Source organism: Zonotrichia leucophrys, chromosome 2 (genome assembly GCF_028769735.1).
Source record: "Zonotrichia leucophrys gambelii isolate GWCS_2022_RI chromosome 2, RI_Zleu_2.0, whole genome shotgun sequence".
NCBI classification, from domain to species: domain Eukaryota; kingdom Metazoa; phylum Chordata; class Aves; order Passeriformes; family Passerellidae; genus Zonotrichia; species Zonotrichia leucophrys.
The window spans coordinates 87,803,709-88,037,440 of NC_088171.1; the positions used below are offsets into that span (position 1 = coordinate 87,803,709).

The 233,732-nt window shown below is 39.1% G+C and overlaps 1 protein-coding gene across 5 annotated transcripts; it reads right to left on the reverse strand.

The window, feature by feature from the left end:
• Window positions 1-52,864: 52,864 nt before the first annotated feature.
• PTPN3 (protein tyrosine phosphatase non-receptor type 3) lies at window positions 52,865-176,972 on the reverse strand. 5 transcript variants are annotated; one of them, XM_064705609.1, is made up of 27 exons: window positions 176,825-176,972; window positions 147,268-147,422; window positions 136,676-136,783; window positions 136,479-136,521; window positions 135,333-135,411; window positions 133,923-133,967; window positions 132,948-133,000; window positions 124,072-124,192; window positions 120,234-120,321; window positions 115,468-115,556; window positions 110,178-110,241; window positions 104,935-105,107; window positions 100,044-100,178; window positions 98,369-98,545; window positions 89,013-89,036; window positions 87,000-87,198; window positions 85,909-85,986; window positions 84,876-84,932; window positions 78,747-78,903; window positions 76,894-77,060; window positions 74,200-74,290; window positions 73,892-73,953; window positions 72,892-73,038; window positions 70,631-70,759; window positions 64,505-64,650; window positions 63,750-63,885; window positions 52,865-59,855 (listed from the first exon to the last, which is right to left on the reverse strand). In XM_064705609.1, the coding sequence occupies exons 2-27, from the start codon at window positions 147,403-147,405 to the stop codon at window positions 59,778-59,780; spliced, it is 2,784 nt and encodes a 927-aa protein (XP_064561679.1). In that variant the 5' UTR covers window positions 147,406-147,422; window positions 176,825-176,972; the 3' UTR covers window positions 52,865-59,777. The 5 variants fall into 5 exon arrangements, with proteins under 5 accessions (XP_064561679.1, XP_064561678.1, XP_064561677.1 ...); XM_064705608.1 differs by having other exon boundaries at window positions 76,894-77,057; window positions 136,479-136,536; XM_064705607.1 differs by having other exon boundaries at window positions 136,479-136,536.
• Window positions 176,973-233,732: the final 56,760 nt, after the last annotated feature.

The window sequence follows — 233,732 nt, forward strand, 5'->3', positions numbered from 1 at the left end:
AATGCTTGCATTTGCAGTAGACAGTAGGAGGAAAGACAGCATGTGTAACAAAGAGGCATTCACCTGTCTGTGAAAATCACCTGTACAAAAAGCAGCACATAACTTATGCTACACTTCTCTAAACTCCAGCTCCATAGCAGAAACCCTTAGATATGGACAGGGAGACCTTATGTTAAACAGAGTAATCCCACAAAGAGTGGGAAAGACTCTGTGGTGGATGAAACACCATTCACTCAGATGTAGGCAGAGAAGTAAACCTGCACAACTCAGTCAGAGGCAGAAACACTCCACAATGCCAGATTATTTGTAAGAGAGGATATTTTTATAGCACCTATCAAGTGAATTTGGCAGGATACAACACTGAACATGGTTCAATCACTTAGTTACCTGCCTAGTCTAACCATCTGGTCAGCTTTGTAATTTGTATGCCACTGACTTAATATCATGCAACATCTATGCTAGGATGCAAAGGAAGGGAAGAAAATACCTTGGTGCCTGCATACTAATAGATGTGCCTCACCCATTTTTGGATTTAGTTTGGATAGAAACTCAATATGCTAACTCTTCTCTAACCCCTCTCACTAATAATAAAAGTAATCATTTCTTGGGGTAAATATTTACCCAAGCTTTGGCCTATTCCTCTTCAATTCCTAGATGAGAACATCCTAATATAGAATGTACTATAATACAGCCCTTATGGTGTCATAGATTTACCCTATGCAGTCATTTATTTCTGAGGTAAGTCTTCTTAAAAACACACCATACTTAAGTGCTGATGGTCAGGAGCTGATCCTGGCAAGCAATTAGCACTCAAAGAGTGACTATCTTACACAACTACAAACTTTCACAATATATTACCTGGACATAGAATCTGTTCTCAGTTTTCTCTGCAGCAGGAATTCTAGGATGTATGTCAAATGGGAGGAGATGCAAAGCAGCTAACAGCTTACACATTAAAACCTTTTTCTAAATTTCCAGCAATAATCTCTTTCCAAAAAGGTTCTCTCAGGGAAATGGGTCTGCCATTTACTTAATATAATTATCCCAGAGTACACCTTGATTTGCTATCTTGATGGGCAAAGGCACTCAAAGAACTAGCACACAGAAACATGATGCCTTGCAGGAAGCTATTGCTAATAATGGAGACCCTTCGCGGAAAAAAAAGAATTGGTGTACCATATGTAAATGCATTGTGATGTGGAATCAGTGGAATAAATATAGCCAGGAATATCAAACATAAAAACTGGATAAGTGTGTATGAAAGTAATGTGTTTTGTGTGATTTCTAAAAATAATTTTTGGTGATACAAATTATATTTGATGGCAATACTAAGCAGATAAGCAGGTGTGTCAAAATTATTCTCCTTTCCATGCATTTTTTAAACACATAGAGTCTTCCCTCCTATAGTAAATATTTACACACATGATATGGCACTGTCCCAATAAGACTTGACTGTACATCAACTATGCTCCCAAGCAAACAGGGCTGTGGAACTGAAGCCACCTGATAACCTGACCTAAGCACTTTGTGCCAGACACATAGAAAACATCTCCCCTAGCTGATGTGGATACTGTATAATTTTCTCTCCACCCCATTATGTTTCATATGTCAGCTTTCGGCAGGTCCTTCCCAAATCCCACTCTTGCCACAGGCACACCAGGTTATTCCACCCCCCCATGCAGTTCTGATAAATCAGATTCCTCCTAGCTCAGAGGCAGCAGTGCTGAAAAGCTGGCAGTGAGACAAGAGTAGAACATGAAGTATGGGCTAGGGAGGCAAACAGTGTCAGGTGTAAGACTGGAATGAGAAGAGACCCAGTAAATAAACCGCTTGGATATTCACTTACATTAACCTTGGCCAGCAGCCAGGCATCCAGCCAGCCACTCTCTCATTCCTCCTTCTCAACAGGGTCAGGGGAAAAAAGTTATGAAAATGCTGGGAGGCTGAGGTAAAGACAAGGAGATTGCTTGCCGGCTGCCATCTCAGGCAATGAAACCTGGGGATAATAAAGCTAATTTATTGCCAATTAAAATAGATTTGGGTAATGAGAAACAAAGGAAAAAATAAAAGAAAACAAGACTTTCTCTCTACCCACACCCTGCTTTTTTCCTAGACTAAGTTTCACTCCTTCATACCTAGTTCCTCATCGCCCCACCCCAAGCAGTGCAAAGAGTTTGAGCTGTCCATGGTGTGCCCATCACCAGCTGATGGGCTCAGCTCTGAGTGTGGGCCCAATGCAGACATGACTGTGTTTGGCACAGGGTAGTCACTGGCTGCTTCTTACTGTGTTTCCAAGAAGGTTTCCATCAGCTAATAGATCTATCTGACCTGGTAACATCTTGCCATCTACACCCAATACACACTGCCATTGGTTTTACCTACTGTTGAACAACAGCTGAAATCCAGGTTAACAAAGTGGTAGGTGGAAAGAGAAAGGGCATTGTATTGCATGACTCTAACACAGTATTCTCTCTCTATGGAGAATATCAGCTAACTCTCCCTTGCTGACCTTCATTGTCATTAACAGCCATAATGCAAAACAGCCACTCAGTGGCCTCATACACACAATTCAGCTTAAAAAGAGTTTAGGAACCCATCATCTGCGTTTTTATTAACCTTACTGTGCCTCTGCAGTGAGACCTGTCATTACCATTACTGCTCCGTGGCACAGAACCCAAAGTGCCATTTGCAAAGATAGCTGTGTCTCAGTCAATGCAGGGTGAAGCCAGAAAACAACACAAAACAACAATTACAAAGTGCTGAATTTGAGTTTATTATGTGCAACATATGCAGAATCCCCCTGAGTCCTGGAAGATGGAGTCCTCCTAAATCCCCTCTGATTTGGTGCCTCTGCCTCCAAGAGCAAATACAAACAACTATTACTTCTTAAATGAAGCAGATGAGAATTTCTTGGCTTTAGGGATCTTGAGAAACATACCCTAGCTTTCCCAGAGGAATATCTGCACTGGTTTCTTTTTTATTAGATGAGTACTAAACTAGTGATTTATATTTACAGCATCTGACTATGTAAATTTTTAAAATAAACACATATGGAGTAGGAAAGCGACACCTATCATTATGAATAGGTTTGCATTGCTGCAAAGCTTTCCCTCTAAGGATTTCAAGCCTGTTTCATTTGCAGTCCCTATAGTTTATCCCTGGGGATCTTTCCCCTGTGTAAACCTGAAGGAGATTGGAGGCTTGGCTGCATTACCATTGAGACACATGGGCAAATGTATCTAGGACTATGCCTGGATGATTTTGATTTACAAAACTAGGTTGGAAATATTCATCTGTCTCTGGAGGAGTGAACAGCAGCTTGTCACTGCTTTTAACATCCCCCTTTCTGCGTAGGGGGTAAATACATTACATTGGATGTTGCAAGGTGAGCATTTAGAGTGGGGAAATATATTTTGCTTCTTTATAACATGTACATATCCTTGCTCTTGGGTGAGCTTCTGGGACAATGTTAATTCTAGTGAAATATGTTTTCAGGTTTTTTCCCTTTCAGGTGCATCCTTCTCCACAGCTCGTGTTCACAACTTCTGGTTTGTAGACTTTGGAAGTCTGTGCACCCTATACATTGTGAGTTTCTTCTGTCCTTCTGGTGCTATGGCTCTGAGTTGTAATCAAACACTGCAACATGGAGGATCTCACTTCCAGAGACGATGACTCCTGATTCAGGCTAAATCCATCCTGCGAAGGCAATGCAGAGAAAGCGTCACCTCCAGGCCTGACTGCAGATACCCTCTAGCTCTCAGGCAATGGTCCTTGCAGAAAGGAAGACCATCTCCTGCCTTCAGAAAGGTACACTTTCTACAATTCACACTGTGCTACCTCTCCTCTTCTTGCAATTCTCTCCAATGAAGATGCTTGTTATAAAACCCCACAGCTGCCCTTCTACTGAAACTTTACTAATTTGATGTCCTTCCTTGCTTTATTGATGGTAGTTATAAAGACTCATTTGCCATAGCACTGATATTAGAGATATCTTTTCCTGAAGAGAAGGAACTGTTTATTTGAGTATTTTTTAATTTTTCTGGCTTGCCTAAACCACCAAACTTATTATAAAGCTTTTATGTAGATTATTACCAACAACATTAGCATATTAATTATTCCTCTGTGAATTCCTAAAATGTTAATTCACCACATACTGCTAATTAAAGAGGGCACAGCTATGAAACTAGGCAGAGACTACAGTTCAGTATCCAACAGAGTTTTCTGTTACCTGACAAATAAATCAGCTTTCACTACTTTTTTTGATACTGAACTGAAAGGACTGCCTGCTTTGACTCACCAACACAAATAGCTTGGAATCCTCAGGCTTGTTCCTTGTTTTGTCCAATAAATATGGACTCCTGGATATCACTATATGCTCTTTTCACTATTTCCAATACTTGCTTGGTTTGGAATCAGGGAAGCAGGGATTATCATCCAGTTATACTATTGGGGTTCTGGATTGGACCATTGGCAATCAGGGACAAGCAACTTGACTTGGATTTAACGTGTGTGTCATGTTACATCAGGTGCACAGGTCTCCAACTCAAAAGCCAGCTTCAGTTTGAGGTATGTTTGCGCTCAAGACTGCAGTTTCATTTACAAATGCTTTACCAGTGAACCTGGGAGAAGACCCCTACTGCCATGCTGCCTTGAGCTGGCATCACCAAACCTCCCTTTTCCCTTCCTGTTGAGGATGTGTCTCAACATCGAGCAGAACCAAGAATAATTGCTGGTGGCCTACAGAGCTTCATACTTAAGAAAAGGGAAATTTCCACAGCCTGTAACTTGCATGTCCCTAAGTAATGTTTCAAGATCTGTTCTGGTCAGAAGGATAAAAATTACATTTGAAGAAAGGCCCAGGCTCAGTCTGAGATTCAGAGGTGCACATATAGCACAGGGTTCAGAGATTTTTGGTTCATGAGTTTTTAACTAATAGGTGCAGAAAATCCACACCTGCTTCTCATCTGATTTAGCCTTTTTGGCTAATTATTATGATAGATTCATATGAATACATCTCCTTGAGATTTTCTGGTTTACCACCTTATGCAGGCAGCTAATTTACCAAAGTAGCAAATTTTGTGAAGAAAACCCCAAACTGCTGTGAGTCTTTTCTGCAAGAGATTGCAGGAGATGGGAAATTTGGTTACCAGCTGCATGTAGCAGAAGCTTGCGCTGCATAACTTCTCACTCAAAATCTCAAAGCCTGTTTAATCAGACTGCAGAGGCAGGTGCATGTTAGAAGCTCTCCAAAGCCTGCTTTATCTCAAAAGATGGACTGACTACGTTGAAAAATACCATTAATGGAAGCAAAGAAATAAGATAACATACTCACTGGAAGAGAACATCCCTTTGTAGACTTGAGTGGCCGAAGTCTGCAGAACAGAACTGAGCAAGCCCCTTGGCTTCCTGATCTGGGACAGATACAATTTTTCATAGAATCATATGATCACTTAGATGAGAAACAACATTTAAAATTAGTGAGTTCAACCACAAATCAAGCACATGACTCTAAACCATGTCTCTCAGTGCCATATCTACATGTCTTTTACGTACCTCCAGAGACGTAGACTCAATCTCTTCCCTGGGCAGCCTGTGCCAAAGCCTGAAAACACCCTTTCAGTGCAGAAATTTTTCCCTAATATCCAATTTAAACTTCCCTGGTACAATATGAGGCCATTTTCTCTCCTCCTATCACTTGGTACCTGGGAGAAGAGCCAAAACCCCGTCTCCCTACAACCTCCTTTCAATCTCCAACTACAACCTAGTTGTATAGACTCCCTCCAGAGCTCTCTTTTCTCCAGATTAAACAATCCCAGCTCCCTCAGATACTCCTCATTGGATTTATGCTCCAGACCCCTCTCCAGCTTCATTGCCCTTCTCTGGACACACTAACCCAAAACTGAACACAGGATTCCAAATGCAAAGGAGATCTGGTTGGTCAAGCAGGACCAGCCTTTCATAAATCCTTGTGGGCTGGACCTCATCCCCTGACTGTCCTGCATGTGTCATGTGATGGCACCCAGGAATATCTGTTCCATGACCTTCCCCAGCTGATAGGCCTGGAGTTCCCTGAATTCTGCTTTGAACCTTCTTGTGGAAGGCTGTCACATTTTCTCACATCCTGTCAACTGGGGTCTCACCGATTTTCCAGGACTGCTGGTAAATGACGGAAAGTGACCCAGTGAGCACATCTGCCAGCTCCCCCCATACCATCAGGGGGTTCCCATCTGGCCCCATAGACTTGTGTGTGTCTAAGTCTCATGACAGGTAACTGATCATTTCTCCTTGCATTACGCTCCATCCTGCTCTCCATTCATGTCCCAGCCCAAGGGGTTGCATATCCAGAGAACAATGGCCTTACTATTGAAGATGGAGGCAAAAAAGGCATAATGTACCTCAGCTTTTTCCTCAGCTATTGTCACTTGTTTCCTCCCACATGCAATTTTTTCTTACTTTCCCTTTTTTTGCTCAAGGTAATGTAATGTAAAGTTGTATTTAGACTTGCTGCTAAAGAACTCTGGGATCCTCCAATGAGGAGTGCTGTAAAAAGTTCAAGGCACTGTCAGACTGGGAATTATCTAAATCACAGGGAATTAACTAAAGAAGATAAAGCTATTAAACATTCCATAACCCAGTTGTTTCAGAGGAAATGCGAAGAGATAAGTATTAATGGGGTTTCTTAGAAGATAGAAGAGTGAAGAAATGAAATACTGATGATATGTCTTTTGTCCCTTAAATAAGAAATATAGTGTGTCTACAAAAAGCAGAATCCCTTTTTCTTAGAAATGAAATTACAACAATTACAGAAAAAAATCCTATGTGCAAGTTGTTCTCTCATAATTCCTATTAGGACTTGAAGGCATGGATTGAAATTCTATATTTTTGGTAAAGATGCAATAATCTTTGCAAATTCATGGCAATACTACATATTTGATGGAAGGATCCCCCAGACTCAATATCATGAGTATGTTTCTTTGGCATATAGCTTTGCTTTGCATGAAGAATATTGCTTCCACTGGTCAAACACAGATGGTTTGATGAGAGCAATGGCAAAAACAAGACATGCACACATAGCTCACATGAAATTTCAGTTGGTTGGCACACACAGCTCTACCAAAAGAACAGAGGACTCAGTGAAAAGAATGATACCTGAGCTAATCTGTCAAATAACAATAAATCACCACAACAATACTGCAGGCCCCAACTCCTTTACAAATACCTTCCCAGCAGAAAAACCATGTAGAACAAATCAAGCAAAGCTGAACTCTCATGGCTCCATTACTGCTGCACCTGCTAAAGTAAATGCAGTCCTATTTTAAAAAGAGTACTGGCTCACTTTGAATCACTGCTCGTATCCAGGTCTTCTTTTGGCTGCAGTCAGTATTTTAGTGGCACCATAGAGATATTCCTTTCCTACATAACCCTTACAGTTTGAAATGATGTAGGGAATCCTTATTAACACCTTACAGGCAAGATAATGGCAGTTCTTTGTTTAAGCTATTTATCTGAGTGCCACTTCTTATGAGGAGATTTAGCCCCAAAGCTGCCTGAGTGCCTCTGTTTATCAATTTCAGTGTGTTAAAAAGAAAAAAAAAAAAAAGGACAAAGAAAAAGTAGTGTATACAACTGGTTTTAAGAGCATAGCCAAAGGATATATTTTGAGTCAAGGCTGTGTGTGATCCTGCTGAAAGTCATAAACCTCCCTGGCTTTAATGGTTCTGCCAGAGTACCCTTATTTAGCAGCTAGGAAAGCATAAGGCAAAGGCACTTATTGTGAAGCAAAGTTTGTGTCCAGCTCTGTTCAGCCAGAGTGAGCCCTTGGCTCAGCATGGCTAAATTGGTCTCTCTGCACGTCAGCCGCTCTCTGCCTGCTGGCACTGGCATTGCTGTGCTCCTTAGTGCCGCTGCAGCTTCTCTGCTCATCCTTCCCCTCCTCCTCCTCCTCTCCTTGCAGCGCATGGAAGGCAGGCACTTAGAGACTGTAACAGAGGGGTGTACAACTGCACATGCCTCTAACCCAGGTTGTAAAAGGCACAGAGCAACCAAAATCCAACTGAAGCATGACACAGAATACAGGTCCTGCAGCATTTTGGAGTTTGTTTCCTTCTCTCCATATGAAGACTCAACAGACAACCAATTCACAGTGGCATCAGGTGCAGCTTAGCTGGTAAAGTGCCTGCTCAAGACAAAGGAGCAGCTGAATGAATTGTAGTCACATAGTTAGCACTCTAAAAACCAGGGTTTGTAATAGCCTGACAGTACATTTAGGGCCCCAGATTACCCTCCAGAGGTGCCATACAAGGCTGCCAACACCAAACTTGGTGCCAACACCTTGGCTTGGCCATAACCCCTGAGCAAGAAGACTGTGTATAAGGAACTGACTAAACCTCTGGGATGGATGGTGTGGTCCTGATCCTTGTTTGTTCATATGTGGTGTAATCTGCTTTTTGGCCCTGTTCTTTGTGCTCCAGCTTGGGGGAAAAGCTGAAGAGTTTTTCTCTCATGAGCTAGAAGAGTTTTTCTTCTTGCCTTCTGATGTCTGAATGCAAGGTGTAAAGGCAAGCCATTCCCATGAGGCAGGTTGGAGTGCCTCTTCCTGCAACCCTCTCTCCCAGAATGGGGACGCATTGCTATGAAAACCCTGCCCTTGGAGCACATCTTTTCTGGAACTACAGATGGAGGTAGAATACACTCAGCACTTGCAGAGGGTAAGAGGGTGAGATTTTTTTTTAATAATATGTGAGAGTATTCTAGAATGGATTTGGGGAATCTGATGATGAAGAGACAAAACTGACACAGAGGGAGAAGCTACAGCTAATGTATTCATAATGCAAGACTTAGCTGTCTCTCCTGGGACAAAATGAACATGAAACTACCCAAAGCAAAAGAAAGAAGCCAATTTGCATAGTAAGAAGGGGAAGAGCTAAGTGTACAGTAGTGTGTCATACACTTTCAGGGCTCTGGTTGAAGAGAGGCATGCTGTTTCCATTGGAAGTTGCCAAGTTCTTTATGAAAGGAAAGAGAAAAAGAGGTGGCAAAAAAGAGAGATACATTCAGGGGCAATTTTTTTTTTATTTTCTCATCTACAATCCTCAGCTTGCAGATGAACTTCCTTCAGTGACATGTGCCCATTCCAGGCCTCACTTTTGCTCCAGGCTGGGAGCAACTTGGCTGCAGATCAAGCAATCAAGCGCACTTTCATTAATTCAGGGCTGAGCTGCCTTGCCATCATTCTAACCTTGTCCTCTGACACAGAAAAATTTCCCCCTTCCCACATGCCCTGGGTAACTCAAAGACCTGCTGCTTGGCACCAGGGAGGATTCATAAAATAAGTGTCTATGTTCAATAAGCACAATGGAGTGGAAATGGCCCAGGTATATTAGTAACACTGCCAATATAGAATTGCAGCTTTGACAACTTTGAAGCAAACAGAAAAAGCTGTCTTTAGTGGAAAGGTCATCATGCTGTCTGCAGAGTGAGCAATGTGACAAGTCAAACAGTTTAGCATTTTGAGAGTGGTGCCCAGGAGAAGATGGTGTGTCTGGTCTCCAACAGTGTCGTTGTCACTGCCTGTGGGCTTCCCACTGTGGCGCTCTGTCCTGGTTTAGGGCAAATTTGTTAAAGAATCTGCAAAGGAGGGCCCCTCCAGAAAGCAAAACCCACACAGCCCCTCCCCCCAACCGGTTCGGGAAAAAATTCCTTGGAGAGAGGTGGAAAGAACCTGTTTATTTGACTGGCCCAGCACCCCCCAGCACACAAAATGAACAATACCCGATGACACTGCTCTGAGAAAGATGGCAAAATCAGAAAGTCTCTTTCGGGGGTGGTTGCTCTGTTCTCAGTCCCTCCGGCGCTGGGGCAACTGCTGCAGCCGAACCTTCGGTGTTCCCGGGTCCCAGCCCGGAGCAGGTTTGAGATGGTCACAGGAACAGGAGAGGAGAAACAGTCCAGGAAGTAATGTGGACTGTTTAGCTAGAACTAGCTAATAAGCAGAGGCCAAAGCAGAGCAGAAGCAAGAGCGGAAAAGGGAGCAAGCAAAGCAGCAAGCTGAAAGCCAGAAGTAAAAAACCAGCCCTATGTACCGTTCGTCTCTGTGTCTCTGATAAGAGAAACCCAAACAAAACTTCCACTCTTCAGAGCTGGTCTTAAAGGCACAGAACAGATGAATGGGGATACAAACATCATAACATCACCCCAGGACACGCTGGCATCGCTGCTCCCCATTCTCCCAAGATGACACCACAAGAGAGGCTTGGGGAAGATGGTTGGTGACCAGGATAACACACCTGGGTGAGACACCTCCAAGAGGAGCTTGATGGCCAAGAACAGTACCTTGCACAGCTAAGATGTGGTGCTCTGAAAGGACATCAGCAAGAGCTCACCTCAGTGCAGTGCCTTTGTATGTGGTAATGGGCCCTTATGCCCACAAGATACTGCTTAGACCTACTTTAGATCAGTTCATTGCAAATTTCAGCTCCAGCTGGGGCTGCAAACATGTAAAGTGCTGCAAATGGATAATGCAGAGAGATTCTCCATAGGTCCATCTACAGAATGTGTTGATGGCAAGCTGAGAATGAGTCAGCAGTGCCCAGGCAGCCAGGAGGGCCAAGCATGTCCTGACATCAGGCACAGCATCCCTGGCTGGGCAAGGACAGAGATTGTCCCGCTCTGCTCTGCATGGGGGTGGCCTTGCCTTGAGTGCTGGGGGCAGTTTTGGGCACCACAATATGAAAAAGATTGAAAAGTTGTTGGGGAGCTTCCAAGGAGTGCTACAAAGGTGGTGAAGAGTCTTGAGGGCAAGTTGAATGAGAAGCAGCTGAGGTCACTTGGTCTGTTCAGCCTGGAGAAGAGCAGAATGAGGGGAAATCTCACCACAGTTACATCTTCCTTGTGAGGCGAAAAGAAAGGGCAAACACTGATCTCTCCTCTGTGGTGACCAGTGACAGGACCTGAGGGAATGGCCTGAAGTTGTGTCAGGGGAGGTTTAGGCTGGATATGAGGGACAGGTTCTTCACTGAGAGGGTGTTTGGGCACTGGAACAGGCTCCCCAGGGGAATGGTCATGGCACCTACCTGACAGAGTTCAGAAGGTGTTGGACAATGCTCTTAGGCACATGGTGTCACTCTTGGAGGGGTCCCTTGCAAGGCCAGGAACTGGACTCAATGATTCTAATGAGTCCCTTCCAACTAAGTATATTCTATGATGCCATAATCTTTTCCATGGGTATAAAATCGACCCTTTGTGATCTGGTAGCATTTTACATACTTGTGTGAAGGACTATAGCAGAGATCAGAAGTCAAAGAAGAACCACTTTCTCCTATGTGATGCAGTTTTCCTCAGGTCGTTCTCATTCTCATAAAATAGTCTTTAGAATTCTAATTTCTATTCCATTTTAAGGAATCAAATAAAATACTTCATGGCTCATGGTACTCTGTGGCTTGTTTTCTAACCACTTGCTGTAACGAAAATAGGGATTTGTTTTGAGTGGATTTTTTTTTTGTAATTGTTGAAACTGACACTTTTAAATAGTGGGTACATCAAATCATAAGTCCTAAAGTAACTGTTGTGATAATATCATCTGCAGTGTGTGGCAAGTATGTCCCAACTCTACTCCATCTCTCCTGCTTGTCTGTGTGATTACACTCAGCACTGCCAGGATCACCTTTTTTCAGCACAGAGGGCACCAAAACACCCTGCTTCGTCACCACTTCGGTTTATTGATGAATTAGAAAATTGCAAAATATGTTATGGGGATCAATAAATGAATCTATCTCACATAGCCCATTTCTTCTCTCCTAGGCAGTCCCACATAGACTGTTCTCTCTGGAAATTATACTGCCAGCGAGGGCCACTATGCAATGCATCTGACATCCTGATAGCACACACTCTCATTAGGCAAATCCCAAGGATAACTCAGAAGCTAATGAGAATGGTTACAGATGCATTAACAAGGTCACTGATAAGAATATAGTCACAAATCACCTAATTAGGAGGGGGGAAAATCCAGGCAAGCTCTTTTATATTTCAGCTTTACGAGTGCCTCTCTGCAGCCAGCTGCTAGCTATTGCCTCTCTTCTACCTGCACAGATGGCTGCCAAAATGCCTCTCCCAAGCCCTGAGGCCTGAGAAAAGAGGAAGGAGCAAAAACTCCTGAACTGTGGCATTTTGATCCATTATGGAAAAACTAATTTGTGATTGTGAGAGTATCTCCTCAGGCCTGCTTCTTTTGTACCCTGAAGTGTTGCTCACATCCCCCTGCTGCCCTGCTGAGCCAGTCTCATTCTGCACTCATTTTCTGTCAAAGGAGATTGATGGGGGTGTGGCACTCACTACACTGAATGCAAACCCCACAGAAATTGAGATTTATTAATCAATTTTTCATAAAATCTAACCTCAATTTAAGAGAATTAAGGTCAGTGAAAATCAATTCTGGCACCATTGGGAAATTTTGATTTCTCCGGGTTCTGTTTGCTTGGCTAGAACCAGGACAGAAAACCAGACACACTGGGTTATGACAGAATAAAGTCACATTTAAATCTGATAAAATGAATAGGATGGAACCTAACACTGACATAATACTGTCATTATACAGGAAATATAACGTTGACATAATCCATTCCAATTTAATGAAATGCTGTATATTTCTATGAGGTCAAAATAAAACCCACATCAACTGCATGAAAACAAAATGTTTCAATTTAACCAAGGGGTTTTAATTTAGCTGAATTAACACCTTTTCAAATAAAACAAAAAGTGCTTTTATAAAAGTTTTGATGCTACAAGGAAATGCAAAATAACAAAATGTCCTGCATCTGCAGCTGTGCTCTAACTACTGCCTTACTGTTAATGGGCAAGAGATTTATTCTACTCCTAATAATGAGAATTTACCTGTTAAAATATCAACTACTACAGCCTGATTCTATTATGAGTTTATTACACAAATAATTTGTAAAATTTTAATAATGTATTCCATATATAGTTCCAGTAATATGTATGTACAAATATAGAATACTATAAATACTGAACACAAATACTTACAATAGTTGTATAAATCTTAGACCAAAATTCTTACATAAGTTTTCCTGACTGTATTTATATAAAAGCAGAATATATATGCTGACTCTAGGAGAGGACAAGGCCTTGAAAGCAGAGATATTATACAACCACAATATGCCCTTAAGACAGAAATTTATTCCTCTCTCTATTAATTCACTAAATCCTGCTCACTCTTGCTCAATACAGCAGACTTCCCTACTATTCCCCATCAAGAGAGGCAACTTCATTCTCTGCTGGCCTTTTCAAGGTTACTCTCTGCCTGAACAAATGATACCCACGCTGTCTTTCCCTCACTTCAACAGAAATCATCTTGTCCTTCATGATTGGTGTGCAAATGTGTGAGCACTAATAAATAACAGCACTGCTCATTCAGACAGCGTCCTTCACAGGAGCGCTTTCCAATCCAGCAAAATTAACAACAACATCAAACAAAACCCTTGCCAACTGGGATATAAAAGCTAAACCACACACTGACTGTCTGAGTAAGAAGAGAAATCAAGGTAAGGAATAAATACGGGAAATTTATTCATATATTTCTGGAAAAAATTAAGTGGAGACCTTTTGTAGCCTGGTAGCAAACTGCATAGGGAGCCATGCTGGAATATAATCTTTTTTTGGGTGCTTTGGGTCAGGTCCCCCTACCCACATAGGTACTGGGCACACATGCAGCAGACATGTTGGTGGCAGGGAGTTTCCCATAGGGAACAGAGGTTATTTCATCCTCTGGGTAGTGAGGGAAGCACAGATGCTGTCCTGAAATATTGAGGTGAGTCTTGCTCTCAGGCAGCTTTTAAGCCTAGAAGGCAGGGACAAGGAGTAGGAACAATGCCCAGAGCAGATGCATGAGGAGCCAGTTGCTGAGTCTGCTCAGGTCCTCAGGAGTGGGCTGGCAGGACCTTCAGCTCCTGCTGTGAAGTGTCCACCTTGGTATTGGTACCCCAGAGGTTTAGGCAGACAAGAGCCTGAGGATCTGGGAATGCACTCAGCAGCTCCCTCTTATTTTAGGTCTGACCCTGCTGCTGGCTGCAGCAGAGCTTCAAAACAGCTGGGAAAGGAAGTTAAAAGCTAGCAAAAAATTACCAGTTCAATGTTAGCACCATCTCAGAACCGAAGTTCCAATTGAAATCTAAATCAGTAGTCTAAGAAGAAATCTGGGTATTTTCCATTTTCAAAGATCTCTATGCCTCTAGGAGGAGCAGTACATTTAAATTACCAAGTATGCTAGTTAGCTGGAATAACTGTAGAATCAAAGATTGCCTTTAGAAAAATGCTAATGGGCACAGGTAGTGCTGCTCAGAGCTGCAGTGGGTCAGTGAGTCTCAGCACCCAGAAGTCTCCACTGCAGCAAACATTTTGGTGATAAATGAATAAACAAGGCAGCCAGCACAAGACCCTGAGTGAAGCCCATCAAAAGGCAGCACTCAAAGGGAAACAAAAATGACCAGCAGCTTGAGAAAGCACAAAACATAAAATAACAAACCACAGACAATCCTGAGTGTATTTTGGTGGTAGTCATGGATGTCCCTCTCTCCACTCCCACTGACATAAAAAAATGATACAAGATTGAAAAGCTACAAAAACCAAATTCCAAACCTGTGGCCCAGATTTTCCAGCCACTGTCCCAGCCTCAGCAGCAGCTGCTGGCCAAGGGCCTGCACCCTCAGGGGCAGGGAGGGGAGGACAGGGGGATGGAGCAGGCAGCTAGAGGGGCCCTGCCATTTTCAGGGAATTTATCAGCAGCAGCTTGCTTGGCAGACTCTGACACCAGGCACATGCACACATAGTTCTGCATATGATTATTTCTAGTTCAAATTAAAAGATGAGATAAAGTAGGAAGTTCATGGGTGCAGAATAAGACAAAGAGTGAGCAATCATGCCTGACAGCCAGAGGTTTGTGGAAACTTCATGAACTGTTGCTCTGAGCTGCTTGCAGAGGTTTGCACCCACGTCCCTTCACTGCTACCATGCAGCTCCCATCTGAATTCATTGTTGGATGCCCCATTTATGCTCTGTGGTTTAAAGAAAATTGAAACATATTTAGAGGGTGAGGTTCCTACTGTTTTTGTTAAAAAGCCAAACACTATCTTTTGGGGTTTGGAAAAAGCACCTTTGTATGTTGGAAAACTCAGACTCTGATCTCCTTTCTTTCTTCTCATTATGAAAGTCAGTGTATGTGTCTCAGTGCTTTCTATTAGGGCTGCATAATCAGAGCATTTTGCCTGGTTTCTAGAACACAGATGTCTAAGCCAAACAAAAAGACTTCATGGTTCTTTTTTGTTGGTTTTGGGTTTTTTTTTTCCTTTTCTAACATAGATGTTTTAAACAGTTCTACCTGTAAGACTGAGATAAGTAAGACCTCTCTCTTGCAGCTGGCATGCAATGGAAATTATAGGTTCTGATTTAATCTGTTTGTCCAACTTGCATGATTCTAGCTAATCAACTAGAAAACCCCCAATAATAATAAAAAAGTTGCAGTGAGAGCATCAGTCCTTCCATCTTACTATTTTCTCTCTTCCTAAAACAGTCACTTATTTATGCCAAAATATACCTTAGAGTTTGAAGGAGAATATATTAATTTCTCCTGGACCAGAAGGAAAATATATTGTACATTGACAAACCCTTTGCCAGCAGGGACAAATTCAGACTGCACATTAACCCCAGGCCTGCAAAACACAGTTTAAAAAAGGGGATGTAATGTTCTTCATGTGTGAAAAACACCCTATTCTTCAAACTGAATCACATTTCTTTTCACAGACAGGTCAATATTTTATCTTGATTTGCCATATTTAGTGTTCCCAGAATGAAAGTGGGTAAAATAGAAAATCTCCTAATTGTCACAGATTCTGTGAGAAGCCACAATGGCTGTATGTCACCTTGAAAAGCAGCTTATCCAGTACAAGAGACCTGCGTTCACAAATTAATGTAAATTATGTGAAAGCACCAAGGAGTGGAACACAGGGCTATTATTCCCTGAAATGAGTGACTCACAGTATTGCTGCTGGAGTAGAGCTCAGAAAAAAATCTCTACTCTTCAAAATCCCAGCTTTGGATTCATTTTAGAAAATACTGTAATTCCATTTTCTAATGAAAGTAGATTTGGCCTTCAATTCATTGGTCTCACCATATTAAAAATTGATCAAATACAATTGAAATTAATATTTTATTCCCTTTTTTTTTCCCTGTGGCCTTTCCTTTCTGAAGGTAGCTGCACTGGGGTGTTGCTTGCAGCAGCAGAGTCCCGCAGGCACTGACCCACGCAGGCTGCAGGAGCGCTGTGATGTGCTGCTGGCAGAGCTCCTGCTGGCTGTGAGGGCTGTGGGAAGGACCTCTCACCCATTTTGTAAATCTGTGGCAGAACATGTGTGGGTTTGTCCAGATGACATCTTGCCTACTGGGTACAGTTTGCTGTGGGCTCCCTGCCCTGAGGAATGCACACTTTCCAGCCCACGAGGAACCTTACACGTTTTTGGGCTGGCCTCCTTCAGTCCAGTGCATGGCAAAATGAGTGTCCAGATGAGCTCAGCCTGGAGCTTCCCAGCCTTGCACAGGACTTTGTCCACTGAGCTCAAAGTTTGTCCAGCACAAGCTGCATATTGGAAAAGCTTTTCCCAGCCCCAAGCCTCCAGCCAGTCAGGTGTGTCATCCAGAGAGCTACATGAACCAAGGCTTCTTGTGTTGTCTAACCCTATTCTAATTCCACATGGTACATATTTTTTCCCCCACCAGATAAATTTTCCCCTGAATTATAAACAGTGGGATAATGCTGTGGTCACAGTAGAGTTATGCTTTGCAAATGTTCTGTTATTCATGTTCCATGTCACTTATTAAAAACAAAATGTCTCGGAGCTTCACAAATGCACACAGCACTCAGAAGCTGCAGGCAGTTTTCTTCCCTCTTCTGTTCAGAAATTCACTGTCAGCTGGCGAAGTCCCACCTTGGGTACTGTGTTCTTTGGGCGCCTCACTGCAAAAAGGACATTGATGTGCTGGCCTGTGTGCAGAGAAGGACAAGGAAGCTGTTGAAGGGTCTGGAGCACAAGTCCTGTGAGGAGAAGCTGAGGGGGCTGGGGTTGTTTATCCTGGAGCAAAGGAGGCTCAGGGGAAGCTGCATTGTCCCCTGTAATTACCTGTAAGGAGGCTGTAGTGAGGTGGGGCTCAGGCTCTTCTGTCATGTCTCAAGTGGAAGGATGAGGGGAATTGGCCTTCAGTTGTGTCAGGGAAGGTTTAGATTAGATATTAAGGAAAAAAATATTCACTGAAAGAGCAGTCAGGCACTGGAATAACTTGCCTGGGGAGATGGTGGAGTCACTGCCTCTGGAGCAGAGGAGGCGGATGTGGCACTTGGTGACACAGTTTAGATGTGATTGTGGTGGTGTTGGGTTGACAGCTGGACAAGATGATCTTGAAGGTTTCTTCCACCCTTGATGATTCTGTGAAAGACACACTATTTTCTTTAAAGTTGGAGACAGAATTTAACTGCAAATGAGACAGAGCTTATTAAGCATGATTTGTCATGCTCTTGTAAAAAACACAAGTTTTATATCAGCAAAAATTTTAAGTCTATCCATACTTGTAGTTTCTGTCCTCAACAAGAAACATTTCCATATTGCTCTCAGTCTTAAATGCTTCTACACTTATTTTAGGATTTATATCCTAAGGTAATCCACAGCCTCTTCATGGAGTAGCTATAGAGCAGACTGACTTTACCTCCTTTTTTTTCCCTCCAGAGCAGGCCTTGCCTCTCCTCTTGCACTTGGACATGTCAATTCTGGGTCAACAGGCTTTTTTTAGTTAACTCTTACCAACTGCACAGTGTTTTTGTGCCTCCCCAGATCTTCCATCTGGCCCCCCTTTTTCATTTCTGTGTTATCATATTTAATTTTAACTTTATATAATTCAGCCATGAAAAAGGATTTTACATTATAATCTATAAGATAGATATTTTACAGAATAAAAAGCTGAAATGCATTTCTCAGGAAACAAGAAAAATATTCAAAGATGGTATGGTCTCTATTTAAGTTATTTGCCATTTTTAAAATGCTTTTTCCTCTGCTGCAAAAACTTCACCCACTCTTGTATTCCAGCCCACGGCCACTGTGAATAGTTTGGAGCACCCACACACATGTTCAACTTCCACAGGTCTAATCACTGAGTCCTTTTCACAGTGATTTTCAGAACAACATAGATGGAAAAAAATAACAAAAATTTAAAAATCAAGGTCGATTCAAAGTCCTGAAAATTTCCAGGTGGTTCTGCAGAAGTTGAGTCAGACTTGACCATGGCATAAGCACGGTCACAGGGATGTCATGCTGTACCTGCCTCCCTGCCAACAGCTGATGGGACTTTCCAGTCGTTGATCTTTGTGCACAAATCCCTGTGATATTGCTGCAAACAGCTGACATGGCTTGTTATTCCTTTTTTATACCCTAAACAGTCTTATCTTTTTTACCAGTGAATGTAAATTCAGACAAATCAGCTTAAAAAGTAATGGCAGTCACTCTCTTGCATAGTGGGAGGAGAAATGAAAGATAAGATCATTTTTCTCCTATCTGTCTTTATAATGACCATGAAAAAAAAGCCTCTGAAATTAGTTGAATGAATCTTGGCACTTCTTTTTTGGCTGAGATCATAATTTCATGCTTAATTATTCTGTATCTAAATTCTCTCTGGTTGCAGCTTCCATGAACTTTTATTACTTTAGCAAGATTCCTGGTTATCAAAATCTCAGTTTCTGTTTATCAAGGCAGCAATACCCACACTCAGGACAATGTCTTGGCTTGACTTTGGACTGTCTGAGTTCAGGGTTTCTTTTAAGAATACAAGACAGCAAGTGGGGTTACATATCTTTTCTAGTCACATTGTAGCTACTGAGCAGCATTAGTGCAGGAAACAAGGAATTTTTGTTTCTCTTAAGGGTACAGTAACTTAAAATCTGAGGAACAAGTTTGGGAAGAGTCTGTCTCTTCTCTTTGTCCATCACACTGCCAGCTGGGCTGTGGCATTCCTAAAACACCTTTTTCTCCTCTATTGACAGGAGATGCAGATTCAAAATTTAATGCAAAACAGAATTAAATCCTCATTCTGGGAAAGCGAAAACATAGGCTTTTCCTTTTAATGTATTTCAGATATATACTATTTGCAGTAATATTTTTTTAAATGAAAAGTGCCAAGTATACCTGTGATTTTAAGCCATGTGTCTCTAAAACATTGCAAGGAGAAACTTATATTTTCATGTGAGTGCTAATGAATAGATGTCAAAACTCACTTTACATAACAGCTAAAAATACAAACGCTCCCCAGATTGATTTTGCTTTTGAACTCCAGTTTAATGGACAAGAAATGAAATTTTAAAGTCCAGTCATTTTACCCTTGCCTCATTCAGAAGAGCGTTTTCTCCTTGGCATTTCTATTGACTGTGTAGTTTCAATGGGGAAAAAGCAGTTGTCAGTGCGGAGACAATAATACTGAGTAGCTGGGACAGGATCTTGCTCTTGAGCATTGCTAGAAACTATAGGAGCTAGAAAGGGCTAGAAGGGCTCCTATAGTTTCAGGTGGATTCGGCTCATGGCTGAATGTGGATCTGTGGCCGCAGGCACTCCTTGACCTTCAGGAGGCTTTCCCACCACTGCCGTCCTACAGATTTTTTGCATTTATAAGGAGCACAGATAAGTAGTCACAGACTGATGTCCCCTCAGTGGAGGCAGCTCCCATTCATCCTTGCCTTTGGAGGAAGCTGAGGGTGCTCCATGCCCTGCAGGATCAGAGAGTCTACCAGCTTTCTGCGTGGTTTCCAGGAGAATATGTTTATCAGCACTCGGCGCTGTCCCACCGCGCACGCTCCTGCAAGCGTTTGCGCGAGAGCTCCTTGGTCGCTCGTCAGGCGCCAGCAGAGGTTGTTTTGACAACACAGCTATTCATGATGATTCCCCCAAATGGAAACATTTCACAGCAAAGTTACTCACGCTCTGGGTGAGATTTCTGAGCACTACCAGCGTGCCCAGTGGCTGCTACTTGGACCACTAAGAAGCTGCTCAGGGACTGACAACAAATGAGTAACTTGGGTCTAAGTGTGGCACTGCAGCAGGGCAGAGTAGAATATTGAAGCTGGGCATTTCCCTCTTAGATGAGTTTTCTAACCATTGGGGAGCTGGCTAAGAAATCTTTTCACTTTTTGGAGCTAAATTTGCAACTTTCTCAACAGGTAGAACAGGAAATATCTTGAAACTGATGTAACTTTTTGTCATGGGATGAGGTAGCCTTGTTTTGTCCAGTCTCTACATCAGCAAACTGCTTTTCAGGTGATAAGGAAACATACTGCAATGCTAATATGGCTGTGACCAACACAGCCCACATCTGATGTACTAGCCTAAGAGCACAAATATTAGAGTGTCCAGTAGAGCAAACAAACTCATGCTGGGATCTGCAGATGTGCTGCCTGAGGATGCATCTCCTTACCAATCTCTGAACAAGCTTCTTCTTTTTTCTCTCTGTATGAAAATTTTAGATTTTTTTAAGGTAATATGATAGAAAATATGGCACTTTATAATAATATGCATCTTCAGAGGACAAACAGACATCAACAGCTCTGCGCTCCAGACCAAAAAGTAAACAGACTCCAAGAGGAGAGAGCCAGTTAAAAATAGTTATAATAACAGTAAAGTAGCCATAAATGAACGTTATGGAAACTAAAGGTTTCCAACTATTAAAATGGGAAAATTCTGGAGCAGCTCTGCAGACCTACTCAGACAAGAGAAAAAGTAAGTAAATGAACAAAAAAAAAAATCCCAGCCAAACAAAAACTTAATAAAGTAATAAAACCATAGCCTTGAGTACCAGAGAATCATCCTTTTGTTGTGCATATTGACCTGTTTTGACCAACCTGCTTTAGTGCCCTTGGAAACAAGCAAAATCCTAGTTATTTCTCAATATGATTTGTTTTTCACTCATTTTCTTCTTTTTACTATAGGCAATAAAAATGGATAAATAAGTATTGCCGTCATCACGTACAGGGATGGTGTTAAAAGTCAAGGTAACACACAGCAGGAAAAATTTAAAAGAGCTTTCAAGAAAAATCATTCTTAGGAAAGGGAAGATGAGTATTCAAAAATAAAACTCAAACTTTTCTTTTTGACAAAGTTATATTGAAAACTGCTTTTTTGTTTTTTCTTACTTTCTTCTCCTCGAAAATCTGTATGTTGGAGGTTCTACTGAAAATTAACCACTGGAGAAGACTCATCTAGGCTGTTTTGATATGGAGTGAAATGTTCCCAGTGTGGGAAGGCACTTCCCCAAGGAATGGCCATGCAGGAGACCTTGCCAAGGCAGATGCAAGTGAGCAGTTTAGGGGTTTGCAATGTTTCCCTAACCAGAGAGTAACTTGAGGAATACCCACAGAGCAAGGCAGACAGATGCAAAAAGTGCCTTGCTACTGGTACCATTCATGACACTTGGGAGACAGAAAATATTATGTAGCAGGGAATGGTGTGCAATCCATAAATTTTCTGGAGTATAGGGTTCCTGTGTGCAGTGTTTAAGCAGCACTAAGCTGGAGGGTGGGAACAGAGCTGGAGAAGAGGTTGTTTACAGTGCTGCAGAGTATCTGAGAGAGTGCTGCCTTGTTGAATTGCTCAGCTAGTTCTTACAAGCAGGAATTTTTTTCCCATGTGTGCAGATTTCAGGCTCTTCTTTCCTCATGAACACACAGATGTACATATCACCATTGAAAGGCAACCAAGGAACGTGAGGTGAGAAAAATACAGCTGATAACTTTTGGGTCTCTTCCCTTATTCTGTCAAAGGAAAAACTCACTCAGCCAAGAAAGGGAACTGATAAACCTTTGAGACAGCCTAATTCATTCAGCTCATCAAAAAGCGAAGAGATACACACACAGCCCCATTCATCCTGGTGCCCTTGCTGTACATTAATAGGAGATGCATTCACCCTTTCAGGGGCTCTCAGTACATCCTTTCATTGTGGACAGTGCCTCATTCACCTTCTCCTGAAGTGCTTCTTTCCAGTAGCATCAATCTAGGAGGCGATCAGCCCTGCATGCTTGATAATTTTCAATTAAAACAGTAACATCTGCATTGTATAGGAGGAAAAAATGCTGGGAGACTAAGGAGGACAATTTCTAAGTTTAGCCATCAGAGGTGAATGTAACCTAATTTAAATGTGATGAAATTAGACCATTTGCCCTAATTTTCATGCATTTAGCTTTATCTCAAGAATACTGATGAGGATAGAATGAACACCTGAGAGCAGCTGGCAGGCAGCATGGTCACTGTGCTGCATCCCATTCAAGGTTTGATTTCAGATGGAAAGATAGAGTTCTAAAAGTGAAGGATAGAGGCAGGCTATCTGACTCTCCAGCTTGTTTGCCAGCATCCTCCCTTCAAAATCACACTGATTTCTTCTTTTATTTCTGCTAGTCTGCTCTGCCTGTGTATTGAAATAAACTCAATTCTGCTGTTTTAGGGGAGAGGGCTGCTCTTTGAGAGGTGTTGGTGGGCTTTGGGAGATTGTTTGCTTGCATTTTACTTTCTACCTAAATGGAGGTAGGAAGAGGGAAGCATTGCTCCTTGAGTCAGTCCATAAGTAGCAAAGACACTACTACTTCCATCTATTGGTAGAAAAGTAAAAATTATTTTACTTACTTTCCAAAGACAGGAATTACAAGAATTTCTAGTGCCATCTATGAGTGAACACAGAGAATTGCCAGTATTCCTATATTCCTATGCCTTATTTTACACACACACACACACACACACACACACACTCTCACACACACAGATATAAAATACAGAAATGCACATCGCTCATTTTGCTGTCTCTAAGTCCACACAAGATCACTGTGAATAAAATCCTTTTGCAGCTATTTAATATACACACTTGAAGAAATCCTGTTGGAGTTAGAAAAACTTTAAAACTCATCCCCACAGTCTAAGGTACCATGCAAACCAGCTGACTTTCAATGTACCATCACAATGCAAAGTTCTTAAAGGAAAGTCTAAAAGAGATACCTGAGCTCAAGTCTCTAAACTTCCTAAATGGCAACAATCCAGGGTCAAAATCTGTATTTGACCCATACCACATTGAAGAGAAGCATCTTCCCACCACCACTGCTGTAGTTCCATTTTTTTAAATACATCCTAATTCAAAACCAGCTGGAAACAGCAAGATTCAAAACCCAGTTGTTGTCCTCCACTCACCCCTGAAAAGACAAGAGCAATCCACCTGGAATTCCCCCCTGGATCTTACTGGCAAGCAATTTAAAACCTCAGAATGATAATTATCTTTTTCTGATACTCTATAAGTTGAATTTAAAATGCTTCTGAATACTCATCATCAGAGACTGTCAGGAGCAGGGATGTGGGAAATCACATACTGTAATATTTCCTTTTTGGATGTTCCCAGATGTATCAATTTCAAAAAGTGCAACTTATGCCTGGGAGAGACTTTCTATTTTATTTCTCCTCACACATATCTCAGTCTATTTCCTGAGTTTTTTCTCTCCAAAGAGGACAGTAGCAAAGAGAATTGGCAATCCAGAAAATAAAGGATGGTTATATTGGATTCCATGAGAGAAAAACATGGAGAAAAGGACTACAGCATATCTTAAAAACCACATTACTGTCCCCTGGGGAAAAATTTAGGAGTTCACATTAAGGCAATACTCATTTACAGAACCTTCTTAACACAAATTTGCAACATAAAGTATTATAAAGGCTGTCATAAAAAGTGAAACACGAAGCAAATATTTCCTGGTATTTTTCCTATTACTGTTATAAGAACCAGAGCAGAGCCCCTCACCAAGCAGGGTGTTTGAGGTTAGCTCAGCACCAGCTCTCTGCAGGGACGTTCCTTGTGCAGCAGCACAGGCAGGGGGGACATTCCCATTGCAAGTTCTCACACTCACACTGCCCTAGGTCCCGTGAGTGCAGCACCTGGCGCAAGTGATGCCCTGGGTTTTCAAATGGAAATAGACAGTGTCTCATTAGGCTGTGGAGAGATGCACACAGAAGTAAAAAAGCGATGTCCGCTCTGGTTACAAAGTTATTTTTAGTTTTAAGGGAATGTTCAAAGAAAAAAACCTGTGGAGTGTGACACAATTTCTACATTAAACAGTAAAGAAAGTGTATTATTTGTTTTGTGCTTCCTTCAGCTTCTCCCAAAAGCAGGAGTCAAAGGACGCTTTCATTAGCTGGGGACTTGCATTTTCTTGATATCAGGTTCATGGTAAAAATACAGCTAAATATGGATTACCAAAGAAGCACTTAAACCAAAAAATGTCCCCCAGAAACAGAATCCCAGCAAGAAATATTCATAATAGCGCATTTCTCATCACTGGGGTGCATCAATGGAAAATGTGAGAGGAATAGAGGGGGGTGCTGCATCCATTGTATCTTCATCTCAGTATTTTCCTCTGAAAAAGAACATTTTATGTTAGTTTAAACATTTCATCTGATTTATAGCTGACCTGGCTAAACTAGTCATTCATTTTCCAGAATCAAGCTCAAAGGCGTGATAAAAATCAAACTCCAGAATTTTTAAGTTAATACGTTTTAGTCCAGAGAATGTGAATATACAAACACATAAAAAAGGTACACATTTGGTTTTCAGTCAGCAAATTACTAAGAAGGGCATGGTACAGCAGAGTCCTTGGCTGACACCCTTGTTTTAAAGCAGGTGTAATTTAGTGAGTAAGTTTGTAAGGGTTCTGCATGGGATTCTGACATGACACTGTGAAACACACTCTGTCCTGCTCTGATCTTTCCCTTCTCCTTATACTCCTTCAAATTCTGTGATGCCTATATGTTTCCAGAGTGTATCTACCTAGAGTTTGCCTTTTTCTATCACATGGAAGATCAGTTGGGAAAGTATGCAAGTACTGCTGTCCTTGGACTTTCCATCCACACCCTAAGGCATAAAGTTCTTCTAGCAAATCCATGTGTGTCAGTAATTAAAATATAACTACAGACAGGTATTTCCCCTACACAGAGACACTATTGCTTGGCCTCATCTTTCTCTAAGCCATTTATTACAAGACAGCAAAAAATTTGACTTCTTTACCCAGGGTTTATCTATTTTCACACTCAGGAGTCTGTGTAGATGGATACACAGTGAGAAGCAATGGCACAACTGCTTGTAAATTTATCATGGGATAAATGCATTACTGAGGTTTCAGCACATTTCCAAGCAATAATGATAAGTAGGTTTTTAACAAAGGTCCTTTATCTGATCTGGTTGCCTGAGGAATTACCTTCTTTCTGTAAGGTACCACCAAGAAAAAGACAAGGTCTGGTTCCTCAAGCGGAAGAGAACAAAAAAACTTCAATTTTCTAATGTGCATTATGACGCTTTTATTTTTCTAAATGTTGACAAGGCTTTGTTAGGCTTTGGCTTTTTGTTTGTTTGTTTGGTTGGTTGGGTTTTTTGTGGGGTTTGGTTTGGATTTTTGTTTTATTTTCCCTTAGAGTTGGGATTTTTGGAGGGAGTGATTTAGTAATCTATATTTAGCTGTATTTTTACCATGAACCTGATATCAAGAAAATGCTGCTCCCCAGCTAATGAAAGTCTCTTTTGACCTCTGCTTTTGGGAGAAACTGGAGGAAGCACAAAACAAATAATACTTTTTACTCTTTAATAATGCTCTTTACTGTTTAATGTAGAAATCGTGTCATACTCCACACTGTTTTAGGAGAAGAAGAAAGGATACACTTACTTTGGTATATTTACAGTAATTTGGCTGTGTGGTAATTTCACGATATAGTTTACACACAGCTCTTTGTGTGCCTGTTAAATGGCATAAGTAAAACTATTGAGAAAACAGTTGATTAAAAAAACCAAAAAACCAAATATGTTTGAAAAAAACCACAAGAGACTTTCAGAAAATACATTTTCAGGCAGTGGGCAGTGACTACTATGCATAATTCTTCACAGGAACTGAGCTCAGAAGATGCCCTTTGGTTTTGCCCTTGAAAGTAATGCATCAAGGGAAGAAAATTTCAATTAACTAGAAAGCAGAAAGACAAGTTTTTAGAAAATTCTTCTGAGAGTTATGAAAATAGGTCTTTATTTTTCTCTTCTTTATTACTACACACTGCCTGCATTGATGTAGACTCATAACAAAGTTGACCAGAAACACAAATCTCTATTAAAAGAAATAAGAAATACAGAGGAAATCAAATTAACACCTTTTGCCAAAAACAAAGACATTAGGGGGCCAGTTTGTCTTGGCTTTCTCAATAAAAATATAATAGTCCTTTTATGTTATCACCTGGGCATAAAATTTTTAAACATAAATTATTAAAATGCAATTAAATAACCCCCAAATTTCACAGACCAGATTTAATACAAAAGACCTTCTTTGGAATCAGACTGGTGAGATTTTTTCCCTCCTTCATTTTAAAGTAAAAAGCCCCAACCAGAGAAAAAGAAGATGCAAGAGAATTATTCCTCCCTCCAAATTTTCAGTTTAGATATCAATTTCACCCCCCTTTGCACTCAAATTCCTTGCTCAGCTCTACTTTTGACCTTTTATTTTTAGAACAAAGGGGAAAATAAGAAGAGAACTTGAAAATTCATGCAAAATAAGTCTACCTAATTTACTAATGCAAACATCCATATTTAGAATCCTGGGACTGACCAGCATATCAATTTGTTCCTGACATTGAAGCTGGAATGCGAAAGAAGGGTACGTCTGCCACATGCTTGAGATTCAAATGTGTCATACCTCTGCACATGTCCTTCCCTGCTCTGGCTGAAAAGGATGAGCAAGAGTAGCCCTATGAGTCAGTGTCTTCCCTGGAGAGCCTTCAGCCACGGCATTATAAAGGCAGTAGCTTTGTTAATTCAATCACATGAGTGATGGAGCTGCAGCCACCAATGAGGGCAGAACGAGTCCTTCCTTCCGTATTTTAGGAAATCCACCTTTCACATCCTCAGTGGAGTCAGGTTTGGGGGAAAAGTTTGACCAATCTGTACCAATTTCCCCGCAGTTCCAGATCCTTAACTGTGCAGCGGGTTTGGCTTGGTTTCTTCCCACAGCAGAGAGCACTTCAGCTGGCTGCTGTTCCTGGCATGGATTGATAACCTGGTGCATCTCTGGAGTTCTTGGCATGGGATAATAACCTGGTGCATCTCTGGAGCTCTTGGCATGGGATGATAACCTGGTGCATCTCTGGAGTTCTTGGCATGGGATGATAACCTGGTACGTCTCTGGTGCTTGGGCAAAGGCTGGCTCTGCCTTGGCATTTCCATGGCCCAAAGCAGTTTGTGTGGCAAGGGCTGGAATACAGCACTGGGGTGCCCACGAGAGTACGGCTCGCTGCTGTGCTTGTGCCATGATCATCCGTAAAAGTTAAGGTCACTACACTATCCATTAATGAACTCATGGCAGAAATGGACAAAATAAAAGCCTGCTGGTATAAATCAGGGTGATATTGTTATTTTCACCAATATAGGGTTAACAATCATTTGCAATAGCTGCAAAACTGGCCTCTCATGTGTGATGGATGACACAACACAGATGCTGGGGAGGAAGAATAGATATGTCCTCCCACTTCTTTATGAAGAAGCTCCATTCTTTAAAATGCTCAACAGATAGAGGTGACTCCTAAGAAATCTACAGGCATCATGAAAGATCTCAGATATTCTGCTGGTAGGTGATAATTTTATTTTATCTTCAGCTGTCAGTGCCAGTCAATTGTAATGCTAAGTAAGGTTGCATCACTTGCTTTCCTCGGGTGCAAGGAATGGGATGTTTTGCACAGGTCTGCACAAATTTTTGCTACAAGCTCTCCAGTAATTCTCAAGGTACACTTTGAATTTAAAAAGCTTTTCTACATCTAAGGAGTGCATTCCTCTTTGAAACAGGTTTGATTTATTCCCATGGCTGGTGCAGCTGAAAGAACAGAACCAGCAGCAAATAGCTACATCCAGCTCAATTTGTTGTATATTAAATGTTTGCTAGTTGTTTTCTCCCTGCAAACATATTCCAAACAGACAAAACTTTTCAGGAAATAAGTCTCTTTACTGCTAGTGATGCACATAGAAATTGGAGTTAGATCTGTCTGCCATGTCCAAGGGCTATGAGAGCTGATTTTAAGACGTCTGGCACTCCTTCAACAGAAACTAATGCTGGGATGACTTCTTGGAGTCACCATCCTCAAATGTTTCCTCTCCACAACCCTTTACTGTGACAAAACAGACAGCAAAATCTTTCATTTCAGCAACTTCTGGCTTCAGCACTGCTATCTCAGCAGGATGTGAAGACAAGATAAAAAAGCCAGCAGTGACTTTGCCTGTAGATGGGTCAGAGAAAATTCTCATGAAAACAACTTTAATTTCATCATAAGATGAAGTTCAATGACTGCAGCACAGTCAGGTCCCAAGCTATTACATATGTAAGTAACAGCTCAGATATTAATATACAGCAGAAATAATCTGTGGAGGTTTTTCCCCCTTTTGTGTTTTTTTGTTTGTTTCTTTGTGTTTTTGTTTTTTTTTTTGTTGTTGTTTTTTTTTTGTTTTTTGGGTTTTTTTGTAGATGTTTTTGTTTTGGCTTTTTGTTTGTTTTTGTTTTGTTGGTTTTGTAGGTTTGGGGTTTTTGTTTGGTTTTGCTTTTTTGTGCTGTTGTTGTTTGGTTTTTTTCTGTAACTTACTTTATACTTGGGATTTAGCTGAAAAAGGATTTGTGAATGTGTCTTTGCAGACACATGACACTGGTCAGGCTCCTGCTCCAAGTACAGTACCGTTTTCCTGTGATTTCATCCTCATGAGAGGCAGCAAAATATTATTTAATATTTAGACTTTATAAGACCTGCCACCACCTTCTCCTGGCCCAACTAGAAAAATCAGAGTACAGCAACCAGCACTGAACTGAAGTAACACAGAGAAACAAAGGACTGGCCCAGCCTTTCCCAAAGCAGCACAATGTAGATCAAAGGGCTTAACAGAAAAGCCATGTTTCAACAGAGGTAAGTTTCATAAACCAGGCCTCAGATTAGGGAAGCAAACACCCAGCTCCTGATAGCCGAAGGTGAAAAAATCAGAGACTCAGGGGCTGAAACCATGGTGCAGCTGTGCCCACAGCATGATGGAAACCAGCCGAGGAGAGAGCCAGCACTGGTGGGTGTCAGAGCTGCCGCTGAGCTGCCCTGTGGAACAACCCCTGGACAGAAGGGATTTTTATGTATGGAATGATGGTGGTGCAGAGGGGTGAGCAATATCTGCCTCCTGCCAGCCTCTGGCAGGCAGCTTGCAGTGATCCCCTGAACCCCAGGGCAGCTGCAACATCCAGAGGGCACTTGCAGTGCAAGTGCCCTGGGCCCAGGACCTCATCCTCAAGGCATAGAAAGGGCACACTGCACACTGTTTCTGCCTGTCTTGAGGATCAGAAGGGGACACAGATCATGACCAACAGGCCAACTGTGAGCAGCTACGTGTATTTGAAAAGGGATTTCACATACGATGCTGCAGCAAGGATGACCTTGCCTGCTGTGCTGTCCAACATGTGGGAGCGATCTCTGAAGAGCCATCTGTAAAAGTGGCAGCCTGTGTCAGCCCCCTCACTCCCCTCCATGAATGTCCCTCCATGCTGTCCCTTCTGCTACAGCAGAGCCATGGTAAGGATGGCCATTAGTTCAGGACATCAGGCATTCATTGAGCACGTACATTTGACTTCAGTCAGGGAGGGTATTTGCTTCATACCAAACAGATTTGTAACAATTATTTGTACAGGACCAAGCTACCTGCAGTGAAAGGGATCTAGGAACGTGCAGATAAAGCTGAAAGGTCTCTTCTCAAAGACACAATAGCTGAAGAATAACAGAAGCATATTTCTGGATCAGTGGAGTGGAGGTCATAGACTGGAGTTTTTTCCATCTGCAAAGACTTCTTAGCCCACCAAAGAGGAGCCTTTTTGTACCTGTATCCAAACACAAACAACAGAGTTGGGGAATTTTGAGCATAGACATGTTGCCAGTATCTTCTCTACATTATTAAGAATAGCCAAGAAAATTGCTCCTTATCCATTTCTAGGTGTAGATAGAAAGCATGGTTCTGTCAGTGAACTCATTACCAGAAAAATTATTCCTTGTATTACATGACTATCTTGTAGATATCTCTGCTGCACTCCTTTGCCATGTTTGATTAAGCATTCACAGCTAGTTCAAAAACTGTAGTAAGCTGCACAGTTACTAATTAATCAATATAAACAAACTGCTGTGTCTTGAGACCCTTAAGAGGAATGGAGGAAAAGAGAGAGTAGCTATTTTTGCATCACAGTGACTCAGGGGTACTGCTCTACGTGCTGAGCAGTTTGTATTTTCCAGAGAACATTCACACCTTTTCATTTCAACAGTAAACTCCAGAGAAGTGCTCCTTCAGCTGAGCACACACTCCACAAATTTCTCACATAAACCTGAGAGAGGATATTTAAGAGTCATACACCTAAAATGTGCCTTGAATACTTGAAAAGGAGAGGTTTTAATGTGTGTCAAAATAAGAACTATTCAGCCAGGAATTGTCAAAGTGGGAGCTTTAATCTTACACATTTAGCATTTCCACCTGGAAAAAGAAACATTAAAAGAAACTTAAAGACCACCAGTAATGTGGGAAAAAACCCTCTGAGCCAGCGTGGAGAAACTGCAGTGGCTCAAGGAAAAGAAACATAATGTTATTTGAAGAAAAGGCTTCATGTGTCAGGAAGAGAATAAATTTGGACAGCAGAGGGACAACAACACTCTACTGCTGTGACTTCCAAAATTTGGGGAAATGGCACAGGGGAGGCAGGCAGCAGGGGGCAGGGCTGGAGACACACCTGTGTGGTGGATCCCTTTGTTGAGGAGGATCCTGGAGGGACTGCAGCCCGTGAAGGACCCACAACAGGGTGAGGAGCAGTGGGTGGCATGGATCAGCAGGGAAAAACCTGCTGTGCACCAGCCCAACCTCATGGATCACCTGTCACCTCACTCTAAGGGGCAGGGAGGGATTGAGAGTAACGTGCAGGGAAGTGGGGACCAGGAAAGGTGGTAGAGAACTCTTGGGCTGCAGATCAGTATGGGGAAAGGGGATGAAAAACATTTCCCTCAGGGTTTGTTTTATTGATCAACCCCTTATTTTTCCCCTCAATAGCCAAAGAAGATATTAAAAGTGTCCATTAATTGGAAATTAATTGAATTAAATAAAATTAAAATCCCTGGGTTGAGACTGCTTTGCTTGTGATGAGAGGTCTTACTTTACTTAGCATTTTCACACAGGTCTGGGCTGTTGGTTTTTTTGTGTTTTTTTTTTTTTTTTTTTTTGCAATCACCAAGATGTGTTGATAGGGGGATATTTCTTTAGGATAAGGATGCTCAACACACAACATGTGATGCCTGTGGAAGGGGACTGCAAGGCAATGAAAATGTTGTGATACGCTTCCTGGCTATCACTTCTGAGCACAGGCTGCTCTTCCCCTGACACAGTCCAGACCGACCTGGGAACAAGTGGCAAAAGCTGCTGTGCTCCAGCCTGTTCCTGAAACAGAGTTTGAAAGGAGCCTACCATCCTTGTTGCTTCGTACAGTCTTGCACCTGGCTGGGAACAAACAGGGACTTACCTGTGCATAAACACCAGCTTCTCTGGCTGCACCATCCACACCCAGGGCATGTGTATTTGGGAAATCCAGCCCCCTAAGAGGCAGTGAGGACCTGGCAATCACAGCAGGAGGCTGGATGCATGGACAGCAGAGAGACCCTGCAGCCCATGAGGAGCAGCACTGCTGTGACAAACCCAGCCATCGTCCATGTGATAAGGCCCAAAGAAACTTCTGCCTCCTGAGAGAAACTGCAGCTTTTCACACACAAACCATCCTCTCCTGTCCATAAATCAGCATAGCTCAGGAGAAACTAATGCCTGCATAACAAAAGGATTACAGATCTTTCCTTATGAGGTCAGGCAAGCCCAGAGCGTTTCAATCAGCTCTTTGATATTTGCAATCTAGGCACAGCCCCAGGATGCTGGTTTAAGGATTAGAAAAAATAATAGAAATGTTTCTTAAACTGGTTTTGAAATCTGCAAATGTTTTATGCAACAGGAAGACCAGGCTTCAGGAACAAGGCAGGGCCAGCAGCCTGTTCAGCAGCACAGGAGATGGTGTCCACTCAAGAAATATTTGAGTCTTTTGGGTGGAACCAGGGTTCATGGATACAGAAGACAACAGACCTGTGTGAGGCCTTCATGGTTTGGCTTAGAAATGAAGCTGTATTGGTCTCAATTAAACATTACATGAGTGCTTAAAATAAAAACAGACAGGAACGCACCAAGGTCCATCAACAGTTCTCCACTGTTTGAAATTGAAATTTCCAAGATTTGCTGATGACACTGAGCTATTTGGGATGCATTCCAGAGGAAAGTGGAGAAAGGTGGAAAACTAGACAAAATGTTGCCACATTAAAGGCATGCAGTTTGAGCTGTTTCCAAATTATCCTAGGTACTGAATTGAGCACATCGATTCAGAAGAGCTAACACTTTATTTTAATAAAGAATTCAGTACCAATCTCTAGACAATCTGCCAGTGGCAAAAAACCCCCCAAAACCCAAAACAAAACCAAAACCACAACAAAAACAAAACAACAAAAATATCTAAAAGGAAACAAAATGTTACAGAAGAAAGAAAGGCTTTCAACTAGCTCATCAGACAAGTGAGCTGGAATCTGGCTAATCATTCAAATTCTCTTTATCTTCTTTTGAGCAATATAGCTATAGCAGAATTTGAAGATATCACAGGATGAGTGTGTGAATTCCACAAGAAGTTGGGCTAATATAAACCACTTTTTTTTAAACAGGCTACTCCTGGCCATGTGGCTTTAAGTGCTGACCATATAAAAGAATAGGTTTGCTTCAGTGTGGTAGTTGTCAGCACACAACATAAGATTTTTAAAGAAATCAAATTGTATGAGTAGTTGCAGCAAAATTTACACCTCCACCCAGCAAAGCACTGAAATGCACTCTGCTCTCTCCTCAGAGAAATGTAAAGCATCAATGCTGCCTCTAAAGTTTCTAATGCTGAGCTCTGTGAGACTCAGGAAGGTTCAGAGGGCGCAGGATGCTGAGGGAAGAGATGTGGGAAAGGTCCTTTTAGAGAGAGATTTACTTTGTCACCCACGAAGGTGATGGCCAGAGGGAAGGTTCAGCCCTCTGCCTCTAAAGAGCAAGCCCTCAGGTCAGCAGGGACAAGGCAAAGGCTTTCAGGGAGGAGCCCTCCTCAGGATGGCTTCCATTTAACATCTGCAGGGGCGACTGAAATAGATGAATAACATGTTCATGACGTTTGCAGATGCTGATTAATTAGAAAATGAAGCAAAGAGCTAATGTGCAGCTGAAAGGCAGTAATAAAATCAAGCACTGGTGTATGAGGCATACACATAGAGTCAACACACACACATTAATATGAGTGTGCACATCAGCTTCCAAACATAGTGAGGGAAATTATTTTCTGAATTACTGTTTTTATTGACATTGGACTCACTCTGTTGAATGGCTGAATGAAATCACTTTTCCATCAAATGCAACCATCTAATATATTTTACTGCTGTGTGCAATACTGTTGATCTAGATCTTTGCTTCCACAAAGGTGATTTTGACCAGATTCCTGATAATGTTTTTCTTCCTATCCTGTTTGATCTTTTGTATATCTCTGTTGCAAAAGCAACCTGTGAAAGTATTTCAGGCAAAGTCCAAAAGGGAAAGGGTAAAAGTACAAATTAAAACCTGTTAATTTTTACCTGAGAAATCAAAACTTGGGTTATGTCCTGGACATGACCTTGTAGTGAGAGGAGGAAGCAAAAGAGGTGTGATTCCTGCAGGTGAACAGCTCTTGCAGTGACTGCTGGAGCTGGGTCTCTTTGCCAAACAAACACATTTTCCAGCCCTTTCCCTCTGACTGGATTCCAGATGGAGCTGCCCACTGGATGTGGTAGCAGGGGGTGGCAGCCAAAGCCTGAACATCTTCCCACCTGCTTAAGGCTGGCAGGATCTTTCTTTTCTTTGCAATTACTCTGTGACCTGTGAAAAAAAAGTTTTTCATGTTTCATTTCTGAACACTGGGAGTCAGGGCCACTCTCAGTCAGTGCAAGGTCAAACCACTGAATTATTGCTCATTTTCCATTGTTTCCTTCCACTGGAAAAACAGCTCTGCCTCTGTTCGCAAACTGCTTGGAAATCCTGGGTTTGAGTAGCACTGCCAGGTTCATCTGCACAGGCACAAGGATGAAGATGTGAGGCAACACCTGCAAGCAGCAGGGAGAAGTATGAGGAACACTGATATGTGCTGGGCACTCCCACTGGCCACACATTTTACACTCTGGTTCACTGGGCCAGGGAGGCCTCAGTAAGCTGAGAGCATCTCACAGGTTTGAGTGGGGGCAGATTTTTAGCTCTTGAATATTAAGGCTAACTGTGTTAAGGGTTGGAGGGTTTTTTCCATTTTCACACACACCAATCTGAAGAGAAGAAAAAGGAAAAGCCAGAAACGCTCACATACACACATGCATTCAGAATGGGCTGGACAAGTTGCTTCAAAGAGTTTATTTCCTTTGATTCTCTCTGCTTACAAACCCAGCCATGTATTCTGGGTTAGAGCTGCCCTGTGAAAAGTCATGTCCCAATTTACTTGGGGCAATCTGGTCACTCAGCCCTGCTAGGGCTGGGGCAGAGGCTCCTGTAGCAGTGAGTGATGCTGACCTCCTGCTTCTCCCCTGTTCCTCATCTGTGGCTGCTCCCCCAAGTGACCTCTGTGTTACACAACTCTGCTGTGTCACAGCAAAAGTGGGAAAAGAAGATGCAATTCTGCAATATCTGGGTGACAAAGCCAGCTGATGCTGTACCCAGGGCAGCAGGTCAGATGGACTGTCAATAAAATGGTACTGGTTTTGCTGGTGTGGCCTGCAGGGAGTCATTTAGCATACTGGATGACCTATAGCACATCCTTTCCTACGCACAACTCTACTGTGCCATACATGCAAAGAAGAGCCTGCAATTTCCCTGGCATAATTGCCACAGAAAAACCCCTCAGCCTAATGGAGTCATTCAGCGTTTATAAAATGGCATGTACAGCTTTACAGGAAAGCCTGACAATTTGACTGTAAGAGGCAAAATTAGTGTGACTTTGTTGGCCTATTTTCAAGGTGTCACAGCAACAGAAAGACATCAGCATGACACTCTTGGAACTCCTTGGGTGTCAAATCAAGACTCTTTCAGAAGGCAACATAGGAGCACAAACCACCCTCCGTTAGCAAAGGGAGCTTTGATAGCATCTGTGTCTCTCAAATATCTTCAGACTGTGGCAGGCAAAATCCCCAATCTTTACTGCGACAAGAGGGGTAGGTGCAGGAAAGCCTTGGTGGGTATCCATGCTCAAGGCTTGACCTCTCTGGCTGATGGTGAAAGAGCAGACACAGGTGAGTGAATGGGCAGGAGCTCTGGGGAAACTCTGCCTCAGCCAAGAGGAGCCACAGCTCTCCATTGCTGCCCACCTGCCTTCCCCTCACACCCAGCCCTGCTGGCACTCTGTCCAGGTTCCAGGCATTGCTGGCTGCTGACTCTGCTGCGTTTTTAGGGTTAGCAAGCACGCCTGCAGCAGAGCAGGACATGTCCATCAGCCCTTCCATCAGCAACCACAGCACGGCATCTTACTGCAAGGCTGGTGTGCTGCTGGGGCAGACCTTGAACTGCTGCCTGCTCCAAGAGAAAGGAAGTTGTGCTTGAGTGAATGAGTTTAAATCCAAGTGTTCAAGTCCAGTAGCTCATTTATGATACAATGCCAAGGTGTCTCACAGGAATCCATGCTCCACTCTCCTCTGCACAGCCCACCATGCAGTGCAGTCTCTCCTGCTGCCGACAGTTTCCCTGTGGCAGCTGCAGCACTGCAGAACTTCCCTCTGCACAAATGGCTTGGTTTTGTCTTGCCACATAAACAGCAGCAGTCCAGGAGCAATATCTCCTATTGACACTGAGAAAACAGCTGGCATGTTTGTGAGCAAAACCACTGAAAGAGAGGCATTTCATGGCTAATTTGCAACACACTGAAAGTCCTTGTCTGCTTTGGAATTTATCTTAACCACTGCTTGAGCTCTTTATGGACCTGGGAGAGGCACAGGACCCCAGCAATGTGGTGATTCCTCACCTCTCATAATTGTGACATGCCACATTGCCATCTTTCATTCTGCAGGGATGATTACAATCCATGCACCTCATTTGCATTAGCCTCATCAGGCTTTGTGGAACTTAGTCAGCTAAATATCAAATCCAGCTCTTGCAATTCTGCTTACCTAGAAGAAATAAAGCTGGATGAATTGAGGAAAAAGAAATCAGCTTATGTTGCTCTGATACAAAATATTTGAAGCTGATCTGGGATCAAGTATCTGGGTTACTACCTTGGCATTTAGAATATTGTGAATGTTGGGTATTGGGTGCCCCAGTAAAACCCTTAAGAGGAGAAGTTGTGACTGCTGCTTGTTTTCAGCTGTGTGGCACCTGAGGATTGCAGCACACCCTGGACATGCTCAGGTAACTCTGAGATCCCAGAGTTCAGATGCAGAAGTTCCTATATGCAAGAGACAGAAAAGAGAAGCATGCTGGGCTACAGCTGGCCAGGTGCATGATTTTCCAGAAATCATGGAAAATGTTATGCTTTAGGAGGACTTGATGGGACCCATACAACCCAGAGTCTTGCTCCAGCTCCTAGAGCAGGTCACAGAGTCAGGGTCCTGGACATTTGCCTGCCACTGCTGCTGAACCAGTCCTGGGTGAATCAGTCAGCATCATCTATGCTGCTCCACTGTCCTACAAAGCACATGGTGACTGTGCATTTTCCAAGGCATTGGGAAACAGAAGGGATATTATCATGTCTTTCTAGGACCAAAACTCAGGTTAAAAAAAAAAAATTAAAAATTCTCTTTAAATATTTACTGGTGGAGATTTTGTTCTAAGTAATGAAAAATGTCTGAACAAACATAATACTCCTCTGCAAATATTAGGGTAAAGCAGCAAAGAGAGCACGGAGTGAAACTGCTCATTTTTTGAGGTTCTGCCTTCTTGTGGAGCAAGAAACTCTGAGAACTGTTTAATTTCAATTTCCCCATAAGTAAAAGCATGTTCAAATAAAGCCCAGGGCACATAAATCTTTGCACTTACAAATCTGTACAAGTTTTGTGCAAATGTGACACACACAGACCTGTGCTATTATTTGAACTGTGAGTCATAGAAAAAGGAATGCAACAGCCAGCACAAGGACAGCTGAATGAATTTTCATCAACCTCTTTGATAATGATGTGATAAACTGTCACCAGGGCTTCCTCCTGTTGTCAAAGAAAGCCCCACTACCTGTCAGAGCAGCAGGAACCCCTGGCAGAGCCCCTGCCAGCCCTCAGTATAGGCACTGCAAGTCCTTGGTGGTGCTTCATGAAGGCAGCTTGCACATGAAGCGTGGGCTTCATCAGATGATCACTGAAACCAAATTTGCTCCTTGGAAAACATGCACACATTCCCACAGTCCCAGGAAACAGTGGGCTGCCAAAAGAAGATTGCCTCAGCTGACCTGGCCTAGGTTTTTCCTAGCACAAAATACATATTGAGGATCCCTTAGGCCAATTTGCCAACTTCTGCAAAGACCTCATGGTCTGTCCTCAGCTAAGTCATTGAATGGGCTCACAACTGCCCTTCCAAAAATGCTGAGGGGGGGCAGCCAGGATGATTTTACCCACCTGTATTCCCACAAAACTGACCACAGTGTTGAGCCAAACAGCCCATGTGGGTGTTCCATGAGAAACCAGTGAATGTGCTCAGTGTTTTCACTCTGTTGTCTCAAGGCTTCTTCCTTGGGCATCAATCCTGTCACACTTACAGTTTTATGAGCCAGCAGGTGAAGTGCATCTGGCTGCTGGGGAATTGATAGGAGAAATAAAGGGCTTTCCTTGAAGCATAGCTAAGTGCCAAGCTTTTCATGCAAAGCTGCAGCCTGCAGTGTGCTGACCACGCTGCCCTTACAGGCACAGAGAAATCAGGAGCAAAAAGCAATAAAGTGGTTATATGGGTTGCCAGAAAATTTAAAAAGGGAAGAAATAATAAAAGCACCTGGATTTAGTCACAGTTTTGCCTTGGAACAATCTGGTAACCTTCCTTTCCAGAGAAGGTATTATCTTGAGCTTTGGGAGGTGGGTTCTGATAACAGGGAGGCAGCTTCTTTCATAACATCCATGATTCCTCTCCCTAGAAACAGCATTAGCCCATCCAGACCAGGTGCTCTGTTTGAGCCAAGACATTGTAAAGAGATCTCTGAGGCCAGTTTCTGATTGGGACCCCAGAGTGCCTGGGAGCACAGGCACCTGCTTGTCCTTCTTGGCTCCTCCTCATCTGTAGGGAGAAGGTTGGAGATCAGGCTGGGATCTGCCAGGGTCCTTGCTGTGCCTTGTCTGTAGGGATATCACTAGGTGGCCCTGTTAGATTGCCTGTTTCTAATGAGCAAGTTTTTAATCTTCAACAAAATATTGTAGTTAGTGATTGTAGCTTTTTAATATTTTTTCTTTCTTTTTGGATTCTCATTTTGAAAGAAATAATTTCCTGATTGTGGGAGCTTGCTGGGACATTTATTACCTTTATTTTGACAGGAACCCTTCAAAACCACAACTCTGGGCTCAAAGAAATGAAATTTCTTTCAAAAGAGGATTCTTTGTACATGGTTTGAGATGACCTTGGCTCTAAAGTTAGTAAATGTATATAAATAAAAGAAGATGGGCTTTGAGTAGTTGATAATCTGGTCTGCTTCAGTAGAAAGGTAAAGCAAAGGTTTGGTACAGGTTGGCTCAGTGCCAGGTGGAAAAGGACAAGGTTTTTTTTTCAAGTGGAAAAGCTGACACATTTGCTAGGACTCCTTACATTTACCTGAGATTGCACAAGGACAAAGCATCAGCTTTTCAATCCTGCCATGTGTTACTTGTCCTCTAAAAGGTTATTTGTGCTTCTGTGAGAGGCCATTGCAACATTCAGCTCTTCATCACAATCCTTTCCAGTTAGAAAAACCAAGAGTGTTTATACAGTGAAGCTTGAAACCACTTGTACAGCTGCAGCACGGGGGCAGCTTGGGAGGGAAAGAGTTTGTAACTACAAAATGTCCCACGATCACATTTCCCAGCACTGAGGATCAGTGTTTCATTCCTTGTACAGCTGCTTGGCTAATAAACATTGTGAATTTTAGGGAGAGCACAGAGCATCAGCACATTGTGTTGAATTTCTTTTGAGTCTGCTGGGAGAAGGGAGTTTTAAAGGTCAGAAAAGAAGAAATTATTCTAATTATTCTCCTAGTGCCTGGGAGAAATAATGGGAGTAGAGGATGTGCTGTGTGGAAAAGAGTGATGCAAGCTCTCAAAAGTTATTTTTAAGTTATTGGTGAGTTACTTCCTGCAAGCAACCACCTCTGCTACAAAAGAGAGGTTGACACTCCACCAGTTAAGGAAAACCCAAAGACCAGTTTGGCTCTTCAGCAGTGAGCTGACCTTGCAGTCTGAACACCTGATCACTGCTGTAATTCAAAATTGTGCATGCTCCAAAAGACCAGCTGCCACTACAAAAGTCATGGAGATGAGAAAAACCAGTGAATAAAGGAGCCCACACTTCTTCAATATGTTCACCAAACCAAACAGAGCAAATCTTCATCCCCAGCAAGGTGTCAGTGGAGAGGGGAGGGCACAGAATATTTGTCCAGCTGGCACATTATAGCAGAAAAACTGCATTTTAAAATGCTCACTGTCTTTACATAGGATGAAAAAGCAAATGGGTGGGTTTTCTCCACTAGCATCAAGTCAGCAAACCCACAGTGACATCTGCCAATGCCAATGGAAGAAAATCTGTCCTGGATACTGCAGGAATGATGGTGATTGCTCTTTGTATACCAAAACAGCATCAGCCCGAGTAAGAGAACAAAGTCCAGGTTCTCAAAGCAGAATATTTCTGTTCTGAACACCCTGACTAACAAAAACATGAAAGGTCTGGCTTAGGATTTAAAAAGACCTCTCCTCTTTTTTGAAGCCATTTGACTTCCACAGTGCTGGGATTTCTCTGGGAATTTGCTGGGAGGCTGTTAGGAAGACTCATGCAACATGTAAGATTAGGCATCCTCTGGGACCCCTTCCTTTCCAAAGGACACAGCTTCCAGCTGAGGAGCTTTGAGATGAACCCATGACCGCCTTGCTGATTAGAGCTGGCCACTTGCAGGGCTTTCCAGGCCTTATTTGCTTGTTCTAGCCCTGCACTTGAATAAACTAAGCATCGCATTAAGTGGCAGAGGCTACACAACATCTGTAAAACCTGCAGACTGAGCTGCCTGAGTACCCCCTTTGCTTACCCATGGATGCAGGGAAGGTTTTGCAATGAGAAATGGCAAGGCAATTTGGCACAACAAGAGGCATTTCCCACTTAGAAATCCTCATGATTACACAGGATCAAGTGGTGTGTACAGCCACACATGGGATGGTGACAGAGTTCTCTCTCAAGCACTGCAGAAGCCAGCAGGTTTATAGCTGTAGCTCTAGAGAGACCTGTCACCTTTCAGCCACTGTTCTTAAACTTGAGCACGTGTCCCCTGTTAGGTGCCAAAATGTTACATGGAGCAGAAATAGAAATTAAAGGATACTTAATGCAGGAATACCTCCCAAAGAAGAGGTTTCTGCTGCCTGCATCCCTTTCTTCAACAGTGGCACCTCTTATCCCAAGAATAAATTATCCACATATTTCTAAGCACCAATGCAAGAAACAAGGGCTTTTTACATCTCTCCCAGCCTTGCCATCTCCACACAACAGTTATTTTCAATTACAGCCAGCTTCCATCAGCATATCTCACTCTCCTTGCTTGCAGGAGACAAGTTAGATATGACTTTGTATTTTCACCTAAGTTGTTCTCTGGGCTGTGGAGGAGGAAAGGGAAAGAAAGAGAAAGTGAGTGTAAGTGAATATCAAGAACCTGCCTTAGATAAAATATTCAAATTTTAAAGTGAATAATACATGGGAATGGAAAACATTTTTCCAGCTATGTGCAAACCCAGTGCACTGTAGCAGAGACTGTAGCAACTTGGCTACCAGCGCCTTTCAGAGGACCAAAGGAGGCAAAAATTCTGCACAGCTTCTGTTATTAACTAAATTCCCCTTCAACACTGCAGCAGCAGATGCAGACACAGAGCATGCATGTGCTCACACACACACACACACACACACACACACACACACATGTACACACACTTCTGCTCCAGCAGCAGGGGTGCTGGGCTCACATGCAGCAAAGCAACAGCAGAACTTTGTCAGAGGTTTCAGCTGGAGGCTGGGCTGCTCCGTGCTGCTGATCAGCAGGGACTATTCCCGAGATGATTAATAGAGGTTTGCTTTGCAGCTGCCTTGTCACCAGCACTCTGCACTCCTGCTGCCCCCCCTCTCCATTCCCTGGTGGCCATAGCAACATCCCCAGCACTGCCTGCAGCGCCAGCGCTTCCCTCCTTCCAGGCAGCCTCCGCTCCAGGAAACCATCCTCGTGAGCAGCAAACCTGTGCTCTCCACACGCACAGGCTTTGAAATGTGGGACCATTTCCCAGCAGGATTCTGACATGCACCAGGTGCCAGTGGCCCTGCTCATGCCCTGCCCATCCCACTCATGACTGCTGCTGAGGAGCTTCCCAGGGGTGAAACACTGCAGACACCAGGCTCAAAGCCCGGCTGGCTTTACCTGCTGGCAGCATTTCATGGGCCCCTTTGGAGGCACTCCTGCCCTTCACAGAGGGGATGAGCCTGGTTTTGCTGCAGCTCTGCTCGGTGCACTGGCCCAGAGTGCCTTGCCTCTCCTTTTTGTTCCTCTCTAACCAGAGGGTTGGCTGAGTTAAATCCTGGCAAGTCCCTTTGTAAGAGCTGCTGAATCCCAGCTGTAGCTGGGAAAATGTCATCCCACTCCACTGGATGGGAAAATGCTCATCTAAGGACATGCTGTAGCCTGGGCTGCCTGAGCATCCATTTAATGGGTGCCACACTGCTGTGGGAGCTGCTCATCTCCCTGCTCTGACAAGCTGCAGATGTTTTCTTCAGTGTTATTTTGGTTTCAGGCACAAAGTGCACAGAGGCTGGGAAATAAGTAGCCCTAAGGGATTTTGTGAACCCCCCTTTTGCTGCCTCAGGATACTCATGTACCCTTGCTGTCTCGAGGCACTGTGCACATCTAGAAATGAGGAAAAGGAAGGTGGGAAGGAGAGGGAACACAGAGGCTCTCAATTCCCACTCACAGGCTCTGGGGAGCAACCCAGCACTTGTATAAATGCAGGGACAAGGGCCTGTACTGCTCAGCAGCCAATTCAGGTAATGGCCATGCCAGACTGAAACTGCTGCTCTGGATCAGCTCTATTCACAGCATTCCTCTTTCCAATTTTTCCTGGCACAAGTGTTCCAGTAGGCTTAGCTTTCAAAGCACTTATTGCTGTTTAAAAAAAAACCAAAAAAACCACAGACTGTCTCTAAGGCTTCCACAAGCATACATACAGCAAGAAGGAAAGATTTTGTTTACTTTTTAAGCCCTTCCTCGCTTTAAGACATAATTCATTTATGCAAGCAGATAAAAATGTTTTTTATTGCAGGCCAGCATATTTCCAGACAGAAGTAATCATCATTAGCCTATTTGATTTCTAAGTAAACAACCTGATTAAGTATTGATCATTAATCTATGATATCGCTTGGATTCATTTTAACTTTGCACATTAATGTCAGCTGCTGTGAGATACAAATACAATAGATTAACTTTCCAATTTCTTGTCAGAATATTGTACATGTGCTACTGCAGTATCCCAGGCTCAGATATTGCATTTCTCCCCTGAGGTCCAACAAACAAGAATTTCAAGAGGGCAGCAAATGAATTTTTAGCCTGAGGGAAAATGTTTGATGAAAAAAGTCACATTGTTAATAGTTTTCATGGAAAATGAGATGAAAGTGGGGTTGAAAAAAAAATACTGGCATGGTTTTAGCTGTTAGTGCCACTGAGGGCCTGATAAAAGCTGTACCTTGTCATTTTTTAGACTAGTCTCTCTTGCACACCAGGGCTCCCACTCAGGCTCACACAAAGTATTCCTCACTGGGTATAAGGTAGGAGGCAGACTGCTGCTCCCCGTGGGCAATGTCAGGAAAGAGAGCCTGCCTGGTAAAAGCTAAAATATAATTCAGGAAGCATTATGATATCTGGATTGACTAAAAGTCTTTATTTTTATTGGAAGTATTCCTTCTCATGGTGAGAAGTTCTTTACTCCTGTGAATAGCTAGCACGTTCCACAATAACTGAAAGCCCAATTTATCCAACAGAAATGTCGATGGAAATCATTTGGGTCAGCTTTCAGACTACCACCTTGCACTTTGAAAACAGCAAGCAAAGTAGTCTTCCTGTCCTATCCATCAGGAATTGATGGCAGACAGGCCAGGTGGATTGGACAGCATGAGGGTTTTAGTGCACAGAGCTGCTGCTCAGCTCATGGCTTCATCACCTGTTGAAGGAAAAGATGTATGGGGACATTAAACAAACACTGCATGCATCACCACATTATTCCCTTGAAAGTGAGGCATGGGGACTACAGAAATCCATCTGTATTGTTCTTGGATTCACTATGAGTAGTAAACTGATGTGCAAAAAAACCCCAATTACAAACCACATATAAAATCCAAACAGTCCTGAAGTGCCAAGAGATTTCATAGGAGCCCCTGGTGAGGCAAGATGCAGCTGGGGTAACCTGCTTCTTCAGCCTCCTAATTGCCTTGATCCATTTTCAAGGAAGAGGATAAAATGTCACAATGACATATTTTGCTTGAGCTAATCAATGCTGTGGGCTGCAAAGCAAAAGAAAACAGCCCCATTAATTCACAATAACCTTCTTCTGAAACCTTGTGGGATTTTATGCTTAGCTGCTGTTAAACAGAGGAGGTTAAATAACAAAAATGCAGAATCACTTGCTTTGCTTCTGAGCTCTGATGGGCAGCCTGATAAGATGGATGCTGTGGTAGGATCCAGACCAGACACAGCAGCTCCCTCAGGCTCCTGTGCCAGCTGCATTGCCTGTGCTCACATCCATCACTGCTGGGCTTCCTCCTCTGTCCTCAGCAAGCAGCAGCAGACATGGTCTGAGGAGCAGGGGAGCCCCTAAGGAGCCTGCCCTGAGCTCAAGCTGGAGCAGCCTCAGGGCCCAGGAGAGCTGCAAGGCTCAGGTGGGCAGCAGGACATGCCGAGCCTTTCCTGTGTGCTCCTTCAAAGCCCTGCGTGAGTGAACCTCAGCAGAGCTCCTGGTGTGGGCTGGTTTGGTTAGTTAGTTTGTTTGCAGGTTTGCACTTCTTTTGTTAAATATGAACAGAAGTTAGGGTTAGTCAGGGAGGAGGTCCTGAACCTTCTTTCCCAAAACTGTCCTCCTGCCCTGACACAAGAATGCTTTCCCTGCCTCACTGCCACACCCAGGGGCTTCTTCCATTTCTTTGTATCTGTGCTCCATAGCCCATGTGCTCTGAGAGGGCACACAAAGCCAACAGCTTTCCTAGGATTACTTTTCAACAAAAATTACTCCTTTTTTAGCAAAACTTATTAACTTACTACTACTATTTACTAGTTAAAATTATTTAAAAAATAAAACACTCCAAGGAAAGCGTCCCTTTGAAAAGCAAACAGAGCAGTAGCAAAGGAGTTAAAACCATTGATTTCAAAGCAATTGGAATGCCAAAAGCTTGATAGGTGACACCTGTGGATGGACTATTATGGAATAAGTTTATAGCTGTCTAGAAAGGGCAAGCAAGAGTAAAATAATTAGTCTAGTATGTAAATGAATAATTTTTTAAAAAATATATATTGTTTTTAGTCTGACAGGACAGAGGATAAACCTAGGAGTCCCTACTTAGTAAGAAAAATGAAAGATGCAGCCTGGGACATACAAGAGGGCTGCCATAGGTCATCTAACAAGCAGCAATAGGTATAGAGTTTTAATTTATTTTCTTAAAAAAAATATGAAGTCATTAGCTGAAGACTTTGGTAGCCTTCTCCCTTCCCAACACAAAGCAATGAAACAAGCAAGAGATTCAAGAGCTTCTTGGGATACGATGGGAATGATTTTCTGCAAAGTTAAAGGGAAGAGAGAGGTTTGGAGGATAGGTAGCTCTCTGAAGAAACAGTATTCAAAGCACACACACACACACAGAGGCTCTGCCAGTGCGGAGGAAGCATCGCAGGAGAGCAGCTTGGCTCTGCTGGGAGCTATGAAACAGCCTGAGACTTGGGAAGAATAGAAAAATAGGACAGAGGGGAAGCTATTCAGGAGAAGCATGAGAGAAGAGCATGGATTTATAAGGGTAAAATCAAAGGCCAAAGACAAGAAACAGACACAAAGAACAGCAATATCACCAGGAAAGTATGCAAATTAATACATTAGCAAGAAAATAGAGATAGATCACTACTCAGTGGGAAGGGAGCCCTGAGGAATGGAACATTCTGCTTTGACACAGCTAGGAGTGGATGGGCAGAAGAATAACATCCAGAGAAAGGGTAAAAGAGCCAATATGATACCAGAAGAGGAGCCATAGAGTACTCCGGTAAGGTAGAAAATGCCTGAAAGCTTCTTTAACTGATTAAACCTGAGGAAATGTACCCAGATTGCTCATCAGCCTATGGGAGAACATGTCAGAATGACCAGAGATTTTTGTTGAGCACTTGGAGAAAAAAATGGCACTTGGTAATGGGAAACACAAGAGCAAAATGGTCCTTTAAAAATTACTTCAATGTCCAGTGATAACAGAGCAAGTGGTTTCAATTGCAGCTCCTAGAAAGGCACTGGAACAAATGATCTAATTATATGTCAACCTGCAGTAAGCAAACATGTTACAAGCAACCAACATCTCCAACTCATAATAAAACCCACATCAAATCAATCTAGTTTTTAACACATTGCCATACCAGAATATAAAATCTGAGAGGTTTGTGGGGATTTTTTGTGATCCCCTCTCCATCGTTTCGGGTTTGAGCTGGGTTTTTTTTCCCACATCCAGCTAGGTTTGGAAAGGAGAAATAATTGGTCACTGAGTGAAACAGAGGAACCTCGGGGGACTTTGGTAATACAGAAGCTTAATAATGTGCCATGAAATTAGATCTCTTTAAATGTTTCTCTTTATTTGTATATATTACAGTCACTGCTTTGTATCTCTGGCTATCCAGATCACTCACACAGGCTCCCCACCATGACACAGGTGCTGCAATGTATTTCTTTAAGCAGCACAGTAGGAATAAGGTTTACAAGGAAATCTGGGGTTCACAAACACCAGATGAATGTAAATACACATTTCTGTGTGCACATGAAAGCGTACTGCAGTGGCATCCAGAGCTGTTTCAAAAATAATTATGTGCATTAGTCATGGGGTTGAGCAAGGAAAGGTTTCATAAAGGCAGAGTTGTCAGCCTCCATCCACACACAGCCGAGTGTGGGGAGGTGCAGGCAGAGATCTAAGACGTGAAACTGGCTGATAATTACCTTACACCACCCAGCAAGAAAAACTAAGCTGTGAAAGCCATACAACACATGTGAATTATCACCCCACATAGAGGGGTGGGTCTCTGAGGGCAGGGGCACAAGCTGCCAGCCCTGGGGGCAGAGGGTGGTGAAGATTCTCAGTGCTGCAGCTGCCTGAGGATGGACACGTAGGCCTGGGGAAGTTCTGGTGAGAGACATGAGACTGAGAGATTTCAGGGACCCACAGGGGAAACCTAGTGGGTGGCTGCAGGCTTTTCCTTGTGAGGGAATGTGGGCAGCTTCCAGGACATGGTACCAGGCTGGGAAGGCATGGTAAGAGGGGCAGCTGACCTGAGTAGGGGTCATGCTTTCAATAAGTGATGGGGACATAACAGAAGATGATGGGAACACCTGGAAGTTGTGGACTGTGGTTCAAAAATTCTACCTATCAAGACATAAAAAATCATTGGTTAGATTCCTCTCCTCCCTGGGTTTCCTTGGCTCAATACACATCATCTAAATAAATCAAACCACTGGCCACTGAAAAAACCCAACAAACTAACCTCAACTTTCCAATTGTTTCAATCCAAATAATTAGGAGAAAAGTAACAAACCTTTTCAACAAAACCCCTAAATTTTCCCCTTTTCCTTTAGCAACCTCCTACAACACATGAACATAACTAGTGGCTGCATTGCAGACACCATCTGTTCCAGCACAACAGCAACTCACCCACTTCTACCCACTCAGCATGACCAGAATTTAGCAATGCATGCTGCATGTGCAGGGGAGGCACATGTGTTGTGAGTGGTGGGGGAGAGCAAACTAGGATAAGGAAGGGACAATCACTGCTAGAGGGGGAGCAGAGTGCAGGTCTGCAATGATTCCTTCTTTTTGAGAGCATAACGAGTTGACCGCACTTGAGTAGGGCGAGAAAAATTCATCCTGGGATAACCAAATGTTTCACCATCTTGCAAACTGCCTAGTACTGATGCAGGCATCCAAACCTATTGCTTCCTTGCCACCAGCCACTGCCAGCAATCCAATCATTTTTTAGTGTGAAAATCTTCTAGTACTGTGCTCCACGGAGTATTTTCCACGGGTAGGGCATCTCATGGAATATGAGTAAATCATTCTGGTAGTCAGCCTGGGAATTCTGGCATCAGCCCCGGCACGGGCAGAGGAATACACCTTGGCCCTCAAATTCTCTTCCCTCGTCCAATAGTTTTGCTTTGCGGCCTTGAGATTCTGCACCTAACCTTAGGGGAAATACAAATTACTGCCTCTCACAGGACTGTAAAACAAACTTTGCTTGGCAACAAGACACAGTACCTCATCTGTGGGAAGCTATACAAAAATGCATTCTCCTGCTGAACTTCAGCTCTAGCTACATCCTCTCACTGTCCCCAACAGGGAATGCATGAAATCTACCAAGACCTTTTTCTGTAAGCATTTTAAACAATTAGCACAATTCCATGAAGGCGCAATTTCTGTGAAGCAACAGGAACACAGTGAGAACAAGATTGTGCCCAGGGTTTCAATTACCTTTGCAGAAAGGGCTCTGTGCAGAAAGCACTGAGGGCTTCCTCTCAAGGCATGCTGCCAGTGCTGTACTTCCAGTTTCTATGACTTTATGATCTCTTGCTTGCTATACTTGGACAATCCAGGTTCCATGCAGCATCATTCCCTTTGAACTTGGATGCTTTGGTAATTCCATCAGCTCACACAGCTAAACTTCTGCTCTTCAAATACCTGCTGAAGTTATATCTGCCTCATTTCTGTAATTGAGCAGTTATTGAAGAAGTTATTTTCTCCTATATTTAACCTTTGTGTCACACCTCTGTTTCCTTTTATACCACGGCTTGGTTGACTGTGCATGAATAAACTGTTCTGTCCCTCCTCTGCATTAACCCAAAAGCTCATTGGAAGTGGGATTGCATTTGATAGTTATGTGCTCAGCATCAAGAACCTTAACTGCATCAGATTACAAACTTGGATAATAATTGGCTTGATTAGGGCAAAAGGCATGATATGTAACCAGTGCTTGAATACACACTGAATGTAATCATTGCTAGATAAAATATTTTATTTTCCCTGTTCTCTGTCATCTAAACTCCCTGAAATCCCAGGAAATCATTTTCCTAAGTCATTACCCTTAAAATAATCCTCAATCTACATAACCTTGTTATGACAGAAGAGCAAACAGTTTATGCAGATGGCAATAAAGCAAGCAAGATTCAGTGTCACTTTAAGTAGTAAATTATGCATGTATTACAGGAATCTACAAAAGCAAAATCCTATGCATATAAATAATAAAACCAGCTTATATACAGATTTTATTTTCAATAGTTTGAATCAAGTTTTTACTTCAAAACAAAAACTACTGTAGCACGCTAGAAAAAAACCACTCCTTATTTATACATATTATTGATATTACCTGTATGGCCAGCTTCATTTTAGACTGAACCTTTTTAGTACTGTTTATGGTTGAGATGTCAAACTGAACATATGTGTTCTCTACCCATTTTTGGAGCTACTTTTGTTATTCACTTAAATGTTCTGTTGTCTCTTTCTATGCATGTGCTCACATACACATCTATCTCTCTCTCTCTATACACCCCCTTCCTATCCTGTCTTGATAGAGAGATAATATTTGAAAGTAATGCCATTTAAACAAATCTTTAGGACTCCTGCAAGAGCACTTGCCAAGATGGAGCTTTTCAGTTACGCAGCTGAGGAGTTGTAAGCCAGGCCAGTTCTGAGCAGTTGCTGCCATAGAGGGTGAAGTTGAGTAACAGAGGCCAATGAGGAAAAAAACAGCATCAGGACATGAGGGAACAGATGACTTTGAAAGGGAGCTCAGACTGGCTGTGCCACTCCCTGCCACACGGACTGAAGATGGACAGCTTGTTTCCCTTAGCAAAAATCCAAGGGAAATGGGGAGAAGCAAGAAGCATAGCAAGCTCCTTGTAAATGGTTATCCTCCAGTCTTCAGCAGGTCTAATAACTCTTGGGTTCTGTAGGTTTCCTGCATCCTGAATAGCATCTAAGCTATATTCAGTCCTAACTTTCCTTCAGCTGGAAGTTCTACTTCTCCTCAGTTCCTGCTTTTCTTACCCAAGTAGGCGGAATATCCACTGTATAAGAAAGAGTTCCTACAGAGGTGGCAGTTTCCCAGCTGGGTGCCTGACACAGCTTGAGACATTTGCTCATGCACTGACATCTCATTTGATAGAACAGGCAGAGTTACTGAGTTAGCAGAGATGGAATATCACAGTACTGAGAGCTGTTCTTATGGAGAAAACAACATTTTCTCTTCAAAATGCAAGCGTCCTCAGCAGTACAATGTGGGGGGATTTTCTTGTAATAGTGTTTCTAAAACTGAAATAAAAGCCCAAAACCAAAACAAAGCAAAAACCCAAAACAAAGCACAAAAAACATCACAAAACAAACGAAAAATCAACCCAGCAGGACAGATGAAAATAATTAAGCCCTGACTCTTCTTAAAAAAAAAAAAAAAAAAAACCACAAAAAAAAAAAAATCCACTCACAACCAGTCAGGAGGCAGCAACAAGTAACTTTGTAGGCAAATTGTAATTCAGTTTTTGGCACGGTTACCTGAATGCTGGAGTCACTGCATCCTTTTAAGCTAAGTGTTATACATAAGCAAATTGGCCCCATTTGAAAGCAGCAACCTTATGCTAACTTGGAATCTGTATAATTGAATGCAAAGAGCTACACTACATTTCCATGACATTTGTATGAGCAGAGTTACCCAGATCAGAGCTGAGGACTCTCATGCTCAAAAAGGACAAATCACTTAGCAAGGAGTAACATCCAGTATTTAAATGAGAATTTATCAGGTCCAAAAGAACAGGGCATTTGTACTGACACAGAAAGCTCTGAAGGCCAAATTTACACTTCAGCAGGAACAAACCCATTAGCAATCAGCATTCCTATTCCCACAGCACTCTGGGCTACATCAAAATACACAGTGAGGGTTTTCACACAACTTCCCATCCTGTTATTACCATCTGACACCCCAGCTCACACCATCATTTGTGCCAGTGCAACCTGACTGTCCTTAAGCAATTAACCCTTGGGACTGAGAGACAGCTAGTGCTGAGGAAACCTTTTTCTATCAGTGCCAATTAACTAATTTTATAAACTGTAGCTGATGCACAGATGAACTAAAAGGCTCCTGTTATAAATGATGCTGCATCTTTTGTGGGTGGGTGCTAAATGCAATGAAATAGAAGTAAATCAGAACACCTTTGCTTAAAAATAGAGTGTTGCAGTTCTTTGAGCTCCCCAGTAGCAGTGCCAGGCCACACAAAGGTACAGAAGTGTACAGAAGACTCCAGCCTGTTATCATGCTCCAGTAGAATATCGGTGCCCCTTATTACTGAAGATGGACCTAGGAATCTGAACTGGCTCTGAACCCAGATATCAGCAGCAATGACCCCAGTCTCCCCAAATGACTCTCCCCAATGAGTTAATCTCATAGGGTTCATTTTAACAAACTGTGAACTCTTAATTTTGCCACTCAAAATGAAGAAACAAGTTTTCTTAGCAGATTGGCTTTTGCACAGGCCACCTTTGCATATTTATTTTTTAGTTTATGAAACCCAGTTTTATTGCATTGTACTAGGACTGACCAAAAAAAGAAACTGAATCCCAAATGGACATGAAAACAGATATTAATAATTTTTATTACATTAGTTAAAATATTTTATTTTGAGTACTAAAAGGAAGATAAGCTAAATTGATTCACTGCCTGAAAATGCTTATATCACTGAACTAAGGCATGAAAAAGCTAGACATGAAAATAACATATATACTGGGGAATGCCATTTGACATTTATCTTCCAAATTGTTACAAATTCAAACAAGACTGTTTAAAGGGACTTTCTCTTGCCTATGACTGCTCATTAGGACCCTTTTGAGTTACATAAAGGAACTCCTTCCACACTCCTGGCTCCCTGGTGGAGCACCTCACTCCTCCGGTAGCCAGTACCATAAGAGGTAGCCAGTACCATAAGGATTTTAAAGGATTACCGTGTATGGAGGAATGGAACACCTTCATGTCCAAAAATCACGTGTAACACTCAGCAAGTTAAAGCAAATTAACACTCAGCCCTCTTCTCCCCTCTAGCAATCAGCCATGGTACAGCTACAAGCCTGGAGTTTACTTCTGCCATATCTCCTCCAAAAGGCCCTTCTTGCACCTATCAAGCTGTGAAGATAGCAGTACATCTTTCCATAAATGGCTTCATTTGGATTTCCAGCAAAACCTTCATCTTGAATAGCTGTGTACCTGTAAGAGACTCCAACGTGCACACATATCCCGTGTCTGAGCTGTCCAGACAGGTGGTTTTGGCCTTGTGCTCCTTTTCACTGAGATTTTATTGAATTCATAACTTCATCGTGAAGGGTTATTGGCCTCAAGCTTGAAAAGACTAATCAGCAGGCAGAGCCACGCCTTGTAAACAGCAAAACGTGCTGGCTGACAACCATCCCCGTTCTTAACAAAATCCCAAACATATTTTCAGGTCAATGCTCTATCCATCTGTTAGTGTTTCATTCAATGTGTTCTCTATTTTGAAACTTATGAACTTGCATTTCAATATGCATGTAAACAGAAATAATTCAAGAACAGCATCACTGGGCTCTGATTTGTTGTGAAAACGTGATCACCACCATGGGGCAACAGACGGTGTAGAAGATTACTCAGGCATGCTGGTGAGTCCCCTGAGAACACGTGAAATCCCAAAAGGAAGGACAGGCTGCAGATTTCACATGTAGGAGCAAAAAAGAAAATCTGCACTCGAGCAAAAAAGAAAATCTGCACTCAAATGGTTATGTGGCCTTGCATGACAAGACTGCAAAGGTTTATTCACCTAATTAATCAAGAAAATTCTCTTTCATAGAACTTGTTGCAAGTGAAATATTCCTAAAAGTTTGTGACTTGCTTGTTTTCATTTTTTACTGTGGTATATAGACCAGACACTTCCCATTCAAGCTTGATTGCTTAGATAAAATTCAAGCTGGATCCACGTGTGATTTCTTAGATGATTCCTATCAAAAAGGCCAATAACTTTTAAATTTAATTCTTATTTGCTTTTTGAATAAGCCACAGTAAAACCATATAGCCAAAAATGCTTTATTTGACCATTAGCCATATAACCAATATGCATAAAATGGTGACTATATTTTTTTTAAAACAGTTCCAAATCCCAAGAAAGCTCTACTGAAAACATTAAACAATCCTTTATTCCTATAAAAATAAAAAAGAAAAATTATACATTCAAGAGGTGTCTACACTTTTAAACAATAAATTAAACTTTGTAATATCAACATCAATTTACATTTCAAATTATTTAAAAGAAAAGTACAGCGTAGAGTACAAAATAATCTCTTTCCTTACCTTCCAAATGCATCAAATACATTCTTTTATTCCTTTAATGCACTGGCACCTAAGATGCTAGAAGAAACTACAGAGTGCTTCAGGGAAAAGAAAAAAAAATTTAAAAACTTTCAGCTAGAGTCCCTAGATGGATATTCTCTTCCAAGATTTTGCTGACAAAAATGCTAACTGAACTTTTATGAAAATACAAGCTTAGTGACTAGAATAGTGAAATTTTCTTCAAAACTTGCAAAAAACCCCGAACAACTTCAGCTTTCCCAACTGTTATGCAATTTATCCCAGTACTATAAACACATTTCCATATCAGTTGTAATCAGTTTTAACCATTACATTATTCGTGAGAATGAATGGCAGGCAGATTTTTAAAGCTTTTATAGGACTGTCCTCATTATATACCTTGTATTTCTCTATCAAGGTTACACAGTGAAGTGTGAAAATCTAAATAAATTACGCGTAGTGCTCACTGCACAGGTTACTGGAACGTAAGCACTGATACTCATCATTTATTTTGCAAAACTAGGATTAGAAATAGATTTACATTTGAGTGCATACACTAATTCACCACGCAATTTCTACAGACAGTAATTCAGTTCCTGCTAAGCCCCAAGTTTTCAATCATGTATGCAAAGCTCTGAATTAGAAGGGCCCTGATCAGGACTAACCCAAGAGCTGCCACACTCACCTGTTGCTTATCTGAAGCAAATGAAGCCCACTGCAATTAACACTGCTGGGCTGAGCTTTTTGGTTTTTTGGAATGAAGTGCTATGATATCCTTGCAAACCCATACAGGTACATAATCTCACTTTGAACTAGACTGCTGAGGCTAGATAATACAAATACAACCCCAATAAGATCAATCCAGGTTGTGGATTTACTGTCATTTACTATTTCTCTTTCCCAGAGGAAGGCAGCCCTTTTTCCTTACTTCCTTGCAATCAGGATTGCAACCAACCATGTACAAGAAAGCTGACAAATAATGAGGCATTTGGGCTGATGGTGCACTTTCTGTGCTTTAATGGCCATACTGCACACTAGCTGAGAGCCAATTTGCTTTATGACTAGGTCAGCTGTCCCCACAGCTAGGAAGGTTCTTCGAGCAGCTAACCTTTGCATCTTGTAAGAAAAACTATTTTTTTTTTCCTTTTAAAAGGTATATTTTGTACAGAATTTGGTAAATAGTCATTCCTTACTTGAAGATTTAGATGTTAACTTTTTTCTTTTTTATTTTAAAGCCTAAATTCTAGCTCGGTGCATGACCACTTCCTGATGCTTGGGAGAGAAGCTCCAAGGACTACTTACAAAATGTTTATACTGCAAAAGCCTGATACAAATATGATGCCACTCTGGCTTAAGTTGGTAACTGATGTTAGGTGAGGGGTTTAATAGCCCTAACAAAGCATCATCTTCCTCTTATGCATGCAGGGCCACCTCAACAGGATTGCAGGCAACCTCAACAGCAGGGCAACCCAGCCAAATGCAGGTTTCATTTATGTCTCAGGAAAAGATATCAAATGAAAACAGACAATATAGTTTCTAAGGGGAAAAAATTTAAGAGGTTTTTTTAATGTTACTTAAGAGCACAAACAAAGTAGATGAGGAAAATGTTCCACTTAAAATTATTTTCTATGTGGATTTGACAAAAATTAAATCTCACGGTCAACAGTATGGCGCTCTCTATCACTCACAAAAGTATTTTAAAGGAAAAAGAGTAAAAAAATAATATCTTTTCCACCTTACTTTATCTGTTAAAAACATTTTCATGTTCACAATGTTTGATTATTTTTCTTTTTATATTTAAGTTAAATCCAGGTCTTATCTGCCCCAAGGAAAACATTTCTTACATGCTTTTCCATATATCTTTATGATTTCTACCACTGCTAACAGCACTGTTTAGAAAAGAGATCAGTCTGAGACTGGTCTGAACACCACTCTGCCCCTTCAGCAGGTGAAAGAAAAACATCCTTTCTTAAGCAACAGTAACATCACTTTGCCTGCCTGAGACAAAGCCAGTTTCACACTTGTAGGAAACCTCAAAGTAATTTTATAAGGCAAAACAACGACATTTCAAGAAACAAAATCATGTAAGTCAAGTAAACACAAGTTAAACAGTTAACAGTAAACTGAAGTGTTTCACTAATGTCTATTAAAATAAACACTTTAATATTTTAAATACAGCTTTAATTAAAGATTAGCCTGCATCTAAACCCAAAACAAAGCACAAACTAAGACAACTCTTAGTCAAGTAGTCTGCAAGCAAATGTCCCTACTTGAGATGAATTTGTCTTTAAAAAAAAAGAAAAAAGAAAAAAAAAAGGACAACAACATTTCCTGGTCTCTTACAGTCTATACAATTTGTTTTTTCCCATATTACTAATCCTCAACATTTGCTCTTTATATGAGTGGTAAGAATGCTACTGTCACAGTAGCATTGAGTAGCAATGAAGCACAGTAGTCTGAGCTGAAAAATGGTCAAATCCATTGATATTATGTGGTACTTCTTTTAATTCAGAGAAACTTCCTTTTTCTTTAGAATGACAGGCTTCAGTGATTGCAGATGCTACTGTTTGAAGCTTATACAGTGCTAAGTACTCTAAAAATCATATTGCATTAGACTGGTATATTTGAACTGTTAATGTAAACTAGTTAAAACAGACAGCCATTTGAGATGGCTGAGCACTATCAGTGTCAGAACTTAAATGCAAGAAACCCATATAATCAAAACATTGTTTTATATAATGAATTAATCATCCACATGGCCTTTGAACAAAATATTTAATGAAAACTTTACCTTCTGTATAGCTTCAATTAATAAATGCTTTTAACCAAGTAGACTGGTTGCAGGTTACTAATCAAAATATAAACATTTCCCAGCACATGTTTTCTGGAAAGGGTGAAAGAATCAAATAAACTTGCACTTAAATGCTGCATTCCAGGATAGAAAAATAAAGCCATTATCAGTGAAATAACTATGTTTAAAACATAATTGGCTGAATATGAACCACATGCATCTATTTTGAACATTTATGCATTTAGTCTGACATAAGAATACTGTCTATAGGGAAGAGCTTTTTTGTAAAAAAGTATCATACTATAAAGCCAATGCAAAGTTCATTTATATAGTTCAGAACTAGAGTTCTTCTAAAATAGATCTATATTTAACCAAGTATTGCAGAGTAGGAAATATGAGGCACCAGAAAAGGAAAACCAACAGTTAAAAAACTGAGTGCATATGAAGACTTATTGCTGAATTTGTGGGTACATTTTGACTGCACACAATTTAGTATCAACACCTAAAAGACAGGGTAACTAAAAGCAAACCCCTAGATTACAATTTTTTTTTTTGTAAAACACCATCACTATTCAAGGTTTGGTTGTATTTTAGTGACTTGTATTTCATACATCTGGTTACACAAAAGGCATTCATGGTTTAGGGCACTGTTTTTCTTATTTTTAACAAATAGCAAGACCTGTCCCTTTCACCTTTATCTCAGAAGTGTTCCTCTGTGAGATTTCTGAAGACATGCTGAATAGGCAGTTTAGTTACTTCCACAACAAATATAAAGCCACTAAGTTAAAATTTGTTTAATTCTGTAGAAATAAATGTTAGTGTATTTCACAGTGATGAAAACGTCAAGGGTTTATTGCTCCCTCTTCATCCACCACCACCACACCAGACATTTTGAATACTTATTTTCATGACCATGCCATCACAGGGAAAATCAAGGATAAAATGTTTATGAAGGTTATACAGAATCTTTTCTTCACATCATCTTCTACCACTTGCCAACTGCTTGACAATTAAAAACTTTGTGCTCACAAGTTTTAACTCCCACCAAAATCCCCCCAAAACTGACCATTTAAATCTATATCTTCATGATTTCCTAATTTTTGTGAAAACAAAAGTCAGCAGTAAGATGTTTTCATAATTATGCTTTCATTGCAAGATCAGATCTAAGGCATACTTCATTCAGTGCAAAGTCATCACACACTACAGAGAGAAGACAAAACCCCTTCAATTCTCCCATATGGATCCTACAGGTACATGTGCAAAACCCAGCAAGACTGAAATAAAGATGGACACAATATACAAGACACTTGTGTAGTTACTATTTCCTCCTAGGTATTTAAAAAAAAAAACAAACAAAAAACTTACAGAGATTACTATTTATATAGCTTTGAGCATTCTCTCTGTGGCCAGCAATTTCAAACAAGTTATTAAAATCCAAGAGCTCCCCAATGATATTACCAAACCCATCCAAGTTTACCAAAACAAGAGCAGCATTTGTTGTCATAACATGACAGTCATCCTTTAAATGCACACATACTAATCCAAGTCAAGCCTATACCATGTATCTTGAGACTGGAATTATACAAGAAATACATTTACAGTGCTTTGGTAAGTACATATTAAACATGAAGAAACATAAATAGCAATTGGAATATAGGGATAACCTTGAACACAAAGAAACCATGAGTACTTCCATGAAAGACACGGATGTCACAAAGATGCTCTAAATATTTTCTTACAATTTATTTTCTTGCCTTTTTTCACTTCTTGACAAACTATTAAATGCAAGTCATGCCAACTGCAAGGGATGACTCTGAGACCTGGGCAGAGGAAAACTTAAAAAAACAAAAAAAGAGATGTTTTAACAGACAGGCACACACGTAACAAAGCTTCCCAAGCAATATGTGCATGTCCACTACCATTTTACATTTGGAGCTACAGACTGATTGAGCTACTTGATGCAATTTAGCAAGATAAGAGTGAACCAGTCTTGGTTTTTAATCTATGCCCAATCAAGCAAGATGACAATGATACAAAATATTACAGAAAACTCCAGTCGAAGTGAAATTTGGAATGCACTATGTAAAGATGAGCACAAACCTATTCACCATTCAAGCTAACAAAACCAAGAATGTTTCCATGTTGCCAACTACTCTGCACATCTCAATAAAAACTCTTTTGATCAATAAACAGTAACCAGACATCCTCTTCAGCTATAGTTAAAATTGTAATCTTGGAGAAAGCATCAAGCCTACAAAAGACAAGTCAGGAATTTAGCTCATCCTACATGCACTTTCTAGTTACCTCCTGAGGGAAAAAAACATAGTCTTCCAGTAACATGAGAGATCCATATTGTACAGCTGTGACAGTTTCTATAATGAAACTCCAGCTATAAATGATAATATCCATAATACAAACCATAATTCTAAAATACATCTGAATATGTGTGTGCATATATATCTCTCTGAAAAAAAAATTATCTAATTTTCTCTTTTATACATATAAACATCTGGCTAATATGCCCCATAAAAATTTTACCCTATTTAGGACTAATTTTTTAAATAACAGAGTTTTAAACAGTCCCTTAGAATATTTTTTAAACACTATTAAAAAATTAATATCTATCTCAGGTTAATCAAAAAGCACACACAAAATAATTTAACATTATACAAATGTGGTTATACTGTTTAGAAAGTCCAATTCTCCCATCTGAAATGAAATAGAGACCAGTGTACCTTAGGGTGAATTATTCATCAATGTACAAATTCATTCTTTTTTTCCATGTAAATCTTCAGGTGAATTTAACTGCATTTCTGTATAAGCAAGAAACACAGTAAATCTGGAGAACTCTTGTAAAAGGGAGTCGTGTTTCCCGTGGATAAGAGCGCTTTGCTGGAGGGCAGCAAGTCAATATTTTATCGCCATCTGAACACTAGCAACACCTGTGCCCTTGTAAGCTTCACACCTTGAAATAGCAGCAACGTATTTGATGGGTTCAGTAGTAATTTTTCTTCCAGTATTGGATTAGACTACTTTGCATATACAGTAAGTCAAAAGTCTAGTACTTGTGTGCAACATTAATCCACATTTACATCTGAGAACTCATAAATACACATGGAAACAAACATGACAGAGAATTAAACCTCATTTTAAGTTAAAATGTTTTCAGTACACATATAGAAACAGCAGTGAAAACTATAAAGGAGATGGACAGCAGAAACAGAAGAAAAGGGGTGGAATAACTAAAACTGTATGAAGTAGGTCACTGTCAAAAGGGCAAGTTGCAACTAAAATTGATCAACAGAAGATGTAGACTGTACCACCTGCATAAATGCCTAACTGCAGCATTATTTTCACATCACATACAGCAGATGTGATTTCTAAGCAGCATATTATAACAGCTGGCATACTCACTAATAGATTTACGGTAACTGAATACTAAATTTCTCCAGCTCAGTGTACAGTAGTTATGCATTAACCTTTAAAGCTCTTTGTCAGGCTTTTAGTCAAGGTTACAGTTCCATGGATATTTATAAGAAAGTTACAAATATTCACCTTCATGAGCTTTCATATGATACAAATATATTAAATACCTTCTTAAGATGAACCATTTCAATAATAGGAGTTTTCCTTTTGCTATTTCAAAGGAAACACAAGGAACTTTGTAACTTCCAAAGTAAAGGGTGTTTAAGGCAGTAAAAGATATGTGTTAAGGTTTCCATGATTGTTTATGGTTGTCTATGTGAATAAAGCATATTACACACAATTGCTGTCATATATTTATCTATGTGACTTTGTTATACTGTACATGATTTAGCAATCTTCTTGAGAAATTTAAAGTGCCACAGTTCATATGTGCTCATCTGTCTTTTCATGGGCTTCTAGTCCATTCTAGCTGCTTTCAGAAACAAGCCCTTGCTTTACTTAAAGAGCGGGTTTTTTAGGCAAAAAAAAAAAAAGTCATCCTTCACTGCTGTGCTAACTGGAATCCAGTGGTCGAACCAATCCTTCTTTGTAAACACGAAGAATAGCTTCACAAACAAATTTGTATTGACTCTGTGGAGGAAAGAAAACACAAAACCATTATGGATGTTCAGTTAAACTGCTGATTAGACAGTATTATTGAATAGGACTAACAGATCCACAGCTTCCTTTTTTCCTGAGCAATGACAGGAGAGGAGCTACAAGGATGGGTGGAGAAAATCCTACTCCTCTGTCTGTGCTCACAGTAAACAAAGCTGACATTTACTCTTCCTTGAAGGACAAGCATTAAAAAATCACACACCAAGGAAAATATAGTTCCCCAAACTAAAATAATACGTGCTTAATTTTAAGGGAAAAGGAATTATTTGTAAAAACTATGCATGACTTTTGACTAAATTTAACTTGATATTTACCTTCTTTATATATCCCATCTATTTTGGGAGGGGTTTGGTAGTTATCTGATTATTATGAGTATTCTGAGCTTGCCAATCTGCAGTTACACATTACTGGGCACATTTAAAGTTGACATACAGTATCTATATGTGTGACTACCTAACTGAAACCCTTATTTTTTTCCCCCAAACAACCTACAGTACTGCAGAAGGAGTCACTTTATTTTCAGTTTTTGATCAGACCACATATCTCCTTTTGTAACAGAAGGGGATCAAAACCTTTCAAATTAATATTTTTGAAGATGCGTAGCCAAATTAATTCTTCTCTCACTCAACATTTTTATCTCAATTAGATCTCAAAGTCTTCACAAATTAGAGTTTCTTTCCTGCATTATACTATTACAAAGACTAGTTCTTCCACGACCTTGTAACGTAACTATTTGTTAAAAACAATTAGCCTGTAAGCTTCTTCCTAAAAAGTGATACAAGGAGACATTATCAATAGGACTAGCACAGAACTAAAAATCCAGGCAGCCTGAATAAACTTTTTTGACTAACACAATCCTAAGAACACGAGATGATTGAAATTTAAAAGAACTTGCAAAGATCAAAGCATCCACACTTCTGTGAAACTACTATTGTCAAAACCCCCAAATGAACCCTTTTCTCCAAAGTTTCATGACATATATTCAGAGAAGTAAAGCTTTCTATTTTTCATATCCCTTTTTTCCATCTTTGAAATCTTCTCCCAGCTGCTCTTGTATTGTCAGCTCCCATCAACTCTTCTGAAGCATCTGGAAACATTCTCCCACCATCTCCCAAAGGGCAGGGCTAAAAGATGACATTTGGACTGTGAAGGACCTTAGGACTGTGAAGGTTGCCTCTATATACCAACAGTTAGGAATGTTATTCTTGTCCATAACAGAACACAACACATTTTCTTTTAAGTACAGAAAAACTGAAAGGAAAACAGGAAGGTGGAAATGAGTTTTCTGCATCTTGATTTTCCTGCCTTTTCTTCAACCTTTCAGTCAATTACTCCCACCTTCAATAACACTTTGTTCTTATTTCCTAATTACCTTGTCTCTTCACTGTTATTGTCATTTCCATATTTCTACTGCCTGAACAAGCCAGGTGTGGTATTTAGCTCTCTGTTCAATACTTCTGTTAACTTGGGTGATCAAGTTACTGAACAAATAAAAGAATGAGCACTTCACCATTGATTCCTGTGACTCAATCTCTGACTACTTGTTTTCCTTGCTCTTACCTGTTGCATGTATTCTTACTGCTCACTCAGTTGGTAGCTACTTCTATTATGTACATCCTAATGTATTCTGCATTGCTTACATACCTAACTTCTCTTTATTGGTTCATCTTTCTTTTTTTTTAATGAAAGGCCATAGAGTTACACCAACTTTGTTATAGATTCATCATTTTGGTTGAATTATGGATTTGCTTTTTTTGCTGCTCACAGTAACAAAGTTACTTGGGTCTTTGAGAAGCTACAGCTTCCACAAGATTAACAACAGACACTAAACTGACCAGGTAATAGCTCTGATCAGTTCATTCTTTTTGAGTATGCCCTGTCACAATATGTATCTGGCAAATCATATCACCTTAGAATTGGAGCACACACAGAGTCACCACAGGGCAGCTGAACATGCTCTAGGCAAGGCTATTAAAACTGAACGATCCCTTTATTACAACTGAAGAATCTCTAACAACGTCTCCCAGACACCCTAAGCGGGATCTCAAATATGAGCAGTGAGGCTGGCTGGAACACAGGCATGGGAATGGGATAGAGCACCCAGGACAGATCAAAATATTAGCATGCAGCTCTCTAGTATTCTGTTTTCTCACAGTTGAGGGCTTGCTTCTGTGTCTCATTTACAGCACAGAATGCCAATTTTGCTCACTGGCTTTTCACAACAGTATCTGCCTTCTTCAGAAATAACAAGCAAATTTAGTTTCACAGTATTGCTGCTACAGATCATCCCTCTCCTGATTGTGCTGACAGCAAACTGTGTAACCCAGCAAGCAAGGTAAAGAATCCTATTTTAGGTATTCGTTTTCCACACCAGGAGCCTGACTGTAGCTCTATTTTTTACTATTTCCTGTATTCTTCAGTTATGTCAAAGTGTGGAGTGAAAGGACAATGCTGGATGATTTCTGTTGTAACAAAAGGAATTCAGTCCTTTGGCAAGCTGAAGTTTACTTCAGGTTTTTACATCTGATTCTCAAGAAGGGGACCACTTATAGAATGTTGAAGCTTGAACTTGTTTAGGCAATTTTAGAACCTGAGGGGTATAGACAGGTGCAACTCCAGAAGTTAGCACTCAGCTTCCTTAAACTTGAAGTTAGTATTCTTCATCTCGTGACCATCTTTATCACCAGCTCAGCTTTCACTTCAGCAAGGAACAGGCAGGGCAGCCTTCAAACAACTCCCTTCCAACCACACAGTCCCAACCCTCTTCCAGAGGGTCCTTTCCTGCTGCAATGAACATGAGTCCCAGCAGCATGCATGGACAAGCTCTGCTCACTGAGCACTCTAATGCTACACAGGCAGCTGCAGATCCTGACACTTTTATGCCCTTTGATGATCCAAGATTTCCCTCACATCTAATCATAATGCTAATTCTGCAGTCATTAACTTGTTAATGAATAGAATATGTCTTTTTAAGTTAACTATTTTTGTGATCAAATGGATTTGATTTCAATGCATTTCAGCCATTTTATTTATGAGACAGAAATGCCCAATTTAATTGTTGGCTCTCCATGTCTAAACGCCCTTACGTTCATTTCTCATAGGGCATTTAGCTCTCCAAGATAACCCACACTCAGAATTCTTGTCATCCAGCCTCTCCTAAAGAAAGAACAATCTCTCATCCTTCATCTGTCTCTAATGTCAATATGTTCATTTCGAAAGCTGACAAAAAAATGGCTCTCACAAACTCAAGTTGTCTCACTTTCATCTTAAAATTGCTATCTACATTCATGTTTCTGTTACTAGTGCTACACAACTTGCCTTTAGTTTTTTTCCAACTGGGTAATGGTAAAATTTAAACAAAGGAAGTCTGTATGTTCTTACAGAATTTCTACTCTAAAGTGGCCTTTTGAAAAGCTACTTCCTACTTTTCAAACCAGGCCAGAAACACTTTGATTTTACCTTCAACTTAATAACTTCCATTGGTGTTCTATACTATAATAAAAAGCAAAAATTTACTCTATCTTCTTGCGGAGAATTTAGACAAAGGACCTGGAACAGATGATCAGTACAAGTCTGACTTTGGGCATTCTAACTACTTAAAATGTATCAAAATCAATTATCTTTTCATGGCAAGATAAGAAATATTTTAAAAATACAAAAATACATGCCTCATTACAAAAGCAGCCTTTGCCGCTATGCTAAATTATGCTAAATTTATTTGATATATAATGTTTGATATAAAGTTTGATATATAATGGCAACTGAAGATTCATACTACTAGATCCTTTATAAAAATTTTGGACCTGTTTTATAACTTGACAAGTGCAGTATATACACAGAAAATGATGCTTCCTCTCCATCACTTACTGATGTTTGCACCATCATAGCTCTCTGGTCCCGCATTTTCCGTACAATATCCAGTGGATAAACAGGCTGGTTCCTTTCAATTAAGCACATGGCTGTTTCCATAGTGACCAACACACCAGTGCGACCAATTCCTGCACTGTGAAATACAACAGGAGAACAGTCTATAAAATTAGGTTTTTGCAAAACACCAAATTCATATCACAGTCTTAATAGTAGGACAGCCTTGGAAATTACAGGAAGACCCTAGTAAAATCCAGAGAGAGGGCAAAGTTTATTTTTATAGCAACTTCAGTAATATTTTCTGGTAATTACTAAAAAGAAAATATTTTTAAATATCAATAAAACTAAAACTTCACCTAAAGTAGATATATTTTTAAACAACTAAACTGCTCAAACTGTACAGGTTTGATATTTTTGTCTTTAAAAAGGTAAGATCTAATTGACTGCTTTTATGACACACACACACACTTGAACAGCAGGAAAAGAATTTTAGCAGTACCATTCAAAATGAGATTACAACATTGTAGAGGATAAAAATCAGAAAACAAACTAAATTGCAGATTATCAGATCTGTGATAATTATGTGACTAAGTCATTTCACCAAAAGGTTGCAGGAGAAAGGAAAGAAAAAGTAAACTCATCCTTTCGATATAGCATCAGTGTTTCCATCATCAGCAGTAAATGCTTGTATTGCACAGTTTAATATTTTCATCTCATTCAAGGATCTATAAATGAGAGTTTTAAAACACAAATACCTGCAGTGAACAAGAACTGGCTCATTCTTTGCTCTCTTTGGCCTCATACAGTTCACAAACTCCAAGAAGTCCATGGAGTCATCAGGAACACCATGATCAGGCCAAGCTACGTACTGGAGATGGGTGACAGTGTGCTGTTGTTCTGTCTAAAATACAAAAAAGTTTTTTAAAAATGGCCACTGTTATGACTCCTGTATTAATGTTTACTAGATACAAGTCATATTTTTCACAGCAATTTTTTCCTGCTGATGCAATAAGAGGTAGATAGTGTAGAAAACATTTGTGATTTTAAAATTCAGTGTGAAGTATGGACATGTAATTCTCTGAAAGAATTCATAAGGCACAACATTTTCTAAATAAATGAGGTATGAAGTTTAACTTTTGTGATCTGAAAATTTTAATTTTTTTGATTTATTGACTGTTGACCTATTATATTTTGACATCATTGATTCACCTGAGGTAAAATTCTACAAGATATAAGCATAACAGTACTGCACAATAGTTTAGAACTGGCTGGAAGAAACTGAGAACAGCAGAGCTACTGAGAACAATACCAATATAACAGAGATTTAGGGCTATACAATATATTGTAAGTATGTCTGTGCACTCTTACAGATTCAGGTATAATAAAGTTGCCTGCAAAACCTGCTAAATCTGGTTTTCGTTAGAAAACAGTATATGTACATATAGATCATTCACATACACATGCTCATTGTACATATATCAATGACATCTGTATGATCCACAGGAGAATACTTTTCTGTATGGAAGCAATATAATTAGTTAAAAGATTCTGTTGTACAGAGAGTTCTTTTTTTGAATTTTTGAATTATATTTAAAAACCCTGAAGTTTTACAGAAGTTCTTTCAGCTCAGCTTTTTGCCAATTTTGATTATGAAATCACTCAATCATCTATGCATTCAGATTGAGCTGAACTGATATGTTACAGATGTAACTAATGGTTAGGATGGGAAGAAAAAGACCTAAGATGCTCGTGAGCTCTGAAACATCATGCAGTGAGGATGTCAATCTTAACAAACCGAGACAAGTCTTCATGCTCCTTTATTCCTGCCACACATTTTGCAATAGTTAAGCTGTTACCTGCTTTTATTTTATGTCCATTATCGGACTTAACATTTGGCACCCCTCTGAAATAAAACTCTCCTTTATGACAGGATTAGTCTATAAAAGCTGGCCTTTCCCTAGTGGTCCACACAGGAAGGTTTCTGTGATGCTGGTGACTTTAAAAGGTTTTCCCCCTTTTCTCTTGGGCTCACAACTGCTGAAATATAGGACCTGTTTTAAATGTCTTCGACTGCTTGTTTTCCTCTCCCACTTGAGGATGTTCCACTGTTGGGGAACAGGCGAGTAGGACACAAAAGATGGAAAAAGTACTCCCTATGTACTAAGTAGAGTCTTAGGGAATACATTTATTCCAGTCAAAGCAATTGCAGAAATTTACAATTGCCCACAGGGACAAGAAGAAAAATTACACAGCTCATACTTTGCTTCTTAAAAGCAAAGCCTGAGCAATCAACAATTAAAAGGTACAGCATAAGGCCCACACGGACAACACAATCTAACATTAATGACCAAGCTCACTGTAATACAAATTACATCAGGATCTACCATCCAGGTCATCAAAAGATGCACAATGACCAGGATCTCTGCATGAAAAAGCATGCATGGCCTTTTGCTATCCAGCTCTACTGAGTAGGAAAAGTTGACCTTGATCAAATAATTGCCAGTCACATTTTTCTGAAATGCTACAGATTAAAAAAAATACAAAAATATGTCTAGAAAATGTCATTAAAAAGTTCTCCCTGGAAAATCTGTACTTGCTTAATCAGAACCTCTTCCAAAGGGAAATGAGATAAAGCAGCAATTACATGTAAGAGTTTGAGCTGATTCTTTTAAATCAGAGATGTTAGAATTACAGCATCCTGGTGAAACAAAGACTTGATTAATTTGAAAATTATCCAAGACTAAATATCCAGTTGCTTTCCATGTGCTTCAAGAACATAAAGCTACACAACATGGATAAGTGCCAGTGGCACACCTGAGAAACACTTACAGTGATCAGTAGAAAAAAAGTCATTTTACAAGCTTAGAACAAAGGAAGGAGCTGACTGAATTTTGGCTTATCAGTACTTCAGGCTCAAACAGAGTGAGCTGCATTTAGTCAAATAGTTTACAGGCATTAGGTACAAAAAGTTCATTACATAAGACTTACTCAGACTAAGAATACACCTAGAACAGGCACTTAGTCCTCACAGCTGTTGCTTTTGGTGTAAGCATCTTCAATTTTGGTTATGTACCCTAATCATCCTTAGAGACCAATACAGGTGGTTTTTAATTATTCCAGGTATGCCTCAAGCTTCGGTGCAGCCTTCCAACTATTTGTGCTTTAACATGATCAGTTTTGATTCTTCTGTTGATCTCTTCTGAGATGATTCAAAATGCTGAAACTTGACTATTCTGCTTTCCATTTGCTTTCCAAAATGCACAAGTATTTTAAAACACTTTATGTTTTATTAGCAATGTAAACAGTAAATATATTTGTGTATGTTAGAATTAGTTTTTCTATGCATGAGTTTTTATCTCTCTCGCAGAAAATGTCAAAGCAGTACTCTGCTGAAGTCCAGATTTTTAAAGTTATTTTTAGCAGGGTTTTGGGCTTTTTTTAAAACATATTATTTTCAAGTCTAGTGAAAGTCAGTTTTTAAATACAGAAAATGTCAGCCAATCAACACCCCACATGGAAATAACTTACATTAAAAGACCATCACAACTACTCAAATCTAGCATTTCTGCATGAAAAAAAAATGCTAGAATTGTAGTTTCTGGTTCCAAAGCTAGGCCTACAGTACATGTTCTGGTAGCAATATTTATTTTTAAACACTATTCCTCTCAAATCTTGCTCCTTTGTACAACCTGATAATGGAAAATAGGAGGAAACTTCTCATATTCAAGTTATTAATCAGACCAGTATTCTCTACAACTCAGTTTAAATCTTTTCCACAATACTTTCTGTTAGCACTGAGGTTTTCAATGACAATCATCCTAATGACTGATAAATGTATAATTTTTCTTCATAAAAATCTGGCTTTATTAGTCCTGTTTTATGAGTCTTAGAGAAAGTGAGACAGCAACAGCTGCTTATGGCTTGGTTGCTATTTTTGCTTAACTAGACCTTGTACACCTTGCTATTCCAAAATTATTTAAATTTTTTTTGCATTCATGTGGACTAATTTCAATGGAATTAATGTATTTGGTATTTCTCCAAATCAGTTTAAAAATTACGGATTAAAAAAAAATTAGCCCAAACAACAGACTCCAGTGACACTTCAGTAATTTGCCCAGTTTACTGTCAGCCCTTTGGCCAACATTTAGCTTCTTCATGGCATTGATCCACATTTACTTAGTAAGGAGCTACAGAGGTGTAAGACATCACCAGCTCTTTGTTATTGTGCTTCTTGGCTGTCACTACAGTGAAGCTGTTCAGCAAAATAACTCCAACAAAATTATGTACTTGTGCCTCCTGGGCATATTCAAGATACCTAACTGCAGAAGCAGCTTCATTGTGGTTAAGCTAACATCCTAGATTTTGCTCAGAAGCACATGGTCTTTTCCAGTGAGCCTGTCATTGGGGCTGAAATTCCTGACAAAGAATACATCTGTCACAGGTAGTGCTTCAAATGCACTTGCAATACAGCTGTACTGTCAAGACCTTCAGCCACAAAAATATCCAATCTTCATCCTTCTGCAGTTTGCAGCCTTGCTTATTATAATTACATCAGAAGGCAAACTTCCTTGTTTCATTCTCCTTAAATGATAGACTCTCCCTGATTAATAAAAGATTTGTGTGCTCTTCAGAAAATCAACACAGAGAACTTAGAATTAGAGTAATCATATAGAAAGTAGGAAATTTAAACTTGAAATGTCAACCTTAGTTCTTACTTATGTTAGAAACAAGCAATTGATTTTGCATTTCAGTGTTTCAGTTAATGTCCTTTTTCACAGAAGTTATAACATAATCTTCAATAATGAGACAAAAAAAAAATCACAATATAAAATTACCTTAACCCTGAAATGGTCTAAGCAGGAAAAGGTGAGCTCTTTGCCACTGAGCTTCACAAACACACCTTGAAAGATGAGTCTGAATGACAAGGGTTAAAGCTGAGTTTCTAAAGAGTAGATACTCTGGCAAATGGCATTTGTCATTTCTTGGACAACTGTTCATACATTATTGTGCTGCTGTATACACTTGCCACCACATTTCTCAGTTACTTTTGTTATTTGGTTCTTTATGTTTCAAAACCAGCGAGATTTAATGGCCAACCATACATTGCAAGGCATTTATCTCAAAGGAAACAATGAAAATTTGTTTCAGGCCTCTTATGCTGTTTTGTCAAAGATCATGAAGAAATACATATCTCAATTTACAAAATAGTGCACTGTGTGATGAACTCTGCACTCTCACTACATGATTTCTTTCCTTTGGTCTGCTTATTCTGGTCCCCAAAGTGCTCTGAAGCTGTTTTTAAAAAATAAAAAGTTTCAACCAACCCCCAAAAACCCCCAAACTTAGTGTTACAGTATAGCTTTCAATTTTGATCTTGAAAAGAAAAGGCTGGAAATTAAACCTTTCTTCACTTAATGAGATTTAGAAATATTATAAATAAATAATTTGAGTGAAAAGGACTAAAATTTTGCGTACATATAGTTGCATATGACTTTTATGAGGTTAATTTCTTCTGTGCTGACATTCAGGTTTATCGCTTACAGAGTAATTGGCCAAAATACAGAAACAAATATCATGCTGCTCCCATACTGGGAGGTTTCTCATATCTAGAAATGGAAGTAAAGTAAACTGTCTTAACTGAAAAACCTTTAAGGACTGACATCTGACATCTCACATGTTCATGACTGCAAAGGAAAATTTAATCACATTGAAACAAATTTGGATGCACTGTCAAGTGAGAGAATATCAAGTTATAAATGTATGAGACTAAAGGATTGGTCATCTTGCTGTAAGAACATGGATTAAATATTATATTTTAAAACAGATATTGTCTTTTCCTTGCTTACTACTTACTGCTACTACTAGCAATTCTGCTAACAGTAAAAGCTACTTAACTATACAGAAGTTTAAAAGACTGACTGCAAATTTGCCTTTGGTGAGTATGCAGCAATTTCTTACACACCTTAGGATGGCATAAACCATTCATCTTTTTAGAAAATACCTGTGGCCATAGAATTTTGCAAAAGAGATGAAGAAGGAAAACGTATAGAAATAAAGGTCAACTTAGAAACAAAAACCAAACTTCAACACGTACAATTCAGGTTGTGGGAAGTCTAGATGTGACCTGAACACGGATTTCACAACACAAGACAATATACTGTGTTTTGCCTTCTCTTTGCTTTCTAAATTTCTAGACATTAGCATGAAAGTATTAGGAGTTATGAAATATAAGTATTTTTCATAAATTGAACACATTTCAATTGAGATACATATGGAATTTTTTCTTTTTTAAAATCTGACTAAAGATAATGAAAAGGAACTGGCGAGATTCTGCATCTTCTCTCAAAACAACTTTATTATGCTTCACTTCTTGATTAGCTGTTCTAGCTGCATGTGCTATTAACCAAGTGATCCATACTTCATCCTTGAAAGGGCAGTTACTTAGGAAAAAACCTCTCTTTATAAATCAAAGTACTTAAGAAGAGTCAGTGATTGCAAAACTGTTGAAAGAAAAGCACTAAACTTCCTTTCGATGCTTATTGCAGTACCTGTATTATAATAGCAAAATGCATTACAGCACAATGTATTATAGAACTTCAAAAAGTATGTTTTTGAAGAAGCTCTAAAGAAATAATCATACCATCATACCATGTTGATCTATGTAATGTATACATATTCTATTTTTAAAAATGTACGTGTCTGTGTGTGTTTATAGACACACATCATATCCACACACAGAGATATAGACATATACATTGCCAAATAGTCTTCATCTTAGCGTATGGGTATTCTTAGCATTTAGGATTCTAACATTTATCTACCTATCTATAAATTTATTCATTCAGCTTGTTGGGGAATGATTAAAGGCAAGGAGCATTTACCTCAATGTTTGTAATGACCATTTCTCTGACAACATAAGCAATCGTGCAGTCCTCAGAGTGGCACCTGACACGGAAGCAGCCGTATTCCATTACATCTGGTGGATCAGGCCAATACTGATGACATTTGGTCTGTAAAGGAAATCAGGCACACATCAAGACTGTTGTATATAAGCCCTTCCATTTCCAGCCTTCTTTATTGTGTTGTGCTTCAGGGAATTCAAGGAGTGGTACTAAATCTGTTTTAGTTTGCTGCTTAGATTTTTTTCCATCCAAATTGAAAAATAACAAAATAGGCTAAGTTCTCCATAAACTTCTGTTTTAGTGATTTATAATAAATATTCAGGTAAATTGGATGCATGATGCTTCATCTGCTGCTTATCTGTAATTGCAAGAATGACTTCTCAAGGCATAATGTGGGAAAATAAAGATAGATTTACTAGATTTACTATGTCTTAAGAAAAGAAGTGCAGGGATTAAATGTCAACCTAAATTTAGCCATCTAATACCAGGTTACAGGACAGGCATAGCCACACTTTTCTTGAAAGTGAACAACAAAAGGAGAAGAGGCAACTGTAAAGAAGCTATAAGGGAAATTCTGACTAGATGTTGGCAAAAAAATTCCACAAACAAGGACAAGCACAGAAACAAGAAGCCCTATGAGAATGTGGAATCTCCACCTGTGGAAATTATTAAAACTTTGATGTGACACTGCAACTTGCACAAAGTTCAAAGTTGTTTTTGTCTGTAACTTTTAAATTGATAGAGTAGCACGAGCTGGAATTTTTGGAAAGCTAAAATTTCTTAATTTTACCTTTAATAGAGCTCAATTTTCAGAGGCTTGAAATTCAAATTATAACCATTATGCCTGAAAGTTTCACTGTAGTAATTTATCTTAACTACTTTCCTCTTCAAATTTACGCCAAAATAATGTATTCATTTTGGAAAAAAAAAAAAAAAAGAGCATTACTGCGAAGAAAAAAAAAATCCTATCATACAAATCTTAACACCATTGGAAAGAGACAGTCTGGAATGTAAAACCTCCAGGGACTAGGAAAATGTTTGGCATTTGCCAATGGGGATATTCTTGACAAGAATATGCATCTTTTTCTGTGCCTGAAAGTTCTCCCACAAACTAAGCAAATCCTAATTATTTCTGAAAGCAAACAAAACTCATAAATGTGTCTGGTGTGCAAAGGCACCAGCAGGATGATTAGAAGCTATCAGCAATTGAACTGAAGTTTCCAACTAACAGTATTAACTCCAGACTATTAATAATCTGTGTTCCCCCTCAATACAAAGAAATTAATATACCAATACAATCAAAAGATGCAGGGAGCATTTCTATGTCAGGTGATGTTCAATAATGTCTGCTTCCATGAGCAGCTACATAATATGACTGAGGTTAAAACCTGATTGCTGCTTAACTCTATTTCCTTACATCTCAATCTTTATGCTGTTTAAGACCTAAAATACTCACTCCCTTGCTTCCTAAGAACACTGAGTTTTGACTGGGATGCCAGATAAACTTGATAATGTAGGACAGATCACACACAAAATACAGCTAAAGGCTACAGTGAAGGCATATGAGAGTCACCACCTTCTCTACCTCTTGAAAAATCCAGCTGTTGAGATTTCAGCTTCTAAAACTTTAAAACCATTACCTTCCCATTTAATCTAAAAACTTAATCTTTAAAACTGCAAAGGACAAATTAAATCAAAACACACCAGAATTTCACTGTGCTATTCCAAAATTCAAGGAGAGACAGAATTAATCTAAACATAATTTAAATAATTATCAGAGCAATTCTAGGAAGGATCCTGAGATGTAAAAAAAAATAAGCAAGCTAAATTCTAACCACTAGTAAATACCACAATGGCAGACTCCTTTTTACAGCTAGACTAGAAGATTTGCTAACCCACTCAATCCTTCCAGACATTCTCTGAATCTTTTGAAGAGAAACTGCCACATGGAGGCCAATGCTCAGGGAGAAAAATAACAGCATGTAGTACCAGTCTGATCAGCACAACTGAGTAAATGCAGTGATTCCTGTATATCAGACATCTGGTTTGTTTGCAAAGCAGCATAACAAAAACCAAAATGAGGACTATCTGCCCTAAGTAACTCAGAAAGCCTGACCCTCAGAAGAATAATTCAACTGAATAAGTTGGCCTCTTTTAGGGTTATTTAAAAAACCATAACAAATGAAAAAGGTTCTAAGTTACAGTACATTTTTCAGCATACAGAGGAGCTGGGCACTTACCCGCCCTCGTTCAGTGAGTGTTGTTAGCATGATGATCAGTGATAATTTGTGATCCCAGACGACTTGCCAGAAGTGTGCACATGTGTGTGGAAGAGGCCCCTGAGTAGCAATGTACCGGTTCACAATGCCAGCAGAAGGAATTTCCATCTACAAAGAGAAAAAAGAAACCTCTATGTAAAGTTCACTCTCACTACTCAGGTACATTTTAACTTTTGCATTTCATTCAAGAAAGTTTTGAGGGAAGAAGGCAAAAAAGCTAAGTAATAAGACAATCAAGATTACAATTTGATATGTAAAAAACTTTTAAATCAATAATTTACAACAGATGTAAAGCATAGATTCTGTAGTCCTTCATGCTGAACTATGAGCAGAAGATTAATAGTGAAAAGGTACTTGAAAACTTGAAACTGCAAAGCTTTCTAAATTTTCTTTAACATATAGTAAGGAATGATGTTGGGGTATATTCACCAAAGGTACAGCAAAAGCTGATTACTGCCTGATACTAAACACAGGATGTTAATAATTGACTCTGTGATTTAGGTGCTTAGCTTATGTATCTGACAGAAATATATACACATTTTCCTCCTTTTTTTCCCTGACTCCCAGCCTACACTTGACTGATTAGGAAAATCAAGGCTCTAGTTTATCTTCTGGATCATTTGTAGTTAGCTATGGTCATAAGCAGATTTAGAGGGAAAAAAAGGCTTAGTTTTATGGAGACAATCCCAGCATTTGAAGTATATGGAAAAATAAAAGAATTTTTACTGGTTAAAAACTCTGCACATATCACAGTGTATCACTACATGGCAGCACTCACTGTGTATTAGGATGGTCACCTGTTTCACAACAGACACTAGTTTTTAGGTTATGAAATTTTACATCTTTCACATTTACAAATCCCCCAAATTAAAATAAAATATCCTTATTCCTAAAAAAACCTTTTTTTTTTTCTGCTTAGTAATACAGAAAGTGAGTAAATGCAGGTCTCTGTATGACTTACATTCACATAATTTGCATTAATGTAATCTTCATCTCCTTGCAATATTATCCTTGTGGCATCATCTGCACACACACAAGAAAGAGGGAATAAAATTAGCAATTAAGAGACATACTTCCCCTCTATTAAGTTTAAAAAAACCTGAGGACTTGCAGAAACACAAACAGCAGAATACAAACAGAGTAAATTACCTTTTAGAAAATAAAATGACCAATTACATGACTTCAATTATATAATTAAATCTTTAATCAGCAAGTTCAATACAGCAGTTTTAAAAAGCAAAATAGGCAGAAACTGTACTTTAGACTCACAAGGTAGAACATCTTTGTATCTATTCTTGTCCATATTCTGAGGTACCTTTGCACATGTAACAGCCAATCCTGGTTTCTTTCTGTAAAGTTGCTGCAAAGTAGAATGAAAAATTACAAGATTTTGGGAGATGTGATTATGCTATACACACACTAATTACATTCACACAAAAATACATAGACTGAAAAAACTACATATTTTCTTTAATGTTTTTCCTATCCTTCTGCAAAATTCACTTGGGAGGTTTTTGTATTTAACATGACAAGAATTTCTGTTGTTGCTAGCCCATCAAGATAGCTAGAAAAATTTCTAGGAAAAAAGCAAAACCAGCATGTGAGCATCATTGATATAAACCATTGCTCTGCAAGTTTGCCTTTTGCTTTTAAAACTGCAGGCCAGAAGGACAACAGTGATTGAGGGTGCAACAAGGGAGCAGTGAATGGCATCAGAACAAAAAAATAGCCACAGACTTACTCTCTGGAATCAACTATAATACAAAAATTTCAGAAAAGTTTTGTTCTGTGGAATAAACCTATCCATTTCAATCCTGCAAGTAACTAAAAAACTACAACTTTAATGTATCAATCTCTTAACATGTGACTTCTTTGCTTTTGGGCCAAGGCCTATGTTGCAGACTTGATCTGGGGTAAATGGACACAGTAATGGGGTACATATAATGTCTGTATAACCAAAATTTTGAAGTTGGTGTGCGGTTAATGGTTGGATTCTATGATCTTGGAGATCTTTTCAAACCCTAATGATATTTGCTTCTATGTACATCAAACAAGACAAAAAAAGGTACAGAGGGAAAACAACAACAACAAAACCAAACAAACCCACAAGAACTGTATATATAACAACTATAGCTTTTGTGTATTAAATATACATGAAAGCACCTTACGACTGAGTTATTAAATCTGGATGTGCCACTGAACACTTACCACAGAGTTCATTATATATGAACTCATATGTTTAATGAAGATTTTGAATGTTGTTCCATATATAAATGGAATGAAACAAATAGGAGGCTAAAATCCCCTACTTCTGATTGAGAGAAAAAGAGCAATACACAAAAATATTTATTCTACTGAGATTTGCTGGACCTTAAAATTCTGTATTCACAGATCACTGAACTTTTCAACTTATACAACATAAACAAGCCATGTGAGGAGAGAACTTGATAATATATTAAATAGAAAAGCTTCTATCTGTTGTAAGCCAAGTTCCACTTTACTAGAGCCTGGACGCAATTTCTGCCTTTTTTAGGAAGACAGAGAAGAATAATTTAAAGTCAAGTAACCATTCTTGAGCTTCACTGTTGCCTGGCAAACAGTCACTTGCTATTGACAGACTTCTTAAATTCTGACTAAATGGAGGAAGATATTCTGGAAAAACTTGATTATTCACAGTCTACTGGCTAATTATTTACTATTTTACTGAAGTGAAAAAAGAGTTTGAGTCACCAAAGCTGATGAGTGGACACTGCCATTGCCTCTGCTTCTGAAGATCACTAAACAATGAAGTCAAAGCAAGAAGACCACTAAGCCGTACCCTAGTCTATTAGATTTCAAAAAGCTTTCGTATTTTTTCTGTAAAATCCTTTTATAATTTTGTCATAAAAAAGATAAAATATAGGCTCAAATATCCTATGAATATCATAATATCATTTATCAGAGTATCATAAAGGATCAAATATCCTATGAAGTTCACTACAGGAAATTTGTGTACAAATTTAGTCAAGAAATTTGACAATTAAGAAGATATTGAAAGTCAGTTCCTATTTTTGAGCTACAGCTTCAATAGCAGTAGCAGCAGATTCATTGTAATTGCTGCATTGCATCCAGTACTGTGGATTTTGGAAAGCAGTTATGAACCATTGTCTATAATTCCTTAAAACCAGGGGAATTTTAGTTCTCAGAAATCAGAAAGAAAGGAAACCTCATAAAAAGAGTGGTTATACAATAAACAATACCACAACTCTTCAGCTCTACCATTAAATTTTCCAGCTTTAAAAAAAAAAAAAGTAAAGGATAAAAATATCAAAAGGGGAAGAAATTTTATTGCTGTTCTACAAGTTTTCAGTGACAGAAGGAGTTACTCCAGAACCCAATGCCAATTTTATAAACCATAATAAACTAAGGTTTATTCAGAGCTACTACAAATGCTTGAATCTACAACAGTAAAGCAACCACAAACATACATACTGCACTCCACTGCCATTAGAGAAGCAGAGGAATTATCCTTTGGAATTTCTTATACTAACACTGAGGGAATTAATTTAATAAAATATGAAAATTTTATTAGCTAGTTTTCTAAGCTAACACATTGAAGAACATAGAAAAGGAAACAAAGTGCAAGAATGACCTCTGTCAAAATCCCACTACTCTACTCAATTAAACAACTACAAAAAAAAAAAAAAAACACGTGATTTAGTGAACTTTGGTTACTTAAGCCAAAAATATCTTAATTTAAATACATTTTTCTCAGCAGATGGTATTTTGTCTAAGACTTAAAACTCATTCTTCCCTATTCTAAGTAGTGAAGTGTGAAACTGATGGGCAAGTCAAATTGTTGCTCTCTTGAGATAAGATTGAAGAGGAACAATGAGATTTGCAACTAATTACAGCCCCTCCATTACTCACTGGTTACAGCTATTGTTCTATACTCACAGCATTACAGAGTTGAGTATTACCCACCTCAAACTGAATAAGGACAGTCCCACTTTCTAGCCCTCTTCTTAGCTGCTCCATAGACTCCTCCAGTGTATCACCACCGTATTCAGAACAGACAGGAAGAATAGATTCTGGCAGGGTGTGGGAATCAGCTTCATCTTCTGATATGGGATCCACAAACTGTTTAACTACTGAAAGATGTGTATGAAGTTATAATCCATTACATAGAGCATTAATGTGTTTTTAACAGATATTAAAATTTACTAGCTTGAAATAACAACAGAGTTTGCAAAAGCAAATAATAAAGAGCAACAATTTAATCACGCTTCTTTTTGTACTATATTACTGTAGAAACTATAAAGAGTATAATGTCCCTATGATCTTTCTGAAAGAAAAACTCCAAATGGCTGTTTATGAAGGCAAAGAACTTGAATTCCTAGCACAAGGAGGTTTTTGCAACTTTGTCTTGCCTGATGAACTGCTAAATAGGCTAATGAAACACAACATCCACCATGGTAAAAAACAAGGGAGTTTTACCTAAAGAAGTGTAGATCATAATTAGTGGAATATCTCTACAAGAAACTTCTATCAGTTTGGACCTCCAACAGCAAAACAAAGGCAAAACTCCCTTCATCACACTCCTTTGCCATTAGAGAAGACACAATTATCTTTTACAATTTCTTATGCAAACACTGAAGGAACTAACTAAAGTTAAAAAGAATTATTAGTCAATTTTCTTCAACATTCCTTGCTATTGAAGAACATGACAAACATTAATGAAGCAATCTGCAGAACAGTTCTGTCCCTATGAAATATATTGTATCACCAGACATGTCCAGCTGTGGTTATCCTGCAGTGATGGGAAGAGTTCACACCTGCCAAACTTCAGAGAATGGGGAGCTGCTTATGCTCATGCCTATAAAAAATTACTGGTATGGGGCCATGGGTCATCTTTAAGATTTCTCTTATCTGCAAGTTGGAAGGGGACTAGAAAATTAAGTGAAAGCTAAATGATGCATAAAGCCAGTGGAAAACAAAGGAAAGAGCCCCTCTATCTTCTTAGAAACACAAGAAGTTATAAATAATGCCAGTGTTACAGAAGTACCTATCACTTAGGCTGTTTCATTCCCTCCTATTTCCTAGTAATGCCTAATCCCTTCAGATTTTTATGTCTTCATGCAATCAGGAACTTTGTGTAATTGTGTGTGCTAACGTCTTACCATACCTTTTAAGGAAAGCAAATAACAAAATTAAGAGTTTGACATCATCTGAAAGCTCTTGGGATCTACAGGTGTTTAAATATGGAACATGCAATGCCAAGCTGGATGAGTTTTCCATTTTTAAACATAGAGTTTAAGACCCTGCATATTTCAAAGATTGTTTCCTCTTTGCAGGCAGCAGCTCTGCAAGGAACCAGCACAAGTTTATCTCAGTATTGTCACAAAATGTCTAATCTAAGAATGAGGTGAGGAGCAGCTTATTTGATTTGTTTCATCACATAATTGTGCACATTAACAGCCCATGAGTTTTTGTGAATCTGCACTTGCAGGTTTTTAAAATTATGCTTTATTTACAAAAAAAACCAGCACCCCACGTCACCAAAAATTTTTTTTTCAAGGGACTATTTATTCTCATAGATTTTTAGAACAAAAAATAAGAAGGAATTCTAACTTGCATGACTCTTTGTGGCAGTGGTAAGAACCTATACAGTTTAAACTACTTGTACTACTAATTCAAATTTAGTGAGACCTACTCTTTGCACAGACCTATTCCAAATGCTCTGAGAACATGCTTATGCAAACAGAAGACAGTACACCACCAAGCATAAGAGCAACAGTCTCAAAAACATTAGAAGTGAATAAAATTAGCCCAGTTACCTTTCCTCCTGACCAAAAGTGCAAGCTCTCTTGTGTGGGATTCTCTGCTGGCTTTTATGAACATGACCACCTGGTCATGCGTGTGCTCTGAGATATCTCGGCCATTAATTAATACTATCTGATCACCTTCATTCAGCTTTGGAATGCATTTATCAGCCTGTTTCAAGACCAAAGAAACACATTAATGTCATCACCAGTTGTGCAAGCAGGAGCATATCAGGATATTAAGTACATTGTGTAAGCAAAGTCTTCACCATTCTCCCGGCCAAGTTTCATATTCTGTATCAGAGGTTCTATCAAAGGTTTCAGCTCTAAAGCTCTCGAGCTTCAAAGCCTCTCCACGATAATAAGGAACAGTTCAAACAACATATTGATAGCTTTAAAAGGAATTCACATTAATCAAACAAATTGCTCTCAAAGATCTGTACTTCAGACTCCAAGCCTCAACAACCTCTGAATTTTTTGATGAAGTGTTTTGGGCACATGAGATAATCCAGTTCACTTTTTATGCAGTGACTATTAAGAAGTTCAAACATGTTTCTCATGAACATGATTAAAGTAACATGACATTCCCCAGGCACGCACTTTTTAAATTTCAAAGAAATCCACACACATTTCATATATTTTTTAATTTGTAGAGTCTTCTTTAGATTTAGATTAACTGCTGGTCTCCCAAGGTTTGTTTTGCTTTGTTTCTGCCACAGTTCTCTGTATGCTTAGCTCTATGTCAAGCACAAAGCAATTAAAGCTATGGCCAGAAGATGATGATGATGATGCTACAAAGATGTCTAAGGGACTAGAGCAGCCCTTGCACGAAGGAAGACTCAGAGAGCTGGGAGTATTTAGCCTAGAGAAGAAGAGGCTCAAGGGGATCTTGCAATGTACATAAATACTTTAAGGGAAGACACAGAGAGGATGAAGCCAAACTCTCAGAAGTGCTTAGTGACAGGATCAGAGGCAAAGAGCTCAAACTGAAACACAGGAGGCTCCATTCAAGCATCAGGAAACAGTTCTACTGCTGTGGTGACTGAGCACTCCAGCAGGTTGCCGAGATACTGTGCAGTCTCTCACCTCAGAGCCCTCAACAGCCACCTGGATATGGTCCTGGACAACTGTCTCTTGGTGACTCTTGAGCAGAGGGGATTGGACAAGAGGACCTCCAGGTCCCTTCCAACTTTCTGTGCTTCTCTAATATGAATATGCAGGATTCTACAATCTTTGAGTGTCAAGTAATGTAACAATTTTTTCATCATTACTATCCTAATCTTTATTTTGTCTAGGAAGTCTCCAGCTACACAAGTGATATATAAACACTTCATTTCATTTATTGTATGAATGAGACATAGACCTTTACTGCTTCTATTTTTTCCTAGGTGTTCCCTGTATTTCCTTCATAGCCAGCACAGGTTCCTTGAGCTTTATTCATCCAATATCATCAGCCCTACCAAACAACCATTACCAATTTCCTGTGAACAAGAAATGAAACTAGATTCAATCCTGATTATGCCATGCACCAATGGCTCCTAATATATTACCAACTAGTAAATAGGAGATGGAAAGAAGAAATTGTATCACAAAAAATATCACAAAGATGAAAAATGCAGAATAAAAAAAATAGTGGCATGAATATGAAGAAAGTAAATTGGGAGTCATTTGTACCAGCAAACAAAGTTAAAGAAAACTTAAGACCTGTCTTAGTGCCAAAAAACAGATAAAGAAGAAGAGAAAGAAGCAAGAGAGAAGAAAGATGCATGCAAGAGGAAAAAAATCCCATGCAGAAAGGCTGATTAAAAATTTAAAGAGGGAATAGTTGCCCCCAACTTTTTTTCATAGAAATAAGAAAACAAAATAAGTATAGGAAAGATTGACAATAATTTGTAAAAAATGTAAACAGAAAAAGAATGGGAATTAGAAGCAGCCATGATGTTCTTCAATACTGATTTAACTAGGTATTCTCAGGTCCCCTTGCCATATTTTTTACAATTTACAAAGGCAAGACTAAAGAATGTAACTATGAATCACTAATTTAATCACTCTTAAATATTGTTAAGTTTTTCTCTTTGAAATATAAATATTTGGAAAGATAGGTGATATAAAGACCACATCAGGTCAGTCTAGGAGAGTCAAGACATCAACAAAAACTTGAAAGAAATGGTTTCTGAGTTCCTACATCTGCCTATAATTTAGATTTCTTGGCTGGCTTCTATTAGTCTTTATTACAGATGGACTAATATCTTTGCTCAAACAAACTTTGTTAATCATGTGATATGTTAATGCATCAGCCCTCTTATTTGAATCATCTGACTATATAAAATATATCTCAAAGGAGAATTAATTCCTCCTATGCAAGCATAATTTACAGATTTTTCAGAGTCTGAGCTCTTCCAGGCAATTTATTATGTCAAAGGCTGTCTGTCCTATTGATACACCCGATGTGTCATTTCTATGCTCATGACCTGCTATTGCTCCAAGGAGCATGCATGGGTTTTTTTCCTTTAAAAGCTCTATTACATAAAACCATAATGACTTCTTTAGCACCTGAGAGCATTAATACTGTTTGTGAAAAAAATCTGTAGAGAACTTTAATTAAAAAAAAACCCCAAGCCAAACAGATGCAATATATGGTTGTTCCTTCACTAAAATGCGCTTTCATAAAAATTTTGGGTACTCTGTCCTTCAGTTTCCCCAGCATACTACGTTGCTGCTTTATTAAAAGGTTTTTTTAAAAGAACTTTAGGAGGTGTAAAGAAAAATGCTTCCTTATTTTTGCTTTCCCCTCCTCTAAAAAGATACACATTTTTTTGTAGGAAAGTGAGGAAAAGGCAATCTACAGACCTGAGAAATAATCTTAGCAAATAATATTACCAAATAGCATCCCTGAAGACATTTTACAGGGTAATGAGTGAATCTAGAGGAAGTTAAAATAGCAGTCATGAAGGTAAGGAATAACTGAGCTAAAATAATATCAAAATGCATTCAACAGACTTAAATTTGAACTATCAGCTTCATTTCATTAAACAGTAAAGAACAGGTAAAGTTTTGTTTATGGAAAACAATATAATCAATGTTAATACTGCTATTCTCTAAAAATAAATGTATTATTTTCCTCTTGCTAACACATGACATGATTTCCATAACACTGCTGCTGAGTATTATATATTGGATAGCCATTTCCAATTTTTTTCTGCGATCCTGGTTACTTTGACAGAGTAACCACCACTTGCTCATGTGGTGGTTTACTAGGCTAGAGGGATAATTAGTCACTCTTGTCCATGCCTATGACACCAAAGGGAGACACTTCAATGAAGTGATCAAAGTTGGAACACCTGCCCTTTTTCAATCCAAGAGGAAAAAATACAGATCAATACTTTCCAGAAGATCAGCCAAATCTGCCAAAGGAAACTACTGTCTCAGGAGAAACATCTTTCATTCTCTGATTGCAGAATGAGCTTGTTTGCCCTATGTAATTTCAGAATCTCAAATCACCCTTAGAATATTTGCTAGGTTGACCATGAAATGTCTTAGGAACTGTTTTATTTTCAATTCCTAGATGAAAGTTATAATTATAACTTCCTACCAAACACTTTTTCAAATAATTATTATGGTTCATAAAGAAGTGCCATGAACTGTGTAAATCACGCCAAAAATCATAAATGTGACAAAAAAATAACTTCTCAAGCAATCTGTTTCAGCTGGATTAGCATCATGACATTTAGACATCAGTCCTGTGACTGCTTATCAAATTTCAGAAGAGTCAGAGGATTCAGAGTGCATTGTATTTTCAGGATTAAGTCAGTAATATTTCCTAAGAAGTCTGCACTGAAATTATTTTATGAGAGTTAGGAAATATAGTTTGGAAAAAGGCAAGTGAAAAAATTTGATATAACATTTGTCCTCACAATGATGTGATAATTATTTAGAAAAAAAGTTTTAAAAGATTTTTTGTTCCTATTATTATTTCAAAATTCAACAGAAGAACTCAATGGCTCTGCTGATTCTTATATATTTCACCTAGTCTATAAATATTTCCATAAGGAAAATTCTAGGGCAAAATAGGAACAGAGCAAACATATGCTCCCTTTTTATGCTCCCTCTCTCCTGCCAAGTACTCTCCCATCCTATAAGAAATTTCAGCCCTAAGGATTTCCTCAGCCTATTGTGGCTAGCTTAGTCAGTAACAATAGCTTTTCTCCCCAAGTATTTGTCCTGTTGTGGTGGTTTGACCAGGAAGAAGTGGGAATTCTGGGATGCTGTGGTCAAACCAATGGATGTTCGGAGTTTGATACTGGCACCTGGTGTAGCCAGTGGGGTTTGGACACACCTCCGAGAATACACAGGGGTTAAAAAGCAGGGCTCTGGCCCTGGGAGGCCTCTTGGGACGTCGAGGAGAAGAGGTCGGATCTCCCTCCCCTGTCCAGCCGCTGCTGCTGGGCGGGGAAGGGGCAGCCATGCGGTAGGCCCGGGGCCTGGACAGAGATGGGGGTGAGAAGGCCCTCAAGGATGGAAGGGTGGAGGAGCCCCAAGAGACATCGGGCAGCCATTCCCCCCCCCCAGGAGGGAGAGAGAGGGAGAGGCGGCGAGACGGAATGTGATAGCAGCCGGCCCAGGAGGAGAAAGGGGGGAGAAGGGTGCAGCCCGGCCGGCCGCAGCAGCAGCGCGTGTGGGAGTATCGTCGTTCTGAGACAGGCAGAGACTGAGATTTTTAACCCCCTTTCTTTCATGATTGGGGCCTTGCAAGAATGCTGATCCTCCTCGGAGCTGACTAAGAAGGGAGATAAGAGATAAGATGAAACAAGGACCTGGCCCAAAGGACGTAGAGAAGACTGGCTGAGTGAAGAGAGAGATGCTTGGAGTGGCCTTTTGGCTGGACTTTTCTTGTGGCCATGGACTCAGTTTGTTCCTGTGACACAGAGACTGCACTTAGGGGGAGGCAGTGCCTCAGAACCAGGAGGGTTCATCGTGGGGACCCCTCGGCCCCAGGGGGTTGGAAAAATATGGGGGGGACAGATGTCCCAAAGCAGAGACTGTGCCTTTTTGGAGTGAGACAAGGCATCCTTAAAAGACAACCCTAAAAGCAGCTCTGGTCCATGCACGGTGGTGAGAGCACTGGGCATGGAAGGAAGATGTCACAAGCGGCAAAAGGACTTTCCGGGCGGTGCCGAAGTGACATGGAAGCACACGAGGTTTCAGCGTGTTTCCAGGGGAAGCCTATGGAACAAGAAGGACTCCTCTCCTCTTCATGAACTGAAGTTTGAGTATACTAAAGTGTGGTGCCAGGCTGGGCAGTTGGTGATTTGGGAGAATGTATTGGATTGGGAAATTCAGGTAGTGGGGAGGAGGAAAGTGGTTTTTTTGTAAGGTTTTCAATTTTTTTTTCCTTTTCCTTATAGCTTTTCCCTATTTTCCTGTAGTTTAGGTAATAAAGTGTTCTTTATGTTTAAGCTGGAGCCTGTTTTGCTTATTCCTGGTCACATCTCACAGCAGACACCAGGGTGAGGGCATTTTCATGGGGGCACTGGCTCTGTGTCAGGCTCAAACCATGACACCTGTCCTGATCACACACAAAATTATTTTAACCACACATCCTTTGTCAAGGAGTTTCACAGGTCTACTATCTTCTGTACAAAGAACTACTTCACCAAACATGAAGAACCTGACCTTCACAAACTTAATTTAGTAGTCCTATTTCTGCAGTCCTAATTTTAGTAGTCCATATTTCTGCTGGAATTCCTTTTTCACAGTGCTTCTAATATTGCAGATCCCTACTACATCTCCCTCAAACCAGCTATTTCTTTTAGGGTGCAGGGGCCCAAACTATTTACTTCTTCAGTAAATGATATTCCTTTTCCCCAGTTCTTGCCCCTCATCAAGCATTTTCCAGTTCAGGATGCACTTTTTGAGATGACAGGAGAACACAAATATACTTTCTACTAATATCTGGTTTGACAAACTCTTCCAGATCTTTTAATCCGTGGTTTAAGACATCACTGGTTAAACCAATTCCTAATGAGAACAGTTCTGCTACTATCTCATACTGGTTACAGGTGTCCAAATTTTTATGTGTACAGACCTTTGAGAGGTGGAAGGAGTAGCAATGGAAGGGATTAAAAGCCTCAGGCATTTACTTACAGGTGATCCTGGAGTTATTCTTGACACTAGCAGTGGCATTTTCTGATCTACTCCACCCTAGAGGAATGAGAGGAATATCAAGTTAAATAGCACCCATAAATCTATCATTAAGCATAAGCAGCATTTAAAAGAAGCAATTGCTTATTTTCTTTATATATATATATTTTTATGCTGTTGGTAGGGTTGGTAGGACTGAATTTTCGTCAGTAAATGGGGCATTATGGGGTGAGTTGAGGTGTCTTTAAATGTACCAATTTCCAGTAAACTAAACTGGGTGCCTGCTTCAGGCCATACATTCTAATAAGCATAAACAGATAAAATGGAACATTTTTTGTAACCCTGTGCTTGAAGCAAGCCAAATTTAACACTTGAACTTTCAAGGCAGACAGTTTGCTTAGATTTTGTGGCACATGTGCAAGGAATCTGGTAGGATCAAAGTCCCAGACAATTGTACTCCTTTATTCTCTTTACATTACCAATAAAAAACCAAGGTGAAATGACTAAACTCTAATTTTGATATTATGGCAAATTTATCATACTCAGCTTAAATGGAATTTCAGTAAGGGAATTTAAAACATTTACAATAGTCAATTACCAACAATAATTTAAATTTTCTTCCCAAATTAATTTTCAAATTTTTAATATGATTTCTAATGGATATGATTAAATGGAACAGCACAAACTATTTAAATTGTTTTAAAATACAGAGGTCCAATTTTCCAAAAGGTGATGCCTTAAATTAGGCCTTCAAGTTCATGTTTCAGCAGCCAAATAGGTAGTGTGCCTTGGATATGGGCCATGCCATAATATATGCAACTGAAAACCAGAGAACTATTAGATGCTTATTTCTGTAAGTGTTGCTTTAGTACTTAAGGATTAGGCTGCCACTTCTAAAAACTCTCAGTCCACAGGACAGTCCTGTAAAATAGATTGCTTTCTCCAAATCATTATACTAAAAAAATACTAAAAATCATGAAGTAAAAACATCTTATCCATAAAGCATTTAAAGATAATTAAAAGACAGCTGGTTTACCTTCAGATTAAATCCAAACTTCCCTTCTTCATCTGGTATGATACGCACCAATAGTAAATCTCCCTCAATTAGGTCATTCTGCGATATATAGAAAAAGAAAGAAAATGTTCTGATTTTTAGAAGAAAATATCAGCAAATTAGAAAACAGTGCAACCAAATTTAGAAGTGCTGAACAAACATACTCTACATAAATACACCTTTGAAATAGGAATTGTAGAATGCACCTATGGTAGTAACCTTTTAAATAGTAAAAATAACAATTCACATCTCAGCAAATATTTTCTGGTTGCTCTGTCTTAACATCGTTACTCTCATCTTAGCTTTCCTTCCCAGTTGATAAATCCTATATAAGTTCCAATCTGTTGTCATTAAAAGTTTAGGTGCAACATATGAATAGAAATGACTCTATTCCAAGATCAATGAAGTGACCATCTTTAGAGCTTTTCTCCTTTAAATGGGTTTATTTTTACGCAACAGATCCACAAGGCAGAAGAACTAAAAAGTGTCAGCAGCTAACAGACATGTTGGAAATGACAGAACTATTCTAACTAATTTTAGTTAGTTGTTTTAATTAAATGCAAGTGTCCACTTTTAGCCAGAACCCCTCTGGAACAGGCTGGGCAAGAATGATCCACGACCATAATGTTAGCAGGGAGCAGCTGCTCTCCAGCCAGGTCAGAACTCATAAGGATGATGTTCAGCCATCCTTAAGAGATGCCTGGGATAACACAGAGCTGTGTCTGCTTTTCAGAGATGCCTGGGATAAAGCAGAGCTGTGCCTGCTTTTCAGACAGATAGCAACTTGATTTAGCTGATCTCTTTTTTTCCCTTGGAGGAAACAAGATTCAATCACGTCAGGATTTCTATTCCACTAGGAACTTTCCCTGAAGATTCTAGAATGCTGGACACTTTGGAAACCAATGCACTTGGTAAGCTTGGATAAATGTGAGTGGCAACACAAGATCTACTCTCATTACTACATAAAATATGCCCATCCTGAAACACAGCCACCACTTTGCCCATTCTCAAACCACAGCTCAGAGTCACACTCACTACTAGCCCTGACTTCCAAAGCACACAAGTGCCCGTACCTTATCACAGTAGTACTGACTGGAGTCTTCTGTCAAGCTGCTTTTTGTAGTGTTGTCATATGTTTCTAGGAACTGCTTATCCACCCCTTCCAGTGGGTAAGAGCCAGACATGTTGTCAACTCCATTGGGAGAGCGAGCCAAAGCTTTAGGTGACAGACGGGTCAGAGAGCTCCGCGTCGGACTGTTTCCCAATATGTTCCTTTATTTTGAAAGGATAAATATTATAAAGGTACTGTTAATCCAGATTTTTAAATTAAAAGATTTTAAAAGAGCAAGTTCTAAGGGTTAAAAGATTTAATACCACTTCTTAGTGGAAGTGCAGGGAAACAGGACTGTGGATTGTGATCTAAGCCTATCATTAATCAGTGGACATCCAAAAAAATATTCAAAAATTCTGGAATAGCAAAACCATTTAATGCAAAATATTTGGATGTTAGCAGTGAAAGGCACTGTTGTAGTTGTACAGGAATTCACAGTAACACATGGAGAGGGCTGAACCACAAGGGAAGGGCACTTCAGTTGCCAATTCTATCCATGAAAAAATCCTTTGCTGTGATTCCACTGTCATTCCTGCAAAGTACTTTTTTTTAAAGATTTCTCCCTCTTATGAGTCCCATCTCAACCTTGTCCCTGTGGGTGAAGGCAGTTTGCAGAAAAGCCAGGGTAAATTGTCAGAGAAACAGTAAATGAAGTGAAAATTAAAAGTTTAATTGCAATTAAAATATTGTGTTATTGAGGTAGTTATAGCCATACTAAAGGACCCAGAACTAACTTAGGGTACAGATCTGGCATTCAAGAACTTTAGCATTCAATGACAACAAAAGTCAGTACCCAAACCCCCCCGAAATCTGGCAGTTGGCCAAGTTGCCTGATGGTGCTCCAACACTTCCCAAACATTCATTTAGCTACATTCTCTCTCAAGAAAAGGATGACATACAGACCTCTCATACAACCCACCCACTTTAAATGAATCAAACTCATGGATGCCATACAGACTAACTGCTCCATCCTTATAAATACTACCTCACGTGAAAATATCTGTCTTGAGGAAAGCACCTTGGCATTAAAATTTGTGAATTCAAACATTTATTTCTGCTTTGGTATTTGTAGATATATGTGAGCTTTTCTGAACTATTACCAGCAGATATTTAGAGCTATCAATGAAGAAGTAATTCTACTCCAAGGAGTGTAGCTTTTAGCATACAGGACTTGTATTGCAGCACACTTTGATACTGCAGCCACTTGTTTTTTGGCCTGTGAAAGTCTGATCACAGCAAATACAAATGTCCTGAGAGCTGCCATCAAGGAAATGTATTCTTGCCATAATACCTCTGACTTTCAGTTCGACTATGTGTGCTTGGCAATGGCAATGAGGTATTTCATGCAACACTTGCAGTACTTTCAGTTACTACAGAAAGTGGCACTTTTTGAATGCATTCAGAGTTTCAGAATGCTTTGAAGTAGTGAACTATAATTACACTGTCAAAATTCTGGTTTTATCTGATAGCTTCCAAGACTTTTCATGATTCTGATGAAGTCAATGTTAAGCAAGGAGGAACACTGTGTATGTAAATACATCTTAATAAGTTTTTCAGAACACAGTTCAAAAAAAGCATTTCACTTACAAGTTGAAATTACAGACCGTGTAATGATTTTTTAATGTAGAAAAGAAATCTAACAATTCCAGAAAAATATTATTTCAGTCAGTGTCATCTGGCACTATTTAAATAGTCACCATATAAAATTGCCAGTGGATTTTTGCATCATTGAACTTTTGTAACAGTTTCTAACCAATTTTTTTTGTTAATAGCGACAAGAGATCTGTTACAACTTAAGACTTTCCAAATCCTGACCCTAAAACTTACTTTTTTCACAAATCTTTACAATCTTCATTGACTTATACATTTATTTGTGTCTTTTAATCATACAAAACCACTACTTTGAAAAATCAGTTGAAGTTATATATTTCCTTATTTATCTTAAAAGGTAGGAAAAAGTATAAAGAAAACTCACTTTGGAGATTCTTGTTCAGATGACCTAGTAAAAAAATCACAAACACAAAAACAACATTAAATGAACATAAGTTAAATCTTAAAAAAACAAGAACTAAACTCAAACTTAAAAAAAAAAAAAAACCCCAAACCAGAAAAAAGCCTGCATAGAAGCCAAAAGTTGTGCTCATAATGAATTAAAGAATAATTAACCCTATGGTGAAAGTCTGAATCAGATAACTAGGGTGTTTATGAGACACTCAGCAAAAATCCCAGGGCAGCTCTGATCACTCACTTCCACTTCTGATACAAGCCCAATACAGGCAGCACAAATTTGCTACTGCAACTCAAACTCTGCAAGAGTTTACACAGGCAATTATTTAGCCAGACACACCACATCATTTTAGAAAGTTTTAGGTGTGGATTACAATGACTACAGATGTCATTTTATAAAAGTCAAAATGTGGCAAGATCTTTATGTTTAGGTAGCCAGAAATGAGCACAGGTGCCTTCAGAAGCTTGACATTTCCAATGCTTATTCTCATGAAGCGAGAGCAGAGAAGGTCTTTGAGACAAAGTATAATGAAAGTAGAAGTGGTTATAGCAATGAGGACAATCTAGAATGGAAAATAAATCAAAATTTGCACTACAGAGCATTTTCCAATGAGTTAAATTAACTTCATCAAAAATCCCCTGAAACAGCAATCTAAATGATATGGCATAAATTAAAACAGGAGTAGTGCTACTAAGACAAAATTTAAAGTAAAAGTTACCAAAAAAGGTTCCTACAAAGCAAAGTTTAAGGCAGACTGGATAATTTTACAAATTCATTTAAGGAGTGACCAAAAATCCTGGAGTGGTATATGTCCATGCTGGAAAAAATATGTGAAGTAGTTCAGTTTGAAAGTAGACTTGCTAAATTGCCAAGTTATAGGAGGCCATCCACAGTATGCTGTTAAAATTTCAACTCATGCTCTCTAAATCATCGTTAATACTAAGAGTTACCTACTACATTTCACTAAAATTACAGTACAAATAGCACCAGTATCAGTCTAGCTAAGATTCCTTGTATGTAATTTGACAATATGACGAAATTCTTCCTTGAGAGGCAGAGATGGTAAAGCTTGATGCCTGGGGAATTTTTGGAGGTTTGAGTTCTGTGTACTTTAAATACTTTTAAAACATTAAGCTTTTTCCCCTTTTATTACAGTCATATCTAACTTCTGACCCCACTGACATCCACCTCCATTCACCCACTAATATCTCTTGTTCTGTTTGTCCAAAATCCCCAGAGAATTTTTGCCCTCCAAGTGTAAGCAGATCCTGTGGGAATGCAAATTCACCTGCTGCCTGACCAACCCACATCTAAGTAGGACAAATACTGAACTTGTACTTTAACTCCCCAGTGAGAGGACAATGTCATCTTAAAGTTTTGGAATTTTTCCTGCCTAGTCATTGGTTTTCACTAATCTTGAGAAAATTTGCATGTTCAAAAACTCATCTCCTACTTTACATTTGATTGCATTGTCCAAATATTCTCAAGTGGAAACAGAGGCAGAGGGGCTGTACAATGACATAAGCCTTATTTCCTTAGGAAGCCACACTAAAAATAAAAAAACATTGAATTTATTTCATTAAGCTAAAGGATTTCCTTGTTAGGCAAAGAACAATGAAACCTGCTATTTCCAATGCTTATTCTCATGAAGCAACATCTTTTTTACATTTTGCCACAGGAGACCTATTACCAAATCCTGTGCAGAATCAAAATTGCCCTGAGTAAACCCTTTCAAGAGTCTTCATCAAAAACTTACAGACACAGAATTGTGATGACAATCAACAGAATGCCCTGGTTTTAATATATTATCTCCACTCTATCTTCCCAAGAGAAAGAGGTAAAGAGAAAGAAAAAAAACCTACTTGGGGTTTCATTCATAGACCTTCTATAAACTTACAGTAAATTTTTCATTATCTCTACCTTTGGAGACTTGAAAATGGGATATAAATTCTTAGTACTATTTGATGAAGATTTATTTGTTAAATTATTGCACTTTAATTCAAACACATCAGCTCTAAATGATTGACTGAAAATTCTGTGACCTTTTAAATTGGGAAGAAAGGTGACCAAATATTTGACCGAGAAAAGCGACCAAATTCATAGTCTAAAAGAATTCATCAGACACAGCACAGCTGCACCTTCCCTAAGTCCTCAGTAGGTCAGCATGCTAGAGCTGCAGAATTTTGCACCCAACACAGTTAAATAGTATTTATATCATTTAATTACTTAGCAATATGATGAAATACCTTAAACGTGAATACCTAGGTGATTTTTTTTTTGGCTACACAGTGTTACACTTAAGCTATCATCCCCATTTCACAACATATAAGGACTGTATTTTAAGTCAATTAAAGACAACACTCACCAGACCAGCCATTCAACTTTTTCATCAAGGAAGAGAGCCCTTCCTTGCAAGGAGATTAAGCTTTCCATTGGTGCAGCAAACAAGCAATCACTTCAAAACTGCAGGTAATTTCTCTTCCTCACTTCGCAATATAACTAATATTATGCCATTTCAATCTTGCATTCAGTATGGATTGATCTATTGACAATTACCTTTAAATATAGGTCTTTTCCCTGAAAAGTCTAACTCTCCTCTTCTGGCAAAAGGACAGAATGGAAAGGTTTTAAGGAAAGACCCCTCCTCCTCATTTTGGTGTGACCTACCAGGGAATTCTGCTATTCTGAGAACTGAGGATGATTAACTACAGCAGAATAAAATACCGAGAGAAAAAGGTCAACTGAAACAATAGCAGTGTAGCAAAACTCCCCCTTTACAAACAACTGAAGGAAACATCTGTAGGTTTTGCCCTTGGGCTGTTCTTGACGTTCTTAAAGCTTCTTTCATTGTAACACCTGCAGGGCTGGGGAAAGTGAGTACGCCAGCATTTCCATTATCAAGTCTTCTCTGAGGACTCACTATTACAACTGGGGTTTTTTATTCATAAGCAAAATAAGTGGAAAGTACTTGCAGCAATGCCTTTCTGCTGCCTTTTAGAGGAATTTATACTCAGAATATTCAGCATTTCTGTGAAGAGAATAACTGTGTAAAGTGTCATAAGTTTTTTGTACTGCATAATTAAGAGAATCAGTACAGAAACCTTGACGACTTCATGGCATACACAAGCTTTTCAGTGATTTCCTAGAAATTTCAGTCATTTGTTAACTGCTACCACCACCTTCAAAGGAATACTTTGTTACTCTGCATTGCCCCTATTGACCAGATTACTGGCTTGCCAAGAAAGTTTCATGTGTTTTGATGCACAGCAACTGCTTGGGCTGCTGCAAGGTTTGCCTTATCACAGATTTGCAATTCAACTTTGATATTTTCCATTTAGATGCAAAGTTATTGCAGTTTGAACTGGCAAGGAAAGTGTAGTACATTTGAATAAGGATATATATTTAAAAAGCAAAGTTTACATCTAAGCAAAATATATACATGCACTATTTTCATGTATATTTGTGTGGAAAAGCACATAAAACTTAAAGTCTATTAGTAGTAGCATTATAATTCTAACTTGAAACTAATTGAAACATTCCCAGCTCCACTGTCTAGTATTAGGATATCTTCCTTGAGATAGGCTGAAGTACACAAACAAGGGCAATAGAATTTTGTGAAATACAACAGATTTTGTAGAAACAAAGAAATTATCATATCTGTGCATGATTAGTACTAAGGATAAATAACAGTTTAAAACAAGGGGAGGGTTCTCTCATTTACAATTTTCTACCCAAAAAGCAGCTACAGGGACTCGGCTGGATAAATCTGAAGAGTACTTTTATCGACAGTAAAGCTTTAAAAATTTTCCTCTCATGAAAAATCATATTTTAGTTAAATTAATGATGTGTTCCCATAGTACATTCACCAAAGCTCACTATGCAGCTACAGTTATTGTCTATCAAATGCTAAGCTAAAAGAATCGAACAAATGCAGCATCCGTTCAGGAAATCTATTTTCAGTGCAATACCTTCACCAGATGATGCATCACACTCACACTAGGAACGTATGTGCACTTCCAGAAATTCATAGCACAGTGCAAGTGAATTTCCGTTCTGTATATTAGTTCATCATTTCATTTCCTTCCCCTCCAACTCTGGGGCTGCACACATTACTCCATCTGTATCACTAGCAAAAGATAGTTTTACAATGCAAATTGAAAGATGCTTATAGCTTTGCAAGCATTTCAGACAAACGTTTATGAAAATATATATTGCATTTATAACAAGAAGAATTATAGACTCAAAATAATTTATGTTGGAAGGGAACATGAGAGGTCACATAAACTCTTATTCAAAGAACAGACATCAGAGCTAGGTGAGGGTATTTAGGTTGGCAAGCCATGTTGTGTTCTGAGGTTCTCCAAAGATGGAAATAACTCTACCTTTTTGCTGATGTATAAAAAGGCTAAAATAATAAAAATGATTATTTTAGCCTTTTTATACATGATTCCCCCACCCAAATATCTTTTGAGCATTTCTCTAGCTGTAACTTGTGTCCAATACCTCACGTTTTTGCTCTGCATCTCCAAGAAGTATTGGCTCTATATTCTTGATAATTCTCTTTTGGCAGAGCAAGGCAACAATGTGACCAACCCCTCCTCGACTCCCCCAGCCTTCTGGTTCTCATGCATCATATGCCTGCACCTGTGAATATCTTGCCAGATTTATCTCATCAATCAATATATGACTCTTAATATATGATCTATAGCATCTCACCTGTCAGGAAGCTTTTCTTGCTGACTGTTACTATGCCTTATCACTTCGAAATATGTTTTACAATAATCTTCTTTCTGGTTAGACAGAAAATTTCACTAATCTTTTCTGTTAGGCCAGCAAATCTACTCTAAAAAAGTACCAAAACACTTGCTCCTACACAATCTGCTGTTCCAAACCAAATAGACTGTTCAGTTTATTTAATTACAAGGTGAACAGGAGAAACTGAATACAAATCAGATAACAAGACCCTCCTCCACACAGCTTATCAGGTTACTTTTACAAGCCAATAAGCCAGTTATTTGTTCTCTTTAGCACCTTGTATATTGTGATGGTTTTGACTGAGGTTATTTTCTTCACAATGTCCAGTATAGGGCTCTGCTTTGGATTTCTGTTGAATTGTGTTTTGGATTTGTGCAGGGCTGATCATACAGAGATATTTTTGTTATTGCTGAGTGGGGTTTACACAGAGCAAAGGCCTTTGCTGCTTTTTATACTGCCACGCTGATGAGGAAGTTTTGGGTACTTGGGAGGTTGGGAGGAGACACAGCCAGGACCAGTGACCCCAATTGACCAAAGGGATATTCCAGACCATATGCCATCATGCTCAGTGGGGAAAAGAAGTAGGAAGGAGGAGAATTCAGAGCGATGGAGTTTGTCTTCCCAAGTCACTGTTATATGTGAGGGGGCCCTGACCTCCCAGAGATGGCTGAACACCTGCCTGGGAAGCAGAGAATTAATTCCTGGTTTTGTTTGGCTTCTGTGCATGGCTTTTGTTTTCCCTCTTTAACTGTCATTATCTCAGCCTATGGCCTTTCTAGCCTTTACAATTCTGGTTCTCTCTCCCTGATTCCATTGGTGGGGGAACGGGTGAGTGGCTGCATGGCGCTTGGTTGCTGGCTAGGGTTAAACCAATGCAAATTTATATATTCTTCCTGACAAGTATCCTTCCCATTCAGAAAAGTGCATTCAAAATCAGGAAGAAAGGCATTAAGAGGGCAAACAACAGCTATATAAATACTCCAAACTATTTCATCTATGATATAAAAAAAAAACAAGTTAAAAATATTTTAAAAAGCACAAGCCATTAAACCTGAATTTACAAGGTCAAAAATAAGCTCTTCTCCTCATATAAGGGAAAGGGGAAACAACTCCTGTGCAGGTAACACAACTAAGATTATTCTGAGCAGCCAAAATAAATTACTGTTTGTTTCAGTAATCCTTTGCATGTAACATGTTCTTTTCTTAAAGAAACCTGAGCTTACTAACATTCATTTAAGGGGCAGGTGCAGGGGCTGGCCACAACATGGGTCTTCTCACAAAGCCAGATGAAAACCTTAAGTCCATGAACAGAGAAGAATGGAGTATGCTCCTTTTTTATACTGAATGGTAGAAAACCATGTGGCTTCCCACAGCTGGATTCTTGGAGGTTAAGAACATTAAACAACACTGTGGTTTTCAGTTTTCATTTCTTGTCATTAGTTTGTTTTCATTTCTCATTGCCTAATGAAGGGTGAACATATGTATCACACCTCATGTACCCAAAGATGCTTGAGAAAAAGGAAAGGAAAAATGAAAACAAGAAAAAATCAAGTCCAAAGACCCATAAATAGTATTTGGTTACATTGGATTTAAGTTTTCATGGCAGATCTTGATATTTCACGTTCACCAAGTGTTTTAAAAGTGCATTATTAAAACATTTAAAATTTAAACCAAACACCTTACCATATGGACACCAGTGAAATCATTATAGCAGTTTAAATTTTCACTTATTTACTTGAGGATAAAGGGTAGGCTAGTTTATTTTAAGGAGTTTTTCTTTTAGCTTCTTCTAAGAGTTCATGTATGAAGAATCCTACACATATTAAGTCGCCTTTTTTTTTTAAGCTACTAATGCCAAGAACCAGACCTTGCACTGGGGATGGCCAGTGCAGCCTCTCAGGAGAAAACCTAACACCTGATAAAAGATCAAGCATATCAAAGCACATGATTCCAAAACAACTAGTCTAATGCCCCAGTTAAAACCAAGTTTGATTCAAAGGTCACTGCATAAATCAAGGATGTTTTGGAATTTCCCAACCTGATACTGAAACAATATCACATACTTCAGTATGACTATTTTATTTTTCCTGTACCTTTTCCCCTTAAGTGACACAGTAGCATACAGATGAGAGTGGTGTCAGGGAAGGCAAATCAGCAAGGATGACTTGTTCCTCTACATCTGTGAGTCTCTCCTTATTCCAAATTTGGAAACTGTAGTGGTACCTTTATCAAGACAGACTGCAACAGTGGTAATCTTCAAGCACTATGCCAGGCTAGACAAAGCAAAAATTGCAGTAAAAAAGAATTCCCTGGACAAGCCCATCAGTCTGCCTTTAAAAATAACCAGCTGTGGGTTAAACCTGTTCAATGTGTGTGGGCAAAAGCCCAGGGGAAACATCCACATTTAATACTAAGGATATGCAAGGTAAACTTTTTTCTTACAAAACAGATTTAGCTGATAGGGTAGGATTCTATCCATCAATGTTCAGCATTCATGGAAAGATTTTACTACACAAACATGCTTAATTTCATTTTGCATCTTTCAACAAAGGAAGTGAAGTAAGTAATAACTACTGTAAGATTGCAAAAGGAAAAACAAATGGAATGTGGACTAAGAAACTTCAGTGTAGAGAAAAAGTGAGGTTTTTTTTATGACTACTATTTTACCTCAATTGTAAAAGGGAAATGATAAATGACTATTTTATTTCACAAAAATCTAACAGTCAATACAACACAGAATCATTTATTCCATTCTTCTTCCAAACCACACAAATTGAATTTAATGACTCAGATTTATGCAGGCATTTTTTCATTTACTTGCAGAGTATCAAATATTATAAACATACCCAAAAAACCTGATAATGCATTAGGGATAATACATCTTATCCCTAAGATGCAAGAAAAAAAGCAATGATTTATATGTGGTAGTAACAGTAAAAATCTCCACAGTGAGTGATATTACTAAGATTCAGCACAGTCACTAGGACTCAGAAAATAAATGAATGCGCTATTTTCAAATTTAGAACATCCTTTTTTTCATTGTCTGTGAAAAGGCATGAAGGCAGGAATTTCCACTCCATTCTCAATAGGTGTAAGATAACTGAAACAGGAAGGAAAGAAAAAACTACAGGGGAAGAAAAGAAAAAGCAAAATAAAAGAAGTCCTACAATGTGCTAGCTGGCAGGACACAATTTGCCAGTCACAAAACACAGCATGGGAACATAATTTTCTGTCTTCAGCTTCTACCCTCATCATCTCTTCTTATGTCAGTATTTTTACTCAGAAAATACTTCTAAAAGTGTATCATCTGCAAACTTTGAAACACAGCAAAGACATGGTTTCCTATCTATGGCTATTCACAACATCTAAAGGCCTAACTTTTATGTATTATCATGGCTACTACTGCCATTAGTAATAATAAATTGTATTAAGATTCAGATGTCTTCCAGTCAGAAATATAGAAAAATGAAGTGACAAACTCAAAACACTTAATATACTCAAAAGAGTAACAAGATCCAAATATGCATACAAGATGTCAATTTTCTCCTTTTTTAATTTGAAAACTCTCTGCTATAATGTCACAATATTATTATTATTATAGAATTTTAAGAAAATCGGAATTTAAAGCTGTATTTAGTACCTGCACAATATCACAGAGGCAGGTGAGTCCTATCAGCTTCCATTAAGACATTGCTTCTCAAAATACACCTTGCCTTAAAGTCACTAGGCATCACTAAAAACCATTTTTCTTTTGCAGTGCTACAAAGGAACATGCATTTCAATACACAGCATTCTCCGCAGCTCCAAGTTTTAAAGTAACTGTTTTCTTTTAGAGACTGAACAATTAATGACTTCATACATTTGCAATAATCTGATATTCCTTAAGAAATGAGTGTAGCCATACACATAATGTAATACATGAACAAATAATCAGAGTGCACAAAGACAGGTGCTTCAACTCCTGGCAGCAAACCTAGCAGTTGTTAAGGCACAGCAGAGGAGAACAAAGTAGGTCCTCAAGGAATACAGCCAAAAAGCAGACACTGCCTTTAGATAAGCCATCGACAGTTCCTCTGAAGAAGAAAAAGATGGATGACCACCAGCATTATGAAGTTCTTGTGTACACCCAAATGCAATACCTCTTTCAACTGACAAGGCTGAGCTGATGATGTGGAACGTGAGTGAACTCTTAAAAGAGTTCACTAAGTCTTTCTGCCCACAAAAAAGGGTTTCTGACAGGTAGAAAAGGGTTGCAAAAGCTACTAGGAAAGAGGATATTACAGATTTGAACAGACATGACTTAGTAGTTCTTCTAATTTTACTAACAGCTCAACTACTATGTATTGTTTAATGATGAAGAGTTGGTATGCTTTTGACTTGCATTTTGTGTCATGGCATTTGCAGTATAGCAATTGGTCAAAACAAAGCTTATGCAAACAAAACTGCTTGAACTCATTGTAGCATTACAACTGATTGTGACTGTTTCACACTACAGCTCTTTGGGTTTTTTGTTTGGTGCTTTTAAAAAACATCGAAATAAGCAATGGATTGGTTGCCCAAGTCCTTACCTCCTCTGCGGACTACGGTTCTGAGAGAACTCTGAATCACTGTCCTTTGATGTTGGAGAGCCCTTATATGTGTAAAAAACATCCTCTGTTTCAGTAATATAACTAATCTCATTCGTAAGGTTATCTACAGATGAGTGCCGTGGTTTGCGGATTTCATGACGTAGTCTAGGACTCCGCCTTAAAAACACAGAATACAAACACAAAGGGGAGGATTAGAATATTTCATGAAACTTTATATAAGAAAAACTTCTACCCTATTGCAGTTATGATCTGAATCTTCATACCAGGCCTATAAGTCTCACTTCAAAATAATCAATTTTTAAGCATTCTGTAAGGTGTACAAGGCAATCATACACTGCTAGGTTCAGTACACTGAACTGATTTGTGTTTCTCCCCCTGTAAAATGCAACTTATATTATCATGTTTTAATCATAGGATGATTCGGGTTGGAAAGGACTAATGGAGGTCACCTAGTCCAATCTTCTGCTCAAAGCAGGGTCACTAAGGCCAGAGTAGGCTGCTTAAGACTTTATTCACTCATATCTCAAAAAATCTGAAGGATGGAGACCACAAAGCTTCCCCAGGCAATGACTGACCATGTGGTGAAGCAGTTTTTCCATTATAACATGACAAAACCTCTTTTGTTTCTACATATACTTGTTGCCCCATCTCCCACCATCCTAGTGTGAAAAACCCAGCCTAATCCTGTAGCTGGCCTCCTCCTAAGTAAATCTGGGCTGTCATAAGGCATCTGGGCAACCCCTGCTTCTCCAGGTTGAACATGTGCCACTACATCAGACTCTTCTCACAGGGTAGATGCTCCAGCCTCCTGACTACCTTGGGGCTGGTGGTTTTTGCAGAGCTTGCTCCAGTTTGTGTCTGTTTTATATTTGCAGACAAAAAGGGCTGCAGCATTCTAATGAAATCTAGAGAATGCTGGGCCAAAAGGGCATCACTTCCACTCACCTACTACCTAGAACTCTGTCAATTCTGCCAAGTTGGAATTGTTTGCTGTCGAGGCATACCAGATGGCTCATGTACCACTTCTGCCTATAAAGATTACCAGGCTGTTTTCCAGAAAGCTGCACTATAGACAATACTGTTACACTGGGGTCTTATTTCCCAGGACACTATTTTTGTCTCTGTTGATTTTCACACATTTCCTATTGGCCCATTTCTCCAGATTATCGAGATTACTTTGAAGAGCAGCCCTGGCCCCAGGCTTATTGACTCACCTCCCAGTTTGGTGCCACCTGCAAACTTTATGATCAACCATACCATTGCCTCCTCTAGGTCATAAAGAGGTTAAGCAGGACAGGTCTCAAGAGCAACCCCTGCAGTCATCTACCTTTTTTTGTTGTCCAGGTGGAGTGTGACCCATTAACAACTCCCCTCTTAGTCCAGTCATTCAACCATTTGAACATTTTTTTTTAAACCATCTTCTTGTCCACCCATCCAGAAAAATAATGTCTTAACTTGTGTAAAAGATTTTGGCAGACAGCATGAAAGCCTTGCTAAAATTGAGGTGACACCTATGCTTCTGTTGTCACATATATTCTCAGAATAAAAATGTTTAAATATATCTGTACACACTACATAATTATTCTGCTAGAGTATATACAGTTAGAAATGGTAGGAGGCTAGAAGGTGCGGAAAAGGCTGAAAATGGATTTACCAGTTGGGGGTAACAGGAGGTGATCGAGAAGGAAGGCTTTTGGTCTCTAGGTGCTCAACTGATAAGGATCTTCTCATAGAAGGGTTCCAAACCATCCCACCTATCACTTTTCTGCAGTACTGGTTGTTTACAGACCTGAAAAGATATAAAACATCTATATGTGAGTTATTTTGCATAGAAAAATTAAATAAAATATGCTTATGAAAGTCAACCTAATAATTTAAAGCATCCCCCTGTGCTAACCCCTCCTTATTTATGCATTTACATTCTCACAGAGACATTTGCTGTCCCTCATCTGTGACAATAAAAGTGATTGTTAATCCCTGTTCCATTGCTTATCATAGGCCTGGATAAAAATAACTTTTTCTGATAATTATTTTTAACCCAATTGTGTTTAAGAAGACAGAGGGGGAAACAGGAAATTCAGTATGTCCTACTGGTACTGAACTGAGTGCCTGACAAAAGACAGTTCAAATACAGGTAATATGTTCTGAAGCTTCCCTGTTAATATTCACAAAGGGGTAACAACTCAGCAAGAGCTTCACTGAGCACAGGACAACTTTACCCATCTACCTGCTGCCTCATTAAGAGCTAAAACTGACAAGACTCTATTGTGAAAGGAAGCCACCTTGGAGTGATGTATTCTTTGTACAGATAAACCATTAAAAAAATCTGACATGAAAATAAGATCTCCAGGTCTGGACTGCTTCTTTTGACAAGAAGAAGAAAGATTTGAGAAGAAAAGGGCTGCAACAGGATAAGCACCACAGCTAGGAAAGCAGTAAAAGTATCTTAATAGTGAAAATACACAGCATAAAGAAAATCTTGAAGTAGACTGAAATTGAGATAAACTAACTCTTATGCATCATTTTATACAGCATTCCATGAGTCAAGCTGAGAGATAAGCTGCTCACCTTTAAGTTTACAGGCCTAGGATTTCTCATAGAAGAAACAATTTATTAGTTACAGAGAAAACACCTTTGGCCTATTAAGTTCTAAACTGTACATAATGGGCAGCTGGGCTAGCAGGCTATGTAAGGATCTTACTACAGAGCTGAAAAGCCCCAATTTTACATAGCATTAAAAAGGAATTAATAATAAATAAAATAAAAATGTTACCAAAGCTGTGGGTATTATGCTAAAATCAAACCTTAAGCATGCTTTGCATTGTACTACTTTTTGCTAATATAAGTCAAAGAAAAAGCAACCCATTATTATTTTTTTCATATATACTGAAGTATTTTGCATATCTTGTTCATGATTTTAAAGGAAATCAATTCCCTCATTTTCTAAATATACTTTAGAAGCTTCTCCATGTATAGAAAACAGAGGAAAAACTTGGTATGAAGCATCTACATACTACAATCAGCTACCCATGTATGTTTCCATGCTTTGTTTACTAAGCCCATCAGCTCAGGAGAAGCTTTTGGCTATACTAACTATTTTATTTTTCTAACACTTTTGAATACAATGACAAGGTACCAGCTACTCATCTTCTTCAGAAACAGATGTCTTTCAAAGAACCGTTAGATAGTTGGAGCAGAGAAAAAGACTGGAAAAAGATGATGCATTATAAAAAATGCACTGCGAAGAAATCCATATTAATAAGCTTTTCATTTTTACAGTGGCTGTTGAGGCATTTTCCAACACAGACAACTTGAAAAGCAACATAACTTGTGTTATGATGGAAGCCAGAACCCTAAGCCCTAATTCTAATATTAAACCCCTAATCCTGACCACAAAAATCACTTATAGGGTAAGTCTCTAGACATCTCAGTTAAGGCATAGAAGTTAAATAATTTCATGAATTCAAGTAGATGCCCTTCAAATGCCAAAGATCAGCATATTTCTCAGCAAACATTCTGGGAGGCTGCCAAAGCCTTTCTGGAATGGACTGTGCTATCTGTAAATGATGCTTCCTTTCTCCTATCTATTACTGAAGCTATCCTTGGTGAAAAATACAGATACATTTTTTAGCTTTTCAACAAGGAATGAGAATGCATCTACGAGAGGTTATTCAGCGTTCAGGCCAGAATTTACCTCAGAATCTGGGAGATGTGATTCAGTCTGCTCCTTGAACAAGGCTTACAAGTGATTTATACAACTCAGCAGCTTAATTTAAATGGAATGCCTCTAGTACCTTAAGCTAAGAGTATCAAGAAGGGCACAGGTACGTGCAAATAAGAATTGTACTCAAGTACTGCAACTATTTGAACTGATGCAATAAATGCCAGGCTATCTGCCTCAAATAAGTGTAGAACATAGAACAAGAAAGCCACAAATTGCATAGGAAAACCTGTGATACTTAAGATGGTAAAACCTGAAAGTGGCAGCCTTCAAAGCTGATGGAAGCTGCATGAAAAGAATTTTTGAATACAAGTCAGTCTTAAAATCTCCAGGACTGCACGCTGTGGTCAGTGGAGCTTTTGTGTGCACATTTAGTTTTGTGGTTTGGTTTGCCTGTGTTTGTTTGATTTATACAATGCAAAAATTTCTTCCCTTTCATAAGGGAGAATGCAGAGTCACTTTTTTAGTTGTGTAACTTCCACATGAGTTCAGTGCATCCTTGAAAAGGAACATGGAAAATCTTACAAAAATCTTGTTTATGATTCCACAATCATAAACAAGTCAGAAAGTAAAAATTTTCAATATGTGATATCTGACCTCAGAAGTGACTTTTTCACAATTGTTCTTAAATCTTTTGAGAAAATAATTTGCTGAGTTCATAGGAACTACTCAAAGCTTTTCAAAATTACTGTTGCTTCCTATGTAGTTTAGGAATCTTTCATAGCAATGGTTGCTGAGTTACCTCTTCCTCATGTAGATCCCAAAATTTGTGCTTACTGCTGTTATAAACAAGGCCAAAGAGATTACCCTAAGCTGATGGAAAGTATCTCCATAACTGATTCTCCTCCTGGAGATTCCTTAGAACTCTAAGTAAGCAATTCAGCAGAGACAATGTCTCAGAGCATTGAAATTACTTGAAAGGAATAAATTCTTAGTAATTCAAATCAACATTGAGAACTGTCCTGTATGCTACAGACTATCAAGATATTGTAAGAGCAGATTTGTCAAAATTAAAATGTTTGGTAAAAAAATGAAATTATACTAAACCGGTACCCTTTGGAACTCGTACTGTTTTCTTTCTTAACATTACAAAGACTGTGGAATCAATGTGTGTATATATCTGTCCTATAGGAGGATCAGGATTTTCAATCTCTTTGCAAATTTGAAAGAAATAAAGGACTCCATGCCCTGACAATCCAACAAACTTTGAGTCACCTCAACACCTCCACTACAGAGTTAATTCTAAAAATAAGGATTTTTAAAATATTAGAAAATTAGAATACTGTTTGTACAACTAGGGTTTTTTTTCCCATGTCCTAGAAACCAGATCATCTAGCTATGACCTAGTACTAGGTGAAAACATGGAATTATACTCCAGTAAAAAGCATAACATTTTATCAGAATTCCTACATTGCCCTCAGGGGTTAATTGCTTCATTCACAAGCAATAGCAGTGCACTTGGTATTAATTTCTGCAGTATCAAGAGGCATCAGTGTAAAAAGCCAGAGAGCCACCAAAGTCTGAGGAGCCATTTGAAGCATGTTGATATCATTCAGAAGTTGAAGCTTATCCAAATAGAAGACAGAAAATCTCTGACAAATTATATGTAAAGTTAAACTGTTAAGAGAACACGCTACAAAAAACTCACAAAAAGACACTACCCACAAAGTATTTTATTGTTTTCTTAGCCAAAAAACCCAATAAAATACTTCTCCAAGAATCATGAGACGAAGCAGGTTTCTAGAGAGTCTACAGATCATCAAAGGGTCAAAGAACCCCCTCAGAATCTCACATCCAGAGAGGATAATGACACAAGACTTTCTTTTTCATTCACTATTAATATGATTTTTTTTTAATATGTTTCATTACAGAATGTTTTTGGGGGGTGGGGTAGGTGGATTGGGACAGGATGGATGAGACAATAAGCCACAGGACATGACATCTTTGTAGCTGAATTATTGATAAATGTAACAACAGAACAAATCAACATAATGGAAGAAATCACTGTGACTGATACTTATCAAAAAAATGTAAAAGCCCCTAAAGTAAAAGAGCAGAGTAAAAAAAATCACACAGGATAGCCAAATAAGGGCTAACTGCAAAGAAATGGAGAGGGACATTACAATGTCATGTGACTGGACAATAAACTGGCAGCTTAATTTTAATGACAATAGGGCTCAGTAACTGCATATGGAGAGGAATAATCCCAGCTTCGTATAGGAAAATCATAGGCTCTAAAGAATTACTTCCTGTTAACTAAATCTTAACACTAGGAAACTAGTGTTTCTAGTGCTTTGTAACTAGAAGAATCCAATGAGCCAAATAAAGGATTAGAAGTGTCACAACACGGCTATCTTGAATACCTGAATGGGAAAAGTTTTTAATCTTTGTGTCAGTAATAAGTGGTTGGTGTGATGCACTCCAGAAACTGCCCTAACATATTAAACAGAATATGTGTATGACACTAATGGTTAAACATTGCCAAACAAATCTGTTCTGCAAATTCTCTTACCGGATCATTAGCTACATGACATTTTTTCCTTTCCAGTGTTTTTATACTTCAGACTGAAGCAACAAGTTGAAAAAATAGTAGTAAAACATATATCCAAACACCTTTTGAGGCAATTTTAAGAAAAGTTCTACTGTAAGGAGATCACATTGCAGAAAGTGAAACCACAACCATATAACTTGTCAAATGGTTCATATATAGACTAGAACAAAGTTATGGACAGGACTGAACTCTGACACTCCAACTTGAGCTACTACTGACACAAATCCTCCCATTCCCATCAAAGAGCAAAACATGCTTTCACACAATACTTACTTTGCTGGATTTCTAGAACCCAGAGTCCAATAATGTGATAATATCTTTTTTTCATGAGGTAGTGACTTCTTTGCCTGAAAAAATGTGTGATGCTCTACACAAGATTTCCAAAGATTTTTGCATGCTCTGTAATTTAACATGTTGAAGGCAACAATATGCTCTCTGGATTCATTCTGCAACAGTAGGGAACACCATGTTTCAACATATACAAGTAGATGAAACAGTAAACAAGATCATAAAAAACCAAGAATTATTTTAAGCTTAAACATGAAGAATACATTGTGGCAAACAAACAAACAAACAAAACCCAGTATACAGTAGATTTTGAGCTGGAGATGGCGAAAATACCTCTATGGCTATTTGAAATTACAAACTGCAAAATGCGCACTTTACAAGTTCATGAAGTGCTAATAAAATATTTAAGTCTAGAGTGGGGAAGTTTTTGCATATATGAGTATCCTGTTATACTGATAAATATATTTTCAGGTTTCCAGTGAGACTTTGACCTCTTAAGACAAACAAAATTTAAAACATTCAATTAAGGGTGCAATGTCAAAAGAAAAAAAACCCCTCATTCTTTGAATTCAAACTCTTCATGTAAGTCTTCAATTCAATAATGTTCTTTCAAGTGCCATAATATGCAAAAAGCATATTCTTGATATTCTTTCAGAAGAAACTAAAGATGTTAACAGTGATCTTTCTTTGGGGAAAGAAAATACTTCTGATGGGACTGGAGCCGCTGCTACTGCTGTTGAAATCCACTCCTGCTTGGATGATAATGTGAGGCCACAATGAGGAGGTTCAGAAGGCAGCAGAATATGAAACTTGCGTCTCGATGCAAACTCTCACAAGTAACTTCAGTGCCAAAGTGCCAGTGAAACATGAGTGCAACACAATTGTGCCATCAATGTTTATCCCAAGAGTTTTGTACAAGAGAAAGCTTTGATTAGTTAATCTACTTATTGATGCAAAGAAAGTGGAATGAGAGCAAAGCAAAGAATAGAAATAGAGGTAACGAGACCTGAGACAATTGCCAGCATAGCTCAGCACTTCAGTGAAAAAACAAGTTCTCATCACTCATCTTTTCTAGCTCCTCTAAATTATGACTAATTTTGACATCTCAACATATAATTAGACAGGCAACCTTTTGCTTGTTCACAGCAACAATCCTGTTGGGAAGTAGCTACAAACCATTTTGGCTGGTATAGTCAATCTGTTTTTCTTGTGGTTTTTTTTTTTATTCCTAAGCAGTCTATTACAATTGATACATATCTGAGACCAAGCCTGCTTTCTGCAAATCACTTCATGTCTAGTCCAGAGAATCTGTGGCTTTTGAGAAAAACAGTGAGACTCTCAAGGGAAAAAAATATTTCCTCTTGATTTTACATAAGCACTGCAAAACATTTAACTGATTACAGTCTTTAAGGAACGTTTTCCCTATATCTATTAAAGCATTTAAAACATATTTTCTTTTCAAGATGTGGGTTTGTTATTTGAGTCTCTTGCATATTGGAAACAATTTGTCAGTTACCACAATTGCTTCTAAGTAGTTACATAAAACAAAGCAGCAAAGCATAGCAAATCTTAACTCAGAATTTCTTGAAATACACCAAGCACACATCACAAAGGTTTAATGACAAATGTTGTTTCTGACATACTCCCTGTCAGTTGAATACCACTTGAAGGTTTTACTACTCCAGCAGACAAATAAGTGTATAGATATTTTTCTTGGTCTGAAGCACTGGCCTTTCAATTACCACAAAAATTATTTTATCCAAACATCTCAATTATACTGAAAGGCTATAGCATAAAGATTAGGAACTAAGTATATCTAATATTCTCTTTTTAAATTTAGGTTTGATAGCAGCAATTAATTTTGCTTTTTACAAGTGTCCTTTTCTGTTGTCACAGAACCTTCTTAGCAGCCTTTAAGTGGGCTGAAAGTTTCAACATGGATTTAAGCTAGGAAAAATATTTTGAGAAGTTTCACAAAAAATTATTTGATTTTTAGACCAACATAATCTTTTGTTAGTAACAATCTGCCTCACTAACAGGCCACCTTGCAAGTTATGCTGTTAAATCTGTGTATTTTTTTAAAGGTGAGGAGAGTTCTAGTGGGATCCCAGGATATAATGCCCATCATACTTCTCAACTCAATTTCTAAAAGAATGGCATTTCCATGATTATCAAGAAATGAGGGTTAGAGAAATTTGAGGTAATGGGAACAATACCACGTAACTAAAGTCTTTTGCTACTTTAGCATATGGAAGAATTCCTGCATCAGTTGTATGCCTACTCACTCCATTAACAGAAAATCTGAAAATATCTACAGCATTAAAAGTGAAGATATATTTTAGTATGCAACAAATGAAGTTGTTTTTAAACATTAGGGGTAAGCACATTGAAAATAAAATTTCATTTCTGAAAGGTACAAAATGTTGCCTTTAAACAGCATAGTTCCTATTCCTACCTTAAATCCTGCACCCTTCATTAAGCCTACATGTCATGAGCTTCTCTAGCATCAGACATTCACTGATTCATCAGTCTTGCTCCCCAGTCCTTATTTGGCTCTTCAGTAGAAAAAGAAATACTGCATACTCCTAATCAAGCAGCTGGTCAATAGACCGGAGCAGGGGGAGGGTAAAAGAGAAGGTGAGTAGAAGGGAAAGAGTGAGATAAGGTAAGCTGGTTTTTTTTCAGAAAAGGTGCATAAGGAAAGAAAAATGGAGTAAATGAAATAAGAAGAACAAATCAATGAAACATGGGACATCCCAGGGGACTGCAAATCCATTGCCTTTGGGAACTTCCTGTACATTTTTGAATCTAAATATGGCATATAAAATGTAAAAGAGGTTCTATGGCACTCTCATCCTCTTTAGTCAAACCTTGCCTAAGAATATACAGTATCTTCTCTGCTTTCCTCACACTCTTTCATCTCTCTTACTTTCAGATTCATTTACCTATTTGCTTCTGTTTTTCCAAGCAAAAAACTGACCATTTTGAAGACTGGCACCAATGCAGTCATCTGCCCTCACACACCCCTCAAGCATCCCGCTATTCAGGAGAAACCCTAGGACTCCACTCCCCTCTCTCCCTCTACACAGCACCAGCAAGCTTTTCCAAGCAACACCACCAGAGCACTGCACACCTGATGCCCTAAATTTCAAACAAAGGGGGCTGACAAGGATGGATGTATCCACAGATTCAGTGGCAAACCTGGTCTGCTTTTTCATATAAACTGAGAAGGAGTAAAAAGGTCATGCAGCTGGCCTTACTTTTCTTACAGTTCTGTAGCTCTTTAAGCACGACACTGCGTGCATTACTGTCATCTCTGGAGGTTATGAAACAAAGAACTATGATCACTGAAGAGAAGGTAAGCTAAAGGAATCAAGAGCCTTGAACTGTCATCATTTATCAAATGTTTAATTGAACAAATTAAGATTGCTGCTCTCTTCAAAAGTGACACAGGTCTCCAGAGACAAAAATTCTACATTTGACAGCAGTCAAGTCTTTATGTAATGAACACACATATTTTACATTAAGTCCACAGATGGTTCTATATTGACACTTTATTCTTCCATATTACAAAACCATTGTGAATACACTCATTTTCAGAGAATCATAAAATGGTTTGAGTGAAAGGGACTTAAAATCATTGAGTTCCAAGCCCTGTTGTACTAATCATTCTCAGAGAGTTCTGTTACTACATTTATTCTCACAGATCATTTGGAAGCTGCTGTCTGAAAGCCTGCACTTATCTGTATATTTGAAATATTTAGATTTTAAAATTACTATTTATCAGTGAATTTTTAATCCTCAAACCCAGGAGAGAAGTTATTACTTGCAAGTATTTACACTCAGAATTGAGTAGAATGATCTATCAACCACTCATTTTTTCGTGCAGTGTAATAAAAATGAACAGACTGCAAAACGTCTGCATATAGACAACATATTTAGAAACTTACCGCTAGTAAAAAAAATTTAAGATCCCCCTACAATGTGTAAGGACACACTCTGTGCATACTATCTGTGTGTGCAATCATTAGTGCTGTAACATTGTGTCTGGAAACTAACTCTTCTCAAACGTGAGTCCTGAAATGTAACATGTACATACTTGCACACTCCTCAAATTTCAAAAAGCCCACCAAAATGGGAAAAAAGAAGGGCACACAGAAAAGAAAAAAGAAGAAAACATTTTCCATTTGGGTAAAACTAAAAAGGCCTCCTTAGAAATCTGTGTTCAGCAAGACCTTCTAATCTATGTGGGTCAAGAGGTGGTCTTGTAACCCAGTTTCTATAAATTTAAGAGCTTGTGTACTACCAGAAAGAGCCTCCAGGAACTTTAGATACAAGTTAACATTTACTTTCATTAGCTTTGTCCTCAAGTGAATTAAAATATTTATACATCTGCTGATCACTAGTTTCTGAGAAGGTTTTTTTTTCCTGTCATATTAAATAATCTATGCTCTTTGTAAAAAATATCTTTTTTTTTTTTTCATATTGTGGCAGCACAATAATAATCAGTAATCAAGATTTCCTTCCCCATTAAATAGACTAATATTTCAATTGTTCTGCAAAGAGCACAAAGCAACTAACAGAAGCCATCTCTTAACAGTTGAAAAATTTTATGTGTGCTTTATCAACTGCCTTCATATAATTTGCCGACTCCTAAAGCCCTCCATGTTACACAGAGCAGCAGGTGGGCTATTTCCCTTTTCAACCTCATGTTTCTCATCTGCAAAGTTCTCCTTTCCTCCAGGAACCTTGCTTTCTTCCTGATCTCTGAGCCCCATAAGCTGAAGGGACCTCACAAACTCCCCCTAGCTGGGACAAGCTGTTTAGTAGATTCACTGCACCAAGGAACTCTACAGGGCAGGGAGAGCAAGGGAAAGAGCAGCAGATGCTGGTGAGAAAGGGGAAATATGCTATGTTAATAGATATTGGAGAAAGGAGAAAGGATGGAGATATGCATTTCCCCGAAGTCTCCAAGGGAGAAGAAGCCTCTATGGGAAAGATAGGGTCTAACAGACTGAAAGTGGAGAGATTCACTGTTGGAAAGGAAACAATAAAAGGGAAAAAGAAAGGGAATAGGCAGACCAGAACAGCAAGACCAAGTTAACAAAACAGAGTTTCAAAGGCACATTATCCCAACAGAGACTTTTGATCAGCAGTTTGTAGGTTACATTCAATACAAAATATTGAATATGGTCACTAGAGCAAAACAATATTAGAGGACTACTTACATGTTTTTGCCGTTGTTGTATAAAAAACTTTTTCCTTTTAAAGGAAATTTTTAAGATGTTCACCCTAAAAGACAGAAACAGACCATGAAATACGGAGCAATGTTTAGAGTGATAAAACAATGAAAAATAATATTGTGTACAGTGAGCCTGAAAGATTAGAGCTGTAAAATATTCAATGAATAATATGCAGCCATCTCTTGTGTTGAGTGGCAAATAGATGTCCTCGTTTAATCTTTAAATAGTTCACAGCAGTTCTCTCCCACCAAATCTATTCTTGCAGCAAAAAACTCGATGACATCTTCTACACTAAGCTGCACAAATGTTAAATGTGTCAACTTTTGTATAACTTTAGAGTCATATGACAACTGTGACTAAAGGAACAAAATTTAAGACCCTAATGACATGACAAGGTTGGTCTTACAACAACTGAAACTTTGCAGAGGCTTTGCAGAATTGGTTTCATAACGTGAAAGATATCATGTATTTGTCTTAATCAGTGACCAAAATCTCTAGATAAAATCATCATTTTAGAAGGATGAAAACTGTAGGAATGAGTGTTAATATATTTTTCACTTCATTAACATTGCTATGTAATTTATGTGGTAATTTTAGAACTGAACACATCTTTTTAAATATACACAGTGTGAATACATATTTTCTAAGGTAAAGATTACAACTGGAGTTGGTGCTCAAGCAATTTTCATTTTAATTATACACTTATCAGTTTTGCTAAATTAAACAAACTTCTACCCACCTGCACACCTTCCCACAGCAAAACAAGATTTGTCTAAAATACCTAAATTTTCTCTGCAATAGTTCTACTTCAGTAACTGAAAACCTGCACTTTTGGACAAAGAAATCTCTAATCTACCGTCAGCTGGAATCTTACAGAGGCCTTAAGGAAACCTATTTAAGGCCTAAACAAGTCATATTTGCCTGAAAAAAATCATGAAAGAGTTTTGTAAGTTTACTGCTAAAAGTCTCATAATAGTTTCAAGAATGGATGCTTTACAGGATGTTGGACATCAGGTATGAACTTTGTTGAAAGTCCTCTCAGTTTGGCACAGTTTCTGCATTACTCTCATCAAGTGGGATGGCATAAAAACTCATTCCCAACTGCTCATGGGAGAGGCACTTGAGTTATAGAGCAACATCTTTCATGGAGGATAAATTTATTTAACTGGCAAATTTATTCTCTCTTCACAGGAGAATAAATTTGCCAGTTACTAACAAGAATATTAATGGAATGATCTATCCCTCTTCCTGCACAAGAGGTGGAAAACAATGCCATTTTCAGAAAATGCTTTTCTCCATCAATTACAGAACCAGAAAGAAACAGGTATTTCAACACTATCCTTCAACAACACAAACTGATGTGAAAATTAATGGAAAATTGAAATCATATCCGCCTCTCCTGTTAGGTCAACTCTTAAAATACTTGTGTCATTTGACTTGCTACCTCAAACATCAGTGATCTGCATTGCTCATCTAAAAGCTCTTGATTCTGAACTACCTGACAAGTCAGAAATTTTCAGTTGTATTTACTGAGCTGCAATTCATCGTATATTAATTCTTTGTTGATTCTAGTGCTACTCTGGCTGAACTAGTACCACTCAAGTTTTGTGCTTCTGGTTCTTTCTTACCACATTTCTTGACTTAGACTAAACTTCAACAAACAAGTTTTTGGAATTATTCCATAGTTGCAATCATGGTCTCGTCTTACCCCAACATGGAGCCAGCTGAAATGCAGGAAGAAAACTAACAGAAAACTAACCTGGCAGACTAAGTGAAAAACCCTCCACCCAACAACAAAAAGGTAGCCAGCATTCTAATGTACCAAAACTCCCTCAATCACTCTCCACTACCTCCTGCTTTTTCTTGAAAAACCCTGAAGCAAGCAAACAAAAAACTACCAAAACTCCATCAAAACCAAAACAAGCCCCATGATTTAGTGCATGACCATATAATCACTTCAAGCCAAATCAGGGCATTAAGTCTCTTTATTTTGACCTTCTCCTAAATAGAATACCCTTCTCAATTCCATTCATTCTTCTTAAAGTACAACTAAATCTACTTAGTTCAGGCATGAAGAACACTTCCTACTCTGACATTTTCATTTTGCAATAACTAAAAATCATTTGCAATGTTATGCCCACAAACTGACTGAATGTACACACCTAGTAAAATCTAGAAAAAAATCTAGGAGATTAAGGTGTCAAAGCACTTAGACTTAACAAGTTCTTGAAGATGCCATACTCAAAAATTATATTAATAGAATGCATTTACTGTTATTATAACTGGTGGCTCAGCAGCCCTTCTCTCTCACCAATAATCTGTTCAGTGACTATGCAATATTCACAAATCATTAAATTTCATGGTTTACTTAAAAAGCACTCACTAGTTGTAGCATATTAAGAATTATGGATCTTTTGGGTCCCATCTTCCTATCATTCACAAGCATCAAAATAGATTTGTCACTCCGTGGGCCACAGAATTGCTAATTTTTGATTAAACTGGCAGTCCTGTCCTAGAACTTAGTACTAACAGCTGATACTTGTGACTTGAAGCAAAGAGAAAATTTCTTTACCTGTAAATCCTATACTTTGCCACTGAAAAAAGATTCTGTCCAATTTGCTATGCAAGATACTTGCTTTCCAAGTTTTAACTAGCAATGTATTATGCACTCCTCAAGCAGTTTCTCTGAAACTTTCAAAGCAGTGAAACGGCATACACAAAATAGCATTTACTACCTAACTTTAGTTGCTGCTGATATAGAGAGTATTTGTATGTTTTTGCCATAATTATTTACTTGGAAAATTTGGAAATTACCACATAACTGTTAAGCACCCTTGAGAATAACTCTGCAGAGGGAACAAAACACTGCATTAAATCCAAAGCTATTTTTTAAACCTATCTTGACTTGCATTGTCGCTGATTGATCAGTCAGCTCTTTACGTAGGTTGCTTTGATTGAAAAGCATCTTTTTGCCAAGGCAGAGCTCTCTCACTGCCTCTGTTCCTGAAAACTTTTGGTCCCCTTTGACTACTACCATATGGCATAGCTGTATTGTTGTCATCCACTGCAGAGTATTTTGCTTAAAATTTTGGAAAAAGTGCTTCGATGGTGTTTGCTGCCACCTTGAGTTCTAACTCGTTAATGGTGAAGTTTGCACAGTCCATAGGAAAAATCACTTGATACAATTGGTGTTACATAAAGAGCCTAAAAAAATGCCACTTCAGGCATTGCAGAAATATATCCTGCTTTGAGATCTAAAATGAAAGTGAGAATCTATACTACAAATACATCCCAAGCAACTCCACTCTGGTGATTTTCAGTGTTTGCTTGTTTTGGTGGGATCAGGGAATGGACACCATTCCTGCACAAAGAATTATGATTAACTCATGCAAGATGCCAGGAATAAAATATCAAAAGTTAGCCCCTGTGAAGGGAGCTTTTGCTTTCAAGATGAAATTAAATTTTTAGAGAGAGGCAGAGAGAAAGCAAGTAAGTAGGAAAGCCTGGAACAACTGCATGAGCTGGCAGATGAAAATATTACTGCCTAAACCTCATATTTTAGAGTGGGAATTATTTGAACTGAAAAATCTTTGGGTTTTACTTCCCTCATTTTTTTTCTGTAAATGAGAACAGGCTTTTGTGAAAAATGTTTTAGCATCTGTGTTTTATTCCTCTGTGCTCTCAGGAGTAAAAGTAGCACAGGAAGTTGTAGATTCCTCCTGTCCTGTGTGCTACAAACTATTTTTCTCTTCCTTGAAAAAATTCATAGTCACAGATTTTAAAATGTCATTACTCTATGATTTTCAGAAACAACTATTATCAATTCATATATTACTTAAGTCAACTAAGTTGGCAGAACAAGACTGGCAGAAGACAGAAAACGTGCCTCCAGCTGGCAGTTTTTAAAACCTGCAGCAGCTGAAAGAAGCTGAGAGGCTGATGCATGAAGGAGCAGCACTCAAGGCACAAAGATGAAAGACATGTCTTTTATGCTTCAATGTGCATTAGAAATGGGAAAATACAAGTTTTCACTATGCTGCTGCATGAGAGCATTATTATTGACATGCATTTACCCAGGATGATTGCAGTATATCCCAGGAAATTGAAATGCAACTCACAGCAAAGAAAAAAAAAATCCAGAGACCATGCAGTGTATTTTCCCCGAGAATTTAAATTGAGACTGATTTTATTGCTTTTCTATAGGAAATAGCTGTTTGGTTGGGTTCATAAATGAAATAATGGGATGACGCTAGTATTTAAAAATACAGCTAGGGAGCTTTTGTTTTTTTTTATAATTAAGGGCCAAAAAGCAAGTATAACACACTGGAATGCATTTTTCTGTCATGATTAAGAACACTGTACTATCTTACTGAAAAAGTTATCCAGGACAATTGTTACAAATTCAAAGAACTCATGTATAACATGACAAAGCTATAGTTTTATTAGGCATTAAAAAAAAAAAAAGTTCATACTTCGTTTAAAAAAGAAAGACTGGAAAAAATTTCTTTCTGATCCAATCCAAAAACCATAAGGAAATGCCTGACCTCCATATGATTTCTTATTCAGGTTATAATTTTAGTATGATATAACTAATAAAGCCCAAAAGCACTTAAAAAAAATTATAGCTTATGTAACTTCTCATGTCATTCCTATCAGAGTTCCTGTGCACATTATTTCTTTGCAGAGGTGAATTTCTACAGCACAATCATGCATTTTAATGTTTTATGTATCAGAGAATAATGTGAAAGTCTCTCACCTGCTTGTTAATGTTATACACCCATATTTGATGACATTTAAAAATGTCTAAATTATATTATTTTACTTCCTGAAAATCTGAAACTCTAAAAACCTCGTTTTACATTTCTACTCCAAGAAGTGTCTTCTTGCTGAATGCCATGTTAAAAAGTTCAGACTGAACTTAATTCAGACTGAATTAGGGGCTGAACTTTAATAGCAATACTGATTAATTTGTTTTTAAAGAGACATATTATTGGGCACAACAGCAGCAAATCTCTAAGACCTCAAGGTCCTCCTAATAATCTACTCATACCTGTACGTAAATTAACTTGATCAAGACTTCACACAGTGCAAGGACTTCAAAAGTCTTAAAAACTTGCCTAGGCAAGTTTTTGTTTTCATCTAAGCACAAGAAAATAATACAATATTCCATAAAGAACAAATATGTGTATTGTAGGCTTCTTTGGAAAAAATGAGAAAGCAAATGGACGTAAAATTGAAAAAACTGGACATATTTCTTTACAATACAGGAATTTACCAGGGATAGAAGCTTGTACAGATGAGTTTTCTATATACAGCAATTCCACTGGATGCAATCCCAATCATAAGATCTAGATTATGGAGATCCTAAAAAAGAAAAATACTGTAAGAACACAGATGCAGTTTGTGTCATTCACATTTATCTACTAATAAATATATTTTCAAGCTTTCTATACCTAAATTGCTACACTTCAGGAATAAAATCAATGACATTTTTGAGTTTTGATTTTTACACATCTCCTTCCTTTGATGTTATCTATTACACACTCTAAATATTATTCATTCATAAAAGTTGTAACGTTCATCCTACTACCCTGGATGTTCCTTAGGTCTGCATCAAGAGTAAATTTGCAAGTCTAACCTTATTATTTCAGGAAAGAAGTTGAAATACTTTCCAAGATTAGTCAGGTAAATGTCACAGAATTTTGGGACCTGAACAAAAATTGCCTGATTACATGCTGTTAAAAAAAAGAGAGGAAAAAATTCCTTACTTTTTCCTAAAAGCTCTTACCAAGAAAGACTGCACAGGAGGTGACTAAAATTTCCCACATGAGAATATGTTGGAGTAATTCACGTGTACATGAATATTTCATACAGTAAATAAAATCCATTATTAACTAAACCAAAAGCTGTGCATTAGCTTAACACATGCAACTGGGGAAAAAAACCCCAGAATTTTACAATCCTTTCTAGGTACTGAGATACTTAAGAGAAAACATATAAGCAAAGATTTGAGTTTAAAAAAACCCAAACCAAAAAGGCAGAGAGGAGGATGCTGAATGGTCATTTTGAGCCTAAACACAGACCAATGTTAAAGAAGTTATAAATCTTGGCTTCCCAGTTCTTATGATCAATACACACTAATGTGTCACTACATGGATTTCTAAACAGACCTAAATGCATACATAAATCCACATGTAAGTAGAATCCATTGTTTCAAATATCAGGTTTGACTCAAAAGCAGTTTCAGATTGTTTTTAAAGGACAGCCAATGGTAGCAGATTCTCTTAAAGCCTTCAGTAGCACAGTTGCTCCTCTAGATGGTACTCTGGGCTCAATTAATATATGGCTTTCCTCCATGTCCAACCCCAAGTTCTTTATATTAGTACGGTACGGGAAAATAGAACAGGTAGCATGTGCTCTGACAATACTGTGGAAAGTCTACAATAAATCCTTTAAAAACAGTTGAACAGAAGTGTGTTACAGGCCCATGAATGAGTGAAGGCTAACCTAATTTGCAAAGCATAATACAGGAATCCAGAAGTGACATCCCTGTATTTTAATACTTGGGAAAAACACTGAGGTATTCAGGAGATTAAGTGCCTACAGTTTAGTTGTTTCTGCCATGATACGGCCACCCTAAAGCAGGGTAGAAAATTGTATTATTAGCACTTTGAGCTCACTCTAGCTTTCTGCTTTTAAAAATCAATACTGTGAAGAAAAAACAGCTTTTAAAGTAAAACCTCAGAATCGACATGATTAAGTAGAAACAAAGGATTATCTAAAACACTTGATGGGGATTAATTAGGCTAAACTACTCTATTTTCTCCAGAAGCTTTGTCAGAACAAAGTTCATTCCTTACCCTCCTCTGCACCAGCCCAAACCACTAAGCTCCCATGTTATTTGTTATTATGAATTCTCTTGTATTAGGCCTAAGAAACACCAAAACCAGATGCTGGAATAGCAAAAAGAGAGGGTCTCTTTAACGAAAAATGATACTGATGTACAGTTATTTCACTTTCAAAACATGCTGTTAAATTTCATAAGAAAGAAATAGCATGCATATTTTTATTAAAAAACAGGTAACATTATGAAGATAATAATAAAAAGTTGTAAAAAATTGTCACGCCAGGCATCTAGGTAGTGAAGTACTGATTCATATTTGATTTAATTTACAATTACCATTTTGATTTTTGTAGATAGGGAAATAATATTGATTCAAAAAATTTCCTATCTTGAAATGAAGGATAAGTTAACAGCAGATTAATTATTGAGCAGAGGGAATAGTGGTCCAGAGTGAAAAGGAGATTAGAAATTCAAGAAATATCAATATCGTTTTAAGATATTGAATTCACTCTCTTGAGTCTCCTAATACTATCGCATATTTTAATATTTTAGCAGTTCAGATTCTTCATCAGAAAAAAAGCAGACGTGTTTGCAAATGAAAACTGAGCTCAGAATGAAGTTGCGTGTTTAATAAGTTGCTAAAAAAAAGGCTTACACTTATATTAAATATTTAGCTTTGTATCATAAAACAAAAAAAAAAAAAGGAAACTATATATCCATCTGCTTGTCAAGAAACATCATCCAAGAGTATCCCACTCTCAACCACCAGTACAGGAGCACCAACTTATTTGGGCCATTAGTATAAAAGCTAAGTGTTACCTGGTTCTTCTGCCATACACAATCTAAGAGGAACAAGATCATCAGAATCCACAGAGATAAAGCCTTTCACAGAGACACAGTTTAATTAGCCCCTGCTAAATCTGTCAAGGCACTGGGATGTGACAAAATTGGAAGGATGATTTAAAAGCAGTAGTGGGGGGGGGGGGGGGGGGGGGGGGAATATCAGGAGGCACTACACATCCCTGCCAAAGCAGGGGCAGGACATAGTAGCCTCTGAAGAAGCAGCTTATAAACCTTCACTGTAAACTTCTTACAGGGAGCAAGACCAACCTCATGTTGGTTGAGAGGTTTGCCTCATGGCATTCAATCCAAACAGGGACTTGCAACTGATGTTTTGGAAGGACAAAACTTCAGAGACAATCAACTACGCCCCGACTAATGACTTCCCTTCTCAGCTTCAGGTCATTTACAGGTAGAGGATTTCCTGGTTTAGAAGCTCCTTTTATATTTAATGGACTCCAGTGACTGCCTGACTGCTCCTGACAGCTATTTCACCTTGAGCATCCATTAAATCAGAATGAACCCTTACAGTTCAACTGCAGCATTGTGGGAAAAGTTCCTTTACTTAAACCTGTCTCTTTTTGGGTAGACTGAAGATCTTGTTGGCTATTCACTTTCTCCATGCTGTTCACCTGCTACAGAAGGCTTTTCCTTTAAACATTCATGATTGTTATCCTTCTCTGTACTTTTCTTTTTCCATTACCTACTCTGAGATAAGGAAGGGAGAGGAAAAATGAAGATCAACATTCAAATGATATTGAAACTCAATTTGAAAAGTGGCATGATATTTTATGGTTTGGGTTCTATTTCCTTCCTAGCAGCTTCTAAACATCTAGATGTCTAGTTCAATGGCTAGAAAATCCAGATCGCTTCAAATATTTCATCCTTAAAAAAAAAGAATTTTGATAAAACTATTTTTTTTTAATGGAAACAATAGCAAAATTGTCTGCAGTGAAATTTCATTTAGCTAAAAATGTCTGAATCCAGTCTATTATCACTGCTGGCACTGGTAAAACCACTACTGACACCCTGCATGCAGTTCAGTGGCCTGCAGCTCAGGAAGGATAATGGAAATTGGAAGAGCTTTCAGAAACAGCATCCTGTCAATATGAAGAGAATGGTCACAGTCTAGTGTGGAAAGTCTTAGCACTCAAGCTGACTTATCAAAATACTAGGCTATAATAGAAGTTAAAAGGAAAATATCCAATCAAGTTAAGTGCATATAGTGATCTCAAGTGTAACACTAAGAGCTTCTTCAATAAAGTAGAAAGATGACAGATGACCTAATAGACAGACTATACAAAGTCAGATTTAACAATTTCCTTTTCTTTCTACTTTTATCCATTATTATGTGTCTACCTTTTGATCACTGTATTTCATTAATATAAATGTAATTATAGTGGCTTCATAGTATTTTAGGAATTTCTAGAAATTCAATGCAACACTCACTTATTTGTGGCAGTATAAAGAAAAACAAGAAGAAAATATGCTGAAGGAAGCAAATGACTCATTCTATTCCTTCCTCATCATTAAAGAAATTTATCCATTTTTTATTCTAACTCTCAGTGTCAGGATTATTAACAAACCTCAAAAAATGTTAGGAAAACTAGAAGTCATCTTCACCTACAAAATCAATTATCTGTAGTACACTTCCTTTGGTTTTTACACTACAAGTCCTGTACAAAAACAATTTACTATTACACAGAAGCACAAAAGGTGCTTAATAGTAACTTGTACACTAGGATGCAAATAAAAAAGCATTTTGGGGATTCACTTCAGATGAATAGTGTGGTCAAAAAATGAAATTGTAGTAGACAGTGAAATACGAAGACACATTTCTTATCAATGAACACCCCATATCTGAAAGAGTTCAAATACATTTTTACTGGTCATCACTCACACTGTTAAATACTTAGATTTAGCCTGGAATACAGGAATACAGGAATTTAAACAAGAAAAACCCTCTATATTCTTAACACTTCAGAAATTAGTGCTAGAAATTCAGAGAAATTAAACTCTTAAAACACCTGCCAACTAACAGCACTAAACAGACCATTTCATTTTCTTTCATGCTAAGACACTCAGAAACCTTTGTAAAATTATTAAGCAAAATATATTGCAGTAGTCAAATAGTTTATCTTAAAAATACTTTATTACACTTTGAGAAACTCTAGCTTATTTGGCTGAAATTCTAGCAGCTATGTCACACATAAGTTATTGAAAAATTATCCACCTCTACTTAAAAATAGAGATGATAAAGTCAGCACTTAAATATTACTCTTTTTTACTACTATTAATTAATGTAAAAAAACCATATAAATTTACTTTTCAAGGGAAAAATTACAATGTAAACATACTCTACCACTGTGCAATTCCACTCCATAGAATTCAAGTGTTCTTGCTATATTTATATAGCAGGACTCTGCTTCAGATTGCTTGAGGCCACTAGAAGAAGGGAAAAAATAATAAATATGAACCACAGAAAAGTCAACAGTAAAAGATATTATATCATATTTATTCCAAATGTATAAAACCAGAAGAATGCTGAAGTCCAGTGTCTCAGAAATAACCCCACATTAAGTAGTGCCACAATTTCTTTACTGGTGAATGCCCTGCTAAAGTACTCCCAAAAAATTAGGTCAATTATATGTGATTTTATTACTCTGGACTAGCTATTTTTAGAAAAAATCTTTGTTATCTGTTATGTTCAAAGAGATAAGGAAATAATTCCCCTATAAAATGTGACATTTTAATAGGAAGCTGTATCTGTAAATATTGTGCATTTCATAGTCTCTCAGAAAGTAGTCATGTAGAAGAAAGGTAAGAAGTACAAATGCACTAATAAAATAAAGGGGAGAGAACAGACTAAAAGTTAAAGTTATGAAACTCACAAGGAAAAGCCATCTGAGTTAACCTAAAATCTGTAAGTCCTAAAATATTTTTTTCTCCTGCAGCTAAGACATTAAAATCATAAAAGCATTTGACCTTCTCATCTTCAAGAAAGCTTCTATAAATACAGGTAAGAACAACTCTTTGCTAGGTAAGCTTCCAAAACAACATGCATAAAATCACATAATCAAATGCAATTTAGGTACAACCTGCACAAAGTTGACATAATATTGAGTTACGTTAAGTACTCCAGCCTCTATTACTTCCAATTAATATCCCTCTTTTTAAATGCAAAGCCATCCAAGTACAATGCCCTGAAACTGCCACTCTAGGAAATCTTACATCATGCTGCAGAAAACTCAAAGCTACCTTGAACTGGAAAGCCATGGTCAGCATGGCTTGAGGATGGCGCAATATCAAGAAAAAAGAGCGAAAATGAAGAAAACTGCTCAGCTTATCACAATACTGAGCTAAACTGGTTTCTCGGATCTACATGTACTATTGTCTACTATTGTCAGCTTGATTCTGAAAAACACTAGTAGACCCTCTATCTTTCACTGTGTCAGAAAATTATAGAAGCAAACCAATGTGAAATGACCATTTTGTTTTATAAAAGGATGTTGAATATGTTTGCAAGGGTACATTGCTGTAATTTTAAATATTTTGATCAAGTACTTTGTTCAGAACATCTGCTGCACACTAACAAGATATGCCTGCAAATTTTAATTCTCAATTTGTATACTCCATCTACACTAGACCAGTCATGCCTTGAGTCTTGAAGGGCCAACAAGTATCTCAGACCTGACTTAGGTTTTTTACTCATTGTTGTTACACTCTCCTACTCAATTAAAGGTGAAATGAAACCTTCCGGTCCCTAAGCAGATGGTAATTATTCAGTGAGATAAACAGGCAAGAGGAAACTGGTCTTGATGTTCCAATTTTTGTAGTTGTTGATACCCAAGGACTAGTGAACCTCATGTGGAATACAAGAATCCTATTTAGTTTCAAATGCATCCTTCTCTCCAAACTGATGGCTGGATCTAGCAAGCACTATGAAAACCTTACCAATTTGGACAATATCTCCATCCTAAGATCTCAGGCTGCTTATGTTACTATGCAAAACACAGCAGGAAAACCACATTAGAAGCAACTATATACAGAAAAATCCCCCTATGGATTTAGGGATGAACATAAAAGGAAAATTTCTGAAGCTATAAAAATTCAACATGACAATAGCTGCTTTCTTAACAGCTACATACTGTCCACTGAACAGTGTGACATGGATTTGTTCAGGGAGTACTTCCTCAGATTTTGAAAAGCAACATAAGATCTAGGTAACAAAAACTTTGCACTGAGTTACAGCACATAACAAGACATAACATAACTTCTCATGTCTGTATTTCAGCAATTCAGGCCTTTTTATTTTCCTTTGTGAAAGTTTCCCAAAGCATAGACACTAAAGAATGAAAAAAGGATAGATGTTTATAGGGTTGGCTTTGAAACCCTGTAATATAAGAATACCAATTTCAAAGCTATAATAACTTACAGATAACCTATACGGTTTACAGCAATATTTTTTAATCCAGATTAGCAGAAATTTCATTCCAAAGGAACAACGTTCTCTCAAAGGTAAAAAAATGAATTCTTCCTTTCCATCTTTTCTTCCTAGCAGATCTGGTGAACACCAGAACCATTCTTGCCAAGTATGCTCTTGGCACTGACCTAGTCAAATTCATGTCTGAGACACAGGAATGCCAAAGGAGTATGTAAGAAATACTGCCAGGGTATACAACAATTTGTCTGCCTCTCCTTGCACTCTGAAGTAAATTGGCCTTAATAGCTAAGTTTCTAGAGATGTGTTAAAACAATAAAAAAAAAAAAATGTTCAAGTTCAATTTACTCAGTATTTTTATTCAGACCTTCAATTACCAACACCTCTGTTAATTCCAATACAGATGTTAAACTTCTCAACCATCAAGGCTTCTTCACCCCAAAGACACGGAAAGCACTGATATCACTGAAAGCACTGATATCACTGAAAGGACACAGAGAAGAAAGGAGTCTTTCCAACAGACCCCACCACACCTTAGTCTGGACCAATGCTTACTTCTGATCTTTCCTCTGCAGTTTTATATCTCTTGCTACCACAGCACTAAATACCTGAGCTCAACCCAGCCAATCCAAAACTCTTCAGAAACTTCCCTCACTGGTCTCTAAGGTGACTGCTTCCAAAAGACAAGCAGGTTTATTCATTCCTGTCTAAAAACTTCCCTTCAAAAAACTACTGAGCCTACTGGAAACTGCAAATTAATGTGGAAGGAGTAGAAAGAAGCATCAGCTATTGTGTGCTTGAACATGAACTGTTTGGAAAGCAGCCCAGATTAGTATCTCCAACAGAAAGGACAGCTGGAGTTTAGAGTTCAGTGGTTATCTTCTTTTGCCCTATAAATGACAAGGACTGCTCTGGATGCCTAGGGACCACACGTGAAGTTCAGAACTACTCACTACACCCACTGGCAGTAAAGAAACCAGAGGAAAAAAAAGAGTATTGAAAGATGAGAAAAAGGCAGCTGAGGGACACTAGGAAGACATGAAAATGGAAACATTTCAGGGTATAAATCAAAGAAACTAAGAGAGCAGGGAATTAGCTCTGCTGCAGTTAAGATACAGACAAGAAAACAAGTCTACAGAGATTTGGATTTCATTTGCTCACAGACAATTTCTTAGATTGGTATATTTGCATTCCGCTTGCAAGTATCTGATCAACACCACTAATTCCAAAGCTGCAGTCTTACAAGAGACAAATCAGGAGGGTCAGAAAAAATAATTAGCAGCGCACTGACTGGAATAATCTGTTGAAGCCTTTGTATTACACTCAGGAGAGGAGAACGAAAGCACAAAGTTAATTGAAGTGGTTTATGGCTATGGTATTTCTTGGAGTTTTTCCTACATATATAGAAAAAAAAATCTGTAGAATTTGAAAAATGATCAAATGTTCTTCATGCAGCAAACTCCTCAAACATCTAGTATAGTGTTCTAGATTGTTGACTTCAATAATATTTAAGGCTAACTAATCTCCTGGAGGTTATAACTAGAAATTTATTTAAATGTTTCAATACATTAGCATCATACTCTGAATATAATTAAACTAGCATCTCTATGATAAACCCAAGTGTTTTATTTAACAGCTACATAAAATACAACTGGCTGTTGAAATGAAACTACTAAGAAATCGAGTCTTCCTTTTGACATCTTTTTTTTCTTTAAAAGCTCAAGAGATGAGAGAGAACTAAAAGTTCACATTACCTGTGTTGCTCATGTAGCGTTTCTACTTTGGTAAGAAAATCTTTGTTCTGCTCTGGTATGAAGTTGTAATTTGAAAGATATCCTGAGCAATGCACTGAAGCATTATAGTCTCCAAGTTGTGCTGTTAAGAAACAAGAAACACATATACAAAGTTTTCATAGTTAATTGGATTTTTGTTTAGAAGAAATTCCTTCTCATTAAAACCACACACATATGGGAAAATGCAGAAATTACCAATTATTTCCCAACAGACAAGAAGTGTTGAACATTGAGAACTGACCTCAGCGAGGTACGATTTTTTTCAAAATACACTTACCATAACTATAATCTCAGGCACTGAATGACTCAGTACTTTATTTAGTTACTTATGTAGCCTCACTTTTGCATCACAACCAGTAACAGCACCAGACAGATGTCATGTGCTGTGCTGACACACACGTGCTGCACTGTAACATCAGAGAACACCAAATTGCTAAGAGATGGCAAATGAAATCAGTTTGACACTTTTACTTGACTAGAACATATCAGAAGTTTTCAACAAGACCTGTCACTTAAAAAGCAACCACTCTTCCCAAATTCAGGTGGAAATTGCCCTACTACCAACTACGACACTGTCCTAGGAATTCAGCTGTGAATTACTTAACAGAAAGTGTGAAATAACTGCTAATTGACACATAACATTGCCAAGCTGCTACAAAAAGTAAATAACTACAACCTGTACTAACACTCTTTTTCATAAGGAGTATGGAATAGTGATTACAAAGCCCTAAAGTTTCTCAGAAGTTATTGGTATGATTTGCAAATTAACACAAACGAAAGTAACTGATAGACTGCAAACAATTCAGCATCAAAAGCTCCTCAACTAAATCAAAGTTCAAGAGCACACTTTTAGGATATACTATCAATAATATTAACACTATTTTCCAGACAATTTTAAAAAAAGTACAACAGAGATATTAAAGAGATTCAAGTTGAGGGGCATGAGAGGCACATCAGAAATAACTTACACCTAGTAATTATGTAGGATCTGTAATTCAGGGGATAACTAATATTTCCCACATACATATATTCCAATTGCATGATTTATATGTTCAAGAAAATGGAACTGCAATGATACAATACAATTCCCAGGGAAATGCAGTCAAAAGCTAATATAGTTGCACACCTAATTGCCTGCATCAAGAGAAATATTTAAATAAAAAAGGGAATGATAAAGAGAAACTAATTTACTTTAAATGCAGAAAGCCTTGCCTACTTAGTTCTTTCTTTTAAAAGGTAGTTTAAACTTTAAATTAATGAGGAAATGGCAGGCAAAAGACTAAATATTTTCCATGCGAGCCAAAACACGTATTTGAACATTACTGTAAAACTTATCTGAAGAAATACAAAAAAACAAGAACAAATAAAAACAAACCAAAACAAAAAATCACCAAATTAACCAAGACAGACAATGCAGAAGTATCATAAGAAACTTAAATGATCTTCAGAAATATCCCTATATTGACAAAAGTCCAAGCCTGACAATGCTAAGTCTAAGGCAACAACAATAAAAGTGAAAATCTGCAACTTTCAGAAATACATACTATGCTAATAACAGTGTAAAATAAAACCCACAATTTCGCAATTACAGTAGTTGATTGAGGATCCCTTCCTTTGGTAGTCATTACCACACCATCTTTTCTATGAAACAATCTACATCTTTAAGGTCTGCTGCAGCCAGTTTGAAGTTCAATCTTGCCAATGGGAAAAGACCAGATTGCCAGAAATAAAACGTCATTTTCTACTTTAATTTTCTTTGCAATAAGAAAAGACATTGTTGTTGTAATTTTACCTTCTCTAAAAGGGGCAACTGTTATTCCTCCATATATTATGAAGTAGTCTTCTTTCTGATCTTCTAAATAGGCCACTGGATTTTTTTCCTCTTGCTACTAGCTACCTGAGGCCATGCCAACATGGGGAGCAATTTAGCTTCTCCAACTCCCTAGCCAGCTGTTACAGTAGAAGAGAAACATCTTGCAAGACTAATGATCTTGTGTAAAATTTAATTATCCAAGCAGGAAAAAAAGTTAGGACATATCGAGATGCCGGCAAGAATAATAACCCATGATGCTTCTATCTCTTTACTGGTTTTCTCCAGAAGAGAAAAGAAGGGCAGAAAACATTTAAGACCTATTTTTAATCTGAGTTTCTCCTGACATAGTTTCTGCTCTGATCATGAGACAGCAGATACTAACTCAATGAAGATAAAGTTAGAGTATAAAAATAATAATATTTTAACCTTTCTCCATTCTAGACCACTGTTGCTCTTTAATTTATTATAACAGGCAAACAATATAAAGCAAAGTGAGAGAAAGTGGAACCAAGGATGAGTCAAAAAACAAACAACCCCCTGATATTTGAATATCAGAATATTGTATTTTAGAACCATATATCTAATATGAAAAGCTTTAAATGAAGGAATGTGATGAACCATTAATTTAGAAGGACATATTCAGTAAAAACAGGATATTTATTTTTAATTTCTAGTAAAAGAAGAGTTCAATATCCAAGTAGCCATGCCAAAACACTAGTTCTACAAACTTTCAATAAAGTAAGAGCTTATAGGTGCTTGAAACACAAGTCTTGAAATCATCTATGTTTACAGAGCATAGGATCTGTAAGCCATATATCCTTCATGCTTTTTTCAAAAGCAATTTGTTCGGATATCCTTCAAGGTGCAGATTACATTGTTCTCCAATTCTACAGACTTTGCTTGTAAATAATAAGGAAAAGAATTGCATACGAAGTAACAGCAGCAGAACCTATTTCTGCACATGGGCATTTCAATTAACTTCAGATACAAGAAGGGAAATGTATGAATGGCTCATCAGCTAACCATGATGAGAAATCAGTTATAGATAATTTAGACAAATTTACCCAAAGAAATGCCTACAAAAGCTAGTCTTTAGAAAGTGGGTAATTTCAACTTTCTATAGACCTGGGAAGTGTATCAGAAAAGAATCAAGCAGGTTCATATTAAATTTGTAACTTTATCGTCATTTTAATATTTTAGATCAAATGAATAAAGCACAAAATTGAATTGAGTTGCCTGTTTTAAAAAAAGGATAACTACATATAAAGATCAGGTTCATAGGGCAAAAGAATAAACAAACCACAGGAAGAGTCTTGCATATAAGTTGTAAAACCCCTCACGTACAAAACTGCAGTCCAGGATTAAAACATAGTTAGGATCTTATGACTGGCCTCCAAATCAGGACAGTAATAATGACTCACATCCTTGAGATGAGGGTGAAAGGTGTATTAAAGGCTAATGATTAATTTATCTTCATATGAACATTAAGGTACAAAAAGAAAATATACTTAATCTATACAGTTCAATCAGTTTAGAAATTTTAAGTGATTGCTTCTTGGCACAAAAAGAGAACAGAAGAAAGATGAACTTCCTAGGATAAATTGTTTCTGAAGAGTAACTAAAAATTATTCAAGTGTTAAAATGTTTCTGGAATCAGAAAAAAATCTGATACAGCAGAATTTAGTTTCAAAGAACCAATATAAAAATGCAGATGCTTACTAAAGACAGACTAAAAAGGCACATTGGAATGAGCAAAATGACACCGTGTTGAAAATGGTTTTCAGAGAGGAATTTCTAAAAGGACTAAAACCCTCAGAAGTGTATGTTGAGAAAAGGAAATGTGTTTCAACAAGTGGAACCTGTATCCAAATGAGGATGCAAACACGAACACTAACCCACTCAGTCCTTAAGAAATTGTGATGTCCCTACAGGACAAGTAGAACTAGCTATCATGTGAGTTAAAACTAATTTGTTTTGTAAGAGGAAATAATGCTTCACACTCAAGAGCCCTTACAAAATGTTCAGCCTAGGCATGACTGTAAATAGCTGCTTATGACCACTTACAACAGCTGGCCATTTTGTGGTAAGACAGAATGAGAAATTAGGCATTAATAAAAACAAAGGAACATTTGTGGAGGAAAAATAGAGAAAACTATGCATGCACAATGGTAGTCTCCAAGTTATTTACCACTCCAGAATGAAAAATGAGCCAGTCATTGTAATGCCTTTTATTAAAAGAACTAAAAAATAAAAATCAGCAGCTCAAAACCCAGACACAGTCAAACAACAACACAAAACAATAGTCACAAGGAAAAGGAAGAAACAAATTAGAAAATATAAATTATACTGAGTTGCTGTTTCTGCATCTCAAATACAACATGTACTTCAGAAACCATACAGACACAATCAAAAAAAAACTATTGAGAAAAGCAAAGTATAACCCAAAGTACAAAGAGTATTCATTTTGAGGAAGCATTGGGATAAAAGACTTAAAGGAATAGTGACCAGTACTCCCAAAACATTGTGAGGCTTTACCAAACTAATGCATCTGACCCTCTGCCATATATGTTGTTTCTCAGCATTCATCACTACTCATTTGAGAATTACAAAGTCATTTAGGTTGGACAAGATGTCAAAGACCATTGAGTCCAACCCTTAATTCAGCACTGCCAAGCCCACCCTAAACCATATTCCTCTGTGCCACATCTATACATTTTTTAAATACCTTCTGGAATGATGTCTTCACCACTTACCTGGAAAGCCTCTTCCAAAGCCTGACAACCCTTTTGGTGAAGAAATTATTCCTAATACAAAACCTAAACCTACCCTGGTGCAACTTGAGGCTGTTTCCGCAAGTGTAATTCTGTATTACTTGGACCTTGACCTTAGGAAACTCTTCTTTCCCCCTTATATTACACAAAAACATTTAATAGGTTCATCCAACACAAAACATAGAAGAACAGTAATATCAAATCTATGAGGCACTGCAGAAAGTCTAAGGCAACAGCTACAGCACTGGCCAGTATCCCAATCTGGGGTTCTGCACTCTGGAGACTGTACCTTCTTTTAGAGTGTTACAGTTCAAAAATTATTTGTGGCTTAATGGAAGACCGTCACAAACAATACTTGAAGCAATGATCTCCTGAAGTGGCTTCTGTATTGCGTAACACAACTGTAAAATATAATTAGGGAAAACCAGACCAAAAGAGCTGGAAAGTTGCTCTATATAAACAATCAGGACACTTAGATGATCTGTTGTACAGGGATGCCAGCACGCTCAGGAGCAGCAGTCTAGAATTCAGTGAACTATATGGAAGGAAATGACAATGTTTTTCAATTAATCGCTCCAAGTTGATTCTTGCATTGGGAGCTTCATCACCATCACACAGATAACACTGGCACTGCTGATGACAGGTACTGTAAGAGAGGATAAAAGGTACCTCTGGCTGAACTGCACTGATGCAGGCTTCAGAAGATCAGATGTGACAAGCACACAATCCTCAGACTACCCAACACACCTAGTAAGTAATTGCTAATCCTGGAAATTCAGCTCAAAGTTCTCTCTGCTAATCCGATCTGATTTTAAGACACAAAGGTTAAAGATGCCCTGGAAAGAAGCAGAAACATGGATGATTTGTAAGTCTGTCTCTCAGCTTCTATGAGATGTTCTTATGAGCACTATTTCACTTGAAGAAAGCATGGGTAGGGAGCACACACAGAAAAATCCCCAAATGCTAACCATTAAAAGAGAGAGGTTTCCATAAACTAGGAAGTCTGAGGGGTCAACATAATTTTTATAAAGTGAGGTAAAATGATGGCAAGTCAGAAGAAAGAGTGAGGCCTCACTGTGCTGTTGATGTTTCTCTAAATCTTGCAGCCCACCTCTATCTCTGGGACATCAATCTTCTGGCATTCCCAAAATTCTAACACTCTTATTCCCAGTTCCTGAGAGACTTTCACACTAAGTTCAGCTTTCCTTGACTCCTCATGGTCACCAGCCTCCCTTTCCTTAGAAGAGGTCCATTGGAAGCCCCAGCAGCCAGGTAACCCCTTGCTGAACAAAGTCCCAGAGACAGACTGCATTGTGCTCGAGATGATCCCCGGGTCTCAAAGCAGGGCTGAGAGGAGCAGTACCACAGGACAGAAGAGCAACTGATGCTCAGGAAAAAACAAGCTTAGAAGCATTCATAACTTCTTGGCTGGCTTTATTGCTGTGCTTCAGATTCAAGTCCCAAGTCAGCAATGGATTGATTAACATAAGAGCATATTCTCACAAAACCCATGGGGGTTTCTTACATACCAGTAGCTGGACATTTAAACAATGGCCTGGAAATGGCAATTTGCTACATGAAGTGATAGAAAACAAGTGGTGCTAAATCACCATTTGAAATTTTAAAAAAGAATAGTCGTACTGTATTGGTTTCCTTATTTGGTTTTATAGACAGTACAACATTTCCATTTTACACTACTAAAGTCACATGACTTATCAAGTTTTTTTTCAGTATGATTGTATCCTTCCAACTTCACAATGATGAAATTATTTGAAATGCACCTTAACAAGTTCTTGTATAAAAAAATATATTTCAAAATCCACTGACTGTTTCATCACAAAGCACATTCCTGATAATACACTAACAACTTATTCTTGAAGTGCCTCAAGTATGTTCGTAATCAGGTTCAGTCACATGTTCTTCAGACACAGTATTCACACTCACTTGCATTCCCCTGTAACTCAGCCCCACCAGGCAAGGCAGGGTGTGCTGCAGCAAGGCAGAGGGACACGTCAGAGCTTTGTTTCAGAACCAAATGCCTGAGCACAGGGCACTACAGAGAAGCAGCATCTCAGCAGATATCACCAAAAACTGTCCCCTTGCAAAACTCAGACAAAGCCTCTGAAGGCCAACCATACAACCAGCACATGGAAAAACTTTAGCTAAGAAGCAAAAGCAGAAATATCAAACAGCAGACTTCATACACTGTGAAAGAGATCTGCTTCAGCCCTCTCGTCAGCAACAACTGCTACACCTTTTAAATAAACAACCCACAAGGTTATCAGACAACAAAGATTTCCCCTTCTGCATGCAAAGGAAGCTACAGAAGGAGAGAGCAGCCTGAGAGCCGCCAAGAAGTGGCAGTAAATAGCTCTGGTAGAGCTGATTCATGGCAACCTCAGACAATGGATTTCTCACAAGCAGCTACCTCATACCAAGAATTTCAGCTTTCCTCACTATGTCAGATTAGAAATTAAAATGCTAATAGAAAACTACTTAAAACAATTTCTATTGACAGGAATCACAGCTAAGATGACTCAGTAAGGAGACCGAAACCCTTGATTTCAAAAATGTCTTTCCTATGCCATGATCTTCAGATAAAAGCAAAAACCAAAAAACTTAAGGGAATATGTCTTTCTATTAAACATTTCATTCCCTACCAATGCAGAGAATAAATATCAGTATCACACAAACAGCAACAGAAAGGAAATCAGATAGCAAAAAAACAGTTACTTTTGGGTTTGGGGTTTGCTGTGAGGTGGCTTTTTAATTAAAATTAAGAAATAAAAAAAATCCCCACCACCTGGTAAAAGCAGCACTATCAGAAGTTAGAAAAAAGAGATAAATAGTTCAATGGAAAATCCAGAACACACCATGAAAGAAATTACTAAAACACACTAGCATCCTTTGACAATCTTCACCGTCATTCTATCATTCTCCTTTAGCACAGATAACTGTGTTAGTAGATATCCTACCCTAAGTACTAAAAAGGGAACAGTCGTAAAACCAAAGGGGAAGCAGGAACAACTTGGGGATTTGGGGTACACTAGATAAAGCATGATTAACTTCCCTTTCGATAAAACCTTTGCATCCTTCATTTTTGAGCTTTAGCACAATTGGATCACCAATTCATTTAGCAATCCTAATGGTGCAGAGTGTTTCAGCCTTCAAGTGCCCTTACAGGGCCTCAGAAACACCAGAGCAGGACACATTTCATTTGGCACCAAAACTGGGACTATGGGAAATTTGGAAAATTTCAGCTGTTCTTACTGAAGCTTGAATCTGATTACAGTTTCATTTTATAAAAGGGCGCAACATATGATATGCTTTAACATAAAAGCAAACGTTTCAAAGACTCTTAGGGTTTCAACAGATAAGAGTTTATCACATTCCTCTTTGAAAACCACTTTAATTATTTTAGCTTGGTTCTTATTTCAAACAAAAATTATCTCAATTGTTTCTGTGGGCCTTGTTAGCCTTTCCATAAAGAAATGAGATTCAGCCAAATAATTACACAACCATTCTCACTTATTTTCCCCTGACTATTTTAACAAATATGCAAACTCCACTAAACCCCCAACCTGTTTTTTTTTTTCTTTATTTGTTTAATGAGAAAGGCCTTCCTCCAGCTGTTTTCCACTATCTGCTTGTGAGGCCTTGTCAGACTCCAGTTTGGTTTTCCTACAGAAGATGTTTTTGTAGTATCATAATTTGAAATTTTTTTGCCAGCTGAAGGCAGATGAGAAGGATGTAAGTAAGTTCTTATATGTAAAGTCACCTTAAATGTGTTGCAAAGGGCCAGTTTTACATCACTCACAAACCAAATTCCATGAAACAAACATTGTGTAAGAACACTGTAGTTTCTTAATCATGAGTTTACCTTCCTCTTATCTGTTCTCTAGATGACCACTTATTCCCTTGGAATGCTTTCTCGTAGCTATTATAACACACAATAAGTTTCAGAGTTTTGTTTCCACTGACAATGCAAACGTGACTTTTTTGTCATCACTCAGAAGTACACATAAATAGCAACATTTTTCTTGCATCAACTTTTTTTTTTACAGGCCTAAAAAGTATTATTTTTCTATTTAGACTGCCTCTGGAGCCTGCTCTAATAACCTTCACCTGCATACTGAATACTCTGCACAAATAGATAAGGAAAGAAATCTTTCCTGACTTTTCAGTGCCAAAGAGCCAAGAAAGTAGTTAGTCAAATAAATTGATTAACAAAATAAAGGTTGATTAGTACTTACATTGTACTGCATATGATGCTAGGACAACAGCAGAATTAATGGGGCATGACAACCTGGAAAGAAGAGGAAATAATGTCTTTATTTAAACATAGGCTGTATGTATGTCATATTGAAACTGTCTCACAATTAGCTCAGTATGTGAAGACTAATTTATCTTCAAAAGAGTATCTGATTTTTTCTTACTAAGTTTGATTGTTAAAGCACAGTACAAGATATTAAACAGCCCCTTAAGTGAATGGAAGGAACTAATCAGAAAAGGAGAAGCTCAAACTCTTGCTGGATGCTTAGTCAGGAAAGAAAAAGGAGAAAATATTTTTATGGGGCTCTGGACAGTATTTTAATAGGTATATTCTGGTGTATTTAAAATGAGACACAAACATTAAAATACCCAAATGACAAGTACAAAGACAGCTCTGATCTTATGACCAAAACTGACTCTATATAAGAAAAAAAGCCAACACCGGTAGGCAACTGACATTTGGCAGCAAATACTTGGACCATGTTTTCCTTGTTACTTTTTTTAAATATACAAACACATAGAAATCACAGCCAAATAAACCATTGGGTTTATATGTCCACCATACAGGTAATATAACCCTGAAATGAGAAACAAGAGCATGAACTGCCCGTTACTATTCCTGATTACTGCACCAGGTATTGGGTCCCCAGGTTTGGAATTCCATGCCTGGCACACCAAGCCTTGCATAAATATTTCTGTGGCTGATATTGAGCCTGTTGACACACAGCATCTCCTACAGCTCATTTACAACAGACTTCTAAACCATTCTTAATAAGTGAGCTATGAGAAAATTTGTAACATTTCCTAGCAACATGATTTTCCTTTAAAACAATGTTTCACAAGACATATTTTTGGGATAACTGGGATAATTTTTCAGCAACAATACCCTCAAGTCAAAGGCTTTTTAATTTTATTTTTAAAAGAATTACAGAGAAAGTGAAGATTCTTCTTATTACCTTCCTTCTGCAATATCAATCTTCAACTGCAGAAAAAATAAATGCCTAGAAAATAGTTTTTTAGAAAAGAAACAAATATGCATTTATTTTTAAATGGTATGATTTAAATAGCAACATATATAAGTTTTAATTCATTAGATTTCCCAGCAAGCTATACAAACAGATGAAAAAATATTAGTGGCATTTACAAATATGCAATCATACACCCACTTACTCTCACAACATTTTTAAGGATCTTTGGCAGTTTCTACTGCAACTCCAAAGCCACAGTATTAATGTTGCAATTGGCTCTACAAAAACCAAATCACCACTGAACTGGGCTCTTTTTCTCCCTGGAATACTCATTTGGAATGCAAATTAAAAAAAAAAAATTAAAAAAAGGCAAAACACTCCAAATCTCAATCAAGGTTTGACTGTGAAAGCCTATCTTGGAGCTACTCAGTGGAGGATGAGACATTTCTCTAGCAGCATATGCTGACAAAAAAGCTCTTAAACAATTCCCCAAGAGCAGTTTAGTCTTCCTTTTACTAGAGAGCTTGACAATGTTAATTTATAGTGATACTGAAGAGTGGGCATGTGAAGAACTTTAAAGAGCAGATCTTAAAATAAATTCAGTTTTAAACTGCAGAACAGCTTAAAAGTGCATGATTAACAATTACCAAAACAAGTCAAAAGCTAAATTTTCTACAAGAAATATAATTTCACATGTTGTACTACTTGTATTCCCAAGTCACTGAAATTAATAAGCAATGAAAGTGCTACAGAAATGCCAGATTAATGGCCAGATTAACACATGCCTTCAAATTCTAAACTCCAAATTACAGGCACTGAACAAAACAAGTATTCAATTAAAACCTTGTGACAAATTAATTGCAAATTGCCTTCAATTCATGCACCTCACCACCCCAAAAACTCAAAGACAGGTTTAAAAATAAAACTTCAGAAGTCTATTCTAAACTGAAGCATTATACATATTTGCATGTTACAAGTAATGGGCAAACTAGAAAACAAGAACTGTTATCAGTTCTTCACCAAAAAAAATAAACCCCACCCTCCCACACCCTCAGCACTAAATCCACTACACATGTTCAAAACTGACTCAATGTTGATACAAAACTTCTAAGATAGATAGACCTAGGGCATGCAGACCCAAGAAAAAAAAAATTCAAGACACAAATAAATGTACTTTTAAACCGACATCTTTGTACCAACTTACACTCTAGCTGTACCTCAGAGTTGTAAGCTGTGTATACGAGAAACTACTCATTTGAGCATGGCATCAAGCTCTCCATTCCAAATGCATTCAATACCAAGAGTAATAGAAAGTTACCCATGTAATAAAGCATAATTTGCCAAGCTGCAGACATGGGTAAGACACATTCTCAGTCCATGAAGGCAAATAGAAGTTACCTGGTTTGTTCTTGCTGAAGTGTGTTAGGATCAGGTATAAAAAACCTTACACGAAAATGAAGCGTGCAGGGAAAACCTCCTGCAATATTTTAGAAGAGCAAATCAATATTTAGTTTAAAACAGAAAGAGTGTAATATTTTAATTTCTATATTTACAGAAAAATTACATGAAAAACCACATAGAAATCTCATGCATGAAACTCAAAGAAACTACGCAAAGTCTCTCCTGATGCCCAAACAGTAACTTTGAGAAGAAAATACTCTCAAATGCAGTAACACTTTAAATTCAAGTACTTTGCATATGCTACATAAAAGGCATTACTGAGCTTCCTTTGCCTCCTAAGTATTAGAAGAGGGAAAAGCACTAAATATATTTAAGGTATCTCAGTTGGGATAATGCTCAGTTCTATCTAACATACAAACACATTAAATTACAGCAGTCCAACATGCTACTTTTGTATATGAATTGAAATAAAAATGCATGATCTGTAGCACAAAGTAGAAATGAGAGTGCTGAGAAACATATCTCAAGTGTCACAGCCCAAACTGGGACAGTGCCACTCAGTGCCACTCCCAAGCTGCTCTCCGGCCAGGGTTATGCTGGCTGGCCTCTCCCTCTGGACAGGCATTCGGTGTTACCCAAAGCTGCATAAAACAAGACATACTAGAACAACAGATGCACCTGGAAGTGTGTGGCATTGGTTTTTTTGGTTAGTTTTTTTTTAACAAGAATGCATAAATTTGGGGTTTCCTATTGTATGTGAGATAAGCAATTCTCAGAACCTATGCACAAAACTGGCTATTCCTCCCTCAATCAAAACTCCTCTTCCTTTGTTTCCTTCTCAGAAGGAATTCACTGGCACCACAATATGACTACTGCTTTCATGGCCATCTAAGCATGTCTAACACTGCCCAGAAACCAGGTTTAGCTGCTATTATAGCACCAAAGTTAATGATCTAACAAGTCTTATTTCCTCTCAGGTAGGAGTAAGGAGAAGTAGAAGAATCTGTTGAAAAGACTGAAAGACACAAGACTTGCTCTTGAAGCAAAATCTACCATTTGGACAATATGCATTTGTTCTAGCCATAAGAATGTAGAAAAACAGACCTGCAAAGTTACAATCAAGATAGTAAAAATAAGTCTTACCTTTTAACTGTTTTCTAATAGGTTTGCTTGGTTCAAGCCATCGCTGCGAAATGAAAAACTATTAGATGGATTAAAAATAGTTACAAATAAATACTGTTTATGTGCATGTGTGTGCATGAATATGTGTGTATACATACTTGTGTATATATTTATACACACATATACATGCACACACATTTATTATTTACTATACTTACGGGTGAATCTACTGAAGTCTCGTTTTGCTGTAAACCAAAATATTCCTTCTCTGTCACACCCAGCTGGTTATAGGTCATATCCAACAAAATCTGTCCAGTGTCTTGTTTCTGAAAATAAGAAAAGTTTATAAGTGAAATCTGCAACACTTATACATTTTAAGATACAATTAATTGAAGCTCGTTTAGTTTTGGGTTTTTTCCTAATATAACTCAGGAATAAAATACCTGCTAATTCATCAATTCAAAGGTTTTCAGCAATAAGAACTTTACTCTGATAAAGGTTTGGGTTTCTTTCCAGAATACTTTAGGCACATGAAATTTCCTAATGTGAACAGATATTTATTCCAGCCCTTGATGTGAGTGCAGCAAATTAACTGCAAGCAGGTCACCCCTCCCTTGCCCACAGTGGGAGCCATGCCCTTCCTGGAGTGGCAGCCTGCAGGGATGGCTTGCAGACACACAGGGCTGCTCCAGCCCCTGCTGTCACCACAAAGCAGCACGCTGTGCTTCCACATCAGCTAATAAAAGGCAAAGTAAGTATACACCAGGATGGGGAAAAAAAAGGAGGGGGATCCTGTGATCCAGCCATGAGATCCCACAAATCAGCCTGCACTCTCACCTGGCCCTCTGCGTCCACATGCTCAGCTGCCATTGAGCCACCCCATTTTCTGCCCAGATGTCCCCTGTGACAGGAATCACAGAAGAACTGGTGCAACACAGTATCAAACAGGCAGCAGAGATCAGAAGTCTAAGGCTGGTATAATTTCCCCCAAACCAAAAAAAGAATCTCCATGCCATAGCATTGTGGAGAGCAGATTAACAAACTTCTGGCAAAGAACACTATGAGCCAATTCTATTTTAAAAAGCCATCAAACACTGAATCAAAAAAACAAACCCCCTCAACAAGACTGCAATCCTAAATATGCTAATAAGTAATAGGTTTTAAGTCAAGATTTTTCCAAATGTCTCTCTGAAAAGCAGAAATAATCATACATTAAAAACCTCAACCCAAACAAACAAAAACTCAGAGGAAAATTATTTGAAAACTGCAAAAGACAAGCAGTTTATTCTTGAACAAATTTCTTAAAAATTCAGCTCTGGTTTTATTACGCTCCAATTCCTTAAGAGAAAGTCTTGGTTTTTTGAAAATAATCTCTTGAAACAAAGGACAAAGTATAAGCCACATTACTGAGGCTGGCCCCAGTCTTGCTCAGTACGTAAGTGTTCACTTATAAGCCAATTCAATTCTTTGCTTAAACATTTTTTTTATAATAGAGCAGCCCAGTAAGGCCTGTTCAGACTACAGATTTTTATGATTTTTAATAGGGTACAACACTATTATGATTGAGTACTTTAAATCTCATAATATTTCATAGTCGTTCCTTATTTCATAGGGGCATTCTTCCTATTTAAGAAGATGGGAAAAGAAAAACAAAATTTCAAGCAATGGACACCCAGTTGGCCCATCTTATTGTGGAGGATTATCCAACATTTTCTACTGCTAGAGCAGAAGTCCTAGGAGCTCATTTGTGACTTGAATGTTCAGCTTTACCATATCAGGCTGTTGGTTTCCCATGAAAAGCTGTGCCCATTTTTCTGGAGTAATGTCACATGTGGAGAAAACAATGTAGGCAACACCTAGATGTTGAGACTACCTTTTCCTGTCCAGCACTCTCCCATCTTATCTAACTTTCAGAGAAAACAGTTGAGATCTCACAATAAATGTGAGTCCCCACAGGCCTATAAAGGCTGTGTGGCCACTGAGAGCAGCAGCTTTGCACCCTCCTTTTAACCCAGCTGCACATTCCCACTCCCACCTTTCAAACAGGCTGCTGCCATAGTCAAACCACAGCATTGATCAAATCCCACTTTTTTCTGAAACAGCACAGGCCTAACATCCAGCTTAGAAACTGAACTGCCAGTCACAGGTAAGGACCATGCAAATGTGCATTCCTATTCACACAAAGCCATGGCACCATGCACCTGTCAGGCAGCTCTGTTCATCAGCGGCATTGCTTCCACCATGCAGACAGATTTGTCCATCAGAAATTATCCATGTGTGTACACAAGAGGGCCCCATGGAAACAGCAGATTGCACCTTATGAAATAATGGGCATTTCCTGACATCTGTAAGCTCATATCTAGCACTGACCATATTCATTTCCCCACGGTTGGATTTTCAGAAGCAGAAAGTTAAAACACTTTTAAGTGTCATCATGACACCTGCACAACTTGGAAGCCTAATTTAATTGGACACCTATGGTGTGAACTTTTGACAGCATCTAAACGAGCTCCTGAAGTTATATTATGACCGAAAGCAGTAATTACAGGGGACGGGATAGATATTTTGATGAAAGAAGGTGTTCAGGAATATCAGGTTTCATTATAAATGGAGCAGGAACAAGACCACAGAGGGTGGATTCTTCTGCTAATTTTTAGTTTGAATTTCAATACTTCCTATTCCTTTTGGTCTCCTTTCTTCTCAACAGCATTATCTCCAAATTCCTTTCTCAATTTCCATGCTTCCAGTCTTTCATCTCAATTCAGATCCCTTCACCTTACCCTCCCCAGCCCCTCACAATTGCATTCCTGCCTCTCCCCCAGCATATATGAATTGCTAAGCCTTCCCATGGTTTCCCTGTAAAGACAAGCAAGCTCCCCACTATGACATCTTCCTCAGCAGAGTTCTCTCTTTGCAATGTTCCCATGGGTCTCCCAACCCTAAACCCAGCTGTTCAGCCAGCACTAGTCTCATCCACCTACACATCTATTTACTTCTCTTCTTCCTCTCCACATTTCCTAGGAAAAAAATTATTTCCAGCATTACTTTTATGTGGTTCTAGTTCTTGCCCTCTGGTACTAAATGCACAGTTTGTTTTTTTGCTTTTTTTTATTTTTCCCAGGGCCTAGACCAAGCATCCAGTCAAGAAATCTAAGCTAAATAAAAAATGTTATTTTAAATTGTTCAAGTCTTGTTAAAATTCTCAGTTACAAGGGGGTTTGTTGTTTTTCAAGGAAATGTTTATTTACTTAATTTTGGTATTACTTTAAGAAACATTTGAATTATTTTTTGGTCTATATACCTAAAAATGGCCACACAACTCATGCTGCACAATCCTCAACTTACTTTGTAAATTAGCAGATTTGAGACCTAGGTGTAAAGTGAGGCAGGTTAAGCACGTCACACCAGAGCTTCTGAATTTTGACATCCATTCCAATACAATTCATAGCCACAGCATATTCAAATATTGCAATGTGTCAAGTGCTTTACAACACATCCTATTTTCACTCCCCTGTGCCATAAGAGGGCAAAACCAACATGAACATTGCTCAGCTATACTGGGCATTAGAATCAAGTTCTCCTTAACCCTATAATCCATTAGGGCAAATAGTTAAGGCATTCCTAATTAAACTCCTGTTTTTCTATAGTGTAATTTAAAAAATTATGTGTCTTCCTCACTAGCCTGTGCTGCTGCAATGACACAAATTCTTGAGAATTTCAAAATTTTTACTGAAAAGAAACATTTTCAAGAAGTTTGTGTGTTTCCACCTGAAAAGAACTATTTATTTCACCTTTATGAAATCTACCAATCCTTATTCTGAAGTATTAAAAGCTTTGCATCAACCACCTCATAACCACAACTATTCACCTCCATTTAAATCTGTCTTCAAATCAATTACAGCTTATGTTGGATAGGCCAAAAATTAATACTTCAAGCACTCATAATTAACACCTGTTACATTCTACTCATGCCACCACAAGTTCCTACAACATTTAGGGAATTTAAGTTAGTCAAATTCAATTTCTAGTAAGTTAAACAACTGTGAAGAGAAAAATGCCCTCCATTACTTTTTAATGTCAAGTACTGCCTAGAACCCGGAGTGATCAAGACTCACTGCCCTAAGAACTGCATAAACTTAAGTGGAAATTGTTAGAACCTTGGACTAAAGAGGTAAATCTGCATGCAAAGTTCTTCAGGTTGTTAACTTTTACAAGGGAAATGGTACAAAGTGACCATTTTGGAGGACAGTGCAATGTAAAGCATATCTCCCTGTCCTCTGCAGAAGCTTTGCCCCCACTCTCTGGTAATGATAACCTCCCAGTTAAGCACCACCTAAGCTTTTACAAATTCAGTCTGACTTCAGACACAATGCCCACTGCCCACCACATGCTGTTTGAGGTCATCCTTTCCTAATTCAGCCTGTAACACTCCTTTGCAACCAGACAGCCCATGTCCTTCGGTCCTAAAAGGTGCATGAGCCTGAACACAGAGCTACCACTTTCTTTTCATTTCTGCAGTAATTTAACACACAGTTAATTTGCTCTTCTGCTATCTCTGTCCTTGTCTCTTCCTGGAATTTATTTACCAACCCGATGCTCTTATTCAACTGTGGAAGATTTTGTTCATCTAGAATAAACAGAACTGGCTTTTTTTTTCCTAAGGTACAGTTTTCTGCAGAGCAGCCTAGTTTTACTTTCTATGCCTGCCTGATAGGAACTTCCCTCTTTTGTCTGCAAGTGGCCAGGATCCACATGTGACATTCCCAGGAGGGTTGCCTCAATGCCAAGACTAACACTGCTAATACTTCCTTGACACTGGGTGAAGATTCTTGCCTGGTGCATGAAAGCACTCACCTTTTCAGAACAGTAATACATGAGCAGCTCAGTCTGCAAACTGCCACCGCTCTCTATTGTTTGCAACTGAAAATTGAGCTTAAAAAAACATTACCTCATCTCATAAAAGCTATTAGTTTACACTACTGATTCTCCTCATTGCAATTACTCCTTGTTCAAGATAACCTGCTACCTCATATTCCTGTATCTTTTTGTTGTTAATAAGGCCTCAAACTTAATATTTTTGATTTTTTGAAAAAGTTTCAAGAGCAACACATTAAGGAAATCTGACAGTCAAGAACTCCCTTTAATGCCCTTGCACTATTTAATATCTCCTTCTCACCAAGATCTACAGCCACCTCCTCAGCCAACTCCTAGCCCACCCTGTAAAGTTTCTAGATTCCATACACTTTAGTACAGTATTTTCCTACATAAAGGTCATAGAAAATATTTGTCCAAGGACAGAGCTTTAACCCACTGCATTTCCTCTGCCTTACAAAAATGATTTAAAACAAACATATATATGAGGTTAGTCATTCCATTCTAACTTTAGAAAAATTTCCCCTCCACTAATTCTTTCCTTCAGCATTTATTATGAAGTCTTGCCCCACAAAGGGCTAAGACTAACAAGCCTGCTGTAGGGCAGATCACTTTCTCACTGTCCTCAGAGGCATCATCAAATTTCATACTGTCTTACTGCTTTCCAGTCAAGTATACTGACCTAACTCAATACAAAACTAAATATTTGCTGCCAGCCTGAAACTTCATACAGCAGTTCTTTCAACCTGCAGGGACACAGAGTAGCATTAAACCATTCTGTATTATCAAACAAGTAGGAAAACTTGGTGACAGATATACAAAAATTCTGCAAGACTGCATTATTCTATGAATGGTTTAAAATTATAAAACTCACACCCACAGTCAAAAAGAACCTCTAAGACTTGTACCTCAGTTGATTATTTTAAACATACCATGAGTAATTGTGTGTGTTCATTTTAACCATCATATTCCTTCTCAAATACCAGAAGAAGAAACTTAACTGAGGTGCAAGGAAAAGAAAAACATTCCTTACAATTCAAGATTCAATTCTTACAACTTTTTGAATTATTACAGCCTCATCATTTTATTTCTAGAAGGAAACATTATTACTAAAAGACAACTAGTCTAAAAGCAAAAATCCCAGGTATTAAGACAAAAACATAGAAAATGCAATTCAGAAGTGATCTGCCACTCTCAGTTTTATACCTTCTCAAAAGTCAGTTTACTTGAGAGATGCTTCCCAAGTGGTCATTCCTGGTAAATGAGTCAAAGTAGAGCAAAACCAGAAAATACCTGCACGTTTATATCAAAAGTTACAGATAAATTTACATTATTGCACAATGTAATATACGTAATATAATAAATACCTATTAAACACACCCATACATGGTATATGAGCAAATTCTCTATACATCAGAATGACAGCTAACATTATCTCCAGGTGAAAAGCCTATGCATTATAGTCTTAGAACACGACAGAGGTAACAACAGGGACAGAGGTGAGTTAACCTTACCATAAAACTGAAACACCCAAAATTTACTAGGGGGCTTCAAGAAAGCCTGGATATAATTAAAGTCAAGTGCAACATTCAGCACTAAATGCAGTCAAGTCTTTGCCTCAAATGTGGTTTTGAAGTAACATTTCCAATTCTCAGCTTCCATGCACCTTCAGTTTTTTGCCTGGACTTTGGACATGTTCCATGTAAGTACTGGAACACATAGGAGTGGAACAAGAAAGGCCATGTCAGCCTTGCATAGTTAACATACTCTGTGGACGGCAAGCAATGCAGTGGAATGTGTCTGTCTGTTCTCCTATGCGAACTTTCTTGATAACGATGACCTACAACCAGCACATACTACAGGTTATACTGATGAAATCTTTGTAATAACATGAATCCAAATTTCAGATTCCCTGCAACTGTGGTATAACACTTTTATATAAAAACACTGAACAAAATAGCCCATCACTTCACTACTCTGGCAAAGTAACAAGTCCAGGAGAAAAGCAGTGCTGCTGTCTTGCAATTAAATCTTTGTTTACAGCTAGTCAGAGTACCAATATTCTTTGGGATAAATTATTAATAAGAACAACCTTTAAGAAAGGAAATTATGCAGCTATCTTCAGGTTTCTCAATAGATAGAAAGTTCCTCTGGTTACATCCATATGCAAAATCTACCTTCTTTTTTCCTTTGTCCAGGTTTACAGTACTTGGGTTTTATTCCCCTCCTACAGACAGAACCACTGGGAAACAAAGTAACATCTGAAATATCATTCAGCAGAATAATTAAGAAGAAAGTTACATATAGGTGGAACTACAAAAGTGCCATGCCATCTGGCAACAAAATGTGATGAAAATCAGCTCTGTAGGCTCTATAAAGATCTTGTTCCTAGAGAACGAAATGAAAGTTTTATCTCTATTCTCCCTGTTCTACTCTCTGAAAGATTCAGTATTTTGAGATACCATTAATGTTCTACCACCATTTTCAAAGATGTTAGTACTAGTTCAAAATTCCAAAACATACAAGTTTTAATCAGTGTTGTAAGTTTAGACTATTTAATCAATTGTCTTTTTATTAAATTTAAATCCACCCCATATTTTGTAGTCTTGAGCATATGTACATTGTCAACAAGATAACAGAAATGACAACATAGGAATATCCATTTGTTTAAACTTACAGTAAATTTATCTTAAGTTTCTTCTTACCCATGAGATTTGTTTTCTTTAATGTTATTTTCCTATATACTCCCCTTACGAGTTTGAAAGAAAGAAATCCTTTTGCAGTAAGAATTCTCTGTTCAGAGAGCTGCTACATGACAAGCAATGCTCAGTTGGTTCCATCCCACTGTCTTTAGAATGAGAGAACTCTCCCATTCCACTTATGCTATTATATGGACAAAGGCCAAGCTTCAAGTATTCTGCTTTTCCACTGTTACTTTCTACTATTTGTTGATGAAAATATAATTATGTCTATAAACATAAAGCATACTTATGCATATGTAAATATTAGCCTAATGTTAGTTCAAAGTGCAACATCTATCCAAATTTTGAGCCTTCACAGACCAGAACCAGGTACCACTAAAACACAAACAACCCTGAAGAATTCTCAACTTTAATTTTCCACTGATAATATTGACATTCTTTAAAGAGAAAACACTGAACTCTATGCTTTAGAAGAGGTGATCCCATTCAGGTCTAGTTCTCCAAACTCTGACAGATGAGAAAAATTCAACATATTTCAGCAATAATTGTAAAAGCAGAGAAAGTAAAAAACCTAGAAAACTTATTTAAAATATCCAAAACTCAGAGTACACATTTTTATCCATTTATCTTGTATCTATGTCTAGTCTCTTCAGAAAGCACCTTCCATTTTAATAATGTACTACTACATTATTTAATATATTTCGGCTTATTTGTCTCCTGGATAATTATGCCATGTGATATCCATATTTAATTTCTTTAAAATATGGAGCTTTCAATTAACACATCATCCAGAAATGCATTAAATGTGGAGAAAAACATTTCGATTCGAGAAACAGTTTCTCTGAAGCAGCAAAGAAAGCTTTCACTAGTGGGGAAAATCTGTTCAGAGCAAAACTTACTGTTTTTCAATAAGTACATGCCCTTCACTTCATGACCAGCTGACTCCCAGACTGACCACAGACCCAAGTTATTCTTTGGTCTCTTTGGTCACAGAGATAAAACTGAATTATGCTGGCAATTAAAATAAACACACAAACACAGAGTCAGGCTGAATTTTTCTGCTAATGTAAGCAGAAGTTGGATACAGAAATTTTCTGCAGCTGGTTTCAAATCCTTTGAGAAATGGACCTTAGGACATTACCAGTGTGGCAAAGCCTATTCTTAGGCTGATATCAAGGTTAGATAATCAAGAAGGGCCATCCTCACAGAAAAGTACAGCCTCCCTCATTACCAGCTGAGTACCCAAAGAACACAAATCTGCAAAACCCTTTTCTTAGGCCATAACACAGCAGGGTAGCTGCACTCCCTGCTTGTTTCATGTAGAGCAGTAATGAGTTCTCCATCACCCCTGTGAACAGCTCAGCATCACAGCTGCAGTAAAGGAGGCCCTTACAATTCCTGGATGGAAGAGGTAACCAGCAGTGGCACCCTAAGGATACACTGAAGTTGGGGAGAGAAATCAGTTGGGTTCAGAATTTAAAAAAAAATCATAGAATGGCTTTGGTTGGAAGGAACCTTAAATATCATCTGGTTCCAACTTCCCTACCATGGCCAGGGACACCTTCCACTACTTCAAGTTGTTCAAAGCCCCATCCAGCCTGGCCTGGGACACTTTCAAGGATGGGACAGCTGCAACTTCTCTGGGCAACCCATTCCAGTGCTTCACCACCCTCACAGCAAAGAATTTCTTCCTAATATCTCATCTGCATCTCCCCTCTCTCAGTTGGAAGCTAGTTCCCTCTTGTTGTATCACTACATGCCCTTGTACAAAGCCCCTCTCCAGCTTTCTTTAGGTACCAGGAATCTGCTTTAAGGTCTACACAGTTCCTTCTCAATGGCTCCCTTTTTGCACTCACTGACTAAAGGAGGAAATGGGGAGCAAATTTCACTTGTATAGTGCTAGGCTTCAGGCCAAGCACTACACTTAAAGCTGTGTAAACATCTGTTTACAAATTTGTTTACAAAGAAAAAATATACTACTATGCATGAATTTAATACCATTTTGAATTCCTCACTTTACACAGATCCTTGTGCAGGGCAGGTGGCAATTATGCCAGCTCACTGACAGACAAGACAATTCCTAGGGCATGGTGGAGACAAACAATGGAAACTATATACTAACATGTTGGTCCTCCTCTTACTCTCCTTCTACTCCACTTCCCAATATTACACACATATATGAACACATGGTATATAAAATACGTACTAAAATCAGACTAATTCTGGATATACTATGGTGAAAATAACTTCTTTAACCTATCAGATAACTTATATTTCAATCAATATCCAATGTCCAACAGACAAAGTTAAAAAACAAAATCAGTCTGCAGAAAACTGCAATAAGACTTGGAAAAATACAACTTTTGGGTGCACTTTTGAATGTCCTATTAGAAAGCATAGTGTAGTCTAAGATATCTAAACAATACAACTTCCTCTGCCAAATGCTTCTTCTCAAATAAGGTAAATTGGATAAAATAAGTATAATATTAAAAAATACACACAAATCTTACACACAATTCTACTTAAATGTATCCACAGTTTTTCTGCATGGTAAAATAATTCTACTGAAAGCTGATTCAGAAGTTTTGCTTGTTTCCATTTAAAAATTAACTGATATATTAAATCAATACTAAAGGTTATAAACCTTGCAGAATAAAATACATTAAAAATACAGAGTACAAGCCTCCATTAACTCCCTTTACCTCCCCACACCCAAATAAAGAGACCATACTGAAGTACAAAAGACTGAACAGAATAGTCCTACTGAGCCACAACGTCTTCACTGTTTACATCTTTGCATTTCTGAAAATATGTACTGACATCACTACAGGAATTTATAAAGCCTCCTTCTTTCAGGAGGAGTCCTTTTTACTAGTCCTTTGAAGGAGAAGCATATCCCAGTTGAGGAGTTTCCTTTAAATATTAATTACTTATTCACAGTTGATAATGATCACCAGATCTGTTTCTTTGTGGTTCCCATATCATATAGAAGACCTTTATCCAGACACAATCTGCATGCCAAGATTTTATGACACTGAAGTTGGTTGGCTTGAAAGTAAATTAAAACAGCACTTTTTAAATCCACTTCATAAGCAGTAATTCTGCAATTTGTTATGACAAAGCTACATCTTTAACATCTTTTGGAGATACCACGCCTCAGGGAGGGTCCCATATTTCATCTGCAGCTTTCAAACAAATTTCTATGTATTTAAAAAGAAAGTAGTTTTCAAACTTACGTTGACTTTGAAGCTTTGTACTGAGCCATCCAAAAAGTGGACGTTACAGATTATTTCTGATCGGGTTTTCTCTTTTGGTAGCTCTGATGCTCGTATGTTATTTATCCTCCCACCTAAGGCTCGTAAACGGGAGTTCATAACTATTGCTGAATAACCTATAAAACAAAAATTATGTTTAATGACAGTTCTTATAATTCTCTATATGTTTTTCAGAGTAACTTACAACATCATGAAGACCTCATTACACCCCAAGCTAACAAATGCCTCTTATAGAAAAGAGTAAGTTGTAAAATTAGCCTGCTGTAAACCAGAACATAAATGCATAAATATGGAGGGGTTCCCATACTGTAAATGGGAACATTATCAAGAAAATTACAGGTAATCCCTGCAATGTATACCTGGGTTAGGCATGAGTCACTGCCTTAGTTTAAATCACTAAAAAACCCCAAACACCTACTATAATGTAGGAAGACAACATCAAGACAAGTTTTTATCATCTGTAACTAGGAAACTCCTTACCCCCTTTTACATTTCCTACATATTTCTGCATTTACAATACAAGTTCCACTACAATAATTCTGTTTACTCTCAGCTGACAAAACAGTCTTGAGTTAATGCAAATCAGGTACTATCAAGTAACGCTTTGTTTCAGGAATATATACGCAAACACCATATGTAAGGCAAGCAGAACTAACTCTTAAAACATGTCAATATTTTACAGTCTAGCATACATAAATTCACGAAGCCAGAAATTAATATCAAAGAAGAACATCCCACAAGAAAACACTTCTTTTGTTCCTTAAGCTTTTTTCTTTTTTAAAAAAAAACTCTTAATGAAAACCAAAACTCTAAAAACCAGTATTTACAAATTAAAACAAACAAAAGAACAACCCATCAAACAAAAATAAGCCATTCATTGAAATAAGAAGTGAATTAAATTCAGACAAGCCTGTAAACATTTCAAGCCTCTCTTCACTGGATCAGTTTACCAATTAACATCACAGCGTTTAAAGCCAGTTGGCAAGCGAAGCAGGGGATAGTTTTCCAGGTTAATTACCATACCAATTACCAAACCATTCCTCACTTATAAGGGGACAGCTACAAAGAGACTCGCATAATGCGAGTGTTACATAGACTGCTGGCCAAGCTAGACGGGACCTATATGAGCACTATTTTGCCATCTCCCCTTTTGTCTGTATCTGCCTTAAAACACAGGCTGGCTTTTCTTTTATGCAGCTACAGAAATTGAACAATTTAGGAAAAAAAAATCACTTAAAATACCAAAGCATTGCCTCTACTACATATCTCTTTGAAAGGAAAACATGAAAAGCATGGAGAGCCATGAAATGTAAAATTGCATAAAGTGGTCTTTTTGGGGTTGCAAAGACAACAAAGCAGTGCAGTGATCCTTCTCCACTCAAGTCTGTGTAATCTATACTCAAAAGCAGCTAAAACAATTGCCTTCTCACAGACAGCTCAGAAGTCAGACACACATTGGCATTCAACACTTCCAACAACACTCTCATGGGTTTTTTTTGTCAGCCAATTGATAGTTCACCATTGTATATTTTCTAAAATCAAAACTGTAAGCTATCAAGACTCATTTTTTTAGCCAGCATGCATTTTTTTCCTCAGAAAAGGTGTGGGTTGGGGGTTTTAGATGTTTCTTTTCTCTGGTTCTTTTTTTTTCTTTCATTTTTAAATGAGGGGATAAAAAGGAAGAGGTAATCTTTAGAAGAATTATGAACAATATTTCCATATAAACCACCAAACACTCCTATTGCTTTGAAATTTTTCTTGATATACAGTCTGCATTTAATCATAGTTTTGGTTTGGGGGTTTTTATATCCAGAAAATGGGCTAATTCATGACCGGTTGCTGTTAAATAAAACATACAGTTATCCAATTATCAAGAGTATACAAAAAGTTGATGACAAACTAGGATTGTAAAGGAAGCCTCCAGTCTCACATTCTCTAATTTTCTAGCAGCTAAGTTTTAAACTATTTATTCAGCACTATGTTCACCTTTCACCAAAAAGCCAAGCGACTACATGAATTATACTACAAAGTCTTTTCTCCACTCTCCACCTCAACTGGCAAAAAAATACCTTCTCATTTGCAGAAGTAGCTCTCTAGTCCCACTAGTCCAGTGTTAAGTGGAAGGTTATCCTTCATTGTGAAGCCACTAGATGAGAGACAATGTTTTGGTAGCCAGATTCAAAGCTTCATCAGCCTGCCCTTAAGGGCTCAGTCTGCATTGCAGCACCTAACAGTCCCTAACACAGACTTCTCCATTCCTGGGAGAAAGGCTATTTGACCCCTTTTGCTTATAATGCCCGACCTGTCTTCCACCATTCCCTCTCTCTATGCCCTAATTATATTCAAACTTTGTCAGGCTTCAGCAGAGCACAACAGTCCACAGCAGTCTCCAGCACCCTGCTCCTGACCTACCCACAGAGAGGGAGCAAACAGTGCTCAGCCCCTGAAGCCCTAGTGCAGAACATGCTTCAAGTTAAGCTACACTTGGAGACCCTTCAGACATTTTGATACCTAAAGTCTAAACCCTCTCCAGCATAGCATTATTTTTTCAAGTGTTACAATATAGCCAGATCTTGCTACTCACTTGTTCAAGCTTCAAATGCAGAAGACAATAAAATAGCACCAATAACATTTATATATATGTGTGCTTGCAATCCAGAAAAAAACAACAAGAAAAAAAAACACCAGCAAAAAAGAAAACTCTTATAACTGCAAAAAAATTAACCTGAATAAACCAAACAGAAGATTTTTATTTAAGTTACTGTGCATAGTAGCACAAGTAATTACAGGTCCATTTCATACCACGGTCCCTCTATAGCAAACCCAGCCTATCTATCTCCTGGATAACCTAAGCTATCCAGGAGCTAACAGTAACACATACTTTTGTACTGCAGTTCATTATAAAATGAGAGGTGCTTAGTTTGAAATTTGTAGTCTTGTGCTAGTTTTTCAGTTACTTCTGGTTAGCACCTTCAGGTGATCTGCTGGGGGTTATATGCCCCAAGTGAAGCAGTGAGTTGGAAATTTATGATGAGAAATTCAAACCTGCTACTGTGACCAGTTTGCATTGGGTTCACAAATGAAAACCTGCAATTCTTTTATTTTTACCATTTTATGTAAAATCACACCAGGAACACAGAGTTCATAGTTTGTGCTTATGGCAAGCAAAGAGCCCCAGCTGGGGCTGTCCTCAACAAAGCCAGCTGACCACAGGAACTGTGCCAAGGCAGGGACAAATGGCTGAGTGTTTGGATGCCACGACTATCAGTCAACTGGAGCTCAAGGGGACTAATCAAGGCCTAGGGAGCTGCCACCAGCTGGAGTCCCCAGCAGAGAAAGCCACACTTTCTCCTTCCCACCTCCATGGCCTTGAGCACCACTGTGCCAAGTGAGCTCCTCAGGGAGCTGTGTTAGCAGTGTCACAGCACAGGAACCTGCCCACACCACTTTGCTTGTCCCAGCTCAGCATGCCACATGCTCAGCAAGTCTGCAAGGAAACAACTTAGAGAATCCCTAGCCTAAAGGGCAAGGGAAGGAGAACAGGAGACAGGTGAGCAGCTGAGCTGTTGGCACCTGCTCCATGACTTTTCATCCATAAGTGAGCTGTTTAAAGCGGCATTTAAAATCGGGCCAGATTACTGGAATGGCTTATGGACCCCAGCACAAAATGTAGAAGCACATGAAGGAACCTGCAATGACAACTGCTTCTGGGGAAGGGAGAGGGACCACTGAGATGCCCAGCACAACCAGAAACCTTACGCTTCTAAGACAAGGGCTCTTAAGCCCTAGTAATCACCCTGCAGCCCTGAGCAACCAGAACCAGCCATTACATGCAAATCTCAGTTCCTGTTTGTAGCCTCAGCAGGAGGCTGATTCAGAAATGAAACCAAATTTTAAAAACCTGTAAGACAATTTAATATTATCAACAAGTTCAGTACTTCAATGATTTTTTCCTTTTCCCTAAAATAAGCATGTTTTCCCTAAAAAAAACCCAGGAAGTTGGGAGGTATATTTTAATGAAACAAACAATCAAAACACATTGAAAACACAGTTATTTTCACAGTTATAAAGTATAAAACAAACATGTGGAATTCTATCCCATAATGAAATCATGCAGTAGGCTTACAGGAGAAACAAATACAAGAACAGATATGGAAAGAAGTTAATGTTTTCCAAGTACATTAAACACATTTCTGGACAAGTTTGGTTATGCATGCCTTCTCCTACAGTAATGTTGCAGTCAAGCAGAACAAAAATAACATGTTTTCCTCGTCTTTTGTATTGAAGACTGACTTTTAAAACTACTTTTTTTCCATACCAGCATTTGATTTCTTTCGAAATTGCTGGTAAAAAAGCATAAGACTCCATTATCAGTATAACTGCTATTAACTTATTTTTTACCAAGTAATTAAATCAAGGGCAGATTTGCTGAGTATACACTCAAAGACCTTCTACATATAATCATGCTGTGTATAACTGTTAATAGATTTGTTAGGTTTGTGATTGTTTGAGGCCTTTGTTGTTTTTTTGGGTTTTTTTTAATAAATTATTTATTACCTCCACTTCTTCAGGTCAGTAGGGATAATTTACTCCTGTAAATGGGTACACTCATGTTTTTTGTAAGAGGAGACTACTGCACTAAGTTTTCTCTGTTTATTACAGTCTTGACTGAAAACACTGGCCTCTCAAAAATCAGAGATATTACAGAATCAGTGGGAATGTCATATACAAAAGGATAGTGCTTCCAACTCACTTACATTGTCTGAGTGACCACCCCAACAAGGAAGGGGAAAACAGTAGTACTAAAAACAAGTCTTGCGTGTCCTTTCAATAACAGTGACATTTTATGGTTATCTGTTCCTTTACTTAAAAGGTATAAAAAAACTGACATGGGAATGGAAAGAGGTATAACAAATAAAGGTGTCTTTGTGGCAATGTATATCCCTAAGACAACTGATACAAATGCTCTTCAGCATGCATCAGCCCACGTAGTTAAGAATTACTTACACAAAGCCCTATCTATCATCAGTGCATCTTAATGACAACTAAATTATTCAGCCAGATTTTCCAAATAGAAGAATTAGGCTTAACTCACAACGAATGAAAACCAGGTTCTGCTTCCACCTTCTGCAGAGGAAATGCTTCATCTTTTCCACATTCCCAATAAGAAACTAAATGCCCCCTATTAATAAAAAATTCAGCTCTTCCATTTCTCTTGGGAAAATCCCAAGAGGTATTTACCACAATACAAATTACCAAGCATTACTAAAGCAATAACCAAAGTAAAAGATAAACGTCATTTTGAGCAGTGGGTGCAAATCACCATTTTATCCTTATTTGTAGTTATTTCTTCAACAAATTTTCCTGACATATTCATGTAAGTTATATAAAAGTAAGTGTGGAAGCCAGAAGCAACATGACGAAATTTCACAATACTTGGAAAAACAAAAGCTAAAAAAATCCAATCCAAAGCAATTAAATCATAAATATAGAACATGCATGAAAGCTTTAGATGATTAAGCCTTACAGATTATGGTATAAAAATACCTCCAAACTGAGATACAAAGAATAAAAGACTTGTTGCAGCATGGCCTTCCTTAGAACAGGAATAAAGGTTAATATCCATATTGAAAGTTGGTGCATGTGTGTAGATACAAACACAACTTCCAAAGCAGTAGCTGCAAGTTGTCAAACCACTTCTCTTTAAGAAGGGCACCAATATCATTATAATAGAGACTCTTCACAGAAAAGTTAAAATCAAAAATTAATTTTATTAAAGATTTGGCTTTCTTAGATTTGTTTCCAGTGGCTATGACACCTATGATATTTTCAAGTGCAGCAAAACTACTTATCTGCTGTGTAAGTAACCAATAGGTCTAGCTAAGTATTCTAAGAATGATATCAAAAATTGAACTACTAGTGCTTAAATCATTCTAGTTATCATCTTTGGTTTTCCAGAAAAAAAAACCCCAAACCTATAGGCAGAGATTCTTCACAGAAAATTACTCCATATAAGCAAAAAACATAGGCATTTTGAAGTTATACCTCAAACAGGCATAACACATGTTGCCAGCCCATAATGTTTACCAGAACCAGCACAGAACTGAGCAACGAGAAAACATCCTTCCACAGTAAAATATAATGATACCTCTTCTTCATTTAATAGCCCTTAATGCCAGAGTTCACCCACAAATAAGCCTTCAGGGTAGACCACATACAGTATGACACCTCTATTTGTTTATTTAGAGCGTACTTCAAAGCATTTTAGTTTCAATGAAGGAAGAAAGGCTCATTCTAAAAACAAAAACGAGACCACAACTAATTGTCAATACTCTTTCCTCTTCTACCCAGCACAGAATTGGAATCTAGCTTTTTATTTCACTTTTAAAAGGCATAAGTAAATAAACTAAATTTGTTCCTAGGAATGTCCAGGAATCGGGTACCTACCTATCTACAATAGTCATTGACTCTCAGAAGAGAATCCAATATATGCAGGTGAATAAATTTTAAAAAGTCCCTATACCACAACAAGAGGTTAGATGCTTAATTAGTGCATAAAAATAAGTAATTAAGTGATTTGCAAGCCTTCCCTGCACTTCATTTAGCTTTTCATTATAACACAACCCTGGTAAATTCATATTACAAAGAGTTTTCATGGGAAATCCAGCTATTTTAAACTCTGGATTCAGCAAGACCAGACATGAATGTCCAAAACAGACCAGTAGAGATGGATGGGAGAGGAAATATGCCTTTCATTTCTAGCATTATACTGTACCCTGACTGACATGCCACTGAGACCCCACTAAACCAATATCATACTGAAGGTAATGCCAGCAGTGTGAGCAGCTGCAGTATCTGGTGCAGAAAAGCCATGCACCACAGTAAGCTACCAATCCTCATTTCCGTTCTGCTGCCTGGGACCTACATACACTCATGCAGCTACAGTAAAAACACTGTAAAAACACAGTGGTTTTACTCTGCCACTTAGGATGGTCCCGAACAGAAATAATGTTCCAGTAAAAACACTAAGTGACCAAATTATCCTGAAAAAAAAAGGAAATAGTCACACCAAACATCTGTTCTGTATATACACATATATTCATTCCAATACAAGTTTTAGATACAAAGATTTCATTTCAGCTTTTCTAAGATCCTTCTTTCTTCCTGTCCTCCCCTTTTGAAAAAGGTGTACTTTATCTGTAAAGATTTACCAAAAAGATTTTTACCCAAGAGTTGTAAAACGTGCACAGCTTCAGCCATCCCAACAGTTCTTGCTGTTAAGACTGAAGAGGCAGAACAGGCTGCCATCAGGGTAACAGAGATTATTAGACCAAAATAACCATACTCTTTACATGGTAATAGCCTTTACATGGGGGACTGGGGGTTAGAAGGATTATCCCAGCCTTTCAGCAACATGCTCAGCAGCAAAGACTGCTTATCTGAAAACTTAATCTTGAAATCAGATAACCTAAAGGTAACTAAACTCTAGAAGAGCTTATTGGTGGAAAAACAATACTGACCATGAATTTCAGTGTTGTTCAGATCTTGTGTTTTTAACATCCCTTATTCCAACTTCTGAGGTAAATATTTTGGTCACATTTGATTCAAAAAGATTGTATGAATAACTCCTCAAACTTCCAGGGTATAAATCTGGTAATGCCAACTTCACAAATGCTCTTTTGCATACATATAATAAAACCACACAGGTAAGGCACTGTAGGATCCAATCTGTCATTTCAGAGAGAATGAAGCATTATTGCTAGACCTGAGACACAGGACTAGCACAAGTAAAGAGGTGGTATCTACTGCACACAGAATGATTGAGAGCAGAAAAACTAGTGGGAGGAAAAAGCAAGAGATGTGCTCCCTACACTGCTAAAATACTGTGAAATACAGGTGAGAACAAGACACACCTACAATGCTTTCACATTTTTTGCAGATTTTACTGTTCACGTCAGAAATCTTTATGATGTTAATTTTAAAAAACCATTTCTGAAAGAACACCTTCAGCCAGTGTGTTGAGGGAAGTAAGCAGCATGCTGCTTCACTTCCTGCACACTGCCAATCAAAGCGTTCAGGAACTCTATGGCTTCCTCTATTGCCTGCCTCAGCTTTAAGCAGACCACAGAACAAAAGAAAATCATCTCACCAAAAAATGCAAGGGCGACCATTACTTTATTTTCCAAATAATACCTTTGGGAAGTAACTAACAATGTTGCATGACTTCAAAATAAAAACTGCAGAATGAAAGCCAAAGGTCACCTTCCCCAGCTTGGTAGTGCCTTACGCTTATGACACTGAAGAGTGGAAGTGAACACTGAGTCAAAGTGAAAGCTGAGCACTGCAGTGCCCAGCTGTCAACATTTCCCATAAATATGAGAGCTTATATAGAATAAGTAATTTACACCTTCAAATTTTCAAAACCAAGTAAATAAGCATCCACCACTGAAATTTATAAAGACAAGCAACTAACACATTCAGAAATCTTAGTTACCAAATTAATCATCACACCAAAACTGAAATACAAAAAATACCTCATTCTATTGGCAATGAGCCGTGTGTCATGAAACTTTTGTATGACACATAACATGAAACAAGAACCATCATGTCAATATTCCTGCCAAGTAAAGCTGTTACATTTAAGCAGAATTATAATCATCTGCATGACAGATTCAGGATGAGATGTAGAAAAATAACCAAAGCTTTAAGGATTAAAACATATTTCTAAAACATGCTTTTAGAGGGAATTTCTACTTTTTTACTATATCCATAGTATGATTCTAATCAAACAGTCAAGAAACTTTCTGTTCTACTTCTGGTTTTAAAAACACCCTAAAGTAAAACTTGGATTATTCACACAAATATCACACTATTCACTATGCTTACAGGTTAATATAAATCTCTACCCCATATAGGGTAACATAAACAAATAAATATAATTTTCACTTTTGAGAATGTTGGTGAGAGTGTCAGAAAAGTATCAAGTACCCATATAATGTACCCTATGTAAGACATGCTCTTTTCTGATAGCAACTTTGAACTGTTGTCCTCCACTTATGAGTTAAATCACAAACAGCAGAAAATACCTCTTATGGTACAGGCATATTAAAAAAAAAACCAAAAAAAAAAAATCACCAGCTTTCTAAAACAATCCTCTCCTCATATCTCAAATACATGCCTAGAGTAATTTTTCCTGTGCATATTAACCAGACAAATAAAAGAGACCTTTTACAACTTTTGCCTCCAATTAACACAGTATGTTTGCATGTCAAAGCTACAGTTATCTAAGATTTCAGTCTTTCCAACAGGACTCATGCCATTGTAGCTCACAAAGCAAAACATATTTAAGCTGTTTTTTAAGAAGCTGGTAAACAGCAGATTGTAGGCCGAACAGAGTATAGACTCAACATAAAGGTGTGAATCTAGATGTTCACATACTATTTCTGATGCTGGCGCTATTGACATTTTGTGAACCGGTCTCTTTCCTCCACCTCAAATTGAACATGGACCGGGACAGAAATAATTGGCAAAGCATACTTTTGAAAACTTTGAAAAAGCAGAGGTATGGATAGCTGGAGTGTGGATACACTTAAAAACTTGTTCTTCCACATAAGGTCTGAATGGCCCTTAAATCTGTCAGCTCAGAAATCCTGTTGGCAGTGGTGACTGCCATTTTTTTGCCAAGGGGGAAAGAAGGAAAGAAAACACCTTAATCATGGATGTGAGAGTATTAATGAGCACTAATGTCCTGGAAAGCTAACTCAGCTTTTAAAGAAAACAGAAATTCCACACAAAATTCAGTGCTGGATTGTTAAGAAATAGCCTGAAATTGAGAAATAGCCTGAAATTACAGATGACTGAAGTTTCCTTCGTGCATGGGCACAGTTGAGTAGCGGACCAAGACGTGTCACTGTTACCCAGTGTTTTCCACTGCGGGCAATACTCAATCTACTTCTCAACACAACAGAGGACTGTGTACCATTCAAGCCTGGGAAGAAAAAGTCTTATCACTGGCAACAAAAAAACCCAGTTCATACATTTTGCAAGAAAACATTTTGGACCTCAGAAGAAAACCTATCTTGTAAATTGTGCTAATGAATAAAAAACTCCTCAGAATTACTATGAATTATCTTTCTGAACCCAGATACTTCTTTTAGAACCTAAAGCTTAAAACTTCACAGAACTGTTTTCTATACATTCCTGTTTTATATATTTTATAATTCACATTCTGCTGCAAGCTTTTGAAACACGTTCCATTAAGCATGATAGAAGACTTCTGTTATAAAACCTATGGCTTCAAAAGGTCCCCAAAGGGATTTGGAACACAGCACAGGCAATCTGCAGTTAACCACAGAATACTATTGAAAAAGATTAAATGGTAGAATGACAGCAATTCTTCCTTTAAAAGAAAAAGGAAGGACACAATAGCAATAAATTGAAACTTATGTTATGAAGGGGAACTTCAAGCTGTATGGAGAGAAAAAGGTATTTCTTTTAAAGACTATAATTGTATAATGCACTTTATACTCCAGCACTGTTCAAAATGATGAGTTCAGGAGATCCTCAAGTCTCACAAAACTAGTTGAAGGAATTACACAAAGTTCTACTTCATGATTATTGAGAAAGAATTTGAAAATGTGCTGCAGAAGTCTTGCATCTTAGAATCAAAACCTAAACAACATGATAAAATTAAAACACCTCCTGATACTTTGATCATAACGTCTTGTTTTTACATATTCAGATAAACAAAACTGAAGTTGTTCATGTAAGAAGTTTACTTGCCCTGTAAGTAGAAGAACATCTCCAGAAAATTTACAACTTTTTATATGGGCATGTAGTGATAGGAAAAGGGGTAATAACTTAGACTAAAAGAGGAGAAATCCAGTTTAGATATCAGGCAGAAAATCTTCACTATGAGGATGGTAAGGAACTAGGATGGGTTGCCCACAGAAGCTGTGGATGCCCCACCCCTGGAAGTGTTCAAGACCAGGCAGCATAGAGCTTTGAGCAACCCAGTCCAGTGAAAGGTATTCCTGCTCATGGTAGGGGTCTGGAACTCGGTGATCTTTAGGGCCTTTCCCAACCCAACCCAACCCATTATATTTGATTTGTAAGTCAAGAAGAAAAAGTAAACACACACTGTGGAAAGCCAGTCTAGGAATATCTGCATTTTGTAAGCACTCGCCAGAGATGAACAGCTTACTGCCATTCTTTCCTCTCTTCATCTCATCTTCCTCCCGCATTTATGACTAATAGAAGTATTCATATTTTAAGCTTACGAAAGTACACTCTCTCTTCCCTTTTCAGGTTGTTTCACAGACTTCAAAACATCTAGTATCTCAAGAATTTGTATCAGTAAGATCAAACTGTTCTCCAGGACCTGCAGGAGCACTGACAGCAGCTCTGCAGCTTTTGTACAAGTCCTCCTCCTCCTGCACAAAAAGAATAGGCAAACAAAAAAAAAAACAACAATGCCATCCAAACTGGATAGACATTTTTCCAATTCCTGCATGTGCTTCGACATCCTTACTTTAAAAGACGAAAGTAATTCCTCCACACAGTGAAGAAAAGATAAACATACTACAGAACACATCCTAGCTTGCAAACAATTTGTGCTTTCTGGTTTTCCGTAAGTATTTAAACAGTGTATGTTTCAAACCAGCAAAATCCAAACATTTACATCTTTACATCCCTGTTAGACAATTTTTTGACCACCCTACAAGATTAACATACACCCTGTGACCATGGTGCACCACACTAGAAGGGGACTGCTCCAAAAAGCACTCACCTAAAAGAGATACTCCTGCATCTTCCCTCCACTTCAAATCCAGTGCCAGCTATCTCTTGGTCATTTTCTTCCTTTCAACACATAACTTCAGGCCCCAAAGAGCCAAAAAGCAACTTCCCAGTCAGGATTCAACAAGGCTTTGGTGCCAAGCTCAGGCTGGACAGCCATGTCCTTGGCAGCACAGATACCGCCCTAGACCAGGGAAGTCAGAGCATTCCTCCACCATCACAGGCTGGAGGGAGTATATTGGGACAGCTTTTAGACAAATATCCCCTAAGCCTTCTGCCATGAGGCCACCAAAGCAGAGTGAGCATGAGCCATGCAATCCTGGAATTCTGGAGAGTACAATTGAACGGATTAGAGTGCGATTTTGTAAAGGAGTCTGGTAAAGAACTTCTTGCTCTTGGGTGAAGTACTGCTTTGGTTTTGTTGGGAAACAGGGAAGGGGGGTTGTTTTGGGATTTTTGGTGTTTTGTTGTTTCTTCTCCAATTACTCTACTGACATATAACACTGGCACAAGTAATTCAGCCCACTTAAGTCCTTTTTGTTCATTTTTAACATAGCTGTCCAGCAAATGGGCATTTATAAAAAAGCCTCCTGTTGCCATCTGAAGTAATGCAAGTCTCTTCAGCCTTGTTAAAACTCCCATGCAGAGCCAAGATCACATAATTTAGAGATTTAAACCATCTCATTTTTGAGAATGCATCCCTACGTATCAACTGCTGCTATTTTTCAGAATTTATAATTCAGAGCCCAGTTTGATTTTTAAGTTCCAAATCATTCAGTGCACAATACAATGCCAAGCATTTTCAAACAAACACACCAAATTTTGCCAAGTAGATCTGACATGCCCCAAGCCTTTCTATTTCAGTTTTTGTATTCCTGGCTGGCAGGTAGAATATTTATCTACTTTCCACAAAGCAATCTTAGCATGCTGTGGCAACCGATTACAGAGGAATGCAGGCACTAGGCCAGCATTGCTGGTTTATACTGAAACAGGAGCAAAAAAAGGAGAGCTCTGCTTACAGTCCTGAGATCCGGTATCTCTCCCAGTTTCCTCACTGCTCAGCACTTTTACAATGCAGAGGTAATGGGCAATGCCTCCCTACAGGCAAATTCCTCAAAACCTAATGTGGAACGGCTGGGAGAGGTAGAGGGGTTTGGCTGCAGCATCTCATCAGGTTAGAACCATGATCACAGAACAGCTGGAATGAGAAACAGGACAGAAGTCCACAACTACTAATGGTCTTTTGCCTTTGTGTTTCTTTCATGACCCAGCAATACACCAGAAGTGCTTTTTAAAGGAAAGGCATGAAAACAAGGACTACTTGAAAACACAGTACTGTATTTCTAGTTTTGCTTAAGACTAGTCAATTGACCAGAAATGAGCAGTACAGCAAATCAATGACAAACCAGCCTTTTTTCCTGGAAATAGCTGATCATCATGAAAGCTTTAAAGGAGAAATTAATTTGAAATGGGTTCTTCAATGTCATCAAGCTTATTTTACCTTAGCAACTGAATAAAGGGGATTAGCAACTTGATTTTGAAAGCTATTAGCTAAACCTTTACATAGATCTCTAATATTTAAGCTTATGCTGTAATCAGTAACAAAGGTAATGACCCCTACTCCAGATTGCCTACCCTAAATTACACCTAAATAAAAATACTCAGCTTTGTTTATTTTATCTTAATTGCTTTCCTAGTGCAAAATGTACCTTGTCATGACCAAGTAAGTGGTCTGCTTGCCCACGAGAGCTTTCTGAATGTGACATCAATATTTACTCAGGCTGAATGCTCTGAAGTGCCACATGATCTTTGGAATTAAAGTACAAATTCTGACCTACGCCACATACACTTTCCTACTATTAATAAAACCTAGTATTTCACCCAAACAAGGTGAAATACTTTGTCCCTTGCAAAAATGGGGTGGGGATTCAGCTTCAGGATGCACTGCAAAATAACTGCTAGATCAAGCCAAAACTTGCAAGGTATGTAACCTTCCACCGGGTTAAATTCATGCAGCACCACAGAGCCCCCCTCTTGAAGCAATATGACAAGAACAGAAATTCTATCAAAGTCAAGGCAATTTGCAAGACTAGAAAGAATAGCTGGACAGTTTTGCTGGGGACTGAATGCAATGACAAGCTGGCTGCCTCCCCTGAACCAGTAAACACAAAGCAGCCAAAGTGAATCACAGCCGCATGTTTGGAAGGGAGGTCTAAGAGATCTTCATAGCAGAGCTCTGGCTGGGAAGCACTTCAAAACCTTGAGGAAAAATCAAGAAGGGAATGCTTCCTGGTTTATTTCTTATCATATTCATGAAGAAAGAGCTCCCCTTTCCATAACTTTCAAAAGCATTATATCAGATGAGTTCAAACATAAAAATAAATCAGGACTGATAAGACTAATTGAATCAGGAACCAGCACAGGCTCTGAAGAATATAGGGGGTTTCAAGTAGAATAAGCAGAAGACCAGACATAAAAGCAAGTGCTGGATGAATAAAAGCATAATGGGATGGAACAAAGCAAATGGTAACACAGGTATAACAACCATGCAGAGGTTGGAAGAAGAAGAAATTAGATAAGACAGTGAAGGGGAATTACCTGGCATCATTAAAAAAATGAATGAAGTTTGCTCCTGAAGAACTAGACGAGTGCCAGGCAAAAAAAAGAAAAAAATTCTTAAGGATTTGTCCAAATTCCTACTACGACTCTTAAAAAAAAAAAAATGGGAGAGAGGTTAAACCATTGATTATTGTGAAATAAAATATGGTGTTTGGGGCATTTTTTTGGTTTGGGGTTTTTTTGGGAGGTCATGGTTGCTTGGTTTTTAAAATGTCCATTGAAGTTTCAGTATCTTTTTTGGGTTTCCATTCATAAATGCTAGATAGCATGATTTCATGCTGAGTCTGAAGTGCTTCCTTGAAAGCATGCCATTTTAGTCCCAGCCAGTCTCAAGAAATGTTATCTGCACAGTTGGGTGAGAAGTCAGATGCATCTCATTCAACTATCTGACATTCTCTTACTACTGAATTTGTCACCTTTTTCTCCATCATGACTCAAATTATTCGTGTACAGACAGCTAACAGTGACCACATACACACCTTAACTTCTGTGACAAACATGCACTACTACACTTAAACACAGGTCTTAACACCTTGTTTAACAGATAAAAGTTTGATCTGCCACAAATATTTTGCCATCATTCACGTTTAATGCTTCAAGACCAACTCCTCAGGTCCACCTTATTAATATCTCCAGAAGGAGAGGGAAATGAAAACCTCAGAAGAACAAGGATGACAACTCTTTCTGGTGGTATTACTACAACCATCATCACAGACTACACTAATTACTTTCTTCTACCTCAAACTTTCAGTATGCAACAGTTTAGCAAACTATCACCTTCTTATCTCTAAGAACCTTTTGCTCAATGGTCAATATTAAATCATGAAAGGAAAAACTGGCAACATTATCAAAGATGTACAAAATTAGACAAGCACTGTAGTGTACTAAGCTTGTAAAAAAGAAATGTACATTCTTACTCATGTAGGTGGAATTAGAGGATTTATACTGCAATTTGCTTCAGAAAAAGACCCAAAATTATTTTGATCGATTAATCAAACACTTGGAGAGCAAAAAGAGCAGAATATCAGTGTAGTTGAAGTAAAAATAAATCCTTAGGAGGCTGTAGAACTTTTCATAAATTTAGAAGTTCAGATACTACAAAGTGTTATCAAACCTACAAAATTCAGTAATACAACTGCCATTACAAATGCAGTAAAGAAAGGATTAAAAAATTCAAAAATGCAGATTTAGATGGCTACTTTCCTCTGGTTTTCAGCCTTGCAAACCTCCAAAAGAGGGTTGAAAACTGAGCTTGAAAGAGAAGCCTGGCTGTGCTGGGCCCACTGCCGCCCCCAAAAGCGTGGCTGCAGGTCCCCAGCCCAGCACACCCTGCCGCAGTGACACCATTAAGCAGCCCCACGCTGGGAACACGGAGATCCAAGCTACTCATTAACCAGGGCCGGGCAGGAGGCTCCCAAAGCCCGCCCGGAGATGGGGCTGTTCCCAGAGCCAACACAGCACCTGCTCTCGCCTGGAACAAACTGCAGGGAAAGCCCCTGCCCCAGCACAGTGGGCTCATGCTGACAGCAGGCGTTCAAAACCACCAACTCCTCTGTTCTAGGACTAATCTGTTTGAAGATCTTCTCCCCCCTTCCCTGCCCTGTCACCTAAATTATAATATTTTTAATTGTGCAAACAGTAGTTAATTATAAATCTAGCTATCCAGAGAAAGGTGACAGCACACCAGAGCCTGGAGCAGCGCTATTCGAACATGGTCTGTGATGGCTGCAATTATGCTAAGGAGTCACGAAAGAATAAAAACGTCTACATCAAACATCTCTTCTGAAAAGCAAGCACAATGCAAACACCTTTCTGTCCACTTCAAGAGCAGGTCCTAAAGTGGTTAGGTGCCAGGAAAACAAAAAAAGTAGCGCTGATCTAAATGCGAAGAAAATAAGACATCAAATAATTTAAACAAGCAACAAAGAAAAGAATAAATCATTAGCAACACCAGGTAAAAAAAATACAAAGTTTTCATCTTGAGAAATGCTGACCTTGTAACTGTTTTTCTCCCTGCTTGAAATAATTTTACTAGCTAATGAAAAGAAATAAAGTTAAAAAAGAGCCTGATGAGTCATTATAAAACAGGCTTGTTAAGTATATCCGTATATATATGTATTCCTCTTCTATTGCAAAGTTAAGCACTGGAAACAGCATTTAAAACTTGCTAAATATACTCAAGCCAAATCATAACTAAACCAAGTAGTCCCTGCACCTAATTTTACATGCAAATCAGTCACAGGTTAACATAAAAGGTTTTGAATATTTAAGTATACTTTCCCATGAAGTAGCTTACAGGATTTTGCTATCTCCAGTAAGAGATCCTTAAGTTCCACTCTGAAAGCCAGGTCTAAATTTTTAGGTCTCCTGTACAAATTTTACATAGTATATGCACAGACATCTCCACAGACCTCAGGACTATTTCCTGAACCAGCAGACAGCAGCATTACCTTTGCAAAATTTGAAAGGCTAATTTGAAATGTCATACAGGGAATGCCAATAGATTACATTGACTTTGTAACAATTTCTACAATGAATGGCTGGGACAAAACCAAAAAGACACCAAGAAGGCCAACCACTACATTTGGCCAATTTGAAAAACAGACAGACAAATTAAAAAAAGAAATCCACCAACAAAAATGCCCCGAAACCAACCACAAACAGGATATGTTTACTTCAAAGTGTTTTGAAACAAATATAGCTCCACAATTTATAAGCTTGTCTTAACATGTTCAATTTGTTCTGCAACAAACATATCAATATATACGTTATTTTCATATATATACATATACATAGACAACATGCCATCAGTCATAAAGCCTTCATTCAGACATTCATCATTTACATAAAACCAATAATCAAGGGGGGTAGAAAGTATTTGCTACTAATAGTCAAACACTTTCTGATTAGGTTTGAAACTAGGTTGTTAAACACTACTCAAGCAGCATGGTGTGTGTCAAGCAAACTCCTTACAGGATGCAACCTCTCTAAGAGCTCTTTCTGCTCTCATATAAGTAAAAATAACTGAGTATCAGCATTATACCTATTTCTCTAATATAGAACAACAATGAAAATTCTTGTAAGTAAGTTTATCATTGCATGCTGGCAACAGTATTGCATTGGCAGACTGATTTCTCACATTTTCCTTTATTTTAACAAGATCAATGTTTACAATATATATATAAAATATTAAAATTATTATATATTATTAATATTATATAATTATATATAATAGATAATATATTATAGATTATATCATTATATATATTATGTATATCACACTACATCATATCATATTATATTTAATGTAAAAATAATAATAAATATCCCTTATTTTAACAAGATTATTGTAATTTCCATTATACTACCACAAATATTTTAGAAAAATATGGCTATACATGACCTAGATCACAGAATCATAGAAAAATCTAGGTTGAAAAGGACCTCTGGAGATCATCTGATCTAACTGTTCTTGAAAGTAGGGCTTTAAAATAGATTTTCCAAGGTCCCATCAGGTCAAACCTTGAATACTTCCAGCAAGGAAGATTTCAGTACTTCTCTACATAATCTATTCCCAGAGTTATATAGTTCTCAAAGCAAATATTTTTTCCCTTATATACAGGCATCTAATTAAAAAAAAAAAAACCCACCAAAAATGAAAAAAACAGTAAACATAAGCACCCTGCAAATAAGGCAGAATAATAGAATTTATTGTCTGCAGAATATTTATTTTAAGTAACTATAGATTTATAATAGATGTCATTGGTCAAGTCCTATAATTATTACTAAATAACTTGATAATATATCAGTGATCCCTTTTGGTGAGTACCTCTGGCACCATCCACTATCCTAAGAGGGTCATATAGGCATTCCCAGATGCCTCTGAGCATGCAGCTATGAATGCTCTCATCTCTTAGGGTTGCAAGGTGCCAACTCCCCAAGCCTGAGGCCTTCCCCTCTTCTCCCAGATCCCAGGCCTTTGTGAGTCCCGCACATTGCTCCATACTGCCAGTCTTGCCCAGCCATCAGACAGAGGATGCGGAGAGCACCAGTGCAGGTAGTGAGTGAACATAAATCAAGCAGTTGCTCACTCTCTGCCCTGTGGGCAGAGCAATACAGACATCTGCAGAGCCTTTCACAGCCCTGGGGCAGGCAGTAAGCTCTTGATGTAGTTCACAGCTTGAGGTCTGTAAGACATTATACATATAAAATGTGTTGAAACCAAGAGGATCGAGCATTACAGGTGCAGGGATGGACAACCAGCACGCTTTTTAAACAGCAAAACTCAGGAGTGGGGTGTTTATTTGACCCAATCTTGCTTGAGGTAACCTGACAGCACATCAGAGTTAAGTGTATGAAGAAACACAAACCTGTTCCTCATTTACTTGTCACACACCAACTGCCAAAAGGGATCCCTATGAATGGAAAAGGACATCAGTAAAGCCAGGCTCCTCATGATGTCTAACCTTATCTGTTGGCAAGAGGCACATTTGCTGATTGCCTTGAAGTTGCCTCTAATCAATCCAGTAAAACAGGCTTTTTTATTACCCACGTTAAAAGTTCAACTTTGCCTTATAACATCCAGATGGTTGTAAAGCCAGTTTTTCTCCACGCTGCCAAAAAAGAAAAGCAAATGTGCTTCAAGGAATGCTGTGAGCAGTCTCTAAGCAAGAGAGGCCATTTCACAGCTCTCAGGGCTGGCACGTGGCAGCTGAGGACCACTGACAGACACAGGACTCCTGCAGTGCTGTGACCGTTTACACAACTGAGGTGACACCTACAGCAACACTTTCTTCAGAGCTTCCTCAACATTAGGCCTCCTGTCTACTTTTGTAAAAAAAGTTGTAAGAATAAGCATAGTACCTTGACATTAGAAATAATTTTACTTAATTAAATAAACTATGCCTTCTAGTTCCTAAAGGGGGAATTATAAAAGGAGAGGGAATCTTTTACATGAACGTAGTGGCAGGACAAGGGGGAATGCCTTCAAATTAGGAGAGAGTAGATTCAGGTTAGGTATTAGGACAAAATTCCTTCCTGTGGGGGTGATGAGGCAGTGGATGCCTCATCTATAAAAGTGTTCAAGGCCAGGTTGGATGGGGATTTGGGCAACCTGTTCCAGTGAAAGGCATCCCTGCACACAGCACTGGTTGGAACTTGATGACCTTTAAGGTCCCTTCCAACCCAAACCATCCAATGATTCTATGATGATAAGCAATGGAAGAAACAGACCATGTTTGGTGGTTACACTAATGTGTTCATAAATGTCTGAGGGACAGAAGGCAGAGGGACAAACATAGGCCAAAAAAAATCTACTTCTGCCTTTGGTAAATGAGGTGATAATAAAGATGCAGTGCTGGACACTTGGAAGACTAAGCAACATGAAGATTTATTTCCTTCATACTCAGTTAACACAGCTTGTAATTGTCTTTGGCAGATTACTTGGGCACCCAAAAGGGAAATTTTAAACCAGTTTTTTTATACTGGGAAAGATTTACTTCCTGGGTAATTGGCAAAAGAAAAGCAAAACTAAATAAGGATAACCATAGTACACAACACGACACTACTCCAAGTCAGTCAAACATAGCACACGCTGGTTAACAAGTAACAGAGGCTGTATCTGACAATAGTAACAAAATCACTTGCTCCTGAGAATGCTCACTTGGTGACAGAGCTAACTTTAGATCCCAACACAACAAATTCTACAGGCCTGCTTTTAAGACCACATTAATTAATCTCTGAAAAATTGTATTTTCAGAGCAGATTATCCTTCAAAACTTCTTTTAATAAAGGGTTAGAGTCCTCCTTTATAAGCCAAAGAAAATAGGCAACATATCACGAGAAAAGGTGGTTTCCTGTATAAAACAATCACAACTCCTCTGCAATCCTTTTGCTCAAAGAAAATGGAGGGTTGTTTTGAAGAAACATTATTTATTTTGTGTTTTCAGAATCAAGAAGTCAACACAAATAAGAAGAAATTATTTGAGTGATCCATTACCTTCACCAGAATCATACAATCATTTAGGCTGGAAAAGATCTCTAGGATCATCAAGTCCAGCCATTAGCCTAGCACTGACACCACTCATCCATTTCCCTAAGTGCCACATCTACATGCCTTTTAAATATCCCCAGGGATGGTGACTCCACCACTTCCCTGGACAGCCTGTTCCAAAGCTTGCTAATTCACTTGGTGAAGAAAATTCTGCTAATTGTGAATATGCGCAACATCTCATTCCACTGCATTTCTGTTTGATTACCACAAGACCTCTGACGGCTCACAAGTCACATAAATTAGTTAGAAATCAAGTATAGTTAGATGAATGACACACAGTAAAATCAAATGTACTGCTATCTCAGGATCTAAAGCCAATATCAGGATCTAAAGCCAATATAATACTAATATATAATAAACAGGGTTTACCAGTTTAGCACTGATTTTAAGCAATTGCATAATTTTAAACAACTGTGTAATTCTTCTGTTCACAGTGACAAGGAGAAATAACTGTGAGGCTGCAACCCCATGCAACCTGCTCCAACAAAAGTATGATGTTCCCAGTTCATTCCAGGGAGATACTACCTGATATATGCAGAATGCTGTTGGCCAGTTTAGGCTCTGTAATTGAACAGCAATAGGACATTTAACATGATACATCAGTTATTTGGTACCTCTGGTCAAAGGCACCAAGTATCACATGAATGAATTGAAAGATTAAATATTTATCTGAAAATAATAAAGCACTATCTGTTCAAAAAAGGTATAAGAAAAAAAACTCCAAAAACCACAAAACACACAACCCACAGCTTTTCCCACTATCAAACACTGAATCACTTCCTAGTTACCAAAAGCCACTGTGCTTCCCTTAATCCTGGAGCCTTATCAGCTGCCAAGTGCCAAATCACCAGCTTCCTTAAGATAGGCACCTTTTCTCCAGATGTGCATTTACAATATGAATAGGAAGCACAGTAACCAAAGCTGGAGAATAAACTTTAAAAAAATTGAACTTAATGAATAGAAAGCTACTATTAGGACAGCTGCTTTACTACAAGAGTATTTAGAACTACAAGTTCTAAAATATGTCAGAGATTTTTGGTTTCTTGATTTCTAGCGCTCCCTGAATGGTGTGGTCTCACAAAAATTTCCTTCACTTATTAAATTTTCTGGCAACTACTTCAAAGAAAAAGTGTGTTGCTAAAGTTGAAAAAATCTGAAAGCAAGAAGAAGGAAAAACTTCCATTGTGGCTCCAAATGTAAAACGCTACACCTATGTGCAGTCTTACTAAAACCTCTTAATTTTATATACACAAAGTATAGTATCACAAGCATTTTGACAAATTAGGAGTTGCCTAATATTCGTACATCTGAATTTTGTCAGTGATACCTCAAATTGCTTATACTTTTGGAGTAAACCAGAAAGCATTGACTCCACCCCAAACTGTTCTCCACAATTCTCAGTTATAAAAAGTATTGGATTTTTATCATTTGGCTTGCAACCTTCTATGAAACAGCCATCAAATGCTGCATACCTCTCCAAGCAGCATATGCTGTCTTGTTCTACTATTGCATTTTTAAAATTGTTTTACTAAATACATGGAAAACTTAAGTTTTTTAACTAAGTACTCATGCTTAGCTAAATTCTTAGCAACCTTTTCAGGCATCATACTAAATAAACTATATTTACAAAATCATGCTGTGAAGATAGAAAGGTTTATGACCATTAAAACAATAAGGTATTTCTGTAAAAATATTATCAAAAGACATGATCTCTTTTCAAATTAATTATTAATAGAATAATGCAAAAGACAATTTTTAGAGTGGTTTATGCTCTACCCAAAGTCAAGCTCACCAATGAGTTTCCACCATCAAGTGAAAATTGTGACATCTTTTTTAGGCATCTGAGAATGGAAGCGGCAATGGGCAGAACAGATACTAAAATGGCAACCAGGTTTAGTTTACACTATTATTAATAGAAGGATTGTTCTAATAAACAACTGCACTGATTCACAAATTGAGAGAATCAAGATTTAAAATTGAGTTAGGCATATGAAAGGGTGTAAACATTAACCAAATAGCAGTAGTCCAGGCAATTCTATATGAAAGAAGAAACTATCAGAGTGCAATAATTTTATCTCCTTAAAGTCTTTTGATAATCAACACAATCCACTGACACACTGAACACAAAAATAAGAAGCCAAGGACATCATAAAAGCTTGAACTATACCATAACTATGAACTTAATGCACCCAGATGGCCAGGATATTAGACAAATGTTTTTAAACATGTTTCCAAAGTGCTTTAATAAATCTTTACTGATATACAGATATATAGATATAGATTTAGATATATAGATATATAGATATGGCTAGAAGCATGTGCAAAAACTATAAATGATCTCTATAAATGATCTAATCTACAACAACCTCTGAAACCCAATAAGGACAGCTTGTGCTCACTGGGTTGTTCAAAGATGCCTTTCTTTCCTACAGTAAACATGGACTCAAATATTCTGAAAGAACAATGTAAAGATAAGGCAAGCTGTACTTTAACACGTGCTAGCTGATCTTCAACTTGACCAAAGTACAATCTGCTGTAACTACAGGCTCTTAATGTGCTAGCTAGAATATCAGCAACACAGTCAAGAAGATACCTTCTTCCAAACCACTAGCATTGAAACCATGGCAAAAAAAAAATACTTGCATGTCCTTAACTTCAGGTACACATCTGCCTCAATCAAAAGCTGTGCCTCTATCTACACCATTATAGTTCCAGAAGAACAGTTCCTCCCCATCTATGTAAGAATATGGAAAAAAAAAAAAAAACCCCAAATCACAAAAATTATGAAAAGCATTTAGACTGACACAGACGTAGAAACAGAGTACTACTGCACATACATGGAATAACCTTAAGTTTAAAAGAAAAATCACCAAAAGTGAGTGAAACTGCAGAGATCAGACCTCTGCAGACTTGGGCCAATCCCTGGGGAACAGCCCATGTTGAACAAGAGGATCCATGGTCACAGAACTGCAGGCAAACAACACAAGAACAACTCTACAGTAGGAAATCCCACATGTATTCCAGTCACAGCTCAGGCTCCCAGCTTTGATTCATAAAATGCGTCATTCCAGAGAGCGTAACTGTATCACATAACTTGCTAGGGAAATAGCCATGGTTACTCATCACAGCTTGCTGTTACGAACTGCTGGCTTTCCATAACACTGCACACACCAGATTAAAATCTCTCTGGGGGTGGAGGGAGAGGATAGCAGGAAATCAATGAACAAGATGTCAAATCATAACTACTTTCATACTTCAAAGTGCAAATAAAACAGCATTTGACTTAGTAGTGAAATACTTCACTGTTGATTTCAGCTGCTCCTTCTCTAGAACTATTTTTTTAAATCTTGCTCAGGCTAAGAGAAGAAAAAAGTCTGGATCAGAATAAATAATAAATTACTTGAAAAGAGGCTTTTTGCATCTTGCTACACAAAACCTTAAAAGGTAGCTTTACTTTGTGCACATGCACATTTAATTTGACCTTTAAACCATATTGTTGAGGCACAAGCCTTGGTTAGCACTACTGGCACCTGTCAGAATCACCAAAATTACAGCTACCTCCAAAACACTGCAACTGTATTTGCCAGCTACAAAGGCTGAAGCATTTTATGATTTCACACAAATTTTAGCATTACTTCTTCTTCAAAAAATATTGAAGTGAAGCATATTTTGTACTGTCCACCTTAACATCATAAATTAAATATTTTATCTTGTTCGAACAGTTATGTGAACTGAAAGAAAGAGTACACAATTATTTTTATAATACATTGCAATAGAAGAACAAAGAGTTGGAATCACTTTCTGTACACCCAGTTTTCTTCTCCTTGCAGAGAACTTAAAAACACACTGATTTTATTTTCACCTTGAATTATTAAAACTCTCTTGAACTCCTTGTAAAACTTTACTTCTCACTAAGATACCACACATTTGAATTGAGGGTTTGAATTGAAGACTTAATTTTGCTTCACTTTTAATGAATTTGTATGAGCACACCAATTAACATTAGTGGGAGAGTTCCAAAAACAAAACTAGTGACTGAACCTGTGGTTGTAAGTTACTACCTTAGTAACACAGTATTGATTGAGAGCAATTACCTAACCAATTTCAGAGTGCACCAGCCACCAGCTTGAATTAGTAAGATAAAAGCTGGCTGTTGACAAAGATGATAGAGTAGGTGGCTGTGATAAGGGTTACTACCTTGCCTCTTGAAACATACTCACTGAATTGGTCAATACAAACAAGCATGCAACTTATTAGCTTGGCTGTATTTCAACTTTGTGATGCACGGAATAGAACAATTTCATTTTTGGCAAAACACCTTTTAGAAAGCCTAATACTCCTCCTGCCAAAAAAGGGATTGAGATCACTTATCTTGAAGAGTTGCTCTCAGCTCCAAATTCTGAAAACCACAGTTTCTTCAGAAGTGTTTTTAGTCATAATTCAAAGCTTAGGACACTCTCTCCCCCCCTAACATATGTTGCTGTGCTTGTATCAAACCTAAACTTGCCAAGAGACAGAACTGATGAAATTACAGCCAATATGACAGATTAACATATGCTCATAGCATGCATACTGCTTGTGGGATTTCTGTTTTATTTGTAAAACTGCATTACCTGTCTAATGTTCTGTAATCTTCATATTGAAGAGACATTTGCAGAAGTTTAACAGAGGGAACTTAGTCAGAGAGATACATCAGACAAGACCACTCCTAATGATTTTCATTTCAAATAGAGGCCATTAGGATAATGTGCTGGTTCAGACTTAGGGACCCAGAGCCTGCAGAGAGCCACCACATCCCTCATGCGGTGATATGCTCTCCTGTTAAATCAGTGATGACAGTTCTTGGACAGAAGAACTGCATTTCTTAAAAGGAGAAGTATTGTTATTGGATGGAGACACATGCTAAGAAGGGATAGTAAGATAATGTGAGACAAAAAGGCTCTTGAACCACAAAAGTGTGACAGAAAGCCAGAGGAACCCCTGATGAAGAGGCAGATACAGTTCTGCTTGTATCTTCTTCAACTTTTTTCTGCAAACTGATTAAAAAATACCTCGCATCTTCCTGAGGAGTACCAGATGGATAATCTGTATTCCAAATGTATGTCTAGAGCCCATATTGTGGGACATCTCTAACTTTTAAGTCAAGAGCACGTGAGAGCAGGTGAACAACAGTACAGCAGTGCACCAAGAACCTACAAGGTTTTCAAGTCTCTCTTGATTCCTCTTGACCCAGAAAACAGGAACCCTTTGTTACCATTACTCATGTGTAATGTTTGGAAATCTAAACCAAAATCTAGCAGACAGACATGACCAGACTTCAGCATGGACCAGATCTCCGCACAACCCAAGCAATCAAATTATGTATGAAGTATCAGTGTTTTCTGCCGGGAGAAGGCTCTTCAAGATTGTGAATGCAGTAAGACAATAGGAAGAAAAATTAAGGCCAAAAAAAAGCTTTATAAAGCAAGCTATCAGACAATGTTTTCTATAGTATCTGATTTTGTAGCATTTCATGAATGCCAGGGTATGAAAAGAAGATAGAGGAGAAACCCAAAGTCCCATAGCAGGCACGTGACTGAGTTTCATATTACAATGCTAATAATAGAAATTAGAACTACTCAGTGAGGTTCAGTGCATGCTGACTGAAGGCAATGGTATCGTAGGGTATGGGGAGATTAGAATCAATTATCTCAAGGTATGTCAGGATGAAACTTGCAGCACATCTGTAACTCCACTCCAGGCTTGTGTGCCTGCTCTTTCTCCTTAGTAAACACCTTGACAGAAGAATAATTTACCTCCCATAAATTCCCACTTGTCATGAAGAAAGCCCACATACACCTTCTGACTTCTAGGCTTTGAGAAGAGGAAAATACTACAGATCATGAAAAGCATCCAACTCCAAGACAAAACTGCAGGCAGATCATTTCTAGTTAACACTGACACTTCCCTTTGCTGGATTAAGTTGCCTAAACTCTGTCTCTCTCTTCAGAGATGACCCCAGTTCAGAGTTACTTGACTGATTCAAGTGAACCATCCCATGCTCCAGTCCAAGGTATGGGATGCTTCCATCAGGGGCTAAAGTGCCAGAGCTATGGCTTCTCATCAGTGTTGTGCCAAACCTCCCTTGCTGACTAACATCATGCACTCAACACATGATGGAACAAAATGTACACTGCACTGTTACACACAGGTAGCCAGAAGAGAAACCAATGCTACAAACACCAACAAATACAAGGGGGAAGCAAAATAAATATTTTTTGCTTAATATACTTTTTTGAGAAAACAGCTGAAAAATGTTGCTCTCTGATTTTCCTGTGTGAACTTTCCAGTAGATGAGCACAGTGTTGCCTCTGACAGACATCAGTTCTCAAGTTCATAGTTTTATGAAGATTAGGGAATGTGCTTCTCAGTCAAAAAACAAACAAACAAAAGAACCCCCAACAACTAAAACCAAACCCACACCACAAGGTTTCCATAAAACTTACAATGAATATTTACCACATTTAAAACAATGAGACTGGTAACTGTGGTCCTCATCACCACTAAACTACATTTTACTTTTAACTGGTTGAGTTTTAATGAACAAATACCCCTATGTATAGATGCCAGCCATGGCAAATATATACTTGTGAATGAAGTGACACAACAGAAGAACTGCTCACTGTACTGATATTTAGTCCACTTTGGAGAATCTAACACTAATGACTTCTGTGCACAAGACTTCTGGTGTTGTACCTATGTAAGGTTACTCCTCCAGTGTCTATGTAAAGCTATCATTTACCCATCAGTGTAAAAAGTAGGTCACAGCTTAGAAAACTATGCACAACTGTCTCTGCTATAATACTGACTGCTAAAAAAACAGCCCACCCAAGATCTTTAGAAATCAGCTGATATTTTAGATTCCTGGAATGGATAAAAAGATGGTTTACCACCTGGTAAGCAATGAACATATTCAAGAAGATGATGATACTACCACTGGCTTTTTTGTTACTACTTTTTTGTTGCTTCTGTCTACTGCTTAAAGCATATTACACCAATAATACAAAATGATGAATTGAGAAGCAGCCATGGAGCTTTGCAATTTAATAGCATATCACTTAACTATAGCTTTATCGACATCTTACTTTGTACTGAAAGTATTTTGGAAGCATGAAGGTAAAGAGTTAAGTACTGTAAAGTACAACATGTCACTGTAATACTACTCAAATTTATGTCCTAAAATAATGAACTGTCCCAGTCTTAGAAGATGCAAAAAGTTGATATGGGAACATCAAAAATGCTTATTAAGTCAGAGAGAGAGATGACAAGTGTTAAGAGTTCTTCCAGGAATCCACTGCTAGCAATATTAGAGTGTTTAATGAAACAAATTTAATCTTATCATCACAAGTTGGTCCTTCAAATGAGCTATGTTAAGTGTACTTAAGAACTATGTGGAGTATTACATTTTTTTCTTACGAACTAGAAAACAAAAATGTATTAGGTATTTGTCCCCAACCTATCAAGACACTTTTGCCACCGGACAGTGCCAGAGAACTTCACCATCATAAAAATTTAGCATTTGTATTGTACTGGTGAGCAAGCCTTTCTAGAGATGGTAACTGAGGAGACTCTTCTTCCCCACAGCTCTGATTGCTGACTCTTTCCCTTATGATCAAACCCACTCGGGTAACAGGGACAACTTGCTTCTTGTACAATTAGTTTCAGAAAAATTTTCATTTAAAAAAAAGTGAAAATGCAACTGCCCTCCAAAACTAAGTAAGTATTCTACACATCTACATTCACATAAATAATCCTTCAATGCAACACTGTCCAAAATTAATACTTCAGTAATATATGCATTTCTACTATAAAGACAGTTTGTGCATAACAGAGTAGCAATACCAATATTTAATAGCATTTAAGAACTAACTTGTTCTGCTTTGTTACATAGGTATTATGGCAGTAGCAATTTGTGACAGGCTGAAGAGTGCCACAAGGGAAGCGACCATCACAGCAGAGAAGACAAAAATCCCAATTGCATCTTTGAAAGAGAGGAAAGCAAGGAGCAACAGAAGGAGAGACTGACTAATTAGTTCAGATAAATTCATTCAAGAGAGGAAACAAGAAGTGCTGCAAGATGAATGAGAATTTTATATTAAAAGAGGCATCCTATTTTACCACTGTTGCATCTGTTCCATAACACGAGCGAGGCAAATAGTTGTCACACTTGACATATATGAACATATTATATATATCTTAGATATATTTCAGATATACTGGATATTTTTGCATCTCCACAGGGCAAGTCAGCACCCAAAACGCTGAAAAGTATCCGCTGTGGAGCCCCGGCAGCCTTCGTGGCGGGGAAGCTGCTGCTGACTAGTCTGTGGTTCTGTATCTCGGGGCTTTGGGGCTCTGATGCCCCGGCAGACCCATGGGGCAGGGGTAGGGGCAGGGCCGCTTTGCGCCGGAGCGCTCCCCTGTCTTCTGAACACGCCCGAGGCACTCGGGGCTCGACGATACTCCCAAGTCCGGTGCTCTGCCAACGATTTGGGGGGAAAAAACCGGGAATAGAGAAGGAGCCAAACTCGCCCTATATTAACAGGCAGCAAAGGCGAGCTCAGGGGAGCCCGGGGACGGGACGGGACGGGACTTTCCCCGTGCTCCCCCCCGTGCCCGGCGCTAAGCACACAAGGCGCGGAGCGGAACAGAAAACGGAGGGACAGTGCGGAGCAGAGCAGTGCCGCCCCCCGAGGGCACGGCACGGCACGACTCGGCTGGGCGGGCGACGGGCTGACACCCAGCCCGGCACGGCCGCGCACCTTCCCGCTCGCTCTCCCCCGCGCCAGCCGCCGGGAGCAGCGCTCGCCCCCGCGGGGCCGGCGGACAGCCAAGGGCGGCGCGGGGCCAGCCGCCCGCCCGGGCACTCCGCCGCCCCGCCGAGGTGCGGGAGGAGGAGGAGGGAGGTGCGGGGGCGGCCCCGGCGGCACCGCCGCCCCCGCCTCCCGGAGGCGCCCCGGCGGCGCCAACTTTCCCCGCGTCCCGCGCCGCTCCCGCCGCCCTGCCCGGTACCTGCCGCGCCGCCCCGCGCCGCCGCCGCCGCCCCGCTGCCCCAGGGGCGCAGAAGGCCGTCACGGCCGTCGCGGCCGCCGCCACCGTGCGGACCGAGGAGAGCAGGTGCGGAGCGCGGCACCACGGAGCCGATCCCGATCCCGCCGCCGGCTCCGGCTCCTGCGCCTGGGCTGGGCGGGAGGGGCGCGGCCGGGCGGGGCGGGGCGCTGAGGAGCGCCCGCCGCCCGCGCCCGCCCCCTAGCGGAGGGAGCGGCCCGACGGGCCCGGCCCAGGCCCCCGCCCGTCCCGCCGCTGCTCTCCGCCTCGGCTCCGCTCGGAGCCCTTCGGGGCTTTCCGCCGTTCCCTCAGCGGGAACCGGAGCGGGGTCACCGCGGATGGCGGGGCCGGGGCTGTTCCCTCGCGTCCCTTCCCGGCCCGCAGCAGCCCTGGCGGGGACTGCCCCGCCGCCACCTGCTCCCGCACGGCCGCGGTCCCGCCCGGGTCCCGCCGTGCCCACAGCTCCTCCCGGGCTGTGCCCGCTGGCAGCGCGGCACGAGGAGCTCTGGTGGCCGGCTCCAGAGGCCGACACGAGCTTCTACCACACGGCCGGCTGGCGGAGCCTGCCAGGGGACGAGGAACCGGCTGTGCCTCGTGCCATGGCCTGGGGAACAACGGGACCGACGCAGGAGGTGCGAAGTGTCCCTAGAGTGAAGTGTCACCAGAGCCCGCAGGTGGTGGCACAGCCCTCCCCATGGCCTCCCCGCACGGGAGGAGGGCAGGTCTGGCCGCCGGCGAGGCTGGCCAAGGCTCGGGATGCGTGCGGTGCCTGCCGCTTCCCCCGCGGCCCTGCTCCCCGCCGCGCACCGCGCTCTGGAGCGCCCTGCCGAGGGATCAGCTCAGGTCCTGCGAACGGAGCAACTGGGTCAGGGCAACTCTACACCCGTGCTAATTAGCTAAGCCTTCCTGCAGCGCTAATTAACTGAAGCACAGGACCTCAATGGCCGAGCAATCCCGTGGCATGCTTTCTCCAGTTTTAAAGGAATTTCCTGGTGCTTGGTCCTTGTGCCCTTGTGCTAATGCAAATGTACATGAGATCAATGAAACAGTCTGCCTAAAGTATTCAGAAAAACCCTCCAAAACTTGTGAAAGTTGGACGGTGCTCTCCTGATCTGTTTTGGTCCCTGCCTTCAGCCATCTCTGTTAGCTCAAATGCAGGGGTGGGAGCAGGGAGAGTGAACCGATGAACCAGAAGCTCCCTGCAAGACACCCAGGTCCAGAAAAAGCCCTCGGACACAAGCCCGAGAAAAGTTTATCAGACAATTCTTTGACATGGCTGTATTGTTTCAAATTCCATATTGCGTTTCCAAGCTTATGGGACCTCTATGCTGCAGCATGCAGTATAGATATGTCTGGTGCAGAGATGGGGCATTCTGAAATGCAACTTAGCTCTTGCCATCTTCTTATCTGTACTGCCCTTCTAGTGAACCATTTCTTGGGATGCCACGTTCTTGGCTAGTTTGGGGAAAGTGACATGAAGGCAGCAGCTCTGGTGAAGGCAGAAGAACGAGAGCCAGTTTGAGCATGTCTACACAGTACTGCCTATCTGAATTTGAGTACTGGGAGGAGCATAGCTGTGCCACAGATTTTCCCGCCAGGTACAATGCTCACTGCTACTCAGCACAGCTGATTCTTAGGATTTTGCAGATTTCCTACAGCCTTCTCTGAATGATTCTGTCTTATGCTCGTGTTCACTAATATCTACCCTGAAAAGTGTTCTTTCCCAAATGTTTGAGGAAACCATCTAATAATCTAATCTCCTGTCATTTATTAAAGGTACACAAACTTAATTTTCCATGCATTTAAACCTTAATGCAATATTGAGACTTCCTTCTATTTAACTGTTTCTGAGATTCAGAATGAGAATTAGTTCACTTGTTAATTCTATAACATTACTCCAGAGTGTGAGCTTATTTAACTCTGGAACAATAAGAGTGTTAAAAAGCATTGGCATTGCCTTCCCAAATCAGCCCATTAGGTCACTGTGTTTCCACCAGAACCTCTCCTACTCAATAAGTGAGGATTAGACCCATGTAATGCTTAGTGTCCCTTGGAAGGAAGTTAAATTTTCTTTGAACTGATACTCAGCATTTTCCAAAGTACTTTGCAAGCAATAATCATCATCTTTTCTTTTAGAGAGAGTGCAGGAAAATGGTGCTACATAACAAATACACAAAGTGAACACACCACCAAGGGCCATGCTGCTGCTCCCCATATTGAAGGTTACTGCATCTTGCCCTTCACATAGTCCCATGTAGTTGTGTAGGAACATCAATCCAGAGGCATGAGAGCCTATCCATTCCAATTAATCACAGTCAGGACCTGATGACTTTAGAGATGAAATGCGAGTGCATCAGGCTTTTGATTTAGTGCTGCAGTTCCTGGACTCAGGTCCAAATCTGTGCAGCAGAAAACTCTTTCATTACAAGCATCAGAAATTCTACTGCTGAGCCTTGAAGGAAATGTGTAATCCCAGTCTTCCCCTGAGTAAAAACTACTACTTATTTCATCAGGTGCTACCAGTCATGCCAGTGAAGAAGAGTAACCCCCACTTTTGATTGGGAGTTACAGATTTAATTGGAACAGACTACAGATTCTATTGCACACAATTACTTTCAGCTCGAAAATTCTGTTCTTGGAAAGCACTTTCCCAAATTCCTTGACTTTATGGAAAGGTAGAGAATCCTATATTATTAAGACCACGGAAGAGAAAAAGTAATTTAATACCTAGGATTGCCACACACAGGATACCACCGAAGCACTGTCTCTCAATAAGAGATGATTTGTCCCTCCAAATGTGGTATCAGCTTATAGCAAACACTTCTGAATCCTCTACTCATCACCTACTTGTTAAAATTGTGCTAAATTAGATAAGTATTAATTAATTTAGTGTAATTTGTTTTCCTATCACACAATCAAAAATGTGGACAAGATACTAATTCCATGAGAATAACAACCTCAAGTTAAAAAGAAAAACCACTACTCCTCTCAGAAAAAAACCCAAACAAACCCCATAAAAACAACAGGATAAAAGTTGTGTCTGTTATTTTCACCTTTTGTGGCCAAGGTATTATTATTTTCTGTAATTACACAAACAAACTCTCTTTTTGCAGGATCATCTTCCATTCACTGGACATATTAATCCCTACAGACTGGATGTCTGTTTTCATACTCTTGAGTATCCAGCTGAAGACATCTAAGACACAGTTTTTCAACTAAATTTCTGAATGTGTTTATCCATATCTCTGAGCACTTCTTTAAATAAAAAGAAATCACAACCTGAACCTCTGGTCATTTTACTCAAAAAATAAAAAACCACAAAAAAACCCTCAAAACTCAATTACTGATCAGAAGAAAGAAGTCCAGCTGGAGTAACTAACTTCCTCAGCATCACCCAGAAGTGTTGTCACAGTAACAAACATCTCTGAGGGCAGTTTGAGCAGCTGCCTAGCCAGGCATCAGGTTAAAACCAGATGAGGAAAAAACCTGTGAGGAGTGTTACTTTTAATATAGATAAATTCTGCAGTTAGGTTAGCCAGCAGTGATTTGAGAAAAAGTGTGCAGCTGTAAAAAGCTGTCAGTATTCTATCCCAAGAAATGTTAAAGGGCAGGGTGGGTGGATCTCTGAGCCACCTGGTCTAGTGAAAGCTCTCCCTGCCCATGGCAAGGTGGTTGGAACCAGATCTTTAAGGTCCTTTCCAACCCAAACTCTTCTATGATTCCATAAAATATCTGCACACACAGATTTTCAGAAATTAATCAGCCAAATTTAGGAGGAGTTAGTTCTTGTCAACAAAAGACTCCTTGCTGTCAGAATCATGAACATGCTAAAGCTTCTCAAAAATTGGTTACAATTAGGGAGTTTGTGTGATTGTTTTATAATAGCAATTCCTTATCTTAATTCTTCTTGAGAAGGCAAAATTATGATCAGTTCAGCCAGAGGCAGAAACTCATGATGTGAAACTTCATCCCAAATAATTAAATTCTGGCATAGTTGTAACAAAAGCAGGATCTCCATAAGAAAAATGTTTATCAATCTGAGCTGTGGTTACTCTGCCTTATAGGTTGATCTGCATATGCAAGCACAGAATAAACTTCTCTCCACTTCCAGAGACACTACAGTTCTAACCACTGTCCTTATCTCAAGTTCACAAGGCATTTAAAAACATAAACCAATTGTGAACTTTAAAAAAATAAAATCCTAAGTGGCTTAAAGTATGTTCTCATTACCACAAAACTCCAGTCTAAATGAATACAGACTGGGAGTGTGAATACACACAGCCAGTGAATGTTCCCAGCAGTTACAGAGTAAATTGTCTGGCCAAAGTAATTTATGTGCTTGCACAGTCTTCATGGATATTATCCTCCTCCCACACTTTGGCTGACATTTTTGAAAGTGCTTGCATTTACTTACAAGCATGTATGAAGCAAGTCATGTGCTGATTCATGAAATGTGTATCGTGAAATATTGGTTAAACAGAGTGGAAAGGTGCCGGAAACAATTGAAGCTGGGGATATGCCTACAATGTTGCACTTAAACCTAATCAGTGAAAGTTGTACCAGGCTGCAAAAAAGTATTTCTAAGGGAAACAGGAAAGTACAATCAATTCAGGCTTTTAAACTTCAATACATTTAAACACATAGCTGGGAAATTTGCATGTAGGTGCATAGAAAAAATTGAGTAATCATTTTTATATCTACTTTGATTATCTGATCAGTAGTATACTGAATATGTATTTGCATGAATGTTGGCCTTTCTGTTACTGACAAGTGTTCAACTCAAATTATCATTTTGGCATAGTCTTCCTTTACTGCTCCTTATGGCCACTCAAAATTTTTTGTATTAGTAATATGTAATGACTGCAAATTATGAAAGTTGGAGACATATTGCTGGAACTCCTATAAATTTTTTTCATTCATGTATAACAGTATTTCCCCACTCCAGGACATATATTTTTTAATCAAAAAGTATGATTCATAGGAAAGAAGTGTCAAATAATTTTTGTTTTGTCTAAAATTTGCAAATGTTTTACATTTAGCAATTAACTATGAAAAGCATATTTAAATTAATCCTATTTAAATGAACCCAGCATATATATTTAATATAGCTGCACAAGAGAAGCAACATGGTACTGTGCTAATTTTCTGTAAAATATACTTTGTTCCTTTCAAAATTACCACTCCCTGAAGTAAAACAGGAGTCCATTTTAAGTTCTGCATCATTTGAATTTGAGATGGAGCATTGAAGAAAGCTGCTTTAATTGAAGCTTAAAAGATATGGAATTGAGCCTTTAGGGGGTGTTGGGCACTTTTCTTGTCATTCTGGTTGATTGATTTGCATGATGTGGGTGGGGAATGTTGTTGATCAGGCTGTCCATTTTAATTTTGTACTGGTTGTGTCAGATTTAAAGGGAGGGGTGAGCACACAAGATTTAGTACAGACACTGTGCTGCAGGGCCAAAATAAGTAAAATAGCACTATATACACTCTTGAAAAGTGTGATATTTAAGTCAACTCAGAATATCATATGCTGCAATATGTTATTTTTAGTCTCATATTGAGCAAGTGCCTTCTCTTTTTTTCTTTTCCCAATTCACATGTGTATAAACAAGGTGGAATAAAAGTCTTTAAACCTAACATGTCACTGGTTCCTTGAGAAGTGCTGTTTTGAATTTAGCAGACAACCAACAAACCTTAATGATGAGATTTGAGATGTCCCCTAAAGGGAAAAAAAACCCTAAAGCTTATTTTGCTCTTCTGATTTACATTGCAGGGTAGGCCAGATTTAGCTGCCATCCTGTGTCTTACCACTGCCTTATATCCTATAAAATCACTCAAATTAAGAGAGGCTGGACCAGTCTCCTAATTTGTTGTTACATACACACCTATTGTGATCAGACTTCTCTTTTAAAAAGGCAGACCTCTGCTCTGGCAAGTTCTTTGTGAACCATTTCTACCCAGGGGTTTTCACTGGGTAACTGTTTCTGCCTGCATTGCTTGTGACACTGCTGTGACCACTGTGAAAATCAAAAGCACCTTCCAACAGATGGCACACAGGCCAATTAGTGACAGCAGTGCTTCTGCATTACTGAGTGTCCTATATGACTGGAACAAAAAGCCTTCCCTTTTCCCTGCGTTACCCTACAATGGTGTTCATTAACACTCAAAAATGGGAAAAAAACCTGCCACCAAAAAAACAGGTGTCTCTTCCCACCCACTCCCCACCCCATGGCAAGGAAACTATGTTTCAGGAGATGAGTAATAGAGCAGCTTTTTTTCTAAAGGTTGCAATCAATAAAAAAAAAAAAAAAAAAAAAAAAAAAAAAAAAAAAAAAAAAAAAAAAAAAGAAAGAAAAGACAAAAAACCCCAAAAAAACCCAAACCAACAACAAAACAAACAGAAAAAAAAAAAAAAAACGCAAAAAAAGCCAAAAAAGCCAAACACAAAAACCCCCTTAACTATACTTCTATTAAGAGGTTCTTAATGAAATGTGCAAATGCGTCAGCATTTTTGTATTCAGCACAATTCAGTCCAGTGGCACATGGGGTTATAATGTACCTAAGGGGAGAAGACATAAAGAATTAGGTCTGGAGTCTGGGGAAGTCAAAAGCTTGGCTAGACTAATTGATTTTGCAGGCTGATGTTTTAAAAACCTATACAGTTAAAATACTAATGAGTTCCTTTTTTGGAGGGATGAGAAGAAGTTCTAAATTTAACTATGAACTTCCAGTAACTTTCAGTAACTATGAGGTCTTTTTCTCCAGGTATTTGGATATCAAACAGCTGGAGATGTTATCCTCCTATGATCCCTCCAAACATGTCTCAGATATGTCTGGTGCTATTTGTTGTGTCAGGCACAAAAAAAGCAGAGTATCCAAAACTTAAAAGCTGAATGTTGTAGCATTGAACACACAGATGCCCAGAGTAAAATTCTGCATTCAGCTCTTGGGCTGCTTCAACAGAGTACGTAGGGAAAGTTTTCCAGTTCATGTTGTGTTGGAGAACTGTGTCAGCACATTGAATCAGGAGTGCTTGGTCACTGTTTTCAGCAGAGAGATGCTGGTGCCAGTAGTTGGAAGTGCTCCCTACACAGGTACCTGTCTGTTGTAATCTTCACCCCTATTTATTTCAGTTACCTTCACGAGCTACAGCTGCTGCCCAACTAAGGACTTTGCAGCTGAAGCTCGTTTGGAGCAACTCAGACCCACACTACAATACAACATATATTCAGGCCCCCACACCTGTCCAATCTCACATCTCTGCCTCAGGTGCTCCAGAGAGGCACTTCTGTTCACTAGGGATCGGTTTCCACCAGTGTGTTCTTATGTGCAAGTAAGATTTATGTCCCTTATTTCTGGATTCTAATCAGGACCAGGTATTCTCCAAGCTGTGGTTTCACAGCCCTGTTACTGCAAGTATGAGTGTGGGCAGGAGCGGAGCTCGAGGGACATCGACTGCACATTGCCAACTCCAGGTGCAGCCCCAAGGTCTGTAGTTTGTTGCCTGCTAAACATAAAGGATTGAGATGCAGGAGTTTTAGATTTAGTTGAAATCCCACTTTAGGCTTTCTAGATACTCATGCTGTACCTGACTTTCCATGAACAATTCTCATGAGAAATGATTTGATGCTCTGAAAAGACTGCCATCATTCTGTGCATTACACACATAGAGAAGAATTGAAAGAAGTCGATTGAAAGGTGTTAAAATAATTCAGATTTATAATTCTGACCTCCTGGCAAACTCCTCAATTACAACATCCCATTTATTATTGGAATATTACATATTCCTTGTCACAAAGCTATCTTTTAAGAGGTTACTGAACTGTGTTAAAATGTTTGCCACTTTTGAGAAGAAACATAACCTCCTGATTTTCTCTCTCTTTGTTACAAAACCATTTCTTAAGTTCAACATGATTTCTCAAAAGTTAGTCTTCGAGGCAGCACAAAGATATCCAGACAATGGCGTTTAGTTTTGTTCTCCCTGAATCACCTTATGATGGAATTTGCAGTGAAGCTGATGTCCTTGCAAGGCAAAAATAGGGAAACAGGCTCTGAGATGCTGCTTTAGATACTTAGATTGACTCATTCCCATCCAGAGTAAATAGGAACAAAATTTATTATCCAGGTCCCAGCACCGCAGTCAAGTGCTCCCATTTCTAATTATTCCAAGCAGAGTGAGGCATATTTTCCCCAGAGTGACCAGGTGCCTAAGCAACCTTTAGAATTGCTTTAGTTAGAGAAAGAAGTCTAATCATTATCTCCTACTTTCCTAGCAAAAAATGAATGCCAGCATTTCTAGATTAGACATGTGGTAAGAGTGGCATCTAATGGCTCTGAAATCTTCAGGATGGTGGAGGAGGACATACTGATTTTTAAAGGGTCACATATAGGTGTTTTGCCATTTTATTAGGAAAGATAGGAACAAACCAAGAATTTTGGATGCCACTAGGCATCTAGTTCCACTGGGATCTTCAGTTTTTGATGCACAAATGCATATGGATCCTGTGTGGAGCTAGTTTGCTGATGTGATGAGTTTGTGTACTCTTGGTTGACTACCACCTCTATAAATAAACAAATATATAGCACCATCACATGTTCTTCCTTTCCTGCCTTCCACTCCATGTGAAATTTTTATAATTCTTGAATTACAATATGACATAATCACCCACATTTCCTCTGACAGCACTATATCTCTGTAAAGTCTAATAGCTAACAAAAACTGTTTTCAAAGCAGAGCTGATCTCATTGCTGTTGCTTGTCCATAAAGATGTTTTGGCATGATAAGATTCTGTATAAACTGATGTGTTTGTTATTGAAACAAACCTTAAGTTTTCATATCTATTCAAAAAGGAAAAGAAAAAAGATGGTAACTTCTTTACTGGATGGAAATGGCAAAGCAAAAGATTTTTTGAAATTTGCTAGTTGCTAAAAGACTATTATAAGTATGGAGAGAAACAAATTAAGCTGATAAGAGTAGGATTTGGCCTTTATGCAAATGATTCCTGATGCTTCTCCTCCAAACCTTTCTTTATGAGTCAGTAGCTCCAAGTAGCACACACTGAACACTGCTGCAACCTGGTATGCTGCTATCTGGAAATTTCAGATTAGACTCTGTTTAAAAAATTGTCAAGGAACAGACCACAAAATAAAGAGAGGGTGGAGGTGTGGTGAGGAGAAGGGGAGGTGGCAGTAGCTGCTTACAGTGGGTTAGATAGAGGCTCCTGTTCTGGTCAGAGAATTATTTGGAGCAAAATAGCTACAATTATAGGTAGGGAATATAAATGGAAACTTGAATGAAATATATACAGTTATATGACCCACTAATGACTCCAAAAAAGGGCGTAAGATGAATGAGTCACTGAGTTTTAAATATAGCTCCCTGCTGCAGTGGTTTTATCATCAAACAAGGCTCCACTTGAATTAAAGGGGAGTGGGGCCTATATGATGGGGTCGTACAGCTGTGCCACAGTGACAGCAAAGGCAAAGGCTACACAAGTTGTTTCCATTATAAGCAATATGAGAGAGAAGCATTTGCAAAGGGGTGACTCAGATCAGAGAGCTTTCAGTTTGACTCTGATACAGTAGTTCAGATAAATGCACTCATTATTTTCTATAGTCTGTGACCTTTCCTGATTCATAAATAGTAACATTTATTTTTCTGCACAATATTTATTTTAACACTGTTACTATTGATTTCACTGTATTTCATCATTTGTTCCAATTATAAAGTCAGGCTCACTTACTAATATAAGATCAGCAGCTTTCTAAAGGCAAAGAAAATAGCAAAGTCGTGCTAGGATTTTAACAGCTGGGAACAGAAATAGCCTTTGACACAATGCTTTTAAACTATTTTTTTTTTTACATGACACAATTTGTTTTTAAAGAACTGTGATGTATCTTACAGACACATGTTTGGCAAAGCATGGTCATTAGAGAGGTAAAACAAACATAATGACTTCTGCTTTGCTGGCCACCAAAAAAGCACAGGCAAGGAAGTGAAGAATTTTACAAGGTCCTTTGAAAATATAAACCCAGAGACAACATTACAAATGTTCTTCCTATCATTTGCAGTACTGTCTCTGAAGGTCATTTCTAATTTCAGTCATTATTTGCATGAAGTGAAAAAGTAATTCAGATAGACTGCTAAAAGGTTTGTGGGTTTAAGTGGTGATATATTGCTATACAAAGCTTTTGAGTGCTTATATGCAAAAATATGTCACACAACTTCAAGAGATTTTCTTTGCACATTTGAAAAAGTGAAAGGAAACTTCAAAATAATGATAAAAAGGTAACCTATTTTTTTCCCATTTCCCCTCTTCTGCATCACATATGCATATTTCTAAAGAGATAAGAAGAATGAACTTCACTGCTGCTCTGCTGCAAATGTCTGTAGAGACAAACTTAAACAATTATTTATTTCTCAGACTAAATAAAACAAACAGCAGCTCTCTTTCCCTGGAAATTTTGGCATCATTTACTGATAAGAAACCTCAAAAAGCTTCTGGTATTTAAAAGCTATTAGGAACCCAATCCAGCCAGCCTTTCTCCTGTCTCCAGCCTGAATGAATTGGCTGGCTCTTAGGAGCGAGCACAGCATGAGAGCGCAGGGTTTGCCCCTTGGCGTGGGTGACTGCTGTGCAGCATTGCCCAAGCTCATCCTGCCACAGCAATAGAGCTCCAAGTTTAAGCTGCCCTTCAATCCTGCTTTAGCACAAGCTGTTTATAAGCTCTCTGGTAGCTTGTTAATGGAACAGTTTACATTGATTATAATGACACCAAAGAAGTAATTAAGGGGGAATATTTTAACTGTACCAGAATTTAACTTGCCCTGTGTTGCTATGCAGATTGCCTGGTGTGTATATAACCTCACCTTGAAAACATATTTGTAAAGGTAGAAGGTAAAAGATAAAAAAGTAGATAAAAGTAGTATGGAAACATAACAAAATTTTATGTGAGAGGGTGCATGTCTGGCTGATTTCTTCCTGTCAATACCAAGACAATTGTTATCTGCAAGAGTTTCTTTGAGTTAGCATGTTCAATAAATTCAACCTTGGCAACTGTGCTGACAACCAGCATTAAGGTTATAGACTTTAGGTTATAAAAATCTTTTCTCCCACCTATTGTGAAATTTGGGAAGTGCAGCTCAAAGAAATGGAAGAGGTACAGCAGGCCTGAAGCAAATGCTGAAGAGCTTGTGATCTCCCTGTGCTTATTTATGTGATGAGTCCCAACAACAACATTGGCATTTCCTGCAAGTCACATTTGTCTGGGAGTCTTTGGAGGTTTGTGACAGAGAAGGCAATGCATCCTTTTGTCTGCAACCTGTGCATGCCTTTTAGGGGTTTCACGGGTCTGTCCTGGTATCCCTGGCAGTTAAATATCTCAGTGTCTCTTCCACACGCTGGGATAATTGCCACCACAGAAGATGTGTGTGTTATATGTTTAGACATATGTTCATGAAAATCCAGTATTTTTAAGGACATGCAGTTTCAAATAACCCACTTTCATAATGTTCTTAACTTAGTGTGGAATTAAATAAGATTTGTAGTCCATGCTGTAATAGGAGTATTTAGTACATAGAATATTTCATGGGGTACCTGCTGTAGAATGCTATTGCCATTAACTTTGCAACACTAAACTTCATGCAAAAATTTGGTTGATACCTGCAGTACCAAGTGCCTAAATATTAATGGAACTAGCACAGATTTTCACATCAAAAGCATGCAAATATTCAGAATTAGTTATTTAATTTTTTTATAGTGAAGACCTAGAAAAAGAGTCTTAAGTAAAACATTATAGCTCTAATTTTTTGATGGACTTATTATAAGGAGCTTGGTGAGTTTTGTTAAAGAATTATTTGAAGAAATTGACAGTGATGATCTATATAACACTGGGGCAAAACTCATGCCATTTTCATATGAAGGTAGATACTTTTGAAATATTTCTTGTGTACTTTGTATAACAAAGAGAACTTGTTTCAATATAATATTTCATGCTGAAAATAACATTTTGCCAAGGCTATAAAACATGAAGTTTGATTTTCATTAAAATTTTCAGTCAGGAAGACCTTGGTATATATTAAAAATCAATAACTGTTTTGGTCTGTTTTTAAATCTTATTTATTTCTATTCTAACAGAGGGTGGGAATAAGAAGCCCCTCTGGTGAAAAAACTAGTATCTTTGTGTTGAAATGGGTATTAAAAATCACATTATGCACTTAGGGACTCGAAACTGCACATGTCCAGGTGCTTTATTCTGTGCCCATAAAGAGTCCCATGAAAACTGAAGAGAACTGTTCATATGCATGAAGTTAAAACACATTTCTTTACAGTTGAAAGTTTAAAAGCTAGTTTAAAAAATTCATTACAAAACCATAATTTTATTGCCTTTATATTTCAGTGAAAAGAACATTTGGTATAGTTTTATTGGTTTTTTTATTTTTTTGTATCAGACAAAACTGCTCTGTAACTCTACACATCATAGGAGAGAAATGAAATGCAGGAAATAAAAATTACTGTCAGCCCAACTGTGCAAGTTTTCTGTGGGACATGTTTTTTCAGTATCTTGAAGTCACTCCTCCAGATTGTATTTCAGGGACAATATGAGAGTTTAGACTTAGAAAGTGACACCAGGATCTAAGCACTGGAAAGCATTGCCTGTCAGTCACTTCTGAGGACAACTTGAAAATGATTAATGCAACAAAATAAATTGAGCATGAACTCAAATGACTTGGTAAGGCTGAGTCATAGCAAAAAATTTCTATGATGCTGACTGCCTGAGAAACCAGGCCTTTCTGTTTCATAATGGCATAGACTACTTTTTTTAAACAGTCAACAGTGCTGTTTTCTGGTAATGCAAAAAATCTTCCTTTACACAGAAGACAGATTTGTGATTTACTCCACTTTAAAATGCAGGCAAATGACCATATCTGCCACACACTGTATTTTTAATTTATTTTATCATTTTCAAAAATGCAACATGAGGAAATGGCTTGAAAAATAAATATCTCAAAAGGAAAAAGACAATTTGGCCCATAGATGAGTGGGGTTCCAGATGTAATTCTAGGGGTTTTTTGCTGAAAGGAAATGACCTTATAATTAATATAAGATGGTATGATCAACCAAATAAAACTTTCCATTTCTGAAAGGGCAACATGGGGGTTTTGAGCATATGGAAGGGAGGAAAACACTTTTATTACAGTCATACATTTAGCCGAGAATGAGCAAATAGATTATATTTAAAGAATGCTTTTTCTGGTGACTGGGAGTAAGGCTCAGAAACAAATCCTTTTAACCACTATTATTAGCCATCTCAGAGGAGAGAGGGAGATATTTTATCTGACTCTGCCCCAGTTTGAAGACCTCTCAGTAATTTTAAGAAATTGAAGTAAAACTACATGAAACTCCTTTGTCCTAATTTCTAGGGCCTACTAAAGAGATCCATATTGCAAATCTAATCTAATCTAAGGAACGATGCTTTAGAGGGCTAGTCCCCTGCTCTCAAACATAAAGATTTCTTCCCAACAGCTCTTCTCCTTTGCCCTAGAGAGGTTGGGATTTTATTTTATAATTCAAATATAAATGAAACTCTATCATCTTAATAGAAGCTGGGAACATTTAAAATTCAAGATATAGTTTCTACATAATGGCAGAATTGTATTGAGGCACAACTCACAAGCACCACTTTGTTTTCTTGCTGCATTTATTCATTTGGTGACAATCTAGGTGTGGTCTCCTAATTCAATTTACATTCAGTTAAATGGCCAAAGAAAAAGGGGTGGTTGTTTGTTTGTTTGCTTGTTTGTGGTGATAACCTGCCAGAAAATTCTCTTCTTCAGAAAATTGCCACCTATGTTTTCAGTACCCTGGAAAACTGATGGAAATTACCATAAATATGTGTCAGTTAGAAAAAAATAATAGGAAGTGTGTGAAATTGTAGTATAGCATTTCCTATGATAGCACCATGAACTCATGAAGCTTTAAGAAATAAAATCTACAGTGAAATAAATCCCATGGTGTCTTGAGTGGTTTTGAAAGTGTTTGAGCTGGGAAAACCACTAGTCTTTAACAGCCAAAAATACTGTGGATTTCTGCCAAGCTTGTCTTTCTAGGTTTGTATCAACCCATATTTTCCCTGTCTTTCTGGTGGCTACTTGCCTTCTCAGTGCCTTAACCCAAGGGTAAGGAATAAAGCTATACTTGGCTAGCAGGCCAGACAGATGAGTCAATATAAACTGCTATCTTGGAGGCTGAATCAACTTTCTTATGATGGAATCATGGAATTTTATTTATATTGAAAACTAGTACTTATAGCAAGTGTCCATGTTAAAAAATAATGTTCTGGATACTACAGGCACAGAGGACACAGCAGAGCTCAGGCATTATTTCCAGTGACATCCAGTCAAATGGATACACTGTCCAAGGTAGCCACAAAGTTTACAGGTTTCCACTGGATTCTGAAGTGCAAAACCCGAGAAAGCATGTTTTGTAGAGAGAAGTAAAATGTCATTAGATGAACTGACCCTGCTGTGCTTGGTCATAGAACCTCTGCAGTGTCTGTTGCATCTTTCTAAACTGAAAATACATAGCTTCCATGTCTGCCTGCATTGTGGGAATTTAATAGGTCATTAACAGTGCCTGATAATTGAGAAGAATAGCATAAAACTCCTGCTCAGCCCTGCTCACTTTCTAGCACTACAAGTAAAGAACATCACAATCTCTCTTTGGATGCAAAAGGAAATATCTGTTGAATAAAGTCAACACTTGAACTGAAGAGAGGGTGTGAACCTCAGTAGAAAGATACCCGTGAGTAATTTTGTGCATGAATATGCTGGTTGTGGGAGAGGAGTGCTGCTTTGCAGGTGGGTAACTCATGGATGAGTCAGGAGCCACTCAGGTGACAAACCTGCAGGAAGTGTAATTCACAAAACCCCTTCACACTTAAACTGCCTTCCAAAGAATGTCTGTCTGCAACAGCAAGTACTCTGCAATCCACAGCAATAAAAGTTTGCAAATCAGAGCGCTGAGATCAGTCAGACCACAAGAGCAAAGCCTGTGAAAGTGGCCTCAAGTTACTAAAAGAAAGTCACAAACAAAATGATCGTTCTCAGAAAGAGCCAGGGAAAAAATACCCCACAAAGCAAAAACCCCCAAAAGAAAAGACAACAAAACAAAACGCTCTCAGAGTCCTAGCACTTCTGAGAGTTCATACGGTTATGGAAATACTGCTGCAAGTTTTGTTTCCTTTTTTTCCCTCTAAAAAGGGAAGAAAGAATGACATAAATATAAATAGCTTTTAGGCTGACAAGAACTAGTTCACCGGGATAACTGCAGGACTGTTTTCTCCGCTCTGCCGAGGAAGATGCTGATGCGCCTCTGCACAGGTCCTGTGCCGCCCTCTGCTGCCCGTCGCGGAAAGAGGGAAAATGCCGCGGCTGCAGGAGGGGAAAGAGGGAAAATGCCGCGGCTGCAGGAGTGCCGATCCTGCCCGTGCTGCTCCGGGCACCTCGGCTGGCGCTGCACAGCCTTGCACCTCCTGGGAGACGCATTTCTTTCCTTGCTGAGGTGTGCCCTGTATGTAAACCCGGACCTGGGTGTCCCCGGTTATCCCGCAGCTTCCTCTTCCCTGAGCAAAGCAGGCTTTTATAAAGCTCCCACTCAAGTTCTCTGTAGAAATATCCCAAGAAACTGTAAACTGGAAGTCTGGAACTCTAAGCAAGCAGAGCGTTTTCTGCATCCAACAACGCCTTTGGAAGAGATCCACGCTGCTGTTTGCATTGCAGGGCAGCCGACCAGCCTTAGTCATGGGCCAGGAACCTGTTTACACTAGGTTGCAGCATGGTAATAACAATTTATGACTCCTGGAAATGAAGGGGTTTTGATTTGGGTGGTTTTTTGGTTTTTTTTTAAACTATGTGACATTAGCTGTAAAGAAAACAGTGGAATTCCCAGCTGTGTTAGCCCTGGTAAACTGAGCTGAGGGGTTGTTGTTGCTGATGCTCCTGTTAAAAACAAAATACAAATCTCCTATCTAAGGATCTCATTCCATAACTCCATTTTTCCTCTCTCAAATGCTTTCTGATGTATATTGCAGCCCTCACACTGCACAGTTCCTTTTCAATACCCTTTTCAAAAGTTTTGCCTTTTTCTTTTCAGAAAGCAGTTTGCCATTTTCCAAGGATGCTCCCAAAAATCTCTGCTCTATTTTGCTACTTAGCTTTGTTATGATAATACACTTTTATAAGTGTTTGAGCCTTACAATGTAGATCAAATTAGATTCACTGCAGTGAGGAAGAAATGTAAATTGAGATGAGGACTTGAGAGACATGTTTGCTGCTGGAGGTCCTTGGCTGTTTGGCAGCCAGCAGAGCTCAAAACTGAGACTGAACAGAGGAGATGAGTTAACATCAGAGAGGGGAGCCAAAAGCCCTGAAAGAAAGAGGAGGAATAAGAGTGTGACCACTCCATCATGTGGCATGTTCCTGTCTGTGTCTGTCACGATGGGAGGAGGTGTGTTATTGAGCAAGCCACGCTGTTTCTCATTGCCTATAATTACAGATACACCCATAACTGCACACACAAGCTTATCACAAAGAGGATTTCACCTCCCTTTGGACATGAGCAATGCTACTATTAGTTTCTGTCACAGGCAGCACCTTTGTGCAGGTGGAATTTGGTAGAATTCTCCAGAAAGCTGTAAAGTCTTGATTTTAGTTTTCTAGCTACAGTGGTAATCTTGTCTAAATTATTCAGTACTGTAGCTCAGATACCAGGTCTGGGTCATCTCATGTAAGAGTGACCCTCTCCACTCTCAGGAATCCCACAATGATAGCAATATTTTTGGAAACATGTGGTCATAACAGGAAGTTAAACACACAATAATTCTGTCTCTACCTCATTACTCTTTGTACACAGGCAGAGTCTGGGGAAAAAGAGCAGCTCCTAGTCACATATAGATCATCTGTGTTTGGACAGTGCCGCACAGTGCCACGTGCACTGAGATTGCAGGACCAGCCATCATTCCATTTCCTTGGCTGGTAGGTCTGAGGATTTACCTCCCCTGCAACCTTGAGGGGGTTCAGATCCTAGATCCAAATGAGGCACATTTAAAAAGCAAACAAAAAGCCATCTGTTCCTGTATAAGCTGAGAGCAGAGACTTCAAGACCTGCAAGTTATAACTGCTTGTGACTTACTTCTGGTGAAGTCAGGACCTGTCCTACATGTCCATAGCCAGTGTCCATGGCTGTCATTTTTCTAGCCAAGAGCTAGATTCCTAGCTTTCCCCAGCTGCCAACTGAGTCCTTGGACTTCTCCTTGGCATTCCTACTGTGATAATCATTTGACTCCCTGATGAGGCTGTCAGTGTGCATAAGGACTTGCTGGACTGGGAGCTTGGGGTCCAATCCATTTCTTCACTGAAGATAAGAGGAAACTTCTTCCTGCCATTGCTAAAAGTGCAAAGGGACTATAGCAAAATGAGGGAGACTACACTCCACACATTTTCTTTCATGGCCTTCATATCTCCTTGAAATTGGGTAAAGAAGTAGTTCTCCTTTACCGCTGACCAATAAAATCATCCCAGCCAAGTAAAATTAATATTTTTTGGTGACATTTAATGAAAAATAGCTGGATCAGCAAAGCATATCAGCAGGCTTGATCAAATACTTATAACACTTACTGATATTTTCTAGTTTTATTTTCACATTTCCCTAAGATAATGAATGGGAACAGGGTAAATATATGCACAAATTATCAACTGAGGTGTGTTGCATAAGTTTAATATGGGTTGTAAACATGCTTTAATGAGCAGTTTGAAGGTTGCTACCCCACTGACTTCTAAATGTTAGGCTCAAGATCAATTTTATGCTCTTCCAGTTTACTCTGAAGTACACAGTAATTACTCCTATTTTTATCAGCTAACAGCTAACAAAATTATTTGATGCTATTTCTTCCATTTGTTTCCAATATAGGAATAAGATTTCCCCCACATGCATTTGGCTGCATTAAACCTTGATTAGAAAAATGAAAGAAAAGATCTTTGAGAATTCAGTTAACATTTGCTAGCACTTCATTAACTAATGCCAAATGCAGGAAGAAAGCAAACATTCCATTCTTTAAGAAAATTAATGAATGTTAGTGCATTATTATATGGAAAAAATAACATAGGAAACATTATCACAGGCAGAAAGTGTATTATTCCATTCTGATACCAGAGGAGAGGGAAAGCAAACTCTAACTTCAGTTTTGACCAGCTCATACAGTTACCACTGTTGTTTTACTTTAAAATTCGCATTGTACTTGTTTCCAACAGCAAGAAAAAACACCTGGGTCTGAGTTTACCCTTTGCTTTCCCTGGCTGTAGCAAGCACTGCCCAAGGTAGGGGTGACTTCAGCTCCGCCTGCCCCCACCGTGCTTGCAGACCCAGTGAGGTGCTGGGGTGTGCTGGTTGGCCTGGCCACAGTGTGCCTATTGCTACCACTGCTGTGGCTGAGCTCTGAGTGACCTGCATGGATGCAGCCAGCCCTGGCTGCCCAGATCTGTGACTTTTTCATCCACAGAGTCATGTGGAGAGTCATGCTGCAGATAACCTAGCACTGGGAAGTGAGTGCCAGCCTCTGAACAGCTGTGATCTCCAGAGATAAAACCTGGCGGCTGTCGAAGGAAGGAGACCAGGACACCAGATGGTTCATCACAGGTCCAGTTTATTGAAAAGCATCAAACACTTATACAGCAAATAATAAGCTTATGAATATTCTGTAAGCCAAGCAATCTCTTGGTTAAACTATACCATCAACTCTTCCTCATTCCTTTGGGCCTACGTTCTCTACTTCTCACGTCTCGCTGTCCACTTCATTATGATACTCAGCTAGGCCCAAGGACACGCTATCTTGCAGGTGCAGGACTTGGAATTATCCACGGTCTTGTACGTTTCCAGCCTCTAGTCAGCTAAATTCCCAACAGGCAGCCTTCCTCTGCTCCCAGTTATGAACATCAACCAGCCACTGAGTGAGACCCTTGTTGGCCACAGCCGTGCTGAAATCCAGTGTCAAATGCTGCTGTGATGGCTGTGCCCCCATGATGATCCCTGCCTTCCCACTGGCCTTGGGACTGGTGACTGGGCAGTGAGCTGCCCTGCACACATGTAGAACAACACACCCATATATATCTCATCATCTGCATCTAACTGTCCATAAAGTTGAAATACCTATAGTCATACCATCCAAAACAGAACTACTGTAAATATTGAATAAATAGTTACTATAGTTCTGTTTCTTGGGCTAAATAAATCTTGAGAGTCACAGTGAGCTCCAGTAACAGAGGCTATTAAGTTCAGAAAGGAACAGGGGTGTAAATGTCATGGCCTTTTAGGGACTGCATGCTTTGAAGGAAGATGCCATCACAACATTGTCCTTTACCTCTTCTTTTCTCTTAGAGCTTTCCTGAACCTAAGTGCTTTTGTGTTTAGCTGAAAGGAAAATCCACATGAACATCATTCATTGGGTTCCTCAAACTCATAAGGCTATAAAGCTCTCTGACTATGTTTCAGAATCAAGACAGGACCTTTTATTTCCTCACCCCAATGTATGGCCTGATGAGTGTAGGTGCAACTTCATTTCAAGGGCTTTAACTTTTCCTAGTTTGTTACAGTGCTAAATATCTTTGAATCATAGCAATAAACAAAATGTCCAGCACCTTGTGATAACAAATCCCAAAACTGCTGCTGTGGAAGATAGACCTTCAGAATTAATCAGGGTGGGGTTTAATTCATAATTGCATTTTTCATGCACAACTTTCAGTAATCTGCTGATATTTGTATTGCTAAAGAAATGTTCACAGTGCTCAGCTGCTCAGCTGTATTCCTGTATGACCTTAAGAAAAACAAAAACTGGAGGCAATTATTATCTATAAGTATCTGAAGCAGATGGATCCAGGCTCTTGTCAGCAGTGCTGAGCAATAAGATAATGGGCAGAAAATGTCACTCAGGAAGTTCCACCTGAATATGAAGAAGAACTTCTTTACTGTGCAGGTGACTGGGCACTGGAACAGGTTTGCCCAGAATCGTTGTAGAGCCTCCCTCACTGGAGATATTCACAAACCATATGTATGGAATTCTGTGTAATGTGCTTGAGCATGGAGATTGGAGCAGATGACCCACTGTGGTCCCTCCCAACCTGACCCATTCTGAGATTTTGTGAAATATCACCCTAGGAAAGGCTGGTCACTGGAGAAATGCCTCTCTGCCTGGTTAATCTGTAACCTGTCCACTAGAAATACACTAGGAAAGGTAGATCATCACTGAATGCTGGGCTGGTACTTCACACACAGGCTTGTGGGTACTCCTGATGGTGATTGGAATCCATGGCTTGGTCTGGATTGCCCAATCCTGTGTATTAGAGACATATTCTCTTCAGGTTTCGTGGGTCTCCTGAAGACTTACACGTGTTGCTAAGCAGTAATCTATGTGAATTTGAGGAGTCTCTTTGGAGGAGAATGATGATTTAGGTGCTGTACAGAGATAGAGTAACCCTGTGGCTCCTTCATCTCTAAGACAACAGGAACATACAAACTGATTGCACAAGCGGCAGGAAACTGGCATTTACCCTGTACCAGATCGTGTCCTGGAAGAAAAAGCGCATTTCTAAAGGCATAAACCTTTGCAAGGCCAATTAGCAAGGAAGCCTGTAGCTTCTTCCTCCTGCTCTGCAGCTGCCTGGGCCCTGCCTGGTGCTGGAGGTAACAAGTGGGAAAGGCTGTATATCAAGTGCACTCCAAGGCATAATAGCTCTGAAACCTCTCTAGCATTGCTCCAGGAAAAAAGGGAAGGGAGGGGGCAGAACACACCTTCAGCTTTTACCTTTTCTATATGCCTTGTTCCACGGAATGAACTGATATGAAATAGTAGAGTAGCCTTAAAAGAACAGCTACTCTTTCTTTTAAAAATAGATGTAATTATTTACAAAATGAGTCCAGCACTGATTCAGTGACAACCACAACATTACCAATGGTCCCAAAGGTAAAGCCACAGCTTAGACTGGATGTACAGCTAACATAGTGCATGAAAACTTAATTGTTTATTGAAGCCAGTGATAGTTTCAGTGGCTTCATCTTATGATATGTGGAGAGAAAACCTAGTGGCAAAGCCACTGGGAAAGAAAGGACAAAAGAAAGTTAGCAACTTTCACTTTGAGGTTGTATTTTGTTTTGTTCTTTTTTTTTTTTTTTTAGGTTTCTGCCTCAAATCAAAATTGGTTAATGAAGTCCTTCATTGTGAATAGTAGGTTGATTACTGTAAGGATTACATTTGTCTTTAATGAAGTGAATCTTACTGCAATTGCTCCTGCTCAAGGATATTCTAATAAATGAAGTCTTGCATCCTGATGAGTTTCAAGCATATTAGAAAATTATGAATAAATAAAAATCCAAAAATATTTTTAATTATGCAGGGATTTTCCCCAAAGTGAATCTATCTCAGACAGGAAAGTGGCTTTAAATACCTGGTCATTTAAGAAGAACCTTTTCCAAAGGGAGTATTAGAAAATTAATCTTTTGCAGATGCTACACTCATGGCATCAATTAATTAAAGAAGCTGGAAATCAGCACAACTTTAGTACAGAAATAGCTAAAAAGCTATTAAAACACAAGCATCTTAAATAGAAAATCTGATTTGGTTTTTCTTCTTGGTTATACCAGAGTAAATCCAAAATTAGACTTTGGGTTATAAAAGCTTCCTGAAAAATAATCTTTTCTATCTGCACAATTAAGACTGTGAGATGAAACATACCTCAGGCAAAAGCCCCTTAGTTATTGTGAAGTATCAAATCACCACTGAGATAACTGGAGCTGTACTGATAAATCCCAGCAGAGTGCCTGAACTATCCAAGTTTCCAAGCAGAAAAGAACTGCGGTTTGACACCTGCCTATTCTATAGATATTTCAAGACCCATGTGACTTCACCTGAAAATAAAATGAGCCAAATCCAAGTTCTTCAGATATTCTCCTTGCTAACCTGCCAATCTCAGTTATCCTGTTCTCTGATTCTGATTTCTGCATTTAATACCAAGTCTGATCATCTCAGCTGAGTTAAACTGCTTGGATTTTTCTAGTGCAGTAGCTAATGCATCTTTGTGCAGCCATACAAAAGTATCACCAACAACTACCACAGAATTAGACCTCAGCAACAAGCCAACTAAAGCTGTGAGAATGGGTAAAGTGCCTCTGAACTCATGTCCATAGGGCATAAATCCAAGCTGGCAAATCCAACCAGACTTCCATGTGAGTGGGAGGAGGCATGGTTAATTTGATTAGAAAGTGGCTAAGGTGCCCATTCCTGCTACCACTGCTAAAATAATAGTAGGCGAGGGCAAAAAATGAAGATGACACATTTGCAAACAATCTAAAAAGAAGCAGTCCTCAAATTTACCTGTTCCACAGCCTTCCAATGCCTTTACAACAAGGGATGTGGGTTTTCTTATGACTGTTTTTCCAACAATAGAAAATTACTTGATGTCAACTTCTGTTTTTGAATGGCATGAACTGAGTTGGGTGGAGTAGGAAGGAGCCAGCCAAGAGGAAATTTGAGGCTTTTTTGTTTTTCCCTGTAAGCAGGTATGCGTTGACTGTACTGCTTCCAAAGGCGTATGCTGCAACTCAGCATTAATAATAGCTCACAAAAATGTGGCTAAACCTGTATAATACACAAGATGTAGTCATTGCACCTGGTAGGACAGCACTCATTATAGTGCAACCTCAAGATGTCTAAGTAGTAAGTCCTCTGCCCTCTGCAAGGCCACCACATTTACAACCTATTTACTCCCAAACTCCTCTGTCTCAGAATGACCCTGTCTAATAAAGGCAGCAGAAATCAGGGTCATGGGATTTTCCAACAAAATATTTTCACTGGAAAATTCCATTTCTGAGAACTAAAATGGTCCTCCAAAATGTAACTGTTAAAGAACAGGGAAATAAGACTTCCTGAGAAGATACTCAGTGGGCTCTGGTGCTCCCACATTTTGTAATGCCTGTGATTACTTGTTTTTCAGTCAGATTCCTGCACAGCCTTTCCACGTGGAGTGAAAAATAATCCCCAAGGTTTTTGCTGCAGAAACAAGGGGCTGGTAACCCTGAGGGTTTATCTTCACTGAACCTTAGCTTTAGACTTTGCAATACAGGGCTGGAAAGCCTCAAATCCCTGTTGATTCAGAGGTTTCCAGACTTATCTCACAGCTGGTCCCTCCTCTCATTGGCTCTTAAAAGCCATGTGGCTGCAATGGAAAGTGAACTTTCAAACTCAATTTTATTCCTAAACAAAAGATTTTAACTGTTTTTAAAACTTTTTTTTGGTTGGTTTGGGTTTTTTGGTGGAGGGATTTGGGGGTTTTTTGTGGGTTTTTTGTTTGTTCGTTTGTTTTGTTCTGCCACTGTGGAACATTTAGAACTTTTTTTTCTCCATTTGTCCTCACTTGGTATCTTTGGATTCCCAATAAGAAGGAAAAGTATCATTTTCACTAGCTTTAATCAAAGTCCAAAAATATAAAGAAAGAAGGAAAAAACTCCCAAACCTGTAGTATGATCCCCTACTTGGGAAAGCTGTGGAGCTTTCCATCCTAACAGTGGAATTGCATCACTTGTTAGAAAGAGCAACACTCAGAATGGTTTTGCATTGAAAATACAGATGAACAGAAGAGCTATGGCCCTTGTAATCATAATCAGAAAACAAAGAGTTGATTCTGTTATTTACATAAGATTAAGATTTGTATTTCCCTGCTTTTCATTTAAGTGTTTTTTTTGAATCTTGGACAGTGAATAAAGAAACTAGTTGAGAGATTTCAGATGATGTGAAAAGAATGAAAAAAACCCCTTTTTTATTCATTGAAATGTTTTCATTAAACAAACTCAAATTGTGACCTTTTATTCAGATTGCCTAAAATTTTATTTTGAAATATTGTGGAGGACAAAATGTTGTCTGTGATACGCTTTGGTCTGTTGTCCTAAGAAAATAAGGATTACATTATCATTCTCTCAGTGTGTCTCTGCTTGCCTGTCCTCCTTCTCTCTTCCCACACCCCCAAAAGGTTTTGAATCTAGTTTTGATGAAATGTGTCAGAATGTTCTACAATTCTTACAGTCTCAGAAAAGTAGGCTTGAGAACGAAGCTGGAAAAGAAACACTATTAATAGACCATTAGGGGTACAAGAACAAATATAAATCTTATTAAACATGGGAGAATTTGCACCAGAATTTCTCATTATAGTCCCACCACTTACAAATCACGTCATTAACAGTGTTGGGGAATTCAGGTTCTCTGTGTGATGGTCTTTTGGCTGAATGCATAAGGAGAACCCAAAAGTTTTAAAGAAACAGCAAAATAGAGACAAGGATAATGCTCTGAAGAAACACTGGGGAAGACAAATATTCAGGAATTGCCTTCAACTAGGAATGGTCTAAAAGGATGTTTCTTCCCACATTTGATCACAGGGAAAAAAAAGAAAAGAAGAGTCCAAACTATTGAACTATTGCTCCAAACTATTGAACTATTGTTATTTAATCTAGAAATCTATTGAAGCTGTATGATCTGTGAGAATTATGAAGAAGTTTGAATTGCAAAAAGGCAGGCCCTGAAAGAGAAGAAAAAGCCTCCCCATCACACAGAACATTGCTCCCTGACAGTGATGGAGATCTAGGCTGAAAAGAACAAACAGGTGCCTTCAAGGAAGTCTTCAGAGATAGAACACTGAACCCATTTAATAGTTTTTTACAATGTATTATGACTGTAAATAGAAGAATCCATCATGTTTTGAAAAAACTCTTCACAGGTTATTAGTTAATCACTTATATACCTTCCATAGGAGCAGCCTTAAACTTCCAAGTGCAGCTGGGCAGGGAAGATGTGGCAATACTGGGATCCCACTGGGGTCTCATACAGCCCAAGGCAGAGGAAGAATGAAGATCACACTTGAGAAGGGTTGAAAGTAGGGTTTAAAAAAAATCAGGTTGCACTGCAACGCCTGAGGGAAACGTGGTGTAAAGTCCAAAGCCATTTAAAAAGAAAAAAAACCCCTAGAATTGGAAAAACAGCCTTTGAATGATTGATAGAGGAAACAAGACTTTTTTTTGAGCAGGTCCCGCTGAGTTCCCACCTCACAGTTTTCTCTTCAAAACAAAACTCTCCACTCCAAGTAGTTCATAGCCAGGTTTGCTGCCTGGGTGCACAGGTCAGAGGGACTGGGGACACTACAGAGCCAGGTGACAGCGAGATTGCCTGAGCAAGGCAACAAAACCAGCCAGGCTCTATCGAGTGCTCTGTAGCAACTGCCCCGTGACAGTATTCCCTCATAGTAAGCAAAAGCAGGATTAACTGGTCTGCAATTGCTAGGAGGGTTAATTCCCTCCTTTTAACATAAACATAGATCTAAAATGAGATTATATTACATCAGAAACAAGGCAAAGTTTGAGGATATTTGTTGAAAATTGGCCTAATGACTCTTTTGTCATTGTAATTCACACCTTTCACCTTGCTAATATCCAGCAATTGCAAATTGGCATACTACCAGAAAATGAAAGTAGTATCTTTCACTTGTCCTCTTTGCTTTATCTGCTCTTTCCTCTTCTTTCTTAGGTACTTTTCAGACACGATGGACTTCCCTTTAAAAGCTACTAGTCATTTCCAATTTCTGACCACTGTATAGCCAGCTGCCTGTTTGTTTTTATAACAGGAGCCTTTTTTTCTTTTCTTTTTTTCTTTTTTTTTTTTCTTTTTTTTTTTTTGCTAAGCTAATGATATCAAAGTACCTCTGCAGCCCTGTGCATTTTACACTCCCTGGCTGACAGCAGATTACAGCGAAAGAAATAAAAATTCCTTAACATGTCTTATACCCACCCAGGATGCATGGCTCCAAGGAATTTTGTTGAAGGCAAGGAAGAAACTCAAGAGGACAATTTCTGGATGTACTAGACATTATCTAAGCTTTTTTAAAGCTGGCACAGAATAGGCGCTTTGTAGAGACTCAGAAGGGAGCCCAAGCCATGGACTGGTCTGCCCACGTGTGGAACACCATACAAGGGGTCTCCAGCCATGAGCACCTGCACTGTGGGGTGGGCAGAGCACATGCTGGGCAGCAGGCATGGCACAGCAGGCATGAAACCCTGGAGAGGTGAAGAAGAAAGGCAGCTCAGGCTGTTTTGAGGGTGGTGTTGCTGAGCTGGGCTGGGCCCCAGCTGCCTGCCTCGCCTGGTCCCCTCCCACAGCAAACTCAGAGCTCTGTGGAAGCTGTTATCATCTGCCACCATGAATTACTCGCAGAATTCCTCCTCCCTTTAGTCCTCCAGCAGATGTCTTGTGGCTCAGATTCAGGAAAATCACTACACCCATCTTGGACACAGTAGACAAATCTTCCAGTGGCACTAGAAACAAGGAAGGAATTTGCCATGCCCTTATAAAGACAAATTTTCCATGTACCCAGAATGACATGGACTGCAGGGTTAGGAATTGCCCTGTTTCAGTTAGCACAGGCAGGCTGTGCTGCCACTGTGCCCTGAGGGTGATGGTGACATCTCCTACACTGATATATCTTTACATTCTATAGTTTGTTATTTATTAAGTATTCCTTTCCAGAAGAATCATCAGTACTAACCAGACCAGAGGGGAGAGGAGTCCCCTTTGCCAGGAATCTTCTCCTCTCAAGATTCCAGTTTAATGAATCAGATTTCTGTTTAACTCATTTTTTTCTGGCACAAAATACAGCAGATTCATTCCAGCAGACAAGTAACAGCAGAAAAGGATGCAAGCATTTTCAGGGGGCAGTAAGCTAGCATATGAAGGGAAGAAGTTAGTATAACAGTCCAATTTGATAGCTGTCTTTTCTTCAAGCACACAGAACTTGCCAAGTAGATGCTCTCTGCTGTCAGCTTTTAGCTTTTTTTTCTCTCCCTTATCACTCTGGTGATAAGGGAGAGAAAGCAACACTCATGTTTTGTAAACACCTGCTCCCCGGTTTAGGAAAGAACTGTGGCTATGGGGGCAGCAGGAAGAATTTGCAAGAGCTTTGTTACAGTGATGACATGCTCTCAGTGGATATAGGGGCATGCTTGATTCACACAACATCTGACAGACCTGTTTTCCAAGGTTTGGTGTAAATCTTAAAAAAATATGTGGTATGAAAATACCAGATTGTGAGGCTGAGGTTAAAGCACAGCCTTGCCTTTCCACTGAGAGCCTGAGGTGCATGCTGTTTGCTTACTCATCACAGTAACCAGTCTGGTGCATCTTTCCAGGTTTTCAATATTAGATTATCTGAGGATATAAAATCAAATTGGGAGAATGAGTCAGCTGATAGATTATTGTCTACTATAGAAAAAGCACAGGAATGTCATTACATTTGCCTACCAAGAACCACATGTACCTATGAGGTTGTAAAGATGATAAGCATGAACTTGATTACTGCTAATATGCTCTGCTTCATGTCACAGATATTTCTTTTATATAATTTTTGTTAATATCCTAGAGTTGATAAAATGCTTCAGAAAAATTAAACTGATGAATACTGTTTCACTGGCCTCATTAAAAATACAAACAATAATGCCACAATAGCAATACAAGTTATTGTTAAAAAAAGCAAACAGTTCCAGCTTAATGGTATCAAATACTATTAAGAAAATGACATATTAACTCCAATGTTAATAGGAGTCTAGTTTATATGGCTAAAATTCTTTTTTTCTATTATGGACACCACACCTGAAAATTAATATTTCACTTTACACATGTATGTTATATTTTATCAGCTAGAGATGGGATAGATTGAAATCTGGCAGTCGCTGCTGCTATAACTTCACATGGCAGAAAAAAACCCCCAACAGTAGAAAGGCAGAAATGGCGGTGGTCTTCAATTAATTGTCCCTCTGGAAGCTGGAGACAGTCGTCCATTCTGCCACTGAGAGCCTGTACATTCTCCCACTCTTTTCCTGACATGCCTGCAGTATAGCAACTTGACGGCTCCCCACAAGTTTTCCCTCAGGTCTGGTCTGACCAAGGGAACAGATGTGGCGGCCTCACTTTGCACTCTGCAAGCAGCTTTTTTCTGCATGCTGTCCTGTGGGGCAGGGAGCCCAAGCTACAGGAGGTCATTCAAGAAGACACATCAGGAGAAACCTGCTCACCTTTGTCCTGATGTGGCCAGAGTACTTTAGCTGTAAATACCATATTACCAGTGGGGCTCTTCAGGGAGAGCTGGAGGGAATCACAGCAGCAAGGTGGTCTGAGTAAAACTGCAGGGCTGATGCAAGGTGTTACCTGAGGTTCTCCAGGTAACAAAGACCCTGTTTCCACAGAGATTTCGACTGAGTCCTCACAGCCTTCATCTGAGTCCACAGGCAGTGAGAAGACCTGCACTTCCTCATCAGGAGCATTTCGGAGGTAAAAGCCATCTGTGGAAGACTGACTCTGGCTGGAAACCAAGTGCTCATTAAAGCCAATGGGTCCCTCCCACAGGAGATGGTCCTTCAGGAGCAGGCTGCTCTACTGTGGGTCCCCCATGGGTCACAAGTCCTGAGAGGAACCCTGCTCCCGTGTAGAGTCCTCTCTCCACAGGTCCTGTCAAGAACCTGCTCCAGCCTGGGCTCCCCATGGGGTCCTTCAGGTACCTCCACCTGCTCTGGTGTGGACTCCTCCATCGCTCCAGGTTGATTTCTGCTCCACTGTGCTCCTCCATGAGCTACAGAAGCACAGCTGACTCATCATGGTCTGCATCACAGCTTGCAGGGGAACCACTGCTCCAGTGCCTGGAGCACCTCCTGCCCCTCTCTATCCACTGACCTTGGGTCTGCAGGGCTGTTCAGCTCACATATTCCCACTCCTCCCTCTGGCTACAGTTGCTTTTGTGCAGTAAGTTTTCCCCCTTAAATATGCCATCCCAGAAGTCCTGCCATTGCTGCTGCCAGGCTCAGCCTTGGACAGCAGTGGGTCCATTTTGGAGCCCCCGGCACTGGCTCCATCAAACATGGGGAAATTTTCTATCAACTTCTCACAGAATCCATGCCTGTAGCCTCTTCTCCAGCTACCAAAACCTCAGCACGCAAACCCAATACAACATTCCACCCTTCTGGCCTCTCTAGGGAGAGGCTGATCATCAGTCCTCATCCAAGGTCTCTCATGGCCAGAGCCCTCAGCGATCACCAGTGAGGGGAAGCTGATATTGCACAGAAAGAAAAAAACTAAAGTGGAAGCAGCGAGGAAAACCAGCTAACTGTGATACTGAGATGTGGAAGGAAGACAACTTGCCTGAGCCCTCCTATAATAAATGCCACAGGCCAAATCCAAAATGGCAGAGCAGATCCATGATTTCCATAGGCTTTTCTGTCACAGAAGCCATGACTACTAGCTGTTGAAAAAGACTTAATGGTCAATAGCTTCCTGCCATCTCAGATAGTTACAAACCAAGAGGGATGCAGGTGCTGCCAGCCTGTCCTGTGTCATGGCCATGGTGGCTGGCACATGGCATGCCTGGGGAATGCCACAGTTCCAGAGAAACAACGGTCCCTCAGTGCTCCTGAGGGTGATCTCCATGGATAGAACAACACCTTCCTACAGCAATATACCTTTTTCTTCCCCCTGGATAATTTCTCTCCAGTGAAGCCTAGCAAAATTTCCCAGTATTGCTTTCTCTGAGCATGAGCTGCTTGTAGGATGGTTGACTAGCCCCTACCTGCAGGGAAGGCAGGGAGGAAAAGGCATGCTGTCTTTAATTTAATAATGAAAATAAAATTTAACAAAAATGAAAATATTCTTCATGAAATGTGGTTCTTTCTTTTTTTTCAATAAAGAAGAAAAATGCAAGTAAGAATAGTGTCCAAAATAGTTCTGATAAACATCAAAACTTCCACTTGAAGAAAAAGAGTTACGGGAAAACATTTCTGAGGCCAGAGAGAATTCTGTATTTATTAACAGGCAAAGTTCAAAAGATTAATCATACAGAGTCTTTGATATTTTATGATGCAAAAGAATAATCTTGATAAGAAAAATGTTTTGGCAAGAGCACCCTCACTGTTGAACACATGATGGTTACTTTGGAAGAGAGAACAAGATCTAACTTGTTGAAATGGCACTGTAAATGCAGAAGAAAAGCAGGTTTTACTGAACACTGGTTCTAGACACTTATGTTGGTTTTTGTCCAATTTCTTGGACTACCTCTCACACAGCACTGGTGGGAGAATGAAAATAGAAAAGCCATCTCCTTCATGCCATTTATTTTTCCTCTTTCTCATTCCTGTTGGTTTTATTGTTGGGAAAGGATTCTCTAGGAGGCTCATAAGGCCGTTTGTCTCTGAATCACAGAGTACAACAGGCAGCTCAGTGAAAAGCCACACTGAGGGAAAAGAAATCCAAACCACAAGCCATCAAGGTGAGTTAGTATTTCCACCCCTGGTTTTGCAAGGGATTAACTATTAATAAAGATTTAACTAATCCCTGCTTTGCCTGTACAGCTGAAATATTAATAATGGCCATACATCTTGTAGATCTGTTGTATTTCCTCCATGGCAAGTCTGCAACAGTGAATATAGCTCCAGGCTGTTTCTATATTACTGAAACTCACATCATTGTGCTTTTCTGACCCTTTTCCCCCATCATCATTAAAAATAAAAAGGAAAAAGTGTTTTCTTCCACTCAGACTCTGCTGTGACTCTCCATTCCCACCACATGTTATTGTCCTTCTCATTATCTCAGCCACAGCAGTAAAAATACAGAATGAAGCACGGACAAAAAGCCTGGAGCTATCTTAGAATGCCTGATGTCACAAGAATTACCTAACTAGCAGCTTCCCTTTGCAATCAGATTTGATGTGATACCATGGCTGGAAGCCTGTAAAGTGCTTTTAGTTCTGACTTTACTTCTGCCTCTCTCTTGTTTACATATTTTTTGGCATCTCTAGACGTTTATTTTCTTTACTTTGATTTCACAAATAGTCTTATTTGTGATTTAGGTTGCATGAATGTCTGAGGTTTCTAGAGCAGACTAAATCTTGGTCTTCAGGACAACCCACAACTTCTAGTTCTATACTAAAAGCCTTTAGTCACAACCCCTAAAACATGCATCACTATGGAAAATGTTTATTGATAGCCTTTTTTCCTCTCCTGGTTAGGAGGTACCTCAAACTTCAGGACAACTTAATTTCTAGCCTCATAAGTTCTCCTAGTGCTATGAGCTGTACCCCAGGTTCATCCCTGTGTCTCCTCAGGGTGGGAGAAAGGGCAGGGAAGGTGGGCTTCCATTGCCTTCCTAAAAACACCGAAGGAGGTGCAGGGACTTCAGTCACAGAGGTCTTGGAAACGCACCAGCTACTGTGTGTGGAAGCCAAGGGAAATGCAGATGGCAGTATTTTGAGCTGTTGTGATCTCACATTATGACACCAAATTTAAAAAAAAAAAAAAAAGAAGAAAATTAACTACATCAGATTTGACCTTTTCCAATTCCAGACAAAACATTATCAAGGACACTTTTGGCTTTCATGTCTCTTCAATTAATATGTACCTCCCTAGCAAATATTTTATGAATCCCATTGGTTTCTGAGCAGCAAAAACAAATGTTGAAAGAAACCAATCTGAAGGAAATGGTTTGGCTTTTGGAGTGTTGAGCCTTTTCATTATGTTTTTTTTTTTTTTTTTACTTTTCCTTTTTTTAAATTTGTTTTTTGATCTCTACTTTATTCTTTTGTCCTGAAATTACAAAATTGGTTCCGAACTTTGAACACAATTGTTTATGACAATAAATCAGTTGACTTCACTGTTTTAGTGCCATCCAAAATGACTTTGTAATCTGGAAAAAATAATTGTTCTGAGGAGAAAGGGAGCAATGGACGTTTCCCAGGCTTTTTTGACCTTCTGAGCGAGAATTGGAACTTGCCTAGTGGTTTAGATGCTAATCTATCTACCCAGTGTGTGGGTGTGCTCTGAGTCACAGCCAACATGTGCAGTCACTTCTAAAACAGGGCTTCCTAAATATTTTTGTAAGGGTAGCTTTTGTTTAACTTTCATTTGGCAGAGTCCCACATTGGGAACAGTCAAAAGCTCAGGAAGGACCATATGTTGCATGTAGAGCTGCTAAGGACAACTTTGAAAGTTTTCAAATCTTTTTCTCTCAAATTGAAGAAAAGACTCGCCCTTCTCCCTAACATGATTCAGATATTGCTTTTTTCTCACCCACTTGCCAGAAAACCACATCTGTCAGACTTCAAGTGTGCAACAACTGTCTGTCCACAGTGAAGATAAATGTCTTTTTGTCTGGGTTTTTGTTGCTGTTGTTGGGGGGGGGGTTCATTTGTTTTGATGTTTGGTGGTTTTTTTACTGTTTTGTTTCATTTTGGGTTTTTTTGTGTGTGTGTGTGCTTGTTGCATTTATTTTTTTAACCCATGTCCAGCTCCCAAAACTCGAGGGGCATTCTGCTGAGGATGTTCCAGGCTACTGTAACCTTGCAAGTCTGAGCAAACAGGATACAGTGGCCACACAGGCAGCGGGTACTGCAGACATTTCTGCAAGAAGGGTTTTTTGGATATTTTTCTCCCTGTTACATAACTGGGAATGGGGATAATGAACATGCTTCAGTCAAAGCATCAGAGGTGTTACAAATTGCTTTCTCTCTAGGAGGCCCTGTTATTAACCCAGTTACTCCTAGTAATAATACCTGCTGCTCTGCAAATAAACCTGAAAAATGCACTGGGGCCAGATTCAATAAAGGGCTTTGGTGACTCAGAATAAGTTGGTGTAATGCCCCGTATTTAAGATCTCAGGCCTTTGAGCAGAGTCTGAATCCTGAGCAATAGATCTATAAAGTGCATAAAGAGTGTTAGGAGCTAGCAATAACAACCCCAAGGAGCTTAGCATGTACCTGCACAGACCTAGCCAATAAAGCTGGCTGGGTGGGGAGGGAAACCTTAAAACCTACCTGTCAGACCTGCAAGGAGATACTTGCATCTGGTTGGGATCTGCAAACTGGATTCCTTCCAAAATATAACTTTTTCGGCTTTTTTGCCCCCTTTATTTTTTTTTCCTTTTTCTTTTTTTCTGCTTCCTTTCAGAGAACTGTGCAGGCCTTAAGCTTTGTGATGTTCCCTCTTTGCCACGGTTTCCACACAACCACAGGACACGCTGCTGCTGAAGCAGTGACCTGGGAATTGGATATCCTGAGTTTGGCTCCTTGCTTTGGCTGGGCAGTGTGCGTGGGAAGGGGGCTGCTGTTCCTGCCCACCCTCCTTCCCTCCAAGCTTATGCCTTTAGCAGCTCTAAAGTAGGTCAGGCTGAGTGGGCTGGAGGGATGTGCTCCTCATCCTCCATCTGCAACTGTGCAGGAAACATTTCAAGAAACACTACCCCACACAGAGAAAGAGTGTATTAGGCAACTGAGTCAGGTTTCCCCATGCTCAGGACACTCACCTGGCATGAGGGCATCCAGGCTTCTGGCCCTTGCCTCTGCTTGGTTTTCTGTGTTTTATCCACTGGTGGTTGAATGTGAATGACAAGAAAAAAGTCCCAGCAGGGAAACTAAAACTCAGATTGAAATGAATAATCAGAACCAGGCTGGTGGCATGGTAGAAGTGGGACTGCCTGGTGCCAGAATAGCCTCTCTGCTGCTGGCATGGCTGTGTTTCAAGAGGCTGAAAAGATCTCAACATTCTCTGTTCACATAGGGAACAAAAATCTCCAAGCCCTCTGATGTAAATACTCAGTCTACAAAAAGTGCTTGGGCAAGAACAGGAATTCTGAATTTTGGCAGCAAAAAGCAAGAGTCACTGCACATAATAAGGTGAGAAATATGTCCCTGAAAGCTGAGTATGGTTAGAACACATTTGTGGGACCAATTGTCCCTACAATAGGCTTAGTTAGGGGTATGTACAAAGTGACACTTGAATTACCCACTCAACCCCACTAAGACTGGGACATCTCAGGATATAACCAGACATACAGCTTCAATATCTTGGTAAACTGAAGAGCAAAAAAGCTTTTAAACTTAATCACCAGCAGCTTTGTTGGGATTTTAGTCTTAGATGTCTCAGCTGGGTCAAGTCCCAGGTCAGAAAATCTGATGTGGATTTGACACCTTGCTCCTTTTAAATGAGCAGCAAAGGACAGAGTCTCCTGCAGACCGCAGTACTCCAGACTCCATCACTCTGGAAGGAAACACTGTGCAAAATTTTGTTCTCAGTTACATCATTACAACTTTGACAGCATAACTGGGCCAAAAATATGATAGCAGGATTGCTTTGTGGGGTTGTTTGTTTAGGTTTCTTATTATTCATAGGCAAAGTTATGCTATGGTATAGTGAGAAATACAAGTAGACACCTCAGTTCCAATAGCTTTGTGTGGCCAGTGCAGTAGAGCCTCTACCCCTTGGGAACCCAGTAAAGCAAAAGTGATGAAGATACTTGCAGATGTGATTGAAGAAAAAAACCTTAAGAGAGCCAGAAACCGTCCTGGACCTGGGACTAGATGTGTGAGCCATAGATGTGTGCATGATACCTTAGAGATGTGACATGTATGCTGAGCTATACTGCAGATGTATTCTGAGTCCATTTTAAACTTCCTTCAACTGTTTTCTCCCTGAACATTGTTTCGCTTTCTGGCATAGTTAGCCTAGGCCAACTCCCAGTGTCCCTCAGAGCCCATCTCTCTGCTCGGGGAGCTGCACGCCCCCAGCTCTGGTAGCGTTCCCACCCGCGTTACCACAGCAGCACAAACAGCCAAACACTCAACACACGGATGCTGTGTGGGCAAAGTCCCCGCATCCTCCGGGCTCCTGAGCAGCCTTTATGCAGCTGCCAGGCCCCTGGAGGAGCCTGCAGAGTCTGGGTGTTTGCTCCATCCACTTTTCCAGCTAAGCCTGGCATTTTTCTGGGGCATATAAAATAACCTGTGCAGAATGAGTAGTCAGCAGTGGTTTTACCAACGTTATGCAGAGAAGATTTTTAGCGGCCGTTCTACTCAGAAGAACATAACTTAAGCTGTTTCCCCAAATAAATTTCTCTGTAACCTTTGACAGGCACATTTGTCCATCTTATATGTCTGCCTGGGCTCCACCCTTGCATCGCATAAGCACTTCTTCCAAAGATAATTCAGCACACAGGAATTCACATGGAAGGATCTTTCAATGTGGCTCTGAGTGGAGAAGCATGTGAATAGCATGTGTGTTGCTTTTGGCGTGTTTTCATTTATTTTCACTTCTTATGGACATATCTGATCTTCAGAAATTAAGGAGTGATACAGACTTCATTTCCTATTAGCTGACTACAGCTATAGATTGAATTGACATAAACTGATGTGTTAATTTGGCAAGATATCAAAAAATCAGCCAGAAAAGCTGACAGGCAGCACAGTTCCCTGGAAAACAGATTTCCTTAAATAAATCTTTTGTTTTGACAGTATGACAGCTCTGTTCAAGAACTGTATCTGTATTAGAACAGTGTATTTTGATTTCTCCAAGACATGCAATTTAACATGGCTTTTTAATTCAAAATGTGCATTTACTGGAACTTACAGAGTGTGTTAGATAGATTAGAAATTGATTCCCTGTTAGGTTTTAAAAAGCTAGCTGTTCATCAGGAGATAGCTAGGGCTGTTTTTCTTGTGATCCACCTGACACCAGTTCTTAGCCTGACATTATTTAATATGTTAATCCACAATCCAAACAAAAGAAAAGAAGTCTTTACAGGAAAATTTGAGAAGTGATTAAAAAAAGTGATATTGCTAACAGGGAATCACCCTGCTTTGAGGATGATCATTAATTTAAGAGTCTTAATCTAAAAAATGCCTTCTGACATGATCAAACACAACATTTAGATTTGAAAAGGAAAAAAATGAAAAAAAATTAGACTGAGAATGAGGAAGTGTCTGGGAAAACTGTTTCAAATAAAGACTTTTTAAATACTCCTCCAAGGCAACCACCATATTTTTGTCTTCTCAAGACAGAGAGAGAACAGATATTTCCCACATCTTCTCATCAACACACACATAACACCACAGTGCTGCTCTTAGACAGCAAGAATGAAATATATTAATTGTACAATATTTTTTCAAATCTGAAATCTAAGCAAGCCATCCTGAAAGTGTGTTTGACATTTCATGGCTGAGAAACAGTGGTCAAAAACAAGCAAATGAACAAAAACCCCCTGATCTTCTCTACAAGCATAATTTGTGGTTGAAATATCTTTCTTTGCTTGTAAGAGAAAGTTGATTTGCTTTTAGAATAATTGAAAAAAAAAGCAGTTATTTACTGTGTGGCAGAAAACTAAAGCACAAGCACAAATGTGTTGGGGTTTTTTTGCGGGTTTTTTGTTTGCTTGTTGGTGAGTTATTGTTTGTTTTGATTTAGGGTTTTGTTGGTTTTGTTTGTTTGTTTTTTTTGTTTGGTTGGCTGGCTGTTTTTTGGGCTTTTAATAAATGCTTAGACCAGTGTATTTTTGTCATATGCTCTTCTAGAGTTAATAAATTAGTAAATAAACAAATCTATATTTGGGCTTTGGGAATGTACAAATATTACCTAAAGAAGCAGCCTAACATAAGATATTCAAAATACACAAAAGATTTGAAACTATTATTGAAATAGATAATGATGCAAAGGGAGAAGTGCAAAAAAGACAACTTCTGTAATTTTCCTTAGAAATTTACATTTGCAAGCAGCTGTTTAGGAATACTATATGACTATGTCACATAGTTTAGAAGTCTGTTTATCCTATTCTAGGAACAACAACATATTTGATACACGTTTTTCTTTCTAAGAGGAGTAAAATCCATTGTAATGGCTAATTTACTATTTTTTCCTTTGAAAGCTGCCTCTGCCAAGGGAGTTTCTAATGCCTTCAACAGAGTTTGCTCCAAACACCTGGTGAAATAAGGCTACAGACCACAGAAAACCCCAGCTCATATTCCCTTCAAGGGAAGAGAAAATATTCCCCCGTGGACTGAATAATATGACGCTACAGCACTAGACCCTCACATATCTATGGAAAACATGCCATGTGACTAACTACAGGCTGATTTTTCAATATTCTGATCATTCTGGTTTGTCTTAGAGGTCAAAAACCCCAAATACCTTAGTTTTCCTTTGCAAGACTTTTAGGGAGACAAATGGCATTAAGCAGAAGACGCATGGAAATGCATCATTACAGACAGCCAGACCTTTGGTTCAGGTATAAAGTTTTGAGTTTCTTGTTGACTTCACACAGCAACAGGTAGAAAACCAACAGCTCCCAACAAGTAGGTCCACACTTTCAAAGACATACCATGCTTAGCAGAAATAATTTCTTAAAAGACTCAGGTTTTTATTTATATGCTTAAATCCCCAGCAGGTTGACTTCTTGGATCAATCCAAGGCATCACTTGGCTTTGAGCTGAAAAGCATCACCCACTGGGACATAATTTGACCCTTTACAGCTGGAATGGACCCATTCAGTGCTCTGTTTGTCTTTTTAACATGTCAGATACATACCCTACCTGGTCTGGGCAAGAGCTCAATGCTGTAAATGCAGCGAGGCTGGTCCTGCACATAGTCCTTTCCTAAGCCCATGGGGTAACCCTGTTGGCTTCAGGGGGGTCACTGCTGAATCATGGCACCAGAAGGTGTAATTAGTGGACCCAGCTCATCCATCCTGAGGTATTACATGGCTTCCTTCCTCTTATGGATTTAGTTCCTTTGGGCTTGATTTGATTTCTCTATGCAATTTTTTCAGCCCCTACAGCGCTGTGTGTCAGATTTCTGTGAATTTGACAGCCAAACTGAGACAGAGAAATCTCTCTCACACACACGCAAATACAATGACACACAGTAAGAAGTTAAACTTCTTCTTCTTGTCATCCATCTTCAGCAGTAGTAGTAGCACTTTAAGATTAATTCTTACTAAATGTACACTTGTCAATAAAAGTAAAAAGTATTAGAGAGAAAAAGTAAGTATCTTATACGTAATTTTTAATATAAAGATAAGTAACCGCCCTGAAAACAAAAAGTGTACTCATAACTAACTTGCTGTGCAGACCTCTGTCAAACCGAAAAAAAATATTATAAATAAAAATTAATAAACAACACTAAAGACCAAAAAACCTAAAGACTCCTTTCATCCTTTAAAGTGCAAACTGCCCCAAAGCCATCCCAAACCTTTCCAAACCATTAAAACAACCAGAATGAAACAAAATTTCATACACAAAACTGAGAAATTTGAGAGGTTCAGTGACTTTTTAAGTTTTCCATAAAAGGCAATTGCATGACTTTAACCCACTATGAATCCCATTTTCTATTTAAACTTAAAATGAACAGAAAATAAAACCAGTCCATGAAACAAAAACCAATCATTTATATTGCTGAAGTTGTAACAAAGCTAAAAATAAAGTATTGTCATCCTGCTTTTTAAAAAACCTTTTAATAGGACACTAGGCAGCAGAAAGGAAAGTGTGGTTTGGTTGGGGTTTTTTAATAGCACAGATATTTTAACTCCAGGTTTCATTTAAACTCTGCCACAGTCAGTTGGTTATGAGCTTCTAAGTCAGCTCAACAGGACACTGTGGTAAGGATGATTTTTATCTCTCTTGCCTTTTGCATACACATAGCAGGAAGTAGAAAACAAGACAAAAGTGAAAACGTCTCTCCAGAGGTAAACTGCATTTTGCTGACATCCCTGGTCTATTCTTCTCCCAAAAATGAACACAAAGCCCTGTGCAAGGTGATAGTTTTACAAACAGAACAAAGACAATCCTTCAATCTGGAGTAAATTTTAAACAACCTCATCATGAAGCAAGCTAAGCCATTCAAAAAGCAACATTTCTTTAGTTGAAAGGGAGAAGGTTTTTTTGTTTTTTTTTCTTGCACTGGATTTTGTTCTGGCAGTGCACTGAAGCGGCTTCAGGACATACCAGTTCCATTTCTACATTTGCTTAATATTTTGTTCAGACATGTCCAGTTCACACTTAGTTACCTGACTTTGTTTCAGTCAGCTGCCTTTCTACCTTTCTGTCATACTCATCTTTAGCATGCTGGAAATCTGACTTGGTTATTTCACTAGTCTTTTAAAACATTCTCAGGCATTTTAAAAGCCAATATGTAGAGATTTTATTTGGTTTATTGTCTGTATTATATTTTCTGGTAATAAAAATAAAATTTCTTGTTCACAAAGAGGTTCTGTGACAGTGTGCTTTCAGGAAATAGGGATGGATTTGGGTATATTCCCACTGTACCCTAATTTCAGCTGATATTTGGATAAAATATCAGAAAGTGTGCTGATGTGTCAGGAAAAACAGGCATTGCATTGTTAAAAAAGCCTAAACTGTTGATTTTAATCACACCATGTCTTTCTTGAAAATGCTTTCTTTGCACTCCAGTCTGCTTCTTAAGTCACTAAATCAAAGCTCATTGTTCATGTTTTCTACCACACAAGCAGCTCCACACCACAGCACTTTGCAAATACAAACAGAAAGTCAAAGATTAAAGCAAGTTTCTTCAAGAAGCTTTTATATCAGAGTTGTGCATACAAGCATCATTTCTTTTGCTTGCAAGCACGCTAATCGCATTTCAATTGCATGCCTACAATATAAAGTTAATAGCTTCCTTATTTCCTTCTTTCAGCATTTCCCCTCTACTCCCTCAGTCTTTTCAATTATACAACCTAGATAATTTCTTTCATTTCCTTCCTCCAGCTCCCTGTTTTCATTTCTTATACAAAATCATATTTGGTCACTTACACTTTTCTTGAGGATAAGCACACGATAGCAGCATCTCTTGCTCCACCATGGCGCTGTCTGTTGCAGAGGTCAGTGGTCCCTTGAATAGCGCTTTAAGAAAATATTTGGGAAAGCTGAGCTCACTCATGCAGGCTTCTGATCTTCTCCAGCACTCTTGGCTTCTCTGTGTGCTGTCACATGTTAGCCTCCCTCCCGAGAAACCTGTGAAACGGGTCTGGCAACACTCAACTGGTGTGTCAGAGGAGTTTTAATTGATTCATTGCAACAGGTACCCACCCTCATTAAAAAAAAAGCTGTTGAAAGGAGTAGTCTCTTAGCGCCTCGTTTGAAACTACAGAACCTGCCCAGTGTCACAGCTGGTGCACTTTAAAGGGAAACTACTTGCTGGGTTTGCGAGTGCACAGGAAATAATTTCAAATCAATCTTAACGTGCCAAATAAACCACAAATAGCGGGAGAGTTCGGAGCCTTCTGCACTGTGGGAATGCAAGAATCCTTCTGTTCTGCAATGAGGTGGGGAGGCTGCCCCTGCATCTCTCCAAGGCACGGTGTCCTGAGGGACAAAGCAGCTCCACATTACTCTACAGAGTCCTCTGTCTCAGGATACTGTCCTCAGCCACTCTGATCGCTGCTGAAGGGGAACAATTGTGTGGGCCTGATTTCTGAGCAATGCCTCTTCAGGAGCGTTATCAGTGCCTCAGTGCTTGCAGGGAGGATTCCTCCATGCAGCAGCCATGGAGGTGGCTCTGCCTTTCAGCAGCCCCTCTACCCACCCAAGGTTTGGTGAGGAGCCTCCAGCACTGCTCTGTGGGCCCCTCTCAGATCAGTTACCATTTACCTGCTATCTCTGGGACCAAGAAGAACTCCAGGTGGGCCTTGATTCTGATCCCATATCAGCTTCACATCAGGGTGCACTTTGTAGTACTCCCATAGCAGTTCCCCACTGCTCTAACAAGCTGGTGATACCATCTCCAAGTGAGGTTGTGGTTAGCAAGGAAGCAAAAAGCAGGAGACATGGGATTTATGCCTAACTCTGCCTCTAATTTGTCCTGTCACCTTGGGCAAATCTCTTTACCTCTTGGTGTTTCTGTTTCCCCATCTCTACCACATGCATAATTACAGTTCACTTTCTTTGGGAAATGCTTTGAAATCTCTTTACAAAATGCAGCATGAAAGAGGGAGCTATCATTATAGGACACTTGTAAAACATTGGGATGTGGCAGACAATAAACCCCAAGCATATGAGATTTTAAGCATATAAAGTGTTTTATTTAAGAAGAACTTGACCTTATTGTAATAATGATTTTAAAAAAGAGGCACTCCTACAGAATTTGGCAAAAGCTCAGAGTCTATTTTCACAGTGGAATGATGAGAGAAAAATCTAAATCAATTCTCACTTCTAGGATCACTGCGCCCTCCTGGAAATAACAATTCCACCAGAGGCTCCTCGCTGGAAAATGATATAATGTGGCAATTTCCTGCTTTTCTTTCACCTAGGTTAATAAAATCTTTCATTTTATAGCCTGTGACTAGTTACATTATACTCAATAGGTCTAAATCCTCACCCTCATTTTCTTTCTGTCTCTTTGAAAACTGAAACTCAACAATGCTTACAAAGATTGGTTTTGGTTTATTTTATTCATGTGCAGGTAAGAATGAACTGATTGATGCAAAGCTGTGTTTTCCAGAGGTCAAATTCACTCATATGGGAGCCTTATACTTCTTTTAGTACTTCAGTGAACAAATTGAAAGGGGTGCCCAGAGAAGCTGTGGCTGCTCCATCACTGGAAGCGTCCAAGGTCAGACTGGTCTGTACTATAAGGAACCTGGTCTAGTGAAAAATTCTCCTGTCCATGACAGAGGGCTTGGGTTAGATGATCTTTAAAGATCTCTTCCAACCCAAACAATTTTGTGATTCTGTGCATACTTTCAGTGTTGATCATCGAGAAGCCTTCCTCAATGGGGAGCATTGTAAAAGGCACAACAGTGAACTTATTTTCCCATGGACATTAAAGAAAATAATTTTTCACCTGCTCTGCTTGAGAAGACAGCAGTAGCTGGGCTGTGAGAAGAACAAGAGGATCTGCTTTGGCTTTCCTGCCTGTGCTTCTGCTGCCATAATCCATGTATTTTCACCATCAGGCTGAAGGCATCTCAAATGATGGCAACATTCTTGAGATGATCCACTGAGGACTCATATAAGCTTGAAAACTAAAACAAATTTGCTAAAGCTTTCAGGACTTATATTGTTGTGTGGTCTGTGAAGAAGCAAAGTTCCTGCTTTTTCTCCATGCTTCCTCTTTCTCAATAGATATTTATTTATCCACTATCCTGCTTATACTAAAATCCTTAACGTGGGCGATAGCTCAGAGATTAAGCTGGGCAACACTGAAGTGAAGATAAGTGGATGTGGAGAAATAGCTTTTTGTGAAATGCCCTTTGATTGCACTTAATACTGACACATTCCAAAGGCTTACCTGAGTCTTGAAACATAATTCTCTACATGACTTAACATGGCCAGCCAGCATTATTATAGACCAAGATAATAATGCATATAATAAATGCATAACCTGCTTGCTTCTTACTCCATAATCCACTAACTTCAGAGTCATGTTCTAGGATGTCCTAAGGTTACTGCACTGACAATTTATAGTATGAGGTGAATAATTTGGAGCTGCAAGCTCAGAAACTCTTGGAAGGGCGTTTGCACAGGAGTGTGTATTCATTTGTGTTGTCTGAATACATGTAGTTGCAGCAGGTGACTCCTCAATAATCACATTCTCAAATGAAGCACATTACCAAACACATGTAGGGTATCAGATAAGCATAGTTTGAATGTCAGTGGGAGGAACTGTTAAAAAAATAAATAAAAGCTTTCTGTAGAGAGATAGTATAAAAATTGCACAGGCAATACTAATTTTGTTTTTCTCTCTGTGTAATTCTTTCTGTGAATGAAACATGTAAGGAATTAAAACAGTTCCTCAGTCTTTGGAAATCAAAGGTACAGTCTGACTTGTTTCCAACTTTTTACAGCACAGAAGTGAAAACTATCAATTGAAGCTGTGCTATTTGTTTGAGGTCACACTTGTATGAGTGAATGCATTTGATTAAACATCAAATCTGAAAACCTTCTAATAAGTTAAGTGAACCAATATTGTCAAGTTTAGCCAGAACACCAGGAAGAATCAAATTCACATAAAATAGCATTTCGTTGCAATTACGAAATTGGGAGTATGAAGTGGAATCAGCCATCTATGTCTTTGGATGGACTCCAAACATTCAGATTGATGCATACATTTCTATGTCAGCTCCTGCCAAGTGTTCAAATGACAAACATCCCATAATTGCAGTCCTTGACCTTCCAAGAGGCTCATATCTGTAATTATAACCATTGTCTGAAAAAAAATCAAAACAAACTGAGCAATTGATACTTGTCCCCACTTCTGTCACTGAAGTGACAAAATAACCAAGTCCTGCTCTTACCTGCTTTACCTTGTAATGCTACATTTGCCCTCACCTCAATATCTTGCTGCAACCTACAATCATGTGTCATTAATTTTGTGGAACTGATCAAAGCTTGTTCAGTTGAAGGCTGATTTGGGAATATGCCAAAAGTCTGAGGGTGGATGCAAACTGGCATCCGATGGATCAGGTTTATGCAACTGTTCCTTTAAACAGCACAGATTTTCCACTACAGGTAATGACTCTGTTATCCAGTGCTCTGTGAACACCAAGTCTTGAACACGTTGGTGCAGAGAGATGTGTTATGGTGTCATCCAAACCATTTGGGTAATCTTTGTCTTTCTGTTCTAACTGAAAAACATTAAAATGCTAAATTTACACAGCAGGACAGTGTGTGCTTGAAAAAAGATTTCTGGTATTGCTGCACAAGTTACAAGACTGAGGAAAGCAGAGGAAAGGGAGCCAGAGTTTTCTTTGGAAGAGGTGAAACTCGCTTGGTGAGAAACTCTGCTGAAACTGCTTTGCCCTGGAAGCAGTGAGCTGAGAGGTTATGAAACGCAGAGATGCCAACCATGGCATTGGGGAGCACACATCCACATCACCTGTGTGCAGGTGAGAGGCTCAGCACACACTGGGACCAGGGCTGCTGTGTATAAAAGGCTTTAGGAAGTGCGATCTTGCTCCAGCTATGTTTGAAGGAGAGGCTGTATCCCGAATTCCAGACACCTGTGCTGTAGATCCGTGTGTGTGAGGTGGTCAGCCCAGGCTGTCCCCACAGTCATGGAGAGAACCTGGCATGCTGAGGGTATGAATCATGTGAGCTGTTCCAGACACGTCCTTCAGGAGGAGCTGAGCCATGCCCTCGTTCCCTTTAGCACTGATTCTCTCTCCGTTGTCTGTTGAGGGCACTCCCCCACGACCAGCTCTGAGGTGAGCTTCTGCCTTTACTGAGACGAATTCTGCTTTCCAGATGCTGCACAAAACCAAATAGCTTCCATTTGTTTTTCTAATCCACTTTTCTAATTTCTCAGACAAGGGGATGAATAGCTTTCCCTAAGCTGTGTCCTGCAGACTCCAAGAGGACCCTGGGACCATAAAAGTCAGAGGAACCACAAAGAAATACAGAGCATTAGCAGTGCTGAACATGTCACTGCTGAGCAGTAAAACTAGGGGACCAGCATAGATCACCTTAACTGTATCTTAAAACAAGATTTTCTGAACATGATATTAAATTGTTGAAATTTTTTTTAGATTATTTTGGTTGTTTGTTAGTTTGTTTTTGAAATTTAAATTGAACAGCAGCTCAATATTGATGTCTCAAGACCACAAACCAAATGCCATCACATACTTTTAGACAAAATCTAGCTCAAGCATCCACTGGCAGGGTAATTTCTGTGTGATGTGTATCTGCTGTCTGATACAATGCAGAGTTCTGAAGAGCAAAAGTGGTAAGATAACTTGATACACTGGCTACTTCATCTGGAGTAATTTCAATGAGAGCAGATTTAAATACCCCCCCATTCAACACTACTGTCAAAGTTTTTCTTCTAAACTTCCAGTTCTGTAAGGTAAATGAGCAAATCCCAGCAGGTTGAAAAGACCACGGGAATGAAGTCAGCCTGCTAAGTTGCTGCAGAAACCTGAAGGGCTCCAGGGACAAAAGGCTGGGAAGAAGTGATGTGCTTTCCCACTCTCTGTGAGGGTGATGCAATGTGTTGTTATCCAGTGCCACTTTTTTTTCTCTAGCTTCAGCTCAAGGGATCAACAAACACACCTGAAGGCAGCAGGGATGTGTTCAAGCAAAGGACATGTGAACAGATTCAAAACCTCAGACTTAAAACAGGCAAACAAAAAGACTGCATAAGGGAAAAAGGAGGCAGTTGTAGTAATTGCAAGGGCAAAACCTTGCAGAATAATGAACCCAGCAATAAACTGCTGCCAGCACACACAGATTTCCCGTTAAGTCTGTAGGCTGTTCCACTGCCAAATCCTGCCTGTTGAGAGGGGCACAATCAGGTAGAACATTTTTTTAAGGATTAAGTTCTTTTTCCAACTTGTCTTCTCTCCATATTTGGTTATGTTGTGGTGTGAGTGTTTGGCTGACTGGCTGCTGAGCCAAGAGGGCTGATGCCAGAATTTGCTTTTGCTGTATGCTCCCACTTGCAGCAGCTCCCCTCACAGCCCCTCTGGCTTCATTACTTGCAGCCTCGAATTGCTCAGGTCTGTAGCTCTTTGTTTTGCCAGTAGTGAGTCATGCTACTCCAGCACGGATGAAATAACGTCAGATGGAAACTGTGAAAGCTCCATCTTACAGTCAAAATTTCATATTCTGGAGGTAAATGTTGTTCTTGATGAAAAAAGTAGGGAGAGGTAGATATTAATGTATCAGCTCTGGAATTCTTTATCATGACAAATAAGGGCAATATACAATAAATTCTCTTTTAATGTTCCTACATTAAACAGAATAAGAAGGACTTTATTTGTTGCTTCCATTCAAAATGTATTGATAGAGAGCAATGTGTCCACCACTGGTTGTGCTTGGACCATTTTCCACAGGTAATCTCTGCTAATCTCCCTAAAACAAAGGAGTCAAGAAGCCAGATTAATGTAGGTCAAAAAGGGAGGATAGCTGGAGAGGGCAGAGACATATCCCTTGGTTGTGGAAACCTCAGTTAGGTGCTCCCCTCAGAGTGCATTTGTGGCTGTTTCCATCTCTTACAGCTTCTGAGAGTACATCAGGGACATGAAGCCTCCTGGAGCAGTACAGGGTTAGGTGTAAGCAAAGCTGGCTGAACCCCCTGTTTGGCATGTTCCTCTTGCAGCTTATAATTTTAAGTGATTGTCTGGAATTTAATATATTTTTCAACTACAATTAGCATGAACTGGCACTTCCTCACCCTTAGTGCTGAAACTTATTTTTGTCATGAACAAAAAAACCAGAGAGGTATAATAACAAGAGGAAGAGGGTAGTCTCGCCTATTAGTCAGTGCATGCAGCCAGGTTCTTTTAAAAAACAATAATTAAGCATAAACAGACTAGATCATAGAATCATTGAATATCCTGAATTGGAAGGCACCCACAAGGATAATTGAAGTCCAGTTCCTGGCCCTGCACAGGATATCCCCAAGAATTACATCATATGCCTGAAAGCCTTGTCCAAATGCTTCTTGAGCTCAGGCAGGTTTCATGCCGTGACCACTCCCCTGGGGAGCCTGTTCCAGTGCCCAGCCACCCTCTGGGTGAAGAACCTTTTCTAATATCCAACCTAAACCTCCTCTGACACAACTTCAGGCCATTTCCTCGGTCCTGTCACTGGTCACCACAGAGAAGGGATCAGTGCCTGCTTTTCCTCTTCACCTTGTGGGGATGTTGGAGAATGTAATGAGGCCTTCCCTCAATCTCTTCTCCAGGCTGAACAGACCAAGTGACCTCAGCTGCTCCTCTTTTGGTTTCCCCTCAAGGTCCCTCACCATCTTTGTTGCCCTCCTTTGGGTGCCCTCTCACAGTTTAATGTCTTTCTTGTATTGTGACACCCAAAACCTCACACAATATTCAAGGTGAGGCCACCCCAGCTCAGAGCAGAGCAGAGCAGAGCAGAGCAGGACAATCCCCTCCCTTGCCTGGCTGGCCATGCTGTGCCTGATGCCCCCAGGACAGGGTTGGCCCTCCTGGCTGCCAGGGCACTGCTGACTCATGGTCACCTTGGCACTGACCAGGACCCCCAGGTGCCTTTCCATGGTGCTCCTCTCCAGTATCTCATTCCCCTGTTTGTTTGTCCCATTCTGGGTGCGGGATTCAGCACTTGTCTTTATTAAACCACATAAGGTTGGTAGATAATTCCAATCTTTGCTGGAAATGATAGACAGGAACTAGAGGACACTCTGAGGGTATTAAATGTACAGGAAATTCCTAGTATGATTTTGCAGGTCAAATGAAAGATGGGGATTATTCCGAGTGGAGGGCAAAAATGCCACCACAAACATTCATTTAAAAAAATCATAAAACTGATCATTTAGGGTGTAGGAGGTTCCTCAGAGTTAGCTGGAGGGTTTAATTACCCTGCATTTCTTGGATGAGTAAGCTTCTTGACTTCTTTTCCATGTGCTGACCAGAGGACATGTGTAAGCTTCACTGTATTTAGTAAATACCTTAGGGTAGACGAATTCCAAGTGACATCCCCATGGTTTCATGCAGCAAAATAGTGGCATGTCATCACCACCATGTTATCATCACACAAATTGTCAACATGGCCATGTTATTCACTACTGAGTGTGACACCTTAATGACATCGAGTGACATTTTGTTCCTTTTCCGCACCTGTACGTCTCGGAAGTGTGGCTCCCTCCTAGCCTAGTTTTAAGTCCCATAAATCCTTTTGTATTGACACACAAGCATGACTCTTGCACACACACTACAAAGCAAGAAGTGCCTACTAACTATATCTCCAAATTTTATCAAAGCCTAACACAGAAGGAGCTGGCCACCAAAGGATCCAGAACAGCAAAAAGGCCCTGCAGAGGCAAACCAAATTTGGCCAATCTCTGAATAAAGCTTTAACCCTACTAGATTATTTGAGCCATTTTCAACAGTTGAAGTGAATTTGAAGCTCCAGATGCATTAAGCTTTATGCTTAAGGAAGGAGTTAGAAATATTCCTGTACAATTCTACCTGGACTAGAGAGTCAGATGGGTCCATGCAGACCAGCAGAGAAAATGTCCCAGTCAGTCAGCAAGACCACGGGACACCCTCTGTTTAACCACCTCACTAAGAACTCTGCAAACTTGGGGTGCAGACCAAAAGTTAGTTAAGTGCTCAGGTAGATATTTGTCATCCTCAGATGAAAGGAAGTGACATATTTGATATACATTAGCTTAGATATCAATAGCAAAAAACTGTTTTTAAAGCTGCACAGGACTGGTATTTCAAGAATACAAGTTTTAGAGGTATGCTAGTTGAATTTAATCAGTCTCTACTTATGCTCATTACACCTAGATGATACTTCATCTTCACATAAGGCTCCAGATTTCTCACATCTATGTGTGAAATGCTGCATATCTAAGCACTTTGAAGTATTGTATCCATTGATCTCTTTGCAGCTATGCACACACACAAAATTTTAAGGATTTTTTTACTGTTTTCAAATACTCTCTGCACTAGAGGATTTAATCTAGCTTATTATCCACTTGGCTACTGATTTCTTTGGCATCTGTGCTCTGCCTGCTGGGAATCAGGAGATTCAACCAAAGATCTAAATTAAAAAAAAAAACCAGTCTAGGCTTAACTTCATTTTCTTCATTCGGGTAGCTTAGATGTAAAAGTTAAACATGTTGTATAGTAGATGAGGTTGTTGGGCAAAGTAAACATGAGTGTTTAAAAGAATATTTTAATGCTTGATCTGACATTAACTTCCAAATGGTGATATACTTGCTCACATAGCTATTGAATTTAACTTCAATAACAAAATAATTTCTATTCAGTTTATTGTACATATCATACTGGTTTTATGGTAACATCTGAAGGAAAAAAGAAAAAGTAAAGCTCTATGTTTAACACTACCTTATGTATACATACACTTCTAACATTGTGCTTCAGCTTACCAAAAATATACTATCCCTTTGTGGCTTGTAAAAGGAGGTCTGTGATAAAAAGCCAGCATATACCTCTCAGTATTTCTGCTGTTAATTGCCCTGATCTTATGAATCTACATGCCATGACTAAAAATCTTACTGCTCTTTATGTAGTCACACACTCCAGCATGGAGAGTGAATGTTGGGTCTTACAACTGTTTTATAAAAACCTCTGTGAACACAAAATATTCACAGCTAATAGAATGCCCTTACAGAAGAAGATGTTAACATTCTCTGGAAAACAGATCAAACTTGTTTATTATCCACACAAGGACACCTCTCCGCCTATGAAGGAAGTGCCTCCAAAAGAAAGCACAAATGTAACACTAAGAGTTTGAAATGCATCTTAAGATGCTTTCTCAGAATCTGTTACTGCTTTTGACCACTACAGCTTTTAAGCCATAATTCTAACCAAAATAGCTGATAACACAAGTTAGTCCATAAGCTGATGGAAGTGTTTCATTATTCTTTCTTTGATAACACTCATTGCCTTGTTCTGGCGCTGACAGTGTCAATTTTCTGTCACTTGTGGCTTTTTTATTATTTGAGGGCTTATTATTTTTTAATTATTATATTTCTTAAATAATTTATGGTTTGCAATCTGGTCTTTTTTGATATGCCCCTTAGGACCAGGTAGTTTGTAATTCAGTGAGTGTGGCCTGAAGTGGTCCATTGGTAATTGAGAAAATAAAGGAGATAGTGTAATTAACAGGAAACTGATCGTATTCTTATTTAGCACATATTTTATGCCTTGAGAAAAAGAAATCTTTTTCTGTGTTTGCTGCTAGATGTAAAGACCAGTGATCACTACATTCCAAGTGCTGTGTAGCAAAAGCTTTCAAAAAAAGTGTGACCTACCACTGTGTGTTGTGCATTTCTGCTTTTAAGGTCAGATATTCTGTTTTGTGATTTATATCAAAGTAACACTGGTTCCATTAATTATATTTAGAGTGATACAAAGCCAGATAAAAAAAAATAGAAGATACATCTGATGCCCTGAGCAAAGATCCACTAACCAAAAATCCCAATCCTTTTTCAGGATTTTTTGGATACCTTATTTCATGAGGCAGTGGTACCTCAGCATATAATGTTCTTCAAGAGCTAATGACGTGAGCAGATGGGACTTTTGGTGTGAGTCAGCTCCATATTCATGATATAACTTCATCAGCATTTTAGTCCAGGTGAGGAGGGCGTGCTGAAGTGACTCTCAGTTCCTGGACTACTCAGCTTTGTCCTAGGAGAGCACTAATTGGATCAAACTCCAGCCACAAAAAACCCCAATCACTCCTTGGAGTAGAACAATCCCTGTGACAGAGATTTTGGACTCGTTCTGTGGAGCCCCTGCTCTTGCTCTGCGCTGATTGCTAATGCAGACACGGCCTCAGGGTGCCCAGTGTTGTTACTTCAGTAAAATGTTGGTGGGTTTTTGGTGATCAAATCACATCACCTCCGACAGTCTAAGTTTCTTTAAAACAAAAGGTCTTGGGGAGAACAGACCATATTAAGGGAGGGAAGGGTTGGCAGGATAATTGAAACAATTCACTATCATGAAACTGGCTGGGGTGTGGAGGCTGGGGGCTTTTTTGTTGACTTGGTTCCAATTTCTTACAGGAGTTTAGCTTTTTCTATATAATAAACTAAGAATTAAAGCATTTTAACTTTACAAAAATGTGTTTTAAAGTTATTGCTCTGTTTCCAAATGAGAATATATTACCTTAAAAGAAAAAAAACAAACAAAAAAACCCACAGAAAACCAAGACAACCAACTAACTAACAAAAACAATTTATCATCTAAATCCTTGAAAAAACTTGCATGATTTTGAAATTCCAGAGTTTCTCATAGGACTAGGTTTCATTTTCAAAGAAACTCTTTTTTTATACTATTTCTGAACTGGCACAACTATAAGATATGGCCAAACATGTTTCAGAACAGAACCATGTACTCCAATTCCTTTCAATAGCTGCTGACACCTTGCACCCCCTCTCTCTGCTGAGAGCTATTATTTCCCAGGAAAAGGGGCAGAAAATTAACTTATAAATCCAGATTTGTGGTAAATGCCCAAGGAAGCTCACCTTTGCTCCCGTTAATTTGTCCTCCTGCAAAAAAAATTCCACAGTGCTCGGCATTCATGAAGTTTTGTGCATTTGCAAAGAGGCAAAAGAAAATAAATTTCTTTCCCGTGGTGCAGGCTCTGCCCCTTCCAAGGAAGAAGGTTTCTGAGCAGGCAGAGCAGCAAATATTCCTTTCCTCACCTAATGCCCTGCCACCACCCACAACATTTGGACTCCTCCCAAGGTCAAAAATGACAGTGTTTCTCTTCCCAACCTGAAAGATACGGCATTAAAACCATTAGCATGAAGGTGTGTGAATCTTGGAGCGCATGGGAGCTCACCTGCCCTGCCAAGGTAGTGGAAAGATTTATAGTTTCTAATTTATTTGGGTTGCACCACTTTTATTGTGGTAAAAATTATACTGCTTTTTAAAATCCTGCTACTGCTGTTCCCAGACAGGAATGAGTGGATGCTACAATGTGTTTTTTTAGGATTAGCCACATAAGAGTGTGAGCAGTCAACTTGATGCTTATAAAACAGGTTTTGGACATTCTGGTAGAGCTTCTAATGCCAGGGATAAGCTTTGCAGGTGACCCCAGTTATGGCCATTTGTCTGGAGGCATTTTGGTTTCGTTGGGCATTGTCTTACCTCATTTTCTGCACAACTTCTCCCTCTTGCCACCCAGCAGGAAGGTTATAATCTCCAGCAGAACAAAACCCTCCTGTGATTTCAGCTTGGACACTGAGAGAGAGAGAGATCTCCTCAAGGAAGCAAGGACCAGAGTGGGGAAAGATGCTCAGGATTAGGGCAGTGATGCTCAGCTGAAATGGTTCAGGAAAAGGCAACCAAGAGAGACCAGAGAATGTTTTTGGTCATGGTACTGTGAGCAGCTGGTGCTGGGTACCCTGAGCTACCACACATGGCAGGCAGTGGGATGATTTGAGGCCATAGAGAGCCTGACTCAGCCTCTTGGGCAGCAGGGGTGGAAGTGCTGACCTGCTGTGGCCATTTGGGTAAGCCAAAGGCAATAACCCCATTTGAGTAATTCCAAGGTTTTCAACAGTTTCTTAATGTGTGGGTAGCCACCCTGCTGTGTCATGCTTTTTAGGGAGAGAGAGGCATCTTCTCCAGGAATGGCCAGCTCCTTTTTCTCCTGGTTCAGGGTCAGCAGCTTCTTTTCCTGCCTTTGCTGGGGCATGGAGATAAAAAAAAATAAATATATATATAGGTATAAATATGTTTAAAGTTGCTGTTTACACTGGAAAGGAAAAGGTTGATATATTAGCAAAAAATTACAGAACTTCCTGAAGGTCATATTAAGGCATGCTTCCTGACACCAGCTTCAATTAGTGAATGGACTCTCAGATTTCTTTGGAATTCTGCCCATGTCTAAGAGCTTCTTCTTAACCCTTGCCTTGACTAGTTTTCAAAAATCCAAATGAAAATAATATCAGTTTGCCAACACTGTGAGCAAAGCACATGTTACTTTAACTCCTGCTAAAGAGCAGCCAATCACAATGCCCTGTGACTCAGTTATTCATGAACTGGTCTAATTTTCCTGTGAAAACTATAAAGAAACTTTCAAATTGCTTGCACACAAATGCTTTTTGATCAGCTCAGCTCTATTTTTGGAACAAGCTCTCATGAACACATTAGCAGTCAGTCCTCATATTTATATTTTTTATTCTGTCTGAGTTTAGGGGAAATATGTGTCATTTATAAATTGGCTTATTATAGCTTTGTGTTGAGCTCATATGTGGAGCACACTGGTCTAAATTGGATTCCTTCATTATTTTAAATTGTAGCCCTAACAGAGGAGCTAAATACACAACTATATACTCATAATAACACGACTCTGGGCAAAGGGCAGTGGGGAGGGGTGAGATACTGACTGAGCCAACTGGTCAAGCAACAACACAAGTCCTTTGTACAGCCAGCCATTCTCCCCAGGGCTTCCTTGAAACCCAAAGAGCACTGTTTACATTAGAAAACCTTCTCACAGAGGAAGCCCAGGCTGGGTTATGAGCACTGGCTCGCCTTACATGGGGCTTTCTCCCTCTCTTCACTGCTCTGGTGACACCTGGCAGCCCTGGCTTGGCTCTGAATGTTGGATTGGCCTTTAGATGTCAGCTCCTGTCCATAATGCCCACCTATCCATGTGCACAGGAAAATAACTGACTGTGACAGTGCATTACTGATGGATTTTCATCACAGTATTATGCTGGGTCTTTGGGACTTTGGGTGAAAATTTATCATGTTTTTAATGAGATCTGGGATGCGTCTGCTCTGGAGAGCTGGAAGCTGAGCACAAGCAGACAAAAGCACTTGATACTTACTTGGCACCCTGAAGGATAGGTCCTGCTTGGAAAAGTCCCATGAACTGAGAGTTAATCACCCAAAGAAAAAGAGGAAAGATAGCAACATGATGTAGGTCATGCTCTGGAAGAGCAGATTAGGGATGGATCATTTGCAAATGCCATCCGGCTGGCAGCCACTCTCGCCCTCCTGGTAATGAAATTCACTCAGCATTTGCTATCACTATGAACAGAGTTTAAGATTATGTATAGGCTGGACTTGCAAAGCATGACTTTTCCAAAGGCACAGAATATTTAGCTTGTCTTTGTCACACATTTAGAAGTATGATCTGCAGCTATCAATATATACTGCAGTGCAGGACAGGGTGAGATTTCCATCACATTTGTTACTGAGATAGGTAAAGAAATTCTTTATTCCAAAGCTCCATTTCATCAGTATTCAGAGAAATTTCTGATTTGTGAGGAGTCTCATAAGATAACCACACACATGCATTTATAGAATGTTCTTAAAATATATATTTTCAAAAAAGTTGGTGATGAACCCAGCTCATGAAGTACTGCAAATCTCCACCCTACTGCACATTTAATGAGGGAGACAGCAGAACATAAGCTCAGATTTAACTCATTCCATACCTAAACTGCTTCTCAGTTAGAGCAATGCAATGGAGATGAAAACAAATCTAAATTGTAACAGACTCACTGCCCACTGTAAGTGGAAGAAGGAGATTGCAACTTGCCTTTCTAATTTGTTCCTCCGTCTTCCTATCAGGCTGGACAACTTACCTGTGTGTGTGCTTCTGCACCCCACAAAAGGATAATACAGCCTCCATGCACTGAGTTCCCTGTGAGAGATCCTGTTCTCTGGGTCTGCTCCAGCCCCAGGGCATAGCCTGAAGCAAAGGATCTAGGGGTGTGTTTAATTTGCATGACCTGCTCCTTCACAACTAGAAAACAAGGCCAATAATAATTTCCTCGGGGTCTTTCCATTGATTCTTACTTGAAGGTGCTGTAAAAATACAATGCAAGATATATAAATATTCAAGCACCACTCACAGATCCACTTCTGAGTAGCTTGAAGAAGAGAGGAAATAAAAGTGCCTAAAAGGGCAGGGCATGGATGATTGCATGTATATTCAAAGCATCAGTATTTAAAAAATAGGAAGGAAGAGGGGACCTTAAGCTTGAGTGAAGTTCTGCTGCAATACACAGTAACCACATCATATTTCACACACAAATCCATGAGGAAATATATCCTCTGCTCAAATTCCCTAATTCACTGGCCACTGTTTCCTTCACAGCTTCTTCTGCATAAGAGTCTGTTCACAGCTTCTTCTACATAAGAGTCTAACACCACCATTTTTCTCAGCAGTTACACACACTTATCTGATAAAGATTTTTCAGCATTTATCTAGATGCTTTGGGATGCTCTGACCTTGAAGGAGAAGGTCTCCATGCACCTACCCGGCAGCCAGGGGCATCTTTTGAGTTGGGTGAAAGGATAGCCTGCTGTGGGAAAGCAGCAGCTCAGGTGTTGGTTGCTCCTCCTCGCCACGAGGTAGGACCAAGGCCACCTTGTGCAAGAGCACATTGCGGGGATCTGTGGAGCCCTGTCCCAGAGCACTGCTGTGTCTCACTGGGGAGAAGGGTTAGCCCTCATTTGCCAGTCAGGCTGAGCTGCTGAGAGCCACAGGGCAGGGATTCCCACCACCCTGCTCAGTTCAAAGGGATATGCTAAATATATGCAAAGGCATGAAATCAGATGCAACAGGGAAAGGGAAAGCTGATTATCTGTGGACCTTCCAGAAGGCTGCACTATGCCATTGCCTCAGGGAGGAAGAAAAATTCTCCTCGGGATCTCATGCACACTGCATCATGCTTGCTGTGTCCTTGCTCCTAAGCAGAGGCAGTTAGCCTTTTTCCTCTCCTTCAGTGGTAAAATTAGGAGTAAAATCAAGAGAAAACAAAATGTGTTGGCTCAGATCAGGACAAATTAAGTTGTCAGAGCTTTCTTGTCAACATAGAGAGAAATAATTGTTGTGGACAATATAAGAATTCAATCATGTCCATGGATAGTAGTGGCCAAGATTATATTGCCATGCATTTTATGCACCAGCATGTAAGGACATGGCACATTCTCCTGTTCATTATCAGTGAAAAGTGTGATTCCATAAAAGATGAAAGAATTACATTAATCCATTTCCCCTGCTATTTTGGAGGACAGTTGATGTCTGATCACAAAGTGCTCAGAGGTGAGTGGTGACCCTAAGCAGAGGAAATGGAGAAAACAGGTCTCTTGGTGCCCTGACTGGAATGGTTATGCAAGAACCAGGCACAAACCACCTCATTTTCATTATCTAGGGCAGGCACTGTCCCCAGGGAAGGGAAAGGCAGGGAGCCTGAGGCAAGAGGAGAGAGGTTGTGAGGGACAGGAGTGTGTGCTGCAATGTGGCAGTGACCAAGGAGGCTTCTGTCCTTCTGTCAGGGAGGAGAGATGAGGAACCCTCTCCAAGTGACTCAGCCGAGGTCTGATCAGCAAAACTGCACAGAGCTCTGGGTACCCTCTTCTAGAAAGCAAGGCTTGCTTTCTAATTTCTGTCAAATCCCTGACCAGACAGAGGTCAAGTGGTGCCAGCAATATTTTCTGGGCTGGGAAGACTGACTGGTCCAAGCTGGGAAAACTGACTTGAGGAAAGTTGGGTGAGATGGGATAAGCTACAGGCAATTTCTCTGACAAGATTATTTGAAGGGTGGAGGTGAAAAAGGGAGACAAATCATCTAAGGCAGAGTAAGCACTAGGGCCAGATCATTATGTACTTTTACAGCACTTAAAGAGTGATCAGACATTTTATAAAACAAATAAAAATCCATGGTCTGAGACCCTTATGCTCTAGTCAGAGGCATAACAGGATGCATGACTGAAGGAATGAAAGGCAAGAAAATAGAGATTGAGGGATATAACAATAAGTAATGGGCTGAAACTAAGACAGGACAAATGTAAATTGAAATTAAAATTCAAATAGATCATTAGACCCATTGCAAAATCATCCAAAATATGGATTAATATTCCATTCATCACACCTGAACAAAATGTCATGTATAGCATCACTTGCAAAATGCATGAAAGGATTTCTTCCTAGAGGAATTCACAAACTGTTTCAGACAGGAGAAGGAACACAGATGAGCTCTCAGCAAGGGGAACACAGAAACAGTGCAAAGAGCAGAGCACTGGACACAAGCATTGGCCTCTATGGACATTGTCTCATTTGTCCTCAGAAAATGCAGGACAACAGACGTCATATAGAGACCCATTACACCAGTGATACACCGCTCAATTGGGGTTTCCATAAACACCAAGAATCTTTTTGGAAGCTCTTTCTGTTTTGTCAAGCATTAGGGCTGGACCCCTATCCTGATTTCCAGGGAGATATGGCTTGATTCCTTGTCATATTGCTTCCCAGTAAATCATCCAACACCATCAAATCCATAACACAATTCTGTGTCCCAGCACTACCACCACACTTCAAAAGACAACCTAGGATGCAAAATAGGTGTTCTTTAGTAACATTTTTCTTTAGTATTGAAGTACTGGATGCACACAAGACCATCTTACAGGAATTTTATGCCAGAAAGTCCACTGGTGTAATTGCTAATTACACAGGACCTAGATTGGGATCAGGTCTCAGGGCAATTTTATTGATTTCCTCATT

Coding starts and splice junctions, on each gene's coding strand:
- PTPN3 (XM_064705607.1), bottom strand. CDS start 147,405: ATGAACTCCCGTTTACGAGCCTTAGGTGGGAGGATAAATAACATACGA. Junction 98,546..100,043: donor CCTCCTGTTACCCCCAACTG/GTAAATCCATTT, acceptor TGTGTTTTTAAG/GCGGAGTCCTAGACTACGTC. Junction 73,039..73,891: donor TTAATGCAAATTATGTGAAT/GTAAGTCATACA, acceptor TTCTCTTTGTAG/ATGGAAATTCCTTCTGCTGG.